Source organism: Pinus tabuliformis, chromosome 2_2, assembly GCF_031772625.1.
Source record: "Pinus tabuliformis cultivar Carrire ecotype Pingquan chromosome 2_2, CPIR1, whole genome shotgun sequence".
NCBI classification, from domain to species: domain Eukaryota; kingdom Viridiplantae; phylum Streptophyta; class Pinopsida; order Pinales; family Pinaceae; genus Pinus; species Pinus tabuliformis.
Genome location: NC_142300.1, coordinates 346,649,400 through 346,937,757, shown reverse-complemented (window position 1 = coordinate 346,937,757; position 288,358 = coordinate 346,649,400). Strand labels below are relative to the sequence as shown.

Here is a 288,358-nt window from a genome sequence, read left to right as displayed (position 1 = left end):
GGTTTCAGTTTTCAGTTTGGAGAATGAGATCGCAAAGTTAAAAGTGCCCATTCCTTTGACAGAAATCATGAAGAATAGCACCTACCGAGGCCAGCTCTCCAAGATGTTGAATTTTGATCCAATGCTAGATACGGTGAATGTACAAGATGATCAGCCGGAGTTGATTTTTGGGCCAGCTTTAAATGGTGAGTCTCCTGAAAGTGATGTTCCTCCATTTTATATCAGTTTGCGATTGCATGAGTATGTGCTGCACAATGCCATGTTTGACTCGGGAGCTTTGCACAATTTGATGCTGAAAATGATCATGGAGAAGCTGGGACTTGACATCACAAGGAAGTATCATGATTTGTATTCGTTTGATTCCAGCCGGTTAAGATGTATTGGTTTGATCAAAGACTTGGTGGTGAGTTTAGATCAAATTCCCGCGAAGAATGTTTTGATGGATGTGGTGGTGGCGGATATTCCTCCGCGGTTTGGCATGTTGCTTTCGAGATCATGGGGAGCCAAGCTCAAAGGTACACTTCAGCTTGATTTTTCATATGCCACAATTCCAGTTTTTGGTCAAATGACGAAGTTATATCGGGAACAAAAGATGAAATACATGATTACTAGTAAGGAAAAGGCCGTCAATCATCCTGTAAATTATGTACAAACAGATTTAGAATCTTTTGTTTTGTTTGCGGATAATTTCAATGAGGTAGATAGTCAGTTAGTGCAAGTCGAAGATATACCAGGCATTTCAGAAAATTTCAGAGAAGTTTTGACAAAGGAAAGTGAAGAAAGGTCTGCTGTCATAAGGCCAATTGCTGAAACAAATGGGCAGCAAACAGATCATGCATCAACATCAGATTTTCAGCATTTAGAAGATGATGAGGATGGTCTTTGGACCATGGATTTTGATGGCACAGTGGGCAGCGATGGTGCTGGTATAGGTGTGTGGATTCGAAGCCCATTTTCAGTCCAAAACCAAGTTCCAAGTAAGGTACGGGTATGTTCTTATAAATTGGCATTTGATTGTTCAAATAATGAGGCGGAATACGAAGCTCTTATTGCTGGTCTGAAAATCCTTCGGAAGTTGAAGGCAAAGAAGATAGCGGTATATGGCGACTCCAAGTTGGTTATCAAGCAAGTGAAAGGTGAATTTCAGGCCAAGCATCCTCGTATGCGAGCAAATCGGAATGCTGTCCTAGATATCTTAAAGCGGTTTTCAGAACATACTTTGACATGTGTGCCCCGAATTCAAAATGGTGTTGCGGATGCATTGGCAAAGGCGGCAAGTAATTTGAAAATACCCATGAATTCCAGCAATAAGTTTGAGCTATATGTGAAGCATCGTCCTATAGTTCCAGATAATCAAAGGTGTTGGCAAGTTTTCCAAGATGACGAAGAAATCAAAGATTTTCTGCAAATTGAGGGTAAATTCGAAGACATTTCAATAGACACGGAAGCTGAAGGAGTAAATCAGATGGATGTATTGCAGCTCAAGGACAATTACATTCCTAAAGGATTAATTCCTTTGGAAGAATTGTTCGATCAAGATGATGTGGCCTGCAAGCCAACTTTGAGGCCAACAGACGAAGGTGTTGAAGATGTCAATCTTGGGACAGCCGAAAATCCAAAGATGGTGAAGCTCTCGAAAGCATTGCCGCCAAAGGTAAAGAAAGAGTATATCAGATTATTGTCTTCATTTTCTAATGTTTTTGCATGGGACTATTCAGATTTGAAAACTTATGACACAAGTATCATTCAGCATACCATTCCCATAAAGCCAAATCAAAAGCCTTTCCGACAAAAGGTGAGAAGAATTAATCCTAAATTGCTGCCATTGATTGAGAAGGAAGTTAACCGGTTGTATAAGTCTGGAATCATAGTGCCAATCCGGTTTTCTGATTGGATTTCCAACTTGGTGCTCGTGAAAAAGAAGTCCGACGAGATTCGATTGTGTATAGACTTCAGAAATCTGAACAAGGTGTCATTAAAGGACAATAATCCGCTGCCCAAAATGGACCACATATTGCAGCGGGTAGTGGGGGCATCAAGGATGTCATTGCTTGATGGTTATTCCGGGTATAATCAGATTTTGGTACATGAAGATGACCGTGACAATACAGCATTTACTACTCCATGGGGTACATTTCATTATGCCAAGATGCTGTTTGGATTGAAGAATGTGGGTGCCACATTTCAGCGGGCAATGGACATGGCCTTTGCAAATGAGAAGGATGTCTTTTTGGTTTTTTATCTTGATGATCTGACCGTGTTTTCTAAATCAGATGAAGAGCATTTGTTTCATTTGACTAAGGTGTTTCAAAAGTGCAGAAAGTATGGTATCTCATTGAATCCGAAGAAGAGTCTTTTTGCTATGAGCGAAGGCAAGCTGCTGGGCCATATCATTTCTAAAGATGGCATTTGTATAGATCCTGCACGGGTGGAAGCAATTCAGCAATTAGAGCAGCCCCGTAGCAAGAAAGAAATTCAGTCCTTCAATGTTAAATTGAATTTTCTGCATCGCTTCATCCCCAATCTTGCCGAACATCTTAGAGAGATAATCAATATGCTCAAGAAGGGCAGTGAGCTCAAATGGACAGAAGATGCGGTAAAGTCTTTTAATTTGATCAAGGTAATCTTATCTTCAACCCCAACTTTGATCAGCCCAGATTATACACAGGATTTTATTTTATTTTCCTTTGCTTCTGCGCATACATTGGCAGCCGTATTGATGCAAAAGAGAGATGGGGTTGAAAGGCCCATCGCTTTTTTCAGCCGTATCATTAGGGACGGAGCGCTGAATTATAATATTATTGAGAAGCAAGCATTGGCGCTGATCAAAGCCTTGAAAGATTTCCGGGTATACATATTGAATTCTCATATTTTAGCATATGTTCCCAATGCAGCTGTTAAAGATGTTTTAGTACAAACGGAACCGGAAGGAAGAAGGGGTAAGTGGATCGCTGCACTATTAGAGTATGATGTAGAAATTAAGCCTACCAAGTTGATTAAAGGTCAAGGTCTTGCTAAGTTGATGGCTGAAACAAATCTTCACGTCCTTGATATCAATTTGATTGCTGCCTTATCCAATGAAGATGAAGAAAATTCAGTTCTACAGGTATCCGATATCTTTGTGTCTTCTCCTTGGTATGCTGATATAGTTTATGTGCTTCAAAATTTGTCTTCACCCCCTGGGATGCCTAGAAACAAAGCTAGAACATTGAAGCTAAAGGCTGCCAAATTTTGCATTATCAAATCAGCACTTTATTGGAAAGATCTCGGTGGCATATTGCTGAACTGTTTGGTCGAAGAAGAAGCTAAGACAACAATAGAAGATTTTCATAAAGGTGACTGTGGGGGTCACTTGTTTTGGAAGACCACAGCTAATAAGATCTTGAGAGCTGGTTTCTATTGGCCTTCTTTGTTTTCTGATGTGTATAAAGCGGTAAAGAGCTGTCATGAATGTCAAATTTTTCAAGGAAAGCAAAAGTTACAGTCGTTGCCTCTCAAGCCCATTGAAATCAGCGCACCATTTCGGCAATGGGGCTTGGATTTTATTGGCGAAATCCACCCAACATCTTCTGGGCAGCATCAATGGATCTTGACCGCCACAGATTACTTCACGAAATGGATTGAAGCCATTCCCACCCGGCAGGCCACGGATTCGGTAATTATCTCTTTTCTTGAAAGTAACATATTGTCACGTTTCGGCTGTCCACATAAGTTGATTACAGATAATGCAGCAGCATTCAAATCGAAGAAAATGGTTGATTTTTGCTATAAATATAACATCAGCTTGCGGCATTCGACCGCCTACCATCCGTAAGGTAATGGGCTGGCTGAATCTTCGAACAAATCTCTAGTGAACATCATAAAGAAATTGCTGGAAATAAATAAGAAGAGCTGGCACAAAAAGTTAGTAAATAGATTATGGGCTGATCGGGTAAGTCAAAAGAAGTCAATTGGTATGTCACCTTTTGAGCTGGTTTATGGAGTTGATGCAGTGTTTCCTACTTCACTTAGTGTTCCAGTAGCCAAGTTGTTTCAAGAAGCTGGTGGCGAGGAGGATCCTATGCAACGGCGGATCATTCAAATGATTCATTTACAACAGACACGAGAGGAGGTTCATCAAAATTCCCTTAAGTTGCAGGAGTGCATAAAGAAAATCTATGACAAAAAGGCTAAATCAGATGATTTTCAGATCGATGATGTCGTTTTGAGATGGGATGCCCGAAATGAAGACAAAGGAAACATGGAAAATTCAACAACTTGTGGAAAGGTCCCTACAAAATTGCAGCATATCGTGGTCCAAATGCTTTTCTTCTCAAAGAAATGAACGGTGATGAATGTCTTGGTGGGTCGGTGAATGGCTGGCTGCTCAAAAGGTATCATGCTTGAGAATTTTCTGCACTAATCACTCTCATTGTAATTACCATTTTACTTTCATTCTGCAACAAGTGTGAACTGATCCCCCATCTTCAGTTTGGGGCCCGCGGTGAAGGCTATAATTTTGAAAATGGTGATTAGTTGGTGTGAGTTTCTGAAGTTGTTTCAGTTAGTTTATTTTCTGCATAAAGTGAGTTAGTTAGTGTCAAAGTTAGTCTAGGATTTCAGTCAATTGTCCAAGTCAAATAAAGTTGTTAAAATTTGGTCACATGTGTAAAAGTTGACTCCATTGCCCAATGTTAATAAAGCATTGGTCTACTCTCCCAGAGGTCTAAGGTTCTTGGTACCTCCAAGGAGCTACCATCCCCATTGGAGCCAATGTTAGAGTCGGTCTTGAGCCCTCCATCAGCGATCAAAACTCTTTGCATTTGCATATGTAGGTGTCTCATCAGTGTCAATTTTTGCATCCCATTAGGCATGCCATAACCCTGATGGAGGAGCTGGTATATTTTTCCCCTCTTGGCATTGCTGGCTCAGGTCATTTCAGTCATTAAGCTCTTTCAAGCTTGTCTTGTCTTGTCTTGAGGTCAATTTCCTAGGTCTAGGGTTTTGGTCAAAAATGTTTACAAGGTCATGTTTCTGAAGGTCAATAAATGTTCAGCAAGCCAGAGGGATGATTGTAAAGATGTTTATTCGAGATTTTTTATCTTGTACAGTTAATTTTCACCTTGGATTTAAAAACTCTGTTTTTAAAGCCAAGGTCATTTTTCAAAATGTTTGTAAAAAGTGATGAAATTTCAAAAGACTTCAGTGGACAGTATGCAACCCTGGTCCCCTTGCCAAGATCCCTCAGATGATCTACCTGCAAAAAGAATCAAGCAAAAGCACTAAATGAGTCAATTTCAGGACAAAGGAAACCAAAAAAAGTCAGTTTTATAAAGTGTCAAAGAGAAACATTAGAAAATGGGTTTGAGCATGAAATTTATTCAAATGGAAATTATAAAGACCCAATCTCCCTCCTTTTACTCTCATTCTGCATCCAAAACACTTGCAAGAGAGATTGGGCGAGCTTCCAAGCGAATTTGGGCGAAACTGGTTGAAATTGGGAGCAAGACAGGCGCGCGACCCGTCAGGCCAGGCGCGCGACCCGTCAGGAGGCTTCCCGCAGTTCAAATTTTCAACGGGCGCGACCCGTCAGGCCCGCGCGACCCGTTGGGCGAGGTGCGCGACCCGTCAAGCAACCTTCCTCCCAACTCATTTCAAATTTGCTCAAGCGCCTTCTAAATCATCAAATCGCTTGAGGTAGGTTCTCTAAGCTTGGAAATGGTTGCTGGTTAAGTTGAAAGACATCATGAGTGTGTTTTTAATGATCAAATTGTGCAAGAGAAAACACTCCATATGGCTGTATAGTAAATGTGTAAAAAGATGCTAGGGTTTATTGCTGTTTCATTGTTTTTCCCCTTGAAAATATTCTCTTCATTCCCATTTCATTTTCCCTATATTTCCATGTCAATTTCCCTTTTAAATTTGTAAAGAAAATAAACCCTACCCCTTTTCCCTTTAAAAATAAAAAATCACATCCTAACCCTATCTCTCCTTATGCCCATGTAAACATATGAATTTGATGATATATATGCAATGATGTTTGCAGTGTATTTCCCTAAATTCCCTGTTGTATACATGTATTCCCATTTTCCTTGTAAAAATGTCAGTTCCCTAATAGTTCCCTCATGTTCCTTGTCCCTTTGAAACAGCATATAAATCAACTTTTTACAGGCAGAAACAGCAGTACAGTTTGTCCACTTTGCTCCTTAAACAATGTCAGAAACCGAAACTTATGAGAAAAGTGATGACCAGTCATCAGCTTCAGAGATTGAGGTACAGAGGAGGCCTCATAAGGGCGGAAAGGGTGGACATCATAAGCGAGAGGAGCCCACCTCTTTAGCAGAGTTACAGGCCTGTCCTATGGCAGTCACATGTTTCCAGTATATGTCTTGCTATGAGTTTTGTGAGAGGATCTCTCGGATTCAGCACCATAGAGAGTTGGCGCGCCTATTTGTTTTACACTTGCATGAAGGACATGTCAACCTTGCAAGGGTGGACTTTACATTGACACCCGAGGTGATCTCACATGCCACAGGGATACCTAATGTTGGGGAGGTGTGGAATAAGCGCAAGGTGCTAGATAATGTTCACTTTGAGCCTTTTGTTCGGCCACCATTCATGAGACATTTGGCAGGTGTGTTTCCATTTAGGTTTCTCAGGAGCGAGTATGCTCCCATGATGAGGCTCATCATGCACTATTTTACCTGTGAGGGCAGATTTTCACAGGTATATTCATATCATATTCATCTCTTGATGCACTTCACCCGAGTGAGGATGATGAACATCCCTGTTTTCTTCTATCAGAACATTCAGAGGATGGTGCCCATGTTGCAGAGGAAGAGCCCGGCGCGGCAGTATAGGAGCCTGTACCATTATGGTTTGATTCAGCTTGTAGTATTGCATCAGTTGGCTCAGCATGGCATCTCATGGGAGGAGTTCATCTCTCGTGAGTTTTTCACAGCACCACCCTCGCCACATCATGAGGTTGTTCACGAGGAGGGAGGACCATCCCAGCAGCATGACATCCCTGTCACTAGACATGTCAACTCCTCACCCCCGATTACCTATCAGAAAGGCCCGAGGGCCTTATTTGCAGCAACTCGGTGAGTACTATCTCCACAGTAGGTGGAAGGGGTCTCGCCTTCATCATCAGCTCAGCGAGTGTTATCTCCGCATCAGGTGGAAGGGGCCTCGCTCTCTTCAGCAGCACAGGCAGCACAGAGGGGCAAGCAGCCCAAGATTGATGAGGGGCCATCAGGAGTTCCAGATATTGAGCTTGTTGATCTTGACGCCATTTCTCCGAGCCAAGAGGCAAAGGAGGTCATTCAGCATCTCAGAGCTGAAAATGATGCCTTACAGAGGAGATTAGAGGGTGCACAATGGACCATCACATACCTGGAGCAGCGCAACAAACAGTTGGAGGAGGAGAAAGCACTTGATGAGCTATGGACGATTCGTAGTGACCGAATCTTGAACCGAAGAAGACCCGGTGACCCATTGCCCGCTGACCGAGAGTCCATGCTCATCTGGGAAAATGCACACTTGGAGAGGCTGTTGGCTAAGGCCAACCAAGAAAAGAAATTGCTAAGGAACATGAAGAACCATTACTGGGCAAGAATGCATGTGTGCAAGGCAAAGATGAAGATGTTTCAAAGGTGGTTGACCGAGGCACTAAAACGGAGAAAGAGGCCAAATCCCCTTCATATCTTGGCTAAGGCTTCACTCAAGGATCAAGGCACTAAATAGCCTAGCCACAGCACAAATCCCAAGAAATTTTGAGAATTTTGGGTGAACTTTGGCATTTTTTGGCAATTTGCAGGTTTTTCCCATTAACGGGTCTCACCCCCCGCGCGACCCTTCATCATGGCAACTCCTTTTCACCAAAACTCAGCATTTCCAGATTTGTCATGCAAAGTTACATATGCTCATGGATGGACTTGAGATTTGGTGAAGTTTTGGGCCTCCAGAAAGTCAAAAAACTAGCAAAAAATGACTTTCTGCCACTTTTTTGAATTGCAGAAAGCAGTCTTGGGAGATTTGATTTTTGACAGGGCAAATTAACTCCAAATTCAAAACTTCTAGTTGGGTTGGAAAGTAGACTCATAGACATTTCCAACAAGCCTACTTTTTCTCAATTTGGCCACCTGCAAGTCCTCCAAATATGGCTCCAAAGGCGCGCGACCCGTCCGGCCAGGCGCACGACCCGTCAGGCAATTTTTTCAAAAAATGCACTGTACAGCCCAGAAAACACAGATTTGACTCAGTTTGACTTTTTGGGATGAAATGTGATTCTCTTTGATGTAATTATTGTACTTTTTAGACACTTTTACTCTTATGTAACACTTCTAGAAGATTCATTCATGAAAAGGGTAAATATTAAATGAATGAATTGGTTTCCAAGTTTATAGAGGCAAGTTGTTTTGACTGCCTAGTTTGTAGTGCTTAGTTTAGAAGTGGTTGAAACAGCTCCTAGGATAGTGAGCTCGACCCATGGAGGCAGGGAAAGAGGTTAGATCATCTATATTATGTACTTTCTTTCTCATTTTCATGGTTGGACTCTTGCAGTCCTCTTTGGGATTCTTGTGGACTCATGTGTTGATGGTGTGTTTCTCAATGTACTTGTAAGCTTGTTATGTGACTCATTTCCTTTCTTTTACTTCTGCACATTAAAAAAATGAAGTGTTAAAGTAAGAATTCATGCTTGCCATGCTCTGCTTTTAAGTTTGCTTAATTTCAATCTTTTCTTCTGTCTAAAGAGAATTCAAAGTTATTGTTTGCTCTCTTTAGCTCCTCACCTTTCATTCCCGACCATCCACCTCAATCAAAGGCATCAATACTATCTCCTACCTCACCCCAAAGAACCCCCTGCAGAAACTGTGTCCAATCCCCGCACCCAAAATTTCCACTCCTCAATTTGCCACCAAAAACCCAAAAAACCCCAAATCAAACTCTTTGATCAGTTTACTAGCCTAATATCAGTGTTACCTTATTGGTCATCTCATCCATTGAAGATTTTACCGAGATAGACCGGAGAGAGCCTTCTCCTGCCCCGTAGGGCTAGCTACGAGGCTAAATGGTTTGATGTTGCCTTGAGGTTTGCCTTTCTCAGCCTGAGGTGAAATTTCAAGCGCTAACAGAAGTGTCGTATGTTTTCAGCTCGTCGTAATTCCAGGCAAAAACATTTTTGTATTGTCTCAGAAGACGAATGTACGCTAGCTTTTCTTCAGGGGCCAGGCCTATGCCTAGATTAATGTTTTGTGGTTTATCGTCGGTTCCTAAGTTTACTGATTCGTAGTTCAGAGTTGAACTGTAGAGCTTCGAATTGTAGACCTTTTAAACCGACTTTTAAAATCGTATAAGTCTTCCAACTTAACCACCGATTTAGGTACAGCATTATCAGTGCTATCTTGTTGTATTTGTCGATCATGATGGTCTTCGTCGATTATCTAATTAGAGTAGGATCCTTCAGAAGTGAGGAAATTTACAATATCAATATCGTCATTGAATACTCTCCAATTTGTAATGTTGTCAGGGATGGACGGTCTAAAGATTAATTCTATTGAGAATCTATCTGGACTAAAATCTTCGGAGGGAATAAGTCTAGAGGCTACGTTAGCCAAAAGGTCTGCGCTCGCGTTTTGGAGTCTCGGGATTGAGGAAATATTAAATGCTATAAAATGCTCAGTCAGATCTTGTACTAAAGATTGATAGTGTTTTAAATGACCTGATAGGCAATGTATAGTGTTACGTACCTGTTTGACGATAATCTCAGAGTCTTCGAAGACTTGAAGATACTTGACGTTCAACCCGATTGCTTTATATAGGCCTTGCACCAAGGCCTCATATTCTGTTGTATTGTTTGTGCAATCGAATTCAAGTCTGCACGTAAGCATGGTCTTATTTCCTTCTGGACTAATTAGAACGCATCCTGCTCCTGCTCCTTCGTTAGATTTAGAGCCATCAAAATATAATTTCCAAAACAAAGATGTATTTACAGGTTTATCTACAAAATTAACACACCTTGAACTATCAGTTTGGGAAAAATTCTTGACTTGGGACAAAACTGAATTTTCTAAGTAGGGTGATGTGTGAGCATTGAAATTACCGAGGAAAGAATCTACCGAGTAATTGCCTATGATACTTCTGTTATACGATACTGCTTCATTTTCTCCCTCCAATTCTATTACTATGTACTTCTAGTGTAACTCTCGTTCAACCTTTGTCTGATTTGGTTTACCGCTGTAGGGTAACCATACGTGTGACCAGTCGGTTGCAAAGTATCCATGGAGTTTCTCGGACCAATCTCTGCTAAGAATTAAGCCATAAAATTCTGGGATATCAGCCACTAGAATGTCAATCACCTGACATACCTTCGGGTTGGATGACAATCTTATGGTTACTTGATTAAGTTCGCCAATCACTTCGACTTGAGATCGATCAAGCTGAACTATGCGCACTGCGGATTTTTGTGGTTGAACATTCAACTTGGCACATATTGATTTGGGTAAAATATTCGATGAAGCACCGGAATCTACCAAACAATTGTGCACCTTTTTATTGAAAATTTCATAAGTAAGAAGAAACGGGGGAGTGTGAGATCTTGATCTTCCTCCAATCAAGGCGATGTCATTTGGATCAATTTTATTGATCGCGTTAGTTGGAGGTCTTCCCATGTTGTGGGAAGGTTGAGAGAATACAGTGGTAGGCAAAGGTGCAATAGGCACGGCATGTAATTCTTTCATCATTATCTTATGTTGATGTTTCAATTTGCTCAATTCATAGAGGGTAATATTATCCCTAGTCTTTTTCATGTCATCAATAATATTGTACTCCATTTCATCTGACACTATTAGTGTTTTTGATGGAGTTGTTGGATCTGCTGGGACTGGGCTAGATTGAGTCGCCTTAGCGGTCGTTTTCTTTGTTGCGACTTTATCTTTTGTTGTAGAGCTTGTGCTCTTCTGCTTAAGGGTATTTTGGGGAGGATCAAGCTGATTTTTGCTTCGTGTGCTAACCGGAAATACTTCTTGATCTTCTTCTTGTGGGAGGATGAAATCCCACATTCCTTGTAATTCCACAACTTCTTCGTCATCAGTCTGCCCTTCAGTGGCACTTTCTTCTTCTTCCTCTTCCTTAGTTTTAGTATTTGAGATGGCATTGGGTGGTTTTCGATCCATTAAAGGACCTCTTTTAAAAGCTCTGAAGGGCTTTTTCGTTGAAGTCTCTGCTACTTGTTTTTTTATGTCAATCATCTCATTGGACATGGTCTTTAATACTTTCTGCAATCCTTCCAAATCGAAAGGGTCCTTTGTTTGTTTTTTCTTAGAGTCTTCCTTGAAGGTGACCTTTTTAGACCTGTGTTCCTCTATCGCGGATCTCTTTTCCAGGGCTATTACGCGTTTCTCTACTGCTATCGCCTCTGTCAAGTTTTCAACTAAGGTTGTTTTATTTTCCCTATCCACGAAGATTGCTAAGTTTGATGGTAAGGCAGTAATATACCATTCACATCGTACTTCTTCGCTGGGTTGGGAAGCAGTGGGAATTTTGTTGAGAATTTTATTGAACCGTAAATTGAAATCTTTGATAGGCTCTTTAACTTCGGCTTTAAGATTGGATAGGTCATTGATTAACGTTGCCGTTGATCTGTCATCACCAAACTTGGTAAGGAATTGATTCTGGAAGATATCCCAACTTGTGATAGACCCGAAGGGTAATGAAAGGTACCATGACCTGGTTGTCCCTTGCATTGTATAGGGAAAAAGCCGAAAAATAGCGTCCTCATTAGTGACTCCGTTGAGGTTGACAGAAAGCATGAAATTGTTAATGTGTTCTTCCGCTAGCATGCCTGCTTCTGGATTGAATTTGGGCAGCCATTTCTCAGGATGGGCCGGTATTTGACTCAAGGGTGGAGGCATTAAAACTGCCCCAGGATTATTCCATGGAGACTGGGCCATCGCTGAGCTGCTAGTAAATGAAAGTGCAGAAGATGATACTTGTGACTAGGAAGATGAGGATACTATGATCGTAGATTATTTAAGAGGGGTTGTGGGAGTTCCGGTAGACGGATGGATGATGGTTTGGAATGGAGGTGTGGGTGGTTGACTTCGCGGTGAGGCAGTTGAAATGGGCGGTGTAGACGAAAGAGTCCCACTGTCAGACTCTTGTGGTGATTTCCTCGCTCGTTTCCTGGTGGGAAGAGGCAACTCAGTTGGCTGGATGCCAAATTTTTCACTCTTTAATCTGGTTAGGGGATGAGTAGGATTGTACTGCGAAGTCACACTGCTTTGAGATTTATCGGACTCCTGAGGAGAAATGGAAAATCCTTGAAGTTTGTGAATCAGAGATTCAACTCTAGAAGGTTCAATGGTAAATTGGTTTGAAATATCAGGGTGTGTAGCAGCGATTGATACTCAAGCGACTTCTGACTCTGGATTTAAATATACTGGAGAAGTCGGGGGAGATGATGAGGGCGATTTACTCTCAGAATGGTATTTAGATTTTGATTTAGGTGCCATTCATAGTTCAGGCCCTCCTTCTAGCGCCAAATATGTTGAAGCCCCAAAAATCAAGTCAACAACAAGGGGGATACCCACCCGGTCCGGACCTTGGTTGGTAGCTCCTTATCCGTTTGGTATAGCAGGTCCGACTGGGCATAATGGGACCAGTTTCCCAATCTAAGGGTGTGTGTGTGTGTAGAGTTGGATGATGCTGATCTAAGAGTTCTAAGCTATTTTAATCTAACTTTATGCTATTGTAATATAATGAAAACAGCACATCTAATCTATGCTAACCCGGGATGTAATTCTTCTATTATGCGATCTAAAGAGATTTCAAACAATAACTGGTAATAAAGATCATTCAGCTATCATAAGAATAGAAATCAATTAAGATAAACCACTTTGTATAAAAAGTTAGGCAAAACAGTTGTGAACAGCATATCACATAATAAGTTATTCATATATCAGACATAAATAAATGACTCCACCGTACAAAAGTGCCAAATGGTAACTCACACATTCATGCAATAACATATAAACAACTAAAAATTGTATATCACTTTAAGAATATAAGCAGAAGTGGTCAAGAGATAAAAGTACCATTTATGACTGGTCCTACTCATAAGCTTCAAGCAACAATGATTTATTTCTCCTTGCTCTAACATCTACTAACAATACAGAAGTGCAACATTAGTAGCAGATATCAAATGCAAATATCAATAAACCTTGATCCATCCATTTACCAAAACCTCCTCTGAGGGTGCAAAAGTGCATGTTCTGAGGACAAGTTTTTGACAAATTTCTGGACCCTTCTCTAAATGCATGAGAAGAGTTTAAATACTGCTAACTAAAATAACTTAATTACATAAATTTAGGATATGGTTTAAATGACCGCCCTTTTTCTTAAGCAAAACTATTTCTAAAAATTGAATCTAATTCCTAACTATTTATGCATTTGCTCCTTAATGTTTGTGAGCATCCAACATTTGCCTGGGAAGAGTCGGCTGGTTGACTTCTACTTTTGTTTGAGTTAAGAAAACAGAAATGGCAAGCGCTAGCACCATTTTTTAGTAATCTGGAAGATATTTTCGGGAATCATCTTCCGGCTGAGTGAATTTACTGCGTGTATACTTGGTAACAACCCAAATTTCCCTAAAATTGCTTTTGTTTTTGCTATTTCGGTTTCCGGACTCGTGGATGACTAAGCAAGTTAGGGATTTTGCTTTGCGCATCGAAAACTGCCTCCGTTCTTTGTTCCGGGCTTTACTGGTGCGTTTTCCTTCTTTAGCGCATTTTCCTTTACCGGGCATAAGCTTCAGGATTTTTCGTAAACATGCTGCTTTTGTGAGCTTTTGACTCTGAGTGTTGAATGGCCTATTGATATCAGCATCTGTTCAGTGATACTCTGGAATCCGTGTTTCTGCTACACGCGTTATCTGTTTATGAGGGCATTTCTTCTACGTTCTCCGAGCATTGACGCTTTCTTCTTTTTCCTTAGATGTTTCCTGCACATTGCTTCATGTTGTTACCTGTTTTTCATTCCTGCAGTTCACGCAAAGGAAAAGAGTAATGATAATAAATATTGACACGAAAGCTCTAAGCTCTAGAAATGTATGAAATCATGACACCCATCGTGAACTGACTCTTCGAAAAAACACAAAACTGTCCTTCTTGAATACTTTGGCATACATTCATTAATTTCTTTTAAGACGCGCACCCAATTTTTGGTTTACGGACAGCTTTCCTTGAATACTGCGCCGAGGAAAATCTGCGATGGGTGATTTCTGTGACTTGCATCGCAGCATCGCGAATCGCATTATCAAGATGTGTCATCGCAGAGATTCCTGATCAACTTAGCACAGAATCGCGCTATCGTGTTAATCGCAGATCACAGATCGCATGTATCGCAGATCGCAGATCGCATGTATCACAAGATCACAGATCGCATGTATCGCAAGATCGCAGATCGCAGATCGCATGTATCGCAAGATCACAGCATCGCATGTATCGCAGATCGTAGATCGCGATGAGTCATTAAATCATTGTGTGCTGCTTATGCGATATTGCGATATGCGACGTCGCATATCGGCCGTCGGAGATTTCTTAAGATCTTCATTTAAGAGCGCTTCTTAATGTGTGCGATGGGATGGATTTCGCATCTCATTTTTTCACAGTTTTTATTATGCTCATAAAGAAATGTTGTATCTTCTCCGCGCGATGCGATATAATTTTAAGGAGTATCATACAAAAAGTTTTATAAAATGTTTTTGAATTTTTATTAAGGGTCCCCATTTGCTTAGTGTTATTGCTAATACTAAACAAAGAGGGAGGTTGTTGGTGGCCACAACAGGTTCATGTTACCTGCAGACCTGCCTGCTCTGTCTCTAAGGGAGTGGATGCAAACCCATGTGAAAGTCAAAAAGGCACAAGTTTATTATTAAAAACTCACTTTGAGTTAATTCTAGATGATTCTAGAAGGAATTTTGACGTGGATTGTTTGCTATTAGGTGGTTCGTGCATCCCAAAAGAGAAGGAGCTAATCCCTTGATGGGAGGAGCTATCCCTTTGAAGGAGGGCTTTATCCCTTTGAAGGAGGACCTAGTAACTTCCCTCCATTGCACTATAAATATAGGCATTGGGCTGGTTGCTAGGGAGGTTAGAAGCTGAACATTTTTTAGGGTAAATGTTGGTGGGATTGAGACTTCCTAGTTAAGCTTGATTGAGACTTCCTAGTTAAGCTTGAGAGGAAAGATCACATACCTTTTGGCTTCATTGGGAAGACAGTGAAACTTGTCAAAGTAGAGGAGACTTCTTGTTGGACCCTGGGAGGAGCTTGTACAGCATCAAGGCACAGGTTGTAAAGTTCTTCTTTGATTTGAATTAATACAATCAGATTCATTTTTCTCAACAAATTGTCTTATGTCATTTGTTTCATGAATTCCTTGATCATCATGTTAAGTATGCTTTATGATATTTGCTTTTCAAGTGCTATTTAATTTGTTTGCTTGTTTGTGTTTGCAGATTCGCGACAAGGGAGCTCATTTGGATCAAAGGAGCGAGGCTTCCACAAACTTGCATTGGACCCAAGGTAGGCCTAAAACACTTGTTTGCCTTTGTTTATAATTTCATATTTAGAGAAAGATAGTTTTTGATTGGCTTGCTTGTCACTAGATATCTTTAGATACTAGGGAGGTCGATCTTGTCCACAAGATTGACTCGTTCTGTGTGACACTTGGATTTGTAAGGCTCCGACGAAAGAACCAGTGTTTTATTTGGAGCGTGCTAAGGAAACCTTCATGGAAGCTAGGAAGAGCTTCGTTGATGCCTCCACTTTAGAAAGCAAAGACACATCGAAGCCAGAAATGGATCCATCGATGCTCACGACATTCTTGGAAACATGCATGAAGTTGTTACATGACAGCAAGGTGGTAAAGGGACTGTAGGAACTCATAAATAGATGTGCTGGGACCATGCCAGGAGAACCGCGCATAGTCTGGAAGATCGGAAAGCATACGATGAGGACGGGAAGAGAAATGAGATTGACCACACAAATTGGAGAATCTGAGATAAACCAAGTGATTTTGGACCTAGGATCAGACACAAACGTTCTTCCGAGGTAGACATGGGAGCACCTACGCTGCAATGGTTTCCTATCCAACTATGAATGGCCAACCAACAAAAGATCCTACCGATGGGAATATTGCAGGGAATCAGCATGGACATTGAAGGAGCAAGCCTGCTAGCAGATTTTGAAGTGATAGAGATTGTTGATGACAAGAATCCCTACCCTGTGCTATTATGGATAGATTGGACTACTGACATGAATTGGGTGATAAATCTGAAGAAGTTCAAGGTGATTTTTGAGAAAAATTCTTTGCGTGTAGTCGTACCTTTGGACCGTGTAGAAGGATTGCGCTACACAAAGCCAGTGGGCGACTATGAAAGTGACGATGATTTAGACTACATTTTCAAGATAACCATGTGAGAGGAACACTAGTTAAATCCCATCGCGGATGGATGAATCTCAAGGGAGCAGGAAAGCTCTTGTACATTGGATTCAGATGAAGAGATAGAGCGATGGAAGAACTGTTACAAGAGGTAACCACACTAAACTGTAACATGATGATGAGATCGTTGTGCTACGTATCAACAGAGGTAAGGGATCTGCCTACGTATGATGGGTTAAGCAAGGTAGATGCCTTCCTGAACAAATGCGAAAGAAAGGTGACAGATTAGCAATGGTTCAACGCTTTGAAGCTTTAAGGATTGGCGCAAATGTAGGAGAATGATGTGCATACAGTTTGGGAATCCTCAGATGCAATTAACAGACAAGGTTTCTGGCTAGAATGATCTGCTCATGCACCTGTCCAGATGGATACAAACATATGTTAAAAAACTTGTGTGGATGCACATAGACTTTGCATTAGGAGACACAGTTAGTAAGCATATGTGGGTGAGGAAATTGCATGAGAAACCCCTTCGGTTGGAACAACGGAGTATGTAAGGAACGAGTGTGTAGAAGGTTATCCATGCAGAAGCCTTTAACGAAGTATGCGAAGCACTAAACAAGGTACACAATGCAGAGTGAAATGATTGGGACCTGTGCGCACCAGCAGTTCTGTGGGCTTATAGGACAACGTGGAAGAATCTGACGGAGCGGACACCTCTGAGGCTAGAGTATGGAGTGAACACTGTAATCCCCATAGAGTATAAAATACCTAGTTTGCACATAGCACCGTCGATAGATATGATGGCTCATGGAGCCTTGGAGGAAGGTATCGCGCAGCTGAATGAAGCAAAAGGTTTGGGACCTGAGGAAGAAACTCGACAAGGCCATTTTGGGCTCTAAGAACTTATGAAAGAAAAGGTGTGATTAAGGGAGAAAAGCGCTCTAGTGGATGTGGAAGCCAAGAAGCAGGAGAACACAATAAAGGAGGATTTTCTCAATAAGAAAACCTATGTGATAAAACATGGTGCACACGATTATGTTGATGAATTTGGGGACTACTGCCAAGAGTTTATCAGCCTGATGCCTTGGATTGGACCGCATATTACTAAAGGGATCAGCCATGGTGGCACACTGTAGATGATAAAGTGTGTGATGTAGACAATAAAACAAAAATTCAGATTTGTCCCAAGAAAAGTGACGGATGACCTCTTGGAACTTTATATAGGTGGCACAACCACCTGAATAGCCATGGGAAGTATAGTCTTAGCACTGTAGGCAGTTGAAAGGAGGCACGAGACTCTAAACTACTCTGCCTAGGAGCTGTATGATGTTGCAGCTACGTGTAGGAGCAAAGTGTCACAAGGTTCATGACCGCACAAGGGGGGTTGCGCTACCACATGGATTGGCTTGAAAGTGACCGTTGGAGTCACTATTCACGATGTAATGCTTCACTTGAGACCAAATGGAGTGGGCAGCAAGCATTTAAGATGTGCTTTATGGGTGAGATTTTGAAAAATCTGCTGCCAAGGGTGCATTAATGAACCGGATTTGGGGGGAACAGTCAAATTCAAATTCAAAAGATGCTATAGATTACAACGGTCTGCCCAACAAACAACACTTGGTCATTTTCAAATTGAGTTGTCGTATGCCCCATGTATTCTCAGCTGAGACTTGGTTGCCCTGTGCAAAGCCCCTGATTGAGCAATTGAGAGATTTCTAGACAAGCATGGTTTAGGTTCGTGCGTGTGTCCCTGTGAAACCCACTGCGCACTAGATTAACGATGGAGGAAAAAGGGAAAGCAGTTAACTTGGAAACCGACAAGGAGGAAGAAGACCTAAAAGACCTCATAATTGAAGAATATGAGGATGAGGGCATGGAGGAAGAAACCGAGCCTTCACACACTCCAACAAAGCTACCCGCATATATCCCCCCATGGAAGGGGAAGGAAAAAGTTTCCAAGGACCTCGATGAGAGCAAGAGCTCTCTCCACACTTCGCTGCTCCCAGATGACATCATCTTTGAGGGCACACACCTTGGACGAGTGCCAAACTTGAAGCTGAAGATTGGGATCTCGCTAACCACGAGAAATTCCCTCACCTAGAGACCGCACAGCTCATGAAGCCCAAGTAGAACACCGTAGCAGGGGTTATAGAATTGGAGCCGCGAAAATGGTTACAAGAAGTGGAAAAGGCACGATTATTAAACCTACTTTGGGTGCCGCATTTCCACCACGCCACAGTGACAATCTTCATCATGAGGTAGCTGCTTTACTTGGTGCATGGTGGGTGTTTGTGGCTAGAAGAGCCCATCCCCACCGCGGACCACTTAATCCATCACATTACCCAGCTCCCATGTAAAGGAGAGGAACCCGTAGATATTTCAAAGGGGAAGTGCAGTTACTTCTCCATCGCAGAGGCCATGAAAAAGAAATACAAGCCAGAGAACAAGAAAAGGGGCTACACCATATCTAGCATCAACAAAAAACCAGTTAAAGTTGCGACCCAGATACTGGCAAGTAAGCTCATGCAGAAGTGTCATGCGGATGAGGTGCCCGTGCCAGTGGTTGCACTTGCTGAGCAGTGCACGAAGGGGGTCTAGTTTAACTGGTCTGAATTCTTGTGAAAGGAGCTCCTAGAAAATTGTTGCGAGGCACAAGAATAAGGAAAAACGTTCCACTATGCATGGATTTTGTTGTCCATAGTGCTGGTGGCAAGGGATTTTCCGGTGGACAACCAGTTCCCCACAATTGGAAGGGATCTGTCGGAGGCCGCGAAGTATGCTTTATTATGGGCCACTAAGGACACGAACTGGATCCATGACAATAAGATATTCTGGGTGTTCATGGAGATGAACATCAGAATGGGGATTAACTGCAAGCCGCGGTTATCACCCACTATCTACAACAGCCTGCAAAGTTTTGCAGAATTTAAAACAGATTTCCACCACATATACCTCAGGGTGCGCAAGGACCCTACAAAGAAGTGGAGCAAACTACCCTTCATAGCCACCAATGATGTGATTTTCGATGTACTGGAGATGTGGCTACTGGAATGGCATGCCCTAGACATCGTCGTGATGGAAAATTCTGTTGCACAGAAGAAGAAGGATGAGGCCAAACTATGCATGGCACAGTTGGCAGAAAAGAGAAGGCAAGAAGCAGTGGTAGAAAAAGCGTAGGAGGCACAGGATGCTATGCAGGCAACAACAAAATAGAAAAAGGCTGCAGCAGCAGCAACACAAAACGTAGCAAAGAAGGTGTGCAAGGGCCAGAAGTCACCTCCATGGGAGCAGGAGAAAGAAATGGAAATAGAGGAAGAAGGGTGGCACGAACCCACAAACAGTGTCAACACTATTGAAGTGCCAGCACCCGAGTGAGCAGACAGGGCCACCCAAAAAGGTAAAAGCATCTAAACTATCTATCGATCTGATCACCCTTACTAAGGGGGATCTGCACAACATAGGCGAGATAGTGCGCAACGTCACGACTGAGAACCTCCAAAACTTCACAGAGGAGAATCAGATTGTGTTGGGAGCCCTCCGAGCACAGATTCAAGAGTTGCAGGTGCACACTCCTCAGGTTGTACTCTTACGACCAACCTCACAATAGGGATAGCTACAACTGAGGAAATGATATGTGCTCGGACATCCAACACAATAATGCTGCCAGAGGAGGCACTGGTTACAGCAAATGAGGCCAGTAGGCCTACGATCAGTAGCTTGAAATGCATCAGGATCAACATGGCTACACTCCCGCGGGAGATGCTCTATGTTCTACAAGATGTGATTACTACAAAACTATAGGGTAGGGAGAGCTGTGCATTGCAGGTGTTGAGCGAGCAGAAGATCAACATGGAACAGTTGAGCTTGCAACGTGACAAAGTTGTGTTGCAGAATAGGCAGATGTTATAGGTACTGGAAGAAGCCTGCTAGATGGTCCCTAAGCTAGCCATACCTACAGACACACCAACAGAGTCACACATCCATAGATTAGCAACAGGGGTGCGTGAGACACAAGAAGAAATGGCCAAGGTTCAGCTGGAGCTAAACCTTTAGATAGTAGAGCTGCGGTTAAAGGCCTAGCCATCCACTCCTCCAGAAGTAAGAGAATAGTGTGCAAGTGCTATTACATTGGGGATAGAACAGATTAGCAGTGCAGTAAGGGACTGCACCAGAATGTTGGAGGAGTCATTCAAGGTCCCCACCAACCTGTAGGAGGACCCTAACATCCAGTGCTTAGACACAGAGGTGTTTGAGCTCTAGTAGTAGTATGACAATGTCAAAGGTACCGCGTAGATGGTGGCCCTCACTTAGAGGCTCGCACGAATGCAACAGGCCAAAGCACTAAAAGAGGAAGTGGACGTAGCATGACACAGAGAAGTAGTTTTGGAGGTGCATTGTTACTGAGAATAGTGTCTATGCAGAACTGCTAATCCCACTAATGCTAGTGGCTACCTTAGAAACAAACAAACTAAAACCACTCTAATTTTCCTTTATGAGAAATAGATGAGAGAAGAATAAAGGAGACCAACCTCTGTCTTGCGCTTAGTTCCTTGTTTGGTTCCTCTCCCTTCTGATAGTCCTTTGCTACTTGCTTTCTTGTATACCCAGCCTCAAAGAGCACCTAGAGAATCAAAGCAGCATAACACTATATGAGAACATAGATCTATTATCACAAAAAATATAGGATCAGATGTAAATTGACCACACAAATGCATAAAACATAAATAATACAAGAGTATGGAGGAAAACTTGAATAGCTTTATTGATAATCAAGAAAGAGCTAAGAGAATTACAACCAATTATTCTGACCCAGCATCATCCTCTCAGCAAGAAGCCCTTCTTCACCTCTTGAAAAGCTTATATCACCCAACACTATGATATTGCACCAAGAAACCAACAACACTTCCTTACAAGATACAAAATTCCAGCCTCTAAACTCTGGATCTCTGGGATGAGAGATCTATGTATAGATATTTGCAGAGGTGTGATTCAGCTCTAGGTTTTTGATTAGTGCCTTCTCTCTGATAGTTCTTGATTCCACTTGGAGATTGATGATCTCTTACTCATCCCTGGGCGAATTCAGAGAGACAAGTGTCCTGGGGAAGTTTCTAGAAGATTCCAAGATCATCCACTTAGCAAACTACTTCCGCCATTTGTCTACTCTCATCCATCGCACCCCATAGAAGGGATTTTCAACATGCATCGCACTTCCCGAGTGCATTTAGGTGGGATGCATCGCACCCTGGCCATGGAGCAAGTGAAATGATCCAGTTTTGACCAGTTCTGAGTAGTTTTTCATGGAGAACTTCTGGGAGATGATGTAATCAGCTGACCTTGTTCTTTTAGGGGTTGGAACAACACCTTTAGGGACTTAGGAGCCCTTGGTTTATGGACATTTATGATTGGGGTTGCAGTGCCCAAAAATGTCTATAACAGTTGCCCCCTAAAGCATGAGGTCGTTAATTTTTTATGTCGGGTGAAATGCTTTATCATGAGGATCCGAAGTTTTTTCAAGCTGGAAGGTGACCTGTAATAAGATACAATACAATACATTATCTTCATAATATCTTCATGATATAGCTAAGGTGGGAATTTCCCATGCTCAGTTTTATAAATTCATTTTCATGTACATAAGACAGACAATCGTCTGAGTGTAGACTGATGATTCTGGAAGAGCCATCATCCCTTAGATTGGATGATTATCTGTGCAGCAATGATGTACATTTGATGTCTTTATTTTCCTGAATGTATATCACAGCCCAGATGGATGAAACTAGATCTGGGGTCTTCAATCTCGTTCGATCTTCACTCAAAGTACAAGTCAATCCATGTGAAAAATGTTCTGGAGTCGAACATGGAAAGACATTGCCTGATTACCAGCCAATGATGTAAGCTGTTAACAGGCGCGAGAGGAATCACCGATAATGATGATGACCCTCAAGGTACTACAGTACAATTCACATGGTGTGAATAAGGGACTTGGCATCGAACACCATGCAAAATCTTTTGGTCGAAGGCCATTGATGTAAACCTGTCGCTGGAAGTGAGAAACTTGCCATTGAGGCATGCAAGCTTCAAAGTACTGAAAGGGTTGTTCCTAGATCGACTTCTTGGATAATGAGCTGATGTCGACAAGAAGCGATCCATCATAGGAGGGCCTTAGGGAATCCCACATCAATGACACGGAATGGAGCAAATGATTTTAATGGAGGTGAAAATGATCTGGTGATATAAGGTTCAGGGTGGCGGTCATGAAAGAATGGAGCGTAAATGTATTGCAGTGGGTGAGACACAGGTGAATTCTCTGAGCGACTTCTCTTGAACATATCGGCAACACTGACATGATGGATTGGTAGCATTAATCCCAAATATGGATGGTGTGATGGAACCATGGTGATGTGACCAGTGAATGGAACAACCCAACCCGACTCGGATGCGGAGTCAAAGTGTCATGTTCAAGAGTGACTTGCTACCAACAAAGTTTCTTCAAGTTTTCTTCCCAATTTTTCCCCAGTCATTGCTGACCAGTACCTCTTTATTTTTGTCAAGCTTGAGGAGGATAACATATGCTTGTTCTATAATTCACCCTTCAGGCAAACCCATCGCTATGTTTTAATGAGCCTAGCGATAGTGAAACTCGTTCTTGTCTGTTATGGACAAGTTTGTCGCTATTAGGTTTTAACGAGTTTAACGACAAAGATAACTCGGTCCTTTTCAATTTTAGAGAGTCTGAAAAGGGACGTAAAGGAAACTCCAAAAATCCTTTTTCGTCATCTAATCCCTTAAGTCTGAAAAAGTATAAAACAATACAAAAGGGATGAGTTTTCGGTAATTTTAACGAGCCGAACAAAACAAGCGCTCGATCTTTTTGTGTAATAATCCCTCAGGTCCAAAAAAGATTAAAAGCTAAAGGAGGGATAGCACTTCCGGTCACTTTAACAAGCTAGAGAGGCCAATGGTTCGGCAATCTTTTCATATTTTATGAGTCAGTTGAAAAGAGCTTAAAGGAGACTCGTTTTTGAGGAACGAGTGATAAATTCGGGTAGCAGTTGATTCCAGGTAAGGTTTGGAATTTTCCAATCACGGCAGTGTCACAAGGATGGCTAACAGGATCACTCTTCACAGTTGTTCCTCAAAAGGGGTAAACAATCAAGTGGAAGTGAATGATCGGCCAATAGAGTGGAGGTGATGATGGGAACACGACCAAGGCTTTAAAGGCTGAAGTACTACATTCACGACGGTTATTTACAGGAAATTGGTTCATTTTTTATTTTAAAATGAGCTTAAACTCTGGAAGAACATTTGCTCATTGCTTATGTTTATTTTTTAACGAGCTTGAAGTCCGCGTTAAAACTGCTTGAGGCGGGTTTATTTTTTAATGAGCTTGAACCCTGCAATAACACTGCTCGTGATAAGTTTGCATGCCCCCAGCATAATAACACAAATCGAGGTGCATGCCCCCTAAGCTTCATTTCATTCAACTTGGTGGCTGGAATGAAGGTTTACCTTTGATATCTTTGAAGGACTCGACTTGGATTTTATGAGCTCGTAATCAAAGACTCGATTTGGAAAGGGAGTTGTTTCATTTTTTAATGAGGTTGATTTAGTAAAAGAACTATCCTCATAATCCACCGTATTTACAGTATTTGATAGAAAATAAAAAACTGAAGGATGATTAAGGTCGCGGGAATAATCTTCGTGGTAATCCAGAAGATGGGAATGATGGTGGTAATCTTCCCATGGTGCCTTTCCTAACATCATTGACTGAATGATTCCTTTGTCTGTAGAATGTACATGCAACCAAGGATCTGAAGAGGTACCATATTCCTTGGACCTATCTATCCAAACACTCGATGAGCGTTGATTTTGGTTTGCCACCCAGGCCAAGAAAATTGATTGCTACAATATTTCTATTAGGGCGATGATCCATGCTGACAAAATGTTTAGGAATCTTCCAAATCCATTAGATATAGAAGATTTCATATTGCATGTTTCCACTATGGCCACTTTCGCCAGATTACTCGGAGGTGGTAGGGCAAAAGTACCCATTAAGGCAGGGTCTTTTAGGAGACCTACTCCGATATTTTGAAGCGAATGATTACTTCCATGGATCATTGGAATGCTTCCCATAACTTGTGAACTGTTAGGGAGAAATGTTTGTTGGTCGACAATTGTAATTCCTCCTTGAAAAGGAAATGCAATCTTCCTAAAGTAGGTCGACACAACCGCAGCCATAGCATATATCCATGGTCTTCCCAGTAGGATGTTGTAATCGAGGTTTCCGTCGATTACTTTGACATCTATTTCTACTGTTTTTCCCGCTAGTTCAACTTGCAAGTTATTTAGAATACCATATGGGGTATACGTTCATCCGTCAAATGCTTTTAACACTGTTGACGATCGCGACAAGGGTGGTGAGCCTAAATTTTTCCAGCAACTCGTCGACATAATACATGTAGATGCCCCCTCATCAATAATTGTTCGATGAACAGTTTTGTTGAGGGCTTTCACTTGAATAAGGAAAGCTAGTTGAGCTGGTAACTGAGGGTCATATCCTTTGTGATTAAAGGATACAAGATTGGAATCTGTTGGGTCAATTCCACCTATTACTGATAGTAGATCCTGCTTTTGGGAGAGGCAATTTTGCGGTACCTCAAGTGTCGACATAGCGGATGGCGATTGGGCCTAGTCCTCTACTATATTATAATTCTGTGCTACTTTGGCATGAGGATTAAATGTCGATTTGTGTACTACCCCCTTTGGCGGCTTTATCATTGGTTCAGGAATGATGGGTGGCACAACTTCGGTCAAAGTTGTTGTCAAACTACTAGGTTTTTCATTAGCCTTGTTATTCGACAGCTGTGGATTCCCGTAATCTTTATTCCTTGTCAAAACATCATTTTGCTGCTTTGAGATAGACAACATAAGCACTTGGGATTGGGAAGCATTTTGATTAGCAACCAGTTTGTCTCCCGGGTTTGGAAACGGATCAGTAAATACTGCTGAGGTTTTTGAACTCTTAAAGAGTTTCTTAACTTCAGCTTTATGTGGACAATCTCTCGTCTGATGATTCTCATCACATATCTGACACCCTGCAGGGGGTTCCCTTTGCCCAGAAGGGTTTGCAGAAGGTTTTTCAGGAGATGACTCATCCTGCTTCTTTTTCCTCCCTTTCTTTTTCTTCTTGCCTCCTGGTTGCTTCAGTTGTTTACCCTTGTCGGTCGACACGACATTTACCTCTGAGGCGAGAAGTTGTTCATTTGCATTTTGATCAGAAATCTTACAGGCTTTCTTAGATGTAGCCTTTGTCAATTTTGTGTTTGTCGTACCTATCACGGCATCGCTAGCATGAGAGTCTTTGTTTGATTTAGGAGGGGGAGGAACGGAAAATTCCGGTCTAGGAGCATCATGTATTTTATCATAGAGCGTGCCAAACTGAGTATAGATCAAGTCTAGATATTGTGCACAAGAAATAATTTACTCTTCAGTGACGACTCCTCCCTTTGCCACATCTTCTGTGATAGAAGGTAATAATGAATTGATAAACCATTCAGTTAAAAGTTGATCAGGAACGTACGTTTTTACCATTCTACGACGGCGTCGCCACTCATGAATATGATCGGATATGTGAGTGGTCATCGTTTGCTTGAAATTGGTAAGAAGTTCTGTTCCCGTTTCATACCTTATAGGTAACTGAAAATGGGTTAAAAAGGTTGTGGCTAGGGTACTGAAGTTATCGAATGAAGCTCTAGGCAATTCGATATACCATTTTGCTGCTAGACCAGTTAACGTTCACTAAAAGAGGTGAAGCCTGATCAAATCATCGTTTAGAGTGTTAGATGAACACCACAAATGAAATGTCATCACATGATTCGACGGGTCTTCACCTGGATTTCCATTAAATTTAGGAATATCTGACGGAAGTTTATGCGGAATCGCTGACCACCAAGGGGCGTAAGCAATTGGATCATTCATCAGCCAGTTTAGATATGGTAATTCTAGAGTTGCTACAAAGGGCAACTGTTGATTTAGGTTAGGCGAAGCATACCCAGGATAAGATGGAATCGCCTGAGCAGTGGGTCTTTGCATACCAGCATAAAGTATTTGATGCTGGTAACTTTGATAAGGTTGATGGGCATAACCCTTATAGTGTGGTTGTCGATAACCGCTTTGGAAATGCAGTTGCCCATTACTTACAAAGACTTGTTGCTCAGGTCCTTGATATGATTGTTGGAATTGCGGTTGTTGAGACTGAACCAGCCCTCGTTGTTGGACCATTTGCTGTTGTCCAATACTGAATGATTGACCAAGATGAGGAGTCATAGTACTTGTTTGAGCCTGAGTCGCTCCAGATAGGGAGGCACTAACCTGAGGTTGCAATTGAGTCATTGAGACAAGAGGCTGTTGTATTGCAACCTGAGAAACTTGGGGTTGACATACAATAGGTAGCGCTTGTACTTGCGATGCAGTCACCATAGCAGGTATAGTGGGAATATTCGACACAGGGTGGACTGGTTGCATTGAATATACAACCCTTGGTTGCTGAGGCAGTATTGGTGCCCAACCGCTGGATGTAATTCCAGTTTGACCTGAACTTTGTTGTAAACTCCCATATGGTTGTTCTCTAGGAGGGAACAATCAAAAGGCATACTGCCCTCCATATGGTGGTAATCGAGTACTTAAAGGGTAGATTGGCCTTTGAAGACACATTGGGTCAATTTGTTGAGTTTCAACATAAGAAATACCAGATGATAATCCAGATGAAGAAATAGGAACTGACCATGTCGTCGAAATAGTCCCTAATTGGACTCTGGCTTGTTGTTGATAACTTGCCGGGACAGATGGTACACCAGCGAACATTGTTGGAGTAGCAGCAGGAGGTTCTGCTGCTGCTGCGTCAGATGACACAGTCCTGGATGTCGACGGTTGTTCAGACATATCTAGTCTATCCAAAAGATTTCCTAGCAATTCTACAAGAACTTGTGATGAAGGGAGACTAACTTCTAAGACCAACGAGGGAACAGTGACGTTATTCTGATTAAAATAAATTTTAGACGCTTTGACACAACTTGTTTTTTCAATTTTTAAGAGTCAAGAAAAAACAAAAGATGACTCTAGTCGCCTTCGATTTTTAATGAGCTTGAAGTGAAAAGTGCTCAGATGGACCTTTTCTGTTAAGGAGTCTGAAAAGGAACGAAAGGGACTACTCTGGAAATCTAGACAGAGGGATTACCAAACCAATCGCAAAACTGCAGAATACTTTTTACGGTACGACAGTCAATCTTCCCGAATGCTCTGTTCAGTGCATTGCGATCGATAGGGCGGCAGACACAGCTTCTTATGGATAAAGGATTAAGCCTATTGTGGTCTTCCAAAATATACTCAACGGTACGTGGGAGCACAAGTTCGTACTGGCACTTATCATCTCAAAGTGGAGGAATCACCCAACCAATAGTGAAAACAACAGTTACCATGCTTTACAACGCCGGAACACGTCTCTAGCCTAGACTTCTACATGTTGCGCGTTAGGTTCCAAAGCGTTTTTAGATTCATTAAATTTATTTTATAGTTGATCTTGCTTAAGAAATTTGCCTTTCAGGTTCACCACGTGATGTAGATGTACAATTCCTAAAATGAAATCTAAAATGATAAGTAGTCGTTTAGTCTTCTTTTTGCAAATGAAAATCCTAGCTACTAAGGAAAGAGAGATGGCGTTCTTTCGACAAAGAGCAAAGAGCACACACTATATGCACTGTCCTAAATCAAACCAGTCAAACAGTCTAAATTCAAATGCACATGCATGTATTTGTTTTCAGCCTTCTTAATATGTAAATGATAAAAAGAAAGCTAATGCGCAAATCTGAATTATTTTTCAAAGAGACAATTACTAACAAGTTTCTTTTCAAGACAAAATGAGGACAATAACAACACTTTGCGATTTGGAATTGAAAACTTGCTTTCGACACTAGAAAAACTACTAATTCAGATCGAATACAAGAGTAACAGTGTAATCGACTATCAAGAACAATCAGATTTTCTTCTATGACTGAAAACGACACTTGCGACACTTTCAAATCAAGAAACGACAGTACAATTACGCTACTTCTTTGTAAGGGAGAACTGAAAATGACTCAAAATACATAAAAACATTTGCAGTTCTTTGCACAATGGAGGTGGAATAACAGCAAGGAAAGGGGTTTCAAACAGAGGTGTACTGACTACGGGCAGCAAAATTCCTGAATAGATATGAAAATAGTGAACACAGAAACCAAAATTTAGGAACAAGGCCTTGTCTGATCAGTGCACCTGTAACACAGTGAAACTGACTTGCAGTGAACCTACTACACTCGGGAAGTGCAATGCATTTGAGGTTCACAGAACAAACAGTGCGCTGGACCAGGGACGAGACTTTGATTGGGTTCCGGGTCATAGTTTGCAGTTCAGTTCAGAGATTTAGGCTAAGCAAGTGGTAATCAGTAAATCAATCACAGGGGTAGATCTAAAGAGGTTACTAGAGCCACCACAAGGGCAATTAGAGAGCTTGTAAATCAAATGTTTAATTCATAAACAAAACCCAGAGATTGACTGAAGCAGCATTGATCTACTTTGCATTCATAAAACAAATGCAGTTCGAAGGCTAGTTGGCTTGGCTTCAGGCTCCGTCTGTAAGTTTATAAAGTAAACAAATGCAGATAAACAAACAATCTATTCGCTCCCCAGTGGAGTCGCCATTTTGTTACCGGGAAAAGTGTCTATGCAGAACTGCTAATCCCACTAAGGCTAGTGGCTACCTTAGAAACAAACAAACTAAAACCACTCTAATTTTCCTTTATGAGAAATAGATGAGAGAAGAATAAAGGAGACCAACCTCTGTCTTGCGCTTGGTTCCTTGTTTGGTTCCTCTCCCTTCTGATAGTCCTTTGCTACTTGCTTTCTTGTATACCCAGCTTCAAAGAGCACCTGGAGAATCAAAGCAGCATAACACTATACGAGAACATAGATCTATTATCATAAACAATATAGGATCAGATGTAAATTGACCATACAAATGCATAAAATATAAATCATACAAGAGTATGGAGGAAAACTTGAATAGCTTTATTGATAATCAAGAAAGAGGCAAGAGAATTACAACCAATTGTTCTGACCCAGCATCATCCTCTCAGCAAGAAGCCCTTCTTCACCTCTTGAAAAGCTTAGATCACCCAACACTATGATATTGCACCAAGAAACCAACAACACTTCCTTACAAGATACAAAATTCCAGCCTCTAACCTTTGGATCTCTGAGATGAGAGATCTATATATAGATATTTGCAGAGGTTTGAGTCAGCTCTGGGTTTTTGATTAGTGTCTTCTCTCTGATAGTTCTTGATTCCACTTGGAGATTGATGATCTCTTACTCATCCCTGGGCAAATTCAGAGAGACAAGTGTCCTGGGGAAGTTTCTAGAAGATTCCAAGATCATCCACTTAGAAAACTGCTTCCGCCATTTGTCTACTCTCGTCCATCGCACCCCATAGAAGGGCTTTTCAACATGCATCGCACTTCCCGAGTGCATTTAGGTGGGATGCATCGCACCCTGGCCATGGAGCAAGTGAAATGATCCAGTTTTGACCAGTTCTGAGTAGTTTTTCATGGAGAACTTCTGGGAGATGATGTAATCAGCTAACCTTGTTCTCTTAGGGGTTGGAACAACACCTTTAGGGACTTAGGAGCCCTTGGTTTATGGACATTTATGATTGGGGTTACAGTGCCCAAAAATGTCTATAACATGCACATTCAGCCTTGGATCGACGAGGCCTTCATCATCACAGCAACAATTGAAGGCAAGCTCACGTAGATGTAGGGGGCATAGGAATAGATCCAGGGAAGCAGTTCTGACACGACGGTCTCAGAACAATGTGTACAGGAGATTCAGTAGGCAGTCGCTTAGTGCACTACCGACCTTGCAGCTGTTCGAGTACAATTGGAGGGTCTCCGCGTGAAGATCTTTGCACCGATCGAGTAACTCGAGGGCAAGTCTCGATGTTTCTGTTGGGGGCCTGTTGGGCATGGAATCCCCCCAAGGCATGTTTTGGGGCTTAAAGCCCATGTTTTGACTAAGTCCATTGTAAAGACTCCGCAATTTCTGGCTACGGAGCGCGAAGTAATCATAGAGTCATGGGGTTGTCTGCCCTTGTTTTTGTAATGAAATGTCGGTTTGAAATATCTACCCATGATCCGTGGACCATGGGATTGTATAAATAGAGTGAGGCTCTAAGAGTAAGAGAGACACCTATCTAAGCAAAGCCAATGGAATAGAAGGAATGGAAGCATTGAGTCGAAGTATAAGTCATGTCCTTGGGTTGTAGAGTTAGAGAAGGCTCTGCAACTAAGTGCGCAGAGGCGTAGTAGTCCGCAGCTGAGTGTGCAGGGCAGGTCGAGTTTGTAACCATTGGAAGCATTAATAAAGAGAAGCTTTACCATATTTATGTGTATCTTTTCCTGTTTTATGTATTATTCGATATGAATTGTAAGTTTATTTTTTATTTACTGCACGAACTCATATGAATGGTCTGAATAATTAAATATAACATAAGGCATCCATTTACGTGAAGATAGCTAACTGGTATAAGAAGATAAGAAAGATCTTGGGTGTGACTTAGGGAAACAGTGTAGATCACTACTCTAGCAGCATGAAAGTCCCACAACCCCTGGTTAGGGTTGCGCAAAGGAAAATATATCAGGGCACCAATGACAAGGAAGTGCACAAAGGGACTCATAGTTGGACCAAATCAGCCCCTCAGATATCGAAAGGGTGCGGAAACCTGGTTCCAGCACCCCCCCCATACTACTTCAGGTGAGACCTTAGTCCATGCTCCATGGACTGTTACTGAAAGGGCTAGTAGTATAGGGATTTGTTTGGCTAATTAACTTGGAACCTGGGTTAGGCCCCAATAAGCCAACAGATGCTGACACTTAGCATGTTATGTTTCACTATTTTTGGCGCACTTGATCGAAATCTGATTGGTGGTTGGGTTTGTAAGGGGACCAATGGTGGGATGCCATGTGGCCTAATCATAGGCTGCCACGTGGTACCCTTGGGTAAACCAAAATTTTGTATGGCCGAAGAAGCCTACATCGAGTTCGACCGTAAAACCTATGGTCTAGAAGCAAGGCACCTTACCACCATGCCATCGGGTTTTACTTAATAGTTATGGTGGCATGTTTTCATTTAACATATAACTGAATTTATATTAGGGGATGTGGTCGGGGCTAAGCCCTGGCGCCCCGTTACCCCGTGCCCACGTTACCATGGGCAGGGGAGACAAGGGCTTATGCTTAGACCTGGTGCATGGTTCCAACAACCGCACAGGACCACAAGAATATATAAATAGAGTGTTGAATAGTTGGGGTGGAGGAATGGGAGCAGCCCACGCTCACCAAAACCGATGGAACCACATGGCTTCATAGCAGAGAGCTAGGCGAAACATTCTAAGGAAGATGTCTAGCCCTAGGGTCAGATAGACGCGACAGGATTGAGGCCCAAGTACTTAAGCACCAGGAGAGTAGGGGTTTGGCGGTAGCTCCAGGTCTAGGTCATATGACTTATGCATAGAAACTTGGTCGAGCGCTAACAGGCAAGGGCACAAAGGCTAGGGACTAGCCCAAGTCATATGCAACCCCAACATAAATGCACTCTAAATTTTAATGTGCTCGGTGAAGGTTTGCAACGGACATCAAGGCTAAGCCCCAACCCAGTCCATATGGCCTTTAACATGACCTCATGCCAATAGTTAAGGGCTTTGATAGTTAGGGCATGCTATTGGACCAACTCTCGACCCCGTGGAGCATCGAATGACCACGTGGCGAGACTTAAGGGGTTACCCGACGGGGGTGGGAGATAAGGCCCAGCCCTCGGCCCTATGTGGCCCATGTGGCCTTGTTTTTCAGATTAAGGGGTTTGAGGCTGAATTAACTATCCAACAAAATGCACCGTTGGGTAGCAAAATTGTCACTCCATTAGCGATTTTCAAGATAGATTTGTAGGACTAATAGATAGAAGGTCAAATTTGTAATATGATTAATAATTAAGCTCATGGGAGAGCTTAGGAGCTCATATATTTTTGGTTTTTTGACGCAATTGAGCTCAGAAACAATGCACTTAGGGATTTTTGGATGTTCTAAATCCATTGGTAACCTCTAATTTCTGATTTGAGCAGTTTTTGGATGTTATAAATCCATTAGTAACCTCTAATTTATGATTTGATAACATCTATAGAGTCTTTTTGTAGGTTTGAGAATAAAGGTGTATGTAATAGTCAGGGTTTGTAAGCAGTTATGGAAGCTATTTGGGCATGGAGAAAATCTTGTAGGGGTATTCTCACTTCCAAAAGTCTATTATAACATCTGTAACTAGTAGGGTTCAATTCAGGTTGAACTCCTCTTAACATGAAGTTTTTTTTATGTGTTTCACTATGAAATTTAAGTGTTCACATGCTCTTTATAGTTCATTTCAGTTGGAGTATGTCATCTTTTTAGGATATGCTTTGAGTTGTTATTTTTTTTTAGAGTTCTTTGTAGGAGAACATTACTGTGTAGTAGCAATAGCCACATGTTTACTTGCAGAAAACATTTATGTACTTCATTTGATACTGAATATATGAGTTGTCTACTCATGTTGATAGGCCCGAAGATGTAGCCTAGGAGGGGTAAACTCCGTCAAAAAACCTTTTGTTATGCTCTTCTTTATGCTTGCATGGATTATGTGTTGTTATGTTCACTATGTTAAGTTACATATGAAGACTAATTCATGATTGAAGAGACATTAGAAAAACCTATTGTTTCAAGACCCATTTTTAAACTTGCAACGCATTGACATGATCCTAATTTTTGTTTTTTTTGTTTTTATTTTGGTAAAGAGGAAGAAATCACCTAATCAAATTGTAGATCATCTATGGAATACTAATCTTCCATAAACCTTTTTACATCAATCCCAAACTGATATTTCAATATAAGGCACGTATCTATGCAAAAGACTTAAGACAATTATCTTTGCAAAACCCTTCATTCAATGTGTGGTCCAAGTACTTATAAGTCATACAAATTCTGGACCAATCTTAGTGCACAAGCTCAAAACCTAAAACTACAAGTGTTCTCATTTATATAGGTAGATCCCTACAAAAGAAACTTCAATAAACAAATGGTATTTGTGGATAATTTTTTAGGGAACCTTTTCCAATACTACGGGGGTTCCACAAACACAAGAAGAATCTCCTCATTAACTATGTGCATTGAATAGATCGAATGAGAAAAATAATGAATGTATGATGTTCATAAGTCTAAAGTGAGCTCTGGAAAGAACATGATGTGCATAAACACAAATGTTCCTTTAATGATTAAAGTATGGTGCACATAAAAAGATCCTCCAATGGTTAGAATGTGGTTTGCATGAAAAACTATGAACCCTCAGTGATATGGAACCTCCAAGAATTAAAAATTATGCAATAGATATAGGTCAAAAGGTAAGTAAAAACTTATTGTCTATGTGCATACCTAGGAAAATACTACCTTTTGATTCTCTACATAACAAATTATGCTCAAATATCACATCAATAAAATTCTTACACATTGACGAAATGAGACCATACCACTACCACTGATATATGGTCCACATAAGACAAGATATAATAAGAAATACTTACCAAAACATCATATTTATGAACCTTTAGGTCGCTCAAATATTAGTAAACCCTTACACACTGCTAAAATTACATCTTCTAGAACATAACTCATAAATAAAATGAACACTCTAGTTGATCGAACTCACCTATTTATAACTTTTTTTCCTTAAAATTACCATGGGAAAATCCACAGATTTTGTTGACGGTAATGTTGACAGTATGAAATAGATGTTAGACATTCTCACACACATTTTTTTCCCAAGGTTTTTAAATTTCTTCACCTATAGGAATTATAGTGAGGATAACACTCCTTCCTAGAGAAGATCATTGCATGTCTAGCTTCAGGTTCTAGTGAAATGAAAATGTCTTTGCATTGTTCTAGCTCTTTCTAAGTGACAATAGGAAAAGTTGAGGAAGCTCTGACATCCTGTTCCTAGAACTCTACCATACTACTTCATCACTTCACTAGGGAATATCCAAAACATGTCCAACCTCTTGCAACTACTTTGAAACCAAAAATATATCATCATAACTCATCACCTAGCCAGGAACATCAACTCTTCTAACAACCACCTAGAGTGTGATAAATCATGATCTAAGTTGACATAAAGGCCAAAAAACTAGTCATAATGCCAACAAGGCTTACAAATAGAAGAATCATGATGATGTAGATGGGAGTAAATAAGATAGATATGATAATAAGGAATAGCGCATTTCAAATAAGTTACCTATAAATCAAGAAAAGAAACCAAAAATAGAGATGTAAGGGGAATTCCAGAAAATTAGGGGCCCAACATATTATGGAGAATCAGAGGAAGTAACAGAGGCATGGTTGCTTAATATTAATTGATATTTTGATGTTTATGATTAGCATAGTAATTCGAAGGATAAATTAGCTACATATCAACTATATCGAAAAGATCCCTTATGTTTGGAAGAAGTCAAAATTGTATACAAATTGAAATATAAGAATATTAAGTGGGAAGAATTTCAGAAAACTTTGAAGGAAAAATACTTAACTTAAGGACATTATAATGATAAGGAAATATAATTTCATGAATTAAAACTCATCCAAAAGGCCATGGATGAATTGGTGATGAAATTTACTCACCTTTTGATATATGTTCCTTATATATAAGAAGAGAAAGAAAAGGTACAATCTTTCATCAACTTCCTTCCTCTCTCTTTTAAAGAGAGAATTGAATACAATAACCCCAAAAGTATGGATGAGGACATTCGAAAGGTGAGGATATGCAATTATCAATAGGCTTAAAAAAGAAATGAAAATGAAATATTTTGGCCCAATAAATAGAAATATAGGTATGCAAATGGAGGAAAAGGAATAAAATTTATTTCTTTTAAAAAAATTATTGAAGAAAAATAGAGACAAAATTTTAGTAGAAACATTAATATAACACAAAAGACTCAAATTAGATATAGACAGATAGATTTGAACAATAAAGGTTTCAATCAGAAAGAAAGAGAATTGTTAAAGTGCTAGTGATGTGGGGAGCCTCACCTTCTAAGCAACTGCCTTCTAATGCAAAATCTATTAATAATTTGCAAAATATTCAAGAGGCTTCAAAAGTAAACGATGTAGCCAAGAGCATCCCCTAGATTAATGCAACGTTGGAGGTACATCATGTTGATCATCAATCCACTGTGGAGGATATATAAGGTAGAATTTTGAACCAACTTATGTTTGTTTTGAGAGAACCTGGTGTTAGTTTAAGTTAAATTAGTCCCCATAAAGCATAGAAATTTAACTTTAACTATGAAAGATAAAAAAACGCTTGGCTAGTCCAGTTGCCTACCAACGAAAAGAGGAGAGTTACTAATTGGGGGAAGACATGTCCTATTGATATAAATGGGAAGAAAACCATTATGAACCTAAAAATCTTACCATTGGGTTCTTATGATCTACTGGTGGGGATGGATTGGCTGGAAGGACATAAAACAATCATTAACAATTTAGATAAAATTATTACGTATAGCATAAATTATGGAGAAATAAATATCATAAGAGATATACCCAAACCCATTTATGCTTGAATGATATCAACCTTACAATTAAAAGGGTGAGCTAGGAAATGGTGCAAGTTGTTTTCTATTCAATTAGAGTACTATTAGCAAGAAACATAAAACAAATCTTAGATTATTAACAGATGATTCTGGAGTACAAAAATGTGCTTCCAAATGGGATTCTCGGACTACAACCTAAGAGATATATTGATTTTTCTATCGAGTTGTTATTGAGAGTTTCACTAGTGTCTAAAGCACCTTACATAATGAGTGTGCTAGAATTAATGGAGTTAAAAATGCAGCTTCAAGGATTGTTAAATAAAGGGTATATCAGACTAAGTGTTTGGCCATGAGGAGAACCAATTTTATTTGTTAGAAATAAGGATGGTACATTCATATTATGCATTGATTACAGGAACTTGAATAAATTAACAATTAAGAATAAATATCCACTACCTAGAATCAATGATTTATTTGACCAAGTGAGGGGAGCAACTATTTTTTCTAAAATAGGATTAAGGTATGAATACCATTAGTTAGGGATTAAAGAGGGATATATTCCTAAAACAATTTTTAGAACTATATATGTACACTATGAATTTATGATACTTCTCTTTCGAGTTAGGAATGCACCAACTACTTTTATGTGTTTGATGAATAATATTTTTAGTAAGAATTTGGATAAATTTGTGTTAATATTTATCCATGATATTTTGGTCTATTCTAAAACATTGAAGGATCATAAACAACACCAGAAAATAGTGTTGTAAACACTCCAATATCATTAGGCATACACTAAGTTTATTAAATGTGAATTTTACCAAGATAAAATTTAGTCCTTGGGACATGAATTTCTAAGGATGGGAAAACAATACATCCTAAAAAATGTAAAATCCTTTCTTATCTAGCCATTTCCTAAGGATCTAGAAGATATTGGATTATTTATGGTTATCACATGATATTATAGTAGATTTGAGGGGAATTATCTCAATTGTCATACCCCATAACCTCCTTGTAGAAAAATGGGGATAAATTTGAATGGAAATAAAAATGTCAAGAGAGTTTTGAGTAGTTGAGGCATCTGCTCACAATCACAATTATGCTTAAAATAGAAAATATTGAAAAAAAAATTGCAGTTTGTAACTCGCTTATTCGACGGCTTAGGAGTATTAATAGAGGAAGATAATGTGGTGGTGATCCAAGATCTTTTACTTATATATGCATCAAAATTACATGAAACCGATCTTATTAACCATGGAACTTAAAAGCACATAAAACAACGCATAAATAAGAAGATAAGCATGAAACCATGACACAAATATTTGATTACGGATTTCATCCAATTTGGACTATGTCTTTGGGTCCTGCTCAATAGTGGGGAGGCCTCCTTTCATTAAGTGTCATAAAAAGAGATAAAATTACAAGAAACATTCATTTACAATCCTTATACCTCCAACCTAGAAGATGGATGAATAATGGAGGTCACAGATTTAGAAACAGACAATACCACCTGAATCCTGGCGAACAATCATCCAAAAATGTCTATTTGAACACCCAACTTGGAAAATCAGGTTTTCCGCACCCCCCCGAAACCTCCCTGCTACTCAAGGAGAGGTCCCGGCCTGTTTCCAGGTTAGGCTACTATTGTACACACTGATCTTCTGAATTATAGTGTCAGTCTCCCCTTTTTCCGATGCCGATAGTCCTTTATATAAGCTGGCAGCTAACTCCTCAATCCCTGGGAAATTCTCAACAAACGACAAGTATAGCAGGCGGGTTCATTTCAATACACAGAGATTCTTAGTCCTGGAATAGTACAACCCTGTTAAACATAGTAAAAATACCAAAAAAAAGTTCCACAGACTATTTCCTGCTTATCTTCTTAACTGCTCATTAATTCCCTAAAATGGTGGCTTAAACATAGAGAATCGATGCTTAACTCCTTATACTAACTGCTTCAACCAACGCAACAATGCTATGAAAGGAGAACCATAATTCATCAGCACCGATACACCATATCGTAAATCGTAAATAGGCAGAACTTGCAGATATTACGATCTATGTATGGGGCGTGTGCAATATGTGATTGCGATATCGCAATTGCAATCTTGACCGTCAGGGACTGATTTTGTACTGCCTCCCCTTTGTGATGTGTGCTTGTGATCATCGCATCATAACCCTGGCTTCCAGGGGTTGTTTCGTAAAAACTTGATCCACTTCTATTCCGCGATATGCGATATCGCAATCGCAACTTGGATCGTGCTGGGGATGATTCATGAACACTTGCCTTTCATGATTGTGATATGTGATTATCGCATCGCAACTTTTCTTTCCTAGGGCCGATTTGAAACCACTGACCTCTACCTTCTGCAATGACGGAAATGTAGGACCAATGGCGGCATAGCATTTAACACTTCCCCATTCGCTGGGAGTTCTCCCACGTCATCTTCTCCTGCCACCTGTCCATGTCAAACATGATCTTTGACTTTCTCTAACTTCTTCATATGAGCTCGAATTTGAGTGTCATTCACATCATTGGAATCAGGATGATGAGCACTTCGATCCGATGCTAATTTTATCCAGATTCTGCCACTTTGAGTTTTGAGCCTTTTTACCATGCCACTGGTACTTTTTAGAGATCCACCTAGATCAATCCTCCTCACTAAGAGCTTTTGGACTGCCAAAAGCCCTTTCAGTCAATTGGCAAGTGAGGAAATTTCTCCCTCACATTTTCTTTCTCCATCCACCAAGCTTTACTCGGATGCATTCCTTTGAAGCCCACATGAATGTATTCCACTAAAATTATTAACACATCCATCACACTGCCTTTGTCCTCACCAAACCACACTTTCAACCACCTACACACAAACTGGTACATCCTTTTTAATCATATATAAACCATACATGACTCAAACAACCCCTCACTTTCCAAGAGTTTATAGCACACACTCTTTGGCCAAGGATTCCATAATAAAAACCAATACCTCAAATACTCATAATAAAAGGCCACAAACATCATCATCGAGTTTTAACCGATGGGAAATGCGTCATCACTTTTACCTTTATTCGCAATGCATGACATACAAATGGTGGCCATAACAAACTACTACATCTAGAAAAACCATATTTGACTTAATAAATAATACCACCAATAATGTGGTGGGTTCGTTTGTTGAAAATTTTCACCCATTGGCTTCTTTATTGATTCTTTCTCGGCATGGAGAATATGACACGTGGCTCCCTGGTGTCCCACCTCATTCCAGTGACTACAATGATTCTTTCTCCTCCAAACTTTCTAGGTCATCTTGGAGTGCTTTCCCCTGATGTGCCTCTGATAAGTGTTCATGGATCCCTCATTGTCACTGGAATGTGATGAGGTGCCCTCATCATCTGTCATTGGTGGGTCACTGGCTATTTTGGAGCATTCCCCAACTTCCTTCCTAACATACCCTAGTCCTACATGACGAGGAAATTCCTCCACTCTAATGGGCTTTACGATGCCAAGTCCATTAATTCCAAGGCCCTTCCCCTAATACCCCATTTTCTTCAATAGTTTAGATCTGATACCTGTAGTATGTTTTTCAAAAGCAACAAAATCATCATCAGGAAAGGTACATGAAATCGAAGAGTCACTTTTTACCTCAAGGTGATTATGCTGCAACTTTTCTAACACCTTGTCCTTAACCTACAACTTGAATATCAACCTTTTTTTCTCCTTCTTTTCTTCTTGTAGGAGTCTCCTTAGCTCAACATTCTCTTCTTTAATGCTTTGGTTGATCCCCTCATGTTCCTACATTCACGTCGCATTGGGTGTCCTTTTCATCTTGGGTGTGATATCTATTGAAACTTTTGTTTCATTGCCTGAATCAGAACCCAAATCGATAGGTCCATCTACTATGATCCCAAAAGCCACAATCTTCCATTCGTCACCAGAATCTGACCCCAGGTCAATTGGTCTACCTCGTACAAATCTTGTAGTTGTGACCTTCTCATCTTCCTCTGATTCAGACTCGTGATCTTGTTGCATGGTGGGAGTTGTCTTCTACCTCTCCTTCATGTCATTCTTCTTAGGTCTTAGCTCAGGGTGCAGTTTCCACCAATTATCTTCTTCATGTCCCTCTTTCTCACAATGTGTACAAGAGGGATTTTCCCCTCTTCTCTTGGTTGTTGTGGCTCTTTTTGGGTGTTCATTTTGTTCATGCATCCCCCTACTCTCAAGATGCATGGCCTTCACACTGGCCTCATAGATAGTATCCAACTCGAACAATAATAATGAATTCATTATGTAACTATGTAAGCAACCAATATACTTAGTTACAATCTCTGGTGAATCTATTGGAATGCTCAAATTCAATGCTTGTTTCCTAGATTCTTCGATGAAGTTTTGCACATTTTGACCCTTGCTTTGAATTTGGTGTTTCCATTCCATTAATGATTTTTGTTTATATCGTTGAGGGTAAAAATGATTCTTCAATGTAGAAAAAAATTTGACCATGAAGAAAGAAGGTTACCCACAATTTTACGGCCTTGAAAATTTCTCTCCCACCAAACGAGAGTGGTGCCACTCAGTCGAGGGGATGCAAACTGCATCTTTGCCTCATCTTCTTCAGTCTGTTTAATCTGGCAATAGACCTCAATCTTCCTAATCCAATTGTTGAGCTTTTCTACATTACATTCTCCAGTATACATAGGCAAGTCAAACTTTACATTTAGCTTAAGGAAAGGTTTCTTATATGAATGTCTGGAATTGTGATTAGAGTGATCAGAACTATCACTTGAAGAAGGAGAGGGAGAAGGTTATTCTCCACCACCTTCATGATTATCTAATCCATTGTCATCGGCATCTTTCCTCTTGTGCCCAAGTGCCTTCTCATACTCTGAAAACAACTTGTCCACTTTCTATAACATATTGTAGAATACCTTGTTGAAATTTCATTCCCTTTCCCAACAAGCTTCTTCATTTGCCATGTTTCTTCTTCGTTGTGTGCAGCGTGCTTCAAGATCAATGGACTTAAGCATTCCTTCACCTTTTCACAAGTTGTTCCCACTTAGCATATACTCATGCAATTCACATCAACAAAGACCTGCTCTGATACCAAACTTGATCCAAGATCTTTTGCTTATACATGCATCAGAATTATATGAAATGGAGCTTATTAACCATGGAACTTAAAATCACATAAAAAATGTGAAAACAACAAGATAACCATGAAACCATGACACAAAGATTTGATTATGGAGTTCGTCAAATTTGGACAACATCTCGGGGCCTACTCAATAGTGGGGAGGCCTCCTTTCATTAAGTGGCATAAAAAGAGATAAAAGTACAAGAAACACTTATTTAATATCCTTATACCTCCAAGCATGAATATGGATGAAGAATGGAGAGCCTAAGTTTAGAAACAAAATATACCAGCTGAATCCTAATGAAAAATCGTGCAAAAACACTTATCTGAACACCCAATTCGGATAATCGGGCTTTCTGCACCCCCTTAGAACCTCCCTGCTGCTCAAGGCGAGGTCTCGGTCTATTGCGAGGTTAGGTTACTAATGTACACACTAATATTCTGAATTATTGTGTTGGTCTCCCCTTTTCCCAATGCTGATAGTCCTTTATATAATTCTGAATTATTGTGTTGGTCTCCCCTTTTCCCAATGCCGATAGTCCTTTATATAAGCTGACAACTAACTCCTCACTCCCCGACTAGTTCTCAACAAACAACAAGTATAGCAGGTAGGTTCGCTTTAATACATAGAGATTCTTGGTCCCAAAATATTGCGCAGGTATAGCCCTATTAAACATAGTAAAAATACCAAAAAATAGCTCGACAGATGATTTCCTACTTATCTTCTTAACTGCTCATTAATTCCCTAAACCGGCAGCTGAAACACAGAGAATTGATGCTTAACTCCTTAAACCAGTGGCTTTAACAGACCCGACAGTGTTATGAATGGAGAACCATAATTCATCAATGTCGATACACCATATCACAAATCACAAATTGATGAAATGTGCAGATATTACGGTCTATGCACGCAACATGTGTGATATGCGATTGCGATATCGCAATCACAATCCTGACCACCGAGGGCCGATTTTTTACTACCTCCCCTTTGTGATGTGTGATTACAATCATTGCATTGAAACCTTGATTGTCGGGGTCTGATTCGTAAACACTTTATCCACGCCCGATCCACAATATGAGATATTGGAATCACAACTTCAATCTTGCCGGGGCCAATTCATGAACACTTGCCTTTTGCGATATCAATATGAAATTATCGCATCACAACTTTTCTTTCCTAGGGCTGATTTGAAACTGATGACCTCTTCTTTCTGTGATGAGAAAAATGCGAGACCAATGGTGTCCTACCATTTTTCACTTTCCCATTCACTAGGAGTTCTGTCACATCATCTTATCCAACCACATGTCCAAGTGAAACATGATCTTTGAATTGCTCTAACTTCTTCATATGAGCTTGGATTCAAGTGTTGTTTGCATGATTGGAATCAGGATGATGAGAATTTCGATGTGATGCTAAGATAATCTAGATTCTATCACTTTGAGTTTCGAGCCTTTTTACCATGCCACTGGTACTTTTTAGATATCCACCTGGATCAGGTAGCTTACAAATCTAAAAAATTAAAGGACCATGAAAGGATTTACATAGTCCATGACTTGGAATTAGCTACAAAAATCCATTCACTTAAGATGTGGTGGCATTACATAATTGCTAAGAAAGTTACCCTAATCATTGATCATCTTAATTTAAAATAATTTTGCAATTAGCCTAACATGAATGCCAAACAAGTCATGTGGATGGAATTTTCGAGTGAACATGACTTTGAAATTAAGCATATAAAATGAAAGGAAAATAAAGTGGTTGTCTTGCTAAGTCGAAGTTTGAAGAAAATCAGTGAGGTAACAATCAGTAGGACTGAAACATATTTTATAGAACAAATCAAGACAACAAATTTGGGAGATAAAATTTAGAATCATATTTGAGAAAAGTTGAAAGATAAAATTAATTATGAATAAAATACATAATAAGAAATTAATCATAAGTACTTGATAGCATTTACGAACACAATTTATGTCACTTGTGTTCCTATGCTGAAATAGTTAATTCCTAAAGAACAACATAAATGACCTTTTTTGGTTCACCCAAGTGATTAAAAAATCATCTCATCACTTTGAAAAGAATTCCTTTGGTTGGGAATGAAAAATGTATTTGCGAATTTGGAGAAAATATAAGAATATCAAAAAGTAAAGGGAAAAAATTAGTATCCAGCAGGATTTTTGAACCCTTTTCCTTTGCTAGAATGGAAGTTGGAGGTAATTTCACTATATTTTATTACTAGTTTACCTAGAAGTAGATGAGAACATGGCTTGATTATATTTTTTGTAGATAAATTTTCAAAGGTTACTTATTTTATACATGTTCAAAATACTTACAAAGTTATTGAGGTAACATAAATTTTCATAAAGGGAACTATTAGATTACATGGAATACCAAAAATTGTCATATCTAATAGGGATGCAAAATTTACTTCCAACTTTTGGAAAGAATTTTTTGTAGGAACCAACCTATATATAAACATTAACACTGCGTGTTACCCACAAATAGATGGGAAAACTGAAATGATCAATCAGGTCCTTGGAGACATGCTACACATGTAAGTAATCAATGAAGCCATTAAATTGGTGGATTATCAGTATTTAGTTGAATTTAACTATAATAATAGCTATCATACATCCCTCAAAATGAGTCATTTTGAAGTTTTGAATGGGAAAAAAATCCATACTCCCTTGAGTTAGAGTCAACTTGAAGATAGGCTTGTGTAAGGGCCAAGAATTTTGCAGGAAATGAAACAAATTGGTATGAGAATAAAATATAACCTAAAAGAAACTCAGGATAGGCATACAAGTTACAAATATATGAATAGAACACAAAATAAATCCAGGTAGGGGAACATGTATATATAAAATTACGACCGAAAAAGAATACCCTATAGTTGCGATTTTTTTCTAAGTTAGCCCCTTTATTCTATGGGCCATCAAAAATACTAGCTAAGGTAGGGCCAACGTCATACCAACTAGCATTGCCAACCCACATTAAGGTTCATAATGTATTTAATTTTTCTCTTTTGAAAAAATGACATTATAATCGAGTCATCACCCATGTTAAAGTGCAATGGGATGACTTTGGTCCTAAGAAAATCACCTCAGAGATGGTTGAAGAAATGAAAAGTTCCTTTCATATGTTGTTCTTAAGGAAATGAATGTAGAAATACACTATGATAGTGTTCCCTTTGAAGGGGATGGGAAATATAGTACCCCTAGCGAAAACAATTTTTATTTAGGCTTGCATGATTTTGAAAACTTTGAAAATGCTAAGAGGTTGAAAGTAAAGCAGACATTTTTATGAGATTCATTAGTACAAAATCACTAATTAGTTAAAAAAATGACTAAAATTTACAATGAAATGACCAATTTTTAGTCAGTGACCAATAGTGACTAATTTACAGTATTTTATAATGCAACCAAATTTAAGTCGTATTTAGCTTAATCATTAATTGGTTGTCTCAATTCTATAATCTAGTAGTTTATTTAGTCATTAATTTAGTCATTAATTCTCACAACTAATTACCAAATGGCCAACAAAATTTAGTACTACATGATCACCCAAGAAAAGCAACTAATGACCAAAGAAATATGACCAAAATGTTAGTCATGTTATACGATAGAATAAATAAGCTACTAATAGTCATATATATGCAAAATTTAGTTGTCATTTGTAATCACAAATTTACCATTTGCAGTAGTCAGTTACCATTTTTTGGTTTTTTCATGTTCATTATATAAACAAATAATTTAGTAGTTTATATTCATTTCATTTACTTTCATTAATAATCCTTATAAACAACAAATTTAGTCATTGTTTCATGGTGGGTTCAGTCCTTTCAAACTTAAGAATATATAAATGTTCCCAAAGAAGGACATATGCAGTGTTATCGATGCATTAATAATAATGTGTAGCAAAATAAAAAGGAACTTGATAAGAATATATACACCTTTTGTAAAAAATGTGATATTTTGATGTATACTTTTACTTTATTTAGATATGTAAATCAAATAAGGATTAGATGTTTAAGAAAATATGATACAATTCCAATGAAAACCAAATTATTATAGAAGCATAAATGTATGTTACTATGCTTTACATACTAAGATCAAATGGATTGAAAAGGCCTCCTGCAATACCAATGTAGAAATGATAGCACCAAACTTTAAAATTTAAAGCATTGTGGAGAAGATGCTCCCACTATCAAAAATTCTAACACTTGACTCAAACAAGTCATGTATGCAAGAATCTAATTACATAAACTTAGATGTTTGATTCAAAAAGCCTCTAGTAGAAACATTATAGAAATAATACCAACAAATTTTATAATGTATAGTAATAACGGGAAGATACTCATTTTATCTACGAAAAAGAGAAAGCATCCAATGAAAATTAACCAAGAATTTTAGTGAAATGCACACACATCCCCTTTCTACTCAAAAAAAAATATTTTTGTCCTTACAAAGAGAAAATAAATTTCTTTTACAATTGAACAAATACCGATGTGTGTTTCATACCTTTTATATGAAATATAGATTAAATAGATGATGCTAGTTATTAGGGTCTCTGCTCATCCATGAATGTACAATGCAACAATATTTTTCGTTGGTTGTATTTCTCACTCGTATTACCATTTCACACAATAAATTCTTATGAGGTGGCCACAAATCATAAGACTAACATGAAAAGTATAGTAATTTTCCAAACTTGTTACTTCAACTAGGAAAGTATCCATGGAAATTGCCTTATTAACATAAAGGCATGTGGTAAGGTTACATATCACCATACTTGCATCTAGCAATTGTTCAAACTCGCAACTTTAAATGGAATAATTTAAATGGTATCTAAATAATCACTAGATTATATTTGATAAGATACAAAAGATTCTTGTGATTGTTTACAATGAAAAGAATTGAAAGGACCGTCTTAATATGGAACATTCTTCGGAAGGTTCCTAATTACATTATTCTTAAGAGATAATTTTTTCCACATTGTCTCCACGCCATAATGTTGTATTTTATTTAATGCATTGTGCCTGAATATCTTACCTTTTGATTCTATAGTTTCCAAATCCATGCTTCGATACCTACCAGATAAAATCCACCAAGTTTTTCATGCAAGGAACAAATTTTCAGCCTTAAAGCATAGACTATAGTCCTATGAACACTACATTTAAATATATTATCACACAATTCCCTAGAATATATGACCTTGAGCCTAATTCAAAAGAAAGAGAAACATCTATCTCAATTTTTGGGTGTGACCTTTGATGGCAATATTGAAGAAATTCATGAGAACCAATCAACTTGCATGTTGTTCTATTTTTAGAATCTATTTGGATTACCAGTTTAGGCCTTCCAAAGCCAAGTTCAATATTTACACTGATATTTTCCTTTGTAGGTGCTATTTGCATCCCACATTCTTGCATGTAAGTATCCATAAATAGAAATCAGTGCCAGATCATAGCATAAATAATAAATAACCATGCAGTCAGTAAATATGTCCTTTGAAATCACAAACAAGAAGTTGAAAAGTTGGAAAATATCCTATGAAATGAACCAATTACATAATACAAGAAACCATAAAATTATTGTTGTAGTCATAAACGTCATCTAAATCACTATCTTCTTCTTCATCTCCATCTCCATAGTGTAATTTGCAATGGTCTTTAGAAATCATATTCTTCCTAATAGCTTCCAGACTTAGAATTTTTTTCCATTTCTCATTGCAATACAAACACAAAAAATCATTGGTCACTTGTGATGGTAGAGAAAAAGTAGCCAATTATAAGGATTTTCAATAATTCTGCTAAAATACGCAATGGAAACTTGAAAATGAAATATTTGTGTGTGTGTGTGTTCTTCTAAAATACCTTGAGGCCAAGATAACTTAGTAGATATTTCAAATATTTAGCAATATGAATAAAAAATTCACGCATCTTATGCATATGCTCTACACAACTCCCAATGGACCCATTTGACTAGAAATCACATAAGGAGTAGCAGTTGGCACCCCACTTTAACTTCTTTGCTATCGACTCAAAATTAACTCCAATATTTCCTAAACTTGATTCATTAACATCCAAATTACTCATACATTCTAATGCTACAGTAACCATGCCATAGGTTTTGACCTCCTCCCATTCTTCAATTCCTTTAGATTCTTCCAATTTATCTCTATTCAAAGAAAAAAAGAAATTCTAACAAGAGATGACCTATTTGCATAATGTTCTGGTATTGTATTTATGACAGTAATGCCAGAACTTCAAGAATTGAAGCACATATAATTTTAGCCTTTGAATTAAGATTTTGAACATATGCCTTGAAACTTTTGTATTCTTTTCCACAAAGTGAGCAACTATACAACATCGGGTTTCTTTCAAGCCTCTTTTGATCCTTAACTAATTCTTGTTGCCTTTCCTGAAACAAGAGTTGGAGGTAGTTTTAGTCCCTATCAGGAAGGTCAAGAGATGGATAATACATAAGCCTGATATGGATAATAAATAAGCCTAGAGATACATAAGACGATAATGATGTAGAGCTTCTAGTGTGAAAATAATATCACACCAAAATCAATACCAAACACATGCAATCAAATACACACTTTCTCAAAAATAGATCATCAAGCCATGGGTCCAGTACACGCACCTCCTGTAACGATGATATATTTTTTCTTTCTAAAAAAGCCTCATTCCCATTATATTTTCTTATGGTTGTTTCTCCAACAAATAGATTCAAGAGAGCATCGTCATCTTCAAATCTGAAAAATAGAATGTAACAACTTCTCGAAGGATCAAATAAAAAAATGTCAGCATCACAAATGTGATGTACAAAAAGGAAAAGACAGAAAAAGCACTTTCACCTTAAGGTAGTAATGAAAATCATAGAATTTATTCATCTATTATTTCACAGAAGTAGCATATGAAATGAAATGAAATGAAAAGGGTAGTTAAGAAAAAGCATAGTATTAAGTCACCTATTAGTTTACAGAAGACAACTTATAAAAGCAATGAAAAGCTGCAGTATATATAGAAATCTGCAAAATGGATTTTCAAGACCTAAACCAATTTGATGCAAAAATGATTCAAGCCATCTGCTTTTAAACAAAGAATTTTTTGTGGAAGAAAAAAAAAAGTAATCTCTTTAGAGATTTTTGTTAATGTATATATTGCTTCATTTATTAGGTTATTTAGCACAATGAAAACAAACTTATGCTATTTCTAGTGAGGTTAATGCATTTACTACAATCCTATAATATACTAAACCTAGCCAATGACTCACTCTTGATGCTACTTAACCAAGGATGCTAGATACCACCACCAAAAGTTTCAAAATTTATACTCCCATTAAGGAAGGAAAGTGAAAGCTAGAGAAATGATAGGATAACATTGTAGAAAAAAATAAGTTTACTAATAACATGCATTCGTACCTCTATTATTTGATTATTAGTAGTTATATGTACATTTAGTTGCTTTAATTGACCTATCTTTAACATTTATTGTAAATTTTCTCCTTAAAAATTGAGATATATCACAATGTGATTTTATATCAATTCCATTTCCATATGCCAGAAATAAGTAAATGTGATAAATCCCACAAGGCCTAGTTATATTTGAGAAGCATCAAGGGGGATAGGTAAAGCAGGTTCATAGGAATGGTATTGGCTACCAATAATCTGAGTCATTAATTCAACACTTGCAATGCTCGGATAAATTTCAACAGGTGGATACTGAGGTTCCAATTGTACTACTGGATCTTGCTTGGACGGATCAAATTGAGAAACCTCATTCATTGTGATTGAATTTGTAATGTCAATACTAGAAGAAAAGTTCTGATCTTCAATGGGAGATGTTTGTTTATGGTGTCAACTTGGAGACTCAATGATTGGGTCTAACGTCCTGTAGAAATTCCCCATTATTAACATTTTTAGTTTATTTTAATAAAGATGAATTATAATGGTTCATTTTAATAGAATCAACACTATCACAAAAAAAGTATTAACCTTGAGGAAGGTTCTTTATTTGAATACTATATGTCTAGGATGTCTCAGAAAGTGGAGTGTAACTCTAATCGCTACCACCCTTTCCAATATTATGCTTAAAATATTTCCAAATAATTCTTCAAAGCTTCCAAAACTGAGCCCTATAAAAGCAACTTCAAGAAATTGAATATTATTTGGAATGATTAGATTTTCATCATTTCAAGCATTTAGTTGTTCAAGTTCTTCCTGCAAATTGGTAGCTCCATCATCCACATTCACAACATTGGGTGGCGAAAGGGATGGTGCACTTATCTCGACAACACCTCCACTACCTATGCTACTATTAATTAGACGAGGGTTTTATTGTTAATTACATGAGGGTTCTATTGAGGATGCTAGAATTTCATCAACTAAGGGGGTCTCCCCAGTATGAAGTACCAACTAGACCTCACACCATTTGGAGTAGGAGCCCCAACCAGGAAATAAGGGTTGTTTCCATTATCCTTAGGAATTTTCCTTGGCTACAATTATTAGCATAAGATATTATACAAACAATATTTGTAACAAGCAAGTGAGTTGACACTGTGGGGCATAGAATTGCAATTGACATGAGGTTCTTTCACAAAAGTGAGAAGGAAGAGTGCACCCGTAGAAGAAAATTAATAGTTCTATCCTAAAAGAGACACATAAGAGCATGGAAAGAATCTTTAGTTAACCTGTAAAGTAGTTCAAAAGATAACAATGATCATGAAATCAAGTAACAATTGACATTCAACACGATGCATACTAAAGCCAACACAATAGTTAATTTTCATTAGTATGCATTAACATAAACTGTTAAAATTGGCAACTAGGGACAAACTCCATGTGGGGCATATTATTTATGGCAGCTGATATTTTTATTGGATCCCTCTGATTGAGAGGTGTAGGATTGATCTAAGATCATCTGATTCCAATAAGTATTTATGAAGTTATGAATTTATTTATGTTATGGACAAACTGTTAAGTCAACCAACAACTTATGTAGGCTCAGAAGCCCAACAGTCATGTCTATTCAACCTCTACATTTTAGTATAAATAGAAGAGGACTTCAAGTCATTTCTACACACACTTGGATCTCTTCCTCTCTCTACTTGTCTTTGGGTTTTAGTAGGAGGAGAGATGCTAAGGAAAAGCTGGAAAATCTGGAACTACCGGAAGAGTCAGAACTGCCGGAAAAGACGGAACTACCGGAAAAGCCAGAAATGCTAGAAAATCTGGAAATACCGGGAAATCCAGAAAAGCCGGACACTGTTGGAAAAGCTAGAATAGCCAGAAAAGCTGGAAAAGTTGGAACTGCTGGAAAAGCCAGAAAAACTGGAAAAGCTAGAACTGCCGGAAAATCTTGAAAAGCCAGAACTGCTGGAAAAGCTGGAACTGCCAGAAAATTCGAAACTGCCGGAAAAGTCGGAAACACCGAGAAAAGCTGGAAATATTGGAAAAGCCAGAAAATCCAGAAAAGTCGGAACAACTAGAACTGCCAAAACTACTGGAAAAGCTGAAACTACCAGAAAAGCTGGAACTGCCAGAAAAGCTGAAAACACCGAAAAAGCTGGAAATACCGGAAAATCCAGAAAAGATGGAAAAGACAATAAATCCGAAAATGCCAGAACTGTTGGAACTGCCGGAAAAGTTAGAACTGCCAGAAAAGCCAGAACTACCGGGAACTGCCGAAATAGCTGGAGCATCTGTCTCCGAAGGAAGGCATCATGGTGTATGAGATCATGGACAACATAATAAGTAGCATGATGATATGAGCATGGGCAACATAATGATGCATGATGATATGAGCATGGGTAGCATAATGATGAATAAGATCATGAGCATGGGTAGTTTGATGATGAATAAGACCATGGAGGATGCAGCATGATGAGCAACATGAAGATGAGAGCAGCTCAGTCATCAAAGTTCAACACATGTGATAGTATAGAAAGGTGTCACATGGTAACGTGCAACAAATAGACGACATGCAACACTATGATTGGTGAACCAGTCACCCTAGAGAATCATTTGAAGCAATATGTCTTCAACTGATCTCATGCCAATATCAAAAGTCAAAGAGATTGACTTCTATTGTAAATGTACTATCTCTCTCACTTTCTCTGCTGAACTTTGAACAACATAAAAGAAGAATTGATCAAGGGTTTCCCCACATTGTGGGTTTTGTTCCTGGCTAGTGCCACATCTTGTGTCCTCTTGTCTTGGCTTGTCTTCTGCAATTTATATTTATGTTCTATCTACAGTTTACTTTATGCTAATGTGATTGCTAATGTGGAAAAGAAATTGAAATAAATTTCTCTAGCATAGAACATACCTAAAATTAACATGGTATCAGAGTTGAGGTGAAGACAATGCCTAAGAAAGAGTGAAAGAGCAATCACCAAAGACAATAGGGACAAGACAAAAGGATCAATGGGTTCCACATTTCTCTTCTAAGTTCACAAAGGGTGAAGTTAAAGTAGAACATATTATCAGAATGGCATAGAAGAAGTTTGTAAGGGCCCATATAAAGATCACTTCATTGGGATTTGGATCTAAGGGTGGAAGGCAAGGCAAATGCCTTGGTTGCAATAAGTTCGACCATTATGTGAAGGAGTGTCCGAAGGTAATGCAAGTCATCAAGGAAATGGTCGAATCTTCAAAGAAAGCAAGGAACCCCAAAATCTCTTTTATGTACCTGATCGCAAGAGGAACCTGGTTTCCATCCTAGAAATGGAAGTCAAAGGCTTCAGGGTGGCACTCATCGATGGAAAGGTACGTGTTTGGAAATAGAATTTTCAAAGATGTTTTTGAGTACATGGTTGTATCAAATTGCAGGAAGTCCACTGGGGACCATGTCCATTGTCACATAGCATCGAAGGTCTGTGAGTTAGATGGTGACAGGGATGCCTGAATTCAAAAGGAGCATGAAAAGTACATGTCTGAGATGTACTGAAGGAAAATCTTACAAGGCAACCATTCCCCTCATGTAGCAGGTCGACAAGTTTGGAAAAACTCGTGGAGTTTGAGATTCATGAATGGGAATCTCATGTATACAGGTGGAAGAAAGCCCTCTATGGCTTGAAGCAAAACACCCCGAGCATAGTATGAGAGGATTGATAGCTGTTTGATGAAGCTAAGATTCACTAGGAGTGAAACCGATCCAAAACATTACCCAAAGGTTGTGGATGATAGACCTCTCATACTGGCACCTCATAAGGACGACCTATTTCTGACAGGTGTAGACCCTCTCATCTGCAGAAGTAAGAGGGAGTTGGATTTTGAATGTGGAATGATAAACTGCAAGCTTATGACTACCTAGAGGATATTAACTTTCAGAAGTTATATGGTAGTGATGTCGAACCAGATTTGGGAAATACCTCTAAGTTTCATAAACTCAATCACGTTGATGTTCTTGGTGAACTTCTGTCCGGACATATGTTTTGCAGTTAGCATGGTGAGCTCATATTTGGTTGAGCCTCATTGGATTGGTGCCAAGAATCCTCTGAGATATCTTCGGGGCACAATCTCTCATGGATTGAGATACACTGCCAGAAATATGAAAACTGCATGATTATTCAAATGCTGACTGGGTAGGCAATGTGGAGGATCACTAGAGAACTTCTCAGTGCTGGTTCTCTTTGGATTCTTCTTTGATATCATGGTTGAGCAAGAAGCAGAAATTGATTGTTATAAGTACCACCGAGACTGGATACATAACTACGAGTATGACCATGTATGAAGTTCCCTGGTTGTGGAAACTCTTCAGTGAGTACACATGATGAATACCACTGTGATTATCTGTGACAACCAGAGGTGGGATTCGATTATTGAGGAATCCCATATTCAATGATTGCTCTAGCAGATAGACATCAGATACTATTTTATATGGGATATGGTAAGTCGATGAGCAAGGAGGCTTCATCGCACCAAGATGATGTACATGTCACTACACTTTGTCAGAGCCCCAAGGAAAGATCAAACTTTTGATTTTCCTGAATGACTTGGAGTCGTCAAGAGACCCTTGTAAAAGGGTCTTTCATGTTGCGTACATTCAGCTTTGGGAGCTTTGGGGGCTTGCAGTTCTTACTGGAGCAACATACAACCACAGGGTGACTCACCCTCCCTTGGTGGTGAGCACTAGGATAGGATGATTCACTCTCCTGTGGACAGGGTGATTCGGTCTCCTGTGGACAAGATGATTCGCTCTCTTGTGGGACAGGATGATTCACTCTCCTATGTAGCAGGATGATTAATTCTCCTATGAGGTTTGGATGATGTGTTCTCCATGACAATTGTGTAGCAAGATGATTAATTCCCCTGTGAGGTCTAGATGATGTGATCTCCATGATGATTGTGTAGCAGGATGATTAGTTCTCCTGTGAGGTCTAGATGATGTGTTCTCCATGAAAATTGTGTAGCAGGATGATTAGTTCTCCTGTGACGCCTAGATGATGTGTTCTCAGTGGCGATTGTGTAGCAGGATGATTAGTTCTCCTGTGAGGATAGGATTGATTAAGTTCTCCGATCAAGGCATCCTACCCATGCAGTCTAGGACTCCTGGGAAGTACCTCTCATCTGATCAATGAGTAGGGAAATGAGGATAGGGACCATAGTAGTACCAATGGATGCATCACTGTATCTACCATACTCCCTATGCTAGGATGACCTTCATTGATCAGGGATCAATGATACTGATCGGAGTTGTACCTACTATGACACTATTTTTGGTTTGGTTGAGGACTAGTCTGGGACCAGTGGTACATACTCTGAGACTGACTTCAAGTCAGTAGAGTACTGGACTGGGACCAGTGGTAGGAGTTGTACCTACTATGACACTGACTTTGGGTCAGTTGAGGACTGGTCTAGGACCAGTGGTACATACTCTGAGACTGACTTTGAGTCAATAGAGTACTGGCCTGGGACTAGTGGTAGGATTTGTACCTACTATGACACTGACTTTGGGTTGGTTGAGGACTGGTCTGGGATCAGTGGTACACACTCTGAGATTGACTTCGGGTCGGTGGAGAATGGTATGACACATTCTCGATCAATTCTTCTTCTTCATGGTTTAGCAAAGCTAAGTTGAGCAAAGCAGAGCTGAGCAAAGTAGAGCTAGCAGAGATAAGTTGAGTAGAGCAGAGCCAGTAGAGCTGACTAGATCAGAGCAGAGCCAACAAAGATGAGCAGAGCAGAGCAAAGCCAGAAGAGCCAGCAGCGCTGAGTAGAGCAAAGCAAAGCCAGCAGAGCCAGTAGAGTTCAGTAGAGCCAACAGAGCTCAGTAGAGCTAGCAGATCTTAGCAGAGCAGTGCAGGGCACTGATGGTAGAGATAGTATAATTGGAGATATGGATCAGCGGATGGAGTTCTCCCTAGTTGAGAGGGAGTGTTAAAATTGGCAACTAGGGCCAAACTCCATGTGGGTCATATTATTTATGGCAGTTGATATTTTTATTGGATCCCTCTCATTGAGAGGTGTAGAATTGATCTAAATATCATCCAATTCCGATAAGTATTTATGAAGTTATGAATTTATTTATGTTATGGACAAATTGTTAAGTCGGCCAACAATTTATGTATGCTTAGAAGCCCAACAGTCATGTCTATTCAACCTCTACGTTTTAGTATAAATAGAAGAGGACTTCAAGTCATTTCTACACACACTTGGATCTCTTCCTCTCTCTACTTTTCTTTGGGTTTTTGTAGGATGAGAGATCCTAAGGAAAAGTCGGAAAAGCCGGAACTGCTAGAAAAGCCGGAAAAGCCAGAGCTGCCGAAAAAAAAGGAACTATCGGAAAAGCTGGAAATACCAGAAAAGCCAGAAATTGCTAAAAAAGCCAGAATAGCTGGAAAAGCCAGAAAAGATGGAACTGTCAAAAAAGCCAGAAAAGCCACAACTACTGGAAAAGCCAGAGAATCTAGAAGCACTAGAAAATGCAGAACTGTCGGAAAAGCCAGAAATGCTGAGAATAGATGGAAATACTAGAAAAGCTAGAAAATTCGAAAAAGCTAGAAAAGCCAGAAAAGCTGGAACTGTCGGAACTGCCGGAAAAGTAGGAACTATCGGAAAATTCGGAAATTCCGAAAAAGCTGGAAATACCAGAAAATCCAGAAAAGGCAGAAAAGCTGAAAATGCCGGAACTGTCAGAACTGCCAGAACTATCGAGAACTGCTAAAATAGCCAGAGCATCTGTCTCTGCAGGAAGGCAGCATGATGTATGAGATCATGGGCAACATAATAAGCAGCACGATGATATGATCACGGGCAGCATAATGATGCATGATGATATGAGCATGGACAACATAATGATGAATGAGATCATGAGCATGGGCAGCTTGATGATGAATAAGACCATGGAAGATGTAGCATGAAGATGAGAGCAGCTCAGTCATCAAGGTTCAACACTTGTGACAGTACAACAAGGTGTCACACGGTAATGTGCAGCAAATGGACGAGATGCAACACTATGATAGGTGAACGAGTCACATTAGAGAATCAATTAAAGCAATATGTCTTCAACTGATCTCATGCCAATATAAAAAGTCAAAGTGATTGACTTCTATTGTAAATGTAATATCTCTCTCACTTTCTTTGCTGAACTTTGAAGAACATAAAAGAAGAATTTATCAAGGGTTTCCCCACATTGTGGGGTTTGTCCCTGGCTAGCACCACATCTTGTGTCCTCTTGTCTTGGCTTGTCTTTTGCGATTTATATTTATGTTCTATCTGCAGTTTAATTTATGCCGATATGATTGCTAATGTGGAAAATAAATTGAAATAAATTTCTCTAGCATAAAACATACCTAAAATTAACATAAACATACACCTAAAACAATGAAATAGTAGTCTAACAACCATTTATGACATATGCATGAAAGTTTGTCATCTATGACACCTTCATATATTAAGTGAAATCCCCAAGATATACAATTAGAGTGATGCCACACTAGCCCCAATAGTGGAAAATTAAGTCACCACTTGCTCCTCCAAAGAAAGAGCTTCCCTCCTATGCCAAGCTAAAGAAGCCAAGGTGAAAAGTCCAAAGTCCCTCCCTTTGAGCTATGAGGGTGTATTTATAAAAAATGAGGTGACTCTCTACCTCCCATGTGACTCTTAACCTCCCTCATTACTCTTGAGCTCCTACTATCACTTTTAGAATTCCTATGTGACCTTTGAGATTCTACATAACTTTAGAAATTTCTAGTGATTTTTCACATTCCGGGAGGGGCCCTTTGGATTCAACTAATCTTACATTTTGATCATTTTTGGAAATTACATAATTACATCCATAAATAATGTGGCAAAATACCATGAAACGTATGAATCTTATACTGACATGTGTAGATATCATGACTTGACAATGATGACATGGAGCTTCATTATGATGTGTCAATGTTAATATTTCCTCCTTGGTACCGTATTTGTATCTTCATGATAGATTTTTCAAGTACTTCATCTTCATCCTCCAATATGTTGGTTGATATGGTGTTGTACATGTCATCTTGATCTTCAATCGTCTATTGTGGCATAGTGTCCTTTCATCTCTTTGCTTGATGATCTCTTTGTGTATTTAGCTTCACAACTATCTTCTTACATAATCTCCTTAGCATCCTCCTTGAGCATAATCCTATCATGTCAAGGTCACAATACCTGCAAATGGAATTCACTAATGACAATATGCCATCAATCCCAAAATATCCTAATCGATCTTGTTTCTTGTGCAACATTCTAATTGAGTTGTGGAAGTGAATAGGATTGAGGGGGAGGCTGAGGGATTGTAGAGTGAGTAGAAATAATAGGAAGTGATGAGGGTATAGTTACTAAGTCTACACAATTCATAGTCATTGAGGGACATGAAGGCAAGATTTCACAGCTAAGGGAGTCAGGGATGTAGTGAGGGGGACTTGTTCATTGTGATTGCACAATGTATAGTTCTGGAAGGACTGAGGTAGCTTATTGCACAATTGATAAATTCAAGGACTAAGACAAGGACTAACTACTGACTCGTACTGGAAAGTGCACAATGGAGGCCTCGGTCAGCAAATATTACGCAATTGGTAAGCGAAAGAGGTAATGAATGGGCCTAGGGGTTGTATAATGCATAGTTCTTGGAGGCAGTGATTGTACAATGCACAGTTCTAGGAGGCTAGGATGATTAAATGGGGCTTAAGACAATGCAATGAAAGCTTAAATATAATAAGATGACAAGTGGTTGTTAGGGAAAGTTGTGAAGATAGGAAAGCTTAAGAAATTGATTAAGTGTGGGATCAATGAATCAAAAAGATAAGACCAAAATGTGAAATGAACATGATCACACACTCATAAACAATCAACCACATGACAATGAAACACTTAGCACCAAGAATCAGCATACGTCCATTAAAACGAAAGAAAAATAACACCTCCAAGTGCAACACTTTAGATACACTTTGCAACACTAATGTAGATTGCAACCAGAAAATATACAATACTTTTGGAATAACTATAATGCATATCTCTATAATATATAGAATCCATAAGTACAACAGAAAACACCAAAGATGTATGTTAAAGATGCACTATAACTCCTTTTCATAAAGAGTGAAAATTGTGATATTAAGAATAAGTGAAAACAACACCTGCAAAAGCTAAAGGAAGTGAAAAAAATACATGAAAAAGCTAAAGAAAGAAAAAGTGACACTTGTGAAAGAAAAATGATGCAAAAGTGATAGTTGAGAAAACTCACTGGAATGGTGGTACATTTGCAACTAAAAGTGAGGGAGACTATGACTGGAATTCCACACTAACTTCTCATAGTGATTGCACAGTTCGCTATCCCTGTCAAACGTGAAATTCATGTAAATAGGGGTTGTATAGGGTCTATGACTTGTGTAATTATTGTTACCAAGGACTGGGAAATCATTGTCACTAGTTACTGTGCATGCTTTATTTTCATTGGTTTTGTAAGCATTATTCTTAAGGATTGCACAATGCTTGTCTATAGGGGTAAACATTTACTACTGAGCTTGCAAGGAAGAGATGTGCCTTCAAATGCATCGAAAGCTAAGAATGTGTAAGGAAGTGGTTTCAATAGTTAAAATCTCAGAAGAAGGCTTAAACACTCAGAAAAACATCAAACAAACATGAAACAACTATGACCAACTTGGAAGTACAAATCATAAGATCACAAGGAGGCTTCAAAATTCAAGTGTAGGGAAATTTTTGGTGGGTGTTTATTGCAGCTACAACACTTGGTGACACATTGGAAGAACTCCATCTTCTTTTCTTAGGTCTACATTTGATCACAAATTCTTAGTCTTTTAGGAAGTATTTATTCATCGTGTGGACCACCTTAGCTTCACATTTATCTTGGTTATAAGTAAAGTCTTTCTTATCCCCTTTCTTAGCTAAACTCATTTATAAGGATTAACATATCTCAATTGTTTCAATCTAGGAGAAGGATAGTATATTTATGCGAGTTTTAGAAGACCATAGTTTTGGTTCTATTGTTGGGGTTGTTCTGCCACCAACAGGCCTATTTAGTGTCTCCGCAGAGTCACTTTATGAAAACAAACATTGTTTCACTACTAGTGAGCTTGTTGAGTGCCTCGACGAAGTTACTTGATTCACCTCTTTGCACAAGAATCCTCTCTCATCTTTTGCCCCTTAATTTATTTTCAATATTCTCATTGGAAATTTATCGATATTTATATCACAATGGTTGAAGAGGGATACTGACTTATTAAGAGAACGTGAGTTTATTCCTTTAGAGATTGTTATATACCTTCAAAATTAATATTCTCTCTCTTAGCTCTCTCCTTTCCTTTCTCTACTTGATTTTGTCAGCAAGAAAAACACCATTCAATACAAGGTTGTTTCAGGAATGAATATCCTAATAGAGATACGGGCTTCTTAGATTTGGAAAAAAATATTTTTCATCTGGACATTATTGAATTTAAAAGGTATGTAAACCCAAACAAAGAAGGGGATCACAGACTAGAAAATCATTAGTTGTAATCACAATTTCCCTTTCAAAGCTTCGCAACATTGTCTTTCAAGCTAGATAAGAGAAGTTTTCATTAACAATATTATTAAACAAAATGTGAAAGAAAATACATGACACAACAAGAAAATAAAAAGTAGGAAAATAAAAAAAGTGTAAGACTGTAATGAAAAGCAACATGGAAGACAAAAAACAAAGAAAATGTAAATACTAGATGAAGAGAAAAATGCAAGGACATGGAATGAAACTACACCTATTCCTAATATAACTGCCTAGAAGGTCATGGCCAAGTGAAGTGAAATTTCCAATATAACTATTCAAGTTGCTCCGGACTAGTAAAATGAAAGATACAAACAATTAAAAACCATATAGAACAATGTACATAAATAAATATGCCTACTTGAATTACCTGTGCATGTGAATGAAGATCAAGACTGTAGGCATAAAGATTTTATTTAGAAGCTCGCTCTATCCAACCTGCAAGCTTGCCACAATAGTAAGGATTATGAACATGAATACCTTGAAAACATTTCTGAAACATACATCCATACCTATTGAGTTCAAGATAGCATTGGAATTTGTTATTAGTGGTTGAACTCATCTAATATGATTCCTCTAACTAATCTACAATTGGATGGTGAAAACAACCAGCTACAAAAGTTTGAAATTTTTGCAAAGTTAAATATTCAATCATCAAATCCATATTATGATAAATATCAGACATGGATAACATATATCATTCTCATTCTGACACTTTATCAATACTGTGGGGATCTGACATAACCATCAAGAAGTGCAGAAGTACGTTGACTTATTGACACGTATCTGAGAAATAAAGAGACGAATCAAATAAAAACTAAAAAATGTCATCAAATAAGTTGATAGGAAAATAATTAGGGAGATGAAAACTATTAAATTTGGTGTATTGATCAAATCTGATAGCTAATGCATGAGGTGTTACATTATTCAAAGATAAGGATGTATTAGTTTGAGATATTTCACAAGTGCTTCAAACTAGTGGATATTCTTCCTTGTATGATGCTGCTCGGAAATGATCAGTTCTTTTTTTCCAGTGCAAGATATCATTACTTTATATCGGACTATAAATAGACTAAGAATATGAAAGTTGAAAGACTTAACATTTATTGGTGGTATAGCAAAATATGAAAACTAGTTAAGATACAAAGAATAGTAAAACCAAGCTAACCAATGAAAAAAAATGAGAGTCTAATAAAATCCAACATTGATATCGACTTGAGGGATCAATATTTCTAAATGATTCAAGCATTGAATTAGACTGACGAGGATCAATTTTTCTAGAAAAATAATTAATTTCATAACATACACTAGAAAGATAAGAAGTTGGTCATTCATAGAAGGATTCAACATGGAGGAATCTTGCAATTGGTGATATTTATCTTGACAATTCTAGTAGTAGGTCGTGAAGCTCTAGGGATATGTGAAATATTTGCACTCAAGCCTTGGGTCTAATATAAGGGATCTGCTTGAAAGATAATTAACCAAAAATGAATCTTTTATCGAATACAAATCTATATCATGAGTATTAGGAAGATTAACTTGAAAACTCCAAGAATCCTTTAAGGTTTGGATCCGATCTTTTTCAGGGATCTCATAAAGATTGTGAGCAGTTGACATAACCATTTGCAGGAGTTCAAGTACTTCAACTCCTTGACAAATCCCTAGACTTGCATGTGGTGGATCATCAAATTTGGGTGGCTTATAAAGGTCAATAGGTAGGTACATACCACTGCCATTGGATGTGTTAATGAAAACATTTCTAATGCCATTAATTTGATTAGATTTAACATTTAGCATATGATACTCTTGATGGATAGAGAATTTGGATACTTAAATAAAAAAAATCCCTTGAACATTTAAAGTTGTAATATCTTTACCATTAAAATATTTACGATTAAATAAATCTTGATCAATGGATTCAATCTCTTCATCATTTGATTGTGATTTCACACAATCTAGTACCTGGTTTTGATTAAGGCTAGAAGGGTAAGGATCTAAAAGATTTAAAGGAAATGTTGGTATAAAAGACTCACCAAACACATATAGGTATAAAGAATAGTGTGCCAAAGGTGAGGAAAGATGAGAAGGCTCAAGAGGAGAGAGTTCAATTGACACTGAATATGATTCAAAATGAAAATTTTTCATACTCATATCATCTTGCAACAACAGTGGATTTTCATGGATTTTATGATTTGTGAGATTATTTGAACATCCACCACCACCCAGGAGACTTCTTGGGTCATAGTGGGGAGATTAATACAAGAGAATATCATGACAACACATAATATTAATTGGATCAGCATAATCTTCATCAGCAATAATGGTTAAAGAATGACATACTAATGTGATTATGGAATTGGCATTACTCTTCCTTAAAATGGTATATTGAAGCTTAAACAATTGAACCATCCTATTACCCCGTTTTAGTATCTAAAGAGGAATTCGAAGAGAAATTCAAATTAAATGATCATCGCATCCCACGATTGAATATGATAAACCACTTAGATTATATTTTACATCAAAGGCTTGAGAATCAAAATATTGTGAGGAAAAGAAAAGATCATCCACTATGCTTGGGAACTCATCACTTTTTGTAAAAACAAAACATGAATTTCAAGGTGATGTTTGTCTAAGGTTTCAACTTGAGTAAGTATTTTTGGATCATTTGACTAGTTACTAGGATTGTAAGAAGACTGATCATCACTTTGACAAGGAGGAATTTAATTGAAAGAGGGAAGAAAGGTTGAAAGTTCCTTCACCCTTTTTCTTCTCTACTAGTGAAATATAGTCACCTTGTAGTTGATCACTATGTGAACCATAAAATTAAGAAACAAAAGTATCTAAAGCAATTACTAGTGGAGTGGGTTGATTAGGTAAATCAAGCTACAAAGGGTCATGAGATAGAGGATCACAAGTATCCCTTGAATAAATGCTACTTCCATTGGAATCAATTTCAAGAATAATATTATGCATGTTAGTGTTATCTATAAGAATAATATTATGCATGTTAGTGTTAATTTTCATGAGAAGAAGATGAATGTGAGAGAAGAAAATCAACAATTTCATTTTCAGATTTCACAACTCCAACCCCAACAAAGGGGGCACATTTTTTGGTAATGAGAAAGCAGGAGAATAAGGAATAAAAGGAGTAATAAATTCCTCCTCTAAGGATGGAGGTGCCTCATGTTTGAGGAAAGTTTGGAGAGAAAAATCATCAAGAGAATCTGATATAATTTTTTTCAAGGAGACTAGAACCAAACACTAAAAATTCTTACAGAAGAAATCCCAATCCATATATTCTTTAGGAAAATCATAGCAAATATGAAGAAACCAATCAAGAAAATCCTCAACTAATTAACCGGTTTCCATTCTAAGTTGATTGATCCTTTATATACATATTTATAATCATACTTATCAAAAGCTTCATGAATCTTCTTAATAAGATTCTCAAATGAATGAATAGAAGTAGTTTGTAATGTATGACACCAACACTTAACATGACCATAAAGTGTAAGGGTAAACAATTTATCCTGAGGATCATTACAATGTATTCCATTAGGAAAGAAAATTTGAATGAATAAAATCATATGCCCAAGAATGGTTGTTGGACACTTTCCATCAAACTTGAGATGTGATAAGTGATGAATGATTTACATGAGGATTGTAAGATTTGATCTATTAGAAAAGAATCTTCAGATTATGATTTGGGAATAACCCATTTAATATGAGAGATTCAAAACAAATTTCAACTAGTTCAACTTATCATCTAGCCCTCCTTCTAGTTCAACCTATTGATGGTGCTAGAAATTTGTTAACCAAGGGGGTCTCCCTGGAATGAAGTTCAACTAGTCCTCACACTGTTTGGAGTAGTAGCCCCAAAAAGGAAATAAGGTGAGCTTCCATTAACCTTAGGAATTTTCCTTGGCTACAATTATCAACATAAAATAATATACAAATTGTGTTTATAACAAGCAAGTGAGTTGACATTGTGGGGCATACAATTGCAATGTACATGAGGTTCTTTCATAGAAGGGAGAAGTAAGAGTGTGCCTCTAGAAGAAAAGTAATAGTACTATCCTAAAAGATACACACAAAAGCATGGAAAGAATCATTCGTTAACCTACAAAGTAGTTCACAAGATAAAAAGGATCATAGAAGAAAATAACAATGCATATTCAACAAGATGCATACTAAATCCAATGAAATGGTTAATTTTCATTAGTATGTGTTAACATAAACATACACCACAAACAATGAAAAAATAGTCTCACGATCATTCATGACATATGCATGACAGTGTGTTGGTTCTTAGAGATTCAAATATTAAGTGAAAGTCCCAAGATATATAATTACAATGTTGCCACACTAGCCCCAATAGTGGAACATTAGGTCACCACTTTCTCCTACAAATAAATGTCTTCTCTCCTATGCCAAGTTAGAGAATACAAAGTGAAAAAGCCAAAGTCCATCCCTATGAGCTATGAAGGTGTATTTATAACAAATGAGGTGACTCTCCACCTCCCATTTCTGGAAATTACATAATTACATCCGCAAATGATGTGGAAAAATTTAGTGACACATATGACTCTTAAAGTGAAAAGTGTAAAGATCATGGTCATGCAATGATGACATGCAACTTCATTGTGATGTTTCAATGTCAAGCTTTCCTACTTGCTGCAATATTTGTATATTTATGATAGATTTTGGAAGTAACTCATCTTCATAATCCAAGAGGATGTTTTATACGGAGTCTTCCATGTGATCTTGATCTTCAATCATTTTTCGTGATCTAGTGTCCCTTCATCTCTTGGCTTGATGATCTATTTGTGTCTCCAACTTCACAACTTTATTCTTACATCATCTCCTTAGAATCCTCCATGAACACCATCATATCATGTCAATATAAAAAAACTCAAAAATGGAATTTACTCATGAAAGGAATACATCATTCCAAAAATATCCTAATATATCTTGTTTCTTATGCAGCACACTCATTAAGGCAGGAAATTGTACAAGATTGAGGGGGATGCCCAGGGATTGTGAAGTCCATAGAAGAAATAGAAAGTGATGAGGGTCTACTTACTAGGACTATGAAATGTGTAGTGACTGAGGGATAGGAAGTAAATATTACGTAGTCTAGAGAGTCACGGATGCAGCGAGATAGGATTTCTCACTATGATTATGAAATGTGTAGTTCTAGAATGACTGAGATAGTTGATTGTGCGACTGAGTAAGTCAAGGAATGAGATAGGGCTTAATTACTAACTAAGAATGTGAAATGCACATTGGAGTTATGACTGGGAAAAGATTGCACAATTGGAAAGTGCAAGAGGCAGGGAATGAGCACAAGAGTTATAGAATGCATAGTTGTTGTAGGTAATGACTATGCAGTGCATCATTCCAGGAGGTAAGGATGGTTCACTAGGGCTTGAGACTACACATTGCACAATTCCCAAATGAAATATGAGGAGTGGATGATGGGGGAAGTTGTAAAGATAGGAAATCTTGAAAAATTAATTAAGTGTGGGATCAGTGAAGTAGCAAGATACGACTAAAACATGACTTGAACATGATCACACACTCATAAACAGTCAACCGCTCGATAATGAAACACTTAAAACCTAGAATCAACATGCATCCATTGAAACGACATCAAAATGAAGCGTACCTCCAAGTGTGACATTTTAGATACACTTTTCAACACTAGTGTCAAATGCAACCATAAAATGCACAATACTTTGGGAATAAGATTAATGAATAGATATATGATAGATAGAAACCATAAGTACAAGGGAAAACACCAATTCTATCTTTTAAATATGTGTTATAACTCCCTTTCACAAAGGGAAACACTTGTGAATGTGAGAATAAGTGAAACTAACACTTGCAAAAACTGAATGAAGTAATAGTGACACATGCGAAATATAAAGAAAGAAAAAGTGACACTTGCAAAAGTAAATGTAGGTGTGGACGATGCTGGACCTGCCAACATGTACAGGTATCTCCCTGCTAAGAAGTCCATATTAGACCTCAGACCGTTTGGTGTAGGAGTCCCAACAGTGGGTCGTATGGTAATGCCTTGACTACGATTTCATACAGAGGAAAGTAAGATGACTCTGTTAGTAGCAAGGGTGTGATCACTGCTATGAATGAAGGAAGGTGCATGAGAGGTTCTAACACCATGGGTTGAGATGAGTGCACCCCTTAGAATCCTGTAACATTACTCGGATGGGAAGGGAACACATGAGCAAAGATGCATCACAAGCTGGAAAGAAAGTCATTTGGCAATCCAAAGTGATCGTTAAATCAATCAACACATTTTAGAAAGATTCATACATGCTCATACAAAATATTCCATACATGCGTGCGTAAGAAAGAAAATACATATGCCATTTAGAGTAAACAAGACAACTGGAATACAATAAAAAATATGCATGAAATGTGTTGGCTCTTATTATATAAATAAGTGTAAGTTCCAGTCATACAATACATCCATGTACACCCGCTGGCCCCAACAGTGGGATGCTACAGCCACATCTGCTTTCTCCTCCAAAGAGATTCACTAGCTCCATGTAGTGGAGAAGCCAAGGCACGTTACAGTATTGTCCAAGTTCTCTCCAAGAAGTCTTATCGGAAGCTTGGCTAATCAAAAGCCTTTACAATGAGTTATGAGGTTCTATTTATAGCAAAGGGTGGGGTAACCCTTGACATTCCCCTTTGTGATAGTTCTTCTACCCTCATGGCTCTTCATCTACTCTATGAATGTTACATCGAACTATTGACACTTAAACTTCCACTTGACATGGCATTACATTACAATGCACATGTACTCATGTGAGACAAAATTGCTTGAGGAAGCCATGCAACACATCACTAACACTCGGTCCATTGAGGTGAGACTAACTCTTTGACATGCTTGTGATAGTGTGGTTGGTAAGTTGATGCCAACCTTGGTCATCCGCGATGGTGTGGATGCACCCCATGGTGACATCTTGTTGAAGCAACATCTTGCCTCCATTGCATCCGATGCATTGGCATGGCTCCTTCATCCATCTCGTCTGCTAACATGTGCATGGTCTTCTTAGGCGTAGCTAAACCAGCAACACATTGATGCATAATGTCCATGTTGATCTTCAAGTGTGTGATGGTGGTCATGCATGTCAACTTTCTAAAGTACATGTTGAGATCCAGTTGGACTTGCTTCTTGTCTTCTCCTTGGCGAGTTTGCTAAATGGGTTGGATCGCATGCATGTGCACAATGACATGCATGTTGCTGAATCCCTTCCATTCGACCAACAACACTGATCATCATGTCTGCTCCGTGCCAGCTGATGGGATGGATCTTTAACATGTACGGGCACAATTTCATCCGTGAGTGCATGTTGCACCCACTGTTGTTGCTATTCCTGATGTAACTCATTCGTCTGTCTATGTAGCTTCATGTTCTTCCTTGAGTTGATGCTTCATCTCATGCAACTCCTTCTTCATTCCATTCTCTGTCTTTGCAACATCTTCATGTCGTGCCGTCACCTTATAGCTTGAGTCTCCAAAGTTTCTTTCATCATCAATGGATCTACTTGAGCTTGCAACTTTGTTCCACCTTTGTGTTTTCAATAACCTTCTTCTTTCATTCGTTGTATTCATTGTATTTGGTATGATGCCTTCAGCTGTTGTTCATGATGTTGCTTGCTATGATACTACTGCTATCATATCTTGACGTCCTTGTCTATGAAGAACTTGATATCTTCGTGAGTAGGCAAGCTCATAGACATTTGATCAATTGCCTTTACAAGTGTGCTCTGAATGGTGTCTTCGACTCTGCTCTCTTGGAAACCATTGTACCTGCATTGCTGAGAGGCAGATGAACATATGCAATACCTGGAGACATAGAAACACTCATGGAAAGCAACCTGTCAGTATAAAACCAAAATGAACTTGAGAACTGACTTGCAACATACCTACGTGACTGATCATGAAGGTTGCTCAATTTCAGTCAGGAGGTCAGGAGACTGATTACTAAGAGTGCGCAAGGCACAGTCTGGGCTACTGGGAAACTTGCTGGCTGCTGTAACTTCGCAATGCATAGTCAAGTCTAGATGATGACTGCTAGAATTGCACAATGCGTAATCTCAGCTGGCAATGGCTGCATGCTTAGTGGTCGTATTGTGCAATTTTATGGGCCAGAAGTCACTGTCCCTCAGAAATGCACAAAGTAGTCCTAGAGTATAGCACTTGGGTAGAAATGCACAGTTATGGAGAGGAATATAGAGCCTTCCTTCCCCGAATTGCGTAATGTTGTCTTAGTGAACTTAGAGTTTGGGCCGAGGTTACCTAGACTCACAGACGGGAAACTGAACATGAATGTGAGTATGAATGCATGGTGATACTGAGTGTAAGAATAAGTGAATAATCATGCATGAAAATAGTGAATGACAGGGTCAAAAAATGGAACAACATGCATGTGGGTGAGACAAGTCACCGAATTGGTGACCTTTCGTGAAAAACAATTTCATGCATGCGATAGGAGTGAGATAACAATGAAAAATAAAATGGTGTTAGTACAAGCTAGTATGTATGGAAACGATAGCAAGCACTCACTGAAATCAAACAGAGAGCATTCATACAAAGAAAAACACAAAAAGTGCCAGAAATGCAACACAACTCATGGAAAGCAGGCTTTCCCCAAAACCGTTGAGCTGAGTGCACTGAGGGCTCCTAGATGTGATGTGGGATGTCAAAGCTACAAGGTTGGTTGATGAATGATCTCTGTGGTGTTCGGTTCACGAGTTTTGATAGCATCGAGGTTGTGAAGCGCATGCCATAAATCTAGGGAGCGTGACATTTGGTGGGAGGTTTATGAAATGATCGTTGCATGTAACCTCCAACTGCTAAAAATAGATCCTTGAAACAAGGGATGCCTTCGCATGCTACCTTGGAAGAAGAAAACCATGCATGCAAGTAATTTTTTCTCATTCCTGGAGGGAACCAGTCAAATCAGTTTCACATGCAAGAGACTGCTCAACTGCTGGGAGAAAATATGCATTTCTAGCTGGGAGTTGGGTTGGCTGCCCTGGAGATTTGTGCAATTTCTTGGGCAGAACAGCTGATTGTTGCCCAGATTTGTGAAAATTCTGGGTTGAGCAGCCCTGCTAGGGAAAATTACGCAATTTTCACTGTGAATGTTGATTTCCAGAATTGTGGAATTCTGGAGCCTAGCCGGCTACCAGTTAGAATTGCGCAATTTATGGAGAGAAGACTGGTTTTCCTCTAGAATTGTGCACTTTCTTTGGGGAGACGCTTCGCCTGCAGCTAGACAAATTTCGAGTGAATGGCCTGTGAGGGGAATGCATCAAGCTGTGATTGACAGGCTACCTTTGTTTGAGAAAAACACTGAAGCTTTTGTACTTGACAAAGCAAGACATGCTACTATGAAGTTTGGAAGGGAGGCTCCAAAACGAAGCGAAGGAAAAATTTTGGAGGGTGGTTGTAGCTGCTACAACACTTGGAAACACACTAGTAGAACCCCATCTCTATGAATGGACATTGTTCATGAAAAGCAAGTCGAACGCCTTCGAAAGTATTTTTTAGTTCTTAGCTCCTCTTGGTTTCCACACTAGCTTGATTGTAGGATGTAACATCTGCCAAGCTCTTGGTCGATTGACACACATTCCAAGCCAAGGAAACACAGTTGTTTCAATTGGGGTTGAGGGGTATATTTGTGCACAAGTAGTATAGTCATCAGTGTCTTAGTTTCATCTCTGGTGTTGCTTCGATTCCAACAAGACTAGACAATACCCTAACGGAGTCACATAGGAACACAAGCATGGCTCTGCTGCCAGCAAGCCTAGTTAGTATCCCAATAGAGTTACTTGCATTGCCTCTTTACATAGGAAGCCTTTCTCTTCTTTCGCCTTATTCATTTTTCAATTTTTCAAACTTTTTTCACTTTTTCGTTTATTTCATTTTTCATCTTCATACCTGTGCATAACACTTATTCATTCGAGAGGTGGAAGAGGGATCCTAACTTATTGAGAGAATAAGAGGTTGTTCATGTAGAGAAGTAGTTTATTATACCTTTGATGTGCCTGTTAAGGATTCCCCCTCACCTTACTCTACTTGACTGAGCTGACAAGGGTTAACCCAAAAACAACCAACTGGAGTAGGTGACACTAGTTAGCGTGCAAGCATTGTGTTTTCACCAAGGTTCACTTTGAATAGTATGTATTTTCCTTTGACGTAGCATGGAATAAAAGTAACAAGTACTTCTTACAGAGGTAGGATGACAGATAACCAAGTAGTGAACATGGCACAAGGCCTCTTGTACTTTACCCAGCTTGCTTCAGGAGTCATACATGGTTTCATGTGGAACTATCCTATGCAAGAAACAAGCGAGCAAACAAACAACAAAGAAAAACAAGAGTAGAAGGAAAATAAAAAGCAAAGAAAGTAAGAAAAAATCAATAAGATGAACAAACAAACAAACGAAGCAAGTAAGTAAACAAGCATGCAAGAAAATTGATTGAAAGCAAACACTACTCCTACTCCTAAGCTAACGGTGCATGGATAATCTCAAAAAGTGATACTTCTAATGCAACCACCGGCACATTGGTTGACCCATGTTTGTGAAGGCATGGTTCGCGAACAAGATAGCTATGCAAACCAGCAAATAAGAAAGATGTAACAGTGAAGACAAACACACTCCGAGCTTACAAGAAACCACATAACAAATATGAGTGAGAGCACATGACATGCATTGTGTGGAGCTAACATGGTACTTTGCTACACTGTGTGCAGATGTTGAGTGTATTCATTCTCTTAACTGTGACATGAAAGAAAACGTGAGAAAGGTAGACCACTTGTGTTGTGCATGTGTGCTTGCTGTGTAAGATTCCTCCAACGTGTGAGCAATGGGATTGTGTAGTTTGAGTGGAGGAAGGGAAATCTTGTTGTTTGGTTGATCTTCAATGAAAAACAAAGAGTGATAAGGAGCCTTGAGTCTTTCAACAATGTCCTGACTGGAAGTGAAACCAACCTCAGGATAGCGAGGCCTGACATAACCATCAGCTCAGGCTGAAGTGCCTCAATAGTCTGGGGAGTTTCGACCACATTGACAAATAGATCATCATAGACCAGTGCCTTGGATACATTATCAACGATCGAATCAACATCGTGATCATATGAGGAAGTGAAGAGCTCATGACAACCAAGACTAGGAAATTAAGGATGTTTGTCGACATCCTCATGATTTGATGAATCAGGCAGAGGGGTAGATGAGAAGCAAAGATGCTCACCCTCTGTGTTTTCAAGAAAGATAGATGACATATTGGACGGATTTTCCGAGGAAGATGTTTCCTCTCCACACTATAATGATAGACTGACATCTGACGTGTCTTGTGAATGAGCAGAAGTAGAAGCATCCAGAAATGAGTTTTCACAGGGGAAATTAGTAGTGTTAGAATCACAAGGAATATCAGGATGAGGTTGATGAGGCACGTCAGGAAGGGAGTCATTCTTCACCATGACCTTTTCTTTAGATTCCCACACACATTCATGATGAATCTTGGCATAGCTTGGTTGTATAACACCAACTCCATCGACAACTTGATCCTCGTTCACAATAGGTGAGGAGTCTGGAATGGGAGAACATAAGAAAATACAATCCAAAGGATCAAAAGAACATGAGGATGGAGGTTAAGTGAACAAGTCCACGTGACAACCAACAGGCTTGCAAGCCAAGTCTGAGCAAATATCAAGAGCAAGTGGGGTAGAAGGATGTGATATTTCAACAGAGGTGTGTGCATGATCTCCCACATCACTCGAAGGTGGTGGAGTTGTTTGATGAGGTGAAGGTAGATAGTCACTTGTGACAGAGACTATGCCTGCATATGATTGAATAGCTCCATCACCAAGGTATGAGCGGGCTTCAAATATGTGAATAAGATACTCAAATCTTCCATAAAGAAATTCCCAATCAATTTCATCTTTGGGAAATCAGTATGCAAGATTACAAGAGCATGTGTAAAACTAATCAATGGATTCATCAAGTGCTTCTCATAATTTCAGAATCTCTTGATCAAGTTCTTTCTAGTTAAAGTGATTAAAAGCATGATCCATCTCTGCGACCAGATGAGCAAGAGAATGAATATATTTTTCGAGTTACATGGCACACCAGTGCATTGGGTGCCCTCGAAGCTTGTAGATGAATAGTGCGCAGCTCATTTACTCTTCAAAGAATCCATGTCTTTTGTATGAGCCTAAAATGCTGACAATGTTCCTTACCAAGGCTACGTAGCCTCCACCATCAAATGTTCTAGGAGACAAGTTATCCGAGAGATTTTTCGAGATGATGAAATTGTTTTGATAAGACATACATTCTGGAAGAGCAGCTTGGTAGTGAGTCATGATAGATGTGTAGAGATTCAAAATAGATGTCGGGACTCAGCTTGTCATCTAGCCCTCCTTCTAGTGCCAAAATGGTGATGGTGCTGGACCAACCAACATGTAAGGGGATCTCCTCAGTAAGAAGTCCCAATTAGACCTCAAACCATTTGTGTAGGAGTCTCAGCAGTGGGTCGTATGGTAATTCCTTGACCACGATTTTTCACAGAGGCAAGTAAGATGACTCTGTTAGTAGCAAGGGTGTGACCACTACAGTGAGTCAAGGAAGGTGTAGGAGAGGTTCTAACACTGGTGGGTTGAGATGAGTGTGGCCCTTAGTAACCTGTAACAGTACTCAGATGGGAAGGGAACACACGAGTGAAGATGCATCACAAGATGGAAAGCAAGTAAGCTGGCAATCCAAAGTGATGGTTAAACTAATCAACACATTTCAAAAATATTCATACATGCTAATACAAAACAATCCATACATGTGTGTGTAAGAAAGCAAATACATATGCCATTTAGAGTAAACAAGACAACTGGAATACAATACAACATATGCATGAAACATGTTAGCTCTTATTATATAAAGAAGTGTAAGTTCCATTCATTCAATACATCCATGTACACCCACTAGCCCCAACAGTAGGATTCTACAGACACATTTGCCTACTCCTCCAAAGAGATGTACTAGCTCCATGCAGTGGAGAAGCCAAGGCACATTACAGTATTGTCCAAGTTCTCTCCAAGATAGTCTTATCGGAAGCTTGGCTGATCAAAAGCCTTTACAATGAGTTATGAGGTTCTATTTATAGCAAAGGGTAGGGTAACCCTTGAGATTCCCCTTTGTGATACTTCATCTACCCTCATGACTCTTCATCTACTCTATGACTGTTACATCCAACTATTGACACTTGAACTTCCACTTGACATGACATTACATTACAATGCACATGTGCTCATGTGAGACAAAATGGCTTGAGCAAGCCATGCAAGACATCATTGACACTTGGTCCATTGAGGTGAGACCAACTCTTTGACATGATTGTGACAATGTGGTTGGTGAGCTGATGCCAAGCTTGTTCGTCTATGTTGGTGTGCATACACCCGATGGTGACATCTTGGTGAAGCGAGCTCTTGCCTCCGTTGCATCCAGTTTGTTGGTGTTGGGTTGTGTTATATTCTTTGCACGACTAGCCGACCTAAGTAACGAGGGGTTAGAGGGGGGCCGGAGTCCCCCCTTCATTGTGTCGACTGTAGAATGGGGGGGTCACAGGGGGTTTAAGGGGGGTGGTTAGCCCCCCTCTACGGGGTCTGGGGCAATGCCTTGGGGAAAATTGTTTTGGACCGTATATTAGATTGGGCAGACCTACCTATGGTTTTCTGCATGGTTTTCGCACATGGTTTTGGATGCGATGGTTTTCGGTCCATGGTATTGGATGCTTCGGCATGTATAAATATGTATTATAACATTGAAAGGAACATAATGAAAAATCAATCTAGTAGTCCCAATTTTGGAATCCAGGGTAAAATCTCTGTGTATATGTGTTTTATGTGTTATGCTCTCGCATTGTTTATTTTCTATGTTTTAGAATTCGTATGGAAGTAATTTTTGTATGGGGTTAAAACCTACATTTGGTATCGGAGTTGTTTTGGCTTCAAGGGGATGCCTTTTTGGCTAAGGGGTTTCACTTGGGCCTGTGATAGACCCTATTCAATGGAAGATCTACGGGATTGACTCTGGTGGTTAAAGAATATGGCGAGAAATGGAAAGATAGAGATCGGAAAATTTAATGGTCAAATTTTTTAGTTATGGAAACTCAAGATGGATCATCTGTTGGTGGATAAAGATCAGTGGATCGTGGTAGATCCAAGTACTAAACCAATGGGAGTGTCCGATGAAGAATGGAAGAAGTTGGATTAGAAGGCAAAGAACACAATATGATTGTGTGTCTCAGATTCAGTATTGCTCAATGTATTAGGGGAAGCTACAGTTAAGGCTTTGTGGGACAATTTAGGGACTTTGTACCAATCTAAGTATCTGGTCAATAAACTCTTCCTACAAAAAAAGTAGTATAACTTGACGATGAAAGATGGAGACTTGATGATAGAGCATTTGAACGCACTTAATACTATGGTAAGTCAGTTATTATATGTTTATATTAAAATTTCAGATGAAGATAAGTGCATCAGTTTGTTGTGCTCTCTACCAAATTCATGGGATAGTCTAGTTATTGCAATAGGTAGAAATGCAACTGCCTTGCAGTTTGATGAAATAGTCTCATCCTTGTTGATAGAGGAGATGAGATGGAAAAATATGGAGAGCCAGAATGGTGATGCCTTGTCTATACGAGGATGGTCCCAAAACAAAAACAAAAATAAGTCATCGAGTGGGAGATCTAAATCTAGAGGGAGATCTAAATCTCCAAGAAAACCTGTAAAGGTGGTTTGCTGGAAATGTGGAAAGGAAGGGAAGTACAAAAGGGATTGTAAATCTAAAGCTCCTGACAAAGGAAAGGGATTTGTTGATGCTCCTTTTGCAAGGGAAAAAACCAACTCTGGTGAAGGTGGGGATGTGTACTTGGCTTCTTCAAGTACACATGTAGATCATGAGGCATGGTTGATTGAATTAGGTGCATCCTTTCACTTCACTCCCCATAGAGAGTGGTTCTACGAGTATGAGAAATATGATAGTGGTGATGTCTTCTTAAGGGATGATAGGAAGGCTAGAATCATTGGTCACGGAAAAGTAAAGTTGAAGTTGCAAGGTGGAAAGGTTAGAACACTTCTGGGTGTTCTGCATATTCCTGCATTGGCCATAAATCTTATTTTTGTAAGCAAGTTAGATGATGTAGGTGTAAAAATAGTGTTCAAGAATTATACCTACAAGATGGTTCGCAGAGCACTGGTATTGATGCAGGGAGTTTGGATTGGAACTATGTACAAGTTGCAAGGTAGCATTGTTGTTGATGGGTGCAACAGTTCTGTGGTTCTTGAAAGTTGAGGAGAAAATATAGTGGCCTTTGGAGAAAAGACCATGCTGTGGCATCAAAGGCTTGGAAATATTGGAGAGAAGGGCCTTAGAATAATTCATGGTAAAGGTATGATAGAAGGTATGAGTAATAGCTCTGTGGATTTTGATTTTTGTGAAAATTATGTATATGGGAAGAAGAATCGGGTGAGTTTCCCCTCTGGTGGTAAGAGGGCGAAACAGATATTAGAACTTGTGCATAGTGATGTGTTTGGACCTATGGAGGTTCCATCACTGGGTAAGTCTATGTACTATGTATCATTTATAGAGGACTTCTCAAGGAATACATGGGTATATTTCCTTGAGAAGAAATCTGAAGTCTTTGACAAGTTTAAAGAATTTGAGGATTTGCTGAAAAACCAGAGAGAGAAGAAGATAAAGGTGTTGAGGACAGATAACAGTGGTGATTTTTGCAATAAGGAATTTGAAGAATTATGTAGGAAGTGTGGTATAGCACCGCAAAAGACAACTCCATACACACCTGAGAAAGATGGAGTTGCAGAAAGAACGAGCAAGACATTGATGGAAAGGGCAAGAAGCATGCTCAGTGGTGTTAGGTTAGGACATGAATTCTGGGCAAAGACAATGGAGACAGAATGTTACCTGGTCAATAGATCACCTTCATCAACATTGGAAGATAAGACTCCACAAGATGTATGGATTGGTAAGAAACCCTCTCTTTCACTTCTGAGGGTATTTGGATGTGATGCATATGTAGATGTTCCAAAGGAGAAAAGAACCAAGTTGAATAGTAAATCTAAAAAGTGCATATTTATTGGGTATAAGGATGGTTTAGAGGGTTATAAGCTTTGGAACCCAGTAACAAGGAAGGTTGTGTACAGCCGAGATGTGGTGTTCAGAGAGATGAAAGATGTTATTAAAAATGAAGTCCAACAAAAGGAACCGGAGAAGATAGATTTTGAGCTTAAGGAGGAAGAATCAAACTCTACAACCAAGGAGGAATCAAAAGATGAAGAGCCACAAACTCCAAGTGTGAGAAGATCAGTTCGAGAAAGAAGGTAGCCAAAATGGTATAGTCCATTTCCTTTTTGTTCAATTTTTTCTTTATCTGTTACTGATGATGATCCCAAAACTATGAAGGAAGTAGTAGATTTAGAGGATGGAAAACTCTGGAAAGAGGCCATGGTTGATGAAATGGCATATTTGCACAAAAATGAGGCTTGGGATCTGGTGGAGTTTCTGGCTAGAAGGAAACCCATTGGAAGAAAATGGGTGTTCAATAAGAAGAAAAGTGCAGAAGGAAAGGTTGAGAAATAAAAAGCTTGGTTGGTAGCAAAAGGTTATTCCTAGGTGCCAGGAATTGATTTTGGTGATATTTTTTCTCCTGTTACCAAGGTAGCTTCTATTAGATTATTTTTATCTGTTGTTGCTGCTTTTGATTTTGAGGTAGAATAGATGGATGTGAAGACAACATTTCTTCACGGGCATCTGGAAGAGGGGATCTACATGAAGCAACCTGAAGGTTTTGCGATGAAGGGTAAGAAATAAATGGTATGAATGTTAAAGAAGTCTCTGTATGGGTTAAAACAGTCACCGGGGATGTGTTATCATAAATTTCATACATTTATATGGAGACTTGGCTCCACCAAAAGCAAAGCAGATCACTGTGTGTATTTTAAATTAATTGGTGACTGTGTTATTTATTTGGTCTTGTATGTGGATGATATGTTGCTGGTTGGAAGTGACAAAGAAATTATCCAGGATTTGAAGACCCAATTGTCCTCCAGATTTGACATGAAATATCTTGGTGCTGCAAACTATATTTTGGGCATGGAAATTAAAAGAGACATGGCAAAGAGGAAGCTTTGGTTAAACCAAAGGAAGTATGTCGCAACAATATTGCAAAGGTTTAATATGCAGGATAGTAAACCAGTGAAGGTTCCTATTTTTGTAGGTGTAAAGTTATCTGCCAAATAGTGTCCCAAGACAAAAGAAGAGGAAGAGGACATGTCCTGTGTTCCATATGCAAGTGCAGTCAGTAGCTTAATGTATGCAATGGTTTGTACTAGACCAAACATTGCACATGCAGTGGGAGTACTGAGAAGGTTTATGTCAAAACCAAGGAAGGAGCACTAGACAAAAATGAAGCGGGTTTTTAGGTATTTGCATGGCACAAGTGATTATGGTTTTTGCAACCAAGGAAGACCAGGATTGGATAGAGTGTTGGATATTCGTGGCTTTGTTGATGCAGAATGGGCTGGAGATCTGGATCAGAGAAGATCTACAAGTGGGTATTTGTTTAACCTATTTGGAGGTGCAGTTAGTAGGATGAGTAAGAAACAATCTGTAGTGGCACTATTAACTACAGAGGCAGAATACACGACAACCACTCATGCAGGCAAGGTAGCAGTTTGGTTGCAGAGATTGTGTTCAAGTATGTGGTTAGTACAGGGAGCTATAAGGATAGACTGTGACAGGCAAAGTGCAATTTTCTTGGCAAAGAACCCTACTTACCATTCAAAGACAAAGCACATTGATGTTCAGTATCACTTTGTGAGGGATATGGTAGAAGACAAAAAAATGTTGCTGGTAAAGTTGGACACTTTGAAGAATACAGCAGATGCATTGACAAAATCTATGAACTCTGAGAAGTTCTCTTGGTGTAGAGAAACAATGGGAATTTCAGGGCTGGATAAATGACTAAGCTCTCATGTGACCCGCTATGGAAAGAAAACAACAAGTGGGAGAATGTTTGGTTGTGTTATATTCTTTCCACGACTAGCCAACCTAGTGAATCAGGGGGTTAGAGGGGGGCCAGAGCCCCCCCTTCATTGTGCCGACTGTGCAATGGGGGGGTCACAGGGGGTTTGAGGGGGTGGTTGGCCCCCCTCTACGGGGTCCAGGGTAGCACCTCAGGGAAATTTTTTTTGGACCCTATATTAGGTTGGGCGGACCTATCTATGGTTTTGTGCATGGTTTTTGCACATGGTTTTGAATGAGATGGTGTTCGATCCATGGTATTGGATGCTTCAACATGTATTATAACATTGAAAGGAACATAATGAAAAATCAATCTGGTAGTCCCGATTTTGGGATCCAGGGGAAAATCTCTGTGTATATGTGTTTTATGTGTTATGCTCTCACGTTGTTTATTTTCTGTGTTTTATAATTCCTATGCAGGTAATTTATGTATAGGGTTATAACCTACATTTGCTATGGCTCCTTCATCTAAATCGTTTGCTAACATGCGCATGGTCTTCTTGGGAGTGGATAAATAGGCAACATGCTGATGCATAATGTCCGTGTTGATCTTCAAGTGTGTGATGGTGGTCATGCACATCTACTTTTCGAAGTACATGTTCAGCTCCACTTGGATTTGCTTCTTGTCTTCACCTTGGTGAGTGTACTGAATAGGTTGGATTGTATACGTGCAAAAAATGACATGCCTACTACTGAATCCCTTGCATGTGACCAACAACATTGCTCACCATGTCTACTCTATGCCAGCTGCTAGGATGGATCTTTAACATGTAAGGCACAATTTTATCCGTGAGTGCATGTTGCACCCACTGTTGTTCCTATTCATACTGCAACTCATTCATATGTCTGTACAGCTTCATGTTCTTCCTTGAGTTGTTGCTTTAGCACAGCCAACTCCTTCTTCATTCCATTCTCTGTCTTCATGTGATCTGCATGTTGCGTCGTGAACTCATAGCATGAGTCTCCAAATTTGCTTTCATCATCAGTGGATCTACTTGAGCTTGCAACTTTGTTCCACCTCTATGTTGTCAACAACCTTCTTCTTTCATTCATTGCATTCGTTGTATTCATTTCGTTCATTGCATTCATTACATTTGGTATACTGCCTTCAACTGTTGTTCATGATGTTTCTCACTATGATGTTGTTGCTTTCATATCTTGATGTCCTTGTCTACGAACAACTTGATATCTTCGTCAGTAGGAAAGCTCACAGACATTTGATCAACTTCATCTACAAGTGTGCTCTGAATGGTGTCTTCGGCTTTTCTCTCTTGGAAACCATTGTAACTGCACTGCTGAGAAGCAGATGAACACTTGCAATACTTGGAGACATGGCAACAATCATGGCAAGTAGTCTGTGAGTCAATAACCAAAATGAACTTGAGAACTGACTTGCAACATATCTGTGTGATTAATCATGAAGGTTGCGCAATTTCGGTCAGGAGGTTGAGAAACTAACTACCAAGACTATGTAAGGCGCAGTCTAGGTTGCTGGGAACTTACTGAATGCTAGAACTGCGCAATGCATAGTCCAATCTGGCTGCTGACTACTGGAATTGTGCAATGCGCAATCTCAGCTACAAATGGCTGCAGGCTCAGTGACTGCATTGCACAATTTTTTGGTCTAGCAGTCACTGTCCCTCAAAAATGTGCAAAGCAGTCCTCGAGGATAGTGCTTGGGTAGAAATGTGCATTTCTAAAGAGGAAGACAGAGCCTTCCTTCCCTGGATTACGCAATGTTGTCATAGTGAAGGCAGAGTCCAGGCTGAGGTTTCCCAGACTCACCGACGGGAAACTGAACATGAACATGAGTGCGAATGCATTGTGATACTGAGTGTCAGCGTAAGTGAATGATCATGCATGCAAATAGTGAATGACAGATTCAAAACATGGAACAACATGCATGTGGGTGAGAGGAGTCGCTAAATCGGTGACCACTCGTGAAAAACAGTTTCATGCATGTGACAACAATGAGATAGCAATGAAAACTGAAATGATGTTAGTACAAGTTAGTATGTATCAAAACAATAGCAAGCACTCACTAAAATAAAAAAGATAGCATTCATATGAAGTGAAACACAAAAAGTGCCAGAAATGAAATGCAAGTCATGGAAATTGGGCTTACCTGAAAACAAATGAGCTGAGTGTGCCGACAACTCCTAGATGTGATGTGGGATGTCAGAGCTACAAGGTTGGTGTGACTAATGAGCTCTGTGGCATCCGGTTGATGCGTTTTGATAACATCGAGGTTGTGATACGCATGCCACAAATCTAGGGAGAGTGACACTTGGTGGGAGGTTTCTGAAATGATCCTTGCATGTAACCTCCAACTACTAAAAGCAGATCCCTGAAACAAGGGATGCCTTTCCATGCTGCCTTGGAGAAGCAGCCCATGCATGCAAGTCATTTTTTCTTGGTCCTGAAGGGAACCGATCAACTCAGATGCACTTACAAGAGACTGCTCGACTGCTAGAAGAAAATGCACATTTATGGCCGGGAGTTGGGCTGGTTGCCCAAGAGATTTGCTTAATTTCTTGGGAAGAGCAGCTGACTGCTACCCAGATTTGTGCAAATTCTAGGCTGAGCAGCCTTGCTAGCGAAAATTACGCAATTTTCACTATTAGTGTTGACTGCCAAAATTGCGCAATTCTCTAGCCCAACAAGCTGTTAGTTAGGATTGCACAATTTCTAGAAGGAAGGTTGGTTTCCCTCCAAAATTACAAAATTTCTTGGGGGATCTGCTTAGCCTATAGCTGGACCATGTCTGGCTGAACATCCTGTGAGGGGAATGCATCAAGTTATGATCGACAGGTAGCCTTCGTGTGAGAAAAACATAGAAGCTTGTGTACTTGACGAAGCAAGACATGCTCTTGTGAGGTTTGGAAGGGAGGCTCCAAAACGGAGCTAAGGAAAAAATTTCGAGGGTTTCTGTAGCCGCTACAACAATCGGAAAAAATGATAGTGACAAAACTGAAAGTGACACTTACGAAAGGAAAAGCAAGAAAAATCGATAGTTGAGAAAAATGACCCTAATTATAATACACTTGCAATTGAGAGTGAGGGAGATGGTCCCTAGAATTGTGCATTGACTACCCATAGGGATTGCATAGTGAACTTTCCCTATCAACTACACAGACTTTGTTAGTAGTGGTTGCATAGGTCTATGATTTATGTAATTCCTATTACCAAGGACTACACAATTATTGTTACTAGTGACTATGCCTGCTCTATTTCTAGAGGTTACATAAACATTGTTCTCAAGGACTGCGCAATGCTTGTCTATAGAGGTAAACATTGAATATTGCACTTTCAAGGAAGAGATGTGCTTTCTAATTCATCGATAGCTAATCATGTGTAAGAAAGTGGTTTCAACAATTAAAATCTTGAAAGAAGGCTTAAACTCTCATAAAAACATCAACTAATCATGAAGCAACTATGATCAACTTGGAAGGATAGACCATAAGATCACTAGGAGGCTCCAAAATTCAATTGTACAAAATTTTTTGGAGGGTGTTTATCGCATCAAAAATAGGTTCATAGATGTCTAATCTGGTTAGGGGGCTTTCGCTTCCACTCCATGTTAGGTCCAATTGTTATATAGGAAAGATAAAAATTGTCAAAAAAAAAATGGTTTACCCAAGCAATGCACTTGTTATGGTTTAAAATTCTCTTTGTAAGTACTACATGAATTAATGTACAATCATATTACATCCTAATTGAAAATATAAACCAGTTTTATATCTAGGTTTACACTAACATGAAAAAATAATTCCTCCTCTAACAAATCGTGAGTGCTTAGTATAGGACATAATACAAAGGATTGAAGCAGAATGTGTAGTAGATATTTCTTGCAAGAATCATTGAATTGAAATTATGTGTTTGTTAGCTATAGTAGATTATTCCTAGATATATGATATAAACTATAAATGTAATTAACACAAATAATTCTTGTATAACTCGGGTTGAAGAATTCACAGTGTGATTGCTCCAGTTTCTTTGTTTTAATGTATATGGAAAAAGTGTAGATTGGAACCAAATAATAAATCCATAGCAACCAAATGTATTAGAAACATGAGATAAGTATATGTATTTTCCATTTATAAATTAAAGTAAATCATTTCTAAAATATTTGGGAGGTTGAATGGATTATCATACCATCAGGAAAAATTATATGGTAAGTTCAAGAAAAAACATATAGACAATGTACATTTTATTCTATGATTTTCAAATTTCAAGTTCTTGCATAGGAAATTCAATGACCATTTTGGAACAAAAGTGGATATACAATATCGATTAGTTATATTACCACAATTCATTAACCAGACTAGGGATTATCGTACTCAATCCAAATAATATAATATCTTTAGATTGATAAACATGAGGTTTTTTAGCATCCTTTCATAACAATAAGTAATTTAATTACACAAAATGATCCTCAAGTCATCATACTAATGTGTCTCAAATAGAGAATGGAAAGGAGAGATCCTAAGCATCTATCCAATCTTGTAACTTCTGACATAATCCAAAAAATGCACAAAGTAGAGCCTCAAATGAATTCATTTGACCTTCCTAGCCAACACCATAACATAATCATGTGATCAAACAATGTAGATTTTAGATTTATATATTATTTTGGCATGCCCCACTAACAATTCAACCATGTGACAAAAAAAACCAAACAAACATGAGATGAAACAACAAGGGAATAAAAAAATGAAGAAATGGAAAGCAATAGAGACCAATTATAGAGTACATAAATAAAAGTATCACCTATAGAAATCTGAGCATCAAGGGTTTCACTCACAACAAAAAGAATGAGAATGTAGGTACCTATAGTCATACCATGCATATAACTCCTCCAATATTTTCAAGATAAAAAAATTAGAGAAACTACCATCTTTCTTAGATTGAGACCTAGAAGCAATTAGAATAGACCTGCCTGAAGCTTAGTCACTTTATTATCCCTTGGTCTGAATTGGAAATATAATTGGGTGGGAAATTCCTATTGAGGATTAAAAAATTTGGCAGGTAATAGTATGAGTTGCAATAAGGAAAGAAAATATGAGACATATATTAGTCAGTCTACAACTAGGCCATTTCATGAAATCTAGCCAAAGATTTGTTCTATATAGATCTACATAATTGTCTCAAGATTGAGTCTGAAACTGAGTCTGAATACTAAGAAAAACTCTATGTTTTATAACTTGTTCTTGTACAAGATCTATAATATCAGTTCCATCCTTTCTAAGTCCCTAAACTAATCCATATCATTATAGGATAAATATTTAGGTGACAACCAAACAGGGTAAAAAAAAAATTGATGCATGTTGTGAACTTCAAATTTAGTCTCACATATTGAGGCTTCTTTCTAGTCCATGATTCTCAACATGTAATTCCCCACATTACTTCCATCAATAGCTTTATGAGAGGTGATGACCTCATAAATTTCAGCTTCAGTTCTTGGCAACATTGACCCAGATGTCACTCTGCCAATACCTAGGGGGGAAGGGCATGTCAGACCCTTTTCCTCTACTTCCAATACCTAAAAATAATTCAATTTATAAGTATGGAAAATTTCAGAAGCCATATCTTATAGTCATGTTTCTATGCAACAGACAAAACTAACATTTCTCATGAGTTAAAAGTGAAACTATGGTAATATAACATTTTAGTAAATATACAATCACATTTCTATGTGCTAAAGAAAAAACAAATTATCAATGGATGATACAATGACAAAAATATATATTTCATTTCTGGTGAGATAAACATGTAACAAAATAATATAACATGAATAAAGTCTTCTATACTTCATACAATAAATCTAAGAAAAAATAATTTCTAAAATAAAACTAATGCTAAGAAACATTGATAAAATATCTAAATACAAGAAATTAAATCTTACATTTCTCTATAGTCTCTAAGTCTAATAGACTGTCTATGGTAGATGATTATCCATAAATATTACACCTTTTTATTGCTCTATCTCTATAACTTGATTAAGGAGTTTTAGAAAACCTATGTTTTGCTCAAATGATTTGTCGATGAGAGCCTAATGCAGATGTGTTTGTCTTGAGTGAAGTTGAGACTATACTAGCATCAGGAAGTACACATGGTCCAACCATCGATGATCTAAACACTGTTACTCTAGTAGATCCTAAAAATTTTACATCTTTTCTCACCACTTCTCTTGTTGATTCTTTAATGACATCGCTTATTATACCATCGACATTATTACTAATAGTCATTGGCATTGGCTTTACAGCACTATTAGATGGAATATAATTACCACCAAATGAATTTCCTGCTCCATGTCCTAGAGATGACAATCCTATATTAGCTTATTTGGCAGTTACCATGTTACACTAAAATTTTGGATCACTTACACCTTTACCAGACATATTTTCATTATTACTATTTTTATGCTTCTCATCTGAAGAGGTAGGTAATGTTGTTGGAGACGAATCATCATCTATGATTGATTTGAGTTATTAGTATTATTATGCTTCTCATATAAATACATGGGTAATGTTGTTGGAGAAGAATCACCATCTAGGAAAATCCAATCAACATACCCTTCATGATTACGTTGCTTCCACATTAGCAAGACAATATTGATTTTCTTATTGCTAGCTACTAAATTGCCTTTAGAGGCCAGCTTAATTTCTTTTAATATTTCTTTCTCTTTCTTTGCAGTTTCTTATGTAGCAGCTGCAGTAGCCAGGAAAACACTTGGTAAAGAGGATTTTTTATCGAAAGCTTCATTATTAGCAGTGATTGTTGTAGTCATAGCTTAAATGTTCACTTTTCAATGACTAGTTAACCACTCTGTAGAATTTCTTGGTGCCTTATTCATGTCACTAGCTTGACCCATATAAGGAATATATAGTTGTGTCTCTTGGTCATAATAATACTAGGTACCATTATTATCATCATAATAGAGCCCTCCATGATTTTCCAAATAGTTAAGGTAAGGAATAGAGGACTAGTGTTTGGTGTTGCAAGTCTCATCCATAATAAGCATGTGCCAAACTACACAACTAGTGCTCAATGATAATATTTAACATTAAAAGGGCATGAACATATGAAAAAAACCTAGAAAAATAAGGGTAATATGAGACAAAATAAATGCATACATATATGACCATCATAGTAAAACTCAGATGCTTCATCACAGACAAACCCAAACTGAGGAATTGCTCCTCCTTCATAAGGTTCAATAGCTGAATTTCCTACATCATAACCTTCAACATTTGTACCCATCATTTTTCCTTTAGTTTTTGTTTTATCATCTGGGTTGTACTCCTTACGTCCCCATCCAGCAAAGTCATAATGAAAAAATAAATAAATAAAAAAATGGAGAGATAATGATACTTTAGGCAATGGAGGTAGAATATGGCACAATTTCCTAGAAACTAGCTTCTTATTTAGGAATGTATTGCATCAAGTGGTAGCACCTATCAAATTATGCACATTACAAAGGGAACTAATTTTTTTCCTTAAAATACACTGCAAAAAAGTTCTACAAAACAAAAGAAATAATAATATGTTTTTCTTGAAAGCTTTAATGATGTTCAGAAAACAAGATGATATAATAACAAAGTTGAGGTGTAAAGGGAAACTTCAATTACAACACCACAAGGCTCCTAGAATGAGAAGTACTAGCATAGGAGCCTAGATCATGAGTACTATTTGCATATGTAACCCTCAAGACTTGTTCATTCATTTCCAAATGTTTTCCATTAGTTTCCTCCAATGCCTTTGTTTTTTCTTTCACATAGAAGGACACTCATCCATATGAAAAAGGAAAATTAGAAGGAAATAATGGAAATAATCTTTGGATATTTTGTAAATAAATGTATTAAATTCAATACCAAATGAAAAATTTGCAAATGCAAAGCCAGCTTGGAACATGAGTAAAGTTGTCACGAACAAGTAAAAGGTCCTACAAAAAAAGTTAGTTCGTGACACTTATCATTTGGAAAGAGTAACTTTTTCATTAATCACATGAATCAGAGTAATGAAATATATCATGGTTAGCTTTATAGGAGCATTATTGGAAAATTAATAATGTATCATCTCTTCATCAACATTATCATCTAACCCATGAGCAACTAGAACATGTGTTGGTTCTGAAAGAGAGAAATCTTGTAAGATCTATCATATAGTTCACAAACACAATGCTTCAACTTTATACTAGATTCTTATGAAGAGAAGCACATATGTCTCCACATATTCTAATAATCTGTTTCTAGTTGCCATGGGATTAGTGGAATTTACATCACATGTAGGAGAATCCTCATTTCACTGTTCGTTGGATTGTACAAAAAATAAATGAAACCTGAGACAATCATATACAAGCAATAGACCATAATCATTTTTTAAAGACAAAAATGATAAAATACACAAAAGTGAAAACTAACCCGAAAATATGATGTGCAATGAGAAAATTTGACGCAACCACAGGTAGTGCTCATCTATTCAACTACATTGGCCACACCATTAACACCTCCTTGAATGGAACAATGCCTTTATGTCCTATTTACAATGCACCTATACCTCCAGTTGGATTGCTACCACAAAATGTAAATGGTGCACACTAAGAATGTATATGGAAAATAGAAGATACAATATCACATATACAATATTCAATTTTCTTGAGTTTATCACATGCAAAATTTTTAAAAGGAAGCAACTCAAAATATATAGATTTTTACCACTTTCTAAAAAAATGTCAAAATGACACATAATAACATGAGAAATTATGTTTTAGCACATATTTTAATGTGAGAGATAAATTTTAGTCTGATCTCATGAATACCAATAAGATTTTGAGATTAACTTACAACATCTTGGAAAAATATTTCATCAAATCCCTAATCAACATTCCTATCTTCTTGATCAAAGAAGATTTTAAATACAAGTTGTTAAAATTTTTCCATGATCTCTGTCATTGAGATTGCAATTGTAGGATATTGCAAGGGAAGAGTGCATCCTTATGGTATATTTAAATAGCACTGTAGGGGTCAATTGCTGATTCTTACATCATATCAAAATGGTGCAGTGTAGAAAAATGGGCCACTTAGGCTCACACAATACTAATGTAAAAGCCTCAATATATAGTGTTGTAATGTTACAAAAATGGCTTTGGTGCTATTATATTGTCATCTTCAAGCACCCAATTCTTACGGTAGAAAATGATGGTATGAGCTACCCACATCAAGAGTATGTTTAAGTAGTTGGAAACATCCACCATGTGGCACTGGAAGTGCTATAGAATCTCATCAATGCTCATTTGGGGCACCCCCATGGTGAGGCCTTGTAGGATCCTTTAGACCTGTTATAGCTCATGTATAGACTCATTCCTATGATTGTTTTGAATTAATAATTTTGTAATAGTTTCAACCATTGTTATAATTACTATGATTAGAAATTTTATTATCATTTATAATAGTTCCCTTATTTGCTCCAAAATTGGTTAGGATGATTCATTTATGGTATCAATGGCTTAGATGAATTTGGGCACGTTTAATTGGGAGTCCATTGGGTCAAGGATTTATTAACCATTCCCAATTCCTATAAGAAAGTAAAGCATGACATTCCCAAGATATATTACATCTATATGTTGTAGTTTATGGAACAATGCATACATATCTAAGAAAATACATGCAATATAAATCTTCGAATAGATGATACCCCATAAAAACCTATAATATTCTTCTTTTGCATGGATTTTTTTACCCAAATGTAGCCAAATTTTGAGTAATTCATCAACAACATTTCTTGGATTATTTAAATTTCTCCTATCCTTGTTGTAAAACCTATTCTAACCATCTCTTTTTTAAAATAGATATTGCATGATCACTTATCGATTAGCATCAAGTTTTGAGTTATCACTTTTGGTATTTGTCCACATTCTTGTTGAAAATCACTTATCATCTTCAATTCCTCTACATGTACCTCCCACTTCTAGTTTGAATTCCTCCTTAAAGTATTGTTGAAATGAACGATTGTGTTTTGATTTCCTTTAGCCAATCTAATACCTTTGAAAATTCAACTTTTCTACTTTAAGGGAGGTTACAACATAACTTAGGTAAGGGAGATATAATCTTTTTAAGGGAGCTTTAGGTCACCATACATCAACTATTTATTTATTTATTTTATTCTATTCTATTTCCAGTATTTGGTATGGTATCACCAAGGTGTTTTATTACATTGTATTAGAGATTATGATCATGTATATTCTGCAAGAAGATGTAGCAACATGTGTAAGGTTTTTATTATTAAGGAAATATATAGTAAAATACTTCTACATAAATTTACTTTATTCCAAGTAAATTCAAGATCTACAAATCATTTTTCAAGAGAGCTCCTTCATGCCCTCCTTTTTCTCATATAAAACAATTACATTAATTAACTTATCAAAGGAGACTAGTAAATCAAACCTAGTTAGTTTTCTCTTACAAATTTAGTTTCTTATGAACTAAAAAGTCCTTAATTTAATATATATCCCTATATTTGATAATAAACCATAAAACCATAAGTAGTTTAGTGTATTTACTTCCTCCTTCCCTTTTCTCTGCAACTACGACAATTTTTTAGATTTCGACTTAAATTGAGTCGTTATTTCACTCTCTACATCCTTCTTGTTGTAGTATGGTGCTTTAACCTAACCATCACACTACGTTTATGAAATTCCATTAGTGATTTCATATAAATCCTTTCTTCTCATGACTAACAATATTTCCTTATGTTATTCCACTTTTCCCATTATATAGAATGTTAGGATAATGATAATTTAGAAGCTTTAAAGGCTAACAATTATTCTCGAATTGGTTCAATATGTAAAGACTAGTGATAGGTAGATTTTATTCCTCATGTTAGTTGGAATCTTTATTTTAACGTAGGCATGTTACAACATGATGGCTTATCTAATCAAACGTTGTTATTCCCTCTCATGCACAAAGAGGTTGTTATTTCGATTTGTGGAATAAAATACCATGGTAGGTATGGATGTGTTGAGGTTTACCCATATCCTAATCAGAGTAGATGATTTTTTTATTAAAAGGGGAAGAGTATATGAATCTCAGAATTTTTGGGACCAAGTTATGAGTAAGGGGAAGCCTAACATGTTGATGAACTCAGTATGAGAAATGATTTTCCAAACAAATGGTAGGAACAGTTGTTGGAAAGCCATGTATCCCTGTACATGAATTTCCTTTTATATGAATATAAAAAATTCATTTTTACATGTGCTAAAGGTAGGAGCATAAATTTCAAGGATGAAGGCCACAATGAAGAAGGAAAATTGAGTTGTAGTTTTGATACCAAGCAAAGAGAAGTCATCCATGATGAAGGCTGAAAGGAAGAACCATAAGAAAAGCCTTGATGGAAAATCAAGAAGAGATTATTGATAATGTTGTTGATATTTTTCTAAGCCTTTGGGGAAGACCAAAATTTTAATTTGTAGATATATGTTGGGTGTTATATGTACTTCTCAATTAAGTTGGTAGTGTTAAAAATAATTGAGAAATATTTTTTTTTGTTGCATAGCTATAGCTATGATGTAGATAGATCTAGTTCTCAATTATTTCTCACATCTTGATGTTCTCCTAGTTTGTCTTTTTGCCAATTTGATCTAATAATTTTTCTTTTACAATATAACTATCTTTTATTAAAAATTAATATAAAAAAATACTATGGTACAATCTTGGAGATTTCCTTTTCACTTGTTTCATGTAATAATAAATATTTACTATATCGATATCTCTAAGTAAAATTTCATATCAAAATATTAAGTATGACTCAATTCCATGCTCATTGAAAAACCAATTTGATTAATACCACAAACAATTTAAAAATAAGATAAATCCCACCTTAAAATCACTACACTAGAAATTGCAAATTTTAAATACCAAGAAATGAGATCACTGAATGTTAACGACTATCCTAGGCTTACAAACATAACAACTGGTGTAAATATCGTGAATATGACCTCTTAAGAAACAAAAACACAAAATTCCATGATTACGCAAGTAAAAAGTCACACAGGCCACAAAACATATGTGGTCTTGAATGAATTAAATTATTTTGTACTCAATCCTTCCTAGAAATTGTTATCTCTCATCCCCATATCTTATTGGCAAAAGTACCTTCATCTTTTTCTTTTCCTTCATTTAGTTTTGTTTTCTTTCACAACTATATTATGGCGAACGATCCCAATAAATAGCTATGTAGAGTCTAAAATCCAAACATCACCATACTTGTTGAAGGTGACATTGTGATTCAAACAACACTAAAATATACAAACCATGTTCACAAATAACAACTCTGAAGGCATTGGAATTTTTTTCTGATATGCCAAACTTACAGGTAGACATCAATATGTTTATGCAATAAGTTATATTTATAAAAAATTATAGAACCCTTTATGAAGAGAAACTCTATAGAATTGGTCATACCTCCTATTTATGGCATATAATCCCAATTCATTATGATTGCACGAATGTAATATGAATCTTGGATATCTCAGAGCCTATGATCCCTTACCTTATTTAAACTTCATTGAATTTCTTTAGTTAGCACTCCAACATATTGAGTTGAAAAATAGCCCCAGCACCACTTATCAAAAGAACATTGACAATGGGCATGCATGCCATAGTTAGAAGGTCCCAGAATTCCATCTTGTCTTCTTAGTTCTTTTTCCTCAGGTTTTTAATGAATAATTTGGTTAGTACTTAGAATCAATGCCTCTTTATGCCTTGAACCATTGCCATAGTAAATGGAAGCCTTCACTATATTTGGTGAAGCATCCGGCTAAGGCACTATATGGAAACTAGGAGAAGAGTAGGATAATCCCTCAAAAAAAAAAAAAAAAACTGAAAACTAAGAAACTAACTTTTTCATTCGATTGAAGAATAAGGAAATGACAAAATTAGTCCTTATAATATAGAAATAACAACAAAAATAGAAAATGACATAAATTATATGGCCCTTCAGTTTCACAGAGCCAAACAATTACACAATTTAGATTAAGGTCTAACATTTGCAGACATTTACTTTAAACATTGTTTCCTGCAGGTTGCATCCTTAAGTCAAAGTTAAAATCCAAACAAAACATACTAGAGTTGAAGAAGGGTTGATGCCCCTATTCCATTCTCTTGGGATTCTCCTCTAGGGACCCTGATATCCTTTAATTTCTTCTCCCATTATGCCCCCTGTACTATGTGGAGAGCACCCAACAACTGAGTATCACAATCTTAATTAGTTTTGGAACCTAGTGAGCCTAGTTATAATAATATAGAAATATTTTTTTTTTCTAAATTTCAGTAAACCTATTTCTGAGAGCCTTGAAAATCTACAAAGAACATTGTAGAAGGTTGAAGGGGTAGTGGAATTCAATTGCAACTACCAGCCTAAGGGAAAGATTCAAGAGTAAAGAGGTTCACACATCTCTAATGTGGAAAGTATGAAAGATATGATGTGACAAGAAAAAATTGGTATTGTTTATCCCAAATTCAAAAAAATGCAGATTTTTCAAGCATGAAGCATATTAGCAGACAACTTACAAATCCATTGAAACCATTATCTTTGTAACTTACAATTTTGAAATTTGGATTGAATAATTTGCAATGGTGGAAAATGCATGTAGAAATACATGGCTTCAGAGCCAAGTGACAAACCAAAATATTTTGTGGTTTTATCTCACTCTCACATACTCCAATACCAACATGAATTATATAGGCCAAGGCGCTATAGATCTAAAGCTAAAAATATCAAATTAAGATATTTCAAAATATAAAAGAAAATTGAGAAATCTTGGCTGCTTTTCCAAACTTTATATTACTGTAATAGGTAAAAAATCCTCAATTATGACAGGATAGTCATGGGTCTTGAGGCTTCTTAAGCTATTGTTGTCAGTTTTGTTTCTAATATTACCACTTACATATCTAGTAGGAAATCAAGTTTGAGACATCAAATTTAAGAATTGTGCATGTTTATCATTTACCCACACATAAGGAGCAATAGGTTTTCTATATTTTCCATCATGATATTTTTAAGCCAAGGATTTCAATGATGTTTTTGTCCTCGAAGGTATAGGTATGATGATATTGTATCATATGCACCAAAAATAATTTTTATGATAGAAAAAGCTTTGTTTCTCTCAGTATGCATAAAGTCAAAAATATGCCTAGTGGTTATATGCTTAGAGTATGGTGACTTATAGAATATGAAAAATCTTTTTACACCACTATCATTGAGTGGATCATTTCTACTACCAAAAATTCCACCATTTTCAATAAAATTCATTCTTTCTTTTCCATTCTCAATAGCGTAATCACTTGTTACTGCCGGTGGTGCTTCACTATTCTCTTCCTAAACATTGAAACATGACTTTTTTTTTATGATATGGATGCTCCATTTTAAGATAAGCACAATGTCCATAATAAATACACTTTGGAAAAATACTTGAGTGCCTGACAAAACACTTCAAGATGCAAGCCAAATATCCATGGTATCCATGAACATTGAGACTAGTCAAAGTGCCATTTGTAGGAATATCATGTATTGTAAACAATAAATAAGCTCTTAAAGTGAATTCAATTGAATTATTGTCCCTTAAAATTTGATTTTGTTCAATTCCTTTCCACAATTTTACTAGGTAATGAAAAATTCCTGTAAATGAACATCAATTGTATCTGAAGTCACACTTTTTTCCTTGGTATAATCAATGAAAACATCAAGAAAAATTGTTTCATTTTTAGTCACAGAGGAAATTTATAATTTATTAAAAACACTACCGAAGTTGATCATTTAGTGCTCTGGTCTGAGAAAGTGTTCACCCCATCTAGAGCTAGACCCATCTTTCAATTGTGAGGATCTTGGGAAAAATCAGGTGATTAGTTTTCAAATTCCTTCCATATATTAGAATCAACCACAAATCAGTGTTTTCCATTCATTCTCTTATTATGGGCATGCCATTTCATGGGCTTAATAATGTCTCAACATCTATACATTCGAAGCAACCGTGAGATTAGTGGAAAGTGGAAAATAACCCTTTTAGGAGCTAAATTTGATTCAACCTTGGTCTATACCTCCCTTCTTTACATTTTAGAAATTTAGTATCGATTGTCATATTTTTTTGAAATAATACAAAAACCATTCACACATGTGTGGATGTTTTCATACCCTAATAACAGCTTAGTGATTTTCACTTTACATTCTCTTAGTTTTGTTCGAAATGTGGAGTCAGGTGGTAACAACTACTATAAACATGCCAATAACTCATCAACACTCATTTTTCTAGCCATGCACTACTTTCCAATTAAGAATTAAAATTATTGCTGTTAAATGACTTAAATTTCAAGTACCATACACAAGTTTTGAAGCATCATCCATCAACTTTTGTCACTCATCCTTGAAACCCTCATTCAACATTCTATCAACTTCAATCCCTTCATCAAAGGTTCCTAAATTTTCATTTTTGTTTGTTTTCTCTTCATCTATGTTTGGTTCCTATACATCTCTCATGATATTCAATTCTATTCTATATGGATAACATTTTAGAGGGAAAGGACTTATACCATTATGCCCATATTTTAGCACATGTTGAAAAATCACACTTTTTTTTCTCATCTTCCCACCATGACAATGATTACATGGACATTCATATTTAAGAAAGATCTTCTCATTGGCTACTCTCTCATCATGTGCATGGAATTTATCCATTGTCAAAATCCAGCATTCACTCATCTTAAATTTTTTCATTCAAATATGAAACTGATATGCTAACTCTTTACATTCAACTCTTTTCAAAACTTTGTTTGTAAAAGATAAGTTTTATCTCACATTGGAGCACAAATGTCATATTTGTAAAAACTTTGTAGAAATAGCATATAGGAAGAGAAGACTACACATTTTTTACCAATGTAAGACACCCATAGACAACAATGACACGGTCAAACAACAAAAGAAAGTCATATTTGACATAATATTTTTTTGACTATTTCAGTATAGTGTTATGTATATTTGGTAAAAATTGTGTAAAGATGTAGTTGAAACAATGGTATGAGAATTCATTGCTAAAATAATTAGGTGTTTTATTTTATATCATGATGTAGGGTGTTATGTGGCTTGATAAAGTAGGATTTTGACTTGGACTTGGAAAACGATCTGTTAATTTTGAGAAAATTGGCATTTTTTCCTACTTAGTTTAAAAATCTATAAGCCATTAAAGTTTTGAGTACTTTGGATAACTAAGAAAAATATCTTGGTAACTAAAGCATCATCAACAACATTAAAGAAGCTATTGTTGATGATGTCACTCTTTATCCATGATGATGACTCTTGGTTGATAAGATATATCTTCTTAAATGAACCAAATTGATATTTGTACCTAGGGTTTGGAAGCAAGTCTTAAGCCATTCCTAGGGTTGTGAGTGTTTAGGATTTGTAACCCTACCAAGGGCCCAAAGGAATTATATATTGAATGCTAATACTGAGAAAGTTGTGCAATATTGAGGATTATTAGGGTTTGGAACCCTAGAGTTGAGTGATGTAAGTCTAGGTTTTGGAATCAAAACCCTAACTAACCAATTTTAGACCCTAACCCTGTAAAGGTTTGAATAAAATTCTAGGGTTTATACACTAAATCCTAGGATTGAGGAAGAAAGTATATAGTGAATATTTTTACATCTAAGGTTTGTAGTCATTCGAAGAATTTGAAGATACCAAGTTGAGATTGATTTTTTATCTTTTAGATAAAAATATCAAGGAACTGTTATTGCTAGTAGAATAATTAATGAACCACTCTTATTGAACATGTTAGCATAGTCATGTTGTGCTTATAATGACTATGTAGGAGTGTCTTCCTAACTTATGCTCTCATTGGTATACCTTTTTCTCACATTTGAACTCTTGATTAAATTAATTCATGTGATAAAGTTTCAATATTGATTTTGTTGTATAACATATATTGTGCTTGCGGGGATAAAGGATTTAATGATAATATGTATTGGGAAATCCTTAATTTCTTTCATAATAAATATTCAATACCTAGGTTCAATATCTAGGGTTTGTAATTTTAGTGCTTATAAACCCTAAGTTTGTTAGAACAAGAAAATTCTAGGTTTTATTGATAAAAAATTAGGACTATGATTCTAGGGTTTTATGGATATAGGGTTTGGATATAAAACCCTAGCTAAGTGGTGAAGAACGTAAGGATTAGGTTTAGGGCTTGTCAGGACAGGAGGTAACTCCTCAAAATGAATTGTGTTTCTTCATTAATATTTCTCATGGATATATACAAGGGATAGAATCTTGGGCTTCACCTCCCAGTGTCTCTTCATATTCCTATTCTCCATTATTTACTATTTACATTATTTACAAATATTCACCCAATTCCAATGATTAGGTGTCAACATCCCCCCGCTTAATCTAAAGGGACATTGGTGAGTCCAAGCATCATTATGAAACTTTCAAACTTTTCTCTTCCAAGCGCTTTGATAAAGATGTATGCAATCTGCTCATTAGTGGAACTATGATGCAGATGGATTGTCTTGGCCTAAACATGATGTTGAATCATATGTTATTTTGTATTAATGTACTTTGTTCGATCATGGAACTTTGGGTTCTTTTCCAACTTTATTGCAAAGGTTTTTTCAATCATGAGTGGAGTTGAATGCCCTTGCTTCACCTGAAAATCTACCAGAATTTTCCTGAGCCACACAATTTCCTTTTTTGCCTCAGCTGCTACCACATATTCTACATATGTTATGGAATCTGCTGGAATTGATTGTTTGTGTGATCTCCAAGAGATAGTTCCTGATCCAAGACTCATAGCATAACCTGATGTAGATACCCTAGTTCCTTTGTCTCCATCGAAGTCTGAATCAGATTAGCCGATCAAGCTGAAGTCGCCCACCTACATATACTTGAGTCCAAAGTCTTAGATTCCCTGAAGCAGACCAATTTCCCTCGCAAGGGTTTTTCATAAACCTAGAGAGGATTCCAAAAACAAATGAAATGCCTGGTCTGGTAGTAGTCACATAGTTGAGACTTCCTATAAGTTGTCTATACTTTGTTGCATCCTCAAATTATTTTCCTTCAAAGGATGTGAGCTTTAAGTTCTGTTCCATTGGAGTAGTACAAGGATTGCACTTAAGCATTCCTAACTCTCCAATGCACTTCATTTGAGAGAGGAATGCATACTTCGTATGTTGAGTTACTTCAATACCAAGATAGTAGTGAACATAGCCTAAGTTAGCCATTTCAAAACATTTCCTCAATTCCTTCTTTATCGATGCAATGTAGCTCTCATTTTTTCTTGTCATCAGAATATTATCTACATATACCACAAGATATAAAACTATTTTTCCGACTTTCTTGAAAAAAAAGTTGCATCATCAAGATGATAATGTTTGAAGCTAAGTTTCAAAATATGCCCAGTTAACTTTTGATACCAGGCTTGCGGTTCTTTCTTAAGGCCATACAAGGATTTCACAAGCTTGCATACTTTGTGTTCTTGGCCCTTCATAACAAACCCTTTTGGTTGGGACATAAAAACATTCACTTTTAGATCTTCATTCAAGAAATTCGTTTTTACATCCATTTGATGGAATTTCCAACCATTCTGAGTTTCCAAGGAAAACAATGTTCATATGGTAGCCCATTTTGCTACGGGGGCAAAAATCTCCTCATAATTGACCCCTTCCTTCTCTACAAAATATTTTTCCACAAGCCTGACTTTTTGATTGTCAAGTGAGCCATCATATTTATACTTGTTCTTATAGACCCACTTGCAGCCATTTGGTTTGGTTCTTAATGGAGGATCAACTAGCTTCCAAGTGCCATTGTCTATCAAGGAATCATACTCCTTTTGCATTGCTTCTTTCCATTCAACATGAGAATCATCTTCTTTGAAGGAAGTTGGTTCAAAATCTGTAGACAAATTTAGTTCACAATAATAAGAAACATCCATATCAACATGTGAATCAAAATCATCTACATCACCTCCATTTTGCCTGATTGAATTTCCTTTTCATGTCTTTCCAACCTCATCAAGATGACCACTTTCAAGTGTCTTTGTCATCCATTTTGGAGGACCTTTCTGAGATGGCACAGATTTCTCAGTTGACTAAGTTGGGAGTGAATCAAGATTGAGTCTCCCAATTTTGTCAATCTCATCACTCAAAGTATCATCAGTGGCTAGAGCTTCATGTGGGGGAGAGAGTGCTTCATAAGAAGATTCCACAGATTGATCCAGTATAGGAATCCCCCCTTCAATATGTGGAATCTAATTATCAAATTCTTAAAATGGTTTTTCATGTCTGAATCTATCCAAGTGATCATGTTGCCACTCAACAACATTGTTAGTTTTGGGAGTTTTAAGAAAGATTACATCTCCATATACAAAAAACTTCTTATTAACTTCATCATAGAGACGATATGCTTTGGAGGTATTTGAATACTCCAACAAGATACACTTACGTCTCCTCGCACCAAGTTTGTTTCTTTGTTCCTTTAGTATCAAGGCATAACAGGTGGAACCAAAGACCGTGAGATGAATTATCGAAAGAATGTGGCCATACCACATTTCATAAGGAGTCTTGTTTCTAATAGCATTAGATGGAAATCTATTCTTTACATACACAACACATAGAACTACATCAACCCAAAACATCAATTTTACATTCTTGAAAAGCATCATGGAACATACCATATTTAAGATTGTATTGTTCATTCTTTTAGGTACTACGTTCTGTTTGGGATTATAAGGCACAATTATTTGATCTTTGACCCCATGTTGGCGAAGATAGTTTTAAAATTCATTTGAATTTTTTCTTTTCCATTATCGGTGTGAATAGAGCCAATCTGAAATTGTGCATCATTTTCAATCCATGTATGAAAGTTCTTGAATGTTTAAAAAGCATCAGATTTGTTCTTCAATAAATAAACCCAACACATTTTGGTGTAGTCATCAATAAATGTGATCATATATTTATTTCCATTTGCAGAAGGAACAAGCATTGGACCATATAAATATGAATGAATGAGTTCAAGTTCTCTATGTGCTTTGGAACGTAAATCATGAAAAGACTATTTGTTATACTTTCCTAGAATACACGCATCACATTGCTTAAGTTTCCTAAGAATTGTAGGAAAACCAGTAACACCATTTTTCTTTAACAAGTGAAGGTCTTCATAGTTCAAGTGTCCAAATTGAGCATACCATAAAAGATTTGATGGAAATGTACCTTCATCATAATGATAATTGCATGAGAAATTTTGTGCACGAGTAGAGGTACCTTGCAACTTCAGAAGTCCTTCTTCTTCTATCCCTGTCATGACAAGTGAGTGATCTGATTCTTTTCTGACCTCAACCTTGCCATGAAAAATATGAATGGAGTTTCCTTGTTGGCAGATGTGGATCAAGGACAACAAGTTTCTCCTCAGTTGTGGGAGATATAAAACATCATGTAGAAGAAAGTCTAGAAGTCCAGGCAATTTGTGCTTGATTGTGCCAAGCCTTGATGACTTGAGTTTTGATTTGTCTGCAAAGTATACTACTCCATCAAAATTTGAAGTAAATTCTTCAAAACAATCTCTTCTAAAAGTCATGTGGCAAGTTTCTCTTGAAGCAAGTGGCCAATCATTTTTCCAAGAAGAAAGTGAAGCATTAAACAAGTCTTCAGTTACTCCAATATTACAATGTGCCACAACATAGTGAGCAGATTCAGGTGATTTACCTTTCTCTTTGTCATTGGTTTTACCTTTGGCTTTATTTCTTTCCCTCTCAATTATGTCCCAATGAAACTTACATGTATATGCATAATTTCCATCTCTATTGCAACGTATGCAATGAAGATCAGAATTTTCTCCTTCAGAGTGTATGCCCCCTTCGCCTCTAAAATTTCTTCTTCCTCTTCCTCTTCAACCACCTCTTCCTCTAGTGGAATCTTGAGCATGATTCTTCTCTCTATGTGCAAGGCACACAACTTCTTCAGAAGACTAATGAGTTGTCCTTTTCCCAAAATCTTTCTCTCTCAGGAAATTTCTTCATAAGGGAGTCAAAGGTAATCTCTTTGAGGTTTCCATTTTCTTGCAATGACTCAAGATAATTTGAATAAGTGAGATAAAGTGCCTTGTAAAAAGCTATAAGAGGGATATCTAATTGAACAATATCAGTGGTTTTGATATCATGTATAATATATATTACTTTTGATGCTAAAGCAAGAGTATCATCATTTTTCAATTCAAGACTGAATTTAATCATCAATTCAACAACTTCAAGTTCAGAGTGTGAATCATAGAGTTCCTTCAACTTTTGTAAGGCTTCAAAAGAATTTGAAAATAGTGAAATATGGCAACTAACCTCTTCATTAAGAGATGTTGCAATCAAGGCATAGGACTTGTTGTTCCTTTTTTCCAAAATGGTGATCTCCTTATCTGAGGTGGGCTTTACAGGTTCACTATCTCCTTCTCCTACACAAACTCCTTTTGACAACTCATTGAAAATGAGAGTGTGTTTTATCTTCTGTGACCATTCTATATAGTTATGTTTGCTAGAGAGAAATACTCCAACTATAGAGATCAATGAATGCATTTATAAATATGTATTGTGTAAAAATTACTCTTCTGCTAGCAAAAAAAAATCCACTTCTAGTAGTAATATGTGTAAAAGAAGATGCACTCTAATATATCAAAACAAAGGTATTATATGGGAGAGGCGGTTTATGGGGAAGGGTTTATATGGTGGAGGAGTTGTATGGCGGGGTTATATGGGAGTGGGGTGTATATGTGGGGGATGTATTAATGGGACAACGTGTAGGGGAATAAATTAATAGGACAACATGGAGGTGATAGCGTAACAATTAATACAACAGTCAATCGTAATATGACACAATAACCAGGGAGGTGGAAACAAAATTGCTAGATTTTCAATGCATTTGATGAAACGTATTCAAAGGTGGATGGTGAGAGGAATCTCGTTGAAACTTAAAAAGGCATATACCATATGTTGTATGATTGTTGCGAGTGTATGACTGGGCACTCACTACACCATCATAGTCAACCAGGAGTGTAAGGTCATATTACTTGTGATATGGAGGCAAAATTTAACCAAGGTAGAGGGGTGAAGCTATATGAGATGAAAAGGTGGACTCGACTAATGTGCAATGCTAAACCTATTATTCAATACAATAATATACAATGGTATGGGAGTGTGGTTCACTGTGTATGAGTGTGGGAGCAAGTGTGGTATGGTTAAGTGGAGTTTTATTAACAACCACAATTGTATTAACACCAAAACTATAGTAACTGCAACTGTATTAACACCCGTAGATAATATATGAAAAATGTGAATGGGAATGAAGTTGGGCAGTATGGGTAGTGTAACACAATACACATAGCCATGAACCAACACATAGTCATGCTAACAACATAGTTCCACCAATGACCCAGTAGACAATCTAAAAAAGAGAAGTTGGCATACCATTCACCTTGATATATCAACGATCTTAATAGATTAGCAACAAATATACTAGACAACTCTGTTGGCTTCAATGCACCAACGTTTAATCTTTCACAACTTTCACATAGAGATTTGGGACGCAGAGATTTGGCACACTAGAGTTATGCATGGCAGCACACATTTTCTATAAAAGGAGAGGGGTAGAGGACATAATACAAAAAAATGGCAGAAGGGAGTTACAAGGGCAGAAAGGGTTGCCAAAAATGGAGTTGGATCTAATACATGTTGGGCTATGAGGTAACTCCTCAAAATGAATTTTGTTTATTCATTAAGATTTCTCATGGATATATACAAGGATGGAGGTAATCTTGGGCATCACCTCCTAGTGTCTCTTCATATTGCTATTCTCTATTATTTACTATTTACATTATTTACAAATATTCACCCAATCCCAATGATTAGGAGTCAACGGGTCTTATGGGTTAATCCTTGTGGTAAATTTCTTCTAGAAACCTTAGCTCCATTATGTTAATATGGATTATGTTAATGCAAAAAAGATCTAACATGTTGTGTACTTTATTGATTATTGCTATCATTGATTTTATTCTTAGTTTCTTGTTTTGGTAAATGCATTTGTTCTTCCTTGGACTCCTAATATGAATTGTAGGAAAATTTGAATTACTGTCTAATGGAAGAACATGATAAGAAGAGCACAAGGTTTCTATGAGAATTAGTCACAGAGGGAGAAGGCATAATCAATAAGACTAGAGAATTAAAGACCATTGTATCGTCTGATTCACTTCTATGAGCCTTGTTGAGATTTAATATTATGGATTGTATCTCCATGGATATCTACTTGAAAAGGTATTCACTGTTAAATTGATGAGACTTTTTTACTGACACATTTGATGCATACTTAATAGGGCTCGATAAAACTAATTGCAACCTCCATATCAAGGTTGTGATGGATGAACCTAGGAATATCCTTCCTGATGTGTTTGAATCCCCAATGAAAGAGGGAGTTGGATGTTGAAATGTATAAGAAGAATCTTCAGTTAATGCCCTATTTTGAACTAGAAGTCTAAAGTTTCCCTTAGGAAAGGGAAGAATTCTATAAATATTCTATTTCGGGCCTATGATAATCATGTGTAGGCAATCAATCGGGTTGCAAGTATTCTCTGATTAACTCAGTAGTACTTGTGATGAAGAAAAGCACAACCAGTGATTAGTTTTGGCTCTCCAATGATGAGAAAAAAATAGTCTTCAGTGGAACCTAGTTCTACTAATGTGAGATTTATGGTGGCATGTGCAAGGACTTATAAAGAAATTTCTCACTAGTTTGTTTTGAGAAGATATATGAGAATATAGTGCTCTATGACAAGATAAGGCATATTGGCATCAAGTATCACTACTTTCATGACCTGATTTAGAAAGGAGTGGTGAAGTTCCAATATATCTCCAATATTGAGTCCTTCTAAGTTGAATCCTAGAACATATACAAGGTTATGCTACTCTTGTTAAAGAAGTCTAGGCTGAGACCTAGAAAGTATGCAAAGATCCATTATCTTGATGATAGGGTACTCTATATGATTTTGAGTCTAGGTCAGGACCTAGAGGTGCCTCAAAATCATTCCTTGTAGATCAAGATGCCGGTTGGGATAAACAACTAGGCTAAGACCTAGTCTGAGTTGTGATTCAAGGCATCCTTCAGAAGGTGGTCAAGATATATGGTTTTTCACATGTTCGAGGTATATGCTGCCATCATAAACCTTCATCTATTGTAGTCTAATATTATATACATGATGAAAATGGAGATCACTTACTAAACATGATTGAGTCACTGACAAGGGATCACTAAGCACTTATGGAAGCACTATTAGGTGAGTATAGATATTGTATTGATGTATAGTTGAAGATCTCTCTAAGAAAGGAAACCCTATTTTGTGCTTCCCCCCCTTATGGGGTTTTCCCCTCATCTTTGAGCTAAATTTTTGTGTCTGTTATTATTCTTTGTCATCTATGATTCATTTTTAAAGTGAATTTAATGTTTAATATGAATAAATTATACAATATGATCTAACAACTTCACTTGTAATTAACTGAAGCTTAGAAATATTATAAACTCTCTGCACATATGGTTTCTCAACAAAATCCATATAAGGAGGGGCTTTGGCTAGGCCATGGGATTTAGTTGATCTCAGAGACAAAAAACAACAGATACTATGAGTGTTGTCTTATTGAGACACAAAATAACAAACTCAAACTCAATGTTACAATAAATAGCTTATTTTTCTTACTCTTTAAAACTAGTGAAATTATTTTGATTTATTAAGAAGAATGAACATAAATACTCTAACTTTACAGAATATGAAAAACACAAGGACACAATTTTATGATCCAACGTTCTAAAGAGTAATATCAGATATGTCAACACTAGGTGGATGAGATGTTGCTTGAACTTAATTGTTGGAAAAAAATAATCTTAGTTGGATTTTCTTTCGAGGCAAACTGATTTTTAGGTGAGAATCTTCGGACTTCAATTTGTTAATAATGCTCATAATTGTGGAGATATAAAAGCATTACTATAAGATAGGTTTAACAAGATACTCCAACCATGCAGCGACATTTGACATGGTTGGTATTTCATTTGGGTTATACCTAATAGAAAGCGAGCTACATATCATCCATTCTTAGAAAAGGTTCTACATTGCATGATAAATCCACACTATGGTATAGAATGATTACCAATTTAACAATGCTAGGTGGATCAAAATCAATATCATATGATTTTATTCCACTTGGAATCGCTAGCCATACCAACTTTATACATCTCAACCTCATCAATAAAAGTGAGGCTTATGGTAATCTAGATCAATATAGATATCCCCTTTCTAGATATGAGAAGTTGTAACTCTTTTTTTTTGTCTGTCAAGTTATCTGTAATCCTCCAGGCTTGACTTGTGGCTTGAGGAGGCGTGACCCAAGGCCATCTAAGCCATCAAAGTCAATCAGCGATCGCATCCAACCCGGGCCACAACAACCCTTAGCTAATTGGATTTTTTAGCATGTATCCTAGACCGCCTAGCAAAGTGCATAACCACCTCTCATGAGGTTTGATCCTGGGTCGCTTTGCTAACAAGGCCCATCCTCAACCAGTTATGCTAGTGGGACTTGACCGAGAAGGTGTAACTATTTCTCTATATACAATTAACCAAAATATATAAAATTGGATCCCTATTTTAAATCCAAAATGATATTGAAGGCTTTAATTTATTTTTGATGATTGCGCGTGATCCATCTTTGTGAAGGTGCTTGATGCCCCATGCTACTTGCACGGAGATTTTCAATCTCAAAAACAACTGAGAGAAGGAAAACGCCCATGCAAAGACCATGAAGAGTTTCATTAGGCATGAATTCATACACAAAAATCCCTTCACCTATCTCCTCATAATAGCCCAACAAATTAACCAACCACTATGGTGGATTCGGCATATAATTTCAAGATGTAAATAGAATATCTATTGTTGTTAGAAGAGTACAACCTACATGGGGTATCAAAATACCTAGCTTTCATTGTATAAATTTCTATGTCTAGGTTGAAAGATGTAGGAGCATTAGAACTTTCAAGACAATCAGATTTGGAGAATAAAAGCTTCAATAGGGGGTCTTTATTTTTTAGAATAATTCTTATTATTCTATGTAATTAAATTCCATTTTCCTAAATTAATACATTTATGAGTTCTAGACAAGGTGAGATATTATTCTAGAATCTTGAAGAAGATTGGGATGAATGATTTGAATGTTATTAGATCTGCTCTGATAGGTATAATTTCAATAAGACTATGGTTAAGAGCTTTTAGGATCTTAGGAGTGATATTATGAGAATGAATGGGATATAAAACCAATTTAGATCTATCTATGTTTACCTATATATGAACTATAAATCTAATAGAAGCGTAATGGTTAAATAATGTAAAATTCGATCAATATATAAAGGGCCGTTTGAGGGAGGAATCAGGCCATAAGAATGTAGATCAAGGTATGTGTTGATGAATGTAAAATTATATTATTGTGTGAAATTATTTCCATCTCTATGTATTTTTTAAAGCATTTGAGCTGGTAAATGTTAATGGAAATTAAATTGACTAAACATGTGCATGATCCATTCTGTTCATATAGTATATCACAACTTGCGCACAAAATGATATCTCATCAACTAGCATAGAAAATTTCTCATTCTCCCTCATGTAGCAAATTTTTGCTTGCTTGTTGAGAAAACACGAGTTAACAACTCATTGGTCAAGTATTGGGACAAAGTAATTTCAACCTCTTGAACAAACTACAACTAGTACTCTTATTAACAAGGATTAAGAAAGTGTATAAAGGTAGCTAATAAGCCTTACTCATACTACTGAAGAAGACAACCCATTTATGGGTGTTGGTAAAGGGGAAAATGATATTAAAATTCTAGAAATAGGGTTCTTGAGTGAGGATTTTATGCATATGATGATTCATTGTATGTGAATTTGAGGGTTAAGCACAAGTGTAGATTCAAGGTAAATGGATCCACTTAAATTTAATAAGGGAGGCCAAGTGAACTATAATCCTTTCTAGGTGAGTAAGTAGGTAATATCCAATAAACTTTTATTATTAAGGAAAGGTCATACTCAAATAAAAAAGGTAATCAATATACCCTTGTCCAATTCATTTCTCCTTTGAAATGGTCATCTCAGTCACTCTTAAATCTTTCTGGAGATAGAAATAAATGGGTTTTTTTATAGAGAGACTCTTGGTTCACCAATACAAATGGAAGGGAATAGAACTGATGATTCATACCTTGGACCCAATAACAAATATGATTTCTCTTCCCATAATAGTAGTAAGAGAAGAAACATCTACGCCAAAATCTAGGGATCCAACTCAGTATTTTGTTGTATATCTAGTTGTGACAGTAAATCTTGTTGGATACCACCCATGGGTAAGATGTTTACATTACTAACTATGTGTACCTTCTCCTTACCCTTGAGAGAGGATTGGACAGTAGAGTGTTATAGGGAGACTTCTTTGGATAAGGTCTAAGGGTACATTACAAAATATGAATATCTATTATTCAAGGTACTTTTCTGCCATCTATAGGTTCAAAATACCTCTTCCTATGAGAAAAATGTTATGTAATTGGCTCTTAATGTGGATGTGTTGTTCGGTTGGGAACTGTGTTGTGAGATATGTAAATGAAACTTTTAGAATGAACCCTATAATTCAAACCTAGAAAAATTCATGTTTACATCTAATTATGGAATGCACTAAATGATGATGATATGCCTATTAATGATGTTGGAAACGTCAATATAAGTAATGAAAGAACGCAATAGATAAACATGAAAATAGATAAATACATGTAAAAATGAATGGAGATAGGAAATATATAAGCCCAACTAACCTATGATGCCAACTACAAAGTTGTAGAATTGAACTATGAATTAGTTGTTGCCCACCTCTTCAAGAGCCTCCAATATCTCTCCAATGCTCTTCTATCCATGGCAGAAGCTACAAATATATAAAAAAAATTCCCACCCCTAAAACATTCTAACCACATCATGAATTTCATCTCAAATCTCTCAGATTAAACAAAAACCATCCCACAAAATGATCTAGGTGCATATTGGTGGCCACCCATCTATTCCACCTAGACCCCCTAATGAGTTTTATCCGTTTCCTTAATTGTAGCACAATTTACTATTTTTGGCATTTTTTCGGGTCTTGAGCTTTTGGAGCTGTTTTGAGGCCCTAAACAACGTTTTTTTGGAAAAATTACTATAGTGATTGCCATGGAAATAATGTCAGCGGGTGTAGTCCTTGGAGAGATATTTCCAATGAGGTATCATACACGTCAATAGCAAATAATATGACTAGGTTACGACCCCGGGAAGTTGGATGCCCAACTAACCACAACGGGACCCATAAACTCTTGGTTTTACATCTCCTCGGGTTAGGGTTTTCCCTTATTGTTCAATAATAAAAAGGCCCTTGAGCCTCATTGTAACTCAGCTTACAGGCATGTATCCACCACATCTCTTCTCAGGGATAAGCTACCATCGATCGAGCTATCTTATTTTCATTCTGTTTGTAAGAAAAGTTTAGTATTTTTCTATTAATGAAATGAAGTGTTTTTCTACTGCATCTTTTTGTTTATTATTATATATGTAATTTTTTGAGTTCCTATTGAAGTTCGAATAAGTGGTATCAGAGCGGTCTACTCTTTCTCTATTTTTCTTTGCATGTCCCCAACAAGGTCAGGGTATAAGGAGTTAGGGCTCGATCTGGTTGAACCATTGCAGGATCAACCTCGCAAAACCCAATGACCTCCCATGGCAGAAGAAAATAAAGATGAGGGGGCAGGAATCCTTTCAAAATGTTCCTCGATGAATCCCTTGAGCGATAGAGGGATGCAATAATGGATAACTTTGCCTAGAGCCTTTGACGTCTACCCACAGGCGATGCATCTTCATCCTGTAGCGACTCTAAAGGTGCCACTCCTTTTAAGGTACAAGTTAACTTCAATATTCCCATATTCAAAGGCCTGATAGATGTAGACATCGTAGATAAATGGTTAAATCTATTGGAAGGATATTTTTCAGTTCACGACATTTCCAATCAGGAAAAGATTACATTTGCACTTCTCAAAGCCACCCCACACGTCAAGGACTGGTGGGAAAATTACTGTGAAAAAAAGGACGAGAATGAACCCTCGTTGTTTTTAGCTGCACCCACATGGAATTGTTTCTAAGACACCATCAAGGAACAATATTACCCTATCGGGAGCTATGAAGATAAATAAATAAAGTGGACCACACTACGGCAGGGAAGGGACGAAGATGTGCTATAGTTCACAAATACTTTCCATACCCATCGCACGAAGTTTGGTATCAAGGATACTGAGCGGTATTTAGTGCTAAAGTACCGCGGTTGTCTAAAGAAGTACATCTAGGATGAGATGGAGTGCCTGGAAATTTCCTCACTTGGCACAACATATCGGTACATTGTAAAGATTGAGCAGAAGTTTAAACAGAAGAAGCGGGACTTTGGATCTGTGAATCCAAAGCATGGAAAAGGCACCGCCAAACCACAAAAGAAGGAACCAAGCCAAGCTGGGGCTACCCAGGACAACTTTCCGAAGCCACAAGCAAAGAACAGCACCACTAAGACAAAGAAGGGTAGAGGAAAATGGTGTGAGTTTGATAAGATCTCCACTCACAATACAAGTGAGTGTCAGGCCCAGCAGTCACTGGTGCCCGAGTTAAAGGATTTCGAATCAGATGTAGGTTCTAACTCTAAATCAGAACCCGATAAGGGGATTGACAAAGGGAAATAGCTCATTGATGCGGAGCCTAGTGCCACCATGGCCACCACAAAGATCCAGAAAATTGAGCCTGAAGATCAAGAGGAGGGGGAATGCTTCTTCCACTCACAAATGTGGGTGAAGGGTTCTCCGCTGCAGTTCATTGTCGACAGTGGGTTCTAAAAGAACCTCATTTTATAAAAATTTATGAAGTGGCTGGGCGTAAAGACTACAACACATCCACAACCATAAACCATTGGATGGCTTCACTACGGAGAAGATCTTTGGTCAGTCAACAATGTCGCCTTCCCTACAACATCAAGCCCTTCACGGATGAGGTAGTGTGTGACATTGCTCCTCTTGAAGTTTCTGATGTATTGTTAGGACAACCATACTTGTGGAAGCGACATGATGTAAATGAGTCTAGACCTCACTCTGTGATTATTACTATGGCTAATAAGTTGTACATGATACTAGAGGTAGACCCGCTTACCAGCATCTCTTTGATCACTGCAAATAAATGCAGTAAGATCATTTCCTATACCAGGAAACTTTTTTTCGTTATGATTCACCCCCAATGCAAGAAGAAGGTTGTGGCCATGGCTTCCAAGCAGGGCTCCTCTACATAGCAACAGCAGATGAACAAGGTCGTGGAGGATTACAGGGACATTTTCACCTCACCCACAGGGGTACATCTGCACTATTAGGTCAAGCACTCCATCGATCTGACCCTGGGTGCGCCACGACCTAATGGAACAATCTATCAACTCTCTATTCTGGAGAACGAAGAGATCAAGAGGCATATTCATGAAATATTGTAGAAAGGGCACATCAAGCCAAGCTCATGACCCTGTGGGAGCACAATTTTATTGGTACAGAAGAAGGATGGGACCTGGAGGCTCTATATTAACTATCGGGCGTAGAACAAGATCACTTTTTGGAATAGGTACCCAATCCCATGGATTGATGACCTTTTGGGCCAGTTTAAGGGGGCAAATATTTATGTAAGATTTACTTGAAGTCGGGTTATCACCAAGTGCGTATCGAACCCTCTGATGTGTGGAAGACTACCTTGAAATCCAAGGAGGGCCTTTTCGAATGGTTGGTCATGTCGTTCGGATTGAGGAATGCTCCTACAACCTTCATGAGACTAATGGATGGCATCTTGCCGCTCTTCACCAATGCATTCATGCTGGTGTATCTAGATGACATCTTGATCTTTAGCCAGAGTTGGTAAGAGCACCTCCACCATATTCGACATGTCCTTCAAACCCTTCAATAACACAAGTTGTGCGCTAACTTGGAGAAATGCACCTTTGGCCTGACCGAGGTTCAATATCTCACATACATCATTGATGAGCAGGGTGTGCATGTGGACCCATCCAAGATACAAGTCATTAAATATTGGCTAGCCCCAACCACTCCAACAGAGCTCTGAAGCTTTTTTGGTCCTTGCTAATTTCTACGTAGGTTCATGTTGGGGTTCTCTCATATCACTTGGCCTTTAAGTCAAGTCACCAGGGGTGGAGTGAAAGAAAAGTTCTTTTGGTCGAAAGCCCAACAGTGAGTGTTCTCTAAGTTGAAGAATTGCCTCTATTCTGCACTAGTGCTTACATTACCAGACATGCAACAACCATTTGAGATTGAGACAGATGCCTCTGACTATGTTATTGGTGTAGTTCTTATTCAACATGGGCATCTAGTGGCTTACCACAATGAGACACTTTCAGAAACAGTCCAAAAGTATCCCACTTATGACAAAGAAATTTATTCAATTACACGGGCCTGTCGTCAATGGAAGCATTACATTGTGGGGAAGGAAACGGTCATCCACATAGACCATTATCCTATACCGTTCATATGGACACAAGGGAAGTTGCAGAACGATCACCATCAGAAATGGTCCACCTATCTGCAACAGTTCCATTTGAACAGTAAGTATAAGAAGGGAAGCACCGATAATTTCATTGACTGCCTCATCCGACCACTGGTCATGGTGCTAATCACTGTGCTCAACTCCTAAGGGCATGAGACATTGGGGTGGCTTCATCTTTATAAGAGTGATCTAGAATTCGGCAACATATACCAAACACTCTTGGAAGTGAAGAGAGTTCCAAATTTTCACCTTCAGGATGCACTATTATGCCACTTGGGACACATATGTGTTCCTTCAAGTGAGCCTGCCAAGATGATTTAGGAGGCGCACTACAGTTAGGCTGCTGGACATTTTGGAGTAGAGAAAATAGTGGAAATATTACAGAAGTATTTTTATTGGACGAAATGTCATTAGGATGTTGGGAAGTATATTAGATTCTTCACTGCCTACTCCATTTCCAAACCAACCATCAAGAAGTGAGGCCTGTATATGCCTCTACCTACTCCTACTCAGCCTTGGGAATCTATGTCCATGGATTATATGTTAGTACTTTCTTCTACTAAGCATGAAAACAATTGCGTTTTCATGGTCATCGACTGATTCTCTAAGATGGCCATCATGGCATCTTGCAAGAAGAGTATCATAGCAGAGCCCACTACTAAGATCTTATTTGAGTGAGTGTGGGTACACTTTGGGATCCCACAGTCCATTATCTCAGATCGGGATAGTAGATTTCTAAGTTCATTTTGGTCAAGTCTCTAGTCAATGCTGGATACAAAACTAACTAAGTCCATAGCTTTTGATCCCCAAACTGATGGCCAAACAGAGGTTGTCAACACGAGGGCTTCACTCGGGGAGCAATATCATACCACGTGGGTTCATATTGGGGTATATATATTGAGGAAAAAATTACATAATATATTGGGGGATATATAGGTGGTAAAGTGTTTTTATATTGGAAAATATAAAAATTGAGCTTATAGTTAATGAAAAAATATAAAGGGGTGTAAAAAATGTTAATTAAAAAATGGATACCTACAATATCTAGTAAAAGTATGGGTTTTTTAAATTGGGAAGTTGTATTGGGTTCATATTTCTAGTGGGTTAAATAATGTGATTTTTAAAGGGATTTTCCAATAGGTAGTCAAATTAAGGGTATTGTTTAATACGTCACGAATGCACATGTTATGTTAGAGGTTCATTGAGTGAATCCCCTGTGGTTGTCAACTGGATGATCGTACATATTATGTGCATGTACAACTTGAAGCATCCATGCACATGGGATGAAATTCTCCTCTATGTCCAACACAACTACAAGAGAGCTCTCCACAGCTCAATAGGCCACAACCCCTTTCAGGTAGGGTTTGGATTTCAACCATTGTGCCCCATTAATGTGGCCATACCAGTTGCAGCCACTCAGGAATATTTGGTTCACGTGCAGTCCAAAGATGAAAGGGCTAACAACTTCATTGAGTGCATTCAACACATCTAGAAACAGGTCCATGATATATTGGACATATCCAATGCTAAGTACAAGCAATGCCATGATCAACATCAAGTGTTGTACAAGTTCTAGGTGGGTGACAAAGATTGGCTTCATTTGCGAAAAGAGCACATTGCTAGACCCCTACATAACCTTCACCCACTCCAATATGGGCCATACACCATCACCAAGGCTATCGGTGACAATGCCTTCGATCTTAGCATCCCACCATTCCTTGGTTTGCACCCACTATTCAATGTAGATCACCTTCGGCCATACTTCCTACCATTGTTGGCCACATGTGACATTGCAGAACAACTCACACCACCAGAGCTCAACCCAAACTACATGGAATAGGCCACAACTAATCAGATCATGGACACACAGATCAAGAACACTCAGAAACAGAGGATACAACTATATTGAGTTGTCAAAGCAAGCCAACTCTGTCACCAGGGCAAGTGGCTCACTAGGGACCAGGTTCAACAGAAAGTTCCTCACCTCATGGAGGCTCTGCATGCAATGGGGACCATTGATTCCTAAGGGGAGAGGAATGATCTAGGTGGATATTGGTGGCCACCTACCTATTCAACCTAGACCCCCCAGTCAGTTTCATATGTTCCCTTAATTGTAGCACAATTTAATTTTTTTGGTAGTTTTTCAAGTCTTGAACTTCTGGAGCTGTTTTGAGGGCCTAAACGATGTTTTTTGGTAAAATTATTGTGGTGATTGCAATGGCAATCATGTCAACAGTTGTAGTCATCGGAGAGATATTTCCAACGAGGTATCATACACATCAAATGAAGATAATATGACCAAGTTACGACCCTTGGAAGTTGGTTGCCCAACTAACCCCAACGGGGCGCATAAACTCTTGGTTTTCGTCTCGTCGGCTTAGGGTTTTGGTTGTTCAGGGTTTTCCCTTATTGTTCAATAATAAAAAGGCCCTTGAGCCTCATTTTAACTCATTTCAGATGCATGTAGCTACCACATCTCTTCTTAGAGATAAGCTACCATCGCCTGAGCTATCTTATTTCCATTTTATTCGTAAGCATAGTTCAGTATTTTTCTATTAATGAAATGAAGTGTTTTTTGGCTCCATCTTTGTGTTTATGATTATATCTGTAATTTGTTGCATTCCTGTTTAAGTTTGGATGAAAAAAGGGAGAAATTTTCCACAAAATAGCTATTTTCATGGTAACTCATAGTAAGAATAACTGATTTTTTCATGGAAAATTCATAACAGGGGTTTGATAGAGTTTCGAATGGACCTCCAACTTTTTTATGAAACTGGAGTGTGGTTTTTTCCCCGGTTTCTTCTTGAGAGAGGATACTAAAGATTGAAATGTCATCACAGAGCTCAATGTAAATATATTTAATGGATACAGGGAATCTATGGTTTCTAAGTCTAACTCATAGATCTTTAACTCACATAGTCATTGTCGAATAATGTAGTATGAAACAATCTAGTATAGGTTGCCTTAAGCAACTCCACCTTATCAAATTTTCAGAAAATGGCATGTGATTGGTGATGTTTATATATAAACATTTGAGTATTTATCCATCTTCAATTAACTTGGAAATCCAAGTTTTTTTGTCAATGTCCTTTAGGCATTATTAAATACATGCAAAAACAATTGTGTGTATTGCTTTTGGAATATCAACATTATAGCTTTGCTAAAGGGTATTTTATTTGTAATCAATTTTCACAAACTTTGATGGCCCCTTCTCATCAATGGTCTCAAATAACTAGTCCTTTAAGAACAAAGTGTTTTTTCTTTTCCTTGAACAAATGGTTTCCCTCAAAAGATAGGGGAAAGATATTAAAGATACAATGATGTTCAAAAGTGGATGATTTCAGGTGTCTATCCAAACGCCCAATAAAAAATCCATTAATTATTCATGAAACCTTCAAATGGCCCATAAAGTTTTTAAATCATGTTTTTTTTCTTGTTAACCAAGATTGTGCAAAGTCTTTTTGTTGGGCACAGGATCCCCCAAGACAAGTTTTGGGGCTTAAAGCCCAAATTTTGACCAAATCTGATGTAAAGACTCCATGTTTTGTGGGTGCGGAGTGTGAGGATTCTAGATGAGTCATAGCGTTGTCTGCCTTCATTTTTGTAATGTAATGTTGGATTTAGAAATCTACCCATGGTCCACAGACCATGGGATTGTATAAATAGAGAGAGGCTCTAAGTTGCAAATAAGTTAGAGAAGTGGAAGCAATAGATGGAGAATTGAGTCTTATCTAAGTGTCGAGTCGAGTCCTTTGGTCGTAGAGTAGGAAAAGGCTCTGCAACTGAGTGCATAGAGGCCTAGTAGTCTATAGCTGAGTGTGCAGACTTGTGCAACTGAGTGTGCAGGGTGAGTCGAGTCTGTAACCTTTGGAGAAGTAATGAAGAGAAGTTTTACATCATTTCTGTGTACCTTTTTCCTATTTTGTGCATTGAATGTATTGGGTATATATTGCAATTCCACTGTTTATATGATGCGCGAACTTATATAAATGTGTTGATAAAGTGAATATAAGATAAAGTATCTATTTATGCGAAGATAACTAACTGTTATAAGAAGATAAGTAAGATACGCGATGTGACTTGGGGAAGTAGCACAAATCGTTGTTGTAGCAACGCGAAAGCACCTTAGCCCCTAGTTAGGGCTACGTGAAGCTATTCACAGTTGGACTAAATCGACCCCTCAGACATCTCAAGGGTGGGGAAACTTGGTTCCAGCATCCCTTGATACTGCTTCGGCTGAGACCTCAGTCTGCGCTCCATGGGATGTTATTGAAAGGGTGAGCAGTATAGGGATTTTTTTGGCTAATTAACTCTGAACTTGGGTCAGGCCCCCTCAAGCCAACAAATGGTTCTATTGTCAGGACCAGAATCTGCATAGAGATGTCTAATATCGTATCATTGGAATCCAACTAAGAAGGAAATTGAAGGTTCATTGTACAAGAGAATTCACGGGTTCGTGACGCAGGAAAACAAGAATCTGCAATTGACAAAAGAAGAGTGGTTAGACTACTACTTGTACATAGAGATCCATGAAATATTTTTCACGTCTTTCCTTACTGAGCTGTATGAGTGGATCGTGAATCTAGCAGATAGCTAAGGAAGGTGGAAACTCATCAATCCTATTGTGTGGACCCCAGTGTTGGTGCGCAAATTGGAAGCATTAGAGGATAAGATCACGTGCATTGGCTCGATCAGATTATAGGAGGATTCATTACAGAGTTTGTGTTAGATACTTCATCCAGCTATAGCGAAGCAGACTGATGCTTTCTCAAAGGACCATGAGGTAAGTACGTAAAGTCTCTGAATACCTAGATTAAAATGCTATTGTGTGAAAAGAGGGTTATGCAATTACCTTGATGTCTGGAGCCACGCGAAGCAGAAAAACCTACATAAATGAAGGAAGTAAGGGACCAGAGAATAACCCTTTGATTTCACCTCTGTGAGGGGATGAGGAAGATCTTGCGAAGGTCTCGCCACGAAGTGCAATCAATTTGATAAGGCAAAGGATTTCATACATACCACCCCCACCCACACCACCACCAATTTCACCACCTTCATCTCCATCTTTGCTCGTACCACCTCCGCCAACACCATGAGTCAATATGGCAAGCACGATAAAGTTGCCTATGTTTAAGGGAGTAGGAAATGAAGATCTAAACCATTTTTGGTTCGTAATAAGAGCCATATGGGAAGCGCAGGGAGTTACAAATGATAATATAAAGAAAGCAATGTTGGTCAATGCTCTGCAGGATTGCACACTAACCTGGTATATTAAGCATTCTAATGACAATCCGAATGCGGGAATTGCGGATATCCAAATTGTACTAAACAAAGAATTTAGCAGGCCAAAGTCAGAAGCACAGTCAATCATTGGATTCAAAGAGATCACAAAGCTACTAGGCGAGAACCCTGGGGAGCTGGATCAAAGACTGAAGTGTATGATTCATGAAGATAATATGACATTCATGGACGGACAACACCGCGAATGCTTTGTAGCATCACTAATGCCACATTTGAGGAACGCGCTGTTGCAACAAAGGTTAACAACTCAGGCAAAGGCCTTGGAGATCGCAATGAGGCTACATGAATCCCCAATGCGGGATTCTAACTTGGGATTTCAATAGATCCACGCGTAGTTGAAAAACTTATGCCTTGAGATGCAGAGTTTGAAATAGGACAAGACAGCCCAACCAGAAGTGCACGAAGAGGTGTGGTGTGTAAAATGCAAGGGTTAGGGTCATGATAAGGACCACCACCCTGTGTTTGCAAATTACCTTGCAGGAAGAGGACCGATGTTGTTAAGGCAGGAAGTGAAAGAAAAACCTAGCATAGAACCTACTTTGTGGTGCACGATTTTTCAAATAGGAGGAAAGCATGCTATGGACATTTGCCATTTGTTACAGAAGTACACGCAAAATTCACAATAGTTGTTATGTAATTTTTGTAGATCGGTTTGACACGATGAGAGCACTTGTAGAAGCTATGAGCTGATGATGGATAGAACTCCCACCTATAGAGTTTAGGCCAAAATGCGGCCCCTAGACTAGAATGTAGGAGTGGTGCGAACTAGATTTCAGGGGCACAGATGAGGGCAAGGTGGAGGAGAACGAGGAAGAGGTCACGGACAGCTGATATGTTACAATTGCGGAGGGCGAGGACATTATGTCCATGATTGTATGAACCCAACGCATCTGTCATGTCTATATTATACCTTGTTTGACCATGAGATAGAGGATTGTCCTATGCTGATAGCTAGGATACGTGACAAGGGAGCACTACCACCTCCCATAACTTAGAACTTGTAGATGATGAGGTCTGAAATGCACGAGGAAGATCCAAATGTGAACATTGTGCTCTAAAGTGGAATTTCAATGGGAGATGATAAAGGCAAACAGCCAGAAGATAGTAATTGGGTTTGCAAGGCTCCGACAAAAGAGGCAAAGTTTGATTTAGAGCGCGCTAAGGAAACCTTCATGGAAGCTAAGAAGAGCTTCGCTGATGCCTCCACTTTAGGAAGCAAAGACAGACAGGAGCCAGAAATGGACCCATCCATTCTTTCCTGGAAACATGCATGAAGCTACTGTGTGATAGTAAGGCCGTAAAAGGATTGCAGGAACTCATTAACAAATGTGTTGGGACCGTGCTAGGAGAACCGCGCATAGTTCGGAAGTTTGGAAAACACAAGACTAGGACATGGAAAGAAATGAGGCTAGCCGCGTAGATTGGAGAATATGAGACAGACCAAGTAATTCCGGATTTAGGATCGGACGCGAGCGTTCTGCCGAAGCAGACATGGGAGTGCATAGGGAGGCCTAAACTACAATTTTCTCCTATTCAGTTGCGAATGGCGAACCAGTAGAAGATAATAGCCATGGGGCAATTATAGGGAATCATTGTGGATATTGAGGGAGTGATCGCACTAGTAGACTTTGAAGTAATAGACATTGTTGATGACAATAATCCCTACCCCACACTCTTAGGAATTGATTGCACCACTGACATGAATGGGGTGATTAATTTGAAGAAGCGCAAGATGATTTTTGAGAAGAAGTCTCTGCGCGTAGTTATAGCCTTAGACCCTGATGAGGGATTGCGCTACACCAAGCTGGTGCATGACTATGAGAGCGATGACAATTTGGACTGCATCTACAAGATAACTGCACGAGAGAAAGACTAGGTAAATCCCACTGCAAACATACAGATCTCATGGGAGCGCAAAAGCTCCCGTACATTAGATTCTGATGAAGAGATAGAGCGATGGCAAAACAGGTTACACGAGGTGACCATGCTAAACTGTAATATGATGACAAGATTTCTGCACTATGTATCGACAGAAGTGAGAGATCTACCTACGTATGATGGTTTAGGTGATGCAGATGCTTTCTTGGACAGATTTGGAAGGGAGGTGCTAGAAAAGCAACATTTCCAGTCCTTGAACTGGGTATTGTGTGCTACACCCACGAGGTGGTGGGGTATGGACAGAGGGAGCTTTGAGGACTAGCGTGAATGCAAAAGAATGATATGCACGTGGTTTTGGAAGCTTAGAGTGCAATTGATAGATAAGTGCAACAGGCAGGATAACCGCACGCACATCTAGCCAGATGGATGCCGACATATGGAAAACAACCTACGTGAATGCACATGAACTTCATGTTGGGAGATATAGTCAATAAGCATGTGTTCGAGGGCCAATTGAAAAAATGACTCCTCACATTGGAATGACAGAATGTGGAGAGAATGATCGAGCAAAAGGTTATCCATGTGGAAGCATTTAACAAGGTGTGTGAAGCACTGAACAAGGTATGTAGTGCGCAGCGAAGTGATTGGGCCTGCACATACTAGTAGTTTTATGGGCTTATAGGATAACATGCAAGAAACTAACAGGTTAGGCACCTTCTAGGCTAGCCTATGGAGTGAAATTTGTAATACGGATGGAGTATATCATGCCTAGTCCACGTGTAGCAGTGCCCATGGATATGACGGATCACGGAGCCTTGGAAGACGGGGTCACGCAGTTGAAAGAACTCGAAGAAGGATGCTTGGGACTTGATGAGGAGATTCAACAGGGTGATCTTAGGCTCCAAGCACTCATGAATGAAATAGTTTGGTTTAGGGAGAAAAGCGCCATGGTGGAAGCAGAAGTCAAGAATATTGAGGAAGGAACATAGAAGGACTTTCTTGATAGGAAACCATGGTGATAAAGTAGAATGCGCATGATTACGTTGATGAATTTTGGGACTACCGTCAGGGGTTGATCAATTTGATGCCTTGGATTGGACCATATTTTACTAAGGGGATCACAGATGGTGGCACGATGTAGTTGGTAAAATGCACAATGCAGTTGGTGAAGTTAAATGGTGAACCCTTCCCAGGAGAAGTAAACGATAGTTGGTTGAAGCCATCTACAGATGGCCCGGCCACCTAAATAGCCATGGGAAGCATAGTCTTAGTGCTTTGGGAAGTTGAAAGGAGGTGTAAGACTATAAAGTACTCTACCCGAGAGCTACACAATGGCAGGACTGCACACAAGAGCGAAGTGTCACAAGGTCCACGACAACGTAAGGGTAGCTATGCTACTGCACAGGTTGGATGGAAAGTGACCATTATAGTCACTATTCACGATGTGATGCTTGGTTTGAGACCAAATCGAATGGGCGGCGGGCATTTAAGGCAGGCTTTATGGGCTAGATTTGGGAAAATCTGCCGCCAAGGGAGCATTAATGAATTGGATTTGGGGGGAACGGTTAAATTCGAATTCAAAAGGCACTATAAATTGCAAAGGGCTGCCTAGGAAACAACACTTGGCCATTTGAGAATTGAGCTATTGCGTGCCCAGAGCTCTATGAACCCAGATCTGTTTGATTTTTTTATGTCGAGGATGTTTTTTGAGGACTTACCTGAGTCATTGAGAGATTTGTGGAACAACAATATGATAGCACCAGAGGAAGCCATGGATATCGGCGAAATGACCGCTGAAGAGGCCGCACAAGCCATGACAATAGGAGATGCCCCTAAGAGTGTTGGGATAGTCGCGAAAATCCCTAAATCACTACACATGCTGAGACCTAAGAAAGATAAACAGGCCATGATTCTGGTGCGCGTGTCCCCCAGAAACCCACTGCGAAGTAAACTGACCATGGAGGAAAAGGGGAAAGTGGTTAATATGGAAACCGATGAGGAGGAGGAAGACCTTGCAGAAATCCTGGTCGAAGAGGAGAAGGATGAAGAAATGGAGGAAGAAACCTAGGGTACCGACACTCTAACCAGGTTGTCAGCATATGTTCCTCTACAAAAAGGGAAAGCAAGGGTATCTAACGACCTAGATGAGAGCAAGAGCTCTTTCCAGACTCCACTACTACTTGATGATATTGTTTTTGAAGGAGCGCACTTGGGATAGGTTTCGAGTCTAAAGTTTGAAGACTGGGATCTCATGGACCACGAAAAGTTCCCACACTTGGCAACCACACAGCTCATGAAGCCGAAGAAAAACACTATAGCAGGAGTCATAGAGTTGGAGCTGCACAGGTGGTTGCATGGAGTAGAGAAAGTAGGGTTGTTGAACTTGCTCTATGTGTCGCATTACCATCATGCCCCAGTAACTATCTTTGTCATCAGACAACTGCTCTACCTGGTGCATGATGGGTGTTTGTGGCTGGAGGAGTCCATACCCATAACGAACCACCTAATTCATAGAATTACCCAAGTCCCTTACAAGGGGGAAGATCCAACATATATTTCAGAGGGTAAGAGCAACAATTTGACCATCGCAGAGGCCATGAAGGCAAAATTCAAGTTGGATAAAAAGAAGAGAGGGTACGTGATCTCTAGTATCAACAATAAGGCAGTCAAATTTGCAACCCATATATTGGCTGGGAAGGTTATGTGGAAGTGGCGTGAGGATGAGGTGCCCACCAGTGGTATAACTTGCCATGCAGTGTGTAGAGGGCATCCAGTTTAACTGGTCGGAGTACCTGTGCAAGGAGTTCCTGGAGAATTGCCACGAGGCACAAGAACAGGCGAATACCTTCCACTATGCATGGCTTTTGCTGTCCATAGTACTGGTAGATTGGGAGTTGCCTGAGGACAGCTAGTTCCCAACAATTTCATAGGATCTTCTCGATGTAGTGAAGTACACTTTATTGTGGGCCACTAAAGACGTGCAAAGGATTCGAGATAGTAAAATATGCTGGTTGTTCATGGAGATGAACATCATAATGGGGATTAACTGCAAGGCATGGTTATTGCCCACTATCTATAATAGTCTACAAAGCTTTGTAAAGTTCAAGGAGGACTTCGATCATGTGTACGTTAGGGTGTGCAAGGACCTCGCGAAGAAGTGGAATGAACTGCCGTACCTGACCATGGAAGATGTTATATTCGTTGTGCTTGAGTCATGGCTGTTGGAGTGGCGCACTCCAGCCATCTCCGTGATGAAAATAGAAAAGTCTACTACACAATAGAGGAAGGAGGAGGAAAAACTGTGGGTGGCGTAGTTGGCAGAGAAGAGAAGAAAAGAGGCATTAGCAACAAAGGCACAGGAGGCGCAGGACGTTGTGAAGGCAGCAATAGAACAACAGAAAGTAGCAGTTGAGTAGCAATAGGCATCAGAGAAGGAGTGTGTGGGCTATAAGTCACCCTAGCCTAAGGAAGAGCTTAAGATAGAGGAAGGTGCTAGGGACCTAGAAACAATAGCTACACATTTCAAGCGCCAACTCCTGTGAGAGCAGGTGGGGCCACAAAAGAAGTCGAAAGCTTCTAAGACTTCTTTCAACTTGATCACCGTCACTGAAGGAGATCTCCATGATATAGGTGAGACAATGCGTGACGTCACTACTGGGGTCCTCCAGTAGCTCACAGAGGAGAATCAGATTGTGTTGGGGCCCTCCGGGCACAGATATAGGAGTTTTAGGTGTGCACTCCTTAGGCTGGTACTCTCTCGACCAACCTTGTAGTAGGAACGACTGCGGCTGAGGAAATGATGTGCGCCCACATAACCAACACCATAGTGCTATCAAAGGGGGAACTGGTTATAGATAATGAGGCCAATAGGCCTACGGTCAGTGCATTGAAGGGAGTACGGATCAACATGACTGCACTCCCTCGGGAGACACTCTATGTCCTATAGGATGAAGTGACTGCAGAAGTGTGGGCTAGGGAGGGCTAGGCACTACAGGTGTTGAGCAAACAGAAAATTTATATGGAACAACTGAGCCTGCAGCGTGATGAGGTAGTGGTGCAGAATTGATAGATGATGCAGGTGGTTGAGGAGGCCTGCCAGATGGTCCCTGAGTTGGCCACCCCAGCAGATGCACCAGTAGAGGCACGCATCTATAGGTTAGCATCACGAGTGTGTGAGGTGCGAGAAGAGATGGCTAAGGTTCAACTAGAGCTGAACCTTCAGATATCAGAGCTGCAGTTGCAGGCACAGCCTTCAACTCCTCCAAAGGTGAGGGAACAACACACCAGCGCCATCACAATAGGAATGGAAGAGATCAACAGTGCAGTGACGAACTGTACCAAAATGTTGGAAGAGTCATTTGAGGTCCTCACCACTCTGCAGGAGGACTCGAACATACAACACTTAGAAATAGAGGAGCGTGACATGCAGCAACAATATGATGATATAAAAGGGACCGCGCAGACGATGGCCTTTACACAGAGGATCACGTGAATGCAATAGGCAAAAGAAATTAAGGAGCAGGTAGATGCAGTGTGACACAAAGAAGCAGTTTTGAAGGCACGTGTCCAACCAATGATCGATGAGGCATTCGTCATTATAGCCTTGATCGAAGCGAAGCTCGTACAGATGCAGGGAACGTAGGAGCAGACGCAGGAAAGTAGTTCAGCAGTCTCTAAACAACGCATCCAAGAGATATAGCAGGCAATTGCTCAGTTCGCTGCCAACCTTGCAGTGGTCCGGGCAGAGTTGGGAGGTCTTCGCACGAAGATCTCTGCACTGACAGAGTGACTCAAGGGTGAGTCACGATGTTTGTGTTGGGGGCTTGTTGGGCGCAGGATCCCCCAAGGCAAGTTTTGGGGCTTAAAGCCCAGATTTTGACCAAATCCAATGTAAAGACTTTGTGTTTTGTGGGCGTGGTGTGCGAGGATTGTAAATGAGTCATAGGGTTGTCCGCGCTCATTTTTGTAATGTAATGTCAGCTTTAGAAATTTACCCATGGTCCACGGACCATGCCATTGTATAAATAGAGCGAGGCTCTAAGTTGTAAATAAGTTAGAGAAGTGGAAGCAATAAATGGAGAATTGAGTCTTATCTAAGTGTCGAGTCAAGTCCTTGGGTTGTAGAGTAGGAGAAGGCTCCGCAACTGAGTGTGCAGAGGCCTAGTAGTCCGCAACTGAGTGCGCAGACCCCTGCAGTTGAGTGCACAGGGTGAGTCAAGTCTGTAACATTTGGATAAGTAATAAAGAGAAGTTTTACATCATTTCTGTGTATCTTTTTCCTATTTCGTGCATTGAGTGTATTGGGTATAAATTGCAATTCCATTTTTTATATGATGCGCGAACTTATATGAATGTGTTCATAAAGTGAATATAAGCTAAAGTATCTATTTACACGAAGATAACTAATTGTTATAAGAAGATAAGTAAGATACATGGTGTGACTTGGGGAAGTAAAACAGATTGATACTGTAGTAGCGCGAAAGCACCTCAACCCCTGGTTAGGGCTGCACGAAGGTGATTATAATGGATCTCAAAGGCCTCGCAGGTCAAGATAGTGCGCGAAGTGACCTAAGAAAAGCTATTCAAAGTTGAACTAAATCGACCCCTCAGACATCTCAAGGGCATGGAAACTTGGTTCCAACATCCCCCCATACTGCTTTAGGTGAGACCTCAGTCCACGCTCCGTGGGCTGTTGCCAAAAGGGCCAGTAGTACAGGGATTTGTTTGGCTAATTAACTCCGAACATGGGTCAAGCCCCCTCAAGCCAACACTTTCGTAGATATGTGTTGTGTACCCTACAAAACCATCATCAATTAAGAATTCCATTTGATTAGACCATGGGGAATGGGCTGCATCAAATTGGATATAAAATACAAAGAAAAAACTTGATATAGCAAGATCAACACCCACCACACCCTTGAGATCAAAAATATCCACAAGTGCATCTATCAAATGTCTCTTTGTACAAGAACAAACTTTAGTGTTTGATGACAACAATGAACTTCAAGGGATTGTGGAATATGTTCCACTTTTAGTAACATTATTCTCATCATTAACGAATTCGTTTGTTGCATCCCTAGGCCTTCCATTGTTGATTCATGAGGTAATTTAAATTAAAAATGAAAGCATAAGAAAATTCTTGATAAAACCCACTAAAGTGAAAAAACAAACTAATTGTTGGAAAATGCCCACTGCTTAAGAAAAAAATGGTTCTCTTTGACAAACTCAAGCACTACATCAGTTTGTCATAACAATTTGTTAGTTTGATTTGTCATAATAGTTTTTTAGTTTGATTGCAAAGTTGTAGAGCATTAGACGATGATATTAATTTCAAACTCTCTTTCTTGTCCTTCCTTCCAAATGGAGTATAAATATACTATATATTGTAAACTTATACTCTATATTGTATAAAATTGTTATAATTTTAGCACTATATATGTATTCATGGACCCATTTAATGGGGTCATTGAATCCATCTACATAAATTTTAACATTGTTGATGGATTTAGAGACCCCCTTAAAGGAAATTATGAACCATCTGTAACATTAAAATTTAGTGAAATGCAACACTTCAATATCAAAATTGCAATTTTTCATTTTCAGAGTTACATAGTTAAAAATGACTAGCATAAATGACTAATTCATATACTTGTCGAACTTGTGACTTGGTCATATTTTTATTCTTAGACTATAGTAGTCATTTATGTTAATGATTTTTAATTTTGTCACTTATTATCTAGTCATATATTTTACTCATGGACTAAATTAGTTATTTAATTTAGTCGCTTTTAGTTGGATCACTTATTATCTAGTCATATATTTTATCCCTAGACTAAATTAGTTGTTTAAGTTAGACATTTTTAGTTGATTCACTTAAAAATTGCTCAAATTTAGTAGCAATTCACTTGAAATAATTATGGTGACTAGCCTTTTTAGTAGCATCATCAGTAATCTTTGATTGTGTATTAGTCGTTGTAAAAAATTATTTACTGCTTATAAAATAATTTTGTTGTTTTTATTATTGTTATTTATTTAAATACAAGAGGGTCCACCACATTGGTATCTTGACTCCCAAATGTCATGAAACATTTAGAATCAATTATTGTCCAAGAAAGGACAGAAACAAAGAAAAAGAAAATCCTCCAATTTCAAAAGGGATTATTTCTATTTGTTCGAACCACTAAATTTGTCATCACTAGAGATAGATGTCATGGGTCGAAAATTATTTAAGAAAATATTGCAGTAGATAGAGGAAATATAAATTAAAAAAAAAAAAGTACGAGTGTGAGATAAAGACTGGAGTTGTGTATAAAACGAATTTATTCTAGAATTAGCAAGATTTTGCTAGGGCTTGAGGAGGTGATTCTGTGAAAATTGCTGATTGTTATCCTGATAGGAAAGGAGTTTAGATCTTGGGAAAAATTTTTAAACAATATTTGATTGGTTGGGTGGACCATGGTAACCCCTATTGTATTTTCAAAGATAGGCAAGTAACTATGTCAATTTTATATTTGTAACAACCCTCATTTACATTTTTTTAACTAAATCAAAGTTTCCAAAATAATAAGGATTTCCAAGGTAGTAATGATCATGATTTATTTGTTAGTATTTATTTTTGTAAGAAAGAAATATATATTTTTCTTTCCCTTTCCACAAGGTATGTGTAATGTTAGATTCTTCTCTTGGCTTCACATTTGTCTACATGTTAGCAAGAGATCCCATCCATTTATTTCTTTCATATGTAAGTGTGCACTATATAGTTTCAACCCTCTTCCATATACTTAACATTTTTCCTTGGTATATATTATAATTTGTTGTGAGTTTATGGTTTTATTCTCTATATGCCATATTCTTATGAAGCTCAAAAATGAAGCCTAACTCATGATTTTTATCACCCATGTCCATTTTTTTATTGTTTTGGTCACATATGGTGACTTTAAATTGGCTACATGTCGAGAAATCATGTGATGGCCATGTGAATTCATTTATGGAAATATTTAATGGTGGGGAATAATCAGTATTCATCTAAGGGATATGATTAATTCAGCATAAAACAATCCCTAAATCCTTTATGTATGAGATTCATTCTCCCTCTTCTGTGCCTTTGTCATTCTATAGAGTGCCTCTAGGGATATTAAGGGTTTCTTGTCGCTTGTTTCAAGTTACAATCACGACCCATTTTCCTTCCACCTGTATGGTCTCATTACATCACTCGTCACTTACAACGATATCGAGTCACTCGTCTAGGTAGAGAAGTTTAGAATTATCACGCTCTGCTTAATATAATATGTGGTTATGAAATAGTTCCTTCCCCTTCCTCATTTCTCTAATGTAATTTATATTGGAAGTTTTTGTTCTTTTTTTCCAGATTCGTACATGGTTGGATTTCTTTATTTGGTCTCCAAATTTTGTTGTTGTCAAAGGTTACTAAAATTTTTACTTTGGATTCATAGTGGCTCTAAACCCTTGTTGCAATTTTCAGAGGTAATTTGTGTAACGATTCCATTGGCTTCTTAAGTCTAGGTAATATATGAGTATTTTTCTTATTTTATCATCGACTAGAAAAATTGGGTTCTAAAAATATCTATTCTAACCCAAATTTCGAGATCACTAAAAGAATATCTATTTCTCATCATGTGGAATGATGCACCTAAGTCCATGTAACACACCCTCCCCATCATTGTGTTGGGAATGCATGCAATAAGGGTAAAGTCAAGCTCAAACTATGAAGCCAACACTTCACTTGTTGCTCCTCTTGAGGTCCTCTTGCTTTCCTTCTTGTGGGTACACTTCATGTCACAGTGTCTGAATTCATCACAATGGAAGCAATGAATTTTTTATAAATATTTCTTCTTTCCCCCTTGACATGATTTTGGTTTGAATTGGGGTTTCTTCCCTTTTCCCTTCTTTGCCTTTCATGCCAATGAAAAGTTTTCTTCATACTCACCCTTGGATGAATTCCTATCTGTCGTATTCTGTCTTATTTCCTCATGTACCAAATTAGACCATAAGCACTCCCAACTCAGCATTTTGTCTCTCCCATTCACCGAATCTTAGTACCTATGCCAAATTTTGGGAAGGCCCAAAAGGGATAAGGTTAACAAGTCTTATTCACGGGAATTAACACCGACCCCACCGAGTTCATCATGACATTTCATAAACTTGCTCAGATACTAAGGAATTGTTTCGTTCTTTTGTAGCTTAATACTTCGAAGTTTATCCTTGAGTGTTAGCTTCTTGTGGCCAATAATATTCTCAAAAAAAAATTTCAATGCTTTCACCATCGCGAACGAAGTTTCTTTTCAGTGGAGATTCGAGACAATATGATGCCCTACTCCCTCCAAGAATATTCTCCTCGCCTTGGCTACATATTTCTACCACTAAGCAAGGTTTTGGGCATCTGATGCTTCTGGTCTTGCAACATTTTTCTTCATGTATTCTAGCAACCCATTTTCATCCAATACTTCCTCCATGTTGTCCTTCCATGCAACAAAATTAGAGGTGCTTTTGAAGGAATACTCTAACCTTAGTCCATTGAAGGCCATATTCTCAGCTTTGAAGAAATCTGGTTACACTAATCTTCAAATTCAAACCTCTAAGAAACAACTTCAAATTTCTTGCTCTAACATGAATCCATATCTGATAACATGTAGAAATTAGGTTGTAGATTTTCAAATGGTCATGAAGTTTTAATCAAAATCACAAGACACAAACCTACGCTACTGCTTTATGGATATTATTTCACAATTTAGAAAAAAAAATTTAGACATGCAAGAATAAATAACACATATGCAACATGTATTTTTATATAGGGAAAGAAATCTTCTAAAAATCCCAATGCCTACTTGCATTAATCAAATTAATAGAGATGTATTATGATTGATTTTCTCAACTAAGATCACCCTGCAAGTGCATAACTTATCTATCTGCTCACTGAAGGCCTCTGACCCAAAATTATTCAAAATTTTCCTTGGCTTGAGCCCCTATTTCCTTGCATTGTTCCTTGAGGAAATAGGACCTATTATTTAGGAAATTCCCTCAATTGAATTGTGCAATTCCTTTTCGTTGATCATTCGACTACATGCAATACCTATACAATCAAGACTAGTATATAATTGATGTTACATTGCCTTGGAATCTCCACCTCAACTAGGTAACTCGAATTATTTGCATGCACTAGCTATTTTGGGTTGATTAATCAGTTAACTAGATGATCACTGAGTTTGACTAAAGTCCCTCTGCTTAACTAAGCTTCCACTAGTTCCTCCAAAATTTGGAACTAGTTTAACTAAAAATTACCTGAGATAACTAACCTTGATTGCTACAAATTAAAAATCACACATGCATAACTTAACTCTAACCCATGCAAGTTGAATTTACTAAGAAAACTAGGTGAAACAATCCATTTCACACAAATTAACATCATCCAAGTTGTCTTCTGATGTGGAATTTAAAATTTTCACAATTTAATCAAGGCAAAATCAAATTGATAATTTCTTGCTGCATTTTTTAACATATTACTTTGACCTTAAAAAAACTATAAACCCTCAATGTATGAGATTCATTTTCCCTCTTCTCTAGATTTGTTGCTCTACAGATCACCGCCATGGAGATTGAGGCTTTCTTGGCACTTGTTTCAAGTTGCAAGAGATACCTATTTTCCTTCCACCTATAAGGTCTCATTACAATACTTGTCATTGACAACAACACTGAGTTATTCATCTAGGTAGAGAAGTTTGTAATTATCATGTTATACTTGCTTAATATAATACAGGGTTATGAAATGGTTCTTTCCCCTTCCTTGTTTCTCTGGTGTAATTATTATTGGGCGTTTTGTTGTGTTTTTCCATGTTTATACATGGTTTGATTTCTTCTGTTGGTCTCCATAGTTTGGCATTGCCTAAATATACTGAAATTCTTACTCTCGATTCACAGCGGGTCTAAACCCTCCTTTCAATTGCTAGAGGTAATTTTAGGAACACTTGCATTCACTTCTTAAGTCCTAGTGATATATGAGTATGTTTCTTAGTTTATCGGCCACTGGAAAAATTGGGTTCTCATTACCGATTCTTGTGCTTGTACCTTTAGATTCACCAAATTGTTGGTCTAAGGTTCACCAAGATACACATATGGAACTAATTGAAACTGACAGTGCCTTCTTTAGGCAGCTACTGAATTTTATTACTTTTTTCTTTTCCTTCCAGTTTGATGACTTCAAAATTTTCAAAGGGTTAACTCTGTTCTTTATTTTGGGGCTTTTCCACTTATTTAGGTCCTCCTTTTAACTCTCATACATATAACTTTTATTCACTTGGCTAGAAGGATAAATTTTCTATAGTTGTATAAGGAGCATTCTTTTGGCTAAATCAATTTTTTCCTTGTCTATTTACTTTGTTTATGCCTTGAATGATTTAATCACCTTCATTTCTTTTCTATAGGTCAACCATAGGAAAATAAGGATCCTTCGAAAGCTTAGGTAATGAAACTTCTTTCCAGTTTACCCTCATACAATTATGTGCTATATTGCTTTTTTTCTTCTCTAATAATCTACACTCCTAGGTTCTTTGAGGTATCAGAATGTAATGAAGTCAAAAGTTGGAGCAGGGTTTTCTTTGTTCTCTTTCTTTTCCAACATTACTTCCTCAAATGCCTAAATTGTTTTTCTAGTTTAGTATCTCGAATTGTATTCTCTTTTGTCTACATATGGAGTAGACTCCAACTTCATGGCACATGTGCAATGAAGTCCAATTTTTTTTTGCGATGGGTTTTAGAAATTGTAGCTTGGGTTGTACGTTGGATGTCTATACTTTTGACATCTATTTTATTATAATGTTTGTAGTGATCAATTTTTTACTCTGACTCTATAATTTGGAGATATGTATCTTGTTTTCTCATTTATCTATAGAGAATTGTATGACTCGGTGCATTGCACATCTTTACTCTATGGTTCCATGCACTTTAATTTTATTTTCTCATATGATGTTCAGTTTGACCACAGTCATAAAACACTATTTTTCCTATGCACGTGATCCGTGATGGATATTCCTATCGATTTTAATATATAAGTATTGCAATGGTTAGTATTTTAAATTTTATATTCATTTGTACATCCTCGTAATGTTATTAGCAACGATCCTTGAGGTTCTATGCTCTATTTGTTATATTTTTAAGGGTTTGTAAAATAAATTCTTGCAATACTAATTTAACTCATGCTTAACAAACTGTATAAGAAGAGTGAGGGTCGTCGCACTAGAAACATTTTTTTTCAATTTTTTTTTCCTTAGGTTGGTTATACTCTTAATTTATGATTTCCATCCTACAACTTCACAATTGTGGAGGAACTTGTTTCCCTACTCTTGTTTCATGACTGACAAGATATACAATTGTTTTATAGACAATGGTCTAGGATAAGATTCCATAGGTTCCTCATACTTCTCGGTTTCCTCTCGGCTACTGATATATGTACATATTTTATGGGTATTTTTATGGCCTCTTTGGTTTATAACTCTTCATGCCATATTTAATAGTTACCAATTCTGGATCATTAGAAAAGGATCAAGGATTCTTTTGTGTATAAAATCATTTCTATATTATTTTTCAACAACTTCTCTGTGGTATAGTCATACATGAGAAACTATACTACCCCCATCATCTCTATCTCTATTACTTAACTCAATTTACTTGTAAAATTTCTATCATCTATCCACTTATTTCTCATGGAAAACATATATATTCTAACCAATCAGGAGCCTAGTATTTGCTCAAGGTTTCTATTTTAAGAACTAAGCTTTAAATTACATATTCCTTTCATGGAACAAGCTTCAATTTATTTTGTACAAATTTTGTATAGGATAGACTCATAAATTTGTACAGGTTGGTATCTTACTAACATGCACCAAGATTTAATAATAAAAATTGGAATTCTAAGATCTCTTTCACACACTTACATGAAGATGTTTTCATATCATTGTCAAAAACATAAATTAAAGGTCCTTGTCCAAGCATGCAAAAATAGAACATAGACATAGTTATATATAATACATTCCTTCATCATTCCATAAAACACATATTTTTTCATTACAATACCAATATTAAAACATATACATAACCAAGAAGCTAACGGTAACTATTGCATGGAACACACTCCAGGACCGAGCACGTTCCTCCTAACCATGAATTTCCTCTGCCAGTTCCCCTCGAGCTAAGATCTAACTGCCACTAGAATCGACAACCTCATTGATTCCTTGGTGGTTTATCATATAATTTTCCTTCCTGACGTATTTTAGCAGCATCCCGCTTTTGCGACTACAAACCCTTTTGCCTAAACCTTTTGTGTTTTTTGTTTTTTGAAAAAAATTCTTTCCTATTTCTTTAAAGCCCATCTTCTCATCCTGCAATGCTTTATTCCACCCATACTTAGTATATTTCTCCAACTAAGTGATTTAATAAGATATTTCTCTCAAATCATATTAAATCAAAAAAAAAATTCTAATTATTTTCTCCTATGGATTTTTAGATATTTTTAGTGAAGATTCATCTTGTACTTAACCACCAATAAGTTCTTTCCAACTTGCAAGAAATCTTTTAATTCTAGTGCTCTTTTCCTCAGTATTTTCCAACATTTTTAGTTATTATTAATAATTAATTGATTGCATCATCACAAAAGTTTAAACATGGCTTCCTATTGATGGTGTTGGACCCACCAACATGTCAAGGGGATCTCCCCGGTAAGAAGTCCCAATTAGACCTCAGACCATTTGGTGTTAGTGTCCCAGCAGTGGGTCGTAAGGTAATGCCTTGAACGTGATGTCACACATAGGCAAGTAAGATAACTCTGTCAGTAGCAAGGGTGTGAGTGATGCAGTGAGTCAAGGTGTTGGAAATAATACTGAGAGGGGGGGGTGGTGAATCAATATTATTAAATCAATATAACTTTTTCATTTTCATATTAAGATTCGTATACGCTACTTCCGTTAAGGAAAACCGTGTGTATACGCAACTGTGTGTAGTGCAACAAGCGTATATCCAATAAACTTATGATTCAGTTAGTTGATCCTTAATGAGTGCATAAGAACATTATTAGCCATATGAATAGTAAACAGGAGCAATAAAATAGAACAGATCATCACACACAAGAAGCACAGATGAACACCATGATATAAGGTGGAAACCCAATGTGGGTGAAAACCACCTGCTGCAAGTCGTCTCTATCTTCTTTCAATAAGAAACTTCTTTTTACAATATTTCTATACTAGTGTAGTCTTATACTAGTACACAGGCTTCTACCTGTAGAAGGCTACAACCTTCTCTTGTTCTCCAGCTTCTCCTGGAAGGGAGCTGCAACCCCCTGAGCTCTTGTACTAGCCGATCCTTTTACCAGTACGTAGGTGCTAGCCTACTGAATGCTCCAACCTTCACTCGTTTTCTAGCTGCTACTAGAAGGGAGCTACCACCCCCGTAGCTTTTGTACTTGCTGATGCACTAGTACATAGGTGCTAACCTACAAAAGGCTACAACCTTCTCTTTCTTCCTCCAGGTACCACGTTTCATAAATTTTCAGACTGGATACTCATGGAACACATCATCATAATCTTAAGGCCACGTTTCATCCAAATTTCATACTGGACCCATAAACAACATTGAAGCACAAAATTAATCATCACAGCAATACACCCATCAACTACACCTGCATCATCAATCTCTGAATCACCTAATACAGAAACACTAAAACCCTGTCAACAACACAGTCACCAAAACACAGAACAGAGAACAAAACTCTGCAACAATAACTAGATCCAACTACAACTTCAATTATCATATCTCATAATGTATATGCTACTATGAAGAACCAAACCCGCGTACATACACACTTTCACCAAAGCCAACCCGTGTACAGATCTGCAAATATTTACTCATAACTTTGCGGGTGTTTCAGACATCAGTCATTCCCAGATCATAACATTCGTACAATAAAACATGCGTCAATAATTTAGATCTAGTCTATCCATAATCAAACCATATAATGATGAACATTCCAAGCCTTAAGATCCCGATCCATCCTTAGATCTTGTTCTCCATCAACCGTTGAGATTCCTCCTTAGCTTAGATCAAGCAATGCATCGTGAACCCATAACCTGCATAGTGGATCTCATACTTCATCAGATATTCAAGACTTTCTCCATACCTTTGCCTAATGATCTTCTTCTCCTTTTATAGTCTTAGGCCTTACTCAATACCATGGTCCAAAACCATTGAGAACCAATAATAGGGACCCAATACCTGGGTTCAACACTTCGGACGCAATACCAAGGACCAAAACCATAGGTCTAAATACCATGGACACAAAAATAAGCTTTCCCACATGTACGCGCCTTTCCGTGCATGAAAGTGTGCGCATACCCATATGTGACTTTTGATCAGAAATCCCGCGTGCATACGGGCCTTTGTATATAGTGAACCTGCATATATACATGACTTGGTACATAGTGAACCTGCGTATAACATGCATATGTACGCGACTTGGTATATAGTGAACCTACATATATACTCTTCTTTCTTCATTCTTTGTAGTCTGATCATCAATTCTTTGCTACTGACCTGCTGCACTATGATCTGTCATCTGTGTGAGTTGCCATCAAGGACAACACTTGTATCATAATGCCAACAATCTCCCCCTTTGGACTTGATGTCAAAGCTAACTTGCCATACTAAGAACTGTTAACTTAATGAGTTGTCATTGTACACTATATCTGAGCTAATTCCTTTGAGCTGCCCTGCATCCCATGTGTTCTGTCACATCTGATATCTCTTTTGTAGATTCATCTAGTTATGTATAAGTGAGATGTTCTGCTACAAGTGGGTTGCCATCAATTACAACACATGCATCATAATGCCATCAATCTCCCCCTTTGGACTTGATGGCGACAACCATACCAAGTCACTCTCCCCCTTTGACATCAAGGGCAAAGGGCAAACCAAGATATTCTCTTCCTTGATATACATTCCACTGTCCATACTCCCCTGATTGAGCTCCCCCTTTGTATATGCCAAGATGTACCAATTTGTCCATGCTCCCTATGAGTACACGCTGAAATCTCTGCTTTGCTGAAGAGTGCTATTCATGCTCCCCCTGACTGTAAGCAAGGTCTGCAAAAAGATGTTCTACAAGAAGAACATGACTCTATCGTAAATGACGTTCCTATCACCAAAGACTCAAACATACATCCATCTCCCAACCAAGTGGGGATATACCAATATTGACTCATCCACCCACCCAAGTGGGGATACCAATTGTTTATACATGACTGAAATATTACATCATCTTTCCCATGCATAGTGGGGGTACAAATTACATCATATGACCAAAAGGGATTCATCAAATGACTACAATAGATAGAGACAAACTATTACAAAATGAGTCTTGATATGACCTTTACATGACATTTATAACAGAGACCAAACATCTAAATAAGACCATGTATGATCTGCTCCATAAGCATCTGTCAACAAAATCATTCACATTATATCATATGTGAAAAACACCATAGCCGTCTCATCAAGATTTGCATGATCCAAGTATCATCACTTTGGGAACATCTGCATCAATCAACATGTGTAAGTATCAACCTATCATCATATAGGTAAGAACTCATCATCATCATGTCTCCAACAATGCAACCTTGAGTAATCATCCATGTATCCAGCACTATACATCTTGAGCTCAAGATCATTTGTTAATACTTCTTGATATCATCAACAGCAACAATCCTCATCCATATGAGCGCCAAGAACTATAGGAATCCTACATATGAGTGACTTGACATCAAGTAATGAAGATGTGTCTTCAAGCTTTGTACTTCTCCTTATCCTTATGAAGATCACCATATATGCATCATCAGAGAATCAACCACAAATTTGATCTGAACACCAACTATGTAACCCCAAAGAATCATATGATATTTTGTCATGGATAACTCATAACCATATCATAGCAAGATATATCATTTAGCCATATAAGCATCATTACCAAGGACTACTAGCCATAATGCCAACAATGCATTATTAAAAGCATATGCTCCCCCTGAACCTGTGCCATCTATTCATTGTCAGATCTAATCATGCATATATCAACAAGTATCAAGGCATCATCATCATTAATTTAGGATCAAAACACTTTAAAACATCTTATAAGTGTCAAGACATTTCCACACATCATTAGTAGATTGTAACCATTATCAAACAAAGCAAATAATGGACTGAATCATATCAGACCCTTTTTGTGAGCCTGTCCCTACTGCTTTTCCTCAAACTAACATATACGTGACTATGCAGTAACTAACTCGTGTATATACGTGACTTCCCTTTACGAAACTTGCGTATGAGATTTAGGACACTGAAGTTTTACACTTTCAGCTCCCTCTGAGTCTATTATGTCTGTATATTGTTCTATGTCACATCTTTCTATCTGTACTTCCTTCTTCTTCCATATATTCAAGTGTGATGATGTTTTCTCCTTTTGGTATGGTGCCCGTACTTTGTTCCTCCAATCCTTAGCTATATGTCCAAGCTTTTTACATGCATAACATCTCACATGTTTCATATTCCTTCTGTAGCAATCAACAACTCTGTGACCAAACATATTGCAAGCAAAGCAATATCCCTTCAAGTACCTGGAACGTGATGGTCTTTCTGTGTGATGGTCTTGAACCATTCTTCTTCTACATTTGTCTGCAACATGTCCAAGATTATGACATACATAACATTCAACATTATTCATCAGAGGAGTAAAATATTTTCTTTGAACAATTTCTTTCCTTGGCTGTTGATGTGGTAGTCCTCTCATCTCCTTGTTGATTATTTTAATTAAAATTCCTTGCCTCTCCTTGTGAGCTAGATTCATCTTCAACAAATTCATAAAAACCAAGGCCAGTTCTGATAGTAGGAGACCTTTGACTACTAAGAATATCATCCAAGATCTTAGTACTATCTTGAAATCGTAAGAGCTTATCCTTTTCTTCTAATTTATCTTTTAGAATATTTACCTCAATCTGATGTTGCTCCTCCTTTTCATGATACTGCTTCTTCATGTTTTCTTCAACTTTTCTTCCTTCTTCCAATTGATGTCTTAGTTCAAAAACTTTGTTTTCTTGTTTTTCAAGAGCTTGGATTAGTTCTTTATTCTGCTTATTTGATTCTTCAAGATCTTCTTTTAGCGAGAGAATTGTAGCTTCAAGACTTTCATAGTAACTGGATCTTTCTTTGAGTTTCTTGATTGTTGTGCTCCTTTCATTTACTTCATTTCTTAATGATGTCACTTCATCCTGCAACTTTTGACATTGATCTTCCTTTTCCTTGAATAGCTTCCTTACCTTGTTTCCTTCCTCTAGTTGAGCTTTTAGTTTGGTAACTTCTTCTTTGGAGATACATTCCCTTTTGTGCAATAGATCTTGTTGATCTATAATTTTGTCTGTAAGCCTTTTAAATTCTGCCTCTATTTGATATCTTTCTTTCTCACCCATAAGAGAAAATTCAGTTGTTTCACTATCACTTTCATCATCTTCAAATCGATAGATAAGTGTATCACCAGAGGATAACAAATTCATACCTGATAGTTCTTCTTCATTCTAAAGTGATTCTCAATCTGAAGTGCTTCTCCCACATATTCCCCAATTGATTCTCCCATTGTCATAGTTCTTCTGAGATGTCTTCTTCTTCTTAGGCACTTTCTTCTTAAGCTTCTTTCCCATTGTTCTATGGATCTCCTTCAAGCGATCAAGCTTCTACCAAAGGACCTGCTCTGATACCAATTGTTGGAAATAATACTGAGAGGGGGAGGGGGTGAATCAGTATTATTAAATCAATATAACTTTTTCATTTTCATATTAAGATTCATATATGCTACTTCAGTTAAGGCAAACCACGTGTATACACAACTATGTGTAGTGCAACAAGCGTATATCCAGTAAACTTATGATTCAGTTAGTTGATCCTTAATGAGTGCATCAGAACATTATTAGCCATATGAACAGTAAACAGGAGCAGTAAAATAGAACAGATCATCACACACAAGAAGCACACATGAACACCATGATATAAGGTGGAAACCCAATGTGGGTGAAAACCACCTCCTGCAAGTCGTCTCTATCTTCTTTTAATAAGAAACTTCTTTTTACAATATTTCTATACAAGTGCAGTCTTATACTAGTACACAGGCTTCTACTTGTAGAAGGCTACAACCTTCTCTCGTTCTCTAGCTTCTCCTGGAAGGGAGCTACAACCCCCTTAGCTCTTGTACTAGCCGATCCTTTTACTAGTACGTAGGTGCTGGCCTACTGAATGCTCCAACCTTCACTCATTTTCCAGCTGCTACTGGAAGGGAGCTACCAACCCCTTAGCTTTTGTACTAGCTGATGTACTAGTACGTAGGTGTCGACCTACAGAACGCTACAACCTTCTCTTTCTTCCTCCAGGTACCATGTTTCATAAATTTTCAGACTAGATACTCATGGAACACAACATCATAATATTAAGGCCACGTTTCATCCAATTTTCATACTGGAACCATCAACAACATTGAAGCACAAAATTAATCATCACAGCAATACACCCATCAACTACACCTGCATCATCAATCTCTAAATCACCCAATACTGAAACACTGAAACCCTATCAACAACACAGTCACCAAAACACAGAATAGACAACAGAACTTTCCAACAATAACCGGATCCAACTGCAACCTCAATTATCATATCTCATAATGTATATGCTACTATGAAGAACCAAACCTGCGTATATACGCGCTTTTAACAAAGCCAACCCACGTACAGATCTGCAAATATTTACTCATAACTTTGCAGCTGTTTCAGACATCAGTCATACCCAGATCATAACATTCATACAATAAAACATGCGTCAATAATTTAGATCTAGTCTATCCATAGTCAAACCATATAATGATGAACATTCCAACCCTTAAGATCCCGATCCATCCTTAGATCTTGTTCTCCATCAACCGTTGAGATTCCTCCTTAGCTTAGATCAAGCAATGCATCATGAACCCATAACCTGCATACTCGATCTCATATTTCATCAGATATTCAAGACTTTCTCCATACCTTTGCTTAATGATCTTCTTCTCCTTTTATAGTCTTAGGCCTTACTGAATACCATGGTCCAAAACCATTGAGAACCAAATCTAGGGACCTAATTGTTGAGTCCCAAACTTGCATCTTCCCCATACACCTTTTTAGCCTTCTTTTCCATTTACTTGACCCACCAAGCTGACAAATCATTGCATATTAGTTTAAAAAGAGCTTATAAAATGGTTTCCTAACATGTTTGTGACTTCTGTTTGATTTAGATTTTTGTTCAATCAGCTGCGGAAACTTGTCACTTTCTGCAGCCAGCTCATGTTTCCGCAGCCATTTTGTTGAAGACTATGTTACAGGTGTCCAATGGAGAATCCGGCCACATGGGCAAGCTGCAAATGACATGTACATGGAGCGTGTCCCCTTGGTTCAGCCGAATCACTCACAAATAGCCATGGTCAAGGATGGTCAAAGGAATGGTCAAACCAAGTGTTTTGCGGTGGCACAGTGTTGTTTTTCCCACGTGAAGTTTTGCGTGGCAAGTTCCTCAATCTCTGAGGGTGTACTAACACCTGTGGATCAATCCGTGAACCAGATCGAACAACCACCACTCCATAGATTTATTTGTCACGGCTACCATACTGCTAGATCTTAGGACGTGGAGATTTACGTGCTTGTTTGGCAGCGTAGAATTTAGGAATCAGTTATAGCACCTTCGGTTATAAATAACGCGTTATCATACGCTTGATAGTTAGCTTTTTACATGTAATCTTGACTATGTTTACGAGCCCCCTGTGTCGTGCTCTATCCTTATGTTTTTACTGCACTTTAATATATGAGAAGACAACGTTCTTAAGTTCAATTTGTGACTGAGTATTGATTGGCTGAGGTTGCAGAGGGCCCCTGTACACCAAGGCTCTGTATCTACTGTATAGTTTCTCGCATTCTTTCATTATGTCACTGCTTTTATAATCATTTGCTTGTATATATTACGTTGTTTTGATATTCATGTTAACTGCTGTCCATATTTCCTTTTATGCTTTCTCATGATTGTTAGCTGGTCAGTGTTTTTTTCTCTCAGGTTCTTGTAGGCAGCCTGGGAAAATTACATATTTTTTATGACTACTGACATGAGATCATCTTGTCCTTTCTACTGATTTATCTTCTGATTTTTAATTTCAGCATTGTCATTTCTTTCAATTCTGCTTTGCTTATTTACTTTTATGCAATCTAGATATCATATTACTCATTTGTTTATGATCTCCTTCCTATAGCCAAGCGACTTAAATAGTGAGGAATCAGAATATTAGTTAATGTAGTATGATTTATTTTCCTTTCCTGCAAGTTAGTGATTAAATTACTTATATCATTTTCAGGGATTGAAATATGAATGGGTAGTTTAAATCTTAGTTTCATTTTATGCAATTTCATTTCCTGCAATTTAGATATCATATTACTCAACTTGCTTGTGATTACTTCCTATAGCCAAAGCGAGTTGAAAGGTGAAGGGTCAAAATATGAGTTGAAGTAGTGTGATTTAGTTTTCTTTGCTTACAGTCTTTGAATTGCTTTGAGTTTAGTTTTTCTTTTCTTTTTATACAACAGTAAGGATACTGGGCCATTGTCACTAGTTCACTATTTTGGTACATTTTTATTTTCTTTTGAGAATTGATTTCATCACAGCGAGTTTGAAACTTTTCATTGAGAACCTTAAAGTTTGGAAAATCATTGTAGAAATCACCATTGCCATCCATACTTGACTTTCAATTCTGCCATCTTACATTAGGAGATCAACAGAAGATAAACCTAAAAACAAACCAAAAAACTCAAAAACGACAAAGAACTAAGAAATTGGATATCTTGCATATACAGTGCACTTCACTTCATCAGTTTACGATTATCGGATTGACATTTTAAATAGCAATTTAGGACACACTAAATTGACCAAACATTTTGGCGCCGTTGCCGGGGAAGTGAAACTAGGTAGCCAATTTCTTAAAAAAAAAATAAAAAAAATTCAAGGAAGGTAAAATTGATAACTTCTCAAAGTATGCTCTCCTCTTGCACCTAGTGTGATCTAGAGGATTAGAAAAAGAGAGTTATTGGTTTAATAATTTCTTGAGTATGCTCTCTTCTTGCACCTAGAGTGACCTGGAAGATCAGAAAAAGAATTATTAGCCCGACTTGAAGAAAAATGAAAAATGACATGCAGAAAGCAAGAGATTCTAGGGGAAGGTTTTTAGCTAGGGCCAAGAGTTCGATTTTTACAACTCCAACTACTTCAAGGAATAGAAAAGAAACACCTCCATCATCGCCAACTCACACTCCTAGCCTTAGGATTCCTGGAATTCAAGAGGAAGTAGTTGAATTAGGAGACTCTCCCACACCATCCAGCAAATCTGAATTAGGAAAAGACCCTTTCTCTCCTTCTACAGGAAAACACATTGTAATCGAAGAAGTAGAATCACCTGAAGAAGAAGAGGGAGAAATTCCTCCTCATTTGCCATTAGTAGAGGAACCAGAAGACTCTGAAGTCTCTGAGGAAATTATCATGATAGAGGAGGTAGTAAACGGATTTGGTAGAGGTAGAGGTAGAGGAGGAGGAGGAAACAATGGAGGAGGTAGAGGTAACAATGGGGGAAATAGGGATGGAGATAACTCATTTGGATTTCCTATAGTTGATGAGGATTCTTGAGCAACAATGAAAAACATTTCACCATTTTTCCTCCCAAACTTTCATTGGTTAAGAAATGAGGATCCTGAAACATTTCTATTTGAGTTTGAAGTCGTGTGTCGAACTTATGATTATCTGGAAGACTCTCAGAAACTCAAATTGTTTCCTTCAACATTGAAGGGACCTGCTTTGAAATGGTTCATGGGATTAGTCACTCAATCCATTAGGACTTTGAATGATATGAAACAAACCTTTTTGGATAGATACCTGGACTATTGTATGCCCACCAATCATAAGGACGAGGTATTCAAAATGGTGCAAAGAGAAGATGAGAACTTGGAGGATTTACTTGAAAGATTTCAATACAACCTGAAAAGAGCAAAAATGAATAACTTAGATGAGGAAACCTTGAAAGCCCTTCTATTAAAAGCCATTAGAGATGAATTGATAGATATTTTGAACATGACGGGAAAAGGAGATATATCTCAACTTCCACTTCATGATATAGCAGAGCTATGTGTCCATCTCTCAAGGGGAAAATCTAAAACTGGAAAAGGGCCTAGAGATCTTTCTCTCATTAGAGCAAACAAATCTGCAACTGGATTAGTAAGTAGGGCTGAGATTGGTAACATGCTTGATGAATTCAAAAATGATATCTTAGGAAGTCTTAGTGAGTAATTAGACACCCTTAAGATACGAAACAAGCAGAAAGCAGAAGCTGAAGCTTTGGCCATCTTTTGCCCAAAATGTAGAAAGAAACATGCTCTAAGGGAATGTCCCTTGGATGCAAAAGTTATAGAAACATGTGTGATTTGTTTAGAAATCCATGAGACCAAGGATTGTCCTTCAATTCCTGGGCTCAAAGCTGTCTTTCAAGAAGATCCAGATTCAATTGAGTCTCTCTATTTTGTTGCAAGAAGACCTTGGCAGGGGCAACAAAATCAAGGGTTCAACAACTCTATGAACTTTCAACCCCCACCAAATTGGAATCCTTGGCAACAACCTTGGTCCCAACCTCAAAATCCTTTTCAATCATGGGTACAAGGTATGCAAAATCCTTATGGGAGATTTTCTCAATTTTATCAATATCCTCCATCTTTTCAAAATCAACAAGCTCCACAACTTCCAAATCAAAATCCACAACTATCATTGCCATTTCCACAACAACAACAACCTTCTCAACAGAATCCAAATTCTCAACTCTTGCTTCCATTCCAAGAGAAGACAAATCAACTACCTTCCCAGCCATTGCTGAACCCCAACAATAAAAACCATCAAAATTCTTACATGGTAGAAGGACAACAATTTCCTACCTATATGATCGTTCCTCTCAATGATGTACAACTCAGATCTGGTAGAGTTCTAGATAAGCCTTCTATAGATACTCAGAAGCAAAGAATTTCTGAGGAAGATTCTCTTGAAGCCAATAAAGGTTCTGAAGCATCTCTTCAAAACCCAAGCACTCAAAAAGAAAAAGAAAAAGAGTCAACCCCCACAACTCCTATAGTTGAGCAACCTGCATCTTCATCCACACCTCCTTTTCCTGAAAGATTACAAATTGACAAAGGGGTGGAAAAACAAATCTTGTTTCCTGACTATGATTTTCTAGATGAATTAAAGAATGTCTGTATCAAGATTCCTTTGTCACAAGCCATTAAAGAGATTCCTATTCTAGCAAAAACAATAAAGGAGTTGAGTCTTAAAAGACCAGGAAGGAAACCAAGAGATACAAGAAGAATCCACTTGGTAGGAAAAATTGCGGATATCATGATGGGAAAAATTACTATGCAGAAATATGTAGATCCCGATAGTCCAATTGTCAAAACATAGATCAATGGGGTAGAAATACCAAATACTTTGATTGATTTAGGGGCTGTTATCAACATTATGAGTAGACAGACTATGGAACAGCTAAAACTTCCTAATCTTCTTTTTACACCTACTTTACTGCAACTTGCAAATTGATCAATTATCAAACCAGATGGTGTATTAGAAGACATTTCAGTCTCCTTAGATTCTTGGGAATATCCAGTAGATTTCATGATTCTAACTCCCAAGAGTAATCTAGGAGGACACCCTCTTATCTTAGGAAGTGTTGGAAATAATACTGAGAGGGGGGGTGAATCAGTATTATCAAATTCTATTAATAAATCTTCCTTATTTGTTCTTTGAATTAGTTTTGCATGTCAGTACCATAAAATAATGAGCATGAACAAAGAAAACAGATAGTCACACCAAAGAACACAAGATGTAAGGTGGAAACCCAATGTGGGTGAAAACCACCTGCTGCAATATGTCTCTATCTTCTTTCAAATTAGAAACTCCTTTTACAATGGTTTTGTACTGGTGCAGTCCTTTACCAGTACGCAGGTTGCAACCTATAGAGAGCTACAACTCTCTCTCATTTTCCAGTCTCTCCTGGAAGGGAACTACAACCCCCTATTTCTTTTCTTACAAGGACCACTTTTCATAAATTTTCAAACTGGATCCATAAACATCAAATGATCATCAAGTATAAGAAAATCACCCAGTCAACTGTAGTAACCTGATCAACAATTATAGAACTAAACCCAGAACACCTTATCAACAGAAAAATACAGCCAAGCAAAATGTCTTAAGACAGATACACAGTTTTTCTTTCTCTGGTCTGCGTGCGTACGCAATTCACCTTCTGCTTCCCTGCGTATACCCGCAGAGACCCTTCTGCCACACTGCGTATCCACGCACTGTTTCTTCAACCGCACTGTGTACTGTTACTGTAGGTACGCACCCAGAGACACTATCGCGCCACGTACTATTGCTACAGGTACGCACCCAGAGATACTATCGCACCGTGTACTTTTACTGCGTGTACGCACCTGAACCTTTGTCGCTCTGCGTACCCACGCAGTTTTCCTTCTTCTTCTCTGCGTACCCAAGCAGCTCGCCTGTTTCTGCTCTGCGTACCCACGCATATCTCCTGTTTCTGCTCTGCGTACCCACGCAGCTCTCCTGTTAAACACCTGCGTACTTCTGATTAGGGCCGAATTGGCAGTCCACCAGAGTGGCACAGTTGCTAAGATCTGATCATGCGCTCGAGAGATCACCCTTCACAGATTCGCTATCAACTTCTCTTACATATAGATCAAGCTTTTAAGACCATAACCCAATATTTCAGATCTTAAGATATTCAATTGCAAAAGATGCTTAGCCAAGTGATCTCCTTTGCTTTATATAGGCAAGCTCCTCCTAAAATCATGGATCAATACCACGAGCCAAAACCATAATAACACAAATACCGTCGGCTAAATACAAAGGGTTAAACATAAGAAACCCCACATGTGCTTTTCTCTGCCTTCAAATGAGTGCACTGGGGGTACGCACCTCCTGAACGGCTTTCCTGCGTAACTGGCCGCGGTCCCTTCACGGTGTACCTGCGAGTACGCACCTTCTGAACTGATCTCCTGCGTACTTCTTAATTTTCAACATATTGAGAGCCTTGCCATGGGTGTTGCCATCAAGTACAACATCTGTAACATATAGCCATACCAGAAACATAATGCCAACAATCTACCCCTTTGCACTTGATGGCAATCTCAAAAACTTCAGCTTCATTCTCCCCCTTTGACATCAAGGGCAAAGGGTTATGCTCCCCCTTAGAACATGCTCCCCCTGAATATGAACCAAATCTGTAAAGAAGAACCATAATCCACCAGAAAGAGATAGAGACATATTGCAGCTATATTCAGACCAGCTTCCATGATCTCCTTCTGTACATCCTCCATAATGCCAACAATGCATTATATGCTCCCCCTGAACCTGTGCCATCAATCTTCAACCAATCAGCCACCCAGCACATGTACGCATATACCCCAGATGAACCATGCGTACAACCATCAATCAGAAGAGTTTCAACAATAAGATGATGCATCAACAACCCCTAGCTTTTGCCTGAGGTATTCAAAAGTGTCCCTGGGCAATGGTTTGGTGAGTATATCAGCAACTTGTTCCTTAGAAGGAACATACTCCAACTTGACCTTCTGTTCAAGCACTTGTTCCCAAAGAAAATGATATTTGATTGGTATGTGCTTGGTTTTTGAATGCATGACAGGATTCTTTGAGATGCTGATTGCACTTGTGTTATCACATAAGATGGGGATAGGTGGTGTACAAGTGATTTGAAAATCCTGCAAAGTCTGCATCATCTAAAGGAGTTGAGTGCAACAAGATGCAACAGCAACATATTCCGCTTCAGCTGTAGACAAGGCAATCGAACTCTGTTTCTTGCTGAACCAAAATACCAGTCTGGAACCCATAAAGAACGCACCACCACTTGTGCTTTTCCTGTCATCCACACTTCCGGCCCAATCTGCATCTGTATAAGCATGAAGTGTGAGATCTGTATCTCTAGGATACCATAAGCCATAATTTTGAGTCCCTTGAAGATATTTGAAAATTCTCTTCACTGCCTGAAGATGAGTCTCCTTCGGATTTGCCTGAAATCTTCCAACTATTCCAACTGCATGCATGATGTCTGGTCGGGTACCTGTCAAATAAAGTAAACTTCCAATCATAGATCTGTAGGTTGGTTGATGTACTGCTGCAGATTCATCATTTGCACTGAGGCTACATCCTGTGACCATGGGTGTACATACTGGTTTTGCATCTTCCATGCCATATTTCTTGAAAATCTGTTTGAGATACTTGGTTTGAGATAAAAAGATTCCTCCTTCTTTTTGTTGGATTTGCAAACCAAGGAAATATGTCAGTTCTCCCAGCAAGGACATTTCAAATTCTTTCTACATGACTAAGGCAAAGCTTTGACTCATAGCTTCTTCATTGCTGTCAAAAATAATGTCATCTACATACACAACAAGTATTAGCAATTTGTCATTTTCAACTTTTATATAAAGATTGCTATCTGCTGATCCTTTTGAAAAACCTTGTTGATGAAGATATTTGTCCAAACGATAGTACCAAGCCCTTGGAGCTTATTTGAGACCATAGAGAGCCTTTTTCAATATGCATACAAGATTTGGATCATTTCCAAGAATGAACCCATCTGGCTACTCAATGTATACTTCTTCTTCCAAGTCTCCATTCAGAAAGGATGATTTCACGTCCATTTGAAATACTTTGAAGTTTTGAAAACTTGAGAGAGCAAGGAACATTCGGATGGCCTCAAGTCTTGCAACAGGAGCAAAGGTTTCTTCAAAGTCTATTCCTTCTTGCTGCGTATACCCTTTACAAACAAGTCTGGCCTTGTTTCTAATTACTTCTCCACTTTCATTCAATTTATTTTTGAAGACCCATTTTGTTCCGATAACATTCTTATCCTTTGGTCTAGGAACCAGCTCCCAAGTGTTGTTCTTTTTGATCTGCTCAAGTTCTTCATCCATTGCTTTTACCCAACATTCATCTTTGCATGCCTCTTTCACATTTTGTGATTCAGTAGAGGAGAGTAATGCCAAATAGCTTGAAGCTTCTGCAACTGTTCTTCTTGTTTGTACACCTGCTTCTTTCTGCCCCATAATCTGAGATTCTGGATGATTCTTCTGAACATATCTGGATGGAGTCTTTTCTTCTATTCTTGTCTGCTCCTCTGGTTCTTCTTGAGGTTCTTCTTGAGGTTCTTCTTCTTCATCATTCTGTCGTTGAGGGTAGCCTTCATCTTCTTCGATGTCTTCATGATGTACTTGCCTAGGAATGTATCCCTTCTCATCAACCACTAAATCAATACTGTCAACAATTCTGCCAAGTCTTTTATTGTAGCATTTGTATGCTTTGCTATGTGGAGAGTAACCAAGAAGAATGCCTTCATCTGCTCTAGGTTCAAGTTTGCCAAGCTGCTCATCAGTATTCTTGATATAGCATTTGCTCCCAAAGATTTTGAAGTGCTTTACCGAAGGAGTCTTACCACTCCAGAGCTCATGAGGTGTTTGAGTGCTGTTCACCTGGACATTTGTCTTGTTGAGAATAACAACCGCAGCATGTGCAGCTTCACCCCAGAAAGTTGCGGGAGTTCCTGACTCATCAAGCATAGCACGAGCCATTTGTTGGACTGTTCTGTTCATTCTTTCCACAACTCCATTTTGCTGAGGATTTCTAGCTGTAGAGAATTCTCTTCTTATCCCATGTTCTTCACAGAAATCGAAAAATTCATTTGAGGTAAACTCCCCACCTCTGTCGGATTTGAGGCACTTAATTTTGTGACCTGATTCATTTTCAACCAAGGCTTTGAAAGATTTGAATTTTTCGAATGCTTCATCTTTGTGCTTCATAAGTCCTAACTAGACAAACCTGGAGAAATCGTCAATGAATAATATCAAGTATTCTTCTCCTCGAGGTGTTCTTTTCCTGAATGGACCGCATGTATCTGTATGTACTAGCTCAAGAGGCATGCTAGCTGATCCTTCCTTCTCTGGAAAGTTAGTTCTGTTTGTTTTCCAAACTGACATGATTTGCATATGGTGCGAACTGCCTGATATTTGCATGCTTTCCTTATTTGTGAAAAGCTTAGATGCCCCAACCTCCGATGCCATAACCAGTGCTCATCATCCTTGCTCAGATAGCATTGTTGTTGTCCTTCTTCAAATATGTACAGATTATTTGGAGTTCTTTTACCTTTGATCATTGTTTTACCTGTATCAAGATCACGAACAAGACATCCATTTGATCTAAAAATCACCTCGGTTCTTTGATCACACATCTGGCTGACACTTAGAAGATTATGCTTCAATCCATCTACATAAAAAACATTTCCAGCCTTGACCTTTTCTTTTAACTGAGCAATGCCTTTTCCTTTTATAGTTGCAGGAGTATCATTTCCAAAAGAAACTTTCTTTCCCTTTTCTAGAGCAGAATATGACTCCAGTTTTTCTTTATCACCTGTCATATGCTTCGAACATCCACTGTCAATGTACCATAGATTTTCCTGTCCCTCTACATAAAATGCTATCCCACATCTTTCTGTTTGTGGTTCCTTTATTCTCCATGTTTTGGTGCTTGAGGCTTGTTCCTTTTTCTGTTGAAACCTGCTCCTGCATTCAGAATCTTCATGACCAAAGTTATTGCAAATAGAACATTCAACTTCATTTTCAAGAACCGAAAAGTTGTTGTAGGTCCTTTTTGTAATCCCGGTCATACTTCTTTGTTTTTGAGCTTCTCTCGTCATGATCGTTTTATATGCAACACATTGTGCTGCTTTGTGACCAAAGTTATGGCAAGAAAAGCATTGTCCATTGAAGAAACTTCTGCGGTTATCAAATCTACTAGCCAAATGATTGTAATTTCTATTGTCATCCATTCTTGAACCAAATTGAGAAGATTTTACCTGTGGCTGGTTGTAGTTTTTGTTCACCCTTAAGACGGATTGCCCCTGATAGTCTCTGTTTGCAATTCATCCCTGCTTTACCTGATGGTCTCCATTGTGCTTTTGCTCATTTCTTCTTGCTGCATCAAGATAACTTTTTGAGGTGGATGCTTGAGAAGTTTCTCCATTATAGCCCAGACCTATCTTGTTTAGTGGAGACCGCTGCACATTGATAATCTCATCCAAAGTTTCAGACCCTTTGACAAACTTAAGATTAATAGCTTTTGTTTTCTCAATCTCTTTTCTAAGACCAACAATTTCACCTTCTAATTTTTCAAGATGTTTTTCCTTTTCATCAATTTGAAATTGTAGAGTATCAATGATCATATTCTTTTCTTCTATACATCTCTTGAGTCTAGTAATTTCTTCATAAAGGTTATCCAAATCTATAGCATCCATATAATCATCATCTTCAAATGACATTAACAATTTATATTCATTACCTCGTTCATCTTCATCACTGTTTGATAGACCATCACTATCTTCATGAGTGTAGTAGCTTTTCTTATTTGCACTCTATTTCTTGTTCCATCTAGCAGGTTCCTTTCCTTTATCCTTATAAGGACATTTTGCAGCATAATGACCTACTCTTCCACAAGCAAAGCATTTAAAAGGTAACTTACCTCTGAACCTTCCAGAACCCCTTTGAAGATTTCTGACAAAATTTGATTCTTCTTCTTCTTCTTCTGGTACATGACTTGCTTCATAATAATCTCCTTTGCCTGACGCCTTGAAAGCAACTTCTCTTCTGTCTGATGGACCTCCCTTTCTCATTTCATAAGCAGTTAGAATTCCATGTAGCTGAGACATAGTAAGAATTCATGGATTTTCTTTTTCTTCTATTGCAGATACTTTAGATTCAAACTTGGGGGACAATGATCTTAGAACCTTTTCAACCACAATAGCCTCTTTTATTTCTTCACCCAAATTTTTCATGCAATTAACAATCTCATCTACCCGAAGAAAATAGTTAGCCACACTTTCATCATTATACATCCTGAGATTCTCATACTGAATCCTGAGAGTTTGAAGTTTAGCACGCTTTACCTGTTCATCTCCTTCGTAGCTCAAGACAATCTTCTCCCATATTTCTTTTGCGGATTTATATTGCATAACCTTTACAAATTCTGTTTCAGATAAGCATCCCAGCAAAGTATTGACTGCTTTAGCATTTGTTTCATATTTCTTCTTTTCGGCCGCATCTGTAGGAGTAGTTGAAGGAAAAGCGCAGCCTGTATCTATGATATCCCAAACTTCTGTACCAAGAGATTGAAGATAGGCAGTAACTCTTACCTTCCAATAATTGAAATTTGTCCCATCAAAAATTGGTGGCCTAATTGATGCTTCCCTCTCGTAGTTTCTCATGATGAATGATCTTCCTTCAAGCGATCAAGCTTCTCCGAAGGACCTGCTCTGATACCAATTGTTGGAAATAATACTGAGAGGGGGGGTGAATCAGTATTAACAAATTCTTTTAATAAATCTTCCTTATTTGTTCTTTGAATTAGTTTTGCATGTCAGTACCATAAAATAATGAGCATGAAGAAAGAAAACAGATAGTCACACCAAAGAACACAAGATGTAAGGTGGAAACCCAATGTGGGTGAAAACCACCTGCTGCAATATGTCTCTATCTTCTTTCAAATTAGAAACTCCTTTTACAATGGTTTTGTACTGGTGCAGTCCTTTACCAGTACGCAGGCTGCAACCTGCAGAGAGCTACAACTCTCTATCGTTTTCCAGTCTCTCCTGGAAGGGAGCTACAACCCCCTATTTCTTTTCTTACAAGGACCACTTTTCATAAATTTTCAAACTGGATCCATAAACATCAAATGATCATCAAGTATAAGAAAATCATCCAGTCAACTGTAGTAACCAGATCAACAATAATAGAACTAAACCCAGAACACCTTATCAACAGAAAAATACAGCCAAGCAAAATGTCTTAAGACAGATACGCAGTTTTTCTTTCTCTAGTCTGCGTGCGTATGCAATTAACCTTCTGCTTCCCTGCGTATACCCGCAGAGACCCTTCTGCCGCACTGCGTGTCCACGCACTGTTTCTTCAACCGCACTGCGTACTATTACTGCAGGTACGCACCCAGAGACACTATCGCGCCTCGTACTGTTGCTACAGGTATGCACCCAGAGATACTATCGCGCCGCGTACTTTTACTGTGCGTACGCACCTGAACCTTTGTCGCTCTGCGTACCCACGTAGTTTTCCTTCTTCTTCTCTGCATACCCACGCAGCTCATCTGTTTCTGCTCTACGTACCCACGCAGATCTCCTGTTTCTGCTCTGCGTACCAACGCAGCTCTCCTGTTAAACACCTGCGTACTTCTGATTAGGGCCGAATTGGCAGTCCACCAGAGTGGCACAGTTGCTCAGATCTGATCATGCGCTCAAGAGATCACCCTTCACAGATTCACTATCAACTTCTCTTACATATAGATCAAGCTTTTAAGACCATAACCCAATATTTCAGATCTTAAGATATTCAATTGCAAAAGATGCTTAGCCAAGTGATCTCCTTTGCTTTATATAGGCAAGCTCCTCCTAAAATCATGGATCAATACCACAAGCCAAAACCATAATAACACAAATACCATCGGCTAAATACCAAGGGTTAAACATAAGAAACCCCACGTGTGCTTTTCTCTGCCTTGAAATGAGTGCACTGGGGGTACGCACCTCCTGAATGGCTTTCCTGCGTGACTGGCCATGGTGCCTTCACGGTGTACCTGCGGGTACGCACCTTCTGAATTGATCTCCTGCGTACTTCTTAATTTTCAACATATTGAGAGCCTTGCCACGGGTGTTGCCATCAAGTACAACATCTGTAACATATAGCCATACCAGAAACATAATGCCAACAGGAAGACCTTGGCTAGCCACAGCTGATGCTTTTATCAGTTGTAGATCTGGGGATATGTATATTTCTTATGGTAATTCGACAAAGAAATTCAATCTGTATCCTCCAGCAAAAGAAATTACAGAAGTAGGAGATAATGAATGGGTCAATGATGAGGATACTATACAACCTATCTTTACCATTTCTGAAATCAGTGAACATAGTCAAATTCTGAACACATTAGAAAACTCTGAAACATCTTCAGAATATGACCACACATAATTTCAGTTAGATTTTGACATTGAGTATCTATCATCTAGACAAATGTTTCTTTTCTCTATGGAAGAGTTTGGTAGTTCCGTCATTGAGATCTTTCAAGGTAAAACATTGAATATCAACAAAAACTTGGAAAAATCACAACAGGAAGAACTAACCAAAATCTTGCAAAAACATTCTACTGCATTTGCATGGGAGTATACCGATATGAAAGGTATTGACCCTAAGACTTGCATTCATCACATCTACATCGAGGAAAACAGTAGACCAATCAGACAACCTCAGAGAATGATGAATCCAAACCTTTGGGAGATAGTGAAAGAAGAGCTCCAAAAACTACTCAATGTAAACTTCATTTATCCAATTTCAGATAGCCGATGGGTTTCTCCTTTGGTTATAGTACCTAAAAAGAATGGTAAATGGAGAGTATGCATTGATTACAGGGAATTGAACAAAGCAACTCTAAAGGATCACTTTCTTTTACCCTTTATCGATCAGGTATTAGATACTTTAGCAGGCAAAAAGTACTTTTCATTCTTGGATGGTTTTAGTGGCTATAATCAGATTCAGGTAGCACCCGAAGATCAAGACAAGACCACATTTACCTGTCCATGGGGAACTTTTGCTTACCGAGTGCTTGCTTTTGGATTATGTAATGCACCCGCAACATTTCAAAGGCCAGTAGTAGGAATCTTTTTTGATCTAATCCATGATTGTGTAGAGGTTTATATGGATGATTTTACAGTTTATGGTGATTCATTTAAAGAGGCATTAGAGAATTTGGAAAAAGTCCTTATAAGATGTAAAGAAACAAACCTTTCATTAAGTCATGAAAAATGCTTTATGATGTTTGTAGAGCGATAACTAGGGTCTCTCACACCACCAATTATTCCACATTATTAAGTCAATCCGGGATCGTTTTGTTCTTTCAAGGAGTAACTCAATCTGAGGCTATTTTGTCCAAGTAATGCTCGGTAGTATAGCGTTCTAATGATTTGAAAGGAAACAAACACTAAGCTGTAACTAAACCAACTTAAAAGATAAAATCACACAAAGAAGTTGATCAGTCAAGGGTACGGAAACAATAACCCTTCCCTTTAGAAACTGATAAAGAAAGAAAACCAAAGCATGGACTTATAGGTCTGGGAGCTAGGCAGCGTCTTGCTGGGCTCACGACAGCCTTAGGCCTGCTATCATGCAAAAGCAATAAAGGCAGATTAGCGAAAGTAAAGTGGAACAGCAATTCTAAAATGGAACAGCAGTAATCAAATGGAACAGCAGTAATTAAATGGAACAGCAAACTATCATAAACAGGAAACGTCAATCATATAAATTGGAACAGCAAACTCAAATGGAACAGCAACCTCAAATGTATGTACACATTCTAGACTACTGTAGCAATCCGAGAGTAATGTATGATGTGACTATGTTTCTAAACAAAGTGATATTATCTTCAAGCCTTTTATATGAATCCAATGATGATAACATTCATACCAATATCTTTCTATAGAAATGGATGCAATTCGAATAGATTCACTTTGTGTAGTACAGAGACGTGGGTTAAAGAACTTATTCAGATTCAGATATTAATTAGGAAGCATAGTCTATCATATAAAAGATATATCGGATTACTGAAACAAGAGAAATAAGCAAACCACACAAATCACCGTATGATACAACAGCAAGTGACCGTCGGAGCTGGGCCCTTGGCTACCAATGGTACACTGCTTAAAGTTACTTTAGATGCAGAAACGAAGTGAGCACCAAGTCCTTTATATTGATTGCATTAACAAAAGTATACAAAATCAGGTCTTAACAAAACTTAATGATCAAAGTTGTTCTGAAGCTTGTAATTACAACAACAGTCGTCCCCCACGCTCGATGGCGTGGTACCTTTATATAACAGAAATGACGGAGATATCTAGATACAAAAGATAAGCTTAAAGCAGCGATCCCTCAGGATCGAAGATCCTGAGGGATTCGCTAATCGTTCAGTTCTTCTCTTTCCTTTCTTGCGTTCTCCGTTTCGATCCTGAGGGATTCGCTAATCGTTCAGTTCTTCTCTTTCCTTTCTTGCGTTCTCCGTCTCGGTATCCTGCGTTCTTTTCTTGGACTATTCGGCTCTAATTTTACTTGATCTTGTCCGCATCCGGTTCCCTGTCGACGGGACAGCAGTTACTTTCCCTTCGCTTCTTGTTTTTACTCGATGATTCCCTATTTCCGCATCCTTCTGCATAGAAAACATCAATTATTAGTGATTGAGCTTCGTTTGTCCATTTTCACACAATTTATCAAAACCCTTATATTCTTTAGACTCATAATGTAGAAAAGGTTAGAAATATTATTGAAAAACCACTAGATTGCTTGTCAAAAAGCATACCTTCCAAGTGCTCCACACACCCCCCTGCTTACCCTGTTTCATGTCCTCATGAAAACGTTATAATTGACATGCAAGGCTGTGAGAGAGTAGGCCAGAGAAGGGATCTCACGAAGAGGTCGACAACCATGATTAGCAACTAGATGGTCAAAGAACTGATCTAACTGATCTGCAGGCATCTCATATAGGGCCTGATATCCAGGTGCAGGATGCCAAATAATTGGGCTGCGAAACCGATACCCCAACCAGAATGGTCCTGCTCGCAGAATCCGTTCCCCATAGAGACTCAATCGACTGGCAGCCAATTCAAAATTCTCAAAGTTAAAGGGTTCCCTGAGCTGGATGTTTGGGTTAGAGGTTCGGTAGCGAAACTTTGCAGCATGGAGGGCATGGTCTTTAATAGTCAGGAAATACTCCAGACCATTTCGGATCAAGTCTCCATGCATGGGACCTAATATTTTCATGACACCTGAGATCCTGATCACACTCCTATGCTCTCTCCATAATGCTGCTGGGTCCCTAGGTTCAGCTCGTACCCATAGGTCTAAACTATTCTCTTGCCTCTGGAAGATGTTGTAAGCTTTAAGCCATTTTAACTGATTCACCCCAAATGAGATAAAGGCTTGGAATTGTATATCGCCAACGAAAGGGCCAGGATTCAAATCAGTTTCCTGGTCTAAGACAAGATTGTGTAGGTAAAATTCACATAACAACCTTTGAACTTTAACTCCATAGTGCTTGCAGCAGTCTATAAAATCATTAACAGTGTTGATATGGATAGCTGCTCCTGCCCTAACAACTTTTATTTTTAATCTCAAATATCGTTCAAGCAAAAAAAAAGCATAATTTTTAGCAGGGGCTCTACAAGTCAAAACATCAGTATACAAGGAACACAGGGTGTCCATCTGCTTAACAACACTATCTAGTCGACGAGTTACCTTAGCAACCTTTTCCTGCTCCTTCTGCCATCCTTCAAAGGCCTGGCTCTCAGACTGACTGATGTTTCGAAGTTGCTGTTGGAGCTCTTCATATCTTTCCTTAGGGACCGTCTGTTCTCGCAACTGCTCGGCCTCCTGCTGGGCTTCCTTCATCATTTTATGCAAGGTTCTGGTTTTTGGATCTTTCTTCCACACAGCCATAGAAGTTGGAAGTTTAACCTGGATCTTCTTATTACGTTGTTTGGAATTTCGGACCCGAATTACACCCGATGGAGGTGCTTCTGTTTGAACCTCTTTGCTATCCGTTTCCTTTTTAATGCGAACAAAGGGTTGTTGTGGTCTTCCTGCCACCAGAGCCTCTTGCTGTTCCATTGGAATGTCCATTCGTTCCTCCGGGCCAGATGGAACAGCAGTTTCTATTGGAACAGCACCTTGTTCCTTATTATCATTTGGAACAGCAGACTGTTCCTACACCAGGTAGCGATTTATGATATGCTGGTTTCGGTATATCATGCTTTATGTTCATTGCATAATGTCATTGCTATATCTTAAAGGATTTAGGAGAGCATAATCGCAAAACGTCCCAATAGGAGCAGAAAGGTTCTGATGGTGTCCTCTCTGAGAGAAGCATGTAAATGAGTTATCTTATGGAAAAGAAATAGCAGAATTAGCCAAATTCTGTATCTTGGAAAAAGAAATACACGAGTGTTGTTCCTTTTCGCAAAGGAACAGCAAAGCACAAAGAGTGTTGTTCCTTTTCGCAAAGGAACGGCAAAAATCCACACGTGCTGTTCCTTTTCGCAAAGGAACAACAAAACAAAAAAGTGTTGTTCCTTTTCGCAAAGGAACAGCAAAGCAAAAAAGTGCGGTTCCTTTTCGCAAAGGAACAGCAAAAATTCCAAAACACAAAAGTGCTGTTCCTTTTCGCAAAGGAACAACAAAAAAATTCCAAAACACAAAAGTGCGGTTCCTTTTCGCAAAGGAACAACAAAAATCCACACGTGCTGTTCCTTTTCGCAAAGGAACAGCAAAGAAAAAAGTGCTGTTCCTTTTCGCAAAGGAACAGCAAAGCAAAAAAGTGTTGTTTCTTTTCGCAAAGGAGCAGCAAAGATCCACACGTGCTGTTCCTTTTCACAAAGGAACAACAAAGCAAAAAGTGCTGTTCCTTTTCACAAAGGAACAGCAAAGCAAAAAAGTGCTGTTCCTTTTTGCAAAGGAACAGCAAAGCAAAAAGTGCTGTTCCTTTTCGCAAAGGAACAACAAAGCAAAAAGTGCTGTTCCTTTTCGCAAAGGAACAACAAAACAAAAAGTGCTGTTCCTTTTCGCAAAGGAACAGCAAAACACCAAGTGCTGATCCTTTTTGCAAAGGAACAGCAAAACACCAAAAGTGCTGTTCCTTTTGAAAAGGAACAGCAGAATCACACGAGTGCTGTTCCTTTTGAAAAGGAACAGCAAAATCAAACCAGTGCTGTTCCTTTTGAAAAGGAACAGCAAAATCAAAAAGTGCTGTGCAAAATAAGGTAACAAAAATACTACAAACAAAGATGAAAAGAACATATGTACAGGATGTTATGTACAAATTATGAAAAATGAGTTGCTTAAGTTATAGGTGAGGAAGATTTCGCTTCCTCTCCTAAGATCTCCAAATCAGTATCTTGCTGTAGCTATTGACAAAAGGATTCCCAAGTAAGAGGTCTTCGATAGAGACGAACTCGGTGGCCATTTACTTTGAACGTATGTCCAGAACCGTCAATTGTGATCAGAGTGAGGGTCCCATTGTCGTGCACCTTCTGGATCTCATATGGTCCTAGCCAGCGAGTCTGGAGTTTCCCCGGGAAATCCTGGAACCGAGAATCGTATAACAGAGCCCAGTCTCCTTCATGGAAGACTTTATTCTTTATAAGTGCATCATGCCACTTAGCTCACTGCTGTTGGATTAATGCTGTGTTTTGTAATGCAGAGAGCCTAATCTCATCCAATTCATTGATTTGTCGTAGTCGATTGATCTGTGCCTCATTCAGATCTAAGCCGACCTCTTGTGCAGTTCGTAGTGTTTGGATCTCAAATTCGATAGGAAAGATTGGTTGTTTCCCAAACACCAATTGATAAGGTGAATAGCCTGTCGTACTTCTCCATGTGGTTCTATAAGCCCACAGTGCTTCAGGTAGCCGAGCAGCCCAATCACGCCTGTGTGATGCGATAGTCTTTGTTAAGATTGATTCAATTATCTTGTTACTATTTTCTACTTGTCCATTTGCCTGCGGATGGTAGGGAGTAGTGATCTTGTGTTGGATATGATAGTTGTTAAGTGTTGCAGCTAGTTTATTTCCAACAAATTGTGGTCCACCATCTGTAATTACTTCTCTCGGAAGTCCATAACGTACAAACAAATGGAACAAAAATTGTATTACCGAATCTTCTATAGCCCTAGCTAATGATTCAGCCTCAACCCATTTAGTAACATAGTCTGTTGCTACCAGGATGTATGTCCTCTGGTTTGATGGTGGATTAATGGGCCCGACGAAATCAAGAGCCCATCGTTCAAATGGCTCAATAACCACTTGTGGTCTCAGAGGCATTTCATCAGCTTGACCAGGTTTTCCTGCTCGCTGGCAGCTGTCACAGGCTTGTACAAACTTTTTCGCGTCCTTAAAAATTGTAGGCCAATAGTATCCTGCCTGTAGTACTTTATGTGCTGTTCTTTTGTCAGCAAAGTGCCCCCCGCATGGTCCATTATGACAAGCTTTTAAGATGTCTAGGATCTCATCCTCTCGAATACACCTCCTGATTTGCATGTCTGCCCCTGTATGGAATAAATGGTCTCCAATCCACGAAAATCGAGTGCTTTTTTGAACAATTTGCTTTCGTTCCTGAGGGGTTAGGTGTTTTGGTAACTTACCCACTGCAAGGTAATTGGCGACATCAGCATACCAGGGTGTTCGAATGGCAATGGCAAACAGATGTTCATCAGGGAATTGATCTTCTACTGCTGCTGTTTCGATTGATTTGGGTATTCTTGAGAGGAAGTCGGCTACAGGGTTCTCCTTGCCGAGTCGATCCTTAATTGTGATGTCGAACTCCTGCAACAGGATCAACCATCGAGTTACTCTAGCATTCGTGACAGGTTTGTTTGCTAGATATTTGATAGCAGAATGATCTGTATATAACACAACAGGATAACCTGTAATATAATGCCTAAATTTATTAACAGCATGAATTACAGCCAGGAATTCCTTTTCAGTAACAGTATAATTGAGTTCGGCAGAGGATAAATTTTTGCTAATATAGTAAATAGCGTATGGCTTCTTATCCTCTTCTTGTCCTAGGACTGCACCGATTGCTGTATCCGAGGCATCAGATGAGATCTGGAATGGCAAATTCCAGTTTGGTCCTCGAAGGACTGGAGCTATTGACAGCAACTTTTTCAATTCTTTAAAAGCCTGGTCACATTTCTCTGTCCACAAGAAATCAACATTACCAGTTAAGGCATATAGAGGTGCTGCAATTCGTGAATAATGTTCTATAAACCGTCTGTAATATCCAGAAAATCCAAGGAAACTACGTACCTCTGTTTGAGTAGTGGGGGTAGGGATGAGCAAAAGAATCTGAATTTTAGCAGGGTCTACCTGGATGCCAGCTGCTGAAATGTAGTGCCCTAGAATGAGCCCTTTCGTCATCATCATGTAGCACTTTTCGTGGCTCAGGCAGAGTCTGGTAGCAATGCAACGTTGTAGAACTTTTTCCAGGGTATCCAGAGCTGGATCAAATTCATCCCCATACGGTGTGAAGTCGTCCATATACACCTCAAGTCCATCGTTTATTAGATCTGCAAAAATACTGAGAATAGCCCTTTGAAATGTAGCAGGGGCGTTACATAGGCCGAAGGGTAATACTCGATAGGCAAACGTTCCCCAGGGGCACGTAAAGGTAGTTTTATCCTGGTCTTCAGGGGCAATTTGGATTTGGTTATATCCACTGAAGCCGTCTAGGAAGGAGAAAAATTTCTTCCCTGCTAACGCTAACGTGTCCAATACTTGGTCTATAAATGGGAGGGGAAAGTGATCCTTCTGTGTAGCCTTGTTTAACTCCCTGTAATCCACGCAAATCCTCCATTTTCCATTTTTCTTGGGTACCACCACAAGGGGAGAGACCCATTTACTGTCAGAGATAGGGTAAATAAAGTTAACATCTAAGAGCTTCTGAAGTTTGTCTTTTACTATCTCTTTTAGGTGAGGGTTGAGTCTTCTTTGTGGCTAACGGACAGGTCTTGCATCTTTCTCTATATAGATGTGATGGGTGCATAATTGAGGATCAATCCCCTTCATGTCAGGATAATCCCACCCAAATGCATCCTTGTATTTTTGTAACAGATTAACAAGCTTTATTTCTTGATCTGATGTAAGGTTGGCATTAATATTCAGAGTTTTACCAGGTTCAATTTCCACTACTTTGCTATTGGCAACAACAGTTACTGGTATTGTTTGGTCATGTGGATCTTTTAAAGGATCTTCTTCTAGCTCACTGTCAAATGCTGCTTCTATCATAAAACACTGCATATGTGTTCTAGCTTCAGTTTGACTAATAAAATTGTTAATGGCGTCGTCTTCTATTTGATCTTTAAAGTCTAAAGCCTTCTGTATAGTTAATGGAGATCTGATATTGTTAGCAAGATATGACACAGGATAAGAGTTAGTTTTAATCATTGGCAGGCTTGGCTGTGTTGGAGGATATAAAATTAAATTTTTAACATCTGGTCCTTTAGTTATAGTCATGTTTCCCTGCCGGCAGCCAATGTAGGCATCGACAGTAGCAAGCCAGGGTCTGCTTAGGATTAACGGATGTCCATCTAGTCGGGTTTTAGGATTAATTACCAGGAAATCTGTGGGATATTCCCAGGAATCTACGGAAACCATGACATCATTTAGAGTACCTTCTGGTCGAACTACAGATCGATCTGCCAATTCTAACAGAGTAGAGGTAGGTTCTACTGACGTGATGCCAAGCTTTTGGCAGGTGGAGGTTGTCAAAATGTTGATTGCAGCTCCCAGGTCAACTAGAGCGTTAGTCAAGGTTTGGCCATAGATTTGGACAGTTACAATTGGGTTCCCGGGATCTTCATATTTGATAGGTGCCTCTTTTCCTGATAATAGGTCGGATAAAGTACCAACTACTTGGACTCTGGGGTTAGTATTTGTATTCCTCCTTAATTTTTTGATGCACAATTCTTTTATGGTTTTTGCATATATAGGAATATCTTGTATGGCTTGGAGGAATGGAATCTTTATATACAAATTTTGTAATTCTCCCAAAATGTCGAAGTTTGGAGATTGTATAGGTCGAGATATGACTAATCGTTCTGGGAAAGGAGGAGAGGATGTACTTGCTTGTTTATTGTTTTGCTCTTTGTTTTCATCCTTCTGTTGTGGGGGTTGTTCTATTGGTAACTGATCTTCAATGCGAATTGTTTTGTCTCCCTCTGTTTCTATTATTCGCCCAGATCTTAACTGAAGATCGTTGCACTCTCGCAGATCAGATTCAATTTCTAAGGATTCTATAATTTGAAGAGATTGAACTGGTCTATTATTTGGATTAGGGTTGGGTTGGGCTGGGAGCTGCGGTCTCAGATTAGGCTGGGGGTTTTGTTGTAAGGCTGGCAGAGTCGGTTGAGGGAACGGAATTGATCCTGCTGGCTGATATGTCGATCTTGGCCAGCTTGTCTGCCAGGATGAGCTTTGCGAAGTGGAAGGGGTCCACTGCGGAGGATATGAATTATTCTGCCAATATGGTGGAGGATAAGGGCAGTTTGGCCAACCAAATTGGGACATCCAAGGATTCAGAGTAGTAAACATTTGAGGTGACCAATTTGAAAACGGGGGTTGAGACTGGTTTTGCCACATATTCTGTTGCTGAGTATTGAACTGCGGGGGTTGAAAAGAAGAGGAGGGGTCTGAAAACATACCTGATTGCCTAGGCTGCCATTGACGACGCTGGTTAATAAAATATGCTGGTTCTGGCTCCTCTTCTGCTTCTTTGTATACTGCCTTCAAACCAGGAAGTGAAGGGCAGCTTTCGGTCAGGTGGTCCTTGGTACAGATATCACATATTTGGACTGTATCCAGCGGGCATTCCTTGTGGCTGTGTTTCTTCCTGCATCATGGGCAAAAAACTGCTAGATTCTGCTCCGCCTCGGCTTGCTTCTGTTTAGCCTGCACAATGTCAAGTTGTGTAGTTAATGTTCCCAGTATATCAGTTTTAAAATTTTCTAGCAAATTTCCAAGTTCCACCCGTGTTACTCCCTCTGTTGATGTTCTGTTATCTCTGGGGAAGTGATCATATTCCGCTGGTTTTATCCTCATGCTGCCTCTTGAGCTCCTGATACACAGATCAATGATATCAGCAAAATTTTCCTGATAAATGTCTCATTTCCCCATAATGTTTAACGTTTCGATCCATTGTTCTTTCATACCTCTAATTAATGCAGTTTTCAACACGTTATCAGGCAAAGGTAGCGATGCATAAGGGGATCTTTGCAAGTTATATTGGAAACGTTCCACATATTCTTCTAGGGTTTCGTTTGGTCTGGCTGACATTTGAAAGATTTCATCTTTTAGTTCTCTCGTCCTACAATAATCTTGATATTTCTTTAAAAGGGCTTCTTTCATTTGATCCCAATTGTTAATAACCCCACCACCTAAGCCCATAAACCATCTTAACGCAGCCCCTTTTAATGTAGAGGGGAACAATTTCAGTTTCTGGGGATCGGTGGTGTAATCGTATCCTCTACATAATACATCAAATTCGAACAAGAATGCGTTCGGATCTTCTGATGTAAGGCCATGAAATGTGGGAATATGCTGGAGAGGGATGGCTTTCATGGGCGCATTTGCTGCAGAATCTACTATCGGATATTGCAATGTGGAGGTCTGGGTGTTTGGCTGATTCTGCGCCATGGGATCGAATATATGCCAGTAATCTTCAGGAATTTCCAAGAGAGTGTTCCTTGGTTGAGGAGGGGTAGTCTTAACAGGGATTGTCTTGACACCACTCCCTTGATCAGGGATGATAATGGCCCCAATTGTCTGCGGTGAATGAATTCCTTCAACAAGGATTTTTACAGCGCTTCCCTTGTCCGGGCTATTTAAAGGCTGGTTTAATTCAATAGGAGATCTAGGTTCCTCGATTTCCCCTGTTTCTCCTTCTCCTTCACAAAGGTTACTTTGGGTCCCTTCGTGCAATGGTCCAGGAGTCAAATTTTCAATTTCTTGAAAATCCTGCTCCTCTGTTTGACTGTGCACTTCAGCAAAGGCTTCAGATGGTGATCCCGAGGCCTGAAGGGAACTAGTAGGCTGTTTAGAATTGACTTTCTTATAACCTACTGATGGCTGAGAGTCGGCTTTCTTATAGATTTCGTCTATGAAGGTCGTTCGTCCAAGGGTCACCGGCCCCTTGGCTTTGGATGGAGGCTTTTGATCTTTCTCTAACTTTTTCTGCTTAGTCATGCACTCCAATTAAACTGCTAAATCCTATTTAACCAATCAATTCTGCTAGGAAAGTGGACGGTGGAGCAGGGCTTTTACATGCTCCGTACGCAGGTTCTTACCTTCCGTTTTTAAAATCCAACTCCCTCCTAGCAGGTTTGCGCACTACTCTATAAAGGACAAATGGCTATTACCCCTTCCCCGGTAACGGTGCCAAAATGTAGAGCGATAACTAGGGTCTCTCACGCCACCAATTATTCCACATTATTAAGTCAATTCGGGATCGTTTTGTTCTTTCAAGGAGTAACTCAATCCGAGGCTGTTTTGTCCAAGTAATGCTCGGTAGTATAGCGTTCTAATGATTTGAAAGGAAACAAACACTAAGCTATAACTAAACCAACTTAAAAGATAAAATCACACAAAGAAGTTGATCAGTCAAGGGTACGGAAACAATAACCCTTCCCTTTAGAAACTGATAAAGAAAGAAAACCAAAGCATGGACTTATAGGTCTGGGAGCTAGGCAGCGTCTTGCTGGACTCACGACAGCCTTAGGCCTGCTATCACGCAAAAGCAATAAAGGCAGATTAGCGAAAGTAAAATGGAACAGCAATTCTAAAATGGAACAACAGTAATCAAATGGAACAACAGTAATTAAATGGAACAGCAAACTATCATAAACAGGAAACATCAATCATATAAATTGGAACAGCAAACTCAAATGGAACAACAACCTCAAATGTATGTACACGTTCTAGACTACTGTAGCAATCCGAGAGTAATGTATGATGTGACTATGTTTCTAAACAAAGTGATATTATCTTCAAGCCTTTTATATGAATCCAATGATGATAACATTCATACCAATATCTTGCTATAGAAATGGATGCAATTCGAATAGATTCACTTTGTGTAGTACAGAGACGTGGGTTAAAGAACTTATTCAGATTCAGATATTAATTAGGAAGCATAGTCTATCATATAAAAGATATATCGGATTACTGAAACAAGAGAAATAAGCAAACCACACAAATCACCGTATGATACAACAGCAAGTGACCGTCGGAGCTGGGCCCTTGGCTACCAATGGTACACTGCTTAAAGTTACTTCAGATGTAGAAACGAAGTGAACACCAAGTCCTTTATATTGATTGCATTAACAAAAGTATACAAAATCAGGTCTTAACAAAACTTAATGATCAAAGTTGTTCTGAAGCTTGTAATTACAACAACAGTCGTCCCCCACGCTCGATGGCATGGTACCTTTATATAACAGAAATGACGGAGATATCTAGATACAAAAGATAAGCTTAAAGCAGCGATCCCTCAGGATCGAAGATCCTGAGGGATTCGCTAATCGTTCAGTTCTTCTCTTTCCTTTCTTGCGTTCTCCGTCTCGGTATCCTGCGTTCTTTTCTTGGACTATTCGGCTCTAATTTTACTTGATCTTGTCCGCATCCGGTTCCCTGTCGACGGGACAACAGTTACTTTCCCTTCGCTTCTTGTTTTTACTCGATGATTCCCTGTTTCCGCGTCCTTCTGCATAGAAAACATCAATTATTAGTGATTGTGCTTCGTTTGTCCATTTTCACACAATTTATCAAAACCCTTATATTCTTTAGACTCATAATGCAGAAAAGGTTAGAAATATTATTGAAAAACCACTAGATTGCTTGTCAAAAAGCATACCTTCCAAGTGCTCCACAATGTTTACTGAAGGGATTGTTTTGGGACATCATATTTCAGGGGATGGGATTAAAGTTGATAGATCAAAAGTTGAAGTCATCTCTAAGTTGCCTATTCCAAATTGTCAAAAAGATGTTAGAAGTTTTCTAGGATTTACTGGATACTATAGAAGATTTATAGAAAACTTCACCAAAATAGCATCTCCACTCTTCAAATTACTTACAAAAGACTGTGAATTCAAATGGGATCCTGATTGTCAATCTACATTTGAAGCTTTGAAAATAAGAATATCTGAAGCACCCATTTTGAGAGGGCCAAATTGGAAACTTCCTTTCCATATTTCTACAGATGCTTCAGATACAGTGCTAGGAGTTGTGTTGGGTCAAAAGGACTTAGTCCCTTATGCCATTTACTACACTAGTAAAAATTTGACTCCCACTGAGTTGAACTATAATGTGACTGAAAAAGAGTTCTTAGTTGTTGTTCATGCAATCAATAAGTTTAGACATTATATAACAGGCTATGAAACTTTCATCCATACTAATCATTCTGCAATTAGATATCTAATGAAAAAACCTGTTACTAATGGCAGAGTTACAAGATGGCTCTTACTTTTACAAGAATTCAATATTACTGTGTTGGATAGACCAGGGAAACAAAATACAGTAGCTGATTTCTTATCAAGGATCCAATGTACTAATGAAGATTCTCCTATAGAGGATAAGTTTCTAGATGAATATTTATTTGCAGTAACTACTAAGATTCCTTGGTATGCAGATATTGCTAACTATTTGGTTACAGGGAAGCTACCTCAACATTTATTTCCTAGTGAAAAAAGAAGAATTATTCAGGAGAGTTCAAATTATTCATGGATTTCTAACGAATTGTTCAAAACAGGGCTAGATTGTGTGATCAGAAGATGTGTTCGGGAAGATGAAATGCCTGACATCCTCAAGGCATGTCATGATGAACCATGCAGTGGACACTTTGCTAACAAAAGGACGGCCTATAAAATCCTCTCTTTAGGATATTATTGGCCTTCCCTCTTCAAAGATACAAAACAATATGTCAGAAGGTGTGACAGCTGCCAAAGAGTTGGGAGACCGACTCTTTCAAGTGAAATGCCATTACAACCATAGGTACTCATCGAACCCTTTGAAAAATGGGCTTTAGATTTCATTGGACCCATTATTCCACCATCTAAATAGAAGAAGTATATATTGGTATGCACTGATTATGTCACTAAATGGGTAGAAGCCAAAGCATTACTTTCTGCTACTGAAAATTCAGTTGTTCATTTTCTTTATGAGGATATTTTTACTCGTTTTGGTGTCCCAGGAGAAATTGTGACAGATCAGGGAAGTCAATTTACATCTAACTTGATGGAGAAGCTGATGGAAGAATACAAAATCAAGCACAGAAAATCTACTCCTTACCATCCGCAAGCAAATGGCCAAGTGGAGTCTACAAACAAAGTTCTTGAGAGCATCATCACCAAAACTGTCCATCTACACAGAAGAGATTGGGCAGAAATGCTTCCTGAAGCCTTGTGGGCCTACAGAACTACATGGAGGAATACAACAAGACATTCTCCCTATGAACTTGTTTATGGGAAAGAATTCCTGCTCCCCATCGAGTTTCAAGTCAAGACTTTCAAGATGGCAGTTCAGTTGGGGATGAATCTATCAGAAGCCCAAAAGCACATAATGGAGCAGCTGAATGAGCTAGATGAGATCAGACAAGAAGCAATCTTAAGAACTGATCTAGTTCAACATCAAAGAGCTAAGTGGCATGACAGATACATCAAAGAGAAGACGTTTCAAGAGGGAGACTGGGCACTACTGTTTGATTCCAAGTTTAAAGACTTCAAAGGTAAATTTCAGACCCATTGGCTTGGGCCATATGAAATTGACAAAGTCTTTAGCAATGGAGCAGTAAAAATCACGACCATTGATGAATTTCAAACTCCTCTTATTGTGAATGGCCACAGATTGAAAATTTATCATAAGCCACTCTCAAAAGAGGAATTTGTCAAAATGTTCCAAGAGAATTCTGCAATAAAGCTGGTGAAGAAGAATTCTTCTTCCCCACCAGCCTAGCCTTTGTTTCTTTCAATTCTTAAAAAAAGAAAAAAGAAAAAACATAATTGTATAAGTCTGAAAACCAATCATAGATTGGCGGTCTTATATAGAAAATGTAGAGTGAAAATTAGGGACACCTGACACTCTATATTTTCCAAAAAAAATCTCTCCTTCTTTTTCATTTTCACTCCACTCCATTTGCCATTCCACTCCATCTCCATTTTTCATCTCACTTCACTCCGCTTCATCTCACTCCATTTCATTCATTTCATTCCATTTCATCAATAAATGTTTCTTTCAGGACCATTTTCACTTAGTTAGTTATTTTCTAACTATCTTTGATCAAGCCAAGTGGGTGCTGTGTCAGTTTCCGCAGCTAGAAGCAGTTTCTGTAGCCAAAAGTAGTTTCAGCACCTAGAAATAGTTTCCGCAGCCACCACCACTCTGTTTTTCAAGTTCACAGTCAAAATGTTAGTGCAATAATCATGAAAATGCAGGTGTGACTGAACATGTGCTATGAAGACATGGAGCATCTCCTGACATCAATAAAGAGCAGTTGGTTAAAGACTAGTGAGCAACAAATGACAAGGTTTCCAAAGCTATGAGCAAGAATTTCTTTCAAATAGCAATTAAAGTCACGATTTTGCATAGTTGTCAAACCATAAAATGTCTACTATGTGTAATGATCGTCACAAAAGCTCCATTACCCATTACCATCCCACGATATTATTCCTCACACCATGCATTTATTCCTTAACGGTCTCATGATTGATTTTCAGGTTTAAACTCATAGTCGACTGCACTTTCAAATACTGCCTGTAATCATGAGATGTGACCTATCTCATTACGGCTCCTCTCCACCACATTTTCCGCAGCCATTCATTAAACGTGTAAGACTTTGTACGCAGCTGTTTAATTCAAAATCCTGACTTCACTCCATTTCCTTACCATTCTATTAAGACCATCCTCTTCACATACGTCTACACTTCATCTTGTGAACTCACCACGGCTGCTCATCCTCTGTTCTGCTTGTAATTCCGAAACACTCCCGATTGCAGCCACTGTATTTTTGCCATAAACCCTGCAACCGAGCCACCTTCCCTCTGCTAAACCCTCACATGCAATTGAATTTTCAGCTGAACTTCAAAACAGAGGAAGGAATGGGACGATTACTAAGGGCAGAACCAGAAGGACCTAAATATTTAGAAGGTTATCCTCAAGCAAAAGATTTGCTGAAGAAAGCAAAATGGTTACGCTTCATCCAAAAATTCAAGGGCTATAATAAAGAGGTAACCAAAACCTTTGCACGGTCTTTCGATGGCCAAATGGTGGAAATTGGAGACTTAAAGCTCACTATCACTGAAGCAACAGTAGCAGCTGCCACAGGCTTACCCCAGGAAGGTAAGCGATGGTTTAAAAACAAAAGCGTGGACAAACAGGCATGGAGAATTATGCTACGAAACCCAGGTATGGACATCACTGTGTTTACAAAAGGAATTCCTATTCATGCATTGAAAGAATAATGGGCCAGCCTACTGTTAGTCATCCAAAAGTTTATTACTTGCGAAGGACGCTTTGGTTCAATGTACATGTACCATGCTAGATTGTTAATGAACTTCCTAGAGAGTCAAACTCTTAATTTGCCTTATTTCTTACTGTTGAGTTTGAAAAAAATGAGTACCACAGTCCAAAAGCACATAGGAAATATAGACCCTCATCTATATCATCATGGACTTATAAAGATTCTCATTGAAGACCAACTGAAGAAAAACAAAGATACCTAGGAACAATTCTTAATGAGAAATTACTTTCAAGAGCCATCTGAGGCACCTGAAAGTAGTACACCGAAGACACCGAGAAGGAGTAGGAGAAAAGAAAAGAGTGTCGTAGTCCAAGACTCTCCCATTACCAAAACTCAAGAAGTTGGTCAAAAAGAAAAGGAGAAAAGAACTAAGGACAAGAAACAGAGAAAAGTGAAAGGCAAAAGAAACATAGAAGAAGTCTATCAATCACCTGAGCCATCTATAGAGGAATATTATCAACCATTGTCTGAGAGACTAAAGCATCTTCAAAAACAGGCTGCTACAGCAAAGGAAAAGGAAAAAGGAAAACAAAGCATAGGAGAAGGGAGTACTAGTCCACCATATTTAAGAAGAAGCACCAGGCTTAGAGGGAGGGGGAGTAAAACACAAGTAAAACGGCCCCACTTCATTGACTTGGGTGGGGAAACACCCGAGAAGCCTCCAGCTGGCCATAGTCCACCTCGTCCTCAGCCAAGTATTGAAATTAGTCCTCCACATATTGATGAAAGCCCTTCTCGGCCAGAGCTAGAAAGCAGTCCTCCTCCTCCACAAGACTTCGAAGTCAGTCTAAGAAGAACTCCCGAAGTAGATCCAAGTCAACAGGAGGTATATGATTACCTTGAATCTTTGGAAAAGACATCTGCAGGTCTGAATACCACTCTGCCCCACATGACACTAGATGCACAAGTTCAATCCTTAAAGCAAGAAGTGTTTGAATTAGAGGTTCTAAACAGGCATATTAAGCAGGAAAATGAAACACTTAAAGAGCAGAGCAAGGTGGATAAAATTATTCATGATAATAAAATGCTTCATTTGGGACTATGGCAAAAGAAAAACAAGAAACTAAGGAAAAAGTGCAGAAAGTTGAGCAGAGAATTGATCAATCTCAAATTCAGGTGTCTGATAAGGAAACCCAGAATGGTGGTGGCACCAAGGAGGAAGAAAAGAGGACTAGATGTCCTAGCATAGGCTTCAAAACACATGGATTAAAGGGGAATGACTAAAATTTTGGTTGCATGAGGACATGCAACACCATCACAGTGGGGGTATGTTGAGTCCCAAACTTGCATCTTCCCCATACACCTTTTTAGCCTTCTTTTCCATTTACTTAACCCACCAAGCTAACAAATCATTGCATATTAGTTTAAAAAGAGCTTATAAAATGGTTTCCTAACTATGTTTGTGACTGCTGTTTGATTTAGATTTTTGTTCAATCAGCCGCGGAAACTTGTCACTTTCCGCAGCCAGCTCAAGTTTCCGCAACCATTTTGTTGAAGACTATGTTACAAGTGTCCAATGGAGAATCCGGCCACATGGGCAAGCTGCAAATGACATGTACATGGAGCGTGTCCCCTTGGTTCAGTCGAATCACTCACAAACAACCATGGTCAAGGATGGTCAAAGGAATGGTCAAACCAAGAGTTTTACGGTGGCACGGCTCTGTTTTTCCCACGTGAAGTTTTGCGTGGCAAGTTCCTCAATCTCCGAAGGTGTACTAACACCTGTGGATCAATCCGTGAACCAGATCGAACAGCCACCACTCCATAGATTTATTTGTCACGGCTACCATACTGCTAGATCTCAGGACGTGGAGATTTACGTGTCTGTTTGGCAATGTAGAATTTAGGAATCAGTTATAGCACCTTCAGTTATAAATAATGCATTATCATATGCTTGATAGTTAGCTTTTTACATGTAATCTTGACTATGTTTACGAGCCCCCTGTGCCGTGCTCTATCCTTATGTTTTTACTGCACTTTAATATATGAGAAGACAGTGCTCTTAAGTTCAATTTATGACTGAGTATTGATTGGTTGAGGTTGTAGAGGGCCCCTGTACACCAAGGCTCTGTATCTACTGTATAGTTTCTCGCTTTCTTTCATTATGTCACCACTTTTATAATCATTTGCTTGTATATATTACGTTGTTTTGATATTCATGTTAACTGCTGTCCATATTTCCTTTTATGCTTTCTCATGATTGTTAAGCTGATCAGTGCTTTTTTCTCTCAGGTTCTTGTAGGCAGCCCAGACAAATTACACATTTTTTATCACTACTGACATGAGATCATCTTGTCCTTTCTGCTGATTTATCTTCTGAGTTTTAATTCCAGCATTTTCATTTCTTTCAATTCTGCTTTGCTTATTTACTTTTATGCAATCTAGATATCATATTACTCATTTGTTTACGATCTCCTTCCTATAGCCAAGCGACTTAAATAGTGAGGAATCAGAATATTACTTAATGTAGTATGATTTAGTTTCCTTTCCTGCAAGTTAGTGATTAAATTACTTATGTCATTTTTAGGGATTGAAATATGAATGGGTAGTTTAAATCTTAGTTTCATTTTATGCAATTTCATTTCCTGCAATTTAGATATCATATTACTCAACTTGCTTGTGATTATTTCCTATAGCCAAAGCGAGTCGAAAGGTGAAGGGTCAGAATATGAGTTGAAGTAGTGTGATTTAGTTTGCTTTGCTTACAGTGTTTGAATTGCTTTGAGTTCAATTTTTATTTTCCTTTTATACAACAGTAAGGATACTGGGCCATTGTCACTAGTTCACTATTTTGGTACAATTTTTTATTTTCTTTTGAGAATTGATTTCATCACAGCATGTTTAAAACTTTTCATTGAGAACCTTAAAGTTTGGAAAATCATTGTAGAAATCACCATTGCCATCCATACTTGACTTTCAATTCTCCCATCTTACATTAGGAGATCAACAGAAGATAAACCTAAAAACAAACCAAAAAACTCAAAAACGACAAAGAACTAAGAAATTGGATATCTTGCATATACAGTGCACTTCACTTCATCAATTTACGATTCTCGGATTGACATTTTAAATAGAAATTTAGGACACACTAAATTGACCAAACACCAATACCTGGGTTTAACACTTCGGATGCAATACCACGGACCCAAAAATAAGCTTTCCCACATGTACACGCTTTTCCATGCATGAAAGTGTGTGCATACGCATACCCGACTTTTGATCAGAAATCCTGCATGTATATATGCCTTTGTATATAGTGAACCTGCGTGTATAACCTACGTGTATACCCTACTTGGTATATAGCGAACCTACGTATATACGTGACTTGGTACATAGTGAACCTGCATATAACCTGCATATGTACGCGACTTGGTATATAGTGAACCTGTGTATATACTATTCTTTCTTCATTCTTTGTAGTCTGATCATCAATTCTTTGCTACTGACCTGCTGCACTATGATCTGTCATATGTGTGAGTTGCCATCAAGGAAAACACTTGTATCATAATGCCAACAATCTCCCCCTTTGGACTTGATGGCAAAGCTAACTTGCCATACTAAGAACTGTCAACTTAATGAGTTGTCATTGTACACTATATCTGAGCTGATTCCTTTGAGCTGCCCTGCATCCCATGTGTTCTGTCACATCTGATCTCTCTTCTGTAGATTCATCTAGTTATGTATAAGTGAGATGTTCTGCTACAAGTGGGTTGCCATCAAGTACAACACATGCATCATAATGCCAACACAAGGAACGAGTATGAGAGGTTCAAACACTTCAAAGGGAGAGGAAGGTGAAGATGAGTTCTAGGTTGGAAGGGATCAGTCCCAACTTGGCTATGAACACACAACATAAAGGACATGCACAACTTTTGGTAGAGCAGTCGACACGGATGCAGAAGTCACAACATACAAGGTAAGATAACATGAACAACACTCATGGATCAATCTGAGACAAGTGTCACAGTTGATATAACAAGGTTCATAGAAAGGTTTGTCTAGTGTCCAACAGAGCAGTTGACATGGACGGTGACAACATTAACAACATATGAATCATATTAAAAACAAGATTCATATAATTGCATACAAATCTGTTCATATACAATTACATAAGTTAAACATCATATATCATTAAGGCAATCAGAGTAGTCCAACTATAATAACAACATATGCATGAAAATGGGCTAGATTTTATTATCTAAAGAAGTGTAAGTCACAATCATAAAATACACCATGTAAAATTGCTAGCCCCATTAGTGGAACATTACAGCCACATCCGCTTGCTCCTCCAAAGAGATATACTAGCTCCGTGCAGTGGAGAAGCCAAGGTGTGTTACAATATTGTCCAAGCCTTCTTCAAGATAGCCTCTATAGAAGCTTGGCTGACCAAAAGCCTATACAATGAGTTATGAGGGACTATTTATAGCAAAGGGTGGGGTGACCCTTGACATTCCCCTTTGTGAAAACTCAACTACCCTCATGAATCTTCACCTACTCTATGACTGTTACATCCAACTGTTGACACTCGACTTACACTTGACATGACTCAACATTAAAATGAAAATGTACTCATGTGAGACAACATGGCTTGAGTAAGCCTTGCAAGACGTCACTAACACTCGGTCTGTTGTGGTGAGACCAACTCTTTGACATGCTTGTGATGGTGAAGCTAGTGAGCTGATGCCAAGCTTAGTCGTCCATGATGGTGTGCATGCACCTCATGGTGACATCTTGCTGAAGTGAACTCTTGCCTCTGTTGTAACTGTTGCATTGGTTCGGCCCCTTCATCCAACTTGTCTACTAACATGTGCATGGTCTTCTTGGGTATGGTTGAACCAGAAGCACATTGATGGATAGTTTCCATGCTAATATTCAAGTGTGTGTTGGTGGTCATGCGCATCAACTTGTCGAAGTGCATGTTCAGCCCCAGTTGGACTTGCTTCTTGTCCTCGCCTTGGTGACTGTGCTGAATGGGTTGGATTGGATGTGTGCATTCAACCACATTCATGTTGTTGGATATTTTGCATGCAATCAACAACACTGCTCACCATGTTTTCTCTCTGTTAGCTACTAGGATGGATCCTTAACTTGTACTGGCTCAGTTTCATCCATGAGTGCATGTTGCGCATATTATTGTTCCTATTCCTGCTAAAACTCATTGGACTGTCTATGCAGCTTCATGTTCTTCCTGAGTTATTACTTCAACACATGCAACTCCTTCTTTGTTCCATCTTCTGCCTTCGCACGATCTTCATGCCGCACCGTCACTTCATAATGTGAGTCTCCAAAGTTGCTTTCATTATCTGTGGATCTACTTGACCTTGCAACTTTTATCCGCCACTATGTTGTTAACAACCTTCCTCTTGCATTCATTGTGTTCGCTTCACTTACTGCATACGGTGCATTTGGTATGCTGCCTTCAGCTGTTGTTCATGATTCTTCTCGCTGTGATGCTATTGCTTGATTTCCTTGTCCACAAACAACTTGATCTCTTTGTGAGTAGGTAAGCCCATGGACACTTGGTCGATTACATCCCCAATCATGCTCTGAATTGTGTCTTCATCTCTACTCTCTTGGAAACCATTGTACCTGTACTACTGAGAGGTAGATGAACACCTGTGATACTTGGAGACATGGTAACACCCATAGCAAGCAATATGTTAGTCAAAAACCAAATGAACATGAGAACTGACTTGCAACATACCTAGGTGAATGATCATGAAGGTTGCGCAATTTCGACTAGGAGGTCGAGAGACCAACTACTAAGATTGCACAAGGCATAGTCCAGGTTGCTCAGAGACTAACTGACTCCTGGAAGTACAAAATGCGCAATCCAGTTGGGTAGTTGGCTACAAGGATTTCGCAATGCCCTTTTCTAGCTGGGAAAGACTACTAGCCCAGGGACAGATTTGCACAAATTTTTGGTCCAAGCAGCCATTGACCTCTAGAAATGTGCAATTCACTCCAAGAGGCCAATGTTGGGCTAGCATGTGCAAATCTGGAGAGGAAGGTGAGCCCTCCTTCTCCATATTGTGTAATGAAGCCTTGGTGAAGGCAGAGACCCAACCAAGGTTGGCCCGACGTGCCAATAGGAAACTAAAAGCAGGTAAGTCGATGAAATGCATGGCGACAATAAGCTATATCGAAAGTGATATATAGTGCATGCAAAACATGAATGGAAGATTGAGAAAACAGATCAACATCCATGTGGGTGAGGTCATTTTCCCGTTGGGCGAACATCTGTGCAAAGCAGTTTCATGCATGCGACAATAGTGAGATAGCAATGAAAAGTGAAATAGAGCTAGGACAAGCTAGAATATGTGTAAACGACAGCAGACATTCAAAGAAATCAAGAAAACAACACTCACACAAGCGAATACACAAAAAGCGACATAAATGCATCACAAGGCATGGGAAGCAAGCTTAACCCAAGACAGCTGAGTTGAATGTGCTAACTACTCCTAGATGTGATGTGGGATGTCAGGGATACAAGGTTAACATGAGGAATGAGCTCTGTAGTGTTTGGTTGATGAGTTTTGATAACATCAAGGTTGTGACATGCATGCCACAAATATAGGGGAAGTGACACTTGGAGGGAGGTTTCTGAATTGTTCCTTGCATGTAACCTCAAACTGCTAAACATAGATCCCTAAAAAAAGGGATGCATTTGCATGCTTCCTTGGGAGAAGCAACCTATGAATGCAAGTCTATTTTGCTTGGTCCCCAAGGGAATCGGTCAACTCAGCTGCACATGCAAGAGACTGCTTGACTGCTGGAGAAAAATGTGTAGTTCTTACTCTAAGTTAGGCTAACTGCCCAAGGGGATTACACAATTTTTGGGTAGAGTAGCTGACTTCTACTTAGATTTGTGCAAATCCCGGGCTGAGTAGCCTGTTGATGGAAAAAATTGCGCAAATCTTACTGGGAGGGTTGGCTAGCAGGATTGTGCAATCCTGGAGCCCAACAGTTTTAAGAGGGAATTACGTAATTCCTATAGGGAAGGTTGGTTTCCCTCCAGAAATGCACAAATTTCACTAGGAAGATGCTTAGCCTGCAGCTGGACCAATTCCAGGTGAATCGCTTGTGAAGGGAAAATATCAAACTATGATCGACAAGCTGCCTTTCAGCAAGAAATACATTGAAGCTTGTGGACTTGATGAAGCAAGGCACGCTACTATCAAGGTTGGTAGGGAGGCTCCAAAACAAAATAAGGCAAAATTTGGGAGGGTGGTTGTAGCTGCTACAGCACTTGGCGACACAATGGTAGAACTCCAGCTCTTTACATATACCATGTTCATGAAAATCAAGTCTAACACCTCTGGAAGTATTGTTCAGTTCTTAGCTCATCTTTGTTTCACACTAACTTGATTGTAAGATGTAGCATCTGCTAAGCCCTTGGTCAATTGACACACATGCTAAGCCAAGGAAGCATAGTTTTTTCAATTGTGGTTGATGGGTATATAGGTGAACAAGCAGTATAGTCGTAGGAGTCTTAGTTTCATCTCTGGTGTTGCTCCACTGCCAACAGGATTGGATAGTACCCCAGTGGAGTCACATAAGAACACAAGCATGGCTCTGCTGCCAATGAGCCTAGTCAATACCCCAGTAGAGTTACTTGCATCACCTCCTTTGCATAGGAAGACTTTCTCTTCTTTCGCCTTATTCATTTTTCATTTTGAATTTTTTGACTTTTCATTTTTTTTATTTTTCATTTTCACTGTGCATAGCACTTATTCATTTCATAGGTGGAAGAGGGATCCCAACTTATTGACAGCAGAAGAGCTTGTTCCAGCAAAGAAGTAGTTTAATGTATCTCTGACGGGCCTATTAAGGTTTTCCCCCTCACCTTACACTACTTGACTGAGCTGATAAGGTTAATTGAAAAACAATCGACTATAGAAGGTGACACTAGTTAGCACACAAGAATTGTGTTTACACCAAGGTTCACTTCGAAGAGTACATATTTTCCTTCAACATATCATGGAGTAAGAGTAACAAGTTCATCATACAGAGGTAAGATGACAGATAACCAAGTAGTGATAGTTGTACAAACCCCCTTGTACTTTACCCAGCTCGTTTCATGAATTACACGGTTTCATGTGAACTAACCTATGAACGAACTAACAATCAAGAAAGCAAATCAAGAGCAGAAGAAAAAAATGAAAGCGAAGCAAATAAACAAACAAGCAAGCAAACAAACAAGAAATCAAAGCATCAAAACAATCAAGCATGCAAGCTAACAACTGAAAGCAAACACTACTACTCCTACACTAACAGTACATGGGCCTAATCATGTGAAGTGATATTTCTAGTGCGGTCACCGGAACATTGGTAGACCCATGTGGGTGAAGGCATGGTCCACGAGTAACCCAATTGTGCAGACCAACATACAAGAAAGATATAACAATGAAGACAGCCACACTTCATGTTTCAAAGTGCCCACGGGACATAAGTGAGTGCATGTGCATGATGGACAGTCCATGGACTTATCATGGTGTTGTGTGACACTACATGCAACTTTGAAGCACAAGCACACTCTTGACTGTGACATGCAAGCAAACAAAAGAAACAAAGATAACTTGCATCGTGCATGAGTGCTTGTAATATAAGACTCCTCCAATGCATGAGCAATGGGATCGTGTAGTTCGAGTGGAGGAAGTGTGAACTAAGCATTAGATTGATCTTGAGTGCATATATATTAGTGACAAGGAACCTTGAGTGTTTTAACAATTTCCTAATCAGAAATGAAACCAACCTCAGGAGAGCGAGGGCCTAACATAACCATCAGCTCACGCTGAAGTGCTTTGATAGTCTATGGGGTTTCAACTTCGTTGAGAGATGGACCTTTGTAGATCAGTGGCTTAGATGGATTAACAACTAGTGAAACAACATCGTGATCGAATGATGAGGTGAAGAGATCATGACAACCAAGATCATAAAATTCAAGATGTTGGTCGACATCCTGATGATTTGACGAATCACACAGAGGGGTAGATGAATAACGAATGAAATCATCCTTTGTATTTCCGGAAAGAGCAGATGAAAGATCAGGTGGATTTTCAATGAATGATTGGTCCTCTCCATTGTTGGATGATGGGCTAACATACGGTGTGTCCTATGAAAGATCAACAATGGGTGCATCTGTGGATGAAGACACACATGCAAAATCATGGATGGTAGGTTCACCAACGATGTTAAGAAAGAACGGAGGGGGCTCAAACGAAAGGGAGTCATCCTTCACTAAGTGTTGATGTTCAATCTCCCACTCATACTCTTCATGAATGACATCACATTTTGGTTGTGCAACACCAACTCCATCAGTGGGTTTTTCCTCATTCACAACAACTGAAGAGTCGAGAATGGACAAACACAAGGCAACATCATCCAGAGGAACACCTAGGTGCAAAGACAGAGGTTGAAAAAAGGAATGCATATGAGAACTCGAAGTACTGACAACCAAATCTATGAAAAAAATTGTGTGGAGTGATGTTGGGAGGGTGTGAAGGTTGAACAGGTGTGTGAACATGATCCTCAACATCACAGGGAGATGGTGAGCTATTGAATGAGAGGGAGGCAGACAGTTTGTTGAGACAGTGCCTGCGCCCACATGAGATTGTGTAGTTTCATCAATGAAGAATGTTGAGTGAGGCTTGATATCAAGCTTCCTCTTGAGACAAGAATACTTCTTGAGACAGTACTCGAACCGGTCCTAGAGATAAGAGAACTTCATCTGGCTCCTCGGAGCTTGAAACTGCAAGTCATGGAAGCGCTACCAAAAATCAATAACAGATTCATGTGGAGCCTTTCATTGCTGTAACAGTTTCTAGTCAAGATGGTTAGGATCAAAATGATGGAATGTGTCTTAAATAAGATCACAGAAGTTCTCACATGAGTGCATGGTGTCAGCCGGTAGGCTGAGCACCCAATGAAATCGGGATTCGTGAAGTGTAAATGCACGCAACAAACTGGCATGCTCGTTAGTAAACTCATCTTCCTCATAAATCATGGAAAGAAAGTTATGTAAGTGATTAGGCTAGGCCACTTCACCTTCACCATCATATGTGTGAGTGGATAAGAGATTCAATAGCTTCCCCGAGATGGAGACATCTTCATGATTCAAAAAAACACCTCGGAGGAAGAAGAATGAAAGACTCCATGAAAGATATGCAAAGGTTCAAAACTAGATAAGAGGACACTACTTGTCATCAGGCCCTCCTTCTAGCACTAGAAATGTTGACAGTGTTGGATTGGCCAACATGTCAAGGGAATCTCCCCAGTAAGAAGTCCCAGTTAGACCTCAGACTATTTAGTGTAGGAATCCTAGTAGTGGGTTGTAAGGTAATGCCTTGACCGTGATGTCACATAGAGGTAAGTAAGATAAGTTTGTCAGTAGCAAGGGTGTGACTGATGTAGTGAGTCAAGGAATGAGTATGAGACCTTCCAACACTTCAAAGGGAGAGGAAGGTGAGTTCCAGGTTGAAAGGGATCAGTCCCAACTTGGATATGAACACACAACACAAAGGACATGCACAACTTCCGGCAGAGCAGTCAACACAGATGCGACAGTCACAACATACAAGGTAATATAACACGAACAACACTCATGAATCAGTCCGAGACGAGTGTGATGGTTGATGTAACAAGGTTTAGAGAAAGGTATGTCCAGTGTCTAGTAGAGCAATCGACACAGACGGTGACAAAATTAACAACATATGCAACAAATTAACAACAAGATTAATATAATTGCTTACAAATCAGTTCATATACAAGTACATAAGCTAAACAACATATATCATTAAGGCAACTAGAGCAGTCCAACTACAATAACAATGTATGCATGAAAATGTGTTGGCTTTTATTATATAAAGAAGTGTAAGTCACAATCATACAATACACCATGTAAACCTACTAGCCCCATCAGTGGAACGTTACAGCCACATCCATCTACTCCTCCAAAGAGATATACTAGTGTCGTGCAGTGGAGAAGACAAGGTGCATTAAAATACTATCCAAGCCTTCTTCAATATAGTCTTAGTAGAAGCTTGGCTGACCAAAAGCCTATACAATGAGTTATGAGGAAATATTTATAGCAAAGGGTGGGGTAACCCTTGACATTCCCTTTTGTGACAGTTCAACTACCCTCATGACTCTTCACCTACTTTATGACTGTTACATCCAACTGTTGACAATTAACTTACACTTGACATGACTGAACATTACAATGCACATGTACTCATGTGAGACAACATGGCTTGAGCAAGCCTTGCAAGACATCACTAACACTCAGTTTGTTGTGGAGAGACTAACTCCATGATATGCTTGTGATGGTGAAGTTGGTGAGTTGATGCCAAGCTTGGTTGTCTGTGATGGTGTGCATGCACCTCATGGTGACATCTTGTTGAAGTGAAATCTTGCCTCCATTGCAACTAATGCATTGGTTTGGCCCCTTCATCCAACTCGTCTGCTAACATGTCCATGGTCTTCTTGGGTACGGTTGAACTAGAAACACACTAATGCATAGTGTCCATGCTAATCTTCAAGTGTGTGTTGGTGGTCATGTGCAACAACTTGCCGAAGTGCATGTTCAACCCCAGTTGGACTTGCTTCTTATCTTCACCTTGGTGAGTGTGTTGAATGGGTTGGATTGCATGCATGCCCTCAATGACATGCATGTTGTTGGATCTTTTGCATGTGACCAACAACACTGCTGGCATGGATCCTTAAGTTTTACTAGCTCAGTTTCATTTGTGAGTGCATGTTGTGCCCACTACTATTCATGTTCCCACTGCAACTCATTGAACTATTTGTGCAACTTCATGTTCTTCCGAAGTTGCTACTTCAACACATGCAACTCCTTCTTTGTTCCATCTTCTACCTTCGCATGATCTTCATGTCGCGGCGTCACTTCATAGCTTGAGTCTGCAAAGTTGCTTCCATTATTAGTGGATCTGCTTTATCTTACAACTTTACTCCGCCTTTATGTTGTTAACAACATTCCTCTTACATTCATTGTGTTCACTTCATTTTCTACATTCAGTATGATGCCTTCAACTATTGTTCATGATGTTGCTCACTGTGATGCTGTTGTTTGATGTCCTTGTCCACAAACAACTTGATGTCTTTGTGAGTAGGTAAGCCCATGGAGACTTGATCGACTACATCCCCAAGCGTGCTCTGAACAGTGTCTTCATCTCTGCTCTTTTGGAAACCATTGTACCTATACTGTAAAGAGGTAGATGAACACCTGTGATACCTAGAGACTTGGAAACACTCACAGCAAGAAATTTGTCAGTCGAAAACCAAAATGAACATGAGAACTAACTTGCAACATACCTGGGTGAATGATCATGAAGGTTGTGCAATTTCAACCGGGAGGTCGGGAGCCCGACTGCCAAGAATGCACAAGGCACAGTTCGGGTTGCTTGGAGATTGACTGACTACTGGAACTGCAAAATGCGCAATCCAATTTGGCAGTTGGCTACAAGGATTATGCAATGTGCGATTCCAGCTGGGAAAGACTATTGGCCAAGGGACAGATTTGCACAAATTTTTGGGCCAAGCAGCTACTGACCTCCAGAAATGCACAATTCAGTCCAGGAGGCCAGTGTTGGGCCTGAATTTGCAAATCTAGAGAGGAAGGTGATCCTTCCTTCTCCAGATTGCACAATGCAGCCTTGGTGAAGGCAGAGACCAGGCCAAGGTTGGCCCAACTTACCGACGGGCAACTGAAAGCATGTAAGTAAATGAAATGAATGGAAACACTAAGTGAAAACCGAAGTCATAAATAGTGCATGCAAAACATGAATGGAATATTGAGCAAACAGATCAACATGCATGTGGATGAGGTCATTCGCCGGTTGGGAAATTATTCGTGCAAAGAACTTTCATGCATGCGACAACAATGAGATAGCAACGAAATTTGAAGCAGAGCTAGGAAAAGCTAGAATATATGTAAATGACAGCAGGCGTTCAAAGAAATCAAGAAAACAACACTCACACAAGTGAATACACAAAATGTGACAAAAATGAAACATAAGGCATGGGAAGCCAGCTTACCCCAAAAATGCTGAGCTGAATGTGCCAACTTCTCCTAGATGTGATGTGGGATGTCATAGCTACAAGGTTAATGTGAAGAATGAGCTCTACAGCATCCGGTTGATGAGTTTTGATAACATTGAGGTTGTGACACGCATGCCACAAATCTATGGGAAGTGACACTTGGAGGGAGGTTTTTGAATTGTTCCTTTCATGTAACCTCCAACTACTAAACATAGATCGCTACAACAAGGAATTCCTTTGCATGTTTCCTTGGGAGAAGAAACATATGCATGCAAGTCTATTTTGTTCGGTCCCGGAGGGAACCGGTCAACTCAGCTACGCATAAAAGCGACTGCTCGACTGCTGGAGAAATATGTGCATTTATCACTGTAAGTTGGGCTAACTGCCCAAGGGGATTACACAATTTCTTGGAAGATCAGCTGACTGTTGCCCAAATTTGCACAAATCATGGGTTGTGCAGCCTGCTAATGGAAAAAATTGCACAAATCCTCCTGGGAGGGTTGGTTGGAAGGATTGCGCAATCCTAGAGCCTAGTAGGTTGTCAGAGGGAATTACGAAATTCCTGGAGGGAATGTTGGTTTCCCTCTAGAAATGTGAAAATTTCACGGGGAAGCTGCTCAGCCTGCAATTGATCCCAATCCGAGTGAGCAGCCTATGAAGGGAGAAGATCAAACTGTGATCGATAGGCTACCTTTGAGGAAGAAAGACACTGAAGCTTGAGGACTTGACGAAACAAGGCAAGTTGCTATGAAGGTTAGTAGGGAGGCTCTAAAACAAGCTAAGGAAAAATTTGGGAGGGTGGTTGTAGCCGCTACAACACTTTCATAGACATCCAGTCTAAAATTAGTCCATATCTAAAATAGTCAAGATTAACATTGAAAACAAATGGGTGTCACAATATTAAGATTGAATATGCCAATTTTTATTCTTATTTCCTAAGCATGAAATGGAAGTAATTGAAAATATTGGTAGACGTAAGTTATTTAAATAGAAGGGTTATTCTATAACAATTAATTCTATGGAAATGATTTTGCACAAAAAAACTGTATATATATATATATATATATATATATATATATATATATATATATATATCTAAGACAGGGTTAATGTGAAACCCCCTAGTAAATTTATTTTTATGATTTTATATTGACATGTGACTGAAATGTCAAAGTGGGACAAGTGATATGATATGAAAATGTAAATATTTATTTTAATTAATAAAAAAAATGTTTCATCTATTATTATTCTTGAAAATATATTATAAAGGCTATCATGTGTGATATTAGACTCATAACTTATCAAATAATAATTGGATTCAATTATGCCCAAGGAGGAAGGAACAAAAAAGAAGAAGAAAAATCATGCATTTTTACCATAATTGAACTATTGGCTGAAGCAGACCAAAAAGTATTTCATGACTAGAGATAAATGTCATGGGTAGAAAGTTATGAAAATAGGATTACGGGAGATAAAGGTAGTTAGTTTTAAAGAAAAGGCTAGTTGGAGAGAGAAACTAGACCCGAACCCGAAAATTAGCGTGATGATGCTAAAGGGTTAAGGAGGTGAAGATGAAGAAGAATGTATGTGTTTTTTCCCTAGGAGGGAAGAATATATCTTGAGGGGAACTACTGAGAAATTTGGATCATGGTTGGGATGAATGTGGTAGTCTTTAATCTATTTCTAGGAAAATCTTTAGATAATTATATGGATATATCGGTAAATCTTGTGTTGAATATAATACTTTTGAAGTTCATGTTTAGGAATGATGTAACTAGAAATTTGTTTATAGGTTCTTTCTTAAGCACATTCAAGATGGTGAAGGATTAAATTTCTACTAAGATTCTATGTTTAAAACATATATGTATGAGTGTGTATGTGGGTTTGATTCGCTGTAGGGAAGTTGTTGAGTAAAGGTCAAAGGACATAACCTAAAGGTTCCTACAGGTAATACAATGAAAATCCTTTGCTATGGAGAAATTGGAAAAGAGAAAATATCCCGGGAATTAACCCTAGTACCCACTATACATGTGGGCATGAAATGAAAACTAGAGAGGATTAACTAAGTATGAGAATTACTAGGTAACAAAAGAAAGAGGAAATTACAACAATCTAGTTACACAGTAACATTCTATTTATACTAGAAATGAAATGGTGGCTACTATAGAGAAACAATTATATATAAATGTGTGTTTTAGTAAATAGTATTGTTTAAAAATGGAGTAAAAATTATTTATAGGTTAGAAAGTCACGTGCCCAAGACAAGGAAAAGAGACCCATTCAACAATCCATGGATTGTTTAGTCCTCAACATCTAAGAATAGGTCCATAAGGAAGACCTTAGTCAAACCTTCATGACAGGAATCCCCTATGGATTTTGGCCTACTTGGAGAGTTTGTTAAACATAAAAATTAAAAATAAAGAAAGAAATCAATAACATAATTGGTCATGATGCACGCATTTATAACATATACATAACAAAATTTCATTATTTAAAGTAGTAAAGAAAATGCCTATGTGCATGCGTGAACTCAAAAGAGTATAGTATTATATTACTATTGAAATCATGATTGTGTTATACTAGTATAGACAACAATATATGGGAGAATAAATTATAGTTGTTTTTATTATATAATGTAGAAAATTCACATCTTTGGTTGTATGAGTATCAGCCGTGAACCAAACCACATAATAAGGAAAATCTAAACATTACAAAAGGGGTAAACACTTAATAATAATAATAATAAAACATATTCATGGTGACAGGACTCTTTGCCTTATATATTTTAGTAAAATATAATATATAATCAAAATTGTAAGCCTTGGCCAAGTTATGGCCAAAACCTTAACTACAAATAATTTTATGCAGTTGATGACAAGATGAATATCACGGACAGCTTAGAAAACATGTAGAAGGTAATAATAATGAGAATCTATAAGGTTAAAATGGAGAAAAATAATATGGAATGAGAACGAACTTGATAAGCCTTAGAGAAAAAACCCAAATATGGTTGACAACTAACCTATGCAGAGAAAACAAGAAACCTCTAGTGGGAGGGTCCATTAAATATTTATAAGAATATAATAAAAAAGAATTTTCATTATAATGTATGTCTTACCTTATAGCAGGATGAATGGAACCCTTGCAGCCATACTCTTTTGAGGTGGGAAACAAATTCAATAAACAAAAGTAATTAAGAAATTCCTCCCTAGAAGAAAACATAGTTAAGGTTTTAAAATTTTAGCTTGCCCTTTTCTAAGAAATTACTATAAAGAAAGCCTCTGAAAAAAGCATAACAACGCAACAAAAATGACAATGGGTGGTATGCTCATCGAAAGACCCCCAAAAATATAGGTATGCCCTATTATTATACCAACAAATCAAGTGAATTAGTGACGAAAACCATGTAAACCATTGATAAATTTGCACAGAGTCATTATCAAGGATAAAAATAAGAAAATAGAATGAAAAGGTTTAGTTTAGGGTCCTTGCATTCAAGCCTTGTATCGACCATCAAGCTATATCCATTCTCATTGAAATCCTATGAAAAAGAATCAAAATTTGGTAGGAAAAACTTTGAGCACAAGGTAAAAACAAGTATTTCATCATGTTAATCGTGACATTATAAAGCTCAACCTGTATTTCATTATGTTAATCATGACATTATAAAGCCAATGCATGGAGTGTGGTTGGTTTATTTAGTTACCCTAATGATGTATAATTATTCTCCATCATTGATTTAACTAAAAAAATAATCACCATTCAATATGACACATACCCAAGTTTTGATAAGATTGCACAGGTCATCTTCCATGAAGTAGTATCACATCAAGAAGAGTGCCTTAAGCCTCCATATGTGGACATAGACTAATAACACCTCAATTTAGGTGCATGGTGTCAGAAGGGATTTCATAAATCAAGAACCTTCATTACATAACGTCATATTGTATTTCCGACTGAAAGAAATTTTACCAAGTATTGTCACTCGATCGGCACACAAAAACATGGTTACTTAATATCAATAGGTATTTTCAAGTTTATTACTATTATATTGGATTAAAAGCTAAATTAGATAGCTAACCGTTATAGATAAAACCTTCCCTATTTTGGGAAGAAGTAAGAACAATGCATAATTTAGAGAATATGGATGTTAATTAGGAAGAATTTGAATGACCTTTTAAAGAAAAATAGTTACTTGATCATTATTTTTATGACAAATCCAAAGAATTTCATGATTTGAAACTTGGATAGATGTTAATGGATGAGTTCATGATGAAATTTACTCAACCTTTAAGATATGTGCCATATATAAGATAAGAAAAATCTAAAGTACAACACTTTATAAATTGTTTGCCTTTCTCTTTAAAGGAACAAATTGGGTATGATAGTCCAAAAAAATGGATTAAGCCATTAGAAGAGGAATGAAAAAATGAAAACATTGCCTAATAAAAATGACATATTTTCTTAGGGGTAAAAAGAAGGAAAATATGGATCGTTTAGGCAATTTGGTAAGGAAAATGAAGGTTGAAACTTCAACAAAAACATCAATCAAATCCAAATAAGGCACACTTAGACAAATGGTGAAGATGAATCCAATGTAATAAATACGGTTGTTGGGATTTTATGTTATTGTATTAATATGTGTGCCAATCACTTCTTACTGGTTAGCCTGGTCACAGTGCTATACCCCCATAGCTTCCGAGGAAATTTATGGAATAGCTTTATTCTGTGGCTCTGCTTCTGTGCCCAGCACTGTGACTACTCAGCCTGTTGGTGTTCTTCTTCACTCTACCGGTCTGTGCATGCTTGTTACGGTTTTGTTCGTGTGAGGGTCTTTGGTGTTTCTATCCGTCAGCTCGTTAGCACTGTATTCTGGTTTGTTTTAGCGACCTCAGCTTGGTTTAATAGGTATTCTACTCACAATGGGTCATCTTGTCTTCAATGAGTTGGTTGACTATGCTTTTGGGCTGTATTTCCCTTAGGGCTTTAACATTCTTACCTGTTTCTCTGCTCTCAGTCAGTCCCTCTAGTTCAGTTAATACTTGGCCCTCTCGTCTCTGCAGTTCTTTCGATGGCTTGGTGGTTGGCTCAGCCTCTAAGGTGCTCTGCAATGCATCCAAGGTAAGTTTTAGCTCTGGTTATACTTGTTTTATCCTCTTTTTACGTTCTGTTAATCTCTTGGCTCCTCTGTGAGCAGGGTGTTCATGCATACCCAATCTATGGTGCTCTATTCTCAACGTCAAGCTCGTCAGTCGGTCGTGTTTTCTCTACAGGTAATGTTTTAATGGCTTCCACTTAATGTTGGTCATTATTCTGTGTTTCCTTCAGGTTTTCAACTCGTCATACTAACGATTTACTAGTCATTCACTTGCATGTTCGATTTACTCTGTTGTTCTTGCTTGGCCAGATTTGAACCCTCGTGGTTCTTCTCTCACTCTGTTTTGTAGAGTCTTTCCATCTAGGGTTTTAGCTAGGGTTTAGCAGATGTTTGGTTGACGTCTTCAATAGTGGGAAGCCCTATACCTTTCAGTTGCTAGTTCGTAGTGTTGTTAGAATTGGATTGAATATTGTGTGTTTTCTTAGGCATTGTGGTGAATTTGTGCCTTTGTCCGGCTGTCACATGGTGTTGTATACTTTCACTTTCATTTTCGGTGAAGTCATGCCTTTAACCAACTGCCACAGTTCTACTACTCTTAACTTATACTTGTATAAAGAGGACTCTATCAGAGTCTGGCACCATTTCGATTTACAGTGGAATAAAATATTGACTCTGAATGTTTGTATTTAGCTTAATATTCTGGGCACGAGAATGTGTGCTCTTATGGTATGACATCAGTATTCAGTTCATAATATTTTGTTTGTTATATCCAGGAATGTGTAAATGAACTATTTAATCTTGAATGCAATATTTATGCTTCTCTGTAAATGAAAATGTAATGGTTTGGAAAGTAAAAGGGTTACCTGTTCATTCGCCTTAGGGTTTTCGTCTCTGGTTTTTATGTAGCAGTTTATCCTTCCAATGGCATCTAATGCTTTCTTCTCTAGACAATATTCGCCCTGTCACTCTAGGGTGATTCTCTGTCTGTTGATTCTTAGCACTTGCAATTTCCCTTCTGTCTTCTTACACACACAAAAATTTACATCTCACTGATAAACATTACACAAGAATTCTTTTGACAAATAATCTGTTAATAACTGTTATTTCTGGAAATAAATTCCTGTTGACACAATGCACAGTTCATAAAACTCAATAGACTCAACAACTTATGTTAATTTATTTCCCCTTTCTCTTGGTAGCAACCCCTCTAATGGAATTGGGATTGGCTTTTAAGCCTTTCCCTCTTTCATTACAGTTGGGCAACTGTTTCCCCAGTTAGCCAAACACAAAACAGTTTCTAATTAAAAGAAACATTTAACTAATCTAACTTAACTAACCTTAATAGTCTTGTGTAAAGTTACATAACAATTAAAAACTCAAACAATTCCAAGAAAAGGTTTTTGTCTCCACCACCTTGGCAAGAAACGAAAATGTTTCTTCCAACCATTGCCTGTTAATGAGATGCTCCTGCATTAGGCTCCTAGGGTAAATTAAATTCATGGCTCCTATCCATGAGCTCATCAATGGAGTACTCAACACATTGAATCTGACCAGCGTCTAACCAGGAACTGTCCTCAATAGGATGGTCCCTCCATTTAATCAAATACTATAAATACTCCTTCTTCCGAGTCCATTTGGCCATGTATGTGTCTAAAACCTGCTCAATCTCCAAAGGCTTTGCTGGAGGCATTTGTTTGATCCAAGGTGCTTCCTCTTCCTAGGTGTCCCATGTTCGTCTCTCCGAACAGTCTGCTTCCTAAACAACAATGTAAGGATACAGATCTGCAACATTAAAAATGGGCGAGATTCCTATACCTGGGGGTAACTACAATTCGTAAGCATTTGCAGAAAACTTCTAGAGGATTCTGCAAGGCCCAATCTTCTTCATCTTCAACTTATTGTATTTGCCTCTGGGGAACCTTTCCTTGCACAAATGTGCAAGTACCAGGTCTCCAACTTCAAACTGTACCTCCCATCTTTTCAGATCTGCTTTCTGTTTATATTTTTGACTACTGTCCTCTAACTTCAGTTTCACCTACTCATGTAGGTCGCTGACTGCTGTCGTGAAATCTTCACCATCAGCACTCCTGTGTTCTAACTATCCCAAATCCCATAATTTAGATACTCCTCATGGATGCATTCCATACAGAATCTAGAAAGGACTCTTGCCCAAACTTCTGTTGGGTGAGTCATTGTAGGCAAATTTCTCTTGTGCAAGCACGCGATCCCACTGCCTAGAATTTTCACCAACTAGACTCCTCAGCAGATTTCCTAGACTGCGATTTACCACCTCAGTTTTCCCATCAGTCTGTGGATGATAAGCTGAGTTGAAGTTCAGCTTGGTGTCCAATTTCTTCCATAACGTTCGCCAAAAATGGCCTGTGAACTTGATGTCCCTGTCTAAAATAATGGACTTCAGCAAGCAATGTAATCTGACAATCTCAGTGAAGAAAAAGTGTGCTACATGTGTGGCATCACTGGTCTTCCTTCATGGAATAAAATGTGCCATATTGGTGAAACGATCCACCACCACCATGATAGAGTCGAATCCCCTCTCTGTCTTTGGCATTTCTAAGACAAAGTCTAAACTAACTGAGTCCCAAGGTCTGTTCGGAATAGGTAAGGGTGTGTACAACCCTGCATTCTGACTCCGTCCTTTCATATACTGACACACTTTACACCTGTTCACAAATCTTTGCACGTCTCTATGCATCTTTGGCCAATAATAGAAGTGGCTCAACTGATCCAATGTTTTGTCGATGCCAAAATGGTCGGCTAATCCTCCACTGTGTTTCTCCTGGACCAAGTTCTCTCTCATAGAATAGTCTAGAATACACAACTATCCTCCTTTGAACAACAACCCTTCCTGAATATTATAATCTAGCCATAAATTGTTATCCCTTAATAGTGGATTTTGGCAAGCTTCATAATATTCTTTAAAATTTGCATCAGCCTCATACAAATCCTTAAGGTGCTCAAATCCCAACACCCATATCGTACACTCCTATAGGATCAAACTTCTCCTTCTTAATGCATCTGCCACTTTATTAATTTGGCCTCTGATATTTTTCAAAACATGAGTGAAACTCTGTAAGTACTCTACCCACTTTGCATGTTTGTGGTTCAGCTTATGCTGCTGCATGATATACTGCAACACAAAATTCTCTAAAAACAAGACAAACTCCTTAGCCAACAAATAATGTTGCCAATGCTTTAATGCTTGGATGATGGCATAAAACTCCTTCTCTTAAGACATGTATTTCTGTCAGCTTTCATTCAATTTCGCGCTAAAATAAGCCACTGACTTATCTTCTTGGCTGAGTATTGCTCCAATCGCTATCCCACTGGCATCACAATGAACCTGAAATAATTTATTGAAATCTAGTAATCTAAGAATGGGTCTTTTAGTGATTTTTCTCTTCAACAATTGAAAACTTCTCTCAGCCGATTCTATCCATCGGAAAGGTTGGTTAGACTTCTTGATTGTGTCCAACATCAATGCACAAATCTCACTGAAATGTTTAATAAACTTTCTATAAAAACTTGCCAACCCATGGAAACTTCTTACATAAAATAAACTCTTGGGAGATGGCTAGCTAACTATGGTTGAAACCTTCTCCGGATCCATAATTAATTCATTCTCATATATTAAAAAAACCAAAATAAATCAATTCCTTCTTGAAAAAATAACATTTCTTCAAATTTATCAGCAACGTTTTTTCTATAATTTTTCCAATACACGCCTAACATGTCGAAAATGCTTTTCCTCCATCCTACTAAATATGAGAATATCATCCAAATACACAATCAAAAACTTCCCAATGAATTCTTTCAGCATCTCATTCATCAATCACATGAACATGCTGGGGGCATTGCTCAACCTGAATGGCATAACCAGCCACTCATACAGGCCTTCATTGGTCTTGAAAGTTGTCTTCCACTGGTCACCTTCTCGAATTCGAATCTAATGGTAGCCACTCTTCAAATCAATCTTTGAAAAGTACTATGCCCCACTCAGAAAATCCATCATATCATCCATCCGAGGTAAAGGAAGCCTATACCTAATGGTAATCTTATTGATCACTCAAGAATCAATGCACATCCGCCATTCTCCTCCTTTCTTGGGAGCTAGAACAGTCGAAACACCACAGGGACTCAGACTCTCCCGAATCAGTCCTTTATCCAGTAATTCCTGCACCTGTTTTCTAATCTCCTCATTCTATTTTGGGCTCATCTAGTAAGCAGCCTTGTTTAGCAAACTGGATCCTGGGATGAAGTTAATATGGTGACTAATACTCCATTTTGGTGGTAACTGATCTAGCAGATCATCTACCACAATATCATTAAATTCTTGCAACATGTTCTGTATCTCCATAGGAAAATCAGTAAGATTTCTTTGTACTAACACTGTCCTTGGTCTTCTCACAACTACATAACCAAATTCACTCTCCTCAATCTGTCACAGAAACTCCTTTCCTCCCAGCAGAAATGCTTTCGTTCCACTTGTTTTTGTTGTCTCCTTTTCTTTCATGGGTACCAAGGTATGCTTTATCCCATCTTTGACAAATTTGTAACAATTTTTCTCTCCGTCATGGACTACCTTTCTATCATACTGCCATGGTCTGCCCAGCATAATATGGCACATGTACATTGGCATTATGTCGCAAGTCACCTTATCTTTGTACTTGCCTATCTGAAAATCTACCTCACATTGTTCATCAACTAACAATTGGTGTCCCTTCTGCAACCATGACACTCTCTATGGAGTTGGGTGTTTTTCTCTCTTCAAACCCATTTTCTCCACCATCTCCATAGCTACCAAATTATTATTGCTCCCACTGTCAATAACTAATTTATATAATTTTCCGTGTGACTTACACATAGTCCAGAACAATGCTTTTCTACGTCACACTTTCCACTTCTTTCATCGGTTTGAACAAAACCTTGTTCAATACCAAGGCTTCCCCTATTTTTGGTACATTCTCCACCTCCTGCTATGGTTCCTCTGCTGCTTCAAGCTGAGCAACATACACTCCTCTCTGTCCAACACGTTCATTTTCAGGACATTCAAATGACCTGTGTCCCCACTTGTGACACTTGTAACACTGAAAGGCATTCCCTTTGCCTCTGCCATTACCTCTTCCTCTTTGGTATGGCCTTCCTCCCCTAGTGTTACCTTCCCTCTCAGTTTGTCCCGAAGTTTTGGAACTACTACCCTCTTCATGGCTGCTGGTAGTCTTACCTCTTCCATAAGATTGTCCCCTTCCTCTACCGGAACCACGTCCTCTTCTCACATTCTGCTTCCTAGTAAGCTTCTCCTTTGCCTTCAAGGCACATTGGTATGCCTCCTCCATAGTTTTAGGAGAAAGAATGCTGATCTCGTCTAGGATCTCCATCCGTAGACCATTCACAAACCTTGTTGTCTTTTCAGGGGTATCTTCCACATATCCTGCTCTCAAATTTACTTTATAAAATGCTTCAGTGTACTCCTTTACAGTCATCCCTCTCTATCTCAGGTTTTGTACCTGTCTGTAAAGGTCAATTTGATAATCTTTAAGCAGAAACTTACTCTTCATCTTCACTACCATTCTATCCCAACTTCTAATCAATGGTTTATTTAGTCTTCTTTGTTCTGCCTGTACACCATCCCATCACAATGTTGTGTGTCCTTTCAGCTTTGTAACAACAAATCTGATCTTCTTGTCTTCACTAATTTCTTCGTATTCAAAATACTTATCTAGTTCACTAATCTAGTCCAATAGTGCCTCTATGGACACGCTACCATCATAACTAGACAATTCCGGTTTTGGCTTACTACTAGCCAACAAAACTAATCTTAACAATCTAAGTTCTGGTGCCTCCTCATTTTGTCCTTCTATTGCTGCTACATTTTCTTCCTCTTCACTATCATCCCCACCATCAGCATCCCTGCGTATTGCTGCTTCTAATGCTGCCAATCGTGCATTCAAAACTCTAATCTATTCTCTTAATCCATCATCTGCTGCTCTTATGTTACCTCTGCCTCGACCTCTCCTGCATACCTCCATCTCTATTAAGAAGAGAAACCTGCTCCGATACCAAAAATTGGTGGAGATGTATATGATGTAATAAATACGATTGTTGGGATTTTATGTTATTGCATTAATATGTGTGCCAGTCACTTCTTACCGGTTAACTCGGTCACAGTGCTATACTCCTGTAGCTTCCAAGGAAAGTTCTAGAATAGATTTATGTTGTGGCTCTACCTGTGTGCCTGCCACTGCGACTACTTAGCCTATTGATGGTATTCTTCACTCTGACGGTCTATGCATGCTTATTATGGTTCTGTCCATGTGAGGGTCTTTGGTATTTCTTTCCGTCAGCTGGTTAACACTATATTCTGGTTTGTTTTAGTGACCTCAGCTCAGTTTAACAGGTATTCTGCTCATAATGGGTCATCCTGTCTTCAATGAGTTGGTTGACTATGTTTTTCGGTTTTATCTCCCTTAGGGCTTCAACGTTCTTTCCTGGTGCTCTGCTCTCAGTCAGCCCCTCTGGTTTAGTTGATACTCGGCCCTCTCGTCTCTGCGGTTATTTCGGTGGCTCGGTGGTTGGCTCAACCTCTAAGGCACTCTGTGAAGTGTCCAATGTAAGATTTAGCCCTGGTTATACTTGTTTTATCCTCTTTTTCTGTTATCTCTTGGCTTCTTTGTGAGTAGGGTGTTGATGCATACCCAATCTATGGTGCTCTGTTCTCAACGTCAAGCTCGTAAGTTAGTTGCATTTGCTTTACAAGTAATGTTTTAATGGCTTCCACTTAATTCTTGTCATTATTCTGTGTTTCCTTTAGGTTTTCAACTCGTCATACTAACGATTTACTGTTCATTCACTTGCCTATTCGCTTGTGTGCAAGCTTCCAAGCCTGGAGCGTGGCTCTATTGTTCTTGCTTGGTCAGATTTGAACCCTCCTGGTTCTTCTCTCACTCTACTCTGTAGAGTCTTTCCATCTAGGGTTTTAGCTAGGGTTTAGTGGATGTTTGGTTGACATCTTCAATAGTGGGAAGCCCTATACCTTTCGGTTTCTAGTTCGTAGTGTTGTCAGACTTGCATTGAATACTATGTTTTGTCTTAGGAATTGTGGTGAATTTGTGCCTTTATCGGGCTGTCATGTTGTGCTGTATATGTTCGCTTGTGTTTTTGGTGAAGCCGTGCCTTTAAACGGCTATCACGGTTCTTTTACTCTTAACTTATACTTGTATAAATAGAACTCTGTCAGAGTCTGGCACCCTTTCGATTTACAGTGGATTAAAGTATTGACTCTGAATGTTTGTATTTAGCTTAATATTATGGGCACAAGAATGTGTGCTCTTAGGGTATGACATCGGTATTTAGTTTAGAATATTTTGTTACTTATATCCAAGAATGTGTAAATGAACTATTTAATCTTGAATGCAATATTTATGCTTCTCTATAAATGAAAATGTAATGATTTGGAAAGTAAAAGGGTTACCTGTTCCTTCGCCTTAGGGTTTTTGTCTCTCGTTTTTATGTAGTAGTTTATCCTTCCAATGGCATCTAATTCTTTCTTCTCTGGAAAATATTCACCCTATCACTCTAGGGTGATTCTTTGTCTATTGATTCTTAGCACCTGTAATTTCCCTTCTGTCTTCTTACACACACAGAAATTTACATTTCACTGACAAACATTACACAAGAATTATTTTGACAAATAATCTGTTAATAACTGTTATTTCTGGAAATAAATTCTTGTTGACACAATGCACAGTTCATAAAACTCAATAGACTCAACAACTTCTATTAATTTCTTTCCCCTTTCTCTTGGCAGCAGCCCCTCTATGGGAATTGGGATTGGCTTTTAAGCCTTTCCCTCTTTCATTACAGTTGGGCAACTGTTTCCCCAGTTAGCCAAACACAAAATAGTTTCTAATTAAAAGAAACATATAACTAATCTAACTTAACTAACCTTAACAGTCTTGTGTAAAGTTACATAACAATTAAAAACTCAAACAATTCCAAGAAAAGGTTTTTGTCTCCGCCACCTCGGCGGGAAACAAAAATGTTTCTTCCAGCCATTGCCTATTAATGAGATGCTTCTGCATCAATTTAGTTACCCTAATGATGTATAATTATTCTCCATCATTGATTTAATGAAAAGAATAATCACCATTCAATATGACACATACCCAAGGTTTGATAAGACTGCACGGGTCGTCTTCCATGAAGTAGTACCACATCAAGAAGAGTGCCTTAAGCCTCCACATGTGGACATAGAGTAATAACACCTCCATTTAGGTGCATGTCATCGCAATGAATTTCATAAATCAAGAAACTTTGTTACACAATGTCAGATTGTATTTCCGACTGGAAGAAATTTTACCAAGTATTGTCATTGGATCAACACACAAAAACATGGTTGCTTAATGTCAATAGGGATTTTCAAGTTTATTACTATTATATTGGATTAAAAGATAAATTAGATAGCTACCTATTATAGAGAAAACCTTCCCTATGGTGGGAAGAAGTAAGAACAATGCATAATTTATTGAATATGGATGTTAATTAGGAAGAATTTGAATGACTTTTTAAAGAAAAATACCTAATTGATCATTATTTTTATGACAAATCCAAAGAATTTCATGGTTTGAAACTTGGATAGATGTCAATGGATGAGTTAGTGATGAAATTTACTCAAACTTTAAGATATGTGCCGTATATAAGATAAGAAAAATCCAAAGTACAACACTTTATAAATTGTTTGCCTTTCTCTTTAAAGGAACAAATTGGGTATGATAGTCCAAAAAAAATGGATTAAGCCATTAGAAGAGAAATGAAAAAATGAAGACATTGCCTAATAAAAATGACATATTTTCTTAGGGTTAAAAAGATGGAAAAGATGGATCTTTTAGGCAATATGGTAAGGGAAATGAAGGTTGAAACTTCAACAAAACATCAATCAAATCCAAATAACACACACTCAAACACATAATAGATTGAAATAGAAAAAATTAAGTAATAAGGGGTTTAATGGGAATGATAAAGAACCCTTAAAATGTTGAGGCTATGGAGAACCTCATTTGTTGTAGAACTATCCTCATAGTACAAGATCTGTACAACATCTACAAAATATTCAAGAGGCCTCCACCATTAACGATGTGGCTAGGGATATTCCACAAATCAATGCAGCCTTCGAAGAGCATCGGGAAGAGAATAAATCCATCATTGAGGATATGGATGGTATAATTTTAAACCAATACGTTTCTAATTCTATGTACCTTAGTGCTAGTTTGAGTTATACTAGCCCCTAGATTGTAGAAAAATGTAACTTAAATTTTGAAAAATACAAAAATTCATGGTTGGCCTAGTTAGCTACTGACGCGAAAGGAAAAATTATTAATTGGATGAAGACATTCCCACTCCTGCTAAATGGGAATTAGACCATTATGAATTTAAACATTCTACCACTGGGTTCATATGATGTTTTGGTTGGGATGGACTATTTAGAGGGGTAGAGGGAAATTGTTAACTTCCTTGATAAAATTGTTACTTTCACTCTACAAAATGGAGAAACTCAAATTGTAAAAGGAATACTCAGGCTCATTTCTATGTGATAAATGTCTTATTTACAATTAAAGAGAGCTGCAAGGAAAGGATGCTATTTTTTTTCCATCCAAGTGGAAGCCCACTCACAAGATAAACTAGCTAAATCCTTGAATGATTTGGAAGTAATTCAAGACTATCAAGGTATATTTATTAATGAGATTCTCGATTTTGTACCTAAGAAGGAGATATATTTTTCTATAGAGCTAATACCAAGAGCAACACCAATATCAAAATCACCTTACTTGATGATTGTACCAAAACTAATGGAGTTAAACATGCATCTACAAGAATTGTTAAATAAAGGGCACATCAAACCCAATGTTCCACTATGTGGTGCACCAATCCTATTTGTGAAAAGGAAGTTGATACTTTCCGATTATGTATTGAATTTGACAACTAAATAAATTAACAATTAAAAATAAGTACACCCTACCCAAAATTGACACTTTATTTGACCAAATAAGGAGAGAAATTGTATTTTCTAAAATAGATCTCAGATTTAGTTATCACCAGTGGAGGATTAAAGAACAAAAATTTCTGAAAACATCATTTAAAACCTAGTATAAACGATATGAGTTTACAGTGCTTCCTTTTGGCCTTACGAATGCACCTGCTACCTTCATGTATTTGATGAATAGTTTCTTTAGCAAATTCTTAGACAAGTTTGTGTTAATCTTTATATTTAATATATTGAGTTATTCAAAGACAACAGAGGAGCACAAACAACATTTATAAATGATGTTGTGGAATTTATGTGAACATCAGCTATACATGAAGTTCAATAAATGTGAATTCTATTAATAGAAGATATAATATCTAGTACAAGTGATATATAAATATGGGAATGTAGTGTATCCCAAAAAGGTAAAGGAATTTATTAACTAGCTAATTCCCAAGTATATGGAAAATTTATGGTCATTTATGGGTATCACTAGATACTATCACAAATTCAAAGAGGGAATTTCTAAATTATCGTACCCCATAACCTCTTAGTAGGAGAAATGGGTGAAATTCGAGTGGACTAAAAAATGTCAAGAAAACTTTGTGTAGTTAAAAAATTTACTTACTATTGCACCTGTATTGAAAATAATATACCATGATAAGGAGTTTTTAGTGTGCACTGATGCTTGTTTGGAAGGTGTATGGGGTGTGCCGAAGTAGGAAGACCATGTGGTGGTATATGAGTCCCACAAATTAAAGGATCATGAATGTAATTATGCAGTTTATCACCTTGACCTAGTTGTAGTCATCCAAGCACTTAAAATGTGGAGACATTACGTAATTGGTAAGAAGTTTATCTTAGTTATTGATTAAGTGAGTTTAAAATATTTTTTTAGCCACCTCGACAGTAATCCGAGGAAAACTAGATGGATGGCCTTCCTCAGATAATATCATTTAGACAATAGGCATATAAAAGGAAAATAAAATAATGTGGTAGGCGTGCTAAGTTGATGTCTAAAACAAATTTATGAAGCAATAGTAAGTAGTGTTGAACCTAATTTTATAAAACAGATTGAGATAGAAAAATCAAAAGATAAAAATTATAATATGATTTGTTAAGATTAGAAAACTAACATTGACCATGGAAAAAAAATCAAATTATACACTTAATGAAAATGGGTTGTTAACATATAAAAATAGAATTTAGGTTACGGATGTGGAAAAAATTAGATAGTTGATATTAGATGACCACCATGGAAGACCCTTCTCAACTCACTTGGGGTATTGAAAAATGATCACATAACTTAAAAAGGAATTTTTTAGGCTTGCTATTGAGAAGGAGGCAATTGAGTACTTGGTAGGAAGAATGTCAGTAGGTAAAAGGTGAACATCAACACCTAGTAGGATAGATGAACCCTTTGCCTATACTAGAATGGAAGTGTGAGGTGATTTCATCATATTTTATTACTATGTTACATATGACTTTGAAAACACACGATTCTATTATGGTTAGGGTAGAAAATTCTCTAAGGCTTCTTATTTCATACATGTTTAGTCTACTTATAGTGATTCACATATGGCAGAAGTATTCATGAAATAAATTTTTAGACTTCACGGAATCCTAAAGACTATTATATCTAATAGGGATGCAAAATTCACTTCCAACTTTTGGAAGGCATTGTTTACTAGAATGGGTATAGAACTAAGTTTCAATATTGCATACCATCCATAAGCAGATCAAAAAACAAAAAGGGTTAATCAAATCATTGAATACATGCTACATATGTACATAATGAACCATCCCATGAAATGGGAGGACTACCTGTGTTTAATGGAGTTTTCCTACAACAATAGTTATCAAGCATCACTTAATATGACTCCTTTCGAGGTTTTCTATGGAATGAAATTCCATGTTCACTTAATTTGGATTCAACCTGAAAATAGGTTTATGATAGGGCTATATATTTTAGAGGAAATGGAACAAATGGTGAAAAATATCAAGAATAACCTAAAAGCAATGCAAGAAAGGAAAAATTGTTACAGTGTTAAAAGGGACACAATAATTTCAAGTGTGTGAACATGTACATATTAAAGTATGAATAGAAATGATTTCCTTAAAATTGGGGAGTTGTTCCAAACTAGCCCCTTGGTTTTGTGGGTCATTTGAGATGCTATTAAGGGTAGGGTTAGTAGCCTACTAGCTAGCACTACCAACACATATTAGGTGTTTGGATTCGGATCCCCCAAGGGTAGTTTTGGGGCTAAAAGCCCATGTTTAAGTCAAAATTTTCTAATATTATTGTAAAGAATCTGCATTTTGTGGTCACGAAGCGTGAAGTTGTTATGTGTCACAAAGGGTAGTCTGCCCTTAGTTTTGTAAAGTAAAGTCAGTTGTAAGAGATCTACCCATGGTCCGAGTACGATGGGATTGTATAAAAAGAGCTAAGCTCTAAGTAGTTAAAGGCATATATAGAACAAGAAGTCATAGCCTTAGAGCAAGAAGTCTAAGTCTTGGGTTGTAGTGTAGGTAGAGGCTCTGCAGCTGAGTGTGAAGAGGCCTAGGGTAGAAGTCCGCAGCTAAGTGCATGGACCCCTGCAGCTGTGTGCGCAGGGTGAACATAGTCTGTAGCACTTGGAAGATATTAATAAAAGGAGTTATTCTGCAATTTCTACATATTAGTTCTGTTGATGGGTTTGGATAATTTGTGTATGAATTTCCTTTGTTATGCTTCTATGATGCACGAATTAATACAGTTACATTGAATAATTAAACACACTTACGAATATCTGATTACGTGGTGATAAATTTAAGTATTCGGCTAAATAAGCAAATCACTTAGAGTACTTAACGAATCTACACAGCGCACTGCCATAACCGCGCGAAAGTACCTCAGCCCCAGGTTAAGGCTGTGCGAAGGTCACTCGTATACTTTCACGAAGGTATTGAAAGCCGAAATAAAGGGTTTGTCTTACAAGACCTAGAGCGAGATCACATGCGCGAAGGTAGGGATAGATGATGTCAAGCGACATCACAACCATCTTAGGGTGTAGAAACTTGGTTCCAACATCCCCCCATACTGCTTCGGGTGAGACATCAATCTGTGCTCCACAGGTTGATGCTGAAAGGGCTAGTAGTGTAGGGATTTGTTTGGCTAATTAACATTAAACCTCGGTCAGGCCCCCTCAAGCCAACAAATTGTTTCATTGCCAGGATTGGAATCTACATAAGATATGTGTGATGTTGTATCGCTGGAATCCAACTAAGAAGGAGATTGGAGACTGGTTGGATAGAAATATCCACGAATTCGGGGCACAGGAGAACAGAAACCCGTGACTAACAAAGGAATAGTGGTTGGACCGATGCCTATATACAAAGATCCACAAGACCTTTTTCTGGTCTTTCCCTATTGAGCTATACGAGTGGATCGTGAAGCTAGCAGATAGCCAAGGAAGGTGGAAACTTGACGGTCATATTATGTGGACCCTAGAGCTAGTGCAAAGGTTGGAAGCATCAGAGGATAAGATCACCCGTGCTGTCGACCATTGGCTCGATCGCGTCATAGGAGGATTTGTGACTAAATTCACGGTTGACACCTCAGTTAGCTATAGCGAGGTGGAGCGACTTTTCTTCAAAGGACTGCAAGCTAAGTACATAAAATCTTTGAATACTTGTATTAAAATATTGTTGTGTGAAAAATGGTTTATGCAGCTACCTTGATGGTAGGGACTATGCGAAGTGGAAAAAATTACAAGAATGAAGGCAAAAAGGATCTGGAGTTGTTGGGTAGCAAATCCCCCCATAGTATGTTTTTGGGGCTTGAAGCCTGAATTTTGGTCAAGTACAATGTAAAGACCCCGCAAAATGTGGGTGCAGAGCACAAGAGTCTAGGGTTGTCCACCCTAAAATAATGTAATTTAATGTATGGTATGTCGGCCTACCCATGGTCTGCAGACCATGGGATTGTATAAATAGAGCAAGGCTCTAAGTGTAAAGTCAGTCTTAGTTTTGGGAAATAACATGTTCTTTTGGATGATGAATTAGCTCTGAGTCTGTAAGTCCGAGTACTGGGTTGTAGTGGTAGGAAGTTGCTCTGCAGCTGAGTGCGCAGAGGCCTGGTAGAGTCTGTAGCTGTGTGCACGCCCCTTGCAGCTAAGTGCACAGGGCAAATTGTAATTGAACAGAGGATTAATAAAAGATAAGTTGATTTTGAAATACTGTGTGTTTATGCTTCTGTTATATTTATGCATCTCTTTACAGTTTTATGATTGCGCGCACTTTTTATGAATGTTGAATGATTAATGAGAATATTGGGTGCACACAATTAAGTTAAGATCTATAATAATAGCACAGTAAGGATAAATGATCTAGATAGCACCTTCACACTCTTTACAGAGCTGCGCGGAAGCAATCACACAAGTTGCAAAGGACAGATGGCTGCGTGGAATAGCGTAAGCACGCAGGTTCGGTTCACAAACTTCCTAAACTTCATTAAGACATCCCTAGGGTGCAGAAACCTAGTTCCAAAACCCTCCCATACTACCTCGGGTGAGACATCAGTCCATGCACAGCGGACTGTTGCTGGAAGGGCTGGTAGTTTCGAGATTTGTTTAGCTAAAACACTTCTGAACCTGGGTTAGGCCCCAACAAGCCAAAAAATGGTTCCGTTGCCGGGACTGGGATCTTCCTAAGGGATGCCTGATGTCGTGCCACTGGAACCCAACAAAGAAGGAAATTGAAGATGGGTTGGACAAGAAGATTCACGAGTTCGTGACATAGGAAAATAGAACTCCGTAGGTATCTGAGACAAGGTGGCTGGATTGCTACGTATATATGGAAATCCACGAGATCTTTTTCACATCCTTTCCTTCCAAACTATATGAGTGGATTGCGAGGTTATCCGACAGCCAGGGAAGGTGTAAGCTCGACCAACCGATAGTGTGGACTCCTGAATTAGTGCACAGACTAGAGGCATCAAAAGATAAGATCACGTAAGCTATGGACCATTGGCTCGACCAGATAATAGGGGGATTCATCACTGAATTTGTGATAGACACGACCATGAGCTACAGTGAAGCAGAAAGACGTTTCCTCAAGGGATCACGAGGTACGTACATTAAATCTTTGAATACATAGATTAAGATGTTGTTATGTGAAAAGCAGGTGACGTGAATACATTAATGTTTGAAACAACGTGGAGTGGAAGGATCTACAAAGGTAGCAGGGAATTAGGAAATAGTCCCTTAATTTCACCTTTGCGAGAGAGAGAGGAAGAGCTCTCTCAGGTCTCTCTGAGAAGTGCGGTAAGTTTGATAAGGCACTGCATTCCGCAGCTACCACCCCCAGCCATGCCACCACTTGCTTCACCTTGTTCTCCTCCATCTCCACCCACTCCACCCCCACTAAGCCCGTAGTTCAGCATGGCAAGCGTGATCAAGCTACCTGTATTCAGAGGAGTAGGGAATGAGGATCCAGACCAGTTCTGGTTCATGGTAAGAGTAGTGTGGGAAGCACAAGGGGTCACAAACGATAACATTAAGAAGGCTACACTGGTGAGCGCGCGATAGGATCGGACGTTGACATGGTATATCAAGAACTCTAATGATCATATGAATGTAGGAATAGTAGAGATCCAGAATGCACTGAACAGAGAATTTAGCCGGGCGAAATCAAAGACACAGTCAATCATCGGATTTAAAGAGATCGCGATGCTTCCAGGCGAGACCCCCTAGGATCTTGATCAACAACTGAAGAGTAAAATCTGCGAGGCTAATATGATGCTACCGGATGCATAGCACTGTGCATGGTTTGTGGCATCTTTGACACCACACCTGAGGATGGTGCTATCGCAACAGAAACTTTCTACCCAGACCAAAGCGTTGGAAATGGCGATGAGGTTGCATGAGACACTGATACAGGATCTGGGGTTTGGAGTTCAACAAATCCAGGCGCAACTATAGAATCTCTGCCTGGAAATACAGAGCTTGAAGCAGGATAGGGCACCGTAGCCGGAGGCGCGTGAGGAAGTATGGTGCATAAAATGCAAAGGCCAGGGCCATGACAAAGACCACTGTCTAGTATTCACAAACTACTTGATAGGAGCGGGGCCAATGCTGTTGAGACCAGAGGCATAGGCAGGGCCGAGTGCGACACCCGTGCTATGGTACGTGACATGTCAGATAGGAGGAAAGCACACAATGGATAATTTTCATTTGTTGCAGAAGTTTACACAGGCACCCCAACAACTGTTTCATAATTTTTGTAGGTCGGTGGGGCACGAGGAGTGTACTTCTTGCAACTATGAGTTAATGATGGATTAGACCCCAGCCTATCAGATACAAACAGAAACGGGACACCTCGACCCAGCCGTGGGGATGGTGTGCACTAGATTTCAGGGTGAGGTCGAGGACGAGGAGGAATGGGGCCAAGAAGAGGTCGCAAACAGTTAATTTGTTACAATTGCAGAGGACCAGGGCACTACGCCCGCGATTGTACCAACTCGATGAGAATATCCTATTCATATTGTGCCTAGTTCGAGGATGAAGCCATAGATTGTCCTATGTTGATCACACAAATGTGCGAGAAAAGGGTACCCCAGCCTCGTCCGACTCAGAATATCCAAATGATGAAGTTTGAACTGTGCGAAGAAGACCCAAATGTGATCATGATGCTCAGAAGTGGTGCAACCACAGGGGAGGATAAGGCGAAGTAGCCTGAGGAAGATACATGGGTTCGTAAGGCTCCTTCAAAGGAACCTGAGTTTGACTTAGAACGTGCAAAGGAGATGTTTATGGAAGCTAAGAAGAGCTTCGCGGAGGCCTCTACCTCAGGTAGTAAGGATCAACCAGAGCCAGGAATGGATCCTTCTATGTTTACTACCTTTTCAGATACATGCATGAAACTGTTGTGCAACAATAAGGCAGTTAAGGGACTACAAGAGTTGATCACTAGGTGCGCAGGATCAGGGGAACCGCGCATAGTCTAGAAATTGGGGAAGCAGGCATTGCGCATCAGGAGGGAAATGAGAATGATGACGTAGATTAGTGAATATGAAATGGATTAGGTAATCCTAGACTTGGGTTGGGATGCGAATGTATTACCGAAATAGACATGGGAACATATGGGCAGGCCCGCGTTGTAGTGGTCCCCTATTCAATTATGAATGGAAAACCAATAGAAGATTTTTCCCATGGGGAGGTTGCAAGGGGTAACAGTTGATATTAAAGGCATGAGCATGCAAATGGACTTTGAAGTAATAGTGATTGTTGATGATAGCAATACTTATCCCGCGTTGCTAGGAATAGACTGGGCCACAGAGATGAATGGAGTCATCAACCTGAAGAAGTGGAAGATGATATTCGAGAAAAAGTCTCTATGCCTAGTAGTTCTGCTAAACCCAGCCGAAGGAGCGCGCTACACTAAACCAGTGCACGACGATGAAACTGATGATGAACTAGACTGTATTTACCAGATAACCGCGTGAGACCAGGAGCATGTGAACCTGACTACATATGGGAGAATCTCATGGGAGCACGACAGCTTCTGTACTTCGAATTTAGACGAAGAAGTAGAATGCTAGCAGAACTGATTGCACAAAGTGACAACGCTGAATTGCAACAGGATGATTAGATCACTGCGTTGTGTGACGATAAAGGCAAGGGAACTACCAACATATGATGGGGTGACAGTGATGGATGAATTCTTGGAAAAATTTGAAAGAGTAGTACTGAAATAGCAATAGTACGGTGCGATGGAATTAGCACTGTGCGCAACACCCGCACGATGGTGGAGTACACATCAGAAGACCATGGGAAACTGGCGCGAATGTAGAAGACGGATGTGCTTATGGTTTGGAGGTCCCAAGCATTGAATGAGGGCAAGGTAGCCAGGGCAAAGCAGCTTGCTTGCCCACTTGTGTCGATGGGTGTAGACGTGTGCTATGCAGGCATAACCCAGACTAATGATTGAAAATCAGAACTAGACGTGGCAGTAGGAAAAGCGACACACCCCACAAATATTCCACAATGGAACATTAGAAAAGCTATGTGGAATCATGAATAGAGTTCACCAAGCGAAATGAACTGACTGGGACCTATGCATACAAGCGGTTCAATGGGCCTATAGGGCCATAAACAAAAACCGGAGTGCAGAAGTGATCCCAACACTGACAAGAAGAGATGAAACCATAAGAGCAGAGAAGAATCCCTCTAAAATAGCTCCCATAGTTGGGATAGTATGCGAGGACCCAGGTAAAGGAATTATGAAGATTCAAGAAGCCCTTCGGCGAGGGAACCTTGAGCTTCACGAACTCGAAGAAGAGCGAGTATGACTGAAGCAGAAAAGCATGTTAATGGACGCAGAAATCAGAAAACTGGAAAATGAAATTGCGCAAACATATCACATTGATAGAAGGACAGGACAAGATATGGGCAGCCATACCACCACATTAGAAGATTGTCATCGAATATTTTTGGTACTGCTACCATGGCTGTGACCACACCTTACTAAACAAAGTAAACAGGGGAGCGCACCATACAAGTAAGAACATGACACGTTGACTGGAGCGAGGGTAGCTAAGGAAGGACCGTGGACTAGGTTGAAAGGTGACTTGAAGCCTTGCACCGGTGGTGCGACCACTTGGCTATCTATAGGAAGCACAGTCTCAGCGCTTCAAGCAGTTGAAAGAGAGCGCAAGCCTATATAAGAGTCTGTATGGGCGCTACGCAACAAGGAGGTTGGGCACAGGATCAGTATGACACACAGGTTGCATCCACGCACAGGGGGTTGTGCTACCATGTGGGTAGGTTGGGAAGTGACCATTGAAGTCACTGTTCATGACAAGATATCCAATTTAAGGCAACAAGGAGCAGGCAGCAGGCAATTAAGACACGAAGTCAGAACTAGACTTGAGGCTAACTTCTACCAATCTCACATTAATTAACCGAATAAGTGGGGAACGATTGAATTTGAATTCAAAAAGGCCTATAAATCATAGGTGGATCTCCACCAAACAACCCTTGGCATTTTGAGAATTCAATTGTTTCACTATCACTTGGGTATGAAAATAACAAATTTGGAGGTTGTGAGAGAAAATCCATGGTTTGAAACATTGCAGAAGGAGACACAAGATTCCTTTATCATAATGATGTCAACAACTAAGGGAGCCGTGCAGAGCTCTACGCCGCCAGTAGGGGATGCACCAAAAATCCCTAAATCGCCCCGAACGTAGAGACCCAGAAAGGATCCATAGGCAGTAGGACCAGTCCGTATGTCTTCGCGAAATCCGCGGTTCGATAAACTAACTATGGAAGATAAGGGCAAGATGATTAATATTGAGACAGATGATGAGGAGGAGGATCTTCATGCCTTTGTAGAAGAGATTGAACCAGATGAAGAAGTGGAGGAAGACATTCGGGCAATATGCGCTGCAACAAAACTGCCCAAATATGTCCCCCCATGGAAATGGAAAGCAAAAGCACCCAAGGACGTGGATACCGTTAAGAACGCACTTGAAACCCCACTCCTCCCAGATGGAATTCTATTTGAGGGTTTAGTCTTGGGCCGCATACCCATGATGAAATTTGAAGATTGGGACCTTGCGAACAGTCAAAAGTTACCACATTTGGAGACTAGCCAACTTATGGAACAAAGAAAGGAGGGGATAGTTACAGCACTGCATTCACGGAAATGGTTATGGAGGGTGGAGGAGGCTAGGCTACTCCACCTACTATGGATTTCGTATTTTCACCGAGCACCAATCACGATATTCGTCATCAGGCAATTGCTTTGCCTAGTGCATGAGGGGTACTTGTGGCTGGACGAGCCAATTCCCATTAAGGCGGAGTTGATTCAAAGGATTTCAAACCTTCCCTGTACGAGAAGGGACCCTATGGAAATAGCTGGCCAAAGCAGAGACTTGGCGCTCACAGAAGCCATGAAGAAGAAATACAAGTTGGAGAAGAAGCAGAGGGGCTATGTGATTACTAGAATTCAAGACAAAGGGGTGCGTGTAGCCACTCAGCTGCTAGCAGGAAAAGTGATGAGAAAATGTTGCGGCAACGAGGTACCAGCAACAGTCATTGTGCTAGCCGAACAATGCACCAAGGGGGTACAATTCAATTAGGCACAGTTCCTCTATGAGGAGTTCTTGACAAACTACGAGGAGGCTCAAGAGTAGGGTAAGACCTTCCACTACGCGTGGTTGTTCTTATCCATCTTGTTGGTTGTAGGGGAATTGCTGGAGGACAGTCAGTTTCCTCCCCTTGACCAAGACTTGCAAGAGGCAGCAAAATACGTGTCGCTTTGGGTGACAAGGCATGCCACGTGCATCTGCGAGATTAAGGTCTTCTGGATAGTCATGAAGGCGAGCATGTAGATGTGGATCCACAAACAGCCATGCCTATACGGAAGTCTGTGGAGCTTTGCAGAATTTAAGGAGGATATGCACAATGTGTATATGAAGGTGCGAAAGGATCTAGAGCAGCACTTGACCAAACTCCCATTCATCACAATTGATGACACTGTTTTTGCGGTGCTCGACTCATGGCCACCCAAACGGCATGCTCCAGATCTGGCAGTGCGCGATGAGGTAGCGATATAAAGACAGAAGGATGTCGCCAAGCTGATGACACAATAGAAGCAGAATGAGCAGTTAGCTGAGGAGGTAAGGGCTTCCCGCGAGGAAGCAAAGGCCGCCGCAGAACAGAACAAGGCTGCCGAAAAAACAGCAGCAGCTGGGGCCGCCATGACACATGAGGAAAGAGGACCAGATGTAACCACAGGACATGGGATAGAGGATATGACGAAGGCGCGAACCCAAGCACCACCTCTAAACAATTGAAACGACTACACGGGACAGAACGAATAGGGCCACGGAAGAAGACCAAGGCTTCCAAATTGGATGGGATGCCTACAACATTGATGGAGGGTGATCTATATGACATCGGTGACACAGTTCGCGAGGTTACCAAGGAGGTGATCCAAGAAGCAATGATGAAGTAGCAGAATGTGTTGGGGGCACTCAGGGCACAACTGTAGGGACTTCAAGTACGAATCCCACAAGAAGGAATGGTAGCCATCTACGGTGCCACAAGAGCATCAACAACAGAGTAGTTGTTGTGGGCCAAAATGGCCAACACCATCATGCTACTGGAGGGAGCACTAACAGCAGACAACATGGTGGATAGAGCCGTGGTAGGATGGATCAAGGGACTTGGCCTAAACTTAGCTACCCTTCCGTGAGATATTTTATACCAACCACAGGATGGAGCGTCGACAGAACTCTGTGCTAGGGAGGGACGCGCAGTGCAAATGCTAAGTGAACAACGAATCAACATCGAATAGCTTAACCTACAACGTGTTGAAGTAGTCACTCAGAAAAAACAGTTGGAGCGGATCATAGAGGAAGCATGTCGTCGCCTCCCAGAACTGGAAATTGTGACAGATCTGTTAGTAGGAATGTGGATCCACAAATTGGCCAGTGGATTCCGCAAGGTGAAGGAGGAAGCTATGAGGATCCAGTTGGACCTCAACCTGAAAATTATTGAACTACAATTAAAGGCACAACGCTCTACACCCCCAGAAGTTCAAGATCAGTGCACCAGTGATATCTGAAAGGGTAGGAAGAAATTGAACAGGCAGTACAGAGCTACACCACGTTGTTGGAAGCATCCTTCAAGGTCCTCACAACCTTACAGGAGGACCCCACCATACAACGGTTGGAAACAGAGGCATGGGGGATTCAAATGCAATATGATAGCATGCGCAGGATGGTGCAGACAGTGGTCCTAACTTAGTGGCTCGCGAGGTTACAATAGGCAAAGGCATTGAAGGAGCAAGTGGACGCAGTGCGCCAAAAAGAGGTAGTACTTAAAGCACGCATCTAGCCTTGAATTGATGAGGCCTTCCTCATCACGACCGACATCGAAGGAAAACTCGCGCAAATGAAAGCAATGCATGACCTAAGATAGGGATTTGACCCTGACAATGAGCATTTGGCTGAGCGAGTAGAATGGATCTAGCGGACGACAAAGCAGTGCATTACGGATCTTCACATAGCACAAGCATAGCTGGATGGACTTCACATGAAGATCGCTGCACCAGTAGAGTGACTCGAGACGAGTCACGATAATTGTGTTGGGGGCCTATTGGGTAACAAATCCCCCCATAATATGTTTTTGGGGCATGAAGCCCAAATTTTAGTCAAGTGCAATGTAAAGAGCCCGCGAAATGTGAGCGCAGAGCGCGAGAGTCTAGGGTTGTCTGCCCTAAAATAATGTAATTTAATGTATAGTATGTCAGCCTACCCATGGTCCGCGGACCATGGGATTGTATAAATAGAGTGAGGCTCTAAGTGTAAAGTCAGTCTTAGTTTGGGGAAATAACATGTTCTTTTGGATGATGAATTAGCTCTGAGTCTGTAAGTCCAAGTCTTTGGTTGTAGTGGTAGGAAGAGGCTCTGTAGCTGAGTGCACAAAGGCCTGGTAGAGTCCACAACTATGTGCACAGACCCCTACAGCTGAGTGCACAGGGTAGAGTTGGGATTGTACTTGAATAGAGGATTAATAAAATATAAGTTGATTCTGAAATACTATGTGTTTATGTTTCTATTATATTTATGCACCTCTTTACAGTTTTATGATTATGCGCACTTGTTATGAATGTTGAATGATTAATGAGAATATTGGGTCCACACAATTAAGTTAATATCTATAATAATAGCATAGTAAGGATAAAGGATCTAGATAGCACCTCTTTATGCTCTTTACAGAGCTACGTGGAAGCAGTCACACAAGTTGCGAAGGACAAACAACTACACAGTACAGCACAAGCGCGCAGGTTCGCTTCGCAAACTTCCTAAACTTCATCAAGACATCCCTAGGGTGTGGAAACCTGGTTCTAGCACCCTCCCATACTACCTCGGGTGAGACCTCAGTTCGCGCATCACATACTATTACCGAAAGGGCTGGTAGTTTTAGGATTTGTTTGGCTAAAACACTTCTGAACCTAGGTCAGGCCCCAACAAGCCAACAGGAGTATAGCCCCTTGATTTCACCTCTGCGAAGAGATGAAAAAGGAATAGTGAAGGTTTCTCCATGAAGTGCTATTTAATTAATAAGACAAGGATTCCCGCGAATACCACCTCCACCCACACTAGCTCCGACTTCACCACCATCGCCTCCAACTTCACCCCTACCACCTCCACCTCCATCGCGGTTCAGTATGGCAAATACAATGAAGTTGCCTTTGTTCAAAGGCTTGGGATATGAGGACCCGAACCAATTCTGGTTCATTGTAAGGGCTATATGGGAAGCCCAAGGTGTTACAGATGATCATATAAATAAGGCGACACTAGTTAGTGCTCTGCAAGATCGCGCGCTAACCTAGTATATTAAGTACTCTAACGATAACCTGAATGCTAGAGTAGCAGACATCCAGGCAGCACTAAATAGGGAATTTAGTAGGCATAAATCTTAGGCGTAGTTGATTGTGGGATTCAAAGAGATCATGATGTAGTTAGGCGAGACACCCCGGGAACTAGATTAGAGGCTGAGATGTACGATTCGCGAAGCCAACATGAATTTGATAGATGGACAACATCATGAGTGGTTTATGGCTTTGCTACTACCACACTTAAGGAGTGCGTTGTTGTAGCAGAATATAACAAATCAGGCAGAGGCCTTGGAGATTGCCATGAGACTCTGATGCAAGATCCTAATCTAGGAGTTTAGCAAATCCCTGTGTAGCTGAAGAACCTGTGCCTTGAGATGTAGAGTCTGAAGCAGTACAGGACAGTTCGACCAGAGGTACGTGAGGATGTATGGTGCTTGAAATGCAAGAGTTAGGGTCATGACAAAGACCATTGCCCAGTCTTTGCAAATTACATTGTAGGAGGAGGACCGATGCCTTTAAGGTCAGAAGCTCAAGCAAGACCTAGCACGGGGCCTGCATTATGGTGCACTATCTATCAGGTAGCTGGAAAACATGCCATAGATAACTGTCACTTGCTATAGAAGTATGTACAAGCACTAGAACAATTGTTCTGCAACTTTTGTAGGCTGGTAGGACATGATGATCATACTTGCAGGAGCTATGAATTGATGATGGATAGAACTCCTGCCTATAGGGTTTAGGTTGAAATGCGGCCCCTTCACCAGAATGCAGGGATGGCACAAACAGGATTTCAGGGGCATAGATGAGGCCGAGGTGGAGAAGGACTTGGTAGAGGTTGAGGATACTTGATTTGCTACAATTGCGGAGGACCATGACACTATGCCCATGATTGAACTAATCCAACGAGTCTATCATGCAAGTATTGCACACTCTTTGATCACGAAATGGAAGACCTTCCTATGCTGATAGCTACGATACATGACAAAGGGGCACTACCACCTTCGCTGACTCAAAACCTACAGATGATGAGATATGAGCCACGTGAGGAAGATCCAAACATAAATATAGTGCTCAGGAGTGGAAACGCAATAGGATATGACAAGGGGAAATAGCCAGAAGACAACACATGGGTTTGCGAAGCCTCGACAAAAGAGGATGATTTCGATTTGGAGCACGCTCGTGATGCCTTCATGGAAGCTAAAAAGATCATTGCGAAGGCCTCCACCACAGGAAGCAAGGATAAGCCTGAGCCAAAGATGGATGCCTCGATGCTCACAACTTTCTTGGAAATGTGTATGAAGTTACTGCATGATAGTAAGGTTGTGAAAGGGTTACAAGAACTCATCAATAGATGTGTTGGAACCACACCAGGTGAGCCTCACGTAGTAAAAAATATTGGAAATCATAAAACAAGGACAGGATGGGAAATGAGGCTGACCGCACAGATAGGCGAGTATGAAATGGATCAGTTCATTTTGGACCTAGGGTTAGATGCGAATGGGGAGACCTACGTTGCAATGGTCTCTAATTTAGCTAGGGATGGTGAATCAACAAAAAATCATCCTCATGTGGTGGCTGCAGGGGGTGACCATGGATATTGAGGGAGCGAGTGCACTGACCGATTTTGAAGTAATAGAGATAGTGGATGACAGAAATCCCTACCCTACACTCTTGGGAATTTACTGGGCTACTGATATGAACGGGGTAATCGATCTGAAGAAGCGAAAGATGATCTTTGAGAATAAATCATGGTGCGTAATAGTACCCCTAGATCCTGCTAAAGGATCACACTATACAGAACCTGTCCATGATTATGAGAGTGATGACGACCTGGATTGTATCTATAAGATAACAGCACAAGACCAAGATTGGGTGAATCCCACTGCGAATAGATGGATTACATGGGATCGCGAGAGTTCTTGCACTTTGGACTTCGACAAAGAAATAGAACGTTGGCAAAATCAGTTACATGAAGTAACTACGCTGAATTGCAACATGATGACCCAGTCATTGCGATATGTGTCGTTAGAGGTAAGAATTCTTCCTATTTATGATGGTCTGAATGAGGTAGATATCTTTTTCGATTCATTTGAAAGGGAGGTACCAGAAAAGTAGCACCCGCAAGATGGTGGGGTATGCACAAGGGAAGCTTTGATGATTGGCGTGAATGTAGGAGGATGATGAGAACATGATTTGGGAAGCCTAAGATGCAACTGATAGACAAGTATGATGGGCAGAATGATCTGTGCGCACATCTGGCCAAATGGACGCAGGCTTATGGAGAAAAGTCCCAACTTGAGTGGGTGCACCTATTCTGTCATACCCTAGATGTTATCCCAATGAACTGGTATATAGAAACAGAACTCTACCATGGGACAAGCAAATGAGATATCCTGCGTGAAGGATTCATGATGACATTTAGTTTTGAGGATGGGTTTGAAAGTATTGATGAAGCACTACAAGAGGTGAAAGCAGCTATCTTTAGGATACCACAAGATCCTTTAGACTTGATTCAGCTTGAATGGGATAATACTCAGTTGAGTCGTGCACTTGAATGTTATAATGTAACTGCTGAAGCAGAGGATGAGGATCCGTAGAAGATTAAAATTCAAGAGACTGAAGGCCACCTCAAGGTTCAAGGACCGCACATTAAGAACCCTGATATAACCACACTGGGGAAAACAAAACAAGTGAACATTGGTACAGAGGCAGAACCCAAGTTCATGAAGATCGAAGACTATTGGGATGATGCAAAGGTGGATAAGATCGTTGAATTTCTTCGTGAATTCCAGGACTTATTCCCCACCATGTTTACGGATCTGAAAGGAATAATCGGGGACCTAGGGATGATGAAAATCACGTCAAAGCCTGACGTGAAGCCAGTGAAGCAAAGGCCTTACCGTCTCAATCCAAAATACAAGGAGAAGGTCTACGTCAAGCTAGACAAGATGCTAGCGGCAGGCATCATTGAACCGGTGGAAGAATCTGATTGGGTAAGCCTAATGGTGGCGCAAGAGAAGAAACTGAAGGATGAGATAAGGATATGCATGGATCTCAGAAAACTAAGTGATGCTTGTGTGCATAATCCTTTCCCAACTCCATTCATGGATGAAGTGCTGGACAATGTAGGCAGTAAAGAAGCATACTCGTTCATTGATGGGTTCTCTGGGTACCATCAAATCAAAATCGCATTGGAGGATAGAAGCAAGGCAACCTTCACGACTAAGTGGGGTTTTTCTCAATACACTGTAATTCCATTTGGATTGAGAAAGGCACCTGCAATCTTTTCGCGCGTGGTTGTTGCGGAATTCAAGGAATTTATTCATATGTTCCTGGAGGTATATTTTGATGACTAGACTGTATTTGCACTAGTTAAGCACCATGTAGAAAACTTGCGCCTGATGCTGGATACCTATTGAAGATACCAAATTGTGCTCAATCTCAAGAAGTGTCTATTTTGTGCTCCTTTTGGGAACCTATTGGGCCATGTAGTTTGCAAACAAGGGCTCATGGTAGACCCCGTGAAGATCATGGTGATACTAAAATTGGAAGCACCAAAGAGTGTGAAACAGTTGCACACTACTCTAGGACATACAGGATATTATAGAATTTTTATGAAAGGTTATGCCCAGATCACCACGGCTATGGAAAAATTGTTGAAGAAGGATGTCATGTTCTTCTGGAATGATGACTGTAAGAAAAGCTTGGATATATTAAAAGAAAAGATGGTTATCGTGCCGATTCTAGTATTCTTGGATTGGAAGAAAGAGTTTCATGTACATGTCGACGCGTCATGTATAGTGCTGGGGGCAATACTAACACAGGCTGACGGGGAGAAGGATTGGACCATCTTATCACGTTCGCAAGCCACAAATTATCCAAGGAAGAAAAGAACTAATCTACCACTAAACACGAGGGGCTAGCTATGGTGTATGTGCTCCAGAAGTACCGACACTACCTGCTAGGAGGCCATTTTAAGATGTATATGGATCACTTTGTGGTGAAGTACCTAGTCAATAAGCCTGTGTTGTGGAGGCGAACCTGCAGATGGCTCTTATATTTTGAAGAGTATGATTTTGAAGTAGTTGTGTAGCTTGGACGATTGAACGCGGGACGAGACCATCTGTCACGCATCAAAATAGGGGAGGAACCTACTAACTTGGAAGAAGGATTGCGTTAGGTGCAACTATTTGCAGTGTGTGTCACGGATGGTCATTTTTAGGATATAATACACTTCCTAACAATAAGAACTGCACTGGAAAGAAGGAATTAGTGGTGCGCACAATAGATTTCTCTGTCATTGCTGGGAATCTATAAAAAATGGGGGCTGATGAGATATTGTGACAGTATGTACCTGAATTCGAATGAAGAAGCATCCTCACAGATGCTCATGGGGGCACCGCGGGAGGACATTATGCAGGGAGAGCAACCGCGCCAAAGATTCTACGTGTAGGGTTGTGGTGGCCAACCCTTCATTAGGATTCAAAAGCATATTGCAAGGCGTGTGATGTATGTCAAAGAATGGGTAGGCCATCGCAGAGGGATGAAATGCCTTTGAATCCACAAATGATGTTGAAACCCTTCGAGAAGTGGGAAATAGATTTTGTAGGGCCCATTCAACCCCAAGGGAAGGCAAGAGAAAGGTACATTATCACTACGACGGAGTATTTGTCTTATTGGGCAGAAGCGTAGCCAGTGAAGGATTGCACAGGCGCAATAGCTACAATGTTCCTATTTGAGCATGTACTAACGCAATTTGGATGTCCAAGGATCTTGATGAGTGATCACGGTCCGCACTTCTTGAATGAGATGATCAACGTACTAATGGAGGAATTTTAGGTATATCACCAGAAGAGCACACCTTATCACCCACAAGCTAACGGGACCGTGGAGGCATTCAACAAAGTGCTTGCAAACGCACTGACCAAGGCTTGCAATGCTCAGTGAAGTGATTGGGACCTACACATACCTGTAGTATTGTGGGCTTATTGAACGACATGCAAGAAGTTGACGGGACAAATCCCTTTTAGGCTTGTCTATGGTGTGGAAGTTGTAATGCCTATGGAATACATTGTGCCTAGTCTGTGCATAGCAGTGCTCACTGGTATGACAGATCATGGAGCCCTAGAAGAGAGGCTCGCGTAGCTAGATGAGCTTGAAGAAGAAAGATTTTTGGCTGGATTCCACCAACAAGTCCAAAAGCAGTGTGAAAAGGCATGGCATGATCGACACATCAAGCTACACACATTTAAGGTAAATGATCTAGTTTTTTTGTATGATAGTAAGTTTGATAAATTTCCCATAAAGTTCAGAATGCACTGGTTATGGCCTTATGTTGTTAAGGAGATTACTGATGGAGGAGTGTACAGCTAGTCAAGTTAAATGGAGAACCCTTCCTAGGAAAGGTGAATGGCAGTGACTTGAACCCATACACCGGCAGTCGAGCCATGTGATTAAATGAAAGTAGCATAGTATTAGCCCTCCAGGCAGCTGAAAGGAGGCATAGGACTATAAACTACACTGCCCGAGTTGGGGAGTTGCGCGATTAGAAGATGGTACGAAGCAAGGATATGTCACTCGGTCCGCGACAACATGGAGGGAGCTACGCTACCTAGGGAGAATTTGTGCAAGTCAGTTGGAAAGTGACCATTAAAGTCCCTGTTCATGAAGAAAGCCAATTCCCCTCTATTGTGCTGGACATTCCTGAAGCAACGAAGTACGCTTCACTGTGGGCAACCAAGGATGCGGAGCACGTTCGGGATAGCAAGATCTTCTGGATCTTGATAGAAATGAATATCAGGATGGCTATCAATCACAAGCCATGATGGGCACCCACGATATATGCTAACCTATAGAGCTATGCCAAATTCAAAGCTGATTTCCATCGGATATCAATTACGACGTGGAAGGAGCCTACGTAAAAGTGGTACGATTTGTCGTACCTAGCCATAGATGATGCCATCGATGAAGTGTTGGATAAATTGTTGGCAGAGCCACGCACCACCATGGACTTGGCAATGGGTGGAAGAAAGTTCGCCACACAAACGAAGAAGGACAAGGCTAAGCTGAAGATGTCGCAGCTAGTCAAAAAGAGGAAGAAGGAGGTTGGTGAGAAGGCCAAGGTAGAACAGATAGGGAAGGAAGCAGGAAAACAGACAAGTGGCACAGAGCGGGGCTCTGACAAAGGCATGTGGTTGCCTTCACCTAAAACTGAAGAAGAGGACACAAAGTAGTGCAGCATGGGCCCTCAGGAGAAGTTTGGCCACATTAAGCACTCGAGAGAGTAGGAAAATGAAGGGTCCAGAAAGAAATCAAAGGCGACCAAGACCTTGATGGACCCTATCACACTAATGGAGGGAGATTTATACAACATCAGTGTCACAGTCAGAGATTTCATTGCGGAGGCCATGCAACAATTTGAAAAGTAGCAGCCGATCATCCTAAGGACCATCCAGACTAGACTACGGGAGTTGCAGACCCTTGCATCGCAAGTTTGTACGGTGTCTACCAACTTGGCTATCGACACATCAGAGGTTGCCAATATGCTTCGCACGAAGGCTTCTAGTGTGCTAGTGCTGTCGGATGGAGCACTGAAAATAGAAAATGAGGCTGATGGTCCCACTGTTAGCACCATGAAGTGAGTGGGATTGAACCTAGCAGCTCTCTCGCGTGAAGCACTCCACCTCTTGTAAGATGGATTAATTACAGAGATGAGGGCCCATGAGCACCACTCCCTCCAAGTGATCAGTTAACAGAAAATCAATAATGAGCAGATGGCCTTACAGCGGGATGCTGCCATCACCACCGAGGCCGAGGCGTCTAGCCAGAGCATGAGGATCATACAGCTCATGGAGGAGGCATGCAGAATGGTCCTGGAATTGGCCATTTCAAAGGAGGAGTGAGTCGAGGTCCTCATCCGTAAATTGGCTAAAGGGTGCATGACACTCGGACGAAGATGGCCCGGGTTTAGTTGGAGCTGAACCTGCAGATTACAGATCTCTAGTTGAGGGCTCAACCTTCAACACCACCAGAGGTAAAGAAAAAGCGGGTGGTTGCTGTCATGCAAGCAGTCATGAGTGTAGTAGCTGACTTCACATAGTTGTTTGAACAATTGTTTGAGGTCCTGACCGGCTTGCAGGAGGACTCAAACATCCAACGGCTAGAGACGGAAGTGCACGAACTCCAACAATGCTATGACAAAGTTAAGGGCATAGCACAAACCGTCACGCTGACATAGAGGTTAGCCAAGCTGTAGGAAGCCAAGCAGCTAAAGGAACAGGTGGACGCAATGCTGCACAAGGAAGCAGTGTTGAAGGCGCAACTAAAGCCCTAGCTGGAGGAAGCTTATGCAGTCATAGGAAACATTGAAGGAAAGCTTGTGACTCTGCAAGCGACGCAACAATAGCTTCAGGCTGACAACGTAGGGGCAGTAACTAAGAAGACAGTCGAAGATGCAAAGTAGGCAGCAGCTCAGTGCACAACCAAAGTTGCGGTCATCAGAGTCGAGTTGGATGGGCTTCATGCAAAGATCTCCGTGCCTACCAAGTGACTCGAGGACATATCACGATGTTTGTGTTGGGGGCCTGTTGGGAGTTGGATCCCCCAATGGATGTTTTTGGGCTAAAAGCCCATGTTTAATCCAAAATTTTGTAATATTATTGTAAAGACTCTGCATTTTGTGGTCACGGAACGCGAAGGTGTTATGTGTCACAAAGAGTAGTCTGCCCTTAGTTTTGTAAATTAAAGTCAACTGTAAGAGATATAACTGTAAAGTCAACTGTATAAAAAGAGTTAAGCTCTAAGTAGTTAGAGGCATATATAGAAAAAGAAAGAGAGTCATAGCCTTAGAGCAAGAAGTCTACATCTTGGCTTGTAGCATAGGTAGAGGCTCTGCAGTTGAGTGCGTAGAGGCCTAGGGTAGAAGTCTACAACTGAGAGCGTAGACCCCTGAAATTGTGCGCGCAGGGTGAACAGAGTTTGTAGCACTTGGAAGATATTAATAAAAGGAGTTATTTTGCAATTTATGTGTATTAGTTCTATTGATGGGTTTGGATAATTTGTGTATGAATTTCCTTTGTTACGCTTCTATGATGCGCGAATGAATACAGTTACATTGAATAATTAAACATAATTACAAATATCTGATTACGTGGTGATAACATTAAGTATTCGACTAAATAAGAAAATCACTTAGAGTACTTGAGGAATCTGCACGGCGCGCTGCCATAACAGTGCGAAAGTACCTGAGACCTAGGTTAGGGCTACATGAAGGTCAGTCGTATACTTTCCCCATGGTATTGAAAGCTGGAACAAAGGGTTTGTCTTACAAGCCCTAGAGCAAGATCACCTGTGCGAAGGCAGGGATAGAAGAGATCAAACGACATCATAACCATCTCAGGGTTTGGTAACTTGGTTCCAACATCCCTGCATACTACTTTGGGTGAGACTTCGATCCACGGTCTGTGGGATGATGCCGAAAGGGCCAGTAGTGTAGGGATTTGTTTGGCTAATTAACGGTGAACCTAGGTCAGGCCCCCTTAAGCCAACATTAGGGTTCCTAATGTATTTCATGTTTCTCTTTTGAAAAAGTATATTCATGATTCTACTCAGATAATTGATTGGAATGTTGTACAACTCGAACCAGAAGGCTACTTCTAGGTCGAGCCTCTACAAATTTTACACACAAGGGAAACTACACTCCAAAGTCAAGCCATCACTGAGGTTAAAGTGTAATGGAATAACTTTGGGCCTACAAAGGCTACCAGGGAGATGGAAGATGAAATTAAAAAAAAACCTATGTTGTTGCAAGGAATATGGAAGCATGAAAACATTGGGGATTGTGTTCCCTTTTAAGTGGAGGGAATATGTTATACTCGGCCCCCCCACACCCCCCCCAAAAAAAAATTTACTTTTATGGATTTTATATTGACATGTCGTTGAAAATTAAAAGTGGGACAAGTGATATGATGTGACAATGTAAATACTTATTTTGATTAATAAAAATAAAATTGTTTTGTGTATTAAAATATTCTTGAAAATATATTAAAGGCTATCATGTGTAAGATTAGACTCATAACTACTAGGGAAAATAGTTGGATTCAATTATGCCTAAGAAGGGGGAAGGATAAGAAAAAAAGAAAAATCCTCCATTTTTGCCACAACTGAATTGTTGGCTAAAGAACACCACCAAATATTTCACGATTGGAGATAAATGTCATGGGTAGAAAACTATGACAAGAGGAATGTGGGAGGTAAAGAAAGTTAGTTGTAAATAAAATACCAGTGGGACTGAAATACTAGAGCCGAACTAAGAAATTAGCACAATGCTACTAAAGGGTTAAGGAGGTGAAGCTGAAGAGGAATTCATGTATTATTTTCTTGGCAGGGAGGAGTAGGGCTTCATGGGAAATACTGAGAAACATAGCTAATGATTGCACGAAACATGGCAACCTTTAATCTATTTAAGGTAGAACTTTAGATAAGTATATTGATATCAAAGTAAATTTTATATTAAGTGTAATACTGTTGAAGTTGAGAGTTATGAACAAAATAATTAGGAATTCATTTATTTGTGTTTTCTTTAGTGCATTCAAGAATGTGAAGGATTAAGGTTCTACTAGCATTATGTAAAATAAATATATATGTATATGTGTGTATTTGAGTTTGGTTTTCTATAGGGAATCTATTATGTAATAATCAAAGGAGCTAACCTAAAGGTTCCTAGAGATAATACAAAGAAAATCCTCTGCTATAGAGAAATTGGAAAAGAGACCTTGTCAAGGAATTAACCCTAGTAGCCACTATACATGTCAACATGAAAAGAAAACTAGAGAATGTTAACTAAGTATAAAAATTATGAGGGAGCAAACGAAACAAGAAAGTACAACAATCTAGTCACACAGTAACATTCTCTTTATACTAGAACTGAAATATCGACAACTATAGAGGAAGAATTATATATCTATATCTATATATATATATATATATATATATATATATATATATATATATATATATATATATATATATATATATATATATATATATATATATATGTATGTATGTATGTATACACATACATATATATATATACATGTGTCAGTAAATAGTATCACATAAAAATGGAGTAAAAACTATTTCCCTCATGTCACATGGTCGATATGAGTAAAGGAGACCTAGTCAACTAGCCATGGACTGTGTAGTCGTCGTCAACTAAGAATAGGGCCATAAGGAAGACGTTAGTGGGAATCCCATAATAGGAGTTCCCTAGGGATTCTGACCTACTTGGAGTGTTTTTTAAACCTAAATAAAAATAAAATAAAATAAATACATAACCATAATTACTAAAGACGCATGCATTTATAACAGATAAATTAAAGAATTTCATTATTTAAACCAACAAATAAAATGCATATGTGCATGCATGAATTCAAAGTGGTATACTCTAACATTATCATTGAAACCATGATTGTGTTATACTAGCATAAACAATAATATATGTGAGAATGAATTACAATTGTCTTTATTATAAAAGAGAAAATTTACATCTTTGGTTGTATGAATATTGACCACAAACCAAACTATATAGATATATATATATATATATATATATATATATATATATATATATATATATATATATATATATATATATATATGTATACACATATACATATATATATACATGTGTCAGTAAATAGTATCACATAAAAATGGAGTAAAAACTATTTCCCTCATGTCACATGGTCGATATGAGTAAAGGAGAACTAGTCAACTAGCCATGGACTGTGTAGTCGTCGTCAACTAAGAATAGGGCCATAAGGAAGATGTTAGTGGGAATCCCATAATAGGAGTTCCCTAGGGATTCTGACCTACTTGGAGTGTTTTTTAAACCTAAATAAAAATAAAATAAAATAAATACATAACCATAATTACTAAAGACTCATGCATTTATAACAGATAAATTAAAGAATTTCATTATTTAAACCAACAAATAAAATGCATATGTGCATGCATGAATTCAAAGTGGTATACTCTAACATTATCATTGAAACCATGATTGTGTTATACTAGCATAAACAATAATATATGTGGGAATGAATTACAATTGTCTTTATTATAAAAACGAGACAATTTACATCTTTGGTTGTATGAATATTGACCACAAACCAAACCACATAATAAGGAAAATTTGAAGATTACAAAAGGTGTAAACCCTTAATCAAAAACAAATACCACAATACTCTATTCACAACAATGAGACTCTCTTCCTTATAAATTTTAATAAAATCCAGCAAACAATATGCAACAAAAATTGTATGTCGTGACCAAGCTATGGTTGAAACCCTAACTATAAATAATTCTATGTGGTCACAAACAACATGAAGCTTGTGGATGATATAAAAAAAAACTATATTGGCTAAGAGTAATGAGTACCTGTAAGGTTCGAATGGAGAAAACTAATATGAAACAAAAATTAAGTCGAGAAGCCTTAGAGAAAAGAACCAAATGCAGTCACGAACTAACCTATGCATCAAAAACAATAAACCTTTAGTCGAGTCTTGGAGGGTCCATTAAATCTTTATAAGAATATAATAAAAAGGAATTTTCATTGTAATGGATCTCTTACCTTCAAGGAAGATGAGAGAAATCCTTATGGCCAGACTGTGTTGAGGTGGAAAACAAATTTCAGTAAACATAATTAATTAGGAAAATCCCTCTATAGAAGAAAACAAAGTTAGGGTTTTAAAATTTTACACTAGGTTTTTCTAAGAATTATCCGTAAGAAACCCTTTGATAAAAACAAAAAAATTCTATACAAATTACAATGGATGGTGGCCTCATAAAAAAACCCCAAAAAGTGACGGTTTCTCTGCCACTATACCAACAAATCGAGTAGATTAGTGATGCAAACAATGTAAACCCTTGCTAAAGTTGCACAATGTCTTTAGCAAGGATGAAAACAAGAAAATGGAACAAAAATTTTCAGTTTAGGGACTTGACACTCAAACCGTGTTCTACCGTCAAGCTGTCAACGTTCTCATCAAAATTCCAAGAAGAAAATTAGAATTTGGTAGGAAATCCTTTGAGTACAAGGTAAAAATGCTTGTTTGATCAGGTTAACAATGAGGATGCAAATCTAGTCTCTTAACTTGTGCAAATGCAAATGACACCAATGCACATAGAGTCGAGGGGGTTGGTTAGGTAGTTACCCTAATAAAGTATAATGATTCTCCATCATTGATTTAACCAACAAAATCATCATCGTTTAATATGGCACATGAGGATTGATTAGGCTGCACGTGCCATCTTCCACATAACATTATCGCATGAACAAGAGAACCTAAAGCCTCCACATGTGCAGACATTGTCATAAGACCTCCACGTAGGTGCATGGTGTGAAAATGGATTTTATAAATCGATAACCTTCATTACACAATGTGAGAATGTATTTCTAACAGTGAGAAAGTTTTACAATATATATGAGATATATACAAACTATATATATATATATATATATAATCTATGGGGAAGGTAGGTAAGATAGACCAACTTCATATAATAAGCTATAGCCCTTATTAGTCTCTACCTTCAGTAGGACTATAGTGATCGATAGATCGTTCATGTCTGTTAATTTATTAGTTGACCAAAATTTTTGAAGCGTTATTAGCCTTTAACCAAAGTTTTATAATCCAATTTTCATCCAACTAAATTTTAACGAAAGTTTTTTGATATAAAAACATTGACCTCTTATTGCAAGCTTGGCAAATCCCAATGTAAAGAATGTTGTGACAATTCATTTTATCCAAAGTTGAGTTTGTAGAAGGTTGTGACAATTAATTTTATCCAAAATCCAATTTGCATGTTGTGACAAAGTTTTTTTTGGTATCGAAAGGTTTTTTATAACCACATTTTTTTCAGCACTGCACCCAAAGTTTGGTCATGCACAATAGCCAGTTGTTCGTGTTAGAATGCCATATGCTAGAGACTTCTAGTAGGTGGCAACTTTCATGTATAACTGTGATGCACATGGTAAGAGACATGTCGGTGCTTGTAAAGGAGAGATGGGCATGGTAAGAGACATGATATTGTTGGTAAAGGAGAGATGGACATTGTAAGAGACATACTGGTAAAGGAGACAAACGCAGGTAAATGAGATGGGCATGCTAAGAGACATGCTGGTAAAGGAGACAGACATAGGTAAATGAAACAGAAGATGGCAAGAAGATGGTAAAGAAGACAGATGTAGGTAAATGAGACAGAAGATTATTGCACGGAAGGTTATCACTGAAGCTCAGGAGGCTCACGTCTGAAGTCAGATAGGCGTAAAAAATATCTAAATGCAAATATTTAAAATCTTACTGAATGAATGCCAAATTTCTCCACTTAGCAAGTAAGGTTTCTTTCCTGCCACAACAAATATTTCAAAATTTTACTCAATAAATGCCAAAGTTCTTGACTTAGCAAGTAAGGTTTCTTTCCTGCCAAAGTTCTCCACTTCACACGTAAGGTTTCATTCTTGCCAAAGTTCTCCACTTCACAAGTAAGATTTTTTTACTCACTTTAATCTGCAAGATATAGACTTAAACAACTCATAAAATAAAAGTCAGCTCAATTCCTTAGAAAAATTATAATATAATTTGCTTAAAAATGTAATGTAATTTAAATTTTATTTTCGCCTAACAAAACGTTCTGCAATTCGTTTCAAACTTATAAACAACATTGTAGTCAGTGTGAATTAAAAAATTCCATGCGAGAACATTTGTGTGGAAAAAAGAGATTTTAAAACCCTTAGATTTAAAATTGTGAGATTTGAGAAATCCATAAAGAAATTGTGATTTTCTTAACAAAGCCATCTAGAAAATATAATTTGCTTGAAAAATGTTATGGAATTTGTCTTTTTGCCCAACAAAATGTTTAGCAGTTCATTTCAAGCCCTATAAACAACACTGTATTCTAGCTATGCATACACTTTTGACATTGCAATTCATATTAGCAAAGAATTTGAATATTTTTGCAACAACTACAGACCATCCAAATAAACAACATCAAAACTTACTTCTAATGAACACGTAACAACTAAACCACAACCACTAAAGAGAACAAGACTATAATCCATGAAGTGAGCAGGTGGTCAAGCCTTCATAAATAACCATACCCCTGCAACAATAAGACGCATTCAACAACCTCACCTCATTTATACGCCTTCCATTGTGAATGCTGAAAAATCATGTACCCTCCAACTACATGGTTTTTGGCTCTAAAATGAGTATCCTACCAACTAGAGTATCCTACCAACTAGGTGAGTTGTGTAGAACTTTAGTGCTTCAGCCTAAATAAAGTCATGAAGAGATTCAGGATAAAACCTAATAAACTCATAACCTCACTTCATTTATACGCTTTCTAGTGTGAATGTTGAAAAATCATGTACCCTCCCACTACATGGTTTTTGGCGCTAAAATGAATATCCTACCAAGTAGGTGAGTTGAGATGTGTAGAACTTTAGTGCTTCAGCCTAAATGAAGTCATGAAGAGATTCAGGATAAAACCTAATAAACTCATCGGCCCAAAATGTAATAGATTTTGAACTGTTTTTTTTCATTATCATGCCCAAAATGTAATAGATTTTGAACTGTTTTTCTGTTCACTATCACTCACGGGGAGATCCGAGTTCACCATGTACACCCACTTGGTACCAATAAAGGCCAAGAACAAGGCTCATGTGTACTCCGTCGATCAATAAAGGCTAGCTAAAAAAATGGTCACTCATACTGGCGGAAGGCATTATTATGGGTAGCGGACAGGTAGAGGAACAAATGCACTGGTAGTGCTAACGACCCATAGTGAATAAGCTTTTTTACATTTCTCCTGATCATTCAAGTGCACTGGTTTTTCGGCGTTTTGCGTAGCAAAGTGTGCCATTCAAGTTCTTTATTATAACACAGCTTCACAAAGCTCCACCCATTGATCCCAACCTGGTTGATCCAACGATCATTTCCTTCCATCCCATCTAATCAGGTGTGCATAGTGGCGATCTATAAATACAGACAAGTGTTTACAATGTTAGAACCTGCCAAGGATATAAATACCTTTGAAAACCACTTCAACGCGTCAAATTATGCAAGCCTCATATAATGTAATTAATTTTCTATAAATAAATTTATGGGCCTATCTCTTGGCCAGTCGTCCACAGTGACAGTATGTTACAATTGTCTTAGATCATTTTGCTAAATCTGCGAAGTGTATTAGAAATGATCAATTGTTTATATATACCATGTTCTAACATATTCTTCGTGGCAGGAATTTTCACTGGCTGGTCATGGAGTTTGCTTTTATCACTTATTCTTGTGCTTTTAATTCACTCTCAAATTGCAGAGTACTTGAGAAGTCCAAAATTTGCAGAAGTGGATATTTAACATTAAGGTATTATGGTGTTAATAGACATAATATATATTTTAATGTTTGCTTATTATTTTAATTTTTTAGTTTAGTTTCTATATAAAAAAATTAATATATTTTTACTTTTGATTTGGTGATTTGGTGTTTGATGTGTACAGCATATTTTCCATCTTTATATATGGGGTCGATTTTTACCTTTGGAAGAGGATGAGAATCAACTATTTGTGTATCTTTGAATTTGCAGCTGAAGTCTCAAAGTTATGCTTATCAGTATTGGTCTTACTGCAATTTTTATGACTTGTATACTTTTCCAGCTTGTTTTGGTCACATCAAAATTTTCATTCTTTGCGAGAGAAGTGGAAATAATTCCAGTTACCATTCTGATGGTAAGTATTCAGGGTGGTTATTCTTTTAATTTCCCTCGGCATGAAGGCATTTATCATCTATATATATTCTTTGTATATATAACTATCTAGACTCTTGCCTATTGTTTATTAATTATTTTTTTAATTGTAGGAATTTTTTATATGTGTAATATCTCCTTTCAATATTCGTTACAAAGAAACCATATATTATTTCCTTCGATGCGTTTGAAATATTATTTGTTCTCAATTTTACAAGGTAATATCCATAAAATCTTATTTTTCCAATTTTCAAAAAATAATATTAATATAAATCTCCATAAATCTTTGCTTTCATATTTACGAATATCTTTGTTTAAAAAAAAATATATTGATATGGATCTAAACCACTTCAATCCGTCAAATTATGCAAGCCTCATATAATGTAATTAATTTTTTATAAATAAATTTGTGGGCGCATCTCTTGGCTACTCGTCCAATGACAGTATGTTACAATTGTCTTAGATAATTTTGCTAAATCTGCAAAGTGTATGAGAAATTATCAATTGTTTAGATATACCATGTTCTAACATATTCTTCGTGGCAGGAATTTTCACTGGCTGGTCATGGAGTTTGCTTTTATCACTTATTCTTGTGCTTTTAATTCACTCTCAAATTGTAGAGTACTTGAGAAGTCCAAAATTTGCATAAGTGTATATTTAACATTAAGGCATTATGGTGTTAATAGAGATTATATATATTTTAATGTTTACTTATTATTTTAATTTTTTAATTTAGTTTCTATAAAATAAAAAAATTTAATATATTTTTACTTTTGATTTGGTGTTTGATGTGTACAGCATATTTTATATCTTTATATATGGCGTCTCGATTTGTACCTTTGGAAGAGGATGAGAATCAACTATTCGTTTATATTTGAATTTGCAGTTAGTACAAAATTAAGAAGTCTCAAAGTTATGCTTATCAGTATTGGTCTCACTGCAATTTTTATGACTTGTATACTTTTCCACCTTGTTTTGGTCACATCAAAATTTTCATTCTTTGCGAGAGAAGTGGAAATAATTCCAGTTACCATTCTGATGGTAAGTATTGACGGTTGTTATTCTTTTAATTTCCCTCGGCATGAAAGCATTTATCATCCATATATATTCTTTCTATATATAACTATCTGGACTCTTGCCTATTGTTTATTAATTATTTTTTTAATTGCAGGTATTTTTGTTATTGGTAATATCTCTTTTCAATATTTGTTACAAAGAAACCATATATTATTTCCTTCAATGCATTTGTAATATTATTTGTTCCCAATTTTACAAAGTAATATCCATAAAATCTTATTTTCCCAATTCTCAAAAAATAATATTAATATAAATTTCCATAAATCTTTGTTTTCATATTTATAAATATCTTTGTTTTAAAAAAATACACTGATATGGATCTAAATAAACTCTGAATAAACTATATATATAGAAGCGTTGTTTTAAGGTATTTCTCATAGAATATCACAAAACAAAATGGTATTCGCTTTTGTCTGAAGTTTTCAGTGGATTAAGAAATCTCCAAATCAAACCGTAATCAAAACCAAATAAAACCACGAACAAAACCACAATTTATGTTATCATAAGTTTGGAATAAATTGCATCTTACTTAATTGAGAACCATTATTTATATGTTCTTTATTATATTCACACCATTGGCAATGACTTTTGTTTAATTTTTCCTTATTATTTAAATAAATTTAAATTTTATCTTGAGTAAGATGAATTCAATTTAAAGAACTTTGAAGTGTTTTTTTGGGATGTTTGTAAGGTTTTTGCTAATACAAATTATAGTAACAGGTTAAGTTCCCGGATTTTTTCCTCAGACTTATGTTCCAAGAGTCATGTCATCCAGTATTTCTAACTCTTTATCACAGTACTACCTTATTGGTGGCGATTGTTGCAGGGACGTACGTTATAGCCTTTTTTCTACATAATATTATCTAGATTTATTTTAATTTGTGATTTGTAAATATCAATACATCAAATTTTGGTTTGTGATTTACAAAAGTTATCAAATTTTTGGAGGCATAGACGAAGTGGAGAACTTTTTCAAAATAGTTTATACTTATTTTTGGTTAATCTTCCTTAATAGATTAGAAGTGTTCTAGCTAATGTTATCGCAACCCAGCTAAATGCTATAGTCAAACAAAAACTAACCATACACTACATTTCATACCATCGGGGTGTTCAGATTTGACTTTCTGAGTTGGGGAAAAGGATTTATTTCATTTGTTTAGGCTTTGTCTACTCTGCTTTCTAACCCTCCCTTAAGGAATTCGAGTTATAGTTATGGCTGTGGCTTCTCCTCATATTTCTTTAGTCATTGCTCTAATTATCCCAATTGATTATCTGACATTTTCAATGGTTACTTTTTTACTAATTTTTCTAGTTTTCCATCACATAAATCTTTCCATTTAATTAATCTTACTTTATTAATTCTAAGTAGTTAACTAAAATATTCATTGGTTTTTCCGATGTAACCATCCCATCTGATAGGCATACCCTCTCAACTCCACTGATATCAACGGTTCATCTGCTATGTCATCAATGAAAATAAGCCTCGAGATGAGAAATCCCACTACAACTAACAATCCACATTTTAAGGTTAGTCGACATGAGAAATCCCACTACAACTAACAATCCACATTTTAAGGTTAGTCAACATGGAATTTGTGTATTATAATTAACCCTGTTAGGCTTATTTTATATATTTCTAAATGGGTTTCATACCTAGTTTTATGCACATTAAAACCCTGTTTTATATGCATTAAACAAGAAAATTTTCCATTCCAACTTATTATATTTTATATGCATTAAACAAGAAAATTTTCCTACACTTTTATTTTGACTTTCAACTACTAAGCACCCAAGCCGTCTTGTTTGTAAATATTATGATTACGTTGTAATAATGGTCTTGTTTGTAAATACTTGGTCATGTTTCGTAGGTAAAACATATGAAATGAAGGAAAATGAAAATACAAAGGGAGTAACAACAAAGGAAATTGTAGTAGTATTTTCTTGTCGAGATAAAAAGCATATGGGAATCATCCTTCCTTTAATGGTACTGCTAACTTCAACAATTCTGAAAATTTGATTGGGAATTCAATGGCCAATCTTAACAACTTTTGTCTTATTCTATGAGAAAATTCAATAGTCAATATGACATTACTTTGTGCATTATTTTGAAGGTTATATAAATTTAGTTTGTTTATATATTTTTCACATTATGCAACCTTTTTTTATTTTATTTTATCAGATCATTACTTATTAACAAGAATTGAGTGAACGTTTCAGTAGGCAAAGAGTGAAGAAACTTTGGAATTATATTGCAGTCTCAATAATGATATGTTTTGCATATTGTTCGTAGTTGTAACAAAATCAAATTGAGCCTTTTAGATGTTTCAGTGTGAACATGTAGAATGTAATCCTTTTCATCTCTCAGTGTGAACATGTAGAATGCAATCCTTTTCATCTCTCAGTAAATCTGCTTCCTGGGATCATTATGGCCTGGCCTACCCAAATATATTTACATGAAGAAGAATCTCTTTGATTCAGCAGTTAACATTTTCTGCATATGCATAGTGTGATACATTTGGCCATCCAGGTTTGTCATATGCTCCTCTCTTAGTCTAGGATCCATGTTTTACCAGTTTCTCTAATTTCAATGATATCCCTATTAAGATTCTGCATATGCATAATGTGATACATTGCATAGTGTGATACATTTGGCCATCCAGGTTTGTCATATGCTCTTCTCTTAGTCTGGGGTCTGTGTTTTACCCGTTTCTCTGATTTCAATGATATTCCTATCAAGATTAACAACCCTCGCACAAGGGAAGCAGTGAAGGGAAGCAGTGAATTATTAAACCTTAGGTTAACAGTCTAGCACAATAGAAGCAATGAATTAGGGAAGTCAAAACACTTCCAGAACTGTCTTGATAATTATATTATGATTATATTATGGGTTTAAAGAAAAATGTTCATATTTTATGCAACCATAAATTTATATTTGAATATTGCTCACTGACATTGCATATTTGCAGGGACTAGGGCTACTCAGTTGAATCCTTGTTACTAAAAGAGATCCTATAGTAACAGGAAATATATGATAAACTTCATTACTATCTGCACCCAAGTTGGATCACAAGCCGAATTATAAATGCAGAGAATTATGCAATGTACTTAATTATTGAAGAGGAAAAAAGAATGTAGAAATAAACAAGGATGTTACCTATGCGAACGAAAATTCAAGCGTCCTCTCGTTAATGTGACAGTTAATGCATGAGTGGGTTATAGAAAGAAAAAAAAATTACTACGCAATTCTTGGTAATTCTTAATTATTTTTCTATGTGATTTTCGAGGGATGTTAAAGCTAGCAAGGTTATGGCCATCTCTGAGAAAAAGTTCTGAGGTTACACTCAACCATTATGCAGTCCTTTCCAAGGGACACGTCCTTCAAATAAGCTAGCAGTCCTGAAAACCAGAAACTAGGAGTAGGGGACTCTATCTTTTATGCTTACGATTGTCCATAATTATTATATTAGATATGTACTAATATAAAAAAACATAGAATCAGTTGAGAAAAAAAATTAAAATAAAAATCTATAGGTATTGTATATAAAGCATAACAAATGAAAGGTTCGAAACCAAAATACATTAAAATTATGCAATCAGGAATAACAGATGGTGAAAAGAGTATATGGTGTTATGAATATCAAATTGCAAACTGATAGAAAATCATGCATAACAATGTCCAAATTTGGTTTCTATTATACGCAATAAAATTCCAAAGAAACCAAATAAATTTCAATTGAGAATATAACCACATATACTATTAATATAAATATATGATAAATACAAAGTTGGTGTTTAATCACGCCTAGCCTTAATAGGATTTAGAAAGTTATAATTGATAGCCTAGGGAAGCTTGTATAATTTATTAATAAAGAAATAAAAACATGGAGGTTAAGTAATATTGGACCAAAGTGGTCAAGTCCCACCAACACAATTAGTTGAGGATGGGCTTCGTCATCAAGGCGACCAAGGATTAAACTTTACTGGGGTTGTTGAGCCTTGTGCTAGAGGGAGGAGACATGCTAAAAAAATATAGTCAGGTAAGGGTTGGTACGGCCCAGGTTGGGTGCAATCCTTGGATAACTTTGACGACTTAGTTCCCCTCGGTCAAGACTCCTCACGCCACAAGTCAAGCCTGAAAGATCACAGGCAACTTGAAAAAAAAAAATATCGAACCAAAGCCTGAACTAATTAAACAAAAAATTTCACTTGTAAATTCTATGCATGCATAGGAAAAAAAGAAGCCCTAACCAAGAATAGGCTTAATGATCTTCTCCTCAGATTTTGAATTAAAAATCTATAGCAAACCAACAAAGAGAAGGAAAGTGTAAATTTCAAAGTACTTGAAGTCAGTTAGAAAATAAAAAAGACTAAAGTTCGTTATGGAAAAAGCTCTAATTGGGTCTAGTTCTAACCTACCAATAGCAATTTCAGTCACACCTATTAGTGGTGAAGGAACAACATAGTGAAACGAGTAAATATTTATACAAAGTTTTAGCAGGAGGTTAATACCATAAAATTTATGTGAAAGAAGTAGAATATAGGTCTAGTAATTGGGTCCTATGATAATAGTTTAACTATTAATTTGGAAAATATTTGAAATTGAGGCTAGGAAAGAGAATAAATAAAAGAATCTCTACAAAAAGAAAATTTATTACTTACTTAGTGAAACTTGAAAATAGTAACCACCTCAGGAAGATAGTCGCCTCAAAGGCCCCGAACTAAAATCCTTCAAGACATCAAAACACATGTTCAACACCAAGAACTACAATTACTATGAGAATAATAAGAAAAACTTACTCATAGCCCCCAGTATTTAAACCAAACCTAATCATCATTTTTCTCCACCAAATTCCTTAGCCATGACCAAACCTGTCGAATTTTTAGTGAAGAGTGTAGGAAGAACCAGAAAATTATGGGTTTCACCATTATGGAATGAAAATCAGTAATTCCCATTCAAGGATACACTTCACAATCAAAAATCCAAGTCAATATGATGAGGAAATATGATGAGGAAACTTGGGAAAGGATTATTAGCAAAGCATAGATTTAGGAAGGAAAAGTATTTCAATGAAAGGGAAAAGAGATAAATCATAAGATATGATTTTCAATGAAATAAACAGAGAAATTCGTGTAGGAAATTCCCCAAAAATGATTCTTGAGTGCAAAGGTAACAAGTGGCTTTAGTTTTCCTTAGTTAGGGATTGCAGAGCTATCACAACATAGCTCTGCGAGTGAATGGTGTTGTGGGCAGAGTAGGGGGAGTAGTTACACTAAACATCATGGAGAAGAGTTAACCACCATTAGATTTCCCTTCCAAATCAAAACCATTATCCCTTGTTAAATCACATTGGGAAAGTTGAGGTGCCATTTTTCTACCCGCCCATATAATAATGTTCAATGTTCTATTAATATGTGATGAAGGATGCATATATCTTTTGGACTATTACATAAACCAAGTGAAAAATATTATACTCAAACGAGTTTCATCATAATATAACCCATGCAAGACTTAAACCAAGGTGGAGATATAGGCCAATGTTAAATTTGTGCATTGGAGAACTTAGTGGATGAGGTTCGATACTAGTCCAAACCATAAGGAAGTATTTCTTATATAAAACATATTCATGGAACATCATTGGGACTATTGATAAGTCTTAAACCCCCATTCTTTTAATAAACTACTTAAAATAAGAAAAAACGTATGAATTTTTGCATAAAATGTGTCTTTCAAAATGATTATATATATATATATATAACAAATTACAAGGTAACAATATAATCGTGTTTGTTTAAGGGAAATTTGGTAAAGTTTTAATTCACCCCTCAAGGTATGGAATTATGTGTATATATAATTTTTGAATACTTTTTTATTTAAAACAAATGTGTGGGAATGAGGTACATTACAATATCTAACGAAATTGTAGTTAAGGACTATGCCTTCCCATTTATGGTGCCCAACCAAAGGATGCACACCACCATCTTGTGATGTGCAATAAGATCTCAATGAAGAGTGCCTGTTTCACCCACATATGGCATGTTACATCCATGGTGTTGTCCAAACGATCAAGGGAGTTTGATTTTGGATCATAATAGGTTAATGGAATGATGGAGTTCATTGTGTGGGACAACTAGGAAAGACATCTAGTCTTAGACGCACATTCAATTAACCTTAAAGCATAATAATGGATAATACAATGAAGATAATGGCTTATCATGATATAGGGTGGCATATCGGTGATATAGTTTGGTTTCTCGCTCGTCAAGTTACAACGTGTGCTAGTTTGATGTTTCTTTTTCCCATATTCTATATTCTAGTAATTGAATTTCTCATCTCGTTGTGTTGGTTGTTTTGTGGATATTTCCTTTACTTTGAGGTCTAGTTGTCTATAAGATATGCAATGTTGGTTCAATGCAAGACTTTTAGTAGCAATGCCCCTATTCTCAGACTCAATTGTGCCACTTGGTTTTAAGGTAGAAATCATTAGGTTCATTGTATTTGCCTTAAGGAATATTTCAAGATTCGGTCTCAGATCTAGTTAATTTATATTTTATTTTTTCTTTGGACTTTCAATTTTAGTTTACCTCATTTTAATACTTTGCATGTGGCTCTATTGTATTGATTTAGGGTTTTTCTTTGCTTCATTGATTTTGTTTATTGGTCAATTTTTCCTGCCTTCTCACTACCTTAGTTTCCTTAGCTCATCCCGTTATTTGGCTCAAACCCTTCTCTGTATTTAGATGTTGGTTTTCGGCTTACTCTGTCAACTTGGAGATCCATACCTAGTCTCATTCTTCCATGTTATATATATATTGGGTTCTCTCTTGTTACCATTTGATGCTCTCCCATAGGCGCTTGTTTTTTTCTCATTCTCTTACTCAACACTTCTTGATTCATCCAACTCTAACCTCCCATATTTATGGCTAGGTGATGTATTTCCTGAAGCCATAGGGGAGGCAAAAGAGGAAGAGACATCGATCCCTATTATTTTCCTCCCTTGATTCCTTAAACTTGAGTGTAAGCTATAGTTCATCATTCAATGCTAAATATACATAAGTTATCCCTCGATAACTTTGTAGAAACCATATTTGAAGTGAAGGAGAAAGTTAGTTCAACATGTAGATTCATGTCACAACATCATATGGATAGAAACACCCGGATTTAAATCCATTAATTTGGAACCTCTACATAGGTTTGAAAAACTTCCTACATGTAAATAATTAGTCTATACTGGCACATTCAAACTCCCATGGTTAGGATTATTATAAATTATTTAGACACTTAACAGGAAATTCTAGTGTGCATGACCAACCTAATGAATAAAATGGATGAGATGGATAAAAATGCCTCTTTGTTGCCGAAAACATTACAAAACATGCCTTCAGATCATCTCATGAAGACAATGATTCATCTACACCAAAATTGGTGGACTCTCCCTTATGTTAACATGATCATGTGAGTTACATGTCTTGTTATAGAGATTTTCGTATGGGATAGTTACAACTATAGTTGTGAATTATTGGCATTGTATTTATTTTGTCTTTCTATATAATTTGACTAACAAAATTATAACATATGCCATATGTAATAATGGGATTTTGAATTTATACTAATAGTCTAATTTCCTAAACAGCAGACTAGTAACGCATATAAAATTGCTATCTTCCCCCACCTGGTGAGTTGAAAGTCGAATAACTAGCCCATTACTCAATCAAGGTTTTGGGGACAAGTTCTCAAGTGCTCCAAAAAGGAAGCTAACATGTCACTAGTTTACGAGCTCTCAGAATGCAAGTTGAAAGGTAGGTATATGGTCGGTAATGACACATTAGCTTGGTAGCTTGTCTAGTATAGTGGGACAAAAATCTAGTGAAGGTGGGAAAGGGTGGTCTTACTCATCAATTGCAGTGGAGGTGGTTGGGTACATTTTTCCACCAAGTCTAGTCCAACAATACAATGGACATAGCGGTTTGCCTTTTGATTTCAAAACTAGAATTGTCTCCCTGTGCTTCATAAGGGAAGTACAACCACTTCTCGCGGTGGAACTCTTCATAAAGTGAGAATGGAAGGAAGACTTCCGTGTATGCCTTCCTTCATAAAATTTCTAACTTTACCAAAAATAATAATTTTAAAACATATTGAAATACATTAATTTAAATAAATAAATAAAAACCAAAAAACAGTTAAAATAAAAGTAAATTTCTATGTTCACTTGAAAGTATAATCTTTATTTTTAGATTACAATGTATTAATATTAGTTCCATGTCCTTCTACATGGTGAGATTATTTTATTATTTTATTGGACTTAAGTGTTGGTTGTCCTAGGTTGTGAGTCACTTGACTAAAGCCAAATAGAGGTCACTAGTGAAAGTATAAGGATTTCATATTATGTAAGATGGATGATGAGATTACTTTTTTCTAAAGATAGATGAATGGACTTAGATCCAATGAGAAATTGCATAAATGTGATATTTAAGTATGAATTTGTGAAATATATTACTTAATTTGTTATTTTTTTTTTAATTCTAAAATATGATTCACATTCCTAAAAACATAATTGTACTTTATTTTTTTATCAAATAATAACTATAGAAAAGATATTATGCCCTAATTACTTAGCTTACATAGAGAGAGCTAGTGGAGGTTTATTATTTTACTTTAGCTTACATGGGGAGAGACCTAATGGAAGTCTATTATCCTATTACTCTATTCATTAGATTCTAACATGAACTCATTTTCTGTAATTCATAAACAATGAGCGTATAATTTAATCCTTTTATAAAAAATAAAATTAATAATGGTTTGTTTTTTAATTTAAATGCACTTTGTTTTCAACAATTGTAACATATTTTTCTTGCTATTTTTTTTTTTCTCGTTGAAGATAAATTCTACTTAAAAAAACCAACGGTAACTCTATTCATTCACTACACTACAAATAAAAGCTACCCAACAATGTAAATACGTTGATCAACAAAGTAGTGAATAAAATACCAGGGATATAAGTTGAGCCAGGTAAATGTAGAATTGAATGAACGACTCTAAATAAGTGGAATAACTCCCAATAGGTAATAGAATGTTATGGATGACCTATAGACAAGGACAAAATCCACAATAATATTAACTCCACTCAAAGAACAACAACAAAACCTAGCATTTTCCTATAGCAACAAATAGTGCAACATCTGTACATTATGTTTACAAGAGTGAGATTATTGTAGATTTCATAAAAGTAACCATAGCCTAGAATTCTCAAACATCGAATAAATTAATAAATCCATACTGGATTCACAAAATTAAAATAATTATATACCTACTTTCATATTAATGGATATTTTATTCATCTCAGAATATAGAGGGGTCAGCTATACATAATTGGACAAAAGGAAAATAGAAGACCATGGCTTAGGGCCAGCTTCCTTCGTTGTGCTCCTCAATTTCTTCATACCATGTTTGCTACTCTATTCGCAAAGTTCATCTTGCATTTTTTTTTTCACTGGTCTAAAATGATTCTCGATCATTTTATTAAATTGAAGAGTATATGAATAATCCATCCAAATTAACTCATGTTATGTTAAGGATCCTTTAAAAACATAATTATCTTTAAAATTCAATAATTAATTTTAATTTACCATTTTTATAGAATAAAATAAATTAACACTTTTATGAAATTTACAAAATATAAAACAAATATATAGTTATTATATTGTTCAAATAGAATAAAAAATTCTACGGGCCAGCCATAATTCACACACAACCCAAGGTCCCATCCTTGTATTGATCATAAAAGCACATGCTTTCGGAAGATGCATGGGCCATTGAGGATAGCTATATTTTCTTAATTTTCTTTTCAATTCGTATTTGTGGACTTCCCTCCTTATCAAGTAGAGTATTTCTTAAAAGATTTAAATATTATGTTTATATATAGTATGATTTTGATTGAAAAATTAAAATGTAAGTAGGTAGATTTGCTTGAGTGGTTAATTTTCTGTTTTGAAATAGATTAGATCTCACAAACACAATAAATATGTGATGTATCTCTTTGATTTGGTGTATGTAATAGAAAATTTTCGTTTGCTGGTGCATATCTCTACTTGGTAGCTCTGGTTCACTCCTTTCAATAGAGCCCAGGAAAATCCAAGAGGAGTGAATCTCATTGTGTCTCCTCCCTTAACGCCGTCACCTGTTCAACCTTCAGATGCTGCGTCGCATCAATTTTCAAGAGTTCCGTCAACATATCTGATTGCAAATCACTGCTGTACGAAACGTTGCATTGGTGACACGCAAGTGGATGTAGCGAGGGTCATTCCCGGCTGCCTGCCATCGAAATTCGAAGGCACGAAGGACTACCCTACTTGGATTCAGGCCATAGGAAAAGCGGAGGGCCAAGCCTCGTCAGAAGAGTTGGGGTATTGGCGTATGTAGAATATGACTGCTGCACACCTCTGAGCGTGGACCGGAGCTAGCCAGGTCGTGTCTGCTAAGGAGTCCACTGGGGTTTGATCCAAAGAAATGATTCAAGGAAAACCGTGCAACACTGTGGGCAGAGCATGTTAGGCGAATGGTTGACACTCAAGCGGAGATCTGGATAATACGCCTCTCTTCCGCGGTTTGATCCAAAGAAATGATCCAAAGAAAACCATGCAATACTGTGGGCAGAGCATGTTGGCAAGCTTTATTTCCAATGCTATGCGTTATTTAATGCCCCAAGGTACGTCCTCTTCATCTCTCCATAAGGACGAAGCACATGGATTACTGCATGGCTACCGTGAGCATGCGTGTAAATTCATCACCGTTTTTCCGATCTCTCAATCTTCCGACTCCGAGTAAGCGAGACCCGAAGTTAATGCCCTAACTGTATGTAGTGAAGTAGACCCAATTGGCTAGAGCTGTCCCTATCGCCGCAAGAACGTCAGCCCCATTATGGAACCCGCCATTAGTGTACCAGCGAACCTTGTACATGGCCAGTCGTGCCCGTGGCATAGCCGAAATAATCGACATCGCGTACAAAGTTTCCCGCGGCCGTGGACGAGGTGTGGGAACCGTGGCCAAAATAATCTCCGGCGGAATTGTAATCGTGGATCGGATCTATGTGGCCACCCCTTGCCAGGAATCCTTGTGTTGCAGGGTGAGCCATTAGAGGCAGTGTTCGGCTGGGATTGGCCTTTCCAACGGGCCGGTACCCCGCCCATTCTGGTGTCTCCGAAGCTTTGGCTCTTGGGCCAGATGCTAGAGTGTAGAACTCTGATGATAAAATCTAAACTGTGCCAAACTGTCAATGGTGCCATATACTGGATGTTTCGTCGAGGCCCAGTATAACAAGCCACATCACCGTCATGTCTGGGTGGATTGCCAGGTGACCTCACGTTTTTTTCAGGGCGTCCAGCTCCTATTGGTTTAACTTGGCGCCGAACCAAATAAAAATCAAACTTTGAATTCAAGGAGGAGTTGCAGCTCTCGGAGACTGCACTCAAAACAAAGAGGAGACTCTCTCTCTCGTTCACTCTACATTACATCAAATGAATATTACAATATTAAATACATCACTGAAAAATAGGTAGTTGTAAACAACCTCCTAAACTCTAGGAACTAATCCTAAACTAAGGAGATACGTTACAATCATATAACCATTTCTCCATTATTTTTAACTCCCCCCTTAATGGAGAAAGGGTTATTCTGCACTCCTAACATCCCTCTAAATAATTCAAACTTTACTCGCTCTAGAGGCTTAGTAAAAATATCAGAATAATTCAAACTTTACTCGCCCTAGAGGCTTAGTAAAAATATCAGCGAAATTATCACAAGTATTACAATACTCCACACATATTTCTTTTGACTGTATCTTTTCTCGAACAAAATGAAACTGAGTGTCAATATGTTTAGTATTTTTATGGAAAACTGGATTGTATGCAAGCTTTATTGTGCTTTGGTTGTCAGTTTTGATGCTGGTTGCTTCTTTCTGTCCTTCACCTGCAGCGCTAAGCAATCTCCTCAGCCAGATGGCTTCGCATGTGGCTGCACACAATGCCTGGTACTCAGCTTCACATGATGATAATGCTACAGTACTTTGCTTTTTGCTACTCCACGAAATAACCCCGGATCCAATACTAAATGCGTAACCTGTGATAGATCTTCGATCATCCAGGTTACCTGCCCAATCAGAATCTGAATAACCTGCTAAAGTAACATCAGAAATGTCAGTGTATAAAATACCATAATTACAAGTGCCACTAAGGTACCTCAAGACACATTTTGCTGCAATCCAATGACTCTCAAGTGGTTTGGACATAAACTGGCTCAGCACACTAACAGAATATGCTAGATCAGGTCTAGTTGTCATGAGATATATCAAACTTCCCACTAGCTGTCTATACAAAGTGGCATCCACCTGTTTTGTGCCATCATCACTGCTTAACTTCAGATTCTGCTGCAATGGTGTTGCTGCTGTTTTACACTGTTCCATTCTGAATCTTTCCAACAGGGTTCTGGCATACTTCCCTTGAGTTAGAAAAGTTTGACCAGAATCTTTCCACACCTCCAAACCTAGGCAATAATTAAGATCTCCAAGGTCTTTCATTTAAAATACCTGTGACATTTGCTGCTTGATTTCTTTGATCAAATTATTTGAATTTCCTGTTATAATCATGTCATCCACATACAAAGAAATCAAAATGATTTGCCTCTGTTTATTTATCTTGGTATATAGGTTTGGGTCGTTGAGGCTTCTATGAAAACCATGCTGTATAAAAAATGAATCCATTTTCTCATACCATGACCTAGGTGCTTGTTTCAAACCATAAAGTGCCTTATGCAATTTACACACTAAATGCTCCTGCCCCTTTTTCACAAAACCAGGAGGCTGTACTAAATAAATTTCTTCTTTCAATTCTCCATTCAGAAATGCAGACTTAACATCTTGCTAGTGTAGCTTCCATTTATGTTTTGTTGCTAAAGAAATTAGCATTCTAATTGTATTTAACTTAACTACAGGGGCAAAGGTGTCATCGAAATCTATTCCTTCTTGCTGTGAGTAACCCTTTGCTACCAGTCTAGCTTTGAATTTTTCTACACTCCCATCTGCATTTATCTTAGGTTTATACAGCCACTTGCATCCTATAGGGGTTTTTCCTTTAGGCAACTCAACTAAATCCCAAGTATGATTTCTATATATTGATTCAATTTCCTCATGCATTGTAGCCCTCCATTCATCTGATTTACTTGCTTCTTCATAGTTTGAAGGTTCTACAATGTTTAAAATTTTGGACATTAAAGCATAGCCTTTCAATCTTTCAGGTAGTCTAGTCTTCCTACCTAATCTTCTAGGTAGAGGACTTACCTCAACTCTATCTGTTTCAGCACTTTCCGGGCCTACGTCATCACTTATTATACTATCTGCTGCTACTTCTTCCTGTTTCTGCTCCTCCTCCTACTCTTCATCTTCGTCACTGTTCATCTCTATCAGCAATGGAATGTGGCTCTCACTGTTAGAGTCTTCCTTTCCATCTTCAGTCTGTTCATGAAAAATAAAATCTCTGCTTGCAAAAACTTTATGAGTCACAGGATTATATAACTTGTATGCCTTATACTCTGTGCCATGTCCTACAAATATACATTTCAAAGCTTTGGGGTCTAACTTCTTTCTATCTGCTTTTGGTATATGAGCATAAGCTTTAGATCCAAATATTCTTAAATGACTGACTGCTGGTTTGAGTCCAAACAATGCTTCAAAGGGGGTTTTGAAACTTAGACATTTAGTAGGACTCCTATTCTTTAAATAAACAGCAGTATTAATGGCTTCTACCCAAAGACCATTTGATATACCTTTACCTTGAAGCATACTTCTGGCGCACTCCACAAGAGTTCTGTTCTTGCGTTCTGCTACTCCATTCTGCTGTGGAGTGTGTGGCACTGTGAATTGCTGCATAATCCCATGCTGCTTGCAGAAGTTCATGAACTCTCCTAACCTGTATTCTCCCCCTTGGTCCGAGCGGAGAATCTTTATCCTTTTTCCTATTTGGTTCTCTATCATAGATTTGAACTCTTTAAAGTACTGAAAGGCTTGACTCTTTTTACTTAAAAAATACACCCATGAAAACCTAGTGCAGTCATCTATAAACAATAGAAAATAATATGCACCTCATAGGGACCTAGTTTGCATAGGTCCACAGATATCTGTATGCACTAGTTCTAGGATGTCTCTTTCCTTTCTGTTGACATGCAAAGGGAACTCTTCTCTATGCATTTTCCCTAATCCACATCCATCACATTCCAGCTTGACATTATGAAAAACAGGGAGTCCATCGACCATACCTTTCTTTTGAAGTAAGATGAGGTCTTGTAAATTGAGATGTCCAAATCTCTGGTGCCAGAGATTTTCGACTGTTGATCCAACTCCAACCATTGCTTGTCGTGGTATACTCTTTGCATCCAATCTGTACAAATTCCCCATGCGCACTCCTGTTGCAACTGTCTTCATCTGGCTATCCTTAATGACACAACCATTCTTAAAGAATTGCACCTGCATGTCCTCGTCTGTAATCATTGAGACAGAGATCAAGTTTTTCTTAATTCCTGGAACATATAATACATTTTTAAGATGTTTAATGTCGCCACTAGGTAGCTTCACAGGAATATCTCCACATCCTTTGATCTCATACCCACTGTCATCTCCTAGATAAATTTTTGATCCACATGCAGATTCTTCAAGAAATTCAAAACAATCCTTCTTACCAGTCATGTGTGAGGATGCGCCAGAGTCGACATACCATATGTCATCCTCATCTCCCTTTGATGCTGAAAGAGCACAATCGACTGTGAATAGTCGAAGATCATGGCTGTGGTCCTCCTCTTCTCTAGCAAAACAGCCCTGATGTTTCCTCTATTTGCCTTTTCTTTCATCCGCCTGCCTCTTATAGCATTCTTTAATCTGATGACCAGGTTTCCCACAATAAAAACATCTCTTAACATAATTATCAGTCATACCTCTGAATGGTCTCTTTTGAAAAGAGCTGGCCCCCTTCTGCTGCTGCTGCTGCTGCGGTTGCTGGTGCTGATGTTGGTGTTGGTGCTGCTTTCCTCTGTACTGTCGCCTCTTCGCCATCAGAGCTAGGTAATTGCTCTGAGTTTTCAAATTCTGTCTTCGCTTCTCCTCCTGGAGCAGAATCACTGTCAGCTCATCAAATGAAGGGGCTTTCTCCCTCGCTGACAGTCCTGTGATGAATGTCTAATATTCATCCCTCATTATGTTCAATGTGAGTGTAACTAGATCTGAGTCGGACACCTTTTCTCCAATAGCTCCCAGTTTGTCTCTCAGATCCTTGACTCTGGCCATGAATCCACCAACGGACTCATTCTCGTCCATCTTCAATGCAAATAGCTTTCCCTTGAGTGCCAAAACACGATTTGTATTCTGAGTTTCGTACAGATTCTTTATCGTTGTCCATATATCAGCGGCTAACTTGGAATCTATGTGGGATAACATTGCCCTTAATGGACATCTTTAGTATAACTTTTGCTTTCGTTTCTCTTTTATCCCAATCTTGTTCTTGGGTCACTGTTCCAGATCTCTGCTCATTTCCCTCAACGATCGACCATGCGTTTACGCTCTCCAGCAAAGTTTGAATTTTGAATTTCCAGTTGGAGAAATTTGTTCCATCGAATTTGCCAGACTCGTGGAGGTATGATTCTATACTGTTATTCATTTCACCCAACTGAACACTCCAATCGGCCACCACCGGGCAAGTCCGATCTGCTACCACAAACAGATCAGGAACTTCACTGTGCCACCACCAGGCAAGTCCGATCTGCTGCCACCGAATAGATCAGGGACTTCACTGTGCCACCACCGCGCAAAACCGATCTGCTACCACCGAACAGATCAACAAGCAAGCTCCAACACGCCACCACCGGGCAAAGGCGATCTGCTTCCACCGAACAGATCGAGGAGCTGCACTGCGCCACCACCGGGCAAAAAAACGATCTGGTACCACCGAGCAGATCACAAAGCTCTGATTCGCCACCACCTGGCAGGTCCGATCTGCTTCCTCCGAGCGGATCACGGAACCCCAATTCGCCACCACCGGGCAGGTCCGATCCGAGCGGATCAAGGAACTTCAATTCGCCACCACCGGGCAAATCAAATTTGCTATCACTGAGCAGAAATCTCCACGTGCCACCACTGGGAAACTCTGATCTGCAACAAAAAATTGCAGATTTCCAGAGAGAAAGAGGTTGGCTCTATGGCGCTCTGAACAGCTACAAATCCGCGCCAATTGCAGAAAAGAAAAATTCACAGTGTCCACGGAAATTGGCGCGCTTAACAGCCACGGATCCGCACCAATTTAGTTATAATTTTGTTGGTGCGCTTATCAGCCCCAAACCCGCGCCAATGGGCACTTCTGTTCTTTAAAAAATCGCGCCTTTCTATTTCGTTCTGGATTGGCGCGACTGTCTTCAAAAAATCCGCGCCAATTGCTCAACCCTTTCTTCGGCTCAAAGATGATCAGTCATTTGAGACCCTTCGCTCCAGGTGTTACTGCAGTTCCACCTGATCACACACATACATTTACATGTACTCCTATCACTACAGAAATGTAACTGATGATACATCCCTAAAAAAAATGAGGCTATCTCTACCCTAAGCTCTGATATCAAGATAAAAATCACACTTTGAATTAAATGAAGGAGTTGCAGCTCACAGGTGTGTACGGCACCTGGAAGACTGCAATCAAAACAAAGAGGATGCAATCAAAACAAAGAGGAGACTTTCTCTCTCGTTCACTCTACATTACATCAAATGAATATTACAATATTAAATACATCACTGAAAAATAGGTAGTTGTAAACAACCTCCTAAACTCTAGGAACTAATCCTAAACTATGGAGATACGTTACAACCATATAACCATTTCTCCATTATTTTTAACTGAATCCGTGCATGACTATGTCATAAACATAAACATGGAGTAAGGATTCTTGTTTCTTGTTTTGTGTCAAAAATGAAAGGATGGAATTATACCAGTGCTGATGAGAGGAAAACACAGTGGGCATCTGAGATTTATCCATGTGGACTATGTGAATCTTCCCATCGTCCACTGCTGCTGCAACAATGACCGCTGATGTGAAACATATGAACATTAATTGTGCCTTCATTTTGCAAGATTTTAAGCCCTCACACAAATAATTGATACTAGCAGATTCTCTGCACACGGGACATATGAATTCGGTAAAGAACAAAAACAAGTCACCCTCAAGAACCCTAGCGGTATTTGTTGGCGCTCCCTGGGAACAAGAAGTAGCCTGGTAAGAAACGTGAGGATTGAAGAAAGAAATTTGTGTTATTGCTGTGGAATCGCATTTTTAATCGGCATGGACTGGAATGATACCTTTCAATCGGCAGATAAAATGATCACTGGTTACGAATTGTATTTGTAATTGTTAAAACATTATACGGAATATCACTCTGTGATTGCGTGGGCTTCATACAGTGCACGCGTTAAAATGGCTGGAAGATTGTCATACTTGAGTTTGAGTGAAGTTGGTGGAACTCTTGGAAAAGTAAAGGAGACAAAGTATGAATCCACATATAAAATATTAGCTGGTTCTTTAGTGTTCACACTGATTTTATAATAAATTCCGTGAAGGGTATTTAATCTTTTTCAACTAACGATTTAATTAAAATATCTTGACATGCAACCACACATTAAAAATCGTATTTCGCTTAACTTAACTCAACGTTTAATTACTCACATAACTGACTTCTGTATTTAACCAACTCCTCATACAAAAGTAATTAATTATCTTATTGTAAGAAAAACAAGAAATAAAACTAACTCTTTAAACTGTAGTTACCAATATCAACTCTTCACAGTTTTGGCCATTGACAATTCGGCAACAGCTCAGATGTTATCATCGGAGTTCTAGACTCTAGCTTTCCTGGCAAGCGCAGTTTTGGCCATTGACAATTCGGCAACAGCTCAGATGTTATCATCGGAGTTCTAGACTCTAGCTTTTCTGGCAAGCGGTGGGCAAATTTTCAACTGGAATTTTGGTTTTTCTAAAACTATGCAAAGTTAATCTGATTTGTTAGCAATATGAAATTATTAGAACTATTAAATTTCGAATAATTAAAAATTGAATAACAAAGCCATAAATTATTATTTTGTAAGGTAACTTGAATATATAAATATTTCTTATTTGAATGCTTAGGTAACTTGAATATATAGATATTTCTTATTTGAATGTTTTTACATTTGGTACGATTTCGAAAAATAAAAATATTTTATATAATGGTTATCTATTGATAATTAAATCTTAGAAATATTGAATTTAAAATTATTAAATGTATTTTTAGAAATTAAATATAAATTTAATTAATGTATAAATTTATTATAATAATGTGTAATGTGTAAAATTTATATATTATTTTAAATATACATTTTTATATAAACCTATTAATATTAATAATTATAAAAAAATGTATATTTATTAATTAAAAATTAAAATTAAATATATGTTGGATGTGTTTCAAATTCTTTTGGTTTATGCATTGTGAAACATCTATACATATAAAGAGTTCTGGAATTTTTTATTCTATGGAATATTTTTCTCAAGATGTGAACATCTAACTAGATGATTATAAATGAGTTTACAAAAAAAATGTATATGAAATTTTGATTTTGAATAGTATTTGAATGTGTAACACAAATGTCATCTTATTATAATATTTATAAAATGTAAAAAATGATTTAAAAAAGTTATTATAATTGTATATTTTATTTTTGAGAGAGGTTAGATTTAACATGATTTGACTTTTATATTTTTATAATTTGACTATAAAGCTTTACAAAATTCTTGCAAATTATCTACTTTCTAACGAATACAAAGATTGGATCTCACAAAAAAACATAAATTGAATATACTTTAAAATAGGATTTAAGATAGAACAAAAATATGGAGAACAATAAGATTCAAGGATTAGCATGATTGTTACCAATTAAAAGACAAATTATTAAAGAAAGAACTTCATATCTTCATACTCTCAAATAATTGATATAAGTAAAAAAAATCCTAAAGGAAGTAAGAGTGTTCTTTAACATTTTGATTCAATTCTTTGTATGTATGCTACCTGTGAAAATATGAGAAGATGAAAGAATGTCCCAAAACAATAAGCCAAAGTATACATTTTCCACCACAATATGCTTACAAGTAGAGTTTATAATTGTTTTCAAGTTCACCATCATTTGAATCTTTGATGTCTTTTTTATATGAAATTGAAAGAGAGACCATAGAGTTTATAATTTTGCATGTGTTGGAACATAATGAATGTGAAATTAATGATTTTGATTCAAGAGTAGAACCACTCCAACCCCATCTATGGATAGGTGGATAGGTCACCTTGGCTTGGGCCATCCAAGAATCCCCATGGGATATCAAAATTAATAAAAGGAATTTCAAAAGTGCTTTTCTTCTTTTGCTTAGGCTTCATTCCATAATCTTTGGTTAGCTTATTAAGCAAGACCATTAGCATTGCCTCAATCACTCACATCACTAGAAAATACGGGTGTTTTGGGCCACCTAAATAAAATAAACCATGAAACTTGGAAATGAGCCATACTCCTTAATTTCACCTTCATGTTTCGAGTGTTGTATACATTCCTCTAGAGAATATTTCTTCTAGGTTACCATGGAGCTACATAAGGACAAGAAATGAATAAATGAGAAATTGAATCTATGTTAATTTTACAAAGGGTATACCTATTCGACATAACCATCATTTCTTAACATCATTGTCCTATTACATTATTTGAATATATAGGTCTTTCTTATTTGAATGTTTTTACATTTAGTGTACCTTTGTCATAACGTATGTTTTATATAATGGACCCACGAAAAACAATATTTTATATAATGGATATAGATTTATACTTAAATCTTGGAAATATTGAAAGCTCATCACGAGTCATTCACTTTTAAAGTTATTAAATGTATTTGTAAAAGGTCAATATAAAATCAATTAAGGTATACATTTATTATGATAAATTTGTGATGTGTAAAAATGTGTCTATTACTTTAAATAACATTTTTATATAAAAATGTAAATAGTAAAATTAAAAATTAATTTATCTTTATTGATTATAATTAAACATACGTTGGATGTATAAAAATGTGTCTTTTTATCCATTATGAAACGTCTACATGTATAAAGAGGTTTACACATCAAGAGATTTGATCTCCCTTGGCGCTTGGTAAATTCGGAGTTAAGATGGATCTAGGCTAGTTTAAATATTAATTATAATTATATTAACAATTTTATTTTTCTAATTTTATTTTAATTTTAATTTTATTTTTATGTAACCCCAATGAGTTTGATCAAACCATGAAGTACTTGGGTGGCAGTGGACGCCAACCACCCATATAGGCTCGATGGAATTTAACGAGTTGGTGTCTTGGCGACTACCTCACACACAGATGTGTGTGAAGGCTTATGTGCGACTTGTGAAAACACTGGGGTATTGGCTTTAGTTTTGATGAAGAGCTTAATTTCCTTGTGTTGTGGTGATTATGTTAGCTAGTGGAAGGTTCTTCAGTCTAGTATGTAGTGGCTTAGAAAGACAACTTGTTGTATTGATAGAGTATTTGTGGTAGTGAGTTTGGGAAGAAGTAACTGGTATTTGTTTATGGGGGAAACTGGTGACATGCTCTGGAGTGGCGGAGGGGGAAATATGCGCATATATAGAAGTTGCACATATTATATGAAATATATGCACATATATAAAGGATATGCACATATATGAAAGATATGCACATATGCAGAAAATAAGTGCATATATGGAAGTTGTGCATATATGAAGGCTACATGTACATCGAATTTGAATTTGGGAATAGCGTCTGTATATGCGCATATATGGAAGTTGCACATATACAATAGAGACACATATATGGAAGTTGCATGTATATGAAAGCTGCACATATACGGAAGATACAAATATCTTTCATATATGCATAACTTCTATATATGCGCACATCTTCTATATATGCGCAACTTCCGTATATGCAAAACTTTTGTATATGTGCATATCTTTTGTATACACACATCTACCATATATGCATATCTACTATATATGTGCAACTTCCAGATATGCACATATACAAAATATATGCACATATATGGAAGAAGCATAGATATGGAAGATATGCTCATATACAGAAGACGTGCATATATGAAAGTCACACAAATTCTATATATGCACATCTTTTGTATCGTATATCTTCTATATATGTGCAAATTATATATATGAACATATCTTTCATATATGCACAACTTTCGTATATGTGCATATATGGAAGTTTCGTATATACAAAGGCTACGTATATATGGAGGTTGAAGTTGTGCATACCCTATGTATAGGCACATATATTTCGTATATGCGCAACTTCCATATATTTGTAACTTCTGTACATGCGCATCTACCATATATGCACATCTACTATATATGTGCAACTTCCATATATGCACATATACATAAGATATGAACATATATGGAAAAAGTGCATATACGAATGATATGTGCATATATGTAAAAAATGAACATATATGAAATATGTGCATATAAGGATGTCACACAACTTCTATATATGCACATATTTTGTATCGCTTATCCTCCATATATGCCCAACTTATATATATGCACATATCTTTCATATATGCACAACTTTCGTATATGTGCATATACGGAGGTTACGTATATATGTAGGTTTAAGTTGTACACAACCTCTGTATAGGCGAAAATTTCACAACTTCTGTATATGAACATATATGGAGGCTATGTATATATGGAGGTTGAAGTTATTCACAACCTCTGGATATGCATATATATGGACATATATGTCATGGTCATTCATTTCTCCTATTTGAAATATTCTTAACAACCATCTCCTATCCAATCTAGAGAGTGGTCTTATAAACTTTTCTAGCACCTCACTGAATGTTGAAGTTGTGCACAACCTTTCGATAGGTGCAACTTTCATATATGCACGACTTCTGTATATGCACATATACAAAAGTTGTGCATATATGAAAGATATGTGCATATATGGAAGATATGTGATACAGAAGATGTGCATATATAGAAGTTGTGTGACTTTTGTGTATGCACATCTTTCGTATATGCACATGTCTTCCGTATATGAGAATATCTTCCATATATGTGCATATCTGGAAGTTGCACATATATAGTAGATGGGCATATATGATAGATGTGCATATATGGAAGATATGCACATGTACAGAAGTTTCACATACACAGAATTTGTGCATATACGGAAGATATATGTATATATAGAAGCCGTGTATATACGAAAGATATCTGTATCTTCTGTATATGTGAAACTTCCATATACGTGTGTATACAGAAGTTGTGAACAACTTCAACCTCAATATACACGTAGCCTCTGTGTATGCACAACTTCCATATATGCACATATCTTCCGTATATGTGCATATCTTTCATATAATATGTGCAACTTTTGTCTATGCACATATTTCCCCCTCTGCCACTCCAGAGCACGTAACTAGTTTCCCCCATAAACAAATACCGGTTACTTCTTGCCAAACTCACCACCTCGAATACTCTATCAATACAATAAGTTCTCTCGCTAAGCCACCCCACACCAAACTGAAGAGCCTTCTTACTATCCATCTCCTTTTTGCTCCAAGGGTGACAAAACTTAGGGCTCAACAATTTTCCCTCATATCAATAATTTTTTCTATCTACAACCCACTGAACAGGGGCACACAATCTACCCTTTTATTAATCCAACAACTAAGTTAACTAGGGCATGATGCACAACCCACACTTCTACAATTTTTCTCCACAAATTCGTAGAACTAGGTTCCTTAACCAACAACTAATATCCCACATCGGTCATTGTCCATAGGCCTTCATGATTCTTGTTGAAACACACTAGAACATACCTCAACATAGCAAGTTCATCGACTGATATATCTTCTCTTCAACGCTACCTCTACACATATATCCTCTACTAATCTCTATTCAATCGAGTGACACACTTAAACCCACTTTCACACTATAAAAAACTCTCCACATCTGCGACCCTAATCATAGATGCACTCCACAATAGGACATCATCTTCATAGGGCCATGGTCCTCTGTTCATGGATATAATTTTTTCACTTCAAGGATAAAACATCACCGATAGACCTTGTGTAGAAGAAGCCCTAAACTAGGGCATACTAACCTCTATCCTCATCCCTTAGAAAAACTTATCCCTCATCCACTTTAACATTTATCTAACCTAGAACCTGTCTTATGTTGTCCCTCACTCCACACTATACATGACCTTTATCTATTGTCCCAAAATTCACACTCCTATTAACTTATTCTAATCACCCTAATCTTTAGATCAACCCATAGAGACAAGGACATAGGCAATGACCTTATCACAGGATTTAGGTCTTGTTTCTAAGGATCTCAACCCTTCCTTCCATCACAAAATCAAGAAAATTTATACATAATTTTGGGTCGAAACTTAAGGGTTGTAGCTTCATAGAAATATCCCTAACTAGGGTTCTAACTTTACATAGAAGTATACCTCCTCTTCATATGCACAAATATCCTTACTTAAGGCATGCAACATTAGATAAAATCATCCTCTTCCTTGAGTAGAAACTCGACCTTCGAAAAAAATAGTTATGCTTCTCTATTCATCCTCCTTAAGGTGTTGCAACTTCATGAGGTACTTGGAACTCCTTCTAGGGAATATTCACATGAGAAAAGGCTTCTTAGGATCTCATCAAGTGTGTCTATTTCTTCCCTTCTTATAGTGTTCCATGAGGGTTAACATTAGCCCTCAAGGGGTGTCTCCTCAATCCTAGGTCGACTTAAAACTTTGGCAATAAACCCAGCTAACTTATGAAATATAACACCCCACCCCATATTTACCCACTTTAACATACTTACCAGGGTAAAAATGAGCTGAGAGTTACTGTACATGACTCAACTTCTAAGATGTAGTTATGGAAATGGGGTTCATTGCCAACTTATTGAAACCATCCAGAGACACAAGATTGCATTTTTATTAGCCTAAATTGAAGCAACACTATTTCCTTTTAGTTTTGTTTCCTTAAATTTAACACAACTTTATATTTTTTGTAGTTTTTGCTAAAATTTTAAGGTTTTCTTGAGGGCCTAAATGACATTTTCAGGCAAAACATAGAGACTAGAAAGTGCTAGATTTTGTTTACAATTTTTTTGGCATCCTTTTTGAGATATTTGAAGCAATGTATTATGATAGTCAAACGGAGATCATATTCAAAACTTACAACCCCGGGAAATTGGAGGTCCAAATTATTCATTTTTACCAACACTTTGTAAACAAAGAACCTGTAATTCATGGATGCATAGTTTGTTCACAAATTCATTACTTTCATCAGAGAATCATCAAGAAGGATCAATTCCCTCTCAAGCTAGCTTCAACAACACTTTTTAGCCCATTCATACATTAACCATTCAATAACTTATCAATTCATGAACAAGATCCATAGCAAGAGCACATAATATAAAAATGCATATAGCCATAATGGAATCCATGATAAATCAACCATAATATTGACACAATAACCATTACATGTGCTCATACATCACAATAGGAAATTAACTCATATTAACTTATGAAAAATCCAACCGAATCAGGGACTTCCACATACCACCCAACCATAGATTGGACTGAAACAAATATCTCTTTCATCCAATCACCCTCATGCCATATTACAAGCATGAATGTGGGATCATAGGGGTTAAACCAAAATAGAACCAACTAGGGTTTCCAGAGGCCAAACCACCTCACTCCACCACCACAGTGATTTCAACTAACTGGTCTAGAAATCACTAATACTAACTAGATTGGTCTCTTCCCAAGCTATCTAGGTCTTCAAGAACTCATTTATCAACCCACAACCTATAGGGTACCTGTTGTTACAAGGATATAGAGAATTACCATCTCAACCCACAACCTCCAGGGAATCTAAGTTGTCCCAAGGCACTAGAGATTCTATCACAACCCACAACTAATAGGGAACCTATGAACCAATAATAAATCAAAACTGAGAACCTGTTGATGGTGTTAGACCAACCAACATGTCAACGGATCTCCCTAGTAAGAAGTCCCAACTAGACCTGAGACCGTTTCGAGTAGGAATACGAGTAGTGGGTAGTAAAGTAATGCCTCGACTATGGTAGCACACAGAGGTTAGTATGCTAGCTTTTTCGGAAGAAAGTGAGAGACAATGCAATGAGTCAAGTGAGATGCATGGGGGTTCTAACACACGGAGGGGAAAAGGAAGTATGTCCCTTAGAAGCATGTAATAGTACGCAACCTAAAAGGAACACACAAGCAGAATGACATCACAAGCTAGAAGCGGAATAGTCCACAAACCAAAGCGATAGGTTAAACTGACAACACCTCTGCAACAAGATTCATACAATTGAATAAAAAATAGTTCGAACAAAAATGCGTAATTCAAACAACATACATTGCTAAAGTAACCAGAATAGTCGAACTACAATAACAAAATATGCATGAAAATTTGTTGGTTATCTTATATTATTAAGTGAAAGTTCCATCCATACATACACCATGGACAACCACTAGCCCCAATAGTGGAACATTAGAGTCAACACTGCATGCTCCTGCAAAGATATGTACCCGCTCTACGTTGTGGAGAAGCCAAGGCTCGTCACAATACTCTCCAAGCCTTTTCTAAGCAATGCTTAGCTAAAAGCTTGGCTCCCAAAAACTTGTTCTATGGGTTATGAGGTTCTATTTATAACAAAGGGTTGGGTAACCCTTGACATTCCCCTTTGACTCTTTGACTACCTCATGACTCTTCAACTCCATTACAAATAACTCTTTACATTATATAGTGATTGTTCACATTCCACTAGTGACACTTGGAATTTCACTTACAATATATTTATAAATAATATATATGTTACAAAGTATTTTGTCACACCTCCCATACTTCCCTGTGGCATACCTCGAAGTGCTCGAAACATGACCATCATGCAATGTACTCATCCAGGTATGCAGCTCAGATCCTCCTTAAAACACTTATTGGAATATGCCTTCAGCTTCCCTTGAAGTAAATGACTCTAAAACCCTAATTTTAGTATCATCGCTCCCTTGATACTGAAAATCGCGATGGTCAATAGTTGCACTATACTAGCCCCATGATGCCCTTGTGCTTTTGACTTGGATATGAGTGATGATCCCTAAAAGGTAATTTTCCCAAAGAGTACAAGAAGCTTCGTGATCGAGAGGCTTCTAGAATGATGAGTTGGAGGTTGTTCGGCATGGATGACGTCAAGTTCTCTCAACTTGGCCTTTTTTCTTAACCCTATGAGCTACCTCCTTGAGATGAGGGCCTTCTCCTATCTTTGGAGAGATGTTGACTCCCTTCCCATGCCTATATATTCATCCTCTCCCATTCCCAAATGGTTGGTATTTGTTTATTTTCATCCTTATGCTAAGTGTGTGCCTACTTGCTACTCATTTGGCTTGGAGAAGGAGTGCTTGGAGAGCTTGCGCTTCAACTTGGACATTCACTCAAGGAGATCTTATTGACATCAAGGCTTGGTTGTATGCTTCCTCCTTTATTCTATTAATATATACAACTGTTGGTTCATTTTCCATAAATGTGTATGTTGATGTATCATTTATCTTAACACTCCTTGATCTGTTAAGTAGGTTACTTTTGATTATGCTATTTGTACTTGTATGCCTTGTTGTTTCTTGATCTCTTGTGAAGGAATTTAAGCATTGTGAGCAGTAGGACCGAGCCCGTGACACAAGTGATTCAAGGTATTCAACAAAGGAGGACATTATAGCATTAGAACGAGGTAGGTCATCTTCCTCATCTCCTATTTCAATTGTAACTTAGGAAAGTGTCCAATAGATTGTCACATAGGTTGCTAGTCCCACTCATTGGGCTAGAGGGATCATCTCTATCCGCAGAGAGGATTGCCTAGACAACAAAATGGTGACTCCGCTGGGAAGCTATAACCCTTTCCATCCAATCCTTCACCTTGATTCTATGATGAGTTTGACCAATAGTCAATTCTTTGACTTGTTTTCTTCTCTTTAGCTATTTTCACTTACTCGTTATTGCTTGAGGACACTTAGTCTATTTTGGTCTTGAAGATTTTTTATTTTCCCTCATTTTCCTCGCCCATCGTGGGTTTAGTATTCACAGTCGCGATGCCATTTCTTGTTTGTTAATTATAGTCGTGCTGATTACCCCTGCATCACCCTTTTACCTATAACAGGCGCGATGATCCTAGAGGATAAGAAAAAATAGGGTTTTTCTTCTTGTTCTTAGTCTTTTTCCCTTGGTCAATGATTTTCCAGTGAGTCTACAGTGTATTTGTCTGGTTGTTTTGCTTGTATGATTGCAATTGTCTCTTGATTTGGTTAATGTGTGTTTGAAGCTTGATTTCTTTCTAGGGTTTCTAGGGTTTCTAGGTCACCCTCCACTCATTGATTAGTCTACTTTTCTGAGATCGATTGCTCCCATTCAAGAGTCTTCCTACAATCAAGACATATTTTACAAAGTTTCTTTTGGTTCTTTGGTGTGAAGTTGTTTTCATTAAGTGTTGAATCATGTTGATGCTTTGAAGATTGATTTAGTTCCATTGTCAAGCATATATTACAAATTTTTTGCTTTGTTTGAACTAAAAGAAAGTGCTTGTTTTCATTCTTATGTTTCGAAAAGAAAAAGTGAAAGATCTTATCATTTAAGTATTTTTGAGATATTTCTTACATTCAAAATCATAAAGTGAAAGAGATTTTTATTTTCATTGAGTTGATTGCATTTTCCTTTTCTCTTTGCATTAGTTTGCATTGTTTGAATCAAAGTGAAAGGAAAATCATTATTGCATCTTAGTGAAAGGAAAGTGATTTTTGTTTCTATATGATTGCATCTTGGCATTGCATTTGTTAGTGAAATGAAAGATTAGATTTCATTTTTACATATTGCATTGGAAAGAATTGTGTTTATTTATTTTTCTTGTTTGATGCATTATCTGATCATTTCTACTCCTTTTTTAATTTAGCCTTCATCAAATGAAATTGTTTCATTTTCATCATTTAGTTGCATTTTAGGAACATGTGACATCATTGAGCCATCAAAATTGAAACTTAATCCAAGATAAAATTAAAATTTATCTCAATTAACGTAAGGGCCATTTGTCAGTTAATGCAAATATCTAGAGGTCTAGGCTAGAGATGTGTTTCACTGTCTTTAATGATAGTAGCTATCATTAAGTTCTTCGAGTGTATCACGGGAGTGAAATCCCGTCCCAGTATGGAGGTATATAGAATGTTCTCTAGTACTTTAGAGTATATTGGAGGCACTTCAGTATGATAAGTATATAGGGATGCTCTCATCGAACGGTTATGCATTAGACAATGCTAACACAGACTTGTGCTCCCTGTACCATTGCGTATATATTGGGAGACCCCATTAGGTTGCTATATTTTAGCCATAGGTAACTAAGCTAGACGCCTTGTAAACATGATACAACGAACACAACATTCGGGGAGATTGGTTGTCGTATGTTAAGTCCTCAGTTTTGGTTAGGGTGTATATTGTGGTTCATGTATAATTGGTAAACCCTCTTGCCTAGTATTTACCTGTTTTGATTTATTTGTTGTTTCATGTCAATAAAATTAATTGCCAACGATAACATGTTTAACCCGCGCAATTTCTTGGCCCAATATTAAGTAATTCCTTGTAAATTTTAATTTTAATGAGCCCTCAACAAATCATCTCTCCTTCTTCTGCTCTTGAGAGAAATTCATCATGGCTGAACCATTGAGTTCACCCCAAAGTTCCCCTTCGTTGTCTAACACTGAAGGGTCTTCACAATGAGTTCATCGAGAACTTCCTCAGTCACTTGAAGCTCAATGCTTTTAATTTGGGATTGTCCCAAGCATCCAACCCCTTGCTTCTCATCCAACACCTTCAAATTCTTTGTCACCTCAAGAGTCTGATCTAGAAACCCCTGAGAGTCCACAAAGGTTTGTCTTATATCCACCGAATCCATTATTTGATCCCTTTGTGATATCTCCTCAGTGTCCTTACAGTCCTTGCGATCGACCTGGTGTTCCTTTGGAGTTATTTCCTCATACATCTTAGGTTCCTCCTCGCCAGCTATTTCCACCCATGGATTCAGAAAGTGAGATCCCAACCTCTCCTCAAGGTCATCCAAAAGTTTCCGCTACTCACACTACTCATGTTGATGAAGAGAAATAATATGAATTTCCTCGAGAAGGGTTTCCTTTAACAGGAAGAGTCCCATCTCACAAACTTCCTGACACAAGTAGAACTATGCTTCCACATGGTTATACAAACTTAGATCAATTAGTTTCAGGAACTCATAGTGCTTCCTCTTTGTACCAAAATCCTATTTGGTCATCCAATGCCATGCATACTACTTGTCTATTTATCCCAAATGTGACCTCTCAAATTCTTGTGCAAACTTCTTTCACGTTAGTTCCCATTCAACCGACACTTCCATCGCAACCTTTACCATTGTTTCAACCTTACATTCTGGTACAACTGACTATTTTGATTCATGCATCTGTAATTTCCTCAGTCCCTCTGTTGGCACCTAAATCTGCCTTAGGCTGAAGGAAGGCAAAAATTAGGGTAACCACAAACCACGCTCAGTCTGGTAGCTAGCCCTACCAGAACACTAGAGGGCACTCTCCGAGTCACACTCAGTGAATAGATGAATGAAAGGGAATGAGATGACTTTCAAACGAACAATTTATCTTAGGCTAGTAAGTGAACCTCAATGAACAAAGAACTTAACATAAAGGAACAGATTATTTCGTGAGGCAAGGTAGGTGGAAAGCATAGCAATTTAGTTTTAAGATATGGCGGAATGGAGAGAATGATTAAGAGGGTGAAAAGGGAATGGAACACATGAATCCTTTTCAATAGAAGAATGAACACTAACATGAAATTTTCCCACAGGTAGAGCAATAAAATTGAATTCTACCTAATCTCATTCGAAAAATTTCACTGGAAATGAGCATGAAATGAATTATGAAACATAACTAAATACATATGAACCATAAGAGACACACTTGCTACACTCACAACCACAGGAATCTCATGAAACAGAGCTGCTGCCTTTCATTAATTCTCTGTAAAAATATACAATGCAGAAACAAAGTTTGTTTCCCACAGTCTCCCGGAAGTTACAAGCCAGCCAACCCTTTGCAAATAAAATGTATACAATATATAGAATGTGGGGAGAAGAGATGGAACGCCCAGGGGTTGGGAAGTTACTCAAATCATTTCGAATTGGAGCTGGAGAGCCAACCATCAGCTACAGGTGCAGCGCTCTCAAGCATGACATTTGGCGTGTGGTGACCCTTTGCATTCTTCGCCACTTGGATAGATGCCCACCTGGAGAGAAAACTCTTTAAACGCCGCATTTGGTGCCAAAAAACCGAAGAGTGGATGATCGGGCCCACTTGGAGAAAACGCGACCCAAAATTTCGTGAAACGGAAGCAGACTGGTCAAAATTTCCTTTGTGCACCACACACTTTTCTCTGTGCATCGTGCTATTTTGGGGCCTGCTTTGGGACACTTGCAAGTGTCCAAAATGTGCCCAAGTGGGCTTGTTGGAAAGCTTGGCCTGCCTACTTTCTAACCCCACTAGAAGTTTTGAATTTGAAGCTCATTTTCCCCTCCAAAACTTCATTCTCCCAAGACTGCTTTCTGTGTGTCCAAAAAGTGGCAGAGGGACCATTTGTGGGTGTTTTTTGACCTTTAGGAGACCCAAAACTTATCAAAATTTCCAGCCCGGACACCAGTAGATGTATTTTTCGATGCTGAATCCAAAAATGTAAGCCGTTCCTCGATATGAGGTCTAGGAGTTTAGCGCCACGCAGGGTGCGTGGTGTACAGGGAGAAAATCCCTGTTTTTCGCCCAAAAAATTTCCCTGCGACCAAAATTTGCCCAAATTTTTTGAGATTTGGGCTGGAAGTCCTCTATGGGGTTCCTTGCTAAGCCAAGGAAGCCTTAGCCAATATTCTGAGCCTATCTTGCTCTTTTTCCCTTTTTGCCCTTTTTGTGGCCTTCCTCAGTTTTGCTTTCAAACTCCTTATTCGGGCTCTCAAACTCAAGTTCCGTGCCCTGTAATGACGAGCCATGTGTCTCAGCAGTGTGTTGTCATCATCAGCCTTGTTCAGCATGTTATCCAGGAGCATGTTAACTCTGTCAAGAATAGACTCACGATCATCCCTAACATGTTGCTCCAATGAAGTGAATTCAATCGCCCTCTGCTGGGCAGTCAGGCGATCCTCACGGATGTTCTGTAGCTCCATGATCACATGCTGGTCTTCCAGTTGTTTGTTCCTCTACTCCAAATACCTGATGTTCCATTTGGCTATCTCCAACTTGAGTGTCAAAGAGTGAATCTCTGCCTCTTGCTCCTGGAAGATCTCTTTCAGCTGTGCATTTTGTGGATGTGTATCTGCATCATCATCATCACGAAGGAGAATGAGTCCGGTCCTTTGTTCACCTGGTGGCACACCTGAAGGCCCCTCCTCATGCTTGGGCTTCTTGCCCTTGTCCTGTACCTGTACCTGTACTGCTGATGTAGGAAGCGAGGCCCCTTCAACCGCGGGTGGAGATAACACTCGCTTTGCTGCTGTAAACAAAGGCTTGGTGCCTTTTGAATAGCCTCTCTGATATGTGATGGAAAATGGCACCACCGTGGTCTCATGGCACTCATGCTGATGAGAAGGACCACCTATCTCATGTTTTTCCTCTGATACTACCTGTGGGGCGCTGAAGAAGTCACGGGAGATGAAGTCCTCCCAAGCAATGCCCTGCAATCCCAACTGATGGTCCACCAAAATCTGGATAAGGGCGAAGTGATATACGTTGTTGAGCTGCTGCTGAGGGGTCTTGTGCTGCATGAATTTTCTCATCCTCTCTATGTTCCCGCAAATGAAAAATGGGAGGTTCATCATACGCACCCTGGTAAAGTGCATGAGCAACCTGATGTGATATGCATAAAGGCGAGAAAACCTCCCCTCACAACTGAAGTATTTCATGATTAATGTCATGAGTGGAGCATAATCATCTCTTAGAAATCTGAATGGGAAAACTCTCGTGAGCTGACTCAAACAATTGGCCTTAGTGTAAGGCTCATAAAGTTCCCTCTCCACCTTCATCTTCTTGTGCCACCGTTCTCCAACATTCGGTATGCTTGTTGCCACTGATATGGTTTCGGGTGTTAATGTGAAAGTGACCCCTGCCAAGATTGACTATCCTCCATGTAGGTGAAGTGCAAAAAGACGGGCCAACTCATGATGAATTCTGACATTTGCCACCCTCTGACAAAATTCGAAAAATGCCAAGTGCTGGAAACAAGACATAGCGAGAGGGCATGCCTGCAACTCAGTGAGGGTGTTTGGTTCATCCCTGACATGTCTATCGCTCCTAGGTCTCCGGGGAGCCTATTCTTCTGAAGCTGTGTCACTGTGAGTTTTCCCCTCATAGTCTGATGAAGTTCGTGAGGCCATTTCTGTTGTTTGCACCCTGAATTTCTCCGCTGCCCTCTGAACCCAATGACACTGATAGATGCCCTGCAAATCTGTCACCAAGGGGACAATAAACATAGGGAGTATCAGGAGGGGAATGATGAAAAGGGGAATAGGGGTTTAAAGGGGGAATTTATCAGGGATTTGGGAGTGTTTGGGGTGTGTTTTTGATGGGGTAGGGTTTGAACCTTGAGCCATAGGAATAAAGGGGGAAAGAGGGATATGATTGCAATGTAGCTAGGGTAGCCATCAGGGGAAAATGCTCTAGGGAAATCAGCTGATCAAGGTAAGGTAGGAGCTTATTTAGCAACTGTGTTACTGTAGCAAACCCTAGCTTTTTTACCCTTTTGTGTCATTTTGTGTTTTCTAAAAAAAAATTTGTTTTTGGCCTCATGATCACCATCATCATATTTTTCTGTAAGCTTAGGATTAGTGGTGAAAATATTTATGGGCACTTTAGCAATTTGGAGAGCCAATTCCAAAATTTATGGGCGATTTGGTGCATTCTTAGGCTGACAGGCCTGTGCGCCGCGCGCTTTGCCCAGTGTGCCACGCGCCGGGTATGCGCCGTGCCAGTGTATTGTTAACACTGTGGCCGGGCTCCCAGTGCGCCATGCACCCTCAGTGCACCGCGCCACATGGTGTGTGCATCGTGCACCCTCAGTGCACTGCGCCACATGGTATGTGCGCCGTGCACCCTCAGTGCGCCGCGCCACATGGTGTGTGCGTCGCGCGCGGTCCAATGACACAGTTTGCTTGAAAAAAACAGGGGATGGGTCTTAGTGGGGTTTTTTTTAAAGGGGTTTTCTTAGGAGATATGGGGGATATGAAGGTCAAAATGATTAAGGAGTGAGAGGAAAAGGAGAGGGGAAACAAAACCTTGGTGGATTCTTCAAATTTACAAACCCCCATTATCATTTTTGCTTTGAGGATGATTGGCATGGATGGCCAATATGTTTTGGATCTCATTCAACCTTTTCAAAAGTAGCATATTCTTGACAAAAATTTGATGGGCGGGGATGTCACAAGGCCTACCTGTCAATTTGATCGCTTTCCCCAACTGTTGAAGCGTTTTGGCACCGTTTTTGGGCCGTTGGACTGTGTGCACCGAGTGCTCTTCCCAATGCACTGCGTGCCTTATATGCGCTGCACCTATGTATTCGTTCAATGATGGGCTGGCTGCCAGTGTGCCGCGCGCTGTGTATGCACCGCGCGACCTGGTGTATGCGCCGCGCTTAGCAAGTCACCTCCCAACTCACTCAAACGCTCACCAATCTCACTCTCCTACCTTCTGCAATGTCTTTCCAAGTCTTCAATGGCACAATGACTTTGCTTTGGGCCACAATATGTATTTATAGGCTTCAGAGAAACTGGTTTGATTTTTTCTTCTATGAAAACCCACTTCATAATGTTTTTGTTTTGCACTTTTTTATTGACCTTTAAACACACTAATTTTCACTTTTTCCTTGAAATTTTGGCTCAAATGACGAAATCTTTGGCACATCTTTGCAGGGACTGTATGACAGAGCATCTGGCTTTGAAATCCTTGACAGTATCTGAAAATGTCAACTATTGATTTTTTTTGGAAAATTTTGCCATAGTTGACCTTGTTTGACTGTTCTTCAAAACAGAGTTTTGAAGAAAAGTCGATGTCTCTTTTGGTGATGATGAAGCTTTCTGCAATGTAGGTGTATGAGCTCTCCCTCTGGCCTGCATGACTTTGTTCTGGACATGTTTTCAGAGACCAAACTGATGAATTTCTAGACCCAAACCATAAAAAATGAATCTGCCTTGTAACAGGACCAGACCTTGACTATCATGACTTTGATTGATTTTGGACCAAGACCTGAACCAGCAGAGGCTAGGCATGAGGGAAAATGAGCAGCATGACTTTCTCCGTCAGATCATGACATGTCCCTAGCGAAATGAAACTGAGTGAATGAAGCGAGACACCTAAAATTGAAATGTACAAAGAGCTTTGATCTAGGGCTGACCAGACCGACTCTAACATGGGCTCCAATGGGGGATGGTAGCTCATTGGAGGTGCCAAGAATAGTAGATCTCTGGAGGAGCTAAACAGTGCCTCTTGGTCCATTGGGCTATGGAGTCATCATTTGATAAACAGCACAAGACTCTGACTTATTTACAAAACTGAAGTAACCAAGAAACTGGCTCAAACTTGACAATTGGAATAACTCAAAAACTGACTATACATACTGAAACCAAACTGAAATAAAAATGGTATTTACAATGATAGTGGAAGCAACGTTAATAGATCAACAATGATACTGCTTGAGCAGCCGACCATTGATCGGCCCTCCAGGACAGTCTTTTCATTCATTTCCTTCAGAAGAAAGGCATTTTGACCGCTATATGCTGCAATTTTGAAAGGACCCTTCCACAGATTTTCAAACTTTCCATGCTTGCCTTTCTCTTCATTCCTTGCATCCCACTTCAGCACCACATCATCCAACTGAAACTTATCCGCTTTAGCTTTTCGGTCATAAATTTTCTTTATCTTCTCCTGCAACTTGGATGTGTTTTGGAAAACTTCTTCTCTTGTTTGCTGCAAGTGGATCATTTGATTCAGCCTCCTCTGCATGGGATCTTCCTCATAGCCTGCCTCCTGAAGAAGTCTGACCACCAGGGCAGCAAGGGTGGCTGGGAATACTGTGTCTACTCCATAAACCAGCTCAAACGGTGACATACCAATAGACTTTTTCTAACTGATTCGATCTGCCCAAAGTGCATGAACTAGCCTCTTGTTCCAGCTCTTCTTATTAATTTCCAGCAGCTTCTTGATGATTTTGACCAAAGATTTATTCGAAGATTCAGCCAGTCCATTGCCTTGCGGATGATAGGCAGTTGAATGACCCAAAATGATGTGGTATTTGTGACAAAATTCTACCATCCTTTTCGATTTGAAAGCTGCTGCGTTATCGGTGATTATTTTGTTTGGACAACCAAAGCGAGATAAGATGTTATTTTCGAGAAATGAGATGATTACCGTGTCCGTTGCTTGTCTGGTAGGTGCTGCCTCAATCCATTTTGTGAAGTAGTCCATGGCTGTAAGGATCCATCTATGCTGTCTGGAAGATGCGGGATGAATTTCCCCAATGAAATCCAACCCCCACTGCTGAAAAGGAGCGCTCACTTTGATAGGCTTGAGTGGAAAAGGCTGTAATTTCTGTTTTCCTTCAAAAATTTGACACTTATGACAACGCTTTACCATCTTATGCACATCAGCAAACAAAGTAGGCCAGTAGTATCCTGCTCTCAAAATTTTGTTAGCTGTTGATTTCCAAAAAAGATGACCACCACACTCTCCTCCATGGAAATCTTCCATAGCTTTCTTTGCCTCCTCTTCCACCAGACAGTTTAACAAAATGCCACTGGGGTCTTTCCAATACAATGCAGAATTCAAAATACAAAACTTGGCAGTTTTCAATTTAAGTGTTCTCGCTTTGTTTCTAGCCATGCCGGGTGGTGGTGATAGATTTTTCAGCACATATATTATATTAGAATACCGTGGGGACAGAGCAAACATTTCGGATACCTGAACTAAAGTTCCTTCTTCATTCTCATCGGACATGGCAGCGATCAGATTTATGTCTAATGCATGCAAATTTGATTCAGCCATTAGTTTCGCCAACCCCTGTCCTTTGACCAGCTTTGTAGGCTTTATCTCCTCATCGTATTCTAGCAAGGCTACGATCCATTTGCCTCTTCTCCCTTTCGGATCAGTCTACACCAAAACATCTTTTACAACAACGTTAGGAAGATAGGCCAGAATGTGAGAGTGTAGAATGTATACCCGGAAATCCTTCAGTGCCTTCACCAATGCCAGAGCTTGCTTCTCAATGATGTTGTACTTTAACGCCGCATCTCTTATAGCTCTGCTGAAAAAGGCAATGGGTCTTTCATGATCATCCCTTTTCTGCAATAATACTGCTACCATAGTGTGTTCAGAAGCGAATGAAAACAAGATGAAATCTTGAGTGTAATCCGGGCTGACTAGAACTAGAGTTGAAGAAAAGGCCAATTTGACCATGTTGAAAGATTTTACAGCGTCATCGGTCCATTTCACCTGGCTGTCCTTCTTAAGAATTTTGGTCATTTCTTTCAAGTGTTCCACAAGGTTAGGTACAAAGCGACGCAAAAAATTCATCTTACCATTGAATGACTGTATCTCCTTTTTGTTCCTAGGCAGATCGATTTGCTGAATTGCTTGGACACGTGCTGGGTCTATGCGGATGCCATCTTTTGAAATGATATGCCCAAGTAATTTTCCTTCCTCCATGGCAAACAAGCTCTTCTTTGGATTCAGCGATAAACCATATTTTCTACACTTTTGAAAGACAATTTTTAGATGATGCATGTGCTCTTCATCTGATTTTGAAAACACCGTCAAGTCATCCAAGTACACCACCAAAAACACATCTTTCTCATTTGCAAACGCCAAGTCCATTGCACGTTGAAATGTGGCACCTGCATTCTTCAAATCGAATGGCATTTTGGCATAGTGAAATGTTCCCCATGGAGTGGTGAACGCTGTTTTGTCTCTGTCATCTTCATGGACAGCAACTTGATTGTATCCGGAATAACCATCTAGCAGTGACATACGAGATGCCCCCACTACTCGCTGAAGTACATGGTCCATCTTGGGCAGCGGATAGTTGTCCTTCAATGAGACCTTGTTTAGATTTCTGAAATCGATGCATAGGTGGATCTCACCGGTCTTCTTTCTTACGGGTACCAAATTAGAAATCCAATCTGAAAATCTGATGGGCACAATGATACCTGATTTGTACAACCTATTTACCTCTTTTTCAATGGATGGTAGCAACTTTGGATTGATCCTTCTCAGCTTTTGTCTAAATGGCTTTTGATTGGGCTTGATAGGTATTGTGTGCTGAATGATATTTGTATCATAGGTCTTCAAATCTGAATAATCCCAAGTGAATACATCTGCAAACGAAGCCATCAAATTGATATAATTGTCCTTGATTTTTTGCGGTAGTGTCTTGGACAATTTTACCAATTTTGGATTTGCTGTTGTACCGATGTTGACTTCTTCTACACCTTTCTCCGTAGGCTGCAAAGTTGGCTTGCGGGCAACATCATCCTGATCGAAAAGTTCTTATAGGGGTATCAAGCCTTTAGGAATGATGTTGTTCTTTAGCTGCAATACGTCCATTTGATTGATTTGAACCTCTTCTGTACCATTCCCTTTGTTCTCATCGTTTTCCACATCGATTAAGGTTTCTTTGAACTTGCCTTTGTTGAGCAGAAAATCCTAAAACTCTTCATCATCTTCGAACACTTGCCAATGTCGCTGATTGTTAGGAATGGTTGGACGGTGCTTGACATGAATTTCAAATTTGTTGCTGGAGTTCATGGGGATCTTCAGGCTGCTCGCTGCCTTGGCAAGAGCATCAACAATACTATTTTGGATTCTTGGCACACATGTCAAAGTGTATTCGGAAAATAGTTTCAATATGTGCAAAACTGCATTTCGATAGGCCCGCATCCTAGGATGTTTTGCTTCATATTCACCTCTGACCTGTTTTATTACTAACTCAGAGTCGCCATATATTGAAATCCTCTTTGTATTTAGCTTTCTAAGAATTTTCAGGCCAGCAATCAGAGCTTCATATTCCGCCTCATTATTGGAACATTCGAAGGCTAGTTTGTAGGAGCAAACTCTCACGCTGCTAGGTACTTTGTTTGGGGCAGAAAAGGGACTGCGTACCCAAATACCAATACTAGCTCCATCATTCCCTACTGCTCCATCAAAATCCATGGTCCATAAGCCTTCTTCTTCTTCTTGCAAGTGCTGAAAATCCTTTTGCTGCCCATTGTTTGTTTGTTGTCCATTGTTTTCAACTGATTGCCCAGGCTTTTGTTGCTTTTCTTGTCTTTCTCTTTTCAAAATCTCTCTAAAATTTTCTGTTATCTCTGGAATGTCATCTGCTTCTACTATCTGACAATCTTTTTCATTTAAGTTATATGAAAACAAAACAAAAGACTCTAAATATGTATGTATATAGTTTACAGGATGATTGATCGATTTCTCCTTGCTTGTGATCATATACTTCATCTTTTGTTCCCGATATAGCTTCCTCATTTGTCCAAACACCGGGATTGTTGCATAGGAGAAATCCAGCTGTAGTGTCCTCTTCAATTTTGCCACCCAAGACCTGGAAAGAAGCATTCCAAGCCTTGGAGGAATGTATGCTACCACTACGTCCATCAGCACATTTTTCATAGGAAGTTGATCCAAACTCACAACTAAGTCTTTGATAAGCCCTATGCACCTTACTCTGCTGGAGTTGAATGAATAGAGATCATGATATTTTCGGGTGATGTCTAGACCAAGCTTATCCATGATAGACTTGGGCATGAGATTGTGAGAGGCTCCAGAATCGAACATGGCACTGTGTAGCACAAAGTCATGCAATCGTAAACTGATGTAGAAGGGTGGCACCTCGCTCTCGGGAGACTCACCATTCATTGTTGGCCCAAAAATCATTTCGGGCTGATCATCTTCCACATTTACCATGTCTGACATTGGGTCCAAGTTCAACATTTTTGAAATCTGTCTTCTATAGCTGCTATTTTTCATGATATCAGTCAAAGGGATGGATATTTTTAACTTAGAAATCTCATTCTCTAAGCTAAAGGTGGGAGCCCTTTCTACCTCTTTGACTGGAGCCTCTTTCTTTTCCTTTTCTTTTGATGTAGCTTGCTGCTGTGATTGTTCTACTGACTTTGATTTGCTGCTCTTCGGATCAACTGTCTCCTTTCCTTTCCTTTGTGCAATTGCTGAATCATTCTTTAATGTCTCACCATCCTTCTTTTTCTGAATTGTTTTGACCGGCACATCTCTATTCCTCAGTGAATATCGCTGCTGTTGGGTGGATAGAGCATTCATGTAGCCTCTTTGGTACTCATCTGATTCTTCCTCCAAAATAGTGTCACTAGCTAGAATAAAATCAGTGTCTTGGTGTGCAGCTGAATTCATTGCGCATTCATCTTCTTCGGTGATGTATGTAGGCAGCTCATCTGGAGTAAAAAGATGGTTCTCTTCACCTATTATGTTCCCTTCCTCATCTGATTCCTGTCCATGCACAAAATTATGCTGCAAAGGCGTCTTTATGGGCTGCTGCGCTGCCTGCTCTTGGTTTCGCTGATCTCTTTGTCTTATCCTATATTGCGACTGCTGCTGCTAGCCACGAAAGTTAGGATTCCTAACTTGTGGCTCAGGCTTGTCAATTTTCACTCTTTCAAGCATCTGCTCCACCTTTTTGAGCAACTGATCCATTGAAGAAGATTCTTCTTTGACCGTAGTTTTCTTCTCTGCTTTCACCCTTGCTCTTTTGGACAGCAGGCTAGCCTCAACACTAACTACAATTTTCTGCATATCTTCCATTGTAGCCAGTTCTCTCTCTCTCAATTGGTACACCATGTCAGCATCGAAACCATCCAGAAACTTCATCATTTCTAGTCCCACAGGTGGCTTTAGATGGTCTTGGATATCATTGTAGACTGCATTAAATCTCACACAATAGTCTTGGACCGATTCATGGTATTCCACTTGATTTGTTCATACTCGGCCAGAATTTGAAGGGGATTCTTTTCGACTTCCCACCTGTTCAAAAATTGCCTTTGTAGCTCAGCCAAGGTAGTGATACTTGCTGTTGTCAAACCTCTGAACCATTTTCTCGCATCATCTGTTAATGTTTGTACGAAAAGCCTCATCGCCACGTTCTCCACATCGATCTCATGAAGTTCATAGAAGTTTTTCATTTTGTCCACATGTTGTTGAGCTGTAATACCGTTGGGAGTGCCATCAAAAAACAGAATTTTACTTTGATAATCATTTGGCATGTCATCTAGGACTTGGGGCAGAACAAGAGGAGCGAAACGGGCAACCATCATTCTTGGTGGATTTGGCCTTGGAGGTGTTGGAGGAGTATGCATAGTTTGTAAGGGGCTTGCACTTGGAGTTTGGGGCTGTGTGGCAATATAGCTATCGATCAATCTATTAGCTCTTTCTGTCTCAAGGTCTACAAGAAATTGTGGATCGAGGACGGTGTAATCAACAACCTTTTTAGATTTAGATTCAAACAGTGATACCTCAAATCGTTCGTCAAACTCAAGCTCCTCAAGATACTCAAAAATGTCGGGACATGAAGGGGATTTGAACACGGGGGTTATGGGGCTTTCTTGACGAAGTAGTCTTGGGATCAAATTTGGATTTTCGTAAATTTGAGGAGGGTCCGGGTCCGGATTCACTCTGGTATGTCGTCTTGAAGCCATCGTGCTATTGAGAAGAATTATGGGACACAACCAACTTACTCAGCCTTTCCAATCCTAAGCCCATCATCCGGGAGCCTAAAATTCTTATGAAACAAGGGGATTTGATTTTCAGCTTGATCTTCCCCAGTGGAGTCGCCACTATGTTAGCACCTAAATTTGCCTTAGGCTGAAGGAAGGCAAAAATTAGGGTAACCACAAACCACGCTCAGTCTGGTAGCTAGCCCTACCAGAACACTAGAGGGCACTCTCCGAGTCACACTCAGTGAATAGATGAACAAAAAGGAATGAGATGACTTTCAAACGAACAATTTATCTTAGGCTAGTAAGTGAATATGGAAACAAGAAGTGATTTTTATGAATGACTATGTTTCTGGGATGTTATGGGACCACTGGACCTTAATGAACAGAGAACTTAACATAAAGGAACAGATTATTTCATGAGGCAAGGTAGGCGGAAAGCATAGCAATTTAGTTTTAAGATATGGCGGAATTGAGAGATTGATTAAGAGGGTGAAAAGGGCATGGACCACATGAATCCTTTTCAATAGAAGAATGAACACTAACATGAAATTTTCCCACAGGTAGAGCAATAAAATTGAATTCTACCTAATCTCATTCGAAAAATTTCACTGGAAATGAGCATGAAATGAATTATGAAACATAACTAAATACATATGAACCATAAGTGACACACTTGCTACACTCACAACCACAGGAATCTCATAAAACAGAGTCGCTGCCTTTCATTAATTCTCTGTGAAAATATACAATGCAGAAACAAAGTTTCTTTCCCACAGTCTCCCAGAAGTTACAAGCCAGCCAACCCTTTGCAAATAAAATGTATAAAATATATAGAATGTGGGGAGAAGAGATGAAACGCCCAGGGGTTGGGAAGTTACTCAAATCATTTCGAATTGGAGCTGGAGAGCCAACCATCAGCTACAGGTGCAGCGCTCTCAAGCATGACATTTGGCGTGTGGTGACCCTTTGCATTCTTCGCCACTTGGATAGATGCCCACCTGGAGAGAAAACTCTTTAAATGCTGCCTTTGGTGCCAAAAAACTGAAGAGTGGATGACCGGGCCCACTTGGAGAAAACGCGACCCAAAATTTCACGAAACGGAAGCAGACTGGGCAAACTTTCCTCTGTGCATCGCGCGCTTTTCTCTGTGCATCACGCTACTTTGGGGCCTACTTTGGGGCACTTGCAAGTGTCCAAAATGTGCCCAAGTGGGCTTGTTGGAAATCTTGGCCTATCTACTTTCTAACCCCACTGGAATTTATGAATTTGAAGCTCATTTGCCCCTCCAAAACTTCATTCTCCCAAGACTGCTTTCTGTGTGTCCAAAAAGTGGCAGAGGGGCCATTTTTGGGTGTTTTTTGACCTTTAGGAGACCCAAAACTTATCAAAATTTCTAGCCCAGACACCAGTAGATGTATTTTTCGATGCTAAATCCAAAAATGTAAGCCGTTCCTTGATCTAAGGTCTAGAATTTTAGCGCCGTGCAGGGTGCGCGGCGCACAGGGAGAAAATCCCTGTTTTTCGCCCAAAAAATTTCTCTGTGACAAAAATTTACCCAAATTTTTTGAGATTTGGGCTGGAAGACCTCTATGGGGTGCCTTGCTGAGCCAAGGAAGCCTCAGCCAAGATTCTAAACCTATCTTGCTCTTTTTCCCTTTTTTCCGTTTTTGTGGCCTTCCTCAGTTTTGCTTTCAAACTCCTTATTCAGGCTCTCAAACTCAATTTCCGTGCCCTGTAATGACGAGCCATGTGTCTCAGCAGTGTGTTGTCATCATCGGCCTTGTTCAGCATGTTATCCAGGTGCATGTTAACTCTCTCAAGAATAGACTCACGATCATCCCTAACTTGTTGCTCCAATGAAGTGAATTCAATCCCCCTTTGCTGGGCAGTAAGGCGATCCTCACGGATGTTCTGCAGCTCCATGATCACATGCTGGTCTTCCAACTATTTGTTCCTCTGCTCCAAATACCTGATGTTCCATTTGGCCATCTCCAACTTGAGTGTTAAAGAGTGAATCTTTGCCTCTTGCTCCTGGAAGATCTCTTTCAGCTATGCATTTTGTGGACGTGTATCTGCATCATCATCATCACGAAGGAGAATGAGTCCGGTCTTTTGTCCACCTGGTGGCACACCTGAAGGACCCTCCTCATGCTTGCGCTTCTTGCCCTTGTCCCGTACCTGTACCTGTACTGCCAATGTAGGAAGCGAGGCCCCTTCCACCCCGGGTGGAGATAATACCTGCTTTGCTACTGCAAACAAAGGCCTGGTGCCTTTCAGATAGCCTCTCTGATATGTGATGGAAAATGGCACCACCGTGGTCTCATGGTGCTCATACTGATGAGAAGGACCACCTATCTCATGTTTTGCCTCTGATACTACCTGTGGGGCACTGAAGAAGTCACGGGAGATGAAGTCCTCCCAAGCAATGCCCTGCAATCCCAACTGATGGTCCACCAAAATCTGGATAAGGGCGAAGTGATATACGCTGTTGAGCTGCTGCCGAGGGGTCTTGTGCTGCATGAATTTTCTCATCCTCTCTATGTTCCCGCAAATGAAAAATTGGAGGTTCATCATATGCACCCTGGTAAAGTGCATGAGCAACTTGATGTGATATGCATAAAGGCGAGAAAACCTCCCCTCACAACTGAAGTATTTCATGATCAATCTCATGAGTGGAGCATAATCGTCTCTCAGAAATCTAAATGGGAAAACTCTCGTGAGCTGACTCAAACAATTGGCCTTAATGTAAGGTTCATAAAGTTCGCTCTCCACCTTCATCTTCTTGTGCCACCGTTCTCCAACATTCGGTATGCCTGTTGCCACTGATATGGTTTCGGGTGTCAATGTGAAAGTGACCCCTGCCAAGATTGACTGTCCTCCATGTAGGTGAAGTGCAAAAAGACAGGCCAACTCATGATGAATTCTGACATTTGCCACCCTCTGACAAAATTCGAAACATGCCAAGTGCTGGAAACAAGACATAGCGAGAGGGCATGCCTGCAACTCAGTGAGGGTGTTTGGTTCATCCCTGACATGTCTGCCGCTCCTAGGTCTCCAGGGAGCCTATTCTCCTGAAGCTGTGTCACTATGAGTTTCCCCCTCATAGTTTGATGAAGTTCGTGAGGCCATTTCTACTGTTTTCACCCTGAATTTCTCCACTGCCCTCTAAACCCAATGACACTGATATATGCCCTGCAAATCTGTCACCAAGGGGACAATAAACATAGGGAGTATCAGGAGGGGAATGATGAAAAGGGGAATAGGGGTTTAAAGGGGAAATTTATCAGGGATTTGGGAGTGTTTGGGGTGTGTTTTTGATGGGGTAGGGTTTGAACCTTGAGCCATAGGAATAAAGGGGGAAAGAGGGATATGATTGCAATGTAGCTAGGGTAGCCATCAGGGGAAAATGCTCCAGGGAAATCAGCTGATCAAGGTAAGGTAGGAGCTTATTTAGCAACTGTGTTACTGTAGCAAACCCTAGCTATTTTTATTTTATTTTTACTCTTTTGTGTCATTTTGTGTTTTCTAAAAAAAAAATTTGTTTTTGGCCTCATGATCACCATCATCATATTTTTCTGTAATCTTAGGATCAGTGGTGAAAATATTTATGGGCACTTTAGCAATTTGGAGAGCCAATTCCAAAATTTATGGGCGATTTGGTGCATTCTTAGGCTCACAGGCCTGTGCGCCGCGCGCTTCGCCTAGTGCGCCGCGTGCCGGGTATGCGACGCACCAGTGTATTGTTAACACTATGGTCGGGCTCCCAGTGCGCCGCATGCCCTTAGTGCGCCGCGCCACATGGTGTGTACGCCGTGCGTGGTCCAATGACACAGTTTGCTTGAAAAAAACAGGGGATGGGTCTTAGTGGGGTTTTTTTTAAGGGGTTTTCTTAGGAGATATGGGGGATATGAAGGTGAAAACAATTGAGGAGTGAGAGGAAAAGGAGAGGGGAAACAAAACCTTGGTGGATTCTTCAAATGTACAACCCCCCATTATCATTTTTGCTTTGAGGATGATTGGCATGGATGGCCAATATGTTTTGGATCTCATTCAACCTTTTCACAAGTAGCATATTCTTGACAAAAATTTGATGGGCGGGGATGTCACAAGGCCTACATATCGATTCGATCGCTTTTCCCAACTGTTAAAGCGTTTTGGCACCGTTTTTGGGCCACCGGACTGTGTGCGCCGCACACTCTTCCCAGTGCACCACGCCTGTGTATTCATTCAACGACGGGCTGGCTGCCAGTGCGTGTTGTGGGGAAAAATGCCTATGCAGGACGATCCTATCCACCTAAGGTGTGACAGTACCTTAGCAACAAACGAATACAGCTACTTCGGTTTCTTCCTTTATGAAATATGAAAGAGAGGAGATTGGTAGACTTACCGTTATCTTCCGGTTGTCCCTCGATCTAGATCCTCTCCTCTTTGGGTGTCCACAGCTACTTGCCTCCTCGCTCGCTCAAGAGAACAGCTACTCGATTCCCACGAGATCACAAGAGAACAGCTACCTGTGACAAGAGAACAGCTACTTGCGACAAGAGAAGGACACAACACAAAGGCAAATATACATATTCATAAATGATTCAGGATTAGAAGTAAATCAAATATACTAATGCAAATCATACAAAATACACCAGCATATAGGAAAGAACCAAGAAGCTTTATTGATTGATAAACAAGGTTCAGGAAGAGATACAACCCATAGGGCTCCAACCCAGCATCTCCTTCCCGGCAGAATGGAATTCCTTCTTCAGCCCCTTTCAAAGCATAAACACCCAATGATCCAACCACAAACCAACAGCAATTCTTTGCAATCACAACATTCCAGCCTCCCCTGACCTCATGGAGAGAGATCTATATATAGGAGTTTTGGATAGAGGATGAGTCAGCTTGAGGTTGGTATGAAACTGACTAGTGTCCTCTCCCACTTCAGTTCTTGAGTCCACTTGGAGGTTCTTGCTTCCACTTGGAGATTTGGAAACTCTTACTCATCACCAGACGAATTCCTTGATGCAAGTGTCATTTTGGAAGCTTCCTGGGCATTGACCATTGAGAAATGAGACTGCCACTTGTCCAGTTACGCTCAGCGCAGGTAGCCTTTGTTGCAGTTGACATTCAACGCAGGTAGACAGTGGAGTAGTTGACATTCAGCGCAGATGCTCAGTGGAGCAGTTGACATGATCCAGAATTGCCTTGTTTTTGAGTTTTTTCAGGTGGAGAACCTTTGCGAATTGTTGTGGTTTGCTGGCCTTGTTCCTCTAGGGGTAGGAACAACATGTTTAGGGACTTTGGACCCCTTGATTATTGACATTTCATGCTCAGTGATGCAAGGCACAAAAATGTCTATAACAGTTGCCCCCTAAAGTATGAGGCCATTTATCGGGTGAAATGCTTTATCTAGGAGGGTTCGAAGTTCATCCATTTGCTGGGAGGAGACCTGTAATAAGATACAATACAATACATTATGATTCATACTGCTTTCATGATCTAGCTGAGGCGGGCATTCCCATGCTCAGCTTTATAAATTCATTTTTGTACATAGCACAGACAATCGTCTGATGGTAGACTGATAATTTTGGCGAAATTATCATCCTTTGAGTAGGATGATCATCTGTTGCAATGATGTACATGACAAATGTCTTTATCTTTCCTGAATATATATCGCAGCCCGGATGGATGAAACTAGATCCGGGGTCTTCAAACTCGTTCGATCTTCACTCTAAGTACAAGTCGATCCATGTGAGAATTGCGCTGAAGTCGAACATGGAAAGACATCGCTTGATTACCGGTCAATGATGTAAACCGTTAACAAGCGCGAGAGGAATCACCGATAATGATAATGACGCTCAAGGTACTGCAGTACAATTCACGTGGTGTGAATACAGGACTTGGCATCGAACACCACGCAAAATCTTCTGGTTGAAGGTCATTGATGTATACCTGTCGCCGGAAGTGAGAAACTTGCCATTGAGGCATGCAAGCTTCAAAGTACTGAGGGGGTGTTCCTAGATCAACTTCTTGGATAATGAGCTGATGTCGATAGGAAGCGATCCGTCAAAGGAGGGCCTTAATGAATCCCACATCAGTGACACGAAACGGAGCTAATGATTTTAACGGAGGTGAAAACGATCTGTGACATATGATTCAGGGTGGCGGTCATGAATGGATGAAGGATAATGTATGGCAGTGGATGGGACCCGGTTGACTCTTTCTGAACGACTTCTCTTGAACATATGGCGACACTAATGCGATGGATTGGTAGCATTACCCCAAATATGGATGGTATGGCGAGACCATGGTGATGTGACTGGTGAATGAAACAACCCAACCCGATTGTGGTACGGAGGAAAAGTGTCATGTTCAAGAGCGACCTGCTACCATCAAAGTTCTCTTTAGTTTTCTCCCAATTTTTCCCTAGTCATTGCTGACCAGTACCTCTTTATTTTTGTCAAGCTTGAGGAGGATAACATATGCTTGTTCTATAACCTGCCCTTCGGGCAAGCCCATCGCTATGTTTTAACGAGCCTAGCGATAGGGAAACTCGTTCTCGTCTAAAGACAAGTTTGTCGCTATTTAGTGATTTTAACGAGTCTAACGACAAAGACAACTCGGTCCCTTTTCATTTTTAGAGAGTCTGAAAAGGTACATAAAGTTAACTCCAAAATTCCTTTTTCGTCATCTAATCCCTTAAGTCCGAAAAAGTATAAAACAATACAGAAGGGATGATTTTTCGATCGTTTTAACGAGCCGAACAAAACAAGCACTCGATCTTTTTGTGCAATAATCCCTCAGGTCCAAAAAGATTAAAATCTAGAGGAGGGATAGCACTTCCGGTCACTTTAACGAGCTGGAAGGCCAAAACTCGGCAATCGTTTCATATTTTACGAGTCAGTTGAAAAGAGCTTAATGAAGACTCGTCTTTTGAGGAACGAGTGATAAACAAGGTTAGCAGCTGATTCCAGGTACAGGTTGGAATTTTCCAATCACAGTAGTGTCACAAGGATGGCTAGGTGAAATCACTCTTCGCAGCCGTTCCTCAAAATGGGTAAACAATCATATGGAGGTGAACGATCGGCCAAATGAAAAGTGGAGGTGATGGTGCAAACACGACCAAGGCTTTGATGGCTGATGATATTACATTCACAGTGGTTATTTACCGGGTGGTGATTATGTTTATTTTTTAATGAGCATGAAGTCCGCGTTAAAACTGCTCAAACTTATGTTTATTTTTTAACGAGCATGAACTATGCGCTAAAACTGCTCGGATCTTGCGTTTATTTTTTAACGAGCATGAACTTTGTGCTAAAACTGCTCAAATCTTTCATTTATTTTTTAACGAGCATGAACTTTGTGCTAAAACTGCTCGATCTTATGTTTGCATGCCCCCAGCATAATAACGCAAATCAAGGTGCATGCCCCCCAAGCTTCGTTGCATTCAACTCGGTGGTTGGAATGAAGGTTTACCTTTGAGAAAGGGGATTTGTTTCATTTTTTAATGAGGTTGACACAAGAAGAGAACGTCCTCGGCGTCCAAATCCATTAGATGTAGAAGGTTTCATATTCCACTGTGGCCACTTCCGCCAGATTACTTGGAGGCGGTAGGGCAAAAGTACCCATTAAGGCAGGGTCTTTTAGGAGACCTACTCCGATATTTTGGAGCGAATGATTCCTTCCATGGATCATTGGAATGCTTCGTGTAACTTGCGAACTGTTGGGGAGAAAAGTTTGTTGGTCAACGATTGTAATTCCTCCTTGGAAGGGAAATGCAATCTTCCTAAAATAGGTCGACACAACAGCTGCCATGGCATATATCCATGGTCTTCCTAGTAGGATGTTGTAATCCAGATTCCCATCGATGACTTCAACATCTATTTCTACCGTTTTTCCCTCTAGTTCAACTTTCAAGTTTCTTAGTATACCATATGGGGTATATGTCCTTCCGTCGAATGCTTTTAACGTCGTCGCAGACCTCGACAAGGTTGGAGATCCTAAATTTTTCCAGCAACTCATCGACATAATGCATTAAGATGCCCCCTCATCAATAATTGTTCGATGAACAGTTTTATTGAGGGCTTTCACTTGGATAAGGAAAGCTAGTTGAGCTGGTAACTGAGGGCCATATCCTTTATGATCAAAGGCCACAAGATTGGAATCCATTGGGTCAATCCCACCTATTGCTGATAATAAAGCTTGCTCTTGGGAGAAGCAATTTTGCGGTACCTCAAGTGTCGACATAGCGGACGGCGATTGGGCCAGGTCCTCTATCTGTGCTATTTCTACACAAGGATTAAATGTCGATTTTTGTACTGCTCCCTTTTACGACTTTATCATTGGCTTAGGAACGATGGGTGGCACAACTTCGGTCAAAGTTGTTGTCGAACTACTAGGTTGTTCATTAGCCTTGTTGTTTGACAGCTTTGGATTCCTGTAATCTTTATTCCTTGTCAAAGCATCATTTTGCTGCTTCGATACAGACAACATAAGCACTTGGGATCGGGAAGCATTTTGATTAGCAACCAGTTCGGTTCTCGGGCTTGGAAACGGATCAGTCAACACAGCCGAGGTTTTCGAACTCTTAAAGAATCTTTTAAGCTCAGCTTTGTATGGAGAATCTGCTGTCCAATGATCCTCATCGCATATATGACACCTCGTAGGGGGTTTCCTTTTTCTCCCTTTCTTTTTCTTCTTGCCCCCTGGTTGCTTCAGTTGTTTGCCCTTGTCGTCCGACACAACACTTACTTCCGAGGTAAGAAGTTCCTCATTTGTATTTTGACCGGAAATCTTACGGGCCTTTTTAGATATAGCCTTTGTAGATTTCATGTCTGTTGCGCCAATCACGCCATCGCCGGCATGAGAGTCACTATTCGATTTAGGAGGAGGAGGAATTGAAAATTCCGGTCTAGGGGCGTCAGGTATTTTATCATAGAGCATGCCAGACTGAGTATATACTAAGTCTAGATATTGTGCATGAGCAATAACTTGCTCCTCCGTTACGACTCCCCCCTTGGCCACATCTTCCGTTATGGCAAGAAGTAACGACTTTATAAACCATTCAGCTAACAGCTGATCTGGAACGTAAGTCTTTACCATCCTGCGATGACGACACCACTCATGTATATGATCGGATATATGTGTGGCAGTCGTCTACTTGAAGTTGGTTAAGATTTCCGTTCCAGTTTCATACCTTATCGGCAATTGAAAATGGGGTAAGAAAGTCGTGGCTAGGGAACTGAAATTGTCGAAAGAGGCTCTAGGTAATTCAATATACCATTTAGCCGCTGGACCCGTCAATGTCCTCTGAAAAAGGCGAAGCCTTATCGAATCATCGTTCAGGGTGTTCGACGAACACCACAGATGAAAAGTCATGACGTGATTCGATGGGTCTTCACCTAGATTTCCATTGAATTTAGGAATGTCCGATGGAAGTTTATGCAGAATCGCTGGCCACCAAGGGGCATAAGCAATTGGATCATTCGTCAGCCGGTTTAGATCTGGTAATTCTAGAGTTGCTACAAAGGGCAACTGTTGATTCAGGTTAGGCAGAGCATACCCCGGATAAGATGGAATCGCCTGAGCAGTGGGTCTTTGCATACCAGCATAATGTATTTGATGCTGGCAACTTTGACAAGTTTGATGGGCATAACCGTTATTATACTGTTGCCCATTACTTATAAAGACTTGTTGCTCGGGTCCTTGATATGATTGCTGGAATTGCGGTTGTTGAGTTTGAACCAGCTCTGGTTGTTGGACCATTTGCTGTTGTCCAATACTGGATGATTGACCAAGATGAGGAGTCATAGTACTTGTTTGAGCCTGAGTCGCTCCAGATAAGGAGGCACTAACCGGAGGTTGTGATTGAGTTGTCGAGACAAGAGGCTATTGTATGGCAACCTGAGAAACTTGGGGTTGACATACAACAGGTAGCGCTTGTACTTGCGACGCAATCAACATACCAGGTATAGTGGCAACATTCGACACAGGGTGGACTGGTGGCATTGAATATGCAACTTTTGGTTGTTGAGGCAGTATTGGTACCCATCCGCTGGATGTAATTCCAGTTTGACCTGAACTTTGTTGTAAACTCCCATATGGTTGTTCTCCGGGGGGGAACAATGAAAAGGCATACTGCCCTCCATATGGTGGCAATCCAGTGCTTAAAGGGTAGATTGGCCTTTGAAGACACATTGGATCAAGTTGTTGAGTTTCAACATAAGAAATACCAGATGATAATCCGGATGAAGAAATAGGAACTAACCATGTCGTCGAAACAGTCTCTGATTGGACTCCAGCTTGTTGTTGACAATTTGCCGGGACAGATGGTATACCAGCGAACATCGTTGGAGTAGCAACAGGAGGCTCTGCCGCCACTGTGTCGGATGACACAGTCCTGGATGTCGACGGTTGTTCAGACATATTTAGTCTATCCAAAAGATTTCCTAGCGATTCTACAAGAACTTTGTGATGAAGGTAGACTAACTTCGAAGATCAACGCAGGAATAAAGGGTGATTGTTCCGTTTAAAATAAATTGTTAACGACACTTTAGACACAACTTGCTTTCTCAGTTTTAAAGAGTCGAGAAAAAGCTAAAGATGACTCTAGTCTCCTTCGATGTTTTAACGAGCCTGAAGTGACAAATGCTCGGATGGTCTTTTTCTGCTATAGAGTCTGAAAAAGGCCAAAAGAAACTGCTCTGGAGATCTAGGTAGAGGGTGTGCCAAACCTTTCGCAAAACCACAGAATACTTTTTACGGTACGGGTGGTCGATCTTCGTGAATGCTGTGTTCACTGCATTGCGATCAGTAGGGCGGTCGACACGGCTTCCTAAGGATAAAGGATATATGCCTATAGGGGTCTCCCAATATATACGCGACGGTACGTGGGAGCACAAGTCCGTACTAGTGCTATCGTCCCTCAGGAGGAATCACCCACCTTCTACGAGATCGACAGTCACTAGGCTTAACGACGCCGAAACACGTCTCTAGCCTAGACCTCTATGTTGTGCGTTATGTTGCAAAGCGTTGTTAGGTTCATTCAGTTTATTTTAAGTTGATCTTTTTAAGATTTGTCTTTCAGGATCACCACGAGATGTATGGTACAAATTCCTAAATGCAGTCTAAGATGATAAGCAAGCTTTATAATCTTTCAACTTTGAAAATCCTAGCTACTAAGGGAAAAGAGAGCGACTATCTTTTCTCAAAGAGCAATCAGCACACTCTAATGCACTCTTCCTAAATCAAGCATGCAAACTTATCAAAATGCAAATGCACAATGCAGGTGTTTGTTTTCCGCTTTCTTAGTATTGATGCCTACAAAGAAAGCTTTTTGTACAACTTTGAATTTGCTTTTGAATGACAGATACAAACAAGTTTACTTTTTCGAAATCAACAAGGGTAGAAGAGATTACAACACTTTGTGACTTTCGAAATGAATACTTGTTTCGACACTTAAAAGAGACAAACTCAAACCAATAAGCAAAAGCAAATGTATAATCAACTGTAAACAGCCAATGAACTCTCTCCTAAGATCACAGTCAATCAGATCTGAATCAAGGGCTACAGGATGATTATTTCACTCATGCAAAGGAAAACTGTAAATGACGTAAAAACACACAAAAACACTCACAGTCTTTTTGTACAAAAGTGAGACGGAATTCAAGCAAAGAAAAGGGGTTATCAGACTGGTACCGATGCTGGTTAAAGGCTGCAAAAACAGAGATCAAAACAAGGCAAAAGACAGCAAAGAACCCCAGCTGCACAAGGCCACACTAGTTCAGCGCAAGTGTAACACTGTCAGTTTGACATTCGGCGCAGGTAGCCTTCACGGGACCTACGTTGAAATGCAGACTGCCTTCACAGCAGTTGCGCTGAAAGAGAAACTCTCGTTTCCCTTGGGTTCTGGGTCATAAAATGCTCAAAAATCAACTGTTTTAGGCCAAATCAGAAACACAAGCAAGGTATGAAAAGAGGGATGCTTTGAGAGGGTACTAAAGACTATCACAAAGGATCATCAAGTCATTTGTGAGTCCATTGTTGAGATCATAGACAAAAACCCAGTGAAGGATCAAAGCAGCAACATTCTACTTTGCAAAAGCAGTTCGATTGTTGCCGTTGAGTCTATGAAGTAAACAATGATGTAAACACAAACAAAATGACTAAAACAAAGTTCTTCCCCAGCGGAGTCGCCAATTTGTTGTGGGGAAAAATGCCTATGCAGGACGATCCTATCCACCTAAGGTGTGACAGTACCTTAGCAACAAACGAATACAGCTACTTCGGTTTCTTCCTTTATGAAATATGAAAGAGAGGAGATTGGTAGACTTACCATTATCTTCCGGTTGTCCCTCGATCTAGATCCTCTCCTCTTTGGGTGTCCACAGCTACTTGCCTCCTCGCTCGCTCAAGAGAACAGCTACTCGATTCCCATGAGATCACAAGAGAACAGCTACCTGTGACAAGAGAACAGCTACTTGGGACAAGAGAAGGACACAACACAAAGGCAAATATACATATTCATAAATGATTCAGGATTAGAAGTAAATCAAATATACTAATGCAAATCATACAAAATACACCAGCATATAGGAAAGAACCAAGAAGCTTTATTGATTGATAAACAAGGTTCAGGAAGAGATACAACCCATAGGGCTCCAACCCAGCATCTCCTTCCCGGCAGAATGGAATTCCTTCTTCAGCCCCTTTCAAAGCATAAACACCCAATGATCCAACCACAAACCAACAGCAATTCTTTGCAATCACAACATTCCAGCCTCCCCTGACCTCATGGAGAGAGATCTATATATAGGAGTTTTGGAGAGAGGATGAGTCAGCTTGAGGCTTGTATGAAACTGACTAGTGTCCTCTCCCACTTCAGTTCTTGAGTCCACTTGGAGGTTCTTGCTTCCACTTGGAGATTTGGAACCTCTTACTCATCACCAGACGAATTCCTTGATGCAAGTGTCATTTTGGAAGCTTCCTGGGCATTGACACATTGAGAAATGAGACTGCCACTTGTCCAGTTACGCTCAGCGCAGGTAGCCTTTGTTGCAGTTGACATTCAACGCAGGTAGACAGTGGAGCAGTTGACATTCAGCGCAGATGCTCAGTGGAGCAGTTGACATGATCCAGAATTGCCTTGTTTTTGAGTGTTTTCAGGTGGAGAACCTTTGCGAATTGTTGTGGTTTGCTGGCCTTGTTCCTCTAGGGGTAGGAACAACATGTTTAGGGACTTTGGACCCCTTTATTATTGACATTTCATGCTCAGTGATGCAAGGCACAAAAATTTCGATAACAGTGCGCCATGCACTGTGTATGCGCCGCGTGACCTGGTGTATGCGCCGCGCTTACCAAGTCACCTCCCAACTCACTCAAACGCTCACCAATCTCACTCTCCTACCTTCTGCAATGTCTTTCCAAGTCTTCAATGGCACAATGACTTTGCTTTGGGCCACAATATGTATTTATAGGCTTGAGAGAAACTGGTTTTATTTTTTCTTCTATGAAAACCCACTTTATAATGTTTTTGTTTTGCACCTTTTTATTGACCTTTAAACACACTAATTTTCACTTTTTCCTTGAAATTTTGGCTCAAATGACGAAATATTTGGCACATCTTTGTAGGGACTTTATGACGGAGCATCTGGCTTTGAAATCCTTGACGGTATCTGAAAATGTCAACTGTCGATTTTTTTTGGAAAATTTTGTCATAGTTGACCTTGTTTGACTGTTCTTCAAAACAGAGTTTTGAAGAAAAGTCAATGTCTCTTGTGGTGATGATGAAGCTTTCTGCACTATAGGTGTATGAGATCTCCCTTTGGCCTGCATGACTTTGTTCTGGACATGTTTTCAGAGACCAAAACTGATGAATTTCTAGACCCAAACCATAAAAAATGAATCTGCCCTGTAACAGGACCAGACCTTGACTATCATGACTTTGATTGATTTTGGACCAAGACCTGAACCAGCAAAGGCTAGGCATGAGGGAAAATGAGCAGCATGACTTTCACTATCAAATCATGACATGTCCCTCGCGAAATGCAACTGAGTGAATGAAGCGGGACACCTAATATTGAAATGTACAAAGAGCTTTGATCTCTGACGGAGGGCTGACCAGAACGACTCTAGCACCCTCCATCAAGTGGAAAAAATGTACCATCGCCTTATCTAGAGCTTGGGGGAAAAAATCCAAATATTCCTCTTGTGTCAGGTGGAACCCATGTGATTGGATCACAACCTCACATGGTTGGAGTCAATCAACCTTATCCTAGTGGTATTCCTAATGCCGTTGGTCAATTGGGATGGGTAATAAACAGTATCCATAGCCTTACATGGGCCAAATACCACTCCAGCAAGCTTATGTCCCATATGGTTCACAAGCATTGAAAAATCCACCCTATATTCCACAAGTAGGACCCCATGTGCAACCTGGTCAAGCTACTACTCCTGATGCATATGGTCAAATCCCATTCAGAACATTCCATTACCCATAGGGTATGCCTCAAGGTACTATCCAACAACTGTTATAGAAGAAAAGGTAACCTTTGCAACACGAGGGGAAACCTTTGCATTAGTATCAATAACTTTTGCAACAGAAAACATAGTTTTCAATAGCCCACTAAACCATTGTATCTGTAAGGCCAATATTTGTAGCATAAAGGTCAACCTTTGCAGCAACAAGTTGAAACCCTGTAGCACCAAGCTCAACTTGTACATCAACAAGGTCAAACCTTGTAGACACAAGGTCAAGCCCTACGGTAGCAGGGCCAATCACTTCATATCCAGGGTCAAATGATGCAACAACCTTACAATCAATACGCCACATATTATTCTTATCGACAGCCTATGGTAGGTCAATATAAACCCTGCCTTAGACAAAATCCACCTTATGGTCAAGGTACCTCCCAGTGGAGGCAGAATCAAGTCCCCTATGTTCAAAATCCTCCACTATGGGGGCAGAATCCTTACCAACAAGGTTGGAACCCACAATTTGGGCCTCCTTAAAGGCCTTACATGCTCTTTAATCTAGAATTGCCATCTTTAGCTACATTGGAACTGCCTGATGTCTCGAGGCTTACTAATGATCCCATTCTTCATTCGCCTTAATAGCCTCCATTTCATACTAAAATTCTGAGCGATTGCCCTAAGTTTGAAGGAAAACCTAAAGAGGACCCTTAAGCCCATGTGATGACATATCACTTATGCTGGTCTTCCAATTCTTATGTTGATCATTCTATTCGTCTCTGCCTCTTTCAGTAAACCTTGATAGGTGCTGCCGAAAAATGGTATGTCAAGTTACCTTGGGGTACGTATGTGGACTTTAATTCTTTAGCAATGGCTTTCCTCACCCACTTCCAACTACCAGTTCATTACGAAACTGGTACTCATTTTCTCACTTCTTTGAAGCAAGATACTGCGACCCATATTTCCGATCATATCCATGAATGGAGACATTGACATCGCCTCATCAAATTTGAAATTCTTGATGAGTTGTTAATTGAATGGTTCACCAAATCATTCGTAACAAAAAATTCTAAAGATATAGAAATGGGTGGATGTGCTACCAAGGATCAATCTATTGCACGTGCCCATTATTTAGATTTAGTCTATTCCTAATCTGGCATGCTATATGAAATTTTTCTTGATGCTCCAAGACCATCTTCAGATCTGGCATCTTCAAAGTCACCCGATGCACCACCTGTTGATGGTATAACTGGATCAGTGTCTCAAACTTCCACCAAAACTTCTTCGAAGAAAAAATTTGTTTCAAATACTGGTTCTAATCATCCTTCAAAAAATCCGTCAAATCTTAGTAAAACCTCTGAGGTCCATGCCATCCAGTCTACTGTGGCAGATAAAGCCTCGAAAGGTAAGAAAATTGGTAAAGGTAAAGTCAAGTCTGATACCCTGAAATAGGATCCTCCCAAGTCATATGTTGATGATACCTCCAAATGAAATCCAAAATATGCTTGCCTCATTTGTGAGCAAGACCATTATCCCAAGGATTCTCCCCGACGTGTTAAAGTTAGTCGTTTATTGAAATGGACTCCGGTTGTTTTGAAAGAGCCATTTCCATCTCAATAGACTCAATTGGTAGACCAACAACAATCCTCTGCCTCCTTTGGTTCTTAAGTTTTCATGATGCAATCTTCATTGCCTATCTCTATTGCTACTCGGTTAAAAGATTATCAAACACCTCAAAAACAGACGGTGGAGAAAGAAGCCATTGATATACCTTCTACTTCCACTCCACCCAATTTTGGTCTACTCCATATTGAGCAACCTAATAATGAATCCGCGATCCGACCACCTCCCAAAGGTGTGCTTCGGAAATGATCCTATAATATGAATGTTAGAGCTGCACAACATTACAGTATAGTCGAAGATCTAGCTCAAGCGCCTTCGATAATGTCTAATTTGGAAGTTCTCTAGACATGTCCAATGCAGTGGAAATAATTATTGTTTGCTATAGGAGCCATTGATCCTGCTGATTCTAGTTTAATTACTTTCAATATTAAAAACGATGTTCCTCGTCTTTCTCATCAGATTTCTTTTCTGATTCAAGTTATTATAAAAGGAAACAAGATCCATGGAATTGTCCCTGAACACATTGGAGGCCTTTGATGGCAGAGGCTCTCGTCCATATGATATTCTCACAAGTTTTCCTATCACTTTGGAAGGGAATACTATTGAGCTAGAAGTGGAAGTTGTAGACATGAATCTCAATTACAGCCTTCTTCTTGAGTGAAGTTGGACCCATGCCATGTTTTGTGTGGTTTCTTCTTTGTTTCGGGTGCTCCGTTTTCCTCATGAAGGAAAAATTGTCACCATCAACCAATTCTCTTTTTCTCTTCCGGTGGCTCGAACGACAACATCCCATATGTGGGAAATGCCGACATTCCATATGAGAGTGTGTGGGCAGGTATTTTTAAAGATTCTTCTTTAATGAGAACTTTTTCTCTCACACCTCCAAATGTCACCTTAATCAATATGATCACTGTCTCTACAGATCCTTGGATTATTCCTTCTCTAGATCAAATTGATTTGTTTGGTGATTCTATGCCATTAAGGCCATTGGAACAAGCTTATCAAGAAATTGTCTTGGCTTCAATGGCTGCTTTAGAAATTCATGTTGTTTTGAGTATGATCCTGGATACTTATGTGTAATCTCCTTGGCTTGGTTCTTGAGATTCCCTAGATCCTTTGAATGAGACATTCCCCACCGATGAGAGTATTTTTGAGGTTATGTCTCTTGACAAAACTCCTTAAGATGATATTTATCATCGTTCTTCACTTCTTCCAAGCCTAAGTGAGATTCCTTCGTTTCTTGTAGCTTTCATTTCTCATAACCCGACGCATCCACCTCCAACGCCTATTTTGGTGTAAGAAGTCTTGTCTAAAGCTAATATGTGAAATATTATTGCAACCGTGCCTCTCGACATTTCCATTAAACCTAGGATTATTAAGAACATTTATATTGGGGTTTCATGTTCTCCCGATGAGATCAGGGTTTACACTGCTCTTTTCAAGGAATTTTGTGATGTCTTCACTTGGTCATATGAGGAAATGCCTAGTATTGATCCAGCTATTATGGTGCATGAAATACCCATGTATCCTAATGTGAAGCCTATTCATCAACGACTTGGTCCCGTGCATCCTAGGAAGGCTACTGCTATTAAGGCAAAAGTTTAAAAGCTTTTAAAACTTGGTTTCATCTATCCAATCACATTGATAGATTAGGTTTCTAACATTATACCTATTACTAAAAAGTAGGGCACGATTCGAGTTTGTGTTGATTACCATGACATCAATCGCGCATGCCCAAAGGATAACTATCCCACTCCATTTATTGATCAAATCATCAATGAGTGTGCTGGGAGTTATATTTTCTCTTTTATGGATGGTTTTTTAGGTTCCAACTAGATCAACATATTGTCTGCTGATCAACACAAGATGGCCTTTATCTATCCATGGGGAAATTTTGCCTATAAGAAGCTCCCTTTTGGCTTGAAAAATGCTAGTGCTACCTTTCAGAGAGAAAGTTCATATGCTTTTCATGATATTCAGGACATTGTTCAACCTTATCTAGATGAATTACCATCTCATTCTTCTATGCATCATGACCATCCAGACCACCTTCGATCCATCTTTTTGCACTATCGACACTATAATATTCATCTTAATCTACATAAGTGTGTCTTTTGCATAGAATCTGGTCGACCCTTGGGTTTTGTTGTGTCCCAAGAATGTATCCAAATAGATCCTCTGAAAGTTGAGGCTATTGTAAACTTACCCCCTCCTACCTCACTGCATCAATTCCAAAGTTTGCAAGGAAAGAATAATTTTCTTCTTCACTTTGTCCTAACTACGCTAATCTCGCCAAGGTATTTACTTGCTTGCTTAAAAAGGGGATCCCATTCATTTGGGATGAAATTTCCCAACACTCCTTTGATGCCCTAAAGAGCACACTCATTAGTGCTCCTTTATTTCATCCCCCCGACTATCGCCGCGATTATTTCCTCTACATGGTCGCAACCAAAAATACCATTGATATGGTATTAGTTCAGGATGATGACAATGGTAATGAACACGTGATTTATTATTTAAGCCAAAATATTATTGATGCTGAAACTCGATATGCTCATGTCGAGAAAATTTCCTTGGCAACTGTCCATGTTCTTCAAAAATTTTGACATTATATTCTTCTATGGTGTTATCACCCAAAAATTTTCAAAAAACATCATTGTCTCAACTCTGCTTTTGGTCATGATTTCAAGGAGGTCTAAAGGTCATTTTAGTCTTGATAATGGGTAGGTGATAGGTTAAGAGTCTCATTTTCATATCCAAATAAAGTTAAATCAACCTTGTTCCATGTCCTAGAAGTCTCACATGCTATTTAGAACCCATATCTTTAACCATTTGAGAGTTGTGTTGAAAAAATAGCATACACAGGAATCCGCAGTTTTGTAGCGCGCTACGAAAACAAGCTAATTTTGTAGTGCACTATGAGGGAAAAACCCTATTTTTCTGTTTTTAGTAGTCAACATCCAAGGGGGTTCCTGAGCAACTATAAAATCATTTTTGAAAAATGAAAGAATTTTTCCTTATAAACATTCTTATCTACAAAAACATCCTCCATTTTTGTAACAACTATCAAGGATAAAGAGATAGGAGCTCAGGAGTGCAGCCTTCTTTTTTAGGAAAAACAAAGTTATTTTTATTGGTTGATGAAGTGGTTGTTGCTTTCCACTCCCTCATTTTGTCACCTTTCTCTCCAAATTTGAATATCAATCCTTTAACAAGTTACCCAAGCTCCTCGCTTTCATTTTCTTTTCAAACTTTGCATGTATCAGTCAGCTGTCACCTTTGAAAAGTTAACTTTGTGACAAACAGCTTGGTGTCAAAAAAGTTCTTTACAATTGTCATATTTTTCAGAGGGCAGTTTGGGTTGTAAAGGGAAATTACCATCAAGATGAAAGGATAAAAATAAGGCCATCATAGATGACCTCAGATTCACACAAGCTTTCATCCAGACAGGTTTCATGTATTTCTACCAGGAGCTGCAAGGGGATTTGTGTATTTCTTGGACTGTTGAGCTATTGATTTCAGAAGAAATTTTCAGAAAAATGAAGATGAGTTTCACAAATATGAAGGAGGTTTTTTCTAGGAAAGTGACAAGGAACAAAAACCTCTTTCAAATTTCTCCCAGGTGCTACTAATTTGGAGATTTGAAGTTTCCTTTGACACCTGTTTGCAAGATTTTGAATTTTCTTGTTTTATACATGATTTTATAATGCAGATTCCGGACAACTGAAGCTGGTTTTCAAAAAATTGAGAGAGGTTTTTCTTATAAACATTTTTATCTACAAAAACTTCCTCCATTTTGGTAAAAAATATCAGGGATAAAACGATATAGGCTCTGTATCAACAGCTATTTTTAAGATAAAAACCGTGCAGAAAATGATAAATTTATAGGACAGTTTTGGCATAAAAGAGAATAACATCTATGAAGAAGAACATATCATAAGGGTAAGTTGTTTTGATTCTTGGTGATCATATCAGTCTTTATGAAATTTGAAAAAATTCCCAAACTATAGATTTTTGAAGGCCGTGTTGAAAAAGAGCATACACAACACTTTCGTAGTGTGCTACGAAATTGCTGAAGGTGACCATTTAGCACCTTATGGATGTATTTCGAAGGTAAGGTCTAATAAATTCCAAGTTTGATGATTGCTGGTAGACATATGAGGATCATTGATGAAGTTTCAGATGGCAGTGATGCAGAATGGTTCAAAGAAGTATTCCATAAGTAATATAAAAGTTGTGCTACAAAAATAGGCTATTTACGTAGCACAGTCATGTTTTATTCTCTTGTTCATCTATTCGAGATTCCCTTTCTTGCACAAGTGGAAAAATGAAGTTTCTATGGATTATTAATGCATGCCACATGTACACCAGCAAAACTGTTTGAAGATAGGCATTAAGGATTAAGGGCCTTAAAAGGAGGAACTCTGTCTCCTAGTTTTCAGGACAGTTAGGTCATGACTCGGTAGGTTTTGCAACAGCACTATGGACATCATCAACCTCGAAGACATGGGTTGTTAGCTGATTAAAGAATATTTTGAATTCATAGATAAGGTTGTTAAAATCATGATTTATGAGTTTCACTCCTATGTGTATTAGGACTCTTAAAGACAGCTAGCTGTCAAATTGTAATTAAGTAGTTTGTTTTGTGAATGGATAGGTGTCTAAGTAAGGAATTAAAATTCCTCTAAAGGTGGATCATAGTATCCAAGGATGTAAACCTCTATATAAATCTTGAGAATCAAATTCGTAAGGGTTGGAAATTTCATTAGTAAAGGAAATATTGTGTTATTGAAAGAAACTATGTTTTTCATACTTAATATGAAGATTAGTTTGATTACTCAAGATTCACAAAGAGTTTATGTGTTTGATGTTCTGATGGCTTTGTTCAATTACTTATTTGCAGTGCTATGAGCTTGTGATACTTAGAATTCATTGGAAAATGCTCTAACTTCCTTCACATGCTTGTAAACTATGTTGCTTCATTGTGTTACTATTTTATTCATAAACCTAAACTCTAAGTGCCTTGACTTCCATGTTTTGCTGATCATGTTGTTTTGTTGAAGACTATTTTGACTCCATAGCCCAATAGATATTTTCTAATCAGAGTTTCAACTAGCTAACCATTTGTACTTTTGTTCATTTTGTTCCTAGAGTTAGCCATCTAATCATTAATAAAAAACCCTAAACCTAGTGAGAGAGCCCTCTGAGGTTGAGGAGGCTAAGCCTCAGCCAAAAGATTGGTTTGAAAGAGTTACTCAGAGTCTACTTGATCAATAGCCTATCAAGATCAGATTTTGTGATAACATATGGAAGACCACGATGATTTCTGACTGCAACCCCATGACTTATATTCTGACTCGCCAATTACTTGAGGGAAAATACTCTAAATGGATTTTCATCCTACATGAGTTTGATTTGGAGTTTACTGTTGTCAAATAAAAGAAATCACTCATTTTTGCCAAATTGATTTGCGCTCTTCCATCAGCAAACACTTCCACCAATTTTACTGTGCATATTCTTGATGAAACTTTGTTTCCCATCAGCACTCTCAACTGGTGGTATGAAGGTATCTTTGTTTATCTTCAAACCCAAACCATCTGATCTGAGTTGTATCGATCTAACCAATGCCACATTCAGCATCAGTCTCAACCTTATCAGATTCTTGGTGATACATTATATCGAGTCAGTGTTGACTATGTTCTTAGCAAATGTCTAACACTTAAGGAGGTTGAACAAGTATTGAATCACTACCACTCTAGGGCATGTGGCAGTCACATGTTAGGCTACACCATTGCTTAGAAAATCCTTTGCACCGTTTAATTTTGGCCTTCCATTTTTAAGGATTGTATTATGGTTATTCAGAAGTGCCATGAATATCAAATTTATAACCATAAGCAGTGCACCCCACTAGCATCCTTTCACCCAGTCATTACCATGGGACATAGATTTCATGAAATTTAAGCCTTGCTCGATCAGGGGGCATGGCTATACCATTGTCGTTGTTGACTACTTCACTAAATGGGTTGAGACGATTCCCACATATAATGTTGACAGTATCACTGCTGCTTCGTTCCTCTTCAACCATGTCATAGACCATTTTGGCATCCCTCAAGCCATTGTCACTGACCATGGATCGCATTTTCATCAGTACATGATGGCAGAGCTGACTACTCAGTTGGGGCTTCGCCATGATAGCTCAACTCCTTACTATTCATAGGCCAATGGCCATGTGGAAGCAATTAATAGAGTTTTGATTACTATGCTTCAACAAACAATTTGGAAGCATAAAAAAGATTGCCACCTTATGTTATTCACATCTCTTTAGGTTTACCAGACTTCGGCTACATTAGATTTACTCCATTCCAGTTGGTTTATGGTTTAGAGGTGACACTCTCGATTGAGTGTGAAATCCATTCGTTGAAATTAGCTATCGAACTACTTCCTAATACCTCCCCTGAAGAGGAGCAGTTACTTTACCTTGAGAGGCTTGATGAGACTCGCCGTATTGCTACGATGGTGATTGAAGCCCAAAAGAAACATGTTAAATCTCATTTTGATCAAACCCTTTTTCCATGCACTACGATCAGGCCAACAATAAGTTGGGAGCTGGAAAGCTCAAACCTATGTGGCATGGGCCATATATTATAAAACATACCTTACAATAGGGCACCTACGATCTAGTTGATTATGAAGGATATGCATTGTCACAGCCCCGTAGTGGGTTTTATCTTAAAAATGTATTATGCGTGAGTTCCGTGTAATTACTTTTTGTACATTAGCGTGTGAATTCATTTGTGTGCGTTTTTTATTTTCTTCGTGTGATTGTTTGCTATGGAGACATGTGTTTTCTGCTTATCTTGTGTTCCACTAAGTTTGCAGTTGTCGTCAAACCATTATGTTAGTTTTGCTGATGGTGCTTGTCGTAGCACACAAAACTTGTCTTCCCCAGCTTGGGCACTCTTTGCCCCTGATGGCGACTTGGTCAATTTTCAAGGTATTTTCCTCAGACGGACAACTAATAATATTACCGAATACAGTGCAATCATTAAACTGTTATCAGAAGCAGTTTCTCTTGGCATTAGAAATTTAGTTGTTAAATTAGATTCACAACTCGTTGTGTTACAATTCAATAATCATTATTCAGTAATAAATCCACAAATTTTGAGTATGTATCTATGTGTTCGAT

General features: G+C 38.7%; 1 pseudogene; it reads right to left on the bottom strand.

The window, feature by feature from the left end:
* Nucleotides 1-46,166: 46,166 nt before the first annotated feature.
* On the bottom strand, nucleotides 46,167-189,300 carry LOC149192688 (cytoplasmic 60S subunit biogenesis factor REI1 homolog 1-like; annotated as a pseudogene).
* Between the last annotated feature and the right edge of the window lie 99,058 nt (nucleotides 189,301-288,358).